This window comes from Panthera leo, chromosome A2 (genome assembly GCF_018350215.1).
Source record: "Panthera leo isolate Ple1 chromosome A2, P.leo_Ple1_pat1.1, whole genome shotgun sequence".
NCBI classification, from domain to species: domain Eukaryota; kingdom Metazoa; phylum Chordata; class Mammalia; order Carnivora; family Felidae; genus Panthera; species Panthera leo.
Genome location: NC_056680.1, coordinates 19,020,091 through 19,289,895, shown reverse-complemented (window position 1 = coordinate 19,289,895; position 269,805 = coordinate 19,020,091). Strand labels below are relative to the sequence as shown.

Below are 269,805 nucleotides of genomic sequence, written 5' to 3'. Positions count from 1 at the left end.
TCCTGCTGTGAGTCCCTGCAGGTGGGTCAGACCCAGAATCTGTGTGTGGGAACCTCCTGGGACACTTGCAGGCAGAATCAGAACCAATATAATCCCCCAGCAGCCCCAAAGTGTGCGGTCATATTACAGATGGGGAAACTGAGACACAGAACAGTAGGGTTGCTCAGCATGAGGCAGGGCCTGGATCTGACCCCAGAGGGCAAACCCCAGAGCTCACACCCAACACTCCAAAAGAAGGAAAGAATGTTTTCTGAAGACAGAGCTGCCCCCTCCTCTTGCCCCTCACTCGTTCCCTTCAAACGGTCCCAGCTCCCACACCAGGCCCTCTGCTGGATTCCAGAGCTGAGGGGGCATCCAGAAGGGGCTGGCTGTGGGAGAGTCCCACCTGGTGTGCAAGCCAGAACAGTGATACTGACAGCAACAACATGCCCCTCCCCAGGAAGTGACAAAGATGCAGGTCAGGTGACAGGAGAATTCGAAAGAGGTCAATCACTTCTGGCTGGGGGCAAGGCAAGGCTTTCACTGTGTTGGACCTTGCACAGAGTGGACACAAGGTGGTGGGAGATGTTTCAGGCTGAGCAAGGTATAAGGAATGATGGGATTTCTCACAGCCAGGGCACTGGGGATGGGGATCTCACCTGGCAACCCCGCACACGTGGAAGGCCTACATTGTGCCAGACCAGCCCTACATGACTTGACCACACTGCCTCTCTACAAAGTAACCGCTTGTCTTCTACACTGGTGCAGGTAGGAGCAGGGATGCATCAGACGCTTCTCTGCAAGAATCGCCAGGAGAGTGGTGCTGCTGCAAGGCTCCCCTAGACAGACCACACCCATCTCCGCTACCCCCAGAGGCCCCCAGGAGGCCCAAGTGCTGACCTTCCCGGGCTTGAGTGGGTAGAGCCAGCACCGTTTCCCTCCTGGAGACAAGAGCACTCAGTTCTAAGCCCTTTCCCAATGTGACCACCAGGTGGCGGTGCACGCCCAGATTAGGGGGTTGGTCGGTGGGGCAGGGTGGCGGGGGAGGCAGGTGGAGGCCGGCTGAGCGACGGGGGCAAGGGCGGTACTCCGGGTGAAATTTAGCTTTGAGGCGTTTTTCAGGACTCTTGGATGGCTGGTGCAATGAAGCTGTTCGCTTCCTCCCCGCCAGGAGCAAGTCTGGACTGGAGCTGGGTCAGGGCAACTGTTCTTGGCTGTGGCCTGAGCCGCCAGAACGGAGCCCTGTGCATACTAGGTACTCAGGGCTATTTACTAAATAGAGGATTGATAAATGGGTCTTGCATCACGGAAATTAAATGAGTTAATGTATAAAAAGCACATGGAGAGTCTTCAATAAATGTATGTAGTTATTTGTACTTCTACTATGAAAGATGGCTCTTCCCAGAGCACAGGCCCTAGAAACCCCACCCATCTTGGGCCTAGGGGGTCTAAGCAGGCCCCACCCCAGGATCTAATTAGCCTTGCCCAGCAGGGGATAAAAACTGAACCCCAAGGTGCCTCACCTTTCAGCAGCAGCCCTGTGGATATTTGGGGCCAGCAGGGGATTGTGCCAAGCACTGAGGGTGGCAGAGGGCCTGGGCCCCCCTCACCTTCACCAGGGGTCTTCCATAGGGAGGAGAGACAGCCAGCCTTCTCCTGCCCCTGACAGGGCTGGCCCGCTGGAAGGTTCAGCTGGCTGGAGGTTGGGCAGGGGTGAAGCTGGGGGACATGCCCTTTGGTGGTCATGGCCCAAGCTCACAAATCAGCAGATCACTCCTTCCTGGAACTTTCTCACTGCCACCTGTGTCTATCCTGACCTCCACTGTAAATGCCTGTCCCATCTTTACCTCAAATCCTTGCAGTGCCCACACAGGCATCACACAGAAAGGCAATAAATGTTTCTCCCCTCCCCCAGCCATGAAGCCTTCCCCCCCACCCCCCGCCACTGAACTCTTCTGAAATTAATCAGCTATCCCACCTGCACCCGAGTTTCAGTAAGATTGTGACTTAGATCACACAACGTTTGAACCCAATTCTGTGGCCAGCCTCTGAATGGATCTGGTTCATTCCTGCATCCCTCATGGCAGGCCCCATTCTGGTCCTGGGCTGAGGCTGGTTCCTGGGTATATCACCGAGATGCTCCCTCCTTTTAGCTCCGGTATCCCCATGAGTGAACACATGAGATGGAGCGTTCGCTGCCTGCAGCAGCCAAACTATGTGGCTGGGGAGGGCGGGCGCTGCCCATCTCCTCCCCATATATCATCTCCAACAAGGCAGATAGCAGGAAACACGCAGCTCCTGCAATGTGATTACTGGTGGTCAAGTGCAGCAGGCAGACTGACTCCGAGGAGGAAGTGGTGGTACAACTGGCCTGGAACCCTCTTCCAGCTGTCAGGAGGAGGTATGACTCCTGGTAAGTTGGCTCTGCCTTCTACCATGGGCATCGGTGACAGGGGTCCCAGAGACCCCCGCCCAGGGACCCTGGGACAGCTGGACTCACCTGTATGCCCCTTGCTGCATGAACAGCTGGTCTGAATCCCAGCTTAACCACTCTGCAACCCCAGACAAGCCTCTGCACCTCTTGCCTCAATTTCTTCACCTGTAAACTGGGACAGGTCCTCTCTACTTGATACAATTAAGAGTTCATATTTGTAGAGGGCCTCAAACAGTGCCTGACACATGGTACACACCAAGTAAATAAATAACACACTAAAGATCTAAGGGGTGGCCCAAAGGAGTATAGGGCCTTTGCAGGAGTGGAAGGAGTCACCTATAGGCCCAGCCCTCCAGCAGCCCTGGGGTCCACGGGGGCTGCAGGTCCACCTGGCCCAGGCCACACCTCCTAAGTAAGGTCTTGCCCTCTAACCCCCTGTTAGCAGCTCAAGTCCTAACATTGCCTCTGCCTGCAGTACAAATGGCCCCACCAGGTCCCCCACTGATAAATGGGGACAGGAGTATGGGGCAGTTTCCTCCTCCAAACCTGACCTGACTCGGGGTCTCCTAGGAACACAGTTCAGCCTCTAGGATCTGGCCTGGGTGGGACAAGTGGTAGCAGGTACGGCAAGCAAGAAGGATAAGGTGGAACCTGAGCTCTGGGGCCAGAGAGCCCTCTGCCTGGTTCCAAGTGGCCACCTTGAGTATTTTTCCACTGGGACAGATGGGGTCCCTCTGGTTCCTGACAGTTCCTGAAAACCAGAGGATGGCAGAGGCTGCTTTGCCACTCCCTGGTCACTCCTAATACAAGAGCCACAGAGGGGCTCAGAGCCCAGGAGGCCTGGGGGTCCACAGGCTGCAGGGGAGGGGCTGGCCCCTTGCCCACCATGTTCTCTGTCCAGCTCAGAGGACCAAGTACCTCTGCCCAAGTCTTACAGTATGCTCACACAGGCCACCCGGTCATCTTCCCTGAGCCTCCCAGTCACCTTAACCAGGCTCCCAGCCATGCCTACTTGCCACACTGCCCCATGTCCCCTCCATCCTCCACTCACAGGCCAGCAAGGCTTTCACTGAACTCTGGAGCCCTCTAGTCTGGCCCCCAAGGCCTTCAACCTGCTGCCTCCCCTGCAGCCAGCCCTCAACCCTCCAGCCCCATGCGTGGGCTAGGGTCACGACCCACCCTGCCCCTGGCTGGACCTTGCCCCTGGTGGGCAGCAGCCTCCCTCCCTGCCCTCCTCCCAGCTCTCTGGCAATTACCCGAGTGATTAATTTGGTAATTAATTTGGTAATTAATCATGCTCTGGCTGCTCAAGATGCTTCTCTTCCGCTGGCCTGGCCTGGAATATAGATCTGCTTGGCTTTATTTTCCTGGGAAGGGGGGCTGATCCCTGAAGGCAGGAGGGATGGAATCCACTCTGAGTCCATTGACTGCCCTTCCCTGGGCATTGCCAGACACACAGGGGCTACTTGTAAAGGTAACCAAGATGATATTTAGCTGAGAGAGGGAAAGAGAAAGAGAGACCCAGATTCTGCCCCTCAGAGGCCCTTAGGGTGCCCTAGGATGCTCTTTAGCACTGCTTCTCAGCCTGTCTCCAGCCACAGAGAGGTCCCTACCCCGGTGGCAGCTCCTCCCCCAGCTCAGCCTTCTCTCAGCCTCCTCCTGTGGGCTCCTGGGGGAGCTGATTAAGGGACACAGAGGTTCTGTGAGCTGGGCACTGGTGGACAGCCACTAATCCTCACTGAGCTCCCAGCCTCTCGAAGCCTCCAAACAGACCAAATCTCCCCCTACCCCCATCTGGCTGAAGGAACAAGGTGGCCTCCTGACAAAGGCACCAGTTCAGGTGGGCTTTAATCAGTAGCAGGATTTGGTGGTTGGGAAGAAACTGAGTCTTGATGCTTGGTGGGGTTTAGGACAGGTCCAATCCCGGTGGCCCTGACATTGCTGTGGGCTCCAGTGGGGTTAGCCACCAGATGCGTGGCCCTGCAGGTAGGGCTACCAGATGCACCACCAGGACGGGGTCCCTATGAAACCAGCCCTGTGGCATTGATTGAAATGGCCCCCTGCCAATTACGATTTTTTAAAGAAATGTATAATGATTCCTAATTGGCACCCTCATTAGGTGCCAATTAAACACTTAAGCATTTCTTACAAGTTTAACACATTAATAAGGCAGCTCATTACATGTTAACGAGATTTATTTCTCATATTTATTACATTGTTTCACCGCTGCTGACAGCAAAGTTATTTTAAAAAACATAGCTTCTGGGGCGCCTGGGTGGCTCAGTCGGTTAAGCGTCCGACTTCGGCTCAGGTCACGATCCCGCGGTCCGTGAGTTCGAGCCCCGCTTCAGGCTCTGGGCTGATGGCTCAGAGCCTGGAGCCTGTTTCAGATTCTGTGTCTCCCTCTCTCTCTGCCCCTCCCCCGTTCATGCTCTGTCTCTCTCTGTCTCAAATATAAATTAAAAAAAACGTTAAAAAAATAAAAAAAAAAAAAAAACACATAGCTTCTGGCTGCACACAGCCCCTTTCCTACCCGGTCTTGACAGGCAGCCTGTTCTACCAGGGTTCTTGCCTGAGTCTTGGTCTCCAGTCTCCTGGGTCCAGTCTTTTGGTCCAGTCGCCTCTTTTGGTCCAGTCTCCCATAGGTGAGTCAAGCAGGGCACCTTCTCTCCAACGTCTGGAAGGAACAGAGCTGGGCCCTGCAGCAGAACTCAGACTCAGAAGGGATTCAGAGGCCAAGAGCCTCGTGGAACCTCTGTTCACTTGGCTAGACTCTGCATTCCAGGAGCACTGGTGGGGCTCAGGGAAGAGCGCCCCTGCTTTCAGCCTCCTGGCAGAGCCCAGCCCAGCAGCAGGCACTACAATGGGGGCTGACACTGTGAGGGCAGGAGCCCAGCATCCAGGAGAGGACAAGGAGTTCCTTTGAGGCTGTCCCCTCAGGTAAGAGGAGTGTTGCTGGTAGCAGGAAGAGGCCACAGAGCAGGTAGCTGGGAGAGATTTGGAGACACAGAGAACAGGCAGCCAGGAAGCTGGCAGGAGCAGACCCTCAAAAGCCATGGTGGGGCCCCATGGTCAGAGGTGGGGATTGGCTTCTATCCAGAGAGAAATGGGGAGCCACAGAGTGTGAACAGGGAGGGATGTGACCAGATATCTGTTTAGAAAAACCAAAAGGAGGATGGACTTGGAGGGACCAAGGGAATAAACATGGCCTCCTCCTCTCACCTGCTAAATTTCTGGTGGGGTCCCAGTGGTCATAACCAACACCAGTGGGCAGAGCCAGGGAGATGCCCCCCATACAACTCAACTTTGCTGGACAGAGCAGGGAAGATAGGGGCTGAGAGATCTGGAGGGTACCACAGTGTTCCAGAGCACTTACCCTTCTTTTAAAAAAACACGAGGTTAACATCCTGAACATATACTACACCTCATTCTTACACCCCTATATGTGGCACTGCCCCGCCCTCCTCTGTTCTAAGAGCTGCATAGTCTGTACATAGTGAATATGGAGGCTGTTCCGTATTCACTCAGCCAGGCTCCTCTTCGGAGTGGGCTGTTTCCAACCGATTACTCTTAGAATCACACAGTGAATGTCCTGGGGTATAATTTCACATGCGTGTGAGTGTATCTATAGGATAAATTCCCAGAAGTGAGCAGTGCTAGATCAAAGAATCTGTGCATTTAAAAAAAAATGTTTATTGATTTTTGAGAGAGAGAAAGGGAAGGGCAGAGAGAGAGGGAGAGGGAGGGTCTGAAGCAGGCTCTGAGCTCTCAGGGCAGAGCCCAACTCGGGTCTCAAACTCACAAACCGTCAGATCATGACCTGAGCCGAAGTTGGATGCTTAACTAACTGAGCCACACAGGCGCCCAAGGATCTGTGCATTTTAATTTTTGATAGACATTGCCAAGTTGCTCTCATGGAGGTTATACAATTTCCACTCTACTAAGCAGCTACAAGTTTCTGCTACTCCCTTGCTCTCTGAGAAATGTGCATTGACCTTTCACAAGTTTGCCTATTGAATTTGCATTTCTCTCAGAGGAATAAGGTTGAGCATGGTTTCTGTGGTTGAGTCTTCTGGATTCCCTTTTGTGTGAACTGTGTGTTCATCTCTTTTGCCCATTTTTCAGTGGGATTGCTGGTCTTTTCCTTCTAGAATATAGGAGCCCTTCATAGAGTATCAAAGTTCGTGACTCTTTTCCTCAATTTGTTGTTTATATTTAAATCTTATTTTTTTCACACGGAAATGTTTGCTTTATATGCAGTCAAATGTGTCTGTTTTTTTTTTCTCTTGTGGCTTTTCTTGTTTGTTTTGTGTTGTTGTTGTTGTTGTTGTTGTTGTTGTTGTTATAGTTAGAAAAGGTCATATGAGATTCAAACCACACAAAACCCCTTGTTTTTCCCTGGAAATGTGTTCTTCATTCTTTGGTCCCTCTAGCTTTGATCCAAGTAAAATTGGTGTTTGTTTTAAGGTGTGAGGTAGGGATCCAAGTTAATTTTCCCCTCATATTATCATCTAGTCATTTCAGCATCATCTTTTCCTGGAGGTTATTCTCAATGAGTTATTGAGACTTGGGAAATGTGCCACTGGGGAAATAGCATGTCCTGTGGCCTGGTGAGTGGACAGGGACAAACAATGTCAGGAGACCAGCCCTGTTAGGATAGGGTGGCAAGGTGGGATATGTCCCTTGGAGGTTAAGAAAAAGGAGAGGGAAGCCCACATTAGGTGCTGCATTTGATTTTTGCTTGGACTCCAGAAACAGTCATTCCTGGTACCCAGTTTTAATTTTGCCTACCACACCATAATTCCTTCAGTCAATGTTGTGACCTTGACACAACCTTGATACAGGCAGAGTGGTGAGGAATTAAGGGATAGTGGGAAGGGAAATCTGTTCCTTCCTGAGGACACTTTGAGGGGCCAGTTGGCCAAGGCCTAACAGTCCTGAGCAAGCCTCCCCAATTCTGGAGCAGGGAGGGGGACTATCACAACACACGTGAGAAGCTGCAGGGTGCTGAGGAGAACTTCATGGGACTCACCTAACTCAGGTCCTGCAAAGAGAGAACCAGCTTCATTGAAGAGTAAGGCAAGGAAGAGCAGGGATTGGCTGGGCTACACCCACCTCTCTGCTCCCCCTTCTCCCTCCTCCCTCTAGGCTCCTATTCCTCCCCCTCTTCTCTGCCACCAAGACCCATTAGCTATGATCTTGGTCATCATTCTAGCCCCCAATCCTCCCTTAATACAGTAGAGGCCAGATGGGTCATCTCTGAAGACAGATCTGCTTTGAAGGCATTCTGGAAAGTTCTAGTGGTACATGTCTGATGGTACCTGGGGTTGCTCTGAGCCAAGGCAAGTGAAGGCCCAGGTTCCAGGCCAGAATACTAGTGGAGGTGAGAGGAGTGCATATCCTACCTCCTTGTGCCTCTGCCCCCAACCCTGAGGAGTGTCTTCCCTCCACCTCCTTCTGGAAACTGGAATAGCAGGTGTTTTGCCTCTGTCAGCCACCAGGTGGCAGCAGTGGAAGCCACAGTGTGCCTTGTTCTGTCCTTTCTCTTTGGAGCTGTAAACTTGACCTCCAAAGGGACCCTGAGGTTATCTGGTGGCCCTGGACCTCCAAAGCTGAGGCAAGATGGGGCCATAGTTCCTCCAAGGTACAGGGCCTCCTTCCATCTCAGAGGAATGAGGGAACTTTGGCCTTGACTCCTCTCTGCACTTGTAGGGGCTGCTGGGGCAGTAGCTGGGTGGGAAGAACAGAGACTGGGGGTTCCTGGGGTGGGTCTTAGGAGCTTGGAAACCTGAGACACCCACAGCCCTGACCATGCCCACTGATTCCCAGCCGGTAACCAGAGAGGACCCTTCCTGAAGACTGAGGACCCTGGGAAGGTAGAGGAAGAAGGAAGAGGGTGGGGGTAGATGGGGAGAGGAGCCAGGACTGTTGTGCAAGGTCCCATTGCCCTCTACTTGGTTCCCCATCCAGAACTCAGCACCAGGGTGGCATTAAAGACTCTGGCACTGTCCATCCATGGGTTGAGGTTGAATTGGGCCCAGGAGCCACTGCCTCCACCCCACTCCCCAGCACATTTCTCTTCTTCACCATGGAGGGATGGTGTCCTGGATTCTTCCAGCATCTCACCTCCCAATGTCTTGTTCCCCTCCCCAAGCCCTGCATCACTCAGGCTGCATCAGCCTCCTTGTCATCCACTCCAGCTCCAGATGCTTCTCGTTTATCTCTATCATACTGGATAAGGAGGTGCCCAGACTTCGTGGCAATCTCGGCATGCACCCTTTCTGCACCCCAGCCTTGGGGCTTAACCACGGCAGGGCTTGGGGAACCTACTTTCTGGGTGTGTCATGACCATTTGAGCCCCCTCTGACAGGCTGGATCAAAGCCTTAAGCCTTTATGTGAGACCCTCAGAGATGGGCAGCCAATTGCCCTGGAAACTACCCTCTTTTTACTCTTTTTACTGGTCCATGAACAAGGCCTATCTTACTCTGACCTGACTGCATCCTCCCCCCCGGGGTCCTGGGCACTCGTGGACCAGTAGGGAAAGCAGCTGAAACCTTGTCTCCTAGGAAGGTCTTGGTGAGGTGATGGCTCCTTTGGGCTCCCCAACGCCTGGGAAAGACAGATGATAAACAAAGAACCAATAAACAAGGTATTTTTAGGCTCTGAAGGAGACAAAACAAGACTGGAAATAAAAAGTGGAGGGGGAGCTTCAGATGGGCACTCAGGGAGGGGGAGCTCCTGAAGCACCGGGCTGACACCCGAATGTCAAGAGTTGTTAGCCATGCGTGCATCAGGGGTAGGAGGGTTCCAGATGGGAACAAACAACAGCAGCAAAAGCAAAGGTCTAGAGGTTTCTTAGAGAAACAGCCAAGAAGCCAGTGAGGCAGAAGGAGAGTGGCACAGGCAAGGAGAGGCCAGAGTGGGAAGGGCCTGGCCTCACTGGGTGGAGAAGGGTTTATAGCAGGCCAGAAAGGACACCAGGGGCAGACGTGGGAATAAATGAATAGATGAATGAACAAACAAACAAATAAGGCCTGGGAGTAGGCCCTCCAGCAGCTCGGCCCTCACACTGAGGTCTTTGTGAGGACAGTCTTGGTCTACTTGACAAATATACCCAGGAAAACCCACCATTTCCTGCCTGGACAGAAGTTTGGCCCACTGGGCAGTTGTGGGCCCAGCAGGGCCTCAGCATCCACACCCGTGACAGGGTAGGGCAAGCCTCTCCCCTCCCCCAGACCCTCAGCCCTCCCATGGAGGTGGCCTGGGCAGGCTGCAGGCAGCTGGGTCCCTGCTACATGGACAGATCCCCTGCAGGAGGCTTCCCCGACTTCCTGGCCCACCCCTGACTCATCCATCAGGCCCAAGGCCACCTTAGCCAGCCCTGACCCCCACCCAGATAGGGAACATTTATCTCCATCAGCTGCTCTCAGCATCCAGGCTCTTGGCCAACAGGTCCTATCTCTATTCCATGGGGCTGATACTGGGTAGCCCTTCCCTAACTCCCAGTCTCATCAGCTGGACTCCCCCAGGGAGGAAGCTACCACAGGTAGGTCCCTGCACAGTTCTGCAGGGGACTGGAGAAGTGACCCCCTCCCACCAAGCCCCTGGGAAACTCAGCTTCTAAGAGCTCAAGATTCATCTGCTCCAGACATCTATGAGTGCCCACAACATGCCCACATGTGTTGGGTACTGGGCACAGCACAGTTAGCAAGGTGGGGGTCCCACCCTCACCCACACTGAGCCGTGTTCCTCTGACCAGGAAAGACTTGGTTCCCAGGCTCAGCCTTATGATCAGTGCAAATTCAGGAAGCCTCAGGCCTGGGCTCCTCCAGCTTGGAGCCCAGGGGCCCCATAGGCCTCCCCAAGGAGCCTGCCTTATCCTGTTTCAGGAGGTGAAGAGGAATGTCCTCAGAATCTAGCCCTGAGAATGACAGCATGCTATGCAGGGCCCTTACCCCACCTGGTACTGGGGCCCAGCCCAATTGGCATGAGCATGTCTCCCCCTGCCCCAGGTGAGAGGCCACAGGCACCAAGCAGAGTATGGGAATCCAAGAGACTGTGCGTGGCCCTCAGTAAGAACACAGCTGCATAGGACACATGTGTGAAGGGTGGCCAATCTCCGCCAGGGCAGGGACAGTCCCTGTTGCCTCCATAGCTGGCATACATGCCTGCCAGAGTGTGAGCATGCTAAGTTGGCATGTGGTGGACTGCCATAGCCATGAGTTATCTCCTTTGATTGGAGGTGATAGGGCTCAGGGCAAGCCACCCCAAAACATGCCATTTTGGCATACTGATTTTTGGGAATTAAAGTTACTTAAGAAGCAGCTGGTGCAGGAAGGACACTTTGGCCCTTCTCTGTCCCCCTGAAAACAGGAAATACATCTCCCAGGTGAAAAGTAGCCTCCCTGTACCAGGAGGTGGAAAGATACCCTTATCACCAGAGATGGGAATTCAGGGCCGAGAACTTCACCCGTTTACTACCCCTGCCCCAAACTTTGCCTTGTCAGTTCTTCACAAATTTATAATTTCTTTGTCCAAAAGGTATAAAAGCTGCCACTTTTGTCCAAAAGGTATAAAAGCTGGTCACTTATTTGAGTCTCAGATTTTTTGAGCTTCTGTACATATGAAATTAAATATTTTTCTCCTGTTAATCTGTCTTATGTCAATTTAACTATTAGGCTAGCCAAAAAACCCAGACTGGAAGAGGAGGAAGTTTTCCTCCCCTACAGGGGAGGGCCCTGAGCTCAGGGTGTCTTCCACACTGCCCTGTCCCTCTGACTGGCCCAGGTCCAGAGGCCCTAGCCTGCTTGGATAGCTCACTAGGCAGCAGAGATGAATGGGGGCAGGGCTTTTCTCATTGCTCCCCAAGGGCACAGGGGTCCCCTGGAGTGGGATCTCTCTTCTCTCTCATCCCTTCTGATAGGGCAGCCTCCCTTCTTCCTGAGTTTCCACCCACAGGCCCAGGACTGGCCCTTGGAGCCCCTAATCCCTCCACTCCCATCAGCCACGTCTTTCTCCCCAACCTTATCTGTCTCCTGCAGCCACCGCTGCCTCCCCTGCGGCCAGCCTTCCCCTCCCTCCAGCCTCACTGCAGGTCAGGTTGTGCTTCCTCCTCCCCTCCCCTCCCCTTCTTTTTCCTCTCCTCTTCTCCCTCTTCCTCTCCTCCCTTCACCTTCCTCCTCCCTCCCTCCCTTTCCCCTCCCCCTCCCTCATAGTCAGTCTCCTCACCCTTCTCCTCCCTTTCTCCCCTCCCTTCTCCCCTTCTCTTCCTCCGCCACTTCCCCTCCTCCTCCTCTGCTCCCTCCCCCCACACCATGCCCTCTCCCTCGGGGAGAGAAAGGAGTTGAAGGGGGCTACTGACAGTGGTCACTGTACTCACTCATCCAAGGTCAGCCTTCCAGGGCTGGCGCTGGACAAAGACCCCTTTGACCACTTCCCTTCAAAGGGGAGGAACAGCTAATGGCACCCTACAAAGAGAGGCCCCTGGGGCTGTAGAGATAAGAGGGTCTAGTAATGGGCATAGGATGCAAATGTGTGCTGTGGCCTGGGACGGTTTGCATCCCATCCCCAAGCAGCCTAGATATGCTCCCTGTAATCTGGAATCCAATCCGCAGGAAATCCTCAGGAGGAAACTTTGTCCTCTGGAAAGAATACCATGCATTGAATATCAGCATGCTGCAGTGCATGGGACCACCATGCACATTTCTTTCTTGGCCTCAGAGCTTCAGTCTTCCCATCTGTCTGGAAGGTGTGCAAAGGAGTTGGGTATCAGCCAGCCCAATGATGACCCAGGGTCAGTTCCTTTCCTGCCTCTGCCACTTTCTACCGTGAGCTCCCCAGCAAGTCTCTTAAACTCTCAATGTCTCACTTTCCCCACCTATACAATGGGATCAAGAGGCACACCTCTGCCACAGGGCCGGTGAGGACCTCAGGGGTTGCCTGGCACATGGACATTGTGAGGAGGCAAGGAGGCGAGTATCATGGTGGAATGTGGCAAGATGGACCTAGGTTAGCAGTGAGCAGAAGGGGCAATCAAGCCCACCCCAGGGTTCCTGCTTGGCCCAGAGAGGAGATGCAACTGGGATTTATCCTTGGCCTTGCAAAAATAACCAAGGAATGCTGGAGAGGGTCAAGCAGGAGGGTGTGTGACTTGGGAAGGGCACTCCCTGAGGAGCTCATTGCTTGTTGGAAGGGGAGGGGGACATGGAGGGTGTGCAGGCAGGGGACAGGAAGGCCAGGATTGTGATAAGAACCAAACGCAACAACTACAGTGGTGTGAAAAGCTCCTCACATGGTAGGTGCTCAGTGAAGGCTCATCCTCTGACTTCTGCCTCCTCCAGGAGGTATCTTCCTTGCCACCCCTCCTCCTTTCCTAGTGCCTGGGGTCAACTCAGGGCTGGGCAGAATTCAGGAGCTTCCCAGTGCAAATTTGAGAGAGGAAGGCAGATGGCATGTGAGTGGGAGGCCTGGCCTACCCCTGCCCACCCTGGCAGGCTCAGAGAGAAGTGCCTATAGAGGGGAGTCCCAGAGTGACTGACACCTCCACAGACACACTGACAGACTGATGGACAAAGATAGAATGCCTCCTCCTCTGGTCAGCCCCCAGTGTGTCCAGGAATACCTTGAGGAGATGTGGCTGGCGTGGTCTATTACAGCTTGATCATGGAGGCCTTGAATGCCAGGCCCAGGAAAGGCAGTGATAACAGCTGTTGGCTGCAGCTAGAAGTAGAGTCTGCCAGTGTGTGTGTGTGTGTGTCTGTGTGTGTGTGTGTGTGTGTGTTTGTGTTGTGTTGTGTGTTGGTGAATGCATGTGTGAGTGGGTGTATGCAGTCCTCTCCTGCTGCCCTGGCCACTCTGGGAAGCACATCTGCACTGCTATGCTCCCAGGTGGGCAGGCAGGTGCCCACTTAGGCATTGAGACATCCCAGCTCTCTGCCTGCCCACCACCTCAGCCACCTCTGCCAATGGACCACATGGACAATGAACACATCAGGCAATTAAACAGCAGATCAGTTCAACTTAACTTCGTAGAGGAAAGCAGCTGCACTCAGCTGAGGGAGGGCAAGGCTTCAGGAAACAGAGGCTGCACAAGGAGGGGATGGGAGCTGGCAAGGCAAGGTGTGTGGGGGGGTGAGGCGGGAGGCTGCCAGAGACAGCTCCTGAGCACACCCCAGGGAGGAAAGCAGAAGGCAAGGGGAAGGGAAAGGAACTATGACCAAGGTCACCGACCAAAGGGACCAGGACGGGACTCAGCGGTGGCAGAGAGAATAAGAAGGATGTAAAGGAGACCCAAGGTGGGCAGAGGATGAGCTTGTGCCCTCTCAGCTTCCCAAGGGTCCTCTCCTGGTGGGGCAGGGGCCAGTGATGATAATACAGACATATTACCCACATTTCAGGATGCTTTAGGACCTGTTCAATTGGCAATGCTGGTCTTGGACTCTGCCAAACATGCCCTGGGAGGCCTTTTTGACTGACCTACATCCTGCATTGGAAGAACCGGTCCAATGTGTGAAAGTCCCTAGCACTGGAAAGTCATTCATTCATTCATTCATTCATTCAGTAATGTGCACCAGGCTCAGGGTTTGACACAGGCAGACACCGAGAGGAATCAGTGCACACATGGGTAAACATCCTACAGCAGGGGAGAAGACAGGGACAAGAGTCTGGCTCAGGATGGAGGGCACAGAAGTCTCCCTAGAGTGGGTGATCTCTGACCTAAGATGGAAGAATAGGAGCAGTTAACCAAGGAAAGGAATGGGTGTAGGGAGAAGACAGGGAACGCACTTAGGCATTGGGGACAGCAGGGGCATGGGAAGAAAGCCAATGAAAACACCCTCCAGAGATGGCACTTTGTCTATCTGTGGAGGGTCAGGACATGGGCGTGGGTTGGAGCAGTCAGTGTGGTAGGTGTGGGAGGGAGGAGCTTAGGCTGATCCTGAGGACAATAGGGGAGTCAGGGATGGTTTTGAGCAGAGGTGGGATGGGAAGGCCCATCTGGAGTTTGGATTGTCCAAACCAGAGTGTTGTAACCTGTGCTCTATAGGGCGTGCAGGGCTGGGAGAAGGGATGGATTGGTGGTGGGTGGGAGCAGCATGTCTGGGAATAGATCCTAAGTGCAGTGTGGGAGGTGTCTCATAAGGTGACTCGAGTCAGAGGTCAGGATCCAGGAGAACAGGGGCACCTGGGAGGCTCAGTCAGTTAAGCATCTGACTTCAGCTCAGGTCATGATCTCACGGTTTGTGGGTTCGAGCCCTACATCATGCTCTGCACTGACAACTCGGAGCCTGAAGCCTGCTTCAGATTCTGTGTCTCCCTCTCTCTCTGACCCTCCCCTGCTCGCACTCTGTCTCTCTCTCTCTCAAAAATAAATAAACATTAAAAAAAATTAAAAAAAAAAAAAGGATCCAGGAGAACAACATGCGTACTATGGCCCAAGGATGAGAATGAGGCCACAAGCAAGGATGGACTTGGAGAGAAGGTATGAGACCATCAGTGGGGACAGAGCCCTGGGACAGGCATGATCCAGGGACAGCTGGAAGAAGACATGTCCAAAGGGACTGAGACAGTGCAGCTAAGGGGCAGGAGGGGAGGCAGGTGTGTGGTGTGGAAAGCAGTTGCTAACAAGCCAACAAGCCACATGCTGGTGAGGGGCTGTTGTGTGCATGTCAGAATCAGTGGGGGGCCACCAAGGCCTTGGAACTGCATATGGCAGCTTTGGGACTGAGGAAGTAGAGATCAGAGTGTGGATACCATGGGAGGAGTGTAGGAGAGATGAGCAGACAGGCAGACGGATGGAGGCATGTGTGGGAATGGGGGTGATTTGGGAGGGGGGAGATGGCTGTGGGAGCACTTGGAAGAGTGTTGGGAGGGGCTGGTGGGAGAGTAATGGAGATGTCATGAGGAGCAGAGCATAGGGCACCTTAGCATGAACATAGATGTGTGATCTTAGCCAAGACCATGTCTCAGTTTCCCCATCTGTAACACGAGGGGGCTCCCCTTAACTCATTGGCACTGGGGATCCTGTGGTGAACAAGACAGCCTGGTCCCTGCCTCTGGGGCACAGCCTAGAGGGGACCAGACAAGAAAAGAATCACCCCCACCCACCACCCACCCCGCCCCAGGAATGAATCAAGGAAAGGGAATTAAAGCAGCATGAAAGCTCAGCAGTGGCCGGGCCTGCTCCCGTGCTCACTCCCAGTTGTCTCTGGGGAATCCATGACTCCATCATTCTCTCTCTATGGGTTGGAGACAAGCACACGTCCTCCCCCTATCTCCCTGACTTGGTGCAAGCCTGGCCAATCAGCTTCCTCCAGCTTGAGGACCATAATGACTTTTTGGGATGGGCATGTGACCAATTCGATGCTGAGGCTTCTGCTGGGGGTACAGGAATGAGGTATTCTGAGGGGGAAGGACATGGAAGGTCTTGGAGAGGCATGGAGTTCACACTCAGAGAAGTATAAGATAGAGAGGCTGTGTTCTGGTAATAATGTTTGAGCACCTGTATCCAGCTATGCCTGAAGCTCATAGATCTGGACTTTTCAGTTACTTGTGCCAGTAAATTCCATTTTGTTACTGGAAATAACATGAATCATGGTTTCTGCCTCCCAATTCACGACGTGAAGGATGAAAGTACCCCCTATGCCTGGGCAAGGCTAAGTGAAGAAGGGGGGAGTTTCTCAGCAAATAGAATAACATGAGCAAAGGCCCCAAAGGGGTTGAAAAAAGCTTGACACTATTGAAGAATTGAAAAAAGCTGTCAGGGCAGGGAGCCCAAGAGTGGAGGCAGGAGACCAAGGAGTTGCTGGAACTGCCATGTTGGTGAGAGCTGAGGGGGTCTGTGGAATAAATCGATCAGGGGTTGAACTGCACAAGAAGGGTTGGTGGGTCCAGTGAAGAGTGAAGAAGACTAGCCAGCAAGGCTTTCCATGTGAGGCTCAGGAGAGAATCTGGAAGATCCTAGGAAGACTGGAGCCTTGGAGATACCAATCCCAGAGACAGAAAAGGGAGTACTGGAGTAGGCCTAAGATGGAACCCCAAGTAACAGCCAGACATGGGGCAGAGGAGGGCACTGGGGTCTGGAGAGGCAGGCCACCTCGTCCACTGTGTGTGATCTGCCTGGTGGGGTCTTTGGTGGCCTTGGACTGAACCATTTCCAGGAGGTGGAAGGGTTCCAGCCAGAGGTGGGACGGGGAAGTGAATGGGGATAAGAATGGTGGATGCGGCTGTAGACACCCAGGCTTGGCAGAGGGCATCAGAGAGGCTCAACAAGCACTTTCTGGGCATCAGGTCCAAAGACTAAGGAATCCCTCCCCCCCCACCCCACTCCATCATGGATGAGTCCCTCAACAAGAGCGGGGGACAGAAGACACAGGACCAGTCAGGAGGAGCCAGGAAATTAAAAGCGGGGCATCCAGAGACTCAGCCTAAAGAGGAGCCCTGGGGGAGGCCCCCAGCTCATCCCAGACTGTGTGGGCAAGAGCTGTGACAGAACGGGGGTGGGGAGGGGGCGTTCCAACACAGGAGAAGGACAAGAGAGGTGGTGAAGCAACCAACCTGATGCAGGACCCAAGACACACCATGAGGCAAGGCACGATCCAGAAGGAGCCCTGGACGCCTTCCCATCTTGGGGAGATGGATGGACTGCCCCTGGGGCTCCTCGGAGGAGGGGCAGGAGAGCCCCGCCCCGAATCAAAGCTCTCCCAGGCCCCGCCCTACCCTACCGGGTGGCTAAAAATAAAAGCAACGATAATTTCCCTAAATGAAACCTCCACTTAAACACTTAAAAAGCAATAAAAACTCAATTTTCTTTCTCTCAATTATTTTACTTATTCCATTTTCCAAAAGGTTCACCCTGTTATGAAGATGTATTTTTCCCCATCAGCGGCGGCGTTCTCCGCCATTACTCAAACTGACTCAGACTCCCTCTGCCGGGAGGGTCCCCCGGTCTCCGCGGCAACCGGGTGCGTGCTGGGGAGGACTGTGACTTCACCACCGCTGCCTTGTCGGCGTCGACACTGAGGGGGTGATATCTGGCCCCCTCGACTCGTGCCTTGGTTTCCCAGACTTAGGGTCCTGTCCTCCTCCACCACCATCCCCCCCCCCCCGCCCCCCAGCACTGTCCCTAGGCCTCTCCGCCTCCAAGTTTCCCCACCAGCAGGTGCCCTCTGCCCCCAGGCCTCGTGTTCAGGCCCCCTCTGCGGTGTGCGGTGTGCGGAGGGAGACCAAGTGCCACTGACCTCAGACAGCATGAGACTGGTGCAGGGGAGCAGGCCCAGTGCTTCATCACGCAGTCCTGACACCGTAAAAATTAGGTTTCCCGATGTCATTAGTGCTTTGTGATCAGCTCCATTTGTATCATGCCTGCCCTGTTGCCTCATCTCTGCTAATTGTTTTACTCACTCCTTCCATTTTTAAACTGCTGTCTTGTTGGCTTTTAATTTTTAATTATTGCTGCCTCCCCTTCCTTCCTAATTGGTCCAAGCCCCTACTGAGGTTCCCTGTGCTGTGGCTGCAGCTGGCTCCCTCAGGGTGTCTGTCGCTTGCCCACCACCTGCCCTAGCTGGCCCTGGGTGGTCACAGCCTTACTCTGGAGGTCAGCCTCACACCTGGCTCCTGGCACAGTGAAGTCATCTCCATCTGAGCCCTTTCTCCAAATAGACATTGGGCACCAACTGTACGGGGTTATGGGTACAGTGATCCTTAGAGGATGTGAATGACCCAACCCACCCTAGAATCACCTTTGTCCTGTCGTGGGCTTTTCTGGAGTTGGCAGGAGTCTGGAGGGGGACATAACTACCTCCTCTCCCACCTCCCAACCACTTGCCACCCCAGTCCTGCTTTCCTCATAGCCCTCGGCCTCTGAGGTTTACTGTAATGGATACCAGCCTCCTTCCCAACTGCCCAAAGCCCTGAGGTCATTCTCAGCCTCACCTCGGAGCCTTTGCTCACACAGGTACTCTTGCCTGGGATATGGGGATACCCTTCTTCCTCTTGGCTCTGCTGGATCCCGCTCAGTGCTCTCAGTGATTCTGTTCATTGGTCTGTCCATTTGTCCATCCATCTATCCATTGTTAACCCATCTATCTGTGCATTCCTCTATCTCTCCATCTCTCTGCCTGTATCCCTGTCTGATTTTTTGCCCTTCAGTCTCCCCAAACCCCTCTTTGCATCTGCCCTAGCCTTGTTCCCTTGGTATTTGTCCACTGAGACTTCTGGTTTTTGTCTCCATGAGGCACAACTCCATGAAGTCTCCTCCTACATTTCACTTAGTCACAAACAAGCCAGAGCCAAATTCCTGGGAAGTTTAAAAATTGACCTTGACCTTCATTTCCTCCAGCCTGCATCATACATATTCTTGCCTCTAGATCTTTGCTCCCAGCAGGATCCCTGCCAGATGTGCCCTCTCTTCTCTTGACACATCCAATGACTACAGACTACCCCAACCTAGAGTCAGTAGGTCTGGGCCCTCTTCTGGGTCTGCCTTTCTCTTGCTGTGTGACTTCAGCAAGATCCTTCCCTTCTCTGAGTTCCCGTTGTTTTCATCTGTAAAATGGGAACAAACCACAGTTTCTAACAGGTCCCTCACAGAGCTGTTGGGAAGCTCATAGGGGTTCTGGATGGACATGTAACCACATAACTTGTTGGCAGAGAGGCCAGGGGCCCTGTTTTAACTTCTACTTTGGGGCATCTCACCCAGGCCCACAATTCCTTTCTCTGAGCCCCTCTACCCTCTCCACAAATGGAGTCTTTACTGCATTTCAGGAGCTGGACACTCTCATGCCATTTGATCCCCAGCACAACTCTATGAACTAGGGGCCATCAGCCGGCACAAAGACAGAAGGGATATGCCTAAGCTCCCACCGCAAATAACAGCAAAGTAAAATTTGGACCCAGAGCTGTGGCAGCTATTCTTGGGGTGGGTTAGTGGGTGCTGGTAAGCCTGGGTGCTCCTGAGGGTCAGGATGGGCAGCACCAGCCTCGGTCAGCAGTTCTAGCCCACCTGAGCACCAGACTCATGTTCCAGATAGCGACACCAGAGTCCAGAGAGGGAAAACGCTTGCCAAAGTCACATGTGAATCCTGGTCTAGCAGTGACTCCATCTGCCAAGCTCCTCCTGACAACCAGGGAGCTGAATCCCCACTCTGCAAGGGGAAGGCTTGCACAGCTGGCTGGTCTGGGGAACACCATGGCCACAGGTGGCTGAGGTCTTCTCATGCTCAGTTATCCTTCCTCCCTGCCCTGGTTTGTTTGCTTCTTCAGTGGGCTGAGGGGGACGGCAGGGCCAGGATGGAAAGGAACTTTTCTTGAGCAGCTACACCATGCCAGGCACAATGCTGGCAACACTTCATTCCTGAAGCCACTCTGTTCAGGGAACTATTATAGTCCGGGTTTTCAGATGCACAATCTGATGCTTAGAGGGAGCAGTGGCCTGCTCAGGGCCTACCCCTAGGAATCTGATGCTCCTCGCTCCCCTGCCAGAGCTGCCTCAGTCTAAGAATTCTCTCTACTCCAGCGCCTCCTGAGGAGAAAGCAGTGTGGGACCCGTAGTTAGAGCCCCTAGAGCAGGGGCCTCATCCTCCTCCATGCCAAGCCAGCAACAGACCTGGCTCACAGCAAGTGTTCTGACATGTCTGGTGACTGAATGCAAGAAGAAAAGAATGTCCCAGCCTCACTTGGCCACTACTGAATGCAGCCCAGGCACTAAATGGACCCCTCATCCAGAAGTACTTTGACTTCAAAGAAGGATCTGGAGGTGAGGCACTGCTAATAAAATTGCCTGTAGGAAAGTTAGGAAACGATTAAGAAAAGGTTGTCTTCCCGGTACCATTGCCACCACTCCCCGCGGCAGCCCAGAGGACTGGGTGTGCCGGCACCGTACTGGTGTCCCAGATGTGGGCCTGGGCAGCCCAGCCGGGGCTCGAGTGGCTCAGCGGAGGGCACTGCCACCTGAACCGATGCACATGCGCGCAGCCGCCGCCTGGCCCCGCCGCCTCCGCAGCGCCCCCCGCCGCCGCCCGCGTCCCAAACGCGCGAGAAAAGCAAACAAAGACGTATTGGTTTCTGCTCTATTAGAGGCGCAGGAGGGGGGAAATCAATGTTTAGTAAATGGGAAAAGAGAAAATCGTTCAGGAAAGACAGTCTATTTCCAAGCCAGAGAGGGGTTCGTAAACAGCACAGGCCATTGCGGAGGAAGCCCCGCGGGCCATCAAACTCCCCAAGCGGAGGAATGTGCACTTAGCGAGCTCTGGCGCCAGCGCTAACCGGGAGCCGAGCACTCCGACAGCCAACAGCCCGCGCTGGGGCTCCTCAGCCAGGCTTACCGTCAGGAAAGGACCACACCCAGGAGCTTCAGTTGGCCACGCTGTTTCCCCTTAATCCCTTGCATGGATTCCCATTGCCTGGGTTGCATCTTAGCCCCCTCCTTGGCCTGCAGGGGCCTACGTGGTGGGGCCCCAGACAGATGCTCTGTCCTCCCTCACCGTGTCCAGCTGCATGGCCGTAATCACCTTGACTGGCTGGGACTCGTTTGTTTCCAGGAGGGTCAGGGCTGGCTTCCTGGGAGAAGGGCATTTGAACTGGGCCTTGAATGGTGCAGAGGAGCTCCTCAGGTTAAGAAGGGAAGGAATGGTGATCTAGGGTGTGGAACATCTTAGCAGAGGCCAGGGGTACTCAAGAAGTGGCCTCAGGCTCTAAGGGAGTGGAGTGCAGGCAGGGACAGGGGAACTTGTTTCAGAAGGGGTAGCTGAGAGGGGCACCTGGGTGGCTCAGTTGGTTAAGCATCTGACTTCGGCTCAGGTCATGATCTCACGGTCCATGGGTTCGAGCCCCACATCAGGCCCTGTGCTGACAGCTCAGGGCCTGGAGCCTGCCTCAGGTTCTGTGTCTCCCTCTCTCTCTGCCCCTCTCCTACTTGCACTCTGTCTCTTCTCTCTCTCTCAAAAATAAATAAACATTTAAAAAGAAGAAGAAGAAGAAGGGGTAGTTGAGAGAGTGAAGAGGCTGGGGACAGAGAAATGGAATTGAGTGGGGACTGGCATCTAGGCAGTTGGAGAGGCTCAGCCCATCCCCTAGTCAGGATGCACAGGCCCAAAAGGCCCAGAAAAAATACAGCATCAGAGAGGAACCACCTGAACCTCTGGGAGGCTACAGATGGGAGACAGATGCAGAGGAGTTCCTGCTCTGGCCTTACCTGGGCTGCTAGACTGTTAGAAGACCCCTTTCAGGATGGCTGGACTGCTGCCCTGCCCCTCCAGCCCCACTTGGCCCCTCGTGGCTGGCGTTTAGAAGTGCCAGAGAGCAGGGAGTGTGAGTCGGAGCCTTTGTCCTCTCCATTCATCAAGACCCGACGGGCTGCGCCGGGAAATATTGGATTTTAGCTTAAGATGGATGGCACGACTGAAGTCTCCTTTACAAATGAATTATATTCTGTTTACCATTTGTGTGTGTGTGTGAGCATGTGAGAGTACTAGATATGAATGTGAATTTGGGGGGCGCACCCCCATGGGTGGACACACACGTGTAGGAGTATGTGCGTAGAGAAGAAGTAGTGGCTGGGGTGCAGGCAACTCTTGCAAGAAGTTTGATACAGAAATTATCCTTAAGGGTGGGGCCAGGGATGGGGATGCAGGAAGGGCAGCAGCTTTATTATTACCATTGCTGTTACTATTATGCTGGTATAATGTAATATACCTGTTCCCTGTTCTAAGTCCTTTCCAGGTAAGTCTTTCAGCTTCATAAGATCTTGTGAGGTTGTGAGGTCAGCTCTGTTATCATCCCCATTTGTGAAGAAATGGAAACTCAGAGAGGTGAGATGACCTGCCTGAGGTCACATAGCAGGATCCTGGAGCTGGGACTCCAGACCATGGCTGGGGTCTGAGATGATTTTCCTGATGGGGAGGTGGCCAGGGATAGAAAGGAAGGGATAGAGAGGAAAGGGTGGATGGTAGGGGTGGAGGGACATGGGGGACTGAAACACCCTAGGGCAGAGCAATGCGATCTTGATTGCTCTGGGGAGGAATAAAGGCTGGAGAGAGAATGTGCCCAGGTGAATAGCCCAGCAGAGAGGCCTGTCTTGAAGGCAGTAGGGAAACCAGGTGGGCTCCTAACCCTAACCTCTCCTTGGGACTTTGCAGCCCTACCTCCCACCCAGGATGCCCGCTTCCATTTCACCCTTGTGGGCCTCTGCATTCCCATTTGTACAATAGGGTGTCTTGACTGGGTCAAGAAAATGGAACCTTCTTGGGCTTCTCTGGGCTCTGATCTGGAGGTGTCTCTATTAGGTGTATGCACACACGTGGGTACATGTTTGGGCGGGGGGAGTATGTGCATGCCTAGGGGGAGCACAAGTGCAAAATGGGAGTCCAAAGAAATGTGAGCATGTGCTTGTGTGCATCCTAACCCATGGGGTGGGGGAAACATGTTCACACAGGGGAGAGGGCAATCCAAGTGTCTGCTAAGTCAGCTCAGCCCAGGATGAAAGGAGTGAGTGTGGGCATGAACAGCAAATTAGGGTGAGCCACACCTGTGCTTGGCCCAGGGGTTGGGGAATAGGGACAGGATCACATGCCGGAAGAGGGGGCAGAGGAGACCCTTGGATCGTAGGACTTGAATTTCCACCCACCATAGCCCAATCCCACCCCCACACTCACTCTGGCCCCACTGCTCAGGGTAAGCACAAAGAAAACAATTTTGCTCTAGCTAAGGCTGAGCAGGAGATGGAGACTGTGATAAGGGAGCTTCAAGGTGAAATCAGCCAGCATGGCCCCTAGGCTGGGCAGGGGAGGGGTTCAGAGTGGGGAGGAGGTAAACAGGAGGGGACTCAAAGAGGCACTGGAGTGAGGGAAGCTGAGGAAGGAGGGATGAGGGGAAAGGCTACCCTGGGGGCCAAACTATGGGGAGTGGAGGATAGGTTCAAAGACACCGGAGGTGGCTGGATGTGTCAAGGAGATTTAGGTACTGAGGAGAGGGCTTTTAGGTCAGATCCCTGTAGGGTCCTCAGAGAGTCACCCACCCCAGGTACTTCCTGAGTCCTGCAGTTGTCATCCATGTGGGCATCCAGGGCAGCTATGCATGGGCTGCAGGGTCAGGGAGCCCAAGTGGCAAGAGGAAGCCATGGCCAGACTTTGGCCTTGAATGCCAGTGGAGAATTAAACATGACCAGCCTCAGGGCTACTGAGCAGGAAGGTGAGTAGAGGTTCCTGGCACCAGAGGTTGCTCTGGCTCTGGCCCCACCCACCTCCCCACTTCAGGAAGGCAGGCATCTTTCATCCAGATGCCTGGCATCATGTGGGCACCTTCATCAGAGAGGGTGTTCCCAAGCAAGGACCCACTTGCTGATAAGGGCAGGCACTACACTGCAGGCCATGCCAGGACCTATCCAGCGACCTGTTCCAGTGCCCCTTCCTGCCACACTTTGAGGGCAGTAGGCTTGAAAAGTGGGAACAGCTAGGTGAGTGGGGCCAGAGCCTGTAGGTGAAGGAAAGGGGAGAGGTTCAGGCAGGTGCCCCTGGTGACAAGGTGTCTCACGCCCAAGAATTCCCTCCCCATCTCTGGCAAGAGACAGCTACACAGCCCTTACTGTGCTCAGATCATTGTTCCTTCATGGCAAGCACCTTACAGATGTCCCTGCTGTGACCTCCTTCATTACAGGAAAGGGAGCCTGGCAGGGCTAACTTAGAGTTTCCCTCCGCCCATGGCTATGGGGAGTGAGTGAAGGACCCAGAGGCTATTGCTGGGAGTGGAGTGTCCTTTTAATGCATTTTGCTTATTGAAGAAATAAATGAGTCCCCCAATCTGAAGCCCAGGAGCCTCTAGAAAAATAGCTGCAGCCTCAGAATTCTCCTGGTCCCTTCAAAGGGGCCCGGTAGAGCTCTAGGCGACCTGCAGGCGGTGAGAGACACTTTCTATCACTTCAGCCCTTGTCAGTCAACACTTCTAAGGGCTCCTGTCTGTCTCTTTGGGCCTGACATTCTCCGTGCTCTGAGCATACTCTCTGCCTCAGCCCAACCCCACAGGCCGAGGAATGCAAGGATGCTGAATACCTGGCCTTGGCCTCAAGATGCTGTAGTTCTGGTATCTATACCAGACCCCAATGGGAAATGCCACCTGTATGGAAACATCATTGTGGATATGGTCCATCTGTCCCAAGCAGTGAGGGCCATTGTCAGTCCTCCAGAATGTCTTTCCATTGTTTCTGCCCCCAATGAGTCAGACTTGGGAAATCTCCCCATCTTTCTCAGTGGGAGAGGAAAGGAAGAGGGACAAGAAGATGAGTGTTTGTGGAGCGGGAAATAGATGGGTGGGAAAACTGGGCTCTAATGTGGGCCCCCCTCCAGGTCCCAGACTCAGGCAGAGAAGGGGTGAGTGTGGAATTCTCCCTGGGCTGGGAGGGCAGGATCAGGGAGTCCTCTCACCTAGCATATGGCCATCAGCACCACGGAGAGCTCCCACAACCCACCCAGGCCCCAGCCAGAGCCAAACTGCAGCCTGTGAGTCCCTGTCTGGGGTCCCTCCTGGTGAGTCTCATGGGTCTGTTGTCTCCTCAGTGAGTGGTGTCACATCCTTCCTGTGTCTCCTCCACATTGGCCTGAACAGGCCAGGATTTCAAGACCAGTGTGTTTGTTGACCAACTGAATCATGGTCTGCCTGGCTACCTCCACCATGCCCCAGGCTGCTCTCCAGTCCTGGGGACCATCTTCCCACACTCGCTTTCCTCTCAAAGTTTTAATTTAACCAAGCCATCTTTTCTTCTCCCTGAAGAATCAATATTTTCTCTGTCTTTTGACACTTATTTTATTTTATTTTTACATGCGGCCTCCCAAAGGCTGTAATTTACGGCTAATACCATGCAATCAGAGACAATGGCTGGGCGCCTGTGAGCAGGAGCAGGCAGGCTCCCTGCCAGGTGCCCCCAGCCCCCCTCCTGTCCTCACCCACTCACAGAGGTGCCCATGGCTGTGGATGCAAGGTCCGTGGAGAATCTGGGAGAGACATGAGCCATGGTCTCAGCCATTATCTGGAGGGAACAAAGAATGGATCTTCCACCTGGGGAGGGGCCCAGGAGCAGCCCAGAGGTGTGGAGGCTTCTGTGGGGGGCTAGTTTGAGTGGAAGGGCAGGCAGCCTCAGCTGCAGAGAGCCCCCCCACCACCACTGAAGTGCCAGAGCTATGCCTCTCTTGGCCTGTACCTCCTTACTCCCCTCTCACCCCTCCTCTGCCTCTGCCATGCTGCGCCCGCGTGGCTCACGTGCTGTAATCTACAGCGCTGTTACTCTGTGTCAGTGATTTAAATCCTCTGATGGAGCTAGTGACAGCTTAAATGGCTTCCATCCCCTCCCCATACTCGCCGGGCCCTGACAAGGCCCCATAGGTGGAAGGGGGGTTGCTGAGGTGGGATTCAGACAGTATTTTCCAAGCTTGAGGGTGGCCAGGCTGCTGTTCCTTGCCCCTCTGGAAAGGAGGGAGCCAAACGTGCCCTCTCCTTCCCCTCACCGGTGATCAAAGAGGGAAGATAAAATCCTCCATAAATTCCCAGGAAATGGAGTGTCTGGAACACGCTCAATTCCACCTGCCCGCAGGTGAGAGGTGTAGGGAGGGGGGCAGGGTGCCTGGCACCAGAGATCCTTCTCTGTGGCCTTGTGAGCTCTGACAGTAGGGAGCCAGGCAGGCCTGGAATCCAGCCCTGTGCCTCAGGTCCAGCCTCAATCTCACCGGTCACCCCCAATTATGCGAATGCTCAAACCCCAGTCCTTGCTCCCAGGTCCTTGCTATCCTGGAGTCTTCCCTCTATTCAGATATTTAATTCCCAGTTCCATTCCTGTTCAGCTAACATGGTAGGGGGAAACTGAGGCACATAGAGACGGAACAAATCAAGGTAACCCAGAAGTCGGTGGCAGTCTAAGTTCTGGTCCCAGCCCCTGCCTCACCCTGGGTTTCTTGGTGGGTATGGGGCATCCTGCGAGTGGGGTTGTGTCTTCCTTCCCTGGCAACACATCCAGAGTAGAGCACTGGGGTGGGGTAGGGCTGAAAGGTCTTGCTGCTGCATAGGGTCTCTCAGCACTGGATCAAGAGAGCATATGAGGGCCGAGCACTGTCTGATCCTCTGGCTCTGGGATCCTAGACCCTCCCAATACAGCCCCAGAAAGAATAGCCAGCTCAGTCCAGCAAGGTCTCAGGCCAGATTAGGGTCAGTCTCAGGTGGAGGAAGGGCATAAGGTCTTTGCTGGTGGAGGTCAGGAACAAGATTTGACTCTTTGGGGGTCCATGCTTAATGGGGCAGATAAGACTCTGGTCAGCACTGTGCGATAAAAGGGAATAGCCCAGAGGCCATGGGAACATCTAAAGGTCCCGTTCAGATTTAGAGAATATCTTTAAAGCAGAGGCTTGAAAGGGGAGTGGGTGGAATTCTCTAGAAGGAAGACCCATGGGAGAGGGCAGGGATTCTAGTCAGAGGGAACAACATGGGTAAAGTGGCCCCTGAGGGAGTAGCCAGGACTTTGCCTTGATGGCAGAGGGGCAGGGTGGTGACATGGCAGAATTCTAGGCCAGGAGGGACATACAGATCCTATGACCAGCCTTTCCCTGTGCAAGGAGACAGGCAGAAACACCTCCTTTCTCCATGAGTGGAAACTCAGGTGCAGCAAGATTAACTGACTTGTCCAAGGTTAACAGTTTGCAAGTGGCTGAGCCATGACTTGATCATAGGTCCTACTGAGGCCCCTCAGCTCCCATCCCAGCCAGGACACAGGCTAAGCTGGGCTTGTAGCTTGCCAGCCTCTTAAACCCCTGCAAATCCCTCGTGGGAGTAGGAAGTGTCAGAGGAGTAATTAAATGATTGAGTGAGCAGGGCCAGTGACTGGAACAAGGCACCCGGCCACACCAGGTGTCCTTCCAAATAGCCACATGTCCTCAGCTGGGGGCTCTGAGAGCCTGAGCTGGGAGGAGGGGCTGGTCTTCCTGCCAGAGGTGGGGGAGTCAGGTGGACTCTCAGCTGTTTGTGCAGGACCACTGCAAAGTGGGCTCAGGCTCAGTATGTCAAATTGTCCCCTGAGGGACCTTTTACTCCCACTGCTCTGTCCTATAGAGCTCAGTCTGGATGGGGCAGACTCTGGACAGCTGGATAGGCATAGGGTGGGGTTGCTGGGGAGGGGGCAAGAACTGACTTTTAAGGTCTCGTTTCACCTTGAACAGGCCCCTTGGATACAGTTGGACTTAAGAGTGAGACAGACCTGGGGTCTCCTCCTGCTTGCAGAGGTCCCCTTGCCTACCGTCACTGCCAGATCCACAACCCTGACTCAGCGGCTTAGCCCAGCTCCCTGCACCTCCCACCTCAACTGCCTTAATGACTTTTTAATAAATTGAAAAATTGTTTCAATACCAAATGCGATCCTGGGACATTGTTCGTGACTGTATTGAGCTTAAGTCAAACGCTTTGCATCCTCAAATCCGACTGATTAATAATTACAAGGAGCAAGTCTGTCTTTACTGTAATGTGTTTAGGAAAACTGATGGATTTAATTTTTTTATCGGCCAAAGTAAGAAAATGTAATCTTTCTGAAAGTATCTAATACAACAATGCACCATAATTAGTTTCTCTGGAAACAGGCATAATGGAATAGAATAATAAATCACTTCTCCTTTCGTCCCTTCCCTCTGATGGAGAGAGATTTCCCCTCTGTGGGGCTGGAATAGGACAGGGAACAGAACTGAGGGGTTGAGGTGGCTGTGGCTCTGCAGCCCTGGCTGACTCAGCGGGCCTTGGGCTGGTCCCACCCTCCAAGGGGCTCAGAGAGCAGGTCCTCCGTTTCCAGGCCAGGAGCTGAGCAGCTCTCACTCTCCAGAACTGGGACCCAGGCTCCAGAGTGGCAGTTGCTCCCTACCCCCACCCACCTCCCCACAGCCAGACCTGTACCCACTGCCTTAGACACTCCCCTGCCTGGGAAACCAAGATGACATGCCCTCAGGGGCAACGGTGACAAGATTATTTTGCCTGAGTGTTTGGGGATCCCAAGATGTGGGAGGTGGGATAGGCAGGCAGAGGATGGGATTAATTTGTGGCTGGGATTGCTCATAATTACTACCTTCCCTGATGTATCCCTTTCCCCAAGCTTAGGCTGCTGGGGAGGGGAGAGACACCAGCAGGAGGGGAGTGGGTAAGAGGGTGGGGCCAGCTTGCCCATTCAGAGCTGCCTCCTCCCCCAGCTGGGTGGGGACTGGCCTGCCTCCCACCTCCTTCAGACAGAGCTTCGTCCTTCCTGCTTTGTTGGGCCCTGCTCCCTATTCCCGGGCAGCCTTGCCTGGCAGTCTCCATTATTCTCATCTGCGGCAGCCCCCAACCTTGGCCAACACCCCAGGTGTGGGCTGTCCTCATCAGGAGCTCCCCCACACCCCAAGTGCTCCCCCCTCAGCTGCTGCTTCTGTCCCAGGCTCACAATCAGTAATGACAGGATAATTGTTGGTTTTATTGATCATAACCAGCCTTCTGTGGCCCAGCGATGGATGATGTGGGAAGAGCCACATTTGCCCTGGCACAGGCACCCTAGCACCAGGAGAACCAGATATGGCCTCACCTGGATGCAGACTTTCCCCATCCTGCCACCTCATCACTCACCTTGGACCCTGGTCCGTGGTGGTGGAGCAAAATGAACACTAAATTGGGAATGTGGGGCCCTGGGGCTGAATCCCAGAATTTCAGAGCCAGTACCCAGAGCCCCCAAGCAGCCCCTTTCCCCTCCAATCTTTAATCTCAGATTTTCTCCTGCGGCCTGGCCCCTTGGGAGGCCAGGAGGGACAGACAGATCCTATGACCAGCCTTTCCCTGTGCGAGGAGACAGGCAGAAACACCTCCTTTCTCCATGAGTGGAAACTCAGGTGCAGCAAGATTAACTGACTTGTCCAAGGTTAACAGTTTGCAAGTGGCTGAGGTTAGAGGTTTGGAGGAGCAGTGTGTATAACTGGGACGCCCCAGATGGTGCCTTATAAATGCCTGCATAGACCATGAGACTCACAGCCCAAAACTAGCCAGCTGGCTGGTCACCCAGAGTTGCTGGACACCTCTCTGCCACCTCATTCATCATTCTCCTCTGTTGTGGCCTCTATACGGAGAATCCCACCCATATCTGGCCCATCCTCTACCTTTCAGAATCCCCAAGAGACTTCTATTGGCTGATCTCTGCCTCAGCCTCTTGCATCCCAACCGTCACCACACCTATGGCCAGTCACGGCCGGAAGCCCAGCACAGACCCTCCCCACCTTTCCACAAGCCTCCACCAAGACAGGACAGGCTCCCAGGACCTCTGGGCTCACCCAGCCTCATCCCCTAGGGGGGGCTTCTTTTCCTGAAACAGGAAGCCCAATGTGTGATCCCAGAGGAACTGAGGAAACTGCATCTCAACCCTCGAAGTCCTGCTGGGCCAGCAGCTGGAGAATTTGGGCGCATGGGTCTGGGAGGTGAAGAGAGGGAGAAAAGGAAGGGGGAATCACATAGCCACTGTTGGCAGTTGGCAAATTCAAGTTTTCCCTGCTTCCAGGCTCAAGGTAGAGTTGCCCCTCCCTGCCCCCTGGTGGTCAAGTGGGGCTGCGTGTCTGGTTCTGGCTAATGAGTGATGATGAACAGAGGCCACACTTCCAGGCCAGAGCAGTTAATTGCTGGTGTGAGACCTTTCAGGGCCCTGTTCCCCTTTTCTAGACTTTGGCTGTTTGGTCAGCCTGGTCTCAGTGTGAGGATGACATAGGGCAGAGCCTTGGTTACCTGTGAAGGACACATAGCCGCACAAAGAAAGAAACCTTCATCATTTGAAGCCACTAAGATTTTAGAGTTGTTACTGTAGCCTGAGACTATCCTGACTAGTATGGGAAGAAGGGATGTGCTCTGAGAGCAGGTGGAACTGGGAGAGGGGAGGGGAGGGATGTCAGGGATGGTAAGCTGTATGCCAGGAGGCCAGGTTCACACCCTGGCCCTTCACTTCTCTATGCCTCAGTCTCCCCACTAACGAGCCACCTGTGTATCTTTTGGGACTGATGAGAAGCAAATGAAGGGGCAGTGTGAAAGCATCTTGAGTCCAGAGGCATAAGCACTGGTGAGTATGGATGGGGATGGGAACAGCAAGTCCCTGGCTGGCTGTTGATGCTATCATGAGGGTGAGAGCAACACTGAGCTGCTGGAGGCAGTGTTGGTGATGGTGTTTGTGCTGGCAATGGGGGTGCTGACAGCAACGGAGTCCAGCCCTGTCACCCTAGTCCAAGCCCTGACTTCCACCAGGGCACCGGCTTGGCAGAGATCACAGCAGACCCAGACGGAAGGCTTCGGACATTGATTAATTACCTCCTCTGGGGCTGGCTAATTGTCTGCTGATCTCTGCTCATCAAGTGCCCTGCCTGCCTGACCTGTGTGAGCCTTCCAGAGCAGTACTGCATGGTGTCAGGGCAGAGGTTTCCCAGATATGCCAGCCCCAAAGACCTCTTCATTTGCCTTAGCTGAGCACTCCCCCACTGGGCACAGCAGAGGCTCCTCCTGGGGAGCTGGGTGCTGGGCTGGGCAGCTGTACAAAGCATCAGATGGTGTTTTCCTGACTCTTGATGAGCACAATATGGAGTTGCCATGTGTCAATGAAATGCGCGGGGTACACAGCTGGGAGGGACTCTCGGGGACTTGGTTAAAGGAGTCTTCTCTTGGACACTTATTGCAGATGTCAGGGAAGTAGCCTTGGCTCTGGCAGCAAACATGTGTCCCTTCCATGCAGAGCCTTGTATTGGCCACTGGGGGCACCACTGACTCAGTGATAACTCCACCCTGGCCTGCCCTCTGGGAGTCCGTCTAATGGAATAGGCAGTTCTGGACCCAGACACACCCAGTGTGATGAATTTGACTTGGTTCCCTGGTCGAGGGCCAGGGGAGAGCAGCTCTCTGGCTGTAAGCGCCTCGGCTCCAGCCCACCTCTTTCCTGGTACCAGTGGGCAAACTGAGGTCAGGAATGGGTGAGGTAGGTCACACAGGGAACTTGGGGGGTGAGCTGGGCCAGAGCTATATTCCTGTCTCCAGGTCAGGGCTCCTCACACCCACCCCAGCTCCTCATTCTGAGCTTATTTTTGCTGGAAGGCACAGATGAAGATTAAAAAAAAAATTCCTCCATTTTGTTTTTGCTGAATCGGCACTTCTGTCATCCCAATCTAAGGGGCTTGGCTTGTCTGCTACGAGGGGGGAAAATGCCTCCATTTAAAAGCAGAACTAAAAGAAAAACATCCACAGGCCCCATTTCACTGCGGCAGACATGATGAGCAAACCATGGTCGTTAACATGATAAAAGTCACTTTGTCTGGGTGTAAAATTCATTTTTCCCCATTTAGCACATGGTGCATTTGCATCGTGCTGCAGTTCCTGGGCTGCGGTCTCCTCCCAAGGATGCCCTGAAATTGTTCCCATTCCCCAGGCAGTGTCCCTGAGACTTGCACCCGGTGAGGCCAAAGCCTCAGTGCTGGGAGGGGTCCATTGTTTGGGTAGTCCCTTGGCCATGGAGCTGCTCTCCCCAGTAGCCTTGAGGGGGACCTTGAGGTCCCACACTCTCTGGCCAGGCCTGGAGGGGACCTGATTCCTCAGAGCCGCCTCTGGCCCAGCCCTTGCCCTGGCTCTGCCAGAGTACCCACAGAAGGCCACCCTCCTTGGAAGCTTGCCCCAGTGTCTCATCACCCACCTCAGCCCCAGGAGTCCCGCCCTCAGAGGGCTCCTGACTCAGAGAGGGGAGGGAGTTACATCGGGTCACCTGAGCAACTGAGGCAGAACTCATTGTATCCCACCACACCAGGGCTGAGAGTTCAAATCCCACCACCTGTGCTCGCACCCACAAAGGTTAAATGCCAGAACTGGCACAGACAGCCTGGGTCCTGCCTCCCATCCTGTCTTAGAAATATAGCCTTGGAGCTTCCTCTCAGTTGGACTCAGTTATCCAACCATACAACCAGACTCTGTGGCCCATTCCAAGTCTATCCTTCCCTGAAGCGTGTTCAAATATTGTCTGCTGTTCAGCCTGAGTCTTGGGGGGACCCAGCACTATAGGGTGTCAGCACTGTGGGCTGAGGGGCAAGTGGACAGAGGGAGTGGGAAGGTAGATCTCTCTGCCCCTCTGCCAAGCATGCCAAACAGGACCTACAACCTTCCCAAAGTCCCTGACCCCCAGCTTCTCCTCACAGAGGCTGAGGTGGCTCCAGGGAGGAGGCATGGGACTACTGCCCAAAGTGGCCCAGGTGAAGCTGGCTGCCAATGGAGGGGCTATAGATGAAATACAGCCCGAGTTTTGGGAGGTGGGAGCTGAGAACCCTTCTGCAGAGCTTTACCTGCTGGTATGGGAAGAGGGAGAAAGGACAGGGCCCCCAGGACCTTGACTTTGGATACAGTTGCAATAAAGCTGCTAACTGTGGTGGGCGCAACATGGAGAAGATTGCTTCTGGACAGAAGGAATGCAGGGGCCTATGGGTGGGAATAGAGGAGGCTCCAAAGAGGGGTTGGCCATTGGCCCCAAGAAAGAGGAGGTGGGGGAGCTGAGGTAAAATGCTCACCAGGCTCTGGGGCAGGTGTAGGCAGAGTGGACTCAGAACATGCACAGTAACCATAACGAAGTTCCTGGGTAACCCTGCTCTGCACCCTTGACTGGATAGATAGAAAGGCCAGGGAGGCCTGTGACAGGATAGGAGTCCTTTCACAGTGGAAGATATGTCCAGGTCACAGGGCAATAGGGTGGGCTGGAGGCCCTTTAGAGATGATGTTGGCGTGCCTACATAGGCTTTCCTTGAGAAGGCAGGACTCTTAAAAGGCCATGGTTCACCTCACGGGGGAGGTCCAAACTACCCCTCTCTTCCAGCCCAGGACAAGGGGGCGTCATGCCCCACACCCCACAGCTTACACCCTGCTGCTGGGTGTAAGGGGTAGAGGGGTCCCTGACTGTCAACCAGAGTAGAGTTCTTGGGGACTCTGGGCTGCATGGAGAGGGGAGAGAGGCCCCCCGCCCGGTGAGAGGGTGTGGGAAGAGCATTGTGCATGGCGGGCGGGGCCCAGCAACAGCTGTTCACTTACTGAAGCTATTTTATAATATTGCTGGAGCTTTTAAAATAATCCCATTTCTGCAGAATATTCCCAGCTAATTGGAGCTGTCTCTTTCTTATTAAACAGAAAGGTTATAAAAATGTGTGTTGAGGGTTTAAGAGCAATACCTCTCGGCTGTTCTGATTGTTATGACAAGGATAACGTACCGGAAGCCCGTGCTTGGTGGGCTAGGCGGAGCAGGCTCCGGTGGCTGGGCAGGGGTGGAGCAGGGGCTGGGGCGTGGGCAGGGCCAGGCTGGCTCTCCCCGAAGAGCCTTGCACAGCACAGGCTTGAGGAATGGCAGCCTTCCCCAGAACAATTGCTCTCTAAACACTTAGGCTGCTGTGACAGGGCTGTCCATCACCCAGGCCTCTGACTGGGGGAATTCACATAATTTACTGAGAGGTAGGGGCGAGGGGGGAAGCAATTCCAATTAGCTGAGCCAGGAGGCAGATGAGTTCCCCAAGACCTCAGTGCTTCAGGAAGATGAGTAAATAACCCCTCTCTGTGATGGGGGGGGTGGGGGAGGGGGGAGTCTCTGCCCCTATTCTAGCAACTGAGGACAAAGGTACTAAGAAGGTACCCATTCTGCAGATGGGAACATGAGGCCCATGGCTGTAAAAGGCTTTTCCCAAGGTCATCCAAGGAGGGTTGAAACAAGTCCAGACCTGTTTGGAGCCAAGGCCTCTGCCCAGCACCCATCCCTCCTTGTGCCCACCTTTGGTGTGGGGTGTACCCCCTAACTCTGTTCTGAAAGCCTCTGGAACCCCCCTCCCCTCTGCCATCCTCCATCAGAGCAGCCCCACTTTGAAAAAAAATTTTTTTAACATTTATTTATTTTTGAGACAGAGAGAGACAGAATATGAATGGGGGAGGGACAGAGAGAGAGGGAGACACAGAATGGGAAGCAGGCTCCAGGCTCTGAGCCATCAGCCCAGAGCCCGACGCGGGGCTCGAACTCATGGACCGCGAGATCGTGACCTGAGCTGAAGTCGGAGGCTTAACCGACTGAGCCACCCAGGCGCCCCGAGCAGCCCCACTTTAATCTGTCATATGGGGGATCTGCATCAAATTTAGTTTAAAATGAATTCCGTTTTTCTTAAAAAGACAGTTGTAAATCCAGTGTCCTGGGAGAGGTTGACAAGATTTCCAGACCCCATCCTGCTTAACAGCTGCCCCCATCTGACCCATTTAATGGACAAATCTGTTTATTCCCTGGGATCCTTCCCCGGCCGTCTCTAACAAAAGCAAGCTTCCAGGCTGACCTGGGCCACCCATCTTCTGTTCCTGTTTATCACATTTCTCTACAGGCCATTCTACTCTCCCTGTGTACCTCAGTGGCTGCAGGAAAAGTCTCTGCATGTTGCCTCAACCTCACTGACCCATCACTCTGAAATGTGCTCCCAGTCCTGCCCCTGGCTTGTGCCTCAGTTCCAAGCTGTCTGGAGCAGTCTCAGGGTGTGCTGGGCCTGGAGGGCACCCTGGGTACATCCCTTCCATGCATGTTTATGATTCAGCAATGGATCAAGCCCCCAAGTGCTTCCCAGAAGCTCTAAGATAAAGATGAGGGGGGTTATTAAACCCATTCTACCTTCAAGGAGACTGAGGCATGGTGACATTAGGTAATGAGCTCAGGGTCACCTGGGCCCAGTGAATGTCTGCTGCCTCCCCAGCCATGAATCAGGCCAAGCAGGGGGATGATTGTCCTTTCCACCCTGTGCTCATGGGACATTTCTCCTATGATTTGCAGCCACAGCTGATATCCAGCTCTGCCACCCGCCTCCTGGCCTCCTGGCTTGCCTGCTCCAGCGCAATGGGCTCTTTCATCATGGAGAGCTCACTTCTCGAAACAGAGCAGACCTTAAACGCTTCACTGGCTTTCCCTGGAGCAGATTCTACCTTTACACCTTTTACTAGTTCTCCAATGTTCCCTTCACCTGGAATGCCCTCTCCTCTATTTCCAGAAAGCCTTCCCATATTCCCCACCAGAAAGCAGTCACTGTCTTCACACAACCCAAAGTTCAGGTATTCAATTCCGCTGGGCCAGGGGCTCCATGGATGGTAAGGGGAGGAGGTGGGGCAGAGGCACTAGCCTTACCAGTGGAATCCGAGGTCTGCTCACTGGCCTTGTGGGAACAGATCCCCAACTGCTTCCTGAAAAGCCCTGCCTGGAGGTGACTTGGATGGGGCAAACAGAGAAGTTCAGCCCAAGCAAGTGAGAGGAGGCCTGGTAGACGTTGGTCAAACCTGAAGGCTACACTGCCACCCTGGGAGTGGGCAGGAAGTGCTAATTTGCATTCCATGTGCATAGCTTTGCATATTGAGATAAGATGGGCTTATTAAAAAAATTTTGTTTTAAAGATCACAATGAACTCCTCATGACTCAACCCAGGATGAACTGGATTGGGAGTCAATCCCATCTCTACCATTTCCGGACCAGATCGAACAACTCACTCCGGACCACTGGAGCCTCAGTTTCCTCCTCCACTCAGTGGGGCTAATGCTATCAACTTGGAAAGTTATTACAGGAATGAGGCATCCTTCTAGCCTGGTATGTAGTGGGGAAGGAGGGACAGAAAGGGAGGAGAATGATCATGGGGGTTATGGTCCTCATTCACTTTCAAGTGGAAATGTCAAGAATTCTCCCTTAGAAATCACAGGAAAGCCAGAGTGATCCAGGGCAAGCCCTCTTCCTCTGTACGGGGAGCATAAGGTTCTCAGTCCCCAGGGAAATTTGGGAGTAGGGGTACTGCAATTGTAGGTTGAGTTCCCTCAGTGCCTCTTTACCAGGAAGATGCAGCAAGTCTTAGTGAGGTCCAAGTACGTTCCCCAGGCTCTGCCAAGAGCAGGTCTGGAGGGTGAGGGAGTCAGCAGAGCCTGGGGTGAGGAGATTCCAGACTTGCCCAGTTTTCTTTTTTTTTTTTTTCAACGTTTTTGTTTTTTTTTTTTTTTTTTATTTTTGGGACAGAGAGAGACAGAGCATGAACGGGGGAGGGGCAGAGAGAGAGGGAGACACAGAATCGGAAACAGGCTCCAGGCTCCGAGCCATCAGCCCAGAGCCTGACGCGGGGCTCGAACTCACGGACCGCGAGATCGTGACCTGGCTGAAGTCGGACGCTTAACCGACTGCGCCACCCAGGCGCCCCACTTTTAATTTTTTTTTTTTTTCAACGTTTTTTTTTTTTTTTTTTTTTTTTTTTTACTTGCCCAGTTTTCTATAAGAACAGCTAGGCCAGTGTTCTGAGACCAGCCTGAATGGGCAACACCTGCCCTGGAGTGTCCAGCAGAATTGCTGCAGTGTGAGTATGGGGGTGGGGGGGCACTGAGCGGCTGGAGCCTATGGGGAGCCCTCAGTCCAATCAGAGACATGTAGCTGGTAGAGAACAACACAGGAACCTGGGAGGAGGTTATATGGGGTTCTGAAGTCAGGGTCCACCTCACTCCCAAAGGACTGGCAGGAGTCACATGGCAAGCCTGACTCCAGACCCCAGCACAATGGAGGTGATGTATTATTACATAGGTATTTAGTCATTCGTCAACACTTGATAATTCCCTTCCCTTTAAGGGGCCCAAGCATGCCCAGCATACCTACTACCCCTAGGTTTGAGCACCCTCCCCCACTCCTGCCCCATGCCTGACTCATCTTCAGTCTTTCCTGTCCATGGCCTGCTCCCAGCCACCCGAAGGCAGCTGGCTTAGCTCTTCAGGCAAGTCCTGAGTGGCTTGTTGCAAAATGCTGAGTCCACATCCTGATCCTCCCCGAGGTCTCTCTGTCTCTCTCAGCATGTCTCTCCATCCGCCTCTGCCTCTCCAAAACTCCTCCTCGCTCATTTAGAAATTAAGACCTCAGCAAGATGGTGTTCTGGAGCTGCCAGACTGGGCTCAGGGAGGCCGTGGTGGTAGGTATGGGGGTGGGGAGCAGGCGAGAGTCCTTCCAGCTGGGGGGATACAAACAGGCAGAAGCCTCCTTGCCCTCCCACCGACTCTCACTGGCCTACCTGGGTGCAGCCTCCCAAGCATCCCCTCCTGCCTGCCTGGAGTCCAGCGAAGATCTCTGACATCCTTATTCTGCAGAGACAGGGCTCCGCTCTGCCTTGGGGGTTCCCAGACCTCCAGGATCTGTCTCTAGGCCACTGAGGAACCCTCTGCTTGTCTGCATTTGCCCTGGCACCTGTCTTGCTCTGATGTCTGGCACCCTAATCAGCAAGTGGAAAACAGACACCCAAGATGGGAACATGGGCCAGCTCTGACTACAAGAGAGTACCATGGATGGCCCCAAATAAGGACCCAGAGGGCTGGGTTCTGATCTCAGAGGTGCCATTGTTCAGTAGGTGACTTTGGTCCCAGTCCATGGCATCTCTGAGATTTGATTCTCCCATTTATGAAATAGAGTAAAGGGTCCACAGAGGTCCTACTATCCTTTGAAATAGATTCTGGGGCTCAGTCATCTCCAGAACAGCCAGGTTGTTTCCTACCTGCCTAGACCCCGGGCCCAGCTGGGAAGGGATCCAGAATCCTTGCAAGCCATGTACCGCTGTGGCATTTGTGCCCTGGGCAACCTCCCCTTCCCCACCCCACACCTTCTGGACTGTGATGCCCCTCCCTCAGCTAGTCTACCTGGGGTACAATGATCCCAAGGCAGCCTCTGCCCTGCCTGTCCAGTCAACTCCCATCCCTGCCCCTGTTTTCCTGCCACATGGCACGAGCTGTGCCTTCCATCAAGACCAGGTGCCCCCTTCATTTGCCTAACCCAGTACTACTTCATGCAGAGGAAAGAGAGGAGAGTGTTTCCATCCAGTCTAGGGAGAGGGACACCCCTGCCTGTTTGCCCCTTTGTGTGGCCTGAGAAGCTGGAGCTTCTGGCCCTGCTGCCTTCCCAGCCTGGGCCCATCTGTCTTCAGTGCCACCAGCTTCCACTGCACCCCCCAGACAGCAGAGTAGCCTCCAGTCCACACAACATTCCTCAGAAGATCCTAATGGCTCACACATTCCCCCTGGGGTCAGTGCCACTGAAGATTTCATAGGGGACTGGGTTGGAAAATACCCTCCTCCAAGGGCCTAGGTAGTTACTGAATCCTAAGTGCATCTGACTTACGCTTGAGGCTAATTCCAGATCCAGGCTGAGAATGGCTCCTCTGCGATCTATGTCCCCAGGCTGTTCCCACCTGCGAGGGAGAGAAGTCCATGCCTTCCTCCTCTCTGCTCTCTGCTCCACCTCACCTCAGACCCTGGAACAGGCAGTGGTCCTGAAGGATCTAGCCCAGAGAGACTGGCGAGGGCTGCAGATGGCACCATGCTTCTGAGAGTGGAGAGATCCATACCCAGTGCTAATGGAAAAGCTAGACTAGTTCTTGGCAGAAAGCCTCCCTTCTCCCCCCTGCCTGGTGTCCAAGGAACTCACGGGGAGGGTCCTGAGTGCCAGCACCAGCTCCGGAAAGCAGGGGCCTCATGAAATTGGACAAGGCAGCCTCTCTGGGCCTTCCAGCCTCTCACAACACACTGCTCCTATGGGCCATGTTGCCACCTGCCCCAGCGTCAACCTCTTTCAGTAAACCTAGCCTCATCCATCTTCCAGGCTCAACAAATGAAGTGCTAAGTGCCCCTTGCAGGAACAGCAGCCATCAGTTAAATTAAGTGATGGTGGAGCTGTGTCCTGCCCTCCCGTCAACCACCTAGCAGAAGCTAATCCACTAAAGGGTTGAAGGGCAAAAGCCAAGGGATGCTTTTAACAGAAGAAGCAAAAGGACTTTCCTCGGGGAGTTTCCATAGCCCATTGCTCCAAGAGTTACTTCCTGGGGTCTAGCCTTGATCTCTCCTGCCACTTCATGTACCATCAGTACTTATTGCCCTCATTCAAGTGCCTTCTGCTGTTGGGAAGGGGCAGGTGGGTGGCATGAGGCGTGGACCTGCCCTCAGAGAGACCCCAGTTAGGAAATGGGCTTCCCACTGTGCTCACATTGAGCAGAGCTAACTCGTTCAGGAGACACATCCCGGGCCTGCTGGTTTCATTCATCAAGTTGCCAAAGCCCTTTGTGCCTCAGTTCCCTCATTTGCAAAATGAGCAAGTTAGAGACAGGTTGTTTCTCTTTCCCAGTCTTGGTGGGGGAGGCCAGCACCCGCTTGTCTCCACTCTCCGAGGGCCTGGAGGGGCGGCTATCAGAGGAAGCAATTTGCCGTGGCCATTCTGCTGATGGGGCGTTAGGCGGTGATGGAAGGCAGCCTCCGTCAGAGCCTGACTTAGCCCACCGCTGACACTCTTCACTTCCACCTGGAGGCAGAAAAACATGTCTCGTGGAGAGTTAGAGCCACTGTCAGTGCTGGCCAGGGGCTCTGAGGAGACTTTTATTTATTTGGAAGCCATTCAGACACCTAACGCTCTTCCGAGGAGAGAATTTCTCTCTTTTATTTGTCCTCGTTTTCTCTTGCCACCGTGGGATGAAGGCCCCAGCGCCAGGGGGCGAACCCAGCATCTGGGCCTACGTGCCACACACACCACTGCATGTGGGGCACAGGGGCGGCGCCAGGGGCCTTCCACTCCCCCGGGGTAGATGTTCTGGTCAGGGTCCTCCCAAGAGGGGTTCTGAGAAGGCCCCAGGGCCTGGGAGGGGCGCGGAGGACAGAACCTAGGCCTTAGCCTGCAGCCCGAGTCTTTTTGCCCACCACAACCCTAAGACAAGTCCTGCCCCTTCCTGGGACTCAACTTCCTCATCTGTAAAAGGAGCAGGTTGGACCATATCTCTCTGAGGAAAACTGCAGACTGCCCAGAACAGCTGCTGGTGGGAATGGGAACCACCAAGACAGGGACTCCTGGTGGTAGCAGGCCCTCTGGCTGGGCAGTCATGTCCATCACCATCCTGTCTAAGTGGGGAGGACTCGAGCTTTGTAAGGGGAGTTGGGCAGTGAAGGTGACACTGCTTCTCTGTACTCACACAACCAAAGATCCTTCTCTAAGGATGAGGCCACCTTGGCTGCTGGAATCTCAGTGCAGTGGCGAACAGGCTGTTCTGACATCCTGGCTCATCATCACCTCTGAGCCGAGGCTTGTTCCACGCCGCCTGTGAGGGCGTGCCATCCTGCCATCCGCCTCACTGCCTCTGCCAGGAGCTCCCTCTGGGGGCTGTGGTCCCACCTCCCCCTGGTGAAGAGGGCCAGGGAGAAAGAAGCTGGAGCTTGGGCAGATAGTCTCCTCATGGCAACATGTAAAAGTCTGGCTCCATCCTGCCTCAGCCCTTTGCTCAGATGCTCTGCCAGGGACACTCTTCCCTCCACCTCCAGCTACTCATCCATCCAACCCTCCCAGTTCTTCTATGCCAGTTTCACGACCCCTTCCTCCAGCAAGCCTTCCCTGACTACCCAAGCCTTACATTGCTGAGTGACCACATGCTCTGTTTCACCCACAGGACATAATTCATGGTTTGAGGTATTCTTTGTGTTTTTCCTGTGTCATATTTCCCCACTAAGTGGGGAGCTCCCATGGGCCAAGGATCAAGCCTCTACACCTGCCAGAACCTATCCAATTAACTAGTGTCCTCTTTCAGTCAAATAATCTGAGTTCAGTGTCCCTCGTGATTATGGAGGTCTTTCCACTGCAGTACCATGAGGCCTGGGTTCCCCAGGAGAACTGTGCTGGGTTCTTGATACCAGAGGCCATGATGGGGACACCAAGGCCCAGGTGACTAGCGTCACTCTTGGTCTTGGGGAGACAAATATGGGATGACAACCTAGGTTTCCAGACTTGAAGCTCCATGCCTGATCTGCACTGATCATTGACTGGCCTCTGGCAAATCTCCTCCCAACTCTGGGTCTCTGTTTCCCCTTCTGTCTAACAAGGGGGTCCTACAGGTTCCAATAGCCTGTAACCTAGGACTTGGCCCTGACTTTGATGTGCAGGAAGTGATAGCTTACTCTGCCTGAAAGGATTAAACCCCAGCCCCTTCCATTTATTACAATAAATGACACTAAGCAGACTGAGGGTCATAACTGTGCAGAGGATCCTTGAAGGATTCTTAATGCCTTTGGAAATGGGATCCTTTCCCGATTGCATCTGGAGGCCATGCTGCATCTGCACCATGTTCAGGGAGAGGCATGTGTAGGACCATCACATCCTTAGATGTCCCCAAGGAGCTAGTGAGTGAGCCAAAGTAGCCACTGGCAGGTGTGAGCACTGGCAGTCAGCCCATACATGGAGGGTGTCCTGGCTGGGGGCCCTTAGGGACCTTTGACTCCAGCCTAAAGGGGGCAAAGAATAGGCACATCAGAGTGGGCTAAAAGGGGGCTAACAGCCTCCTGTTATGGAAGGCCACTTGCCAGGACAAGCAGAGGAAGAGCTGGGTCAATGGGGCTCGGAAGGGTGGGTCCTGGTTCAGGTCATGCTCAGCTCTGGGAAATCTCCCTTCCTTCCCTCTCTAATATGCCCAATCCATTCTTGCTCATCTTGAGAGGCCAAGCTGGAATCCCTCCTCCTTTTTTAGGAAATCTTCCCTGCCTGCCAGCAAGGAAGACCTGTTCTTCCTGGGAATGCCTGAGTCTCTTTGTGTTTTCCCTTCATTAAGCCTTTGCTGAGTACCAAGTCCTGCCATCGGGGTGCTACATGCTTTGGGTCTTCAGACTGCTCCTGCCAGGTGGGTATCATGTCTCCCATTATATGGACAAAGAAACAGAAGAGGCAAAGTGACTTACCTATATCTCCTGTTATATCTGATGCCAAAGCTTTCACTTCTCATGCCCAGACTAGACCGCTCTACCTCATGCTCCTGGACATGCCACCCAGAGGTCCTTATGTCAACAATGCTTGTGTTCTCCCAATGGCCAGGCTCTGTGTGGGGCCCTGGAAGTGTGGAGGAAGTGACAGGGACAAGGGAGACTCAGGTTCCAGTGTGACAAGAGTCTGGGATGCAAGTATTTTCCTGAATCCAAGGTGGAGGCTGAGGGCTGTGTGTGTGTGTGTGTGTGTGTGTGTGTGTATGTTTGTGTGTGTATTGGGAAGTAGTGAAAGGAGAGCCCTGGGGACTGGAATGGGGAGGACTGTCCAGTTGAGGTGAGGCCCAGGAGAGCTTCCTAGCATAAATGGCATTTATGGGCCCATAAATATCCTGGGTTCAAGGGGTAGGGATGAGGGAATGTGCTCCTAGTAGAAGGAACCATAGGAGGAAAGCCCTAAGAAAACAGAGAGTCGTCTAGCCCATTGGCTAATGGAGTGAAAAAGGGTGATGAGACGGAGGCTGGAGGTGAGCATGCTGGAGTGAGGATCTTACGGCCCCAGGTGTCCTGGACAGACATTCCTGATGGGCTTCCTCCTACCTTATGTGGCATAACCAAGCCTAGACTTGCTTGGCACATAGGAGAGTTTCCATAAAGACCTCTCAGTTTCTTCTGGTCTGCTGAGGTGACCTCCCCTCAGCCCACATGCAGAACTGGCACCTGCCAGGTCCCTTGCCATGGCTGGCCCCTCTCTACAGGCTACAGGCAGGTGCCCCTGCCACCCTATGTCTTTCAATACAGGCACCTCTGGCCAGGTGGGTAGCCCCACGCCTTTACTGCCAAACATACCAGTGTGCCTGCCATGGAAGCCCCCCTATTCCTGGGAAGGCTTGATTTTTCCTCCCATGATTTTAACCTGAGGCTGGAGCCAGCCGCCAGGAGACCGAGGATGTTGTGAGCCTCAGAAGTTGGAATGTGTAAACTCTTACTACCCGTGTACTCTTAATTACCTCCCCTCCTTATTTGTCTTCCTTTAACGGCCTGTCAACCAAAATCTCCCGCCTTTCCCTCTGCGCCAGCAGCCTCAATTAGGTGCACATCTGTGGCGGCTAGAACTGAAATGCCAACTACCAATGCCCACTCACAGCACCCAGCCTGGGTACAGGTGCCTGATGGCTTGGACACTCTTCAGGTACAGTCCTGCCATGCTGGTGTTGAAGGACAGAGAGGCTGCCCCTGAAATTTCCTATCCTGCCACTGCAGAATCTGCCCTGGGAATGTTCCCACCTAACCCCAGAGGGCACCCAGGAGGCTAATGCCCTTTGTACTGGTTCCCTGGAGCCCCGCACAGACATTTATCCATCAGATAGATGGGGAAAGACACCATGGGCCCATCCTGCCCTGGACATGGGGGAAACAGAGATGCTGGAGACAGGTATCAGCAGGAGGGGCTGGGAGGGGGTTGGTTAGCTCAGGGCTTATTGACTTTTCTGTGTGGAACTCCCCCCCCCCCCCATTCTGTCTAGCCTAGCGGGACTGCCCTATCCAGAGGTGGGGGTGGTGACATCTGGCAAAATCAGGCATCTTGTTTGGTGAGAGCCCCGCTTGTCCCTGTAGAGCTGGTCTAGCTTGGCTTCCCAGAGTCCACCATGCCCCTCCTGTTCACCAGGCCCCAGGCCTGTCAGGGCCTTGGGGCCTACCATACTGCCTTCCCCTGATAATATTTTTGGGGCCTCAGAGTTTGGAGCCTGTTGGCAAACCTCACTCAGGTCAGGGGAGGGGGAAACTTCAAAGTTGTCCTCTTGTCAAGCCCTGGCTTGTGAGGGTGGGGCAGGTGTGGGACAACCCAGGCAGGACTGGGGAGCTAGTAAGTGTTATCCTGAGCCTTATTTCCAGCCCCTGACTTCTGCTCTCCTTAGTCCAGGGGCCACTATTCTTCCCTCCTCAACATTAAGTCCTCCTCAGGCTGACTTGTGAGTGGGTGATGGGAGGCTCACCCAGATATCATGAAATGGGGGCTCTTGCCCAGGTGGCTACTGTTCCCCATTCCTCATCTTAGGCACAGAATCTGTGGGCAGTGACTGCTATAGAGGCCTGCCCCAAAGCCTGGCTGGCAGGAAGCATTCTCCCATCCTATCTTTGCAGGGGGAGGGGCAGGGTTCCAGGGGCAACTTCAGGGGAATCTCTCAGATGTTCTTTCCCAACCAAGAGTGTTTCAATCTACCAAGCAATTCACTCCCATTCTCACTTCATTCTAGAAATGGGGTTAAGCATCTACATAAGCATTCACAAGGGAGGAAACTGAGGCTCTGAGACGCCCACAAGCTGCAGAGTCAGAAGCCACACCAGCCCCAACCTTCTCCCTGCAGCAGGGAGGAGCCAGGCACCTAAGGACAAGAAATGATTGGATTGAGCAGGAGTGAGCTTTCCAGCACTGGAGGAATCTAAATACAGGCTCTGGAAGCCTTGGGGCCTGGGGTTTGGGGCTGGTCTGCACACTGGGCCTGCTTAGGCCAGGGAAGTAAATGAGTGGCTTTAGAGGGCTGCACCCTGACATTCTCGGTCCCTCACAACTGTGCAACTGGACCTGGGTTCGAGCTCAGGGAGCCAGGAGACGCAGGCCCTTTCTTCCTCTCAGGGCGTGGGGATCCAAGTCCCCTGAGACAGGACTCTTGCAGGTAGCAGGAGCCACTGGGAGTGTGCTTTTAGCACCGCTGCCCTCTTCTCTAGACTGGCTGAAGTCTGCCATTCCACCATTAAACCTGTGACTCCAGGCCTTCAGCCTGTTGAAGGTCGCGAGCCCCCAGAAGGGTCACAAACGCGCCTGCCAGGGGCCGCGGGGCCAGGAACTCTTCCGCGGGTGCCGCAGAGAGGGGCACGGAGTCCAAGGCTGGGGGCACAGAGGTGCGCACTGGGAGGTCTGCCAGAGGCTGGGGCGCAGGACGCGCGCGCACGGGCTCCGCTCGGCCGCGCGGGCCAGCACAGCCGGCTCGGGGCCGCGCGGGGACTAGGGGCGCGCGGGCACGGGCGGGAGCGTGGCCGCGGCGGGGGCGCGCGGGGGCGGGCCGGCCGGGGAGGGAGGAGGGGGAGGGCGGCGCCGGCAGGTTGGCGGCGGCCGCTATTTGAGCGCCGGTCCCGGACCGGGCGCTCAGAGCGCTTCGAGTCAGCGCCGCGGAGAGATCGCGGCGCGCAGCCCGCAGAGGCGCTGCGGCCGGTGCAGCCCCGGAAGCCCCGCGCGACGAAGGCGGAGGAGGCGGAGAGGCCGGATTGCCGCCCGCCGCCCGCGCCCCCCCACCCCGCCGCCGCCGCCGCCCCCCCTCCCCGCGGCGCCGCATCTTGAATGGAAACATGGCGGTGCCGGCTCGGACCTGCGGCGCCTCTCGGCCCGGCCCGGCGCGGACTGCGCTCCCCTGGCCCGGCCGCGGCCCCCGGCCCGGCCCCGGCGCCCGGCGCCCGCCGTCCGGGCCCCCGCGCCCGCTGTTGCTGCTATTGCCGCCGCTGCTGCTGCTACCGCTGCTCGCCGCCCCCGGCGCCTCTGCCTACAGCTTCCCCCAGCAGCACACGTAAGTGGCCTCCTTGGCCCGCCGCGGGACCCCGGCCGAGCCCTGCGCGCCCCTCCGCCCCCCGGCACGCGCCAGTCCCTCCCCGCGCCCCGCGCGGGGGCGGGGGCGCTGGGGTCCAGCTGGCGGCTGCACTGGGGGGCGGCGGCCCCAAAACCACAGGGCGGGCAGCCGTGGTCCCGGTGCTTCTGTCTGCGTCGCGAAACTTCCCCCGCGGTGCCCTTTCTCCCCCCAACCCCCAAAAGGGGCAAAGCAAGATCTGCAAGCCTTGGGATATGGTGAGGGGTTCCGAGTTTGCCAGCGGATTCCCCTGCGCTGTCCCGGTGAGAGGGAAACCTGAGGTTCGGTGAGGGGTCGGCCAGCGACCCCTGCCCGGCAGAGTTGGAGCCGCGCGTCTGCCCCACGTTTCCTCCCCAGTGGGAACCTGGCGCTTTTGAACCAGAGGTGGGGGGCACCTCCACACCTGTCTTCACTGCCCTTTTCCTTTGATGGGAAGGGCTGGATGCAGAGGATGCAGGCACCTTGTTGTGACCGGTGCCACAGAGGGGGTCGGTGTCCCTTGTTCTCCACCTGAGGAGAGGGTCCCCGGGAGAGCCCAACTGGGAGGTGAAGGTGCTAGGGTGGGGGCCGAAAGTGAATGGCAGGGAGAACCCTGCCCACCCCTGCTGCTGCTACCAACAAGGGAACAGCATCTCCTGGCCCTGCCAGCTTCTGCTGGTTCTCATGGTCCTTCTGAGCCTTTTCTCCGTCCCCAAGAGCCTGCAAACTTGGGCATCCTCCTCTGGTGAGCTTGGCCAGATGTATTTGGGGCTGGGGGGTGGGAGGCGGGTATTCAGTGCATGTGGACTTTAGGACAACAGCTATCTCTGTGGGCACCATGCCCCAGACTTATGTCAGTGCCCAGACTCCTCTTGCCCCTGTGGCTTTGGGCCATGGTGACCACCTTGTTGTCTGTTATCTGTTTCCAGGAGTGTGGAGCCACCTGTCCCTGAACTCCTTCACCAGTAGCCAGGCCTGGGGTTTGGGAAATAAGTAGCTGGGCTGCTAGTGGCCAAGGGGAAGGTGCTGGCTTCAGGGAAGGGGAGAGGCTGACTCTGCGTCATTAGACCATTTCTGCCCAAGGGTAGGAGCCCCTGGTTTTGCCGACTCCAGCTTGTAGGTTCTCCCAGTTGAGGGAAAAACAAACTCGGGAAAGGCACTGCTCTGAGTGTCTCTTCATCTCGTCATTTCTTTCCTCACACAGCCTGGCTGTGCTCAGGCGGGTGATCAGTTGGCAAATTACAGGTGCCGCACGGACGTGTCCTCTGTCAACCGTCTGGATTGTGTGTGTGTGTGTGTGTGTGTGTGTGTGTGTGTGTGTGTGTGTTGGGGGTGTGCAGGGAGAGGAGAATCATATGGAAGTTCAGGGCTTTTGGGTGCATTATTGTCTTTGATTTGCCGTGATGAAAACGGACTTAAACCACAATGTTTAAAAAGAGCAGAAGCATTATTTTTTTGTTGTTCTTTTTTCCTTAAAGCCAAGCCACAATATTTTTCCCCTAGCCATTTCGTAGCTCCTTGAATGAAGGTTTAAATAGACGTCTCTTTTCACCTCTTTCCACCTTGCCCCGTCTCCTTGCAACCTGCAGTGGGTCAGATGGCTGCTGGGCTTGCATGGGTCTCCGTTGGAAGGACAGTGTGAGACCCTGACCAGAGTGGACACCTGTCACTTTGTCCCCAGCAAGAAGACGATGAGGCGGGTGTGATGGCAGCAGCACATTTCCAGCTGGACACTCTTCTGTTGTCGATAGAGTTGGAGCTAATTTGAGGGTTTGGGACATGTCTTGCAAACCGTAATTAGAGAATGAGAGCGGGGGTGGGGTGGGGGCTGCGCGGCTCTGAGGGTCTAGAGGGAAGTGACTAATGTGACAACGACAGACAGGATTTACCGTGACAGCCAGCGCCCTTCAGCTGCCCTGGTCCCGCAGATGCGGATGCCCATTGATCCTTGGAGGGAGGAAGGGGAGGGAATGGAATGAGGGGCCCCGCATGACCATGGCTAGCTGGTGGGGGCTTTTGTTGAACTAACATGAAAGGCTAAGGCGGCTGCTGTGGGGCTGCTTGGGAGTGGATGGCCTCCCTGAACTCTTCTGGGTCAGTGTGGCCAGGCTAGAATGAGAGTTTGATACAGGTGGCTTTCTGAGATGGGAAGTGGGGGCCTCAGCGTCATGGCACCGAGGTGATGACCCCTCAGTGGAGGGGGCCCTAGGCAGGAAATCATTTCCTCATGAGCGTCTGGCAGAGTGATGGGGCTCGGGTCCTCAAGCCTCTGGGTTTTAAGCCAGTGTGGGTTTGGGGTTCGGTAGCCATTGTTTCTATAATTACTGTGGCAGCGTGGCCCTCTCCCCATTAGGCGAAGTGGACCGAGGCTGCCGCTGGATCAAGGAGGACAGAGGAGTTGCCGCTGGAGTGGGGACAGGGCTTTGGTTTTGGTGGCTGAGGTGGGGGCGGGGGCCTCCCTCACCCTACCTGGAGGAGGCCACACGCGAGTACATGTGTGTGCACACGTGCACTCATGTGTTTGGAGGTGAAGTTGGTGGAGGAGGAGTCAGAGCACACTCTCTCTTTCACCTGCTTCCCTGTTTCCAATTCCGCTCACCCACGGCCAGGAATGGTGAGCTGTGAATGGCCACTGCTGCCGAGGGCAACTGCTTTGCCTCTCCCTGCGTCTCTCTCCCACTGTCTCCTGGCCCCTCCCTGACCCCCTTCTTGGGTTCCCCCACCCCCATTCCTTCTCCACTTCCTTGTCCATCCCTCTCATTGCTCCGTGCCCACCCTGTCCTGCCCGCCTCTTTTGTGAGACCTCTGTCCCCTGTTCTCCAGCATCCCTGGGTTTCTCTGTCCCCTACTCTGTGGGGCCCTGGCTGAGTGCTGGGTGGAGCGCCAGGCTGAGCTGCTTGGCTGGCAGCATCCTCTTAGCCCCACTCTGCCCCCGTGATGATGCTGACCAGCACCTCCTTTCCTCTGGCAGCAGGTGGGTGGGGAACTGAGAGCCTGAGGGGTCTGGACCCACCCAGCAGATTAATGACAGCTGGAGTACGTGCTCCTTTTCCTGAGTGCCCACGACGGGGCATGCGTCAGTCTAGCTACGGTTAATGGTGGGTGACGTGTGTCTGTCTGGGCTTCTGAGCCCGCGCCTTCACCTCCCTGTGACTCTCTCTATTAGAGGGAGGCAACATCACACATCTGGGTCCCCCATTTCCCCAACGACCTGCCGCAGCTTTTGCAGGAGGGAGGGGGCGAGGCTTCACAGTCTGCTGCCACTACCACTGGCATGCAGGGCTGCCAAGTGCTCACATTCCTCCTGGTGCGGAGGCTTTGGGAAGAGAGAGACCCTTGGCTGCTGTCTCCCCTGTGCCCCACCCTTATTGGGCACCTCCTCCTAGCCAGCTGTGTCAGACTGACCCCTGATAAGATGGGGGGAGCCCTTTTAAGATGAGTCCCCTCATAATCTGTGGGTGAGTGTCACTCTGGATTCTCAGTCACACTGGTGTCCCCAAGGAGAGATTGACTCACAAGTGGAGTGAGCACTTCTACACTCAGTGCCTCCTTTTCCCTTCTGCCTGTGTGCAAGTGGGCACTGCCCGCTTTTGGCACCTCAGATGTGTATGGGTGGACCCTGCCAGCTCCTGGGGAGAAGGCAGTTTGGGGACTTGCTGGATGTTAGGTGTAGGCACAGCAGACTCAAGCATTGGCCTCCAGAGCTGACCCTCTGATTGGGATGACCTTGCCTCAGTTTCCCTGAGATGAGAGAATCTGCTTAAGAGGCTGGTGGTGAGAATTCATGCAAGAGGCTGTAGCCTCTGGTGGGCAGGAAGGGTTCTGCGGGTGGGCACCGTGGCAGCTATTGTAAACATTAACATCAAGCCCTAATGCTACAGCCTGACGGACCCCTACCCACCCACCTCCATCTTTTCATATTGCTCCCATAGGCTGAGTGTCTTCCTATCTGCTTTGCTCATGTGTCCTCTCATCAGTGCATGCTTTCCTCAGGGGTTTCCACAGCTTCTGGAGGCCTCTGGGTTGTGCCACTAGCTTAGGCTGTACCCACCCACATGGGGTATCAGCTCCTTGAGGACAGACACTGGACTACCTCCCTCCCTCACTCCCTGAAGCCCAGCTTAACTGTGGTGGGGGACACCACCAGTCTAATGGTGGGCCTCCCCTCAATGAACCCAGGCCAGACCCTTATCCACATTACTACCTTGACCTCAGAAACTGTGCTCATGCCCATCCCACAGATGAGGAGACTGAGACTCAGAAAGATGAAGGTGCTGCCCAAAGCCCCACCACTTCTGGAGGCAGGACTGAGAGAGGACTAATCTGTTGGATGCTTAGCTGCCTTGCCAGGGGCCTGGGCACATCTGAACACTGGGCCCAGGAAATTGGGGGTAGGGAACCAAAACCTAGGTCTTTGGACGAAGCATGCCTAGGCTTTCCAGCTATAACCTTTCCCACACCATCCCTCTGCTCTTCTGGGTCTCAGGCATCCTTGAGGGGGCCTTCCTTGGCTCAAGCCTTCACTGCCATCCTACTTCCATCCCTTGCCACACATACACAAGTGATCATGGGGCCCCCTGACTCAGAGTTTCCTCTTCTCCAAAGCTTTGAGTCATAGGCCAGGACAGCCTGGAATGGAGGGGTGGGTAGGAGGGACTCCTATCTTGAGATGCCAAGATGCCATCACCCCCTCCAGATTCCAGTATGATTCCGGAGAGAAGGGGCATGAGGGTGTTAATGGAAACCTGAGGCTGGATCCTCTAGTCCCTTGGCAGTTTTGTGAGCACTGAGGGGACTTCAGAGGGCTCAGATCTTATAGATCTTACAAGTTTTCATGCTGTGCAGACAGGTGGGATCTGGGGGGCTAGGGAGCTATTCAAAGGGCAGCTGGAGGTTTGGGAGAGTCAAAGTAGGCAGGCCTGTGGCATGGGTCCCATCTGGCAGGTTGTTGTCTGTGGGTAGGGGGCGGTCTCTTTCTCCTTCCTCTTCCCGCACACCGCCGCTGTCCTTGGAGGCTTCTAGATTTGAGATCTGCCTCGGGAACTGGTGACCTGTGTCTTTAAGTGAGTGGGCTCAGGGCCTCAGGCAGGAGGAGGGAACACCAGGGTCTAGGCTACCATAAAGGCAAGGGTAGGGGGCTTTCCCACTGCTGGCTACATTCCTTCAGCCAACTGGGGAGCTTCTGTTCATGTCAGGTTGGGTTTTTGTTTTTTTGTTTTTTTTTTCCTCCGGTGCCTACTGTCTAAACAAGAAGCTACAGGATCAATATTCGTATTCCCAGAGGGAGGTGCATATGTGGTTTTTGCTTTTTTTTCTTTTCCCTTCCTCTCTTGTCCTATGTAACCTGAAGAGCCTTCCGAGCTGCCTGTGGCTAAGGTTGGTGGGGGGAGAGTTAGCCCTGCAGGTGACCACCAATGGATTGGGTTGCCCCTGGGGGGCTTGCAAACTCCCCAAGGGGATATCTTGGAGCTACTGAAAAGGAGTCAAAGATGCTGTCATTCAGGCCCACACAATCTGAGCCTGACCTTTTGCGGGCAGGACCTGGGGGCAGGGCTGCTCTGCCCTGCCCTGCCACTGTGGGACTTAGGCTGCAGGTTTGGTTTCCCTGGGCCTGATCCTGCTCATGGACCATCTAGTTCCTCTCTCACCTGAGCTAGGTCTTCTCCTTCTGAGGCTGGTATGGCCCACTTGGCTCCAGGCGGCTGCTAGTGCTGGTGCCTGAGCCTGTTGGGTGGGGGGGAGGGACCTCACAGAGTAGGAGACCCTGTCTAGCTGGGGTTAGGTGAAGGGAATCTTCACATGGGGGACTTGAGGGTCTGGTCCTGGGGGGACCTCTGTCAAAGGCAATTCCAGCCCAATCCTCTCAGCTGGGTAGCTTGCATGATGGTGACCTTGGACAAGGCCCTTCCTCCCCCTGGGCCTCAGTTTCCTCTCTTCCAGGGCTCTTCTGACTGTGACATTCGTGTCCTCAGAAGATAGGTTCAGGGTCTTCCCACTCCTCTTCACACTGTGCTCTAGCCACGGAGTGAGGCCTGACCCCCAGCCCAGCTAGACCTCATCTCCTCCAGTGTGAGGAGCCTGCACCTCCACTGGCCTCTGGCCACACCTTGGGTGTCTTGAAGCTGCTTCTCCGACTGACCCACTTTGAGCTCTAATCAACCTAATTGTTTAGCAGAGAGGGAGGGGCACGGGAAGTCTTTCCTGCTGATCATTATCCAGCTCTCCCCACCTTGGTAAGGACTGCTTAATTGAAGGGGAAAGGAGTGGCAACGAGAGGGAGGAGCTGCCCCTCTGCCTCTCTTCCCTGCCCTCCTGAGATCATGGGTCCCTGGCTCCCACCTCCACGCCTTCCTTCCCTGCTGGCCACATCTTTCTGAATGAGTCCCCTGCTTGGTGCTACTGAGGCTCTGCCACACCTCTCACCAGCTGTGTGACCTTGGGAACTTCCTCAGGCTCTCTGGGTCTTGGGGCCTTGTCTGTAAAATAGAGTTCCCTTGGTTGTGGTGCCTCAAGGACTGGGATAGGAAAGGTCCTGAGGGATGGGCCTGACCCCAGAGAGTGCATGATGAGGGCATGTGGATCCTGACCTGTGAGGATTCTCAGTCCAGCTAGGTCTGCACTCCAACTACCAGGAACCTCTCCCATCATCCGTGACCCCCCCTGCACAGCCGGGCCCTGCGAGCACCAGAGACTCACTTGTGGCTTTTGGGTCTTTCCTCCTGTGCTTGGCCTTTGCCTTGGCCTGTGTGCACATGTAATCTTGTGAACGGAAGTGTCTAAGAGTGTCCTCTTGTATGTGTTTGCACATGTGTGTTAGCTGTGTTCACTTGTGTAAACGTCCATTTGTATATGAAGACATGTGTTTGGGTGTGTGTGAACATGTGTGCCCCGGTGTGCACATGCTTGCATGTTGTTTGTGTGCATATGCTCAGGTGTGTGTGCATGCCCACGTTCACATTTGTATATAGGTGTTGGTGTGTGTGCATATGAATGCGAAGTTGAGGGTATGCTTGTGCATGTGTGCACATATGTACGTGCAGGCATATGCATGGTTTATCTCTCTGTACCCAGAATGTGCTCCCAATGGCCCCCTCCTGCACCTGCCTTTGAAGTTAATGCAAGAGCTGGGCAAATGCTGGCAGTGGGAAATAAAGCAGCCTGGTTGTTAGGACCAGTGTTTTGCAAACTTTTATGTCAGGAACAGCCTGAGTTAAGGCTGATCTGGAAAGTTTGATCATCTACCAACTGGCGCGATGACAGTCTGTGAAGGAAACACACAGGCTGTGTCCTTGTAATTCAAATTTTTGCAAATTGAATGGTATTTAGATGCACTGGAGGACTTGGGACTCAGAGAAGCTTGGTGAGTCCATTGTGAAGTGAAGCATATTTGCAAACAGCCCTCCACTTGTGGAGAATCTGGAGGTTGAGCATGGAGGTTGGGGTACAGGGAGAGTGGAAACCCTTGCTGTGTGACCTTGGGCTGGCATTTTTCCCCTCTTGGAGCGGGTGCCTCTCATCTGCACATGGAAGGGAGGGAGACTGGCATCCTTTGGAGCATCTGTTGTTGATTTGGGGTTCTTACCCCCAGGAAAATATTTGTGCAGTCAGTTGCGGGCATGATTTGGGGTACAATACCTTCAGCTTGATAATCTCCACATGTTCCTCTATTTGGGGCATCTGCAGCCAGATCTCTTCCTTTCAAAGATGAATTTTTGTCTACCGAGTCTTCATAAGCAAGCTGTCTGGGTGCCGTGTGCTGAGCTATGACCTTTGGGGTTGCTGTGTGCCCAGCTCAGCTCCGCCCCTGATCTGATGGGTTCTGATGTCCGAGAGAACTATTTAGTTTTGCTTTCCTGGCATTCTCAGGGCCTGTGTTGTCAGTGCTGGGACAGCCCAGTGTCCTCGGCATTTCAGGAGGAGGCTTCCGCAAAGGGCAGAAGCGACTGAGAAGGGGTCTGGAGCCTGCAGGGCTAGTGAGGGTTCCTGTGGGGTCAGGGTGCCTGGGTGGGACTATCTCCTTGGGCAGTATGGGCCTTGCATGGTTCCCTTTCTTGGGAAGGACATATCCCAGCCACAGAAGTCCCTGGGGACCCAGACACCTCCATTGTAAGACCAGGAAGCTGCTGTCTGAGGCTGCAGAGAGGAGCCTCGCCCCGACCCCACCCCCCGGCCCCTGCTCTGTCTTCTGGCTGCACACACCCTGTGGGCAGGACCCAGTCCCCAGTGCTCAATACAGGCTGCTCAAAGAATGATCCCCACTTAGCTGTCCTTGCACTATGACATACAACTGGTTCTCATAATAAGAACATCCCTGACATGGGATGCAGGAGCAATTTGAGGCCTCTTTTGGCAAGTCCTACAGAGCAAGGCGCCTGTGTGGTGTGAGGCCCCAGCTCCTGATCTTCCTCTGGGACACACCTTGGTGCCCCCATGCCACTTTAGAGTCAGCAGGGCTTTCTGGGTACCCTCAGGAAGGACAGCTTTGTTGCCAGATGGGCAAAAATGGGCCACCCATCCTGAGATGGGCAGAGGTCCCTGCTGCTACGAGTTTCCAGCCTGACGTGGCATTTTAGCCTCGATAACTTTCCTCTGCAGCCCGTGTTCTTTGCCTGCCGGCGCTGCCTGAAATGCTGCATTTGAAGCCTTAAAGGTCAGGCCTGGTGCTGCCACTGGTTCCTACAAACAAACAACAAAACAACCTACCTCAGCCCTGCCCCCAACTTCATTTATTAGAAAAGAGAAATGAGCTGGCAAAATAGGCTTCTGTGCTGAGGACTCTCACAAATGGACATTTCTCCTTCTCCCTGTGAGCTGTGGCCCGGGTGGGCATGGTGAGAACCTGGGAGTCTTCCCTTCCTTTCCTGGACCCCCTAGGCATGCTGCAGTACCTCCTATTGAGGGTTAACTATGACCTTGCACCCAGAAGCCTGCCATGGGCAGAGCCCTCCTTCCCAACTTTGCATTTGAGGAACTGCCTGGGCTGGCTCCTGTCTCTGGCCACTAGCCCTGTGAATATCCAGGCTCCAGCCAGGCAGAGCCACTTGCAGGTCCTAGTAGGAGCTCTGGTCTTTGCTCACTATATCCCTCAATCGGACTGGTCTGCTCATCCCAAGTACTGAGACCAAGAGCCCTTCTGACTGATGCCCTCTTCTGGCTCCCTACACCTGTGGGCCTCTCTGACAACCCTGTGTTGGTATGGAGTAGGTGTGGAGCTGACCACTATGCCTTCAAAAGGCAAGTCTGAAGAGTGTATTTGGCTGCAAGGAAAAGAGGCAGCTTTTGTATCCACCGTGGCAACCACAGCATGATGACTTTTTCCATCATGATTAGTCCCTTTATCTTCTGCCAGGGAGCCCAGAGGTGGGTCTTTAGCCTGTCATTGAGGACCAAGTCTTCACCTGCAGTCTGCCTGGCTGGCCTCATTTTTAGTGGGGCTGTTCTTGGCTGAAGCCCCTCATGACAACAAGATGGCTGCCATAGCTCCAGGCATTAGAGGTATCAGACAATTGGAGTAAAGGGGTTATTGGGTTCCTCCCAAGAGGCTAGAAAACCTGGCCCAGAAGCCCCTAGCCAACTTCCCCTCGCACCTCATTGGTTAGTGCTGGGTCACATGTCTACTGTAAACCAATCACTGGCAATAAGGAAGGTGCATTGTGATTGGCTCCAGCTAATCAGGATTTACCCTTGAGCAAAGGATGGGGTCACCTTGGGGCTGGAGGTGGGGAGAGATTCTTACAGACTTGGGTTTTGTTAGCAAGAAGCGGGGAGTAATGGAAAATAGGAAGGCAATTTCTGCTGCAGGACCAGACCAGAGGCCTCAACGTGGAGTAGGGGTGAGGAAGAAGGTGGGAGGGAAAGGGGGGGGGGGGGCTGTCCATGCTCAAGGAAACATTTATTAAGGAAGTAGTTATTTTAACTACATCATCAGTCACTATGAGCTGTGCCTTGGGTGATATATTTCATGGATCCTATCCAATGAGATTAATCCATTTTGATTCCCATTTCATAGACAAAAAAAATTGAGGCTCAGCAGGGCTGAGTAATGCTGAAATCACACAGGTAGTGAGTGATGGAAGCAGGATTCACACCCCAGTACTCAGAACACCCAGCTACAGCCTCACACAGCCCTTCTGTAGCTCACCTCGTCCAGGCAGTCCCCTGACCACAGGACCCTTGGGGTGCCCCCACGCTCCTGCACTCTTCACAACTGTTCCTCTCCAAGGGCTGCCTCTTTTTATCAGACTGAGTTCCTTGGGGCATGGTTTCACAGGTGCCTGCTGTCTCACTGGGTCTGTAGTACCCCCGAGTCCTTGGAGGCTGTGGGTGTACTGAGAAGATGCAGACAGAGGGCATGTCCTACTGCTGCAGAGTTGAGGAAGTGACCCATGGATGTGGCCAAGGGGAGGGCCTGAACTTGGCTGGGTGCTGCCTGTGAGACTTGATTCCCGTTTGGGGAGGGGGAAGCTGTGGAGTAGGTATACTTGTGCCTGCTAACTACAGAGGGGACTGGGTGTCCATTGGTTGGCTCCCTTGATGGATATGATAAGATCCATGCTCCAACGAGACTGCATTCTCATGACCTTGCCCCTGGCCCTTCCTGCTACTCTCTGGGCTCTGTTGTCTGCATCAGTCTTGGGTCCAGGCTGGGCACAGTGTCCAGGAGTCAGTCAGCCAAGGGCACAAGTCTTGGGAGAAGCCCTGGGTTCTGTCTTGCTCCTAGATTGGGTGCCCTTCTGGTCACTGTTCCCCACCTGTCAGTGAGAGAAAAGGATTCTCTGGGGCTGGCCTTTACTGGCACAGCTGTGAGTCCTCCAGACCAAGAAAGGCTTCCTCTGATCTGAATCTCCTTTTGAGGCCTTCTCCCACTCACCAGCTGGGAGCTGATGATGGTACTGTGATCCCCTGTGCATACATGGAATGGGGGAGCAGGGCAGTCTAGGTTCACTCTCCATTCCCCCATCACTCCACTCCCTACCCTCCATCCTCCTACCTGCTCCATCCCCCACTCCCACCCTGGTGGTGCCTAGATTTACCTATGGAAGACTCAGAGGGAGGGAGACAGACAGGCAGCAAGGTCAAGTATTTAAGCCAGACCTTGGCTGCTGCAGGCCCACAAATTCAGGGGCTTGTGCTGTAGGGTATGGGCCTCCTTTCCTCCTTCTGCCAGTGCCCTCCTACCCTGCCCTAGCCTTGGCCTGTGTCCAGTTCACTGTGGGAGGCTAGGCAAGCCACCTGCCCTCCCTCCTTCTCTGAGCCTCAGTATCATCGTCATTCCTGGGACCCTCCAGATTGATGGATCCTTCCATAGCTGAGGATGATGCTCTCCTGTCACCCCATCTGTGTTGCTCTCATCTCTGTCCTACTCTGTAAGTAGCTACTATGGAGACCACAGCCAAGGGGGCTGCTTCTGATGGGCACAGGAATGGACACAGGAGAGGATCTCTGCCCTCAGGACTGAGTACCACTAGGACAGCGCCATCATCTTCCATGGGGGCTTAATAAGCACCTACTATGCACTGATCATGGAGTAAGCCAGGGAGCAGTCAGATGGGCTGCAAAGGGCCTTGCCAGCTCCAAGCAGGACCTGCCTGTTGTCTAGCTGACCTCTGCCCATCCCTTAGTGCTTGACTGGAAGTCACTGTTCCCTGAAGCCTCCCCTGACTTCCCTTGTGGGTCAGGGGCTTCCTAGGCTGCCTGAAGGCTCCCCCATTCTTGTCTTGCAATAGTCTTTGCTGCCTACCTTTCAAGGCTCTGTGCCTGGGAGAGTCAGGGGCGGTGGCCACCTGTCCTTGGCTGGAGCTCCAGGCTAGCACATACCAAGTGCCCAATAAATGTTTGCTGAACAGAGTCTACACAGATGTCTGCAGGCAAATCTGGTTGTGTCTTTGGAAGCTGGAAAAGCTTTTACATTGTTTGGGACAGGACCTCCATATGGACCTAGCTTTGCTGGTGCCATGAGGCAAAGGCCACTCCACGCACCCTCCTGTGGCTCTTTCACAAGGAGATGCCCCAGCCCAGGGGCTGCCTCCAAGGTCTGTCCTGGGGGGAGAGGGGGAGGTAGGTCCAGGAGCCCATGGGGCTATGTTATTTAATTGGGTAGGGGCAGGGCCTAGGCATCAATATTTTTCCAGAGCCACCCAGGTAAGCCCAGGTAGAGAATTATAGCTGTAGGGACAGGAAAGTAAACGCAGGATCACCCCTCCCCCTCGCCCCACCCAGCACAGGGTACTTCCCCAGGGAAGGTGGGGGTGGGGGCTGGCATACTGGTTCTGGGGAGTCTTCTGGTTGTGGTACCTGTGGAAGCCAGCTGTTCCTAGATGCCTATGCATGTGGCCAGTGGCCAGAGTCTATGGTCTGTCTCAGGGAGATCACTGGGCCTCCTCAGCTGGCTGCCACAGTCCTTCCTGACTGCTCCTCTGTGTTGACACTTGGTCCTGCCTCAACTACTCTGCTGACCACTCCACAGCCTGCCCGAATTTCAGGGCCCACCTCCTGACTGCCCCTTCCCGCCCGAGTCCGCTTAGCTGTATGCTGGGCCTGTTCTCCGGGAGCTCACAGTCTATGGGAGACTGTCAGTGAAGAAGAAATGGAAACAAGGCTGAGTAAATGATAACTATGCATGGCTGGCGCTCCAAGCAGCATCCAAGGGGTGAGGAGACACCACCTCTGGTAGTAGTGGGGGAGGTGGGGCAGGACTTATTCTCCAGATGGAGTTCTGACAGGCCTTCTCAGGGTTGCAGCCATTCCCATGGTCCTAGGCCTCCCCCACTCAGAGCTGTGGAGGCCCTGGGGAAAGCACTTGGACCCACTTTGCTCTGAGAGAAAGCCACTGGTGGGGGTGGGGAGGCAAGGACAAGGGACAGGGGCACGGTAAGGGAGGGGCTCATCCATATGATCCAACCCCAGTTCCCGAAGCTCCAGGTGGTGTCCATCCCTGTGCTGCTGATGTGTTCCCCAGGCTGCTGCTCCCCTGGACAGTGCCTCCTAGCACCCAGGATGCCTTGGGCTGTGCATAGCTCCTGACTGGGGCCCCACAGCCCTAACTTCCCTGGCACAGAGCAGCTGGAGAGGGGTGGCAGGAAACAAGCCCAGAGGCCATTAAGTGGTGTGATTGCCATGGTTCCTGATCCAGTGCCGGGGGAAATAAATTTCATAGGGGATTTTCAGATTGGTGGCGTATGGAAGCCATTACTCTAACATGGAGAAGGGTGGGGACTTCATGGGGCCGTCCAGAGGGACGGAGCCAGAGCCATGGACTCTGCTGGCCTTGCTGCACTTACCTGCTGCCTGCTAGAAAGCCTGGTCCAGGGGACCGGAATCAAGGATGGGAGAAGCTGTGAGTCACAAAGAGAGCCCCCTTTACGACCTTGTTTGAGTCATTTTGTGCCTTAGTTTCCTAATCTCTAAAATGGGATCACGTTTCCTGTATTTTATAGTTGTGAGGATGGAGTGTCCAGTCTTTTAGCTGACACTGTTTGAGCACCTGCCCCCGTACTCAAGAGATGGTGTTTTAGTGACAGCATCTGTGTTAAAAAAACCAGGAAACTTGTGAGTGCTTTGCACTTGTGGGCGCCTCTGACTGGAGTGGCAGCAGGAGGGTCTCACTGGTAGAACCCCCATCTAGGCCATGGAAATAATAATACTATCCCCCACCTCTAATGTGTGATGGTGGAGGCTCACGGCTTCCTGCTGCCCCCAGCCAGGGGGCTCAGAGGGTGGGGGTGGAGGTCACAGGTTGCAAAGTACCTGGCAATGTTGGGATGCCCAGGGCAGGAGGCTCTGCACCAGGGCCAGGTTTTAATGGGCACTGGGTAGTCTGTGGAACAAATGAGTGCATGAAATTAGTTCCCAGGAGACCAAGCACTTCTCTGCCAGTTCCCCTTTCTCCCTTGCCCAGAGGGCCCACCTTCCCTGGGTCCTTCCACACCCAGGCAGCCCAGGGCCTACTCTTCCCAGATGGAGAACTTTCACAGGGCAGGGGCTGTGTGTTAAGCACCTCTCCCAGCAGGGCAAGTAGTAGGAAACCTCATGTTAAATAAAATTCACAAAGTTGATGGGTAGCCACTCTGAACCCTGCTTTCTCACAGATGGACCTTGGGGACATGTGGACTGGGCTGGTAAACATAGGTCAGATGCCGTGGCAGGGGTGGCCCACAAGTCAGCACAAGGGGGACACGAGGGCCTGCTCCCCTCATCTCCCTGCTGTCGGTAGCCCAGCACCCTCCACCCTCTGGCACGTGGAGGTGCTCCCTGCGTACCTGGGGTTGGAATTCTGCCAGACTCCGTGTGGGAGAGCAGCCTGCCTTGGTGCCTGTGGCTGGTCTGGGTGTGTTCACGGGACTTCGTTGTGGGCAGAGCTCACCTCGCTCCTGGGCTTTGTGCCTGCCGCACCCTCTGTCTGGACTGCCCACCAGCTCTGCAGTGCCACCTTCACCTGGCCAGCCCCCCAGGTTGGGTCAGGCCCTTGGCATGCATCACTAGAGTCCTCTTCCCTCCACTCATCGGGTCTGGATCAGATCTGATGTCTGTTCTCCTTGAATTCCAAGCTCCTGAGGGCAAGGCTCACACCTGCCCTGATCACCACTGTTTCCCTTCCCAGTGCCCAGCCTGCAGCCTGGCCCAGTAACCATCTGAATGAATGAATAGAGAGTACATGAGCTAGTGGGGAATTTGTGGAAGGCTGGAAACAACGTGCAGAATATTTTGTTAGGAATAAGCCCTGCTCTCCTTAAGCCAGCCCCAAGGACAACTCAGGCTCACCAGGCAGAGTGGCTTCTCTCCGCCTGGCCCCCTCCCTGGGGCTCCTCAGAAGGAGGGGCACTTGCCGAGGTGGCTGCTGAATCCCCCTCCTTGCTGCAGCTCTGGATGCCACGCAGCCCACAGAGGGGATTTGCATTGCTAAAGGATTCACCACAGAGCACCTGAGAGTAACCAGCCCAAAGCGTGTCAAGGCGGGTTGAGCACTCACATTCGATTTACATGCAGCTTTGAGGCTCTGAGAAGCTAGGTGCTAGCAAGAAGCAAATCCCAGAGGAAGTGGGCATCCCTCCTTCCAACCTAGTCCAGGCTCTCTAGGGGGGAATTGGAGGGGGCGTGGGCTTCACAGTGCTGAGACAACATGCCTATGGTAGGACAGCCCTGGAGGGGTATAAGGAATAATTTCACAATTATTGGGGAGGCAGTAGGGGCTCGAATGTAAGGGCAGGCCCCTTCTCAAGCTGGAAAAGGTCGTAAATGAGGGGGTGGCCCTTATCTGCACCCTATTTCCTACTTTAAATCTTGGCCATTGGCATCCACTTTAAGATTAGGGAGACCCTAGAAGACACGCCCTGGTCTCTGGAGCCGTACTTTACTGGGTTCAAATTACAGTTCAGCATAGACTGGCTGGGTAGCCTTGAGTGTGTTGCTTCACCGCCTGGGCCTCAGAGTCTTCATCCATGAAGTGGGCCTGGACTGGTCTGCGCCTAGCCGTGGGTGCTGTGTGACATCAGTGGGAACCACACACAAAGCATCCAGCATACAGTGAGTGCTCCACATCACTGGTCCTTTCCTTGGTGTTATGCCACCTGCTGAAGTTGGGAGGCCCTTTCCCAGCCCTGCCCTGCAGCTTCTCTCCCACTGCTGAAGGAGGTGAACAGGGTAGGCATCAGTCTGGTGAGGGCAGGAAGTTTGGGTAAATATATCCTGAGGCATTTCCAGAAGACTCTTCTTTGCCATACTGCAAGCTAAGCTATGAAGGGAGCTTGGTGATGGGACCAGGCTACAGCCCCAACTTAAGGCAAGGGTCAGTAAAATGAGGTGAGGACTATAGGTTAGGGACGGGGTGGAGGAAATCCAGGAAGACTTCCTAGTGGAGGTGACTTGGTGAAGGGACACAAGGCCAGAGAACAAAGCTGGGCCTGATAGGTTTAGTTATGGTCTTTGCTCCACCTCGTCTCTGTACCTGGATGTCCTCCGGGGCCCTGCCATTTTCCACAGGGAGATCTCTGTCCTGAGGAAGAACAGAGGATCCTGAGTGGGGGGGCGGGGGAGGGGGGTCTCTGTTCTCCTCAAGGCAGGAGGCCATGTCAAGGATGCACACAGAGGACAGCTATTTGTGGCTCATCGAGGATTTGACTCACTTTGGGGGGTGGGGAGGATGTGCAGGAGGGGAGATGGGGACGAATGAATCACAGAATCTGACTGGAGTAGTTGGTAACACATGGATAGAGCCTGTGTTACCACTTCCAATCAGGCTTCAGCTATTGGTATGGGGCAGGGATTGGCAGCTGAAGCTGCTGGGTTCCTCCCTGACCCACCTGGTGACCTCTCCAGATGCTTCAACCCTACTGTGCACCTCTTGAGACCAGGCTTGGACGTGGCTCCCCCGTGACAGCACAGGGATGGGCATACAGAGGCTGCAGCGATATATCCCCCTCCTAAGACTCAGCTTTGTTAACGTTGGTTTATCCATTTGCTAAATGGGCCTGAGTAGGGGTTACCTTCCCATTGTGCCCGACTCCCTGGGGAATATGCTGGAGAGAGAAGCAGGTACTGCAGACCTAAAAATGTCCACGATCTGTGCCAGTGACTAGGGCAGGTGGCTCCCAGCCTGGGGAGCAGACGGTGGATTCTGGGCAGAGTGGCTGGCAGATACCCTGTGTCCTTGGCTGGGACCCTTTGCTTTACTCTGGAGAGGCCTCAGCTGGTTCTTGAACTCTTCTTGTTCACTGCTGTGTCCCAGCTCTAAACTGCTGGGAAATTCACAAACAATGACACCTGGGTGTCGGTGCCCCGGAGATCCATGATCCTCACCCACCAGGGGAGCTGAGGTGGATGATCCAACTGCCACTGCAGTTTGAAAACCACAACTCCATCTGTCCACAGATGGGAAACTGAGGCACAGAGATGGATGGGCATGCACAAAGCCCATGGACTCAGGCGCTAGGAATCAGAATCCAAGCGTGCAGGAGAAGGCACCATGGGGCAGGGGTGGGTAGAGTCACTGGGGTGCCCCAGATGGGACAAGAAAACAAGAGATATGGAGAAGACAGCCCAGGTCTGGGCTACTCCTTCCCTGCACTTTCTTTTTGCTTCCTGGAAAAATTGGCTGCTCCAGCGCCCAGCCCTTCTGGGAGAGCCATGAATTATGCACAGAAGCCACAGGCCTGGGCAGGCCCATCATAAATGAACTTTAATAATTCATACGGAGAGGAGCCAGGGAAAGGGAGGGCCTCCTGGGCCAGCCCTGGAGCAGCCACTAGGCTTCCAGCCCCTCTGCAGCCTTCTGTCAGCCCACCTGCCTGCTCCTGTGGCACGCAAGGTAGGGCAGGGTAGTGGGGAGGTCACCCGACTCTGGGGAGGTGCAGCCACTTAGCAAATGGCCTATTCTTCCCTGCTGAAGAACGAGAGCCTCCTCCCTCAGGGCTCATAGCCCCAGGCAGAGGCGGACTGTAGACAAAAGAGAGGATGTCTGGTGCAATGCTAGCTAACATAGTAGCCCCAGGAGGCATGTGGAGATCAGTTGCTGTTTGGGGGGCCCACTTAAAGTGGGGTGTGAAAGTGGACTTCACCAAGCAGTTGATGTGTGTTCAGAGACCTGAAGGCAGTGAGAGAGGGGCCCCCTGGACTTCTGAGGAAGGACCGATCGAGGCAGGGGGAACAGCATGTGCAAAGGCCTGTGCACAGAGTACAGGAGTCTATTCAAGCCCCAGCGAGGAGGCCAGTGTGCCCTGAGGAGCAAGGGCAAGGATACCACTGGGTGGATGGCCGCTGGACAGACTTTGCCCTTCCTGTGATGGCATAGAACTGCAGCATAGTGTTGAGAGAGGAAGGACATAATTCCAACAGGCTGTGCATGGAGGTGAACGGACCAGGAAAGGTGAGAGTGAGGGCAGAAGCTGAAGACCGGTGAGCTGACGACTGTATGTGTCCTAGAGAGAGATGGTGGCAACCCGGGGCAGGCTGTGGGCCAGGGAGGTGGTAGGCAGCGGGAAGATTTGGACTCTTTGTACAGGTGTGGTGAACAGGACTTGCTGATAGAGAGAAAGCAGATTCCAGATCACCCTGAGGCTTTGGGCCTGAACAGAGGGAGCTGCCATCAGCTGAGTCAAGGGAAGTAGGTGGTGAGGGAGAGAAGGGAGAGTGAGGATCCAGAGGGAGGTCGGGGAATCGGTTTTGGATCCATTCAGTTTGAAAGGCCTGTTAGACATCCAGGTAGCCATGGGACACCAGCAGCTGGACATTTGAGAACTGGGGTCCTGAGGAGAGGTGTGTGTCATCCTGACTGGCATTCATTAGCTATGTGACCTTGGGCACATCACTCAGTTGCTCTGTGCCTCAGTTTCCCCCTCTGGGGAGTGGGGTTGAACGACTGACTTGAAGATGAATCGAGGCAGTGCAGTGAGAGCCCTGGCCTATCACCGCTGTGATGCCTGACTCATAGGCACAGGCCCCAGGAAGGAAGACCCCAGTTAGAGCCCTTGGGAAATGAGTCTCCAGATGGCCTGTGGAGGCCTCAGACCGCTCCTCCTTGGGCAAAGAGACACAAACGGAGATCTGGAGAGACGAAGCACAGGGCTAGATGTGGGCCCCAGAGCAGGGCTTTTGTTATACGACAGGGGCTGGGGGGAAGATGGCCTCAGAGCTCCTCCTTCCCACCCAGGCCATCACCAAGGCCCTCCAACATGAACTCTGGCCTGGGTCCCCATGCCTTCCCTGCCCCTTGGTGCCTTCCCCAGCCACTCTCCAGGTACTGCAAGGGCTGCTCTCATGGAGGCTGGAGCTGTCCCCCTTAGGCTCTTCTCCCTACTGCTGGAAAACTCCAGACCAGGTATGGTGAGCAGGGTCCTGCTCAGGAACCCCGTGACTGTGGGTGTGACAACCACCTCACTCCCAGAGAGATGAAAGGATGTTACCAAGGTCACAGAGCTAACCATGGCAGAAACTGATGTCAGGCTCAGGTGACCCTCCATGCTTTCCTAACCACTGCTGGGGAACCTCTTTCCCCTTCTCAGCCAGAACAACTCTGGCTGAGGCCTACATCGTCTATGGGTCCTTCCTGACTGCTGCTGCCCCTGTATGCCTTAATCCTGCACTGATGGTGGGGAGTGAGGCTGAGGTCTGCGACCATTTGCTGTGTGAGTCTGGACACTCTCCATCCCTCTCTGGGCCAAGTGGGCTGCCTGGTGCTCCCAGCCCAGGGCCATGCTGCTCTCTGGCTCCAGGTCTTCTCCTGCCCTCCCCCCACTCAGGCTGTTAGGAGTAAATACTGGGCTGGACCTAGCGCCCTAATTAAAGCTGGCTGATTGTTCACTGTTAGTCTGAGGGAGGGAGGCACAGTCTCGCTGCCTTCTAGCTGAGAGCCAACTAGAAGGAAAAGCTTTTTCCCCAGGAAAGATAGGGAAGGGACAGCCCGTAATTAATAACCTCATTAAGGAGCAGTATTTGGGCAGGGTCCCAAGATACACATAGTCGAGGCCGATGGATTTGGACTAATTCGAGCTTTGGCAGCACCAGCCCCTCCCCAGCTCCCCCGGGTCTCTGAGAATCGCTTGTGATAAGTGGACTGCTTTTGTCCCTGTGTGCTTGGGGATGGTGGGATGGGGATGGCATAGGGGGTCAGGTGCTATGTTGCCCATACTATAGGGGTTTCTTTAGCTGAATCACAAATCAGTTGAAGATGGGCCAGTTTCTTTGAGTCCTTTGCCTCAGTTTACCTATTGAAGGGGTGGTGGCTAGCTGGGGAGCCTCATTCCACCATGAATCAGCTGGTCCAGCATGCTCCCCACTCACCCCGTGCTGACTGGCCTCCACATCTGTAGGCGCTCTCATGTCCTTGGCCAGGAGTAGCTGGGCGCAGTTGTTCTCTCAGGAGCGAATGACCTTGGCTAGACTTTTCCCCTCTGCCATCCTTGGGAGGCTGCGATCGAATCAGGGTCAGGGGTTATACACTGGCTTTGAGCCCTGAAAAAGGCCTTTGAGGCTCAAGCATCTTCTCTCTTGAGTAGGCAAAGGGAAGTTTTCTCTGATCACGGGAGGCCCTGCCCTTCCCAGGGATTACGCCTCTGTCAAGGTCTCTAGGGCAGTGCAGGGAGGGGCTGCAGCCCACCTGGAGGCCTCAGTCTAAGGAAGAGGCACAGCAATCCCATGCTTAGTGAGCTGCAGGTCTGCGGAAGAAGATTGGACTGTGGGTCTGTGCACATGAGTGTGTGGGGCAGTCATCATTGCTGACATTCCTTCCACGGGGCCCTGGTGTCCACCTGCCTCTTCTTTGGGTCCTGAGAGTAGACACGTGGTAAGTTTTATCTCCGTTTTCCAGATAGGAAAACTGAGGCCTAAAAGGACACATCTGGCTCAAGGCTTCAGAAGAGCCAGGGCTGGATCCTGGCACTCAGTCTAGGTGGAGAGGGACATTCACCCGAGTGGTCAGGGAGGACTCCCTGGTAGAGGTGGCTCTGGAGGTGCCACAATCCTGGGGTGCAGCCTTGAGTTTTCTGCTATTTACAGCAAGGCTGTAATCTAGGGGAGGGCTGGCCATGGCTGGTGCTCTGCTTCAGCAGAGGCTACAGCTGTTCTCTGAGCTTTGGGTGACTGTTGGGGGACCGACACAGGCCACCTAGGCCAGGGTGGGGAGTGGCCCCCTTGTCCACTCACCAGTTATCTTCCCCTGGGCTGGGGTCAGCCTGACACAGGCCCTCTAGCTCACCTCTCTTGGGCTTTGTTCATGTCTGTATCTCTCCGTCTGTTTCTTACTACCCTTCTCCTGCCCTGTCTTTTCTTCCTTCTCCTTCAGAAGACTGCGAAGGCACCGAGGTGGGAGGTGGCAGGCCAGCTGAAATATAATCAGAATAATTAAATAGCAATTTATTTTAAATCATCGCCTCCCCCAGAGCTGGGAGAATAATTGGCCAGCCTGTCATGAGAGAAGCAGGAGACCTGTGGGCTGCCACCACTGCCAAGTTTGGTTCACATGCCCTTAGCAGCAAGTGGCCTCCACTGTGCCTGCTCCCCCACACCCCTCACCTGCCCCAGCCTAGTCCTCTGTTTTGCCATCTGCCCCTTCCGCTTCACCTACAATTCCACACTTGGCACACCTCCAACCCCAACATGATGGCTGCTCTGCTGAGCTAGTGGGGGGACAGTAGATTGCTCATAGGTATCCAGTGGAACCAGATTTATCCAGGCAGTCTGCCTGGTGGAGGCAGCCTACAGCTGGGCTTTGATGGCAAAATGCCTCCATAGCAGTGGTAAGAACAACACCACAGAGGCAGATATTGGGAGGCCCCTATTAGGCCTTGGCCTCCCTGGACCTGCTCCTGTCTGCTCTGGAACAAATCCTGCCTCCTTCCCTCCTTGCCCTTCTGCAGGGTCCAGCCGCCCACACCCACCCATGCCCTCCGAGGGTAAACCTGCAGTGTCACCTGTCTCTGGTTTTTTGATTTGTTTAATTATAGATGAGTTTTCTGCATAATTTATTCCAAAAGCCTGGATTATACTGTACAATTAAATCACATTCTGATCAACAACTTTGCGTATAAAATTAACAACTGGCAACAGTTTAATCTGTGCTGCTGCATCTGCACATAGGCTCTTTCCTTTTTTCCCCTCATCCCTCTCCCCCTCTCCCCTTCTCTGGGCTTCTCCTACCCCCTCCCCCTGCCCTGCCCCTCCCCTCTGGGGGAGCCTGTGCAGCTCAGAGCTGGAGGCCCCCAGAGTGGGCTCTGTAGTTTGACCAGGGCCTCCCCCGGGTTCTAACTGGGGTCTCAGTGGTTCTGCCTGCCAAAGGGGGTCCTCATCCCCAGCTCCTCACCATACATGTGGATGACCTTGCTCCCTTGCCTGATAGTGACAAGGCCTCTTCTTTCACTTACTCTTCTCAGTTCTGAAGCGTGCCCTGGAGAGCAAGGCCTGGCGTCCTGCAGCACCTCGGTCTTCTTCCCGCTGGGCTGCCCTCAGCCTGCCCTCAGCCTGCCAGGCCTGGGACGAGTGTACCTCTGCCCTTTGCCCACTCCTGGCCTCTCTTAGCCATTAGGGGAATCCTTTCTACACTGCCTCCCTCCACATCCTTCTCCCCAAGTGCAGGCATTCCTAGGGGATTTTATAAACACCGAGGGCTGTATTGGATGGGCTTCTAGCCCCCCGGAGTGCCTGGTAAGTATGCCAGACATCAAGGCTGCCACGTAGATTTGGCCATTGACACTATTCAGCCAGTCATTTCCCCTATTTACAGACCAGAATGCTGAGATTTGAAGGGAGCTCAATCCAGGGGCACCTGGGTGGCTCAGTTGGTTGGGCAGCCGACTTCGGCTCAGGTCATGATCTCACAGTTTGTGAGTTCGAGCCCCGCATTGGGGGGCACAGAGCCCGACAGCTCAGAGCCTAGAACCTACTTCAGATTCTATGTCTCCCCCTCTCTCTGCCCCTCCCCTGCTCACGCTCTGTGTCTCTCTGTCTCTCAATAAATAAACGTTAAAAAAAAAAAATTGAACGGAGCTCAATCCTCCCCCTCCCCCCAGGTCACACAGCCAGCCACTGGTGCAGGAGACTGCCCAGAAGCTGCCTTGTCCTGGAAGGGTGGGGTCAGGGAGCTGATGGAGCCAGGAGGACAGGTCTGGCTTCTTCCTAAGTATGTGGCCCCACACCCATCCTTGCCAAGGGCCTCAGTTTTTTAGCTTATGGAATGGGGGCCCAGTGCCTGCACCTCCCTGGGTTCAGGCACATGGAGGTTACAGGGATACAAGGCTCTGTCCTCAGCCTCTCCCTCTCCTGCCCATGCCAGTCATCCTGAGGGCTGCAGCCCCTGGCTGCACGTGCCTCCTCCCAGACACTCTCTCTCCTCCCTGTCTTGCTAATTTGGCACTTAGAGACACTTGGAGATAAGCAGTGTCATCTCGATGAAGAGCATGGAAAATCACAGGGATGTAGGGAGCCAGCAGGTGGGCCTACCCTGTTGGGAGGGTGACCCACGGGCAACACTGTCTGACCAGGGAAGCGTTGCAGAGCTAGGCACCTGGACCCAGGCTAAAGGGAGCCCAGACAAGATTTGGTCAGCTTGCCTTTGACCCAGCAGGTCCGTGGATCCTGATATATCCCCCATACTTCCAAATCCCCCATGCCATTCTGCTAGAAAGAGTATGACTGTATCTGGCTAAGGTTAGCCTTGGCTTGGTGGGTGGATTCTCCAGCCTTCAGACAGGAACTCTATAGGTGCATAGTTGACTCCTGGCCTCATTAGTCCCTTTTGTCACCCTTTGGAGCCAGCACTGGTACCCTAGCCAAACCCTGGAACCCACAGACTCTCTTCTGACAGTGAAATGATTTATCTATCATGTTCTTTTTATTTCACTTATTTATTTTTTTTAACATTTATTTATTTTTGAGAGACAGAGCGTGAGTGGGGGAGGAACAGAGCAAGAGGAATACACAGAATCTGAAGCAAGCTCCAGGCTCTGAGCTGTCAGCACAGAGCCCAATGTGGGACTCGAACTCATGGACCATGAGATCATGACCTGAGCCAAAGTCAGACGCTTAACCGACTGAGCCACCCAGGTGCCCCTATCATGTTCTTTTTAATACTGAGACATACATATTGCCTTCCTAATTGGGTTTGGTTTAGGTGAATAATTAGAGTAACTTATTTTCCCTGGCATTATGTATCTGGGGCCTGGGGCCTGGGGTCTGTCCGTCGGGCCCAGGGTGCCAGACCAAGGGCTAGAGCCACCCCTAGATCCCAGGAGGATGTGTTGTGTCCTGATGTGTCATGGGTGGACCAGTCCCTGTGGCCTACAGCAGAGTCTAGAGCTGTTTAGTCTGGGAGTGGAAGTGGGAAGATCATATGTGCTTGTGAGCATGAGTGTGTGTGTGTGCGCGTATATGAGTGTGAATGAGAGAGTGGGAGGGAGGAAGGGAAGGAAAGAGTGTGTGTGTCTTGGGAGGAATTCGACTTTATCCTGAGATTTGGCTCTTCTAAATTCTTTTAGTGTTGAAATAGTCTGTTTAGATGAAATGATGGTGATTGTAATAATAATGTGTTGTCTGAACAAAATAAAAACTTGGCATCCGTGTCTGTTCTTCCAATTAATTTTCTTTTACTTATCTGTGAGATCCTAGAATGAGAGACCTATAGATACAGTAGGAAAGAGTCAACAGCCTGGGGCTGAATCAGTGGTGTGCTAGTAAATGTTTACAAGTCACTTTCCAGGGGGAAAAAACTGTGATTTGTAGCATTTACTGATTTCTGCAGTATAAATATTCCCACTATGGCCAATTTCAAGTTCTCAAAGTGACAGTCCTGAATGCAGAGCAGGGAGGAAGTGCACACTCTTGGCCCTTGGTGACTCTAGCATATGCGTGCATCAACTTCTGTGTTCACTTCTTGGGTAGGTGATCTTGGGCTAGTCACAAAAAGCCCCTGTGTCTCAGTTTCCTCATCTGTAAATTGGGGATGATAACGTTTGCTTCTTTGTGAGGACTAAAGCGAGAGAGCAGGTGGCATGCCGGCACCATTCCATGTGCATAATGGGTGCCCTTGTACATATTAGTCCCAGGAAGGATTATGATTGGCATTCTTCCCCTAGACCAGTGAATGGCTGAGGTCAGGGCCAGGGCAGAGCTAATGGTTCCCTTTGGAGAGCAGCTCCTTGACCTCACCCATTTTTGTACCTAGCTGGACACAGGACTGTGCAGCAACCCATCTCAACATTAGCCCCCCCGGGGCTCTGTCTCAGGAGCACAAAACAGCCACCTGCCCCACTGTCCATCCACAGCCAGGGCCAAGCAATCAGCACCTGGTACACAGGCGCAGGGGCCAAGCGAGCCCTCCATTCTCTGCTGGGCTTTGCCCTCCTCCTGGCTAGCAGCTGATGCCTGATTGCCCTTTGTGGCCTGGTCTGCAGCCTGGCCTCCTCCTGGGCGTGGGGTTAGTTTTTTCCCCATGGTGGGGAGTGGAGGTGGGCATCAGGCTGTGGCTCAGCCAGCAACAAGCTGAAGCTAATACCTATTTCTTTTGATGTTGATTTTTTTTTCCATCATGGTCCTGACATTCAGCTTGGCAAATTGCAATTAGTGATCCGCCTGCCTCCTGCTCCAAGTTCCCATGCCAACCGACCCGGGCACACACAATGGCACAGGCCCAGCCCCCCAGCCACAGGCCTGAAGATGGATGTGGGGCAGGGGGCTGGGGTGGTGGCTTAAGCTCTTCTGACCCAGGGAGCTAGCAGAGTCCTGGCCCTGAGTGGCACTGGGGAGTGTAAGGGAGGTAGCAGGCCCAGGGCCAGACACAACCTCCTGGATCCTATGGCTTCTGGGTCCCTCCTCCAGAGGCTGGGGGGCTGGTATCACCCAACTTGTATCTTGCCCTGTGGACTGTGTTTAACCCGTGGTGTATTTAAATCTCTGTGGTAACCCTCCTATGAGCCCTCCCTGGAACGGCCTTGTTCTGCATCTGGTGGGTTGAGGAAGTTGAGATGCCTTTTCAGATGCATTGGCGCAGAGGCCTGTGTCACAGCAGAGAACACCTTTGGAAGTGTGGAGAACATCTCTCTGGCTGGCTTTTGTCAAGGACCGCTATGATTTTGCTCACCTGATCTCGTACTGCCTGAAGGAAGGGTCACAGGTTAGAACCTGGGCCAAGCCTCTCCCCAGATGCCATTCCTGTTCATGCATGTGGGCTGAGAATACTGAGCTGTGTGGCCATCTGTCCATCCTGTCCACTCACAAATATTCCTGTGCAACACCCTTCACCACCTGCTTTCATGTCCTTCTCATACCCTGTGAGGTGGCCCTAAATTATACCCAATTTCTAGAGGAGGAAACTGAGACACAGATAGGGTAGTATGAGTTCACAGTAACACCAGTGTGAAGGAGACCTGCTCAGGCAGGTGGCTTAGGTGAAAGACTCATGAGGCTTGCCAGGCCTCCAGAAAGGGGTGGGACAGTCTGAACTGGACCTGTGGGTGGCCAGTTCATGCAGGGTGTGTACGTATGAGCTTCAGATAGCATCTGTTTGCCCGGGTGCTGGAAAGGTGAGGGCTGTCTCTGCCTCAGGTTCTCCAAATCCTTCTCAGTTGAGGCGTCCGGGGGGCTGGGAGGGGGGCAGGCAGGGATCTGCCCCCAGCTACACAATGACTTGGTGGTGACAGCAGTGACTCCTGTTCCCTCCCCTTCCTCAGGCCCCACCCAGCCTTGGGGACAGGAGACTCTGAGATCCTAGCCCCCGCGTGGCTCACTCATGTCCCCCTCTTCCCTGGTGTCCAAAGTCCCCATGTTCAGAGCATCCACATCAAGGGCTAGCTCTTCACAGTGAAAAATAGTCTCCCTGCAGGCTTCTTGGAGCTGCTGGACTCCCTCAGTGCATTTAAACTACAATCTGCTCTCCTCCCCGGCTGTCCAACAGTACGTGAGGAGAGCCTGGGCCACCAGGTCTAGTCTTCAAAAGGAATCATAGGCTCACTCTGCTTCCTAGCCTCTGTTTCTCCTCTAGTGAAAATTGAGTTCTGAAGGAGTGGCTGCTACTGGTCATGCCCCAGGTCACTCGGTGCTGGGCTGTCCCAGCACTGTGAGGGGGGGCCCTCCTGACACCTTTCTCCTCTATGCACACAGGATGCAGCACTGGGCCCGGCGCCTGGAGCAAGAGATCGATGGCGTGATGCGGATTTTTGGGGGCGTCCAGCAGCTCCGTGAGGTAAGCCCTGGTACCCTTTGCTTTCTGCTCAGAGACCCTTTTCTGAGTGGGAGTGGGAGAAGGACTTCAGAAATAAGGAGTGAGGAAGGTTTGGCATGGTGGGACACTGCTGGGCCCATGGGGGCAGGTAGGGAAGTAACTAGAAAATCAGTGGCTCCTCCAGGTCTTGGTCTGCTCTTCCCAGTACTGAGCAGTATCCAGTGAGCTCTGATGTCGGGGTGTTGGGCTTTCGGGTTTTCAGGTGGGTGAGGTCTGTGTTTGAGGCAGCACCTGAGGCAGGAGGGCAGGCCCTGGAGGGTGCAGGATGCAGTTGTGCATGGAGGCTGAGGACTGTCCATGCAATGAGTGGGGTGGCCAGGCCAAACAACAATGGAGAGCAGTGCTGGCTGCTCAAGGTGCTGTAGCAGAAGATGGGTTGAAAGCCTGTGCTTGGCAAGTTGAGGGATCAGGGCAGGAGGGGTGATTGATTAGGCGCCAGCGACCACATTCATCCTCGGAGATTATGTTAATGTTTGAAATAGTGATGTGAAGAGCAGGCCATCCGTCACCCCCAGAAGGCTGCAAAATGTGTCGCTGTCAGGTTCCTGAGCGTCGCTCTTTGTGTGGAGATGCAGAAGCTCTGAGAGCTGAGCTCTTAGAGTGCTTGGGGGGACTCCCAGGGACCTGTGGGACTTTGGGAGCTCGTTGCTAGAGGCTTGGGCCAGGACGCCTGACAAGAACCGAGCAGGGGATTAACAGGGTTCTTCTGCCGATGGTTGTCCCGGGAACAGCAGAGTAAACAGAGTTACTGTAGGTGGTTTAGCCAAGAGTCCAGGTCTTGACCCAGTGATTAGATATGCCTCTGTTTGTGTCATCCCTCTTGGTCAGGACTGGGATCAGCAGGTGTCACCTCTATGGGGAAGCTACCATGGGGTTTTGTCCTTGGTCCTTTCCCCCTGCTTGGCTTATAGCAGGCACTCAGGAAATAGGGGTGGCAGTGAGTATGTTGACACTGGCTGTGGATGTAGGACCTCTGGCACAAATGGGCCGATCAGGGGTGGCTAACAAGGTGGTAGCATGACAAGGAGAGAGAGTCTAGGTCTGAAGATCTCAGCCCCCAATTTGCTGGGTGTGCTCCCCGTAGTGGCCCAACCTCTCTGAACCTCCCAGCCCTGATTGCTGGGCTTGAATTGTAGTAACCCCCATCCCACTCTTCCTGTGAACTCTCAGTGACTCGGCCGTACTTGGAGGCCAGCAGAGCTTCCCAGAGAAGGCACTGTAGGAAAAGCTGTTCCAGAACAGAAGTGAATTTATGCTCAGGCATAGCACCCGGCACTAACTAGGTTCTAAGTGGGCACTGCCAAGTGTAGCCTTGTAGGTTAATGAAGAAATGATAGTTCCCTAGAATGTGTGCAAAGTACCTTTCCAAGTTTTGTATTGTAACATAAGATGTACCCCACATAAGGAGTTAACTATGCACCTCCGGTCCAGAACCTTCCACGCTTCAAATTCTCAGTGTGAGGACATTATTTATTTTATAGTCATGGACAACTCAGACCCTGATAGTTTGCCAGCGAGAAAATAATGCACACGTTTCATGCATGCGATTTGGTTCTGTCTAAACAATTGAGCTCCCTGGCTGGTGAGAACCAGAGATAGAAGCCTAGCTCAGCACCCCTACTGTGTGCTCCTGGGAGAGTCCTGGACCCTCTCTGATTCTCATTCTTGGTCCATGGCATAGCTGGGAGGTCTGGCTAGAGGACAAGGTGGTGAGAATAGCAGTGGATAGGTTGACACAGATACACCCCCTTTTCTAGAAATATGAATTCCCCTTACTGATCATTTTCATTCCTAGGATGTGTTGATCATTTCCTTTCTGATGGGAATTGAGTGATTCCAGACACTTTCGTCAAGGAGCACATTTTGCCCCACCCCCACCTGGCCAGCCATAACCAAAGTCAGGCAGCCAGCTGTGGCAGACCTGAGACTTGGGATGGGACTCCTGACTCCTGTTCCAGGGTGCTGCTCCCCCCTCTGGTTGCACCTCTTGGAAGAGTGGGCAGGATGAACCTGGGGAAGTGAGGAGCTGGGCTAGAGCAGGGGCCATGCTTGGTGTAGCTGTGGCCAGCCTGGCCGCAGGCAGAGGAGTGCTGACCTGGTATTCCTGGCTGGCTCCTCCTGGCATCCCTCTCCCTACCGACGGGTGCCAGCTCTCCAGCGGCTCTCTGTCCTGCTCCAGTTTTTTCTCACTGCTACCTCAGCCTCTTACTTCCCGCTGACAGCTCTGGGCCTGTTTCTTGGCACTGGACACTCTGGCGAGGTGGGCGGCAGGGAAGCAGGTGAAGAATTCTAGAGGAAAAGGACAATCCCACGGGAGCGGGAGGCAGCCAGCCTCCACACCCCCTACAGCCCATCCCAAATCTGACTGAGTCACCATGGCTCTCCTTCAAATGCACGTGAGAGGGCCCATGTACCCAGCCTATGCCCAGCTCCGATGGGTCAGGAGGATGCTTGCAGCAGAGCCCTGACCCAACTGCAGACGCTCCCGGGGATCCTGGCACCAGCTCTGCCAAGCTGACAGCCTCATTTCCCAGTGGCCTCCCCAGGTCTCCCTGAGCTGATTCCGTGCCACCCCCAAACACCCTACAGCCAGGGTGTCCTGACATCTGGGCCCCCTTGGCCTTCTTCTGCTGCATGGCTGCCCTCTCCCCCTACCCTAGTCCTAGAGGCTGCCCCACTCCCAGAAGCTGGGCGCTGCAAGAGCTGGCAGCTGCAAGAGTCCAGAAACTGCAGACAGTGGCATTTGGGAGCATTTTCCTTGACTTGGCACTTTCTTCCTCCTGACCTCATCACAACCTCGTGGGGGCATGGCTAGGTGCAGACTGGGGCCCACTTACAGGTTAGAAGCCATGGCACACCTAGGTGGGATGTGGGGGCTCTGTGAAGACCGCATCATGTTTCCTCATCTAAGCCCAGGTCCAGCACACAGTGGGAGCTCCTGCTGTGGCCTGGTTCTCACATGTCATTCCCACCCCCATGCTTAGCCGGACACTCCTAAGCCATGCCAGCCCTGGGTACCCCAGCCCCACCTCACCCCAAGCCCTGGTCTACTCCTGATGTGAACAGGCCACGAAAGTGTGGACTGTATACTCTGTGCCCTCCAGAACCCCTGGAGGCTGATGATGGTCTCCCAAGCTCCTACTCTGCCCTCCCCCATCACCACCATATTGTCCCCATCCTCTGGGGCGAGGTGGGGGGGGGGGGCGCAGGGAAGAGCAGAGAGCATATGCTTGGGCTCTGAACTCATTTACATAATGAGGCTGATCAGGATGAATAATTCATCAGGTGCCTGGGGGTGCATGGGGGAGGATGTGGAGATGGCTGGTCTCCCCACTTTGAAGACCAGGTCACTCTGACGGGTATAGCCAGAGACCTACTGACTTTTGACTGGGTGTCCAGGTAGAAGGGGAACAACTCTGGGGACCTTATGGGAAAGCAAAGCTGGAGAGATTGTAGTCAGACATGAGGAAGCATCAGTGGCTCATCAGGTGTGTGTCATCCTGAGATGGGTTTCTGACCTGGGTGAGACACCTTCTTTGCAGAGTTTCTAAAGAAAGAAGTAAGAAGATCCTCTCTCTGGGGTGAGGGAGGGCTTCCTGACCAGAGCTGGGCTGGGAACTGAGACCTGGGATGATCATGCCTGGGGTCCACAGGCCATCCTCTGAGAAGTGTCAAGTCAAGTCTAGACCCATCGGGGCCTTTCTCATTCCACATCAACCCCTCCTGCCTCGCCTCCTGATTGGGGCAGAAATGGCTTAGAGCCCTGTCAACATCCCTGGCTGCTGCAGTTCCATGATGGCCTCAGCCTAGCTGCATGCTGCTAATTACTCCTGTAGTCCTTTCATATAAATGGGGAAACCAAGGTCCTGAGTGACAGTCTTCTCTAGCCAGTCCCATCCTGGAGCCCTGACAGGCCAATCTTAAGTAGTAGTGGGGATGGGGAGAAGCACCAAGCTAGAAGTGCAGGCCTGGGGCCTGCCTGGAGGAGCTACCCTGAGGCAACCCCTCCCCTAAGCCATGGAGCTACATCCACAAAAAATAGGACCCTGGGACTCAGATCCCTAACCAAATCTCCTGCTCCCCTCCCCACTGCTGTGCTTCTCTGGACTGTCATGGTGATTCAGACCAATGGTATCCATGTGTCCTCACTTCTCTGGGTAGCCAGGAATGGCATTTTTGAACCAGTGATGGTGCCACAGTCCCAGCCCATCTTGTCTGCCCCTGGCCATCCCTGTACCCCGTCTGCTCACTGCTCCCTGGGAATGTGTAATTAATATTTGCGGAGTGCCACATCTGGAGCTGGCTCCTGGCAAGGACCAAAGTCTGGCCACATCAAGAGTGCCTTTCCTGAGGGGCTCAGCAAAGTGGAAACAGGGCCCCTTCTTAGGTGCCTTTGAGACACGCCTCCTGCTGTTTCTCCAACTCTCCCCACTGACTGGTACCACCAATTCCTGAAACTCATGCATACTCACATACTGGTTTGGGGGCGCTGGCCAACGCTGTTGTTGGCCTCCACTGGGGAGGGTCCTCTCTGGGCTTCTGGGCATTCAGGTGGGGTTAGCACTGTCCAAAAGCGCCAGGGAAGCTCAGAGCCCTAGAGGGAGCTGAGGCAGAAGAGAAAGAAGGAAGCTGGGGTAGGGGGAGGTGCCAGGGAACAGAACAACCCCTGGAGGGTCAGGAAAGGGGAACTCAAGTGATTGTGAACCCCAGACCCCGTAGTTGGTCTTTCTGTCAGAGCACCGTGGTTCACATGTGCCCCCAGAGTCAGGCCTGCAGCTCCTTGGCCAGGCAGACCCCTACCCCCAACCCCTTCCCTCATCTTGGGGACCAGCACAGGTCAGAGTCAAGTGAGGGGTGGTGAGGGAGCCCCACCCAGGCTCATCATAACCTCTCCTCAAGGCTTCCAGAAGCCTCAGTCCTAGGGGCTCTGCTCTTGCTCCTCACAAAGCTGCCACCCATCCTCCAGCCACCTCCTAGTGAGTCCCAATGGAGCCCTTCTCTCTCCTGGTGAAGATGATCAGGATGTGGGGTGCGTCCGGGTGGAGGTGGGGGGGGGCCGCGAGTGTGAAATATGCCGCTGGGTAGGGATTGCTGCCGCTCGCCTCCCTAAAAACCCACATATATTATTCTTTAATGGAAAGTTAATTGTCTTATTATTCCCTCCATATGGTCCTCTTGCTCGGCACCCAGCGGGGATGCATGGGGCTGAGGAGGGGCTCCTGGGAGGGCGTCTGAAACATGGTGAGGCTGCCACTTGAGCATAATTGGATACACAGAGGCAGATGCATGGAAGCCTGGCCGAAGCCTGCCTGGACCCCCTCTCTGTCTCCCCAGCGCAGGCTCCCCACTTCTTTTCCTTCCAGGCCTGTCCTGGGGGGGTGGTGCCTCTTCTGCCCCTCCCCCCACTTAAGGTCTGGGATGCTCTCTTCTGAGTACTGTGTGGTGAGAGAGGGAGCCTGTGTATCCTCCTGCCTGCCCCCTCCCCCCACACACTCCTTTGTCGCCTACAGGAGAAAATTCCATTTTTGAAGCTTTTCAAAAGCCATTTAATCTGTGGCAGGAACTCCTGCCTGAGGGCCAGCTGACTGGCTTGGGTCTCCGGCACCCCTTCCACACACCCTCCCATCAGAGAAGGGGTGCAGGGAGGTCAGTGTGGGGGAAGGGCTGCCCTGAGACACTTTGCCCAGGGGCCCTGGCTTATAGTTGGCCATCCCTTCCATGGGGACCAGCTGCTAGAGCCTCCCCGACCCCAAGGGCTCCTCCAGGACTGCTAAGGCTGAGCCAGTACCCTTCTCAGCCCCTGTCTTCTCCCAGGCCTCTCCTCTTCCTACTCCCCACAGAGTGTGAGGATGTTAGGTCAGAAAGACCTCACAGCAGGTGGAGGATGCCGTGACAGAAAGGCCCCCAGAAGGGCCTGAGTGGGTGTTTGCCTCCGTGGCCAATTCAGAGCCTCTTGCTCCTGGAGTCTTAGAGGGGGAGGCTGGAGCAGGGAGCCCTGCTAGGAGGCTTCTGGAGTTCTGGCACAGTCTTAGTGAGGAGCTGCTGCCCAGGTGCCTGTGGAGGTCGTGGGTGTGGTGGGGACAGGTCTGTGGGAGAGGCCTCTCTGGGTGGGATCAGCACACCCATGGCTGGTGGTACAGGCATGGGAGAGTGACCATCAGCTTCCAGCTTGTGTCAGGAGGTCACTGTGGGGCCACATCCAAGGTCAGTTCCAGAGGATAGGGACCAGCTCAGATCTGGAGAAGAGAGTTGTGCATTCCTAAGGTGAGATCTGCCTGAGGTCCTGCAGCTGGTAAGTGGCAGAACTGGAGTTTGAACCTGGAACCTGTGCCATGGGCAGCAACCCCGTGGTGGGTGGTGGTGGAAAGACTGGAGAGGGCAGGAATGGCGGGGCTGGGTCTTCCCACACTGAGGGACCCGAGGCCTGTTGTCCTGCCCCTCTAAATCTTGCTTCCCCCATTTGTGAAATAGGAACCTGAGTGCCTCTATTCTCATGGGAGATGAGAGGATCTTAAGGGACCAGGGACAAGGAAAGGCTGCAAACAGAGTCCTGCAAATGTGGGGGTACCTTTATGCGCCCCTCCCCCCATCTATCAGATGCTTCCCCTTCTAGGAATTGGTCACAGTTTGGGGAAGTTCAGATGCCCAAGGTGTCCCCTTTGCTTGTCTCAGCCCAGGAATTTGGAAATCCGTTTTCTCCTCCCTGCTGCGAGTCTGTTCTAGCTGCTATAGCAGAATACCATAGACGGGTGGCTTATAAACAACAGAATGTATTTTTAATGGTTCTGGAGGCTGAAATTCCAATATCAAGGTGTCAACAGATTTGGTGTCTGGTGAAGGCCCACTTCATTGTTCGTAGACTTCATGGTTTGTAGACAGCTCTCTTCTTGCCATGTCCTCACATGGTGGGAGGGTGAAGGATCTTTCTGGGGTCTGGAATAAGGACACTAATCCCATTTACAAGGGCTCTGTCCTTATGACCTAATCACTTCCCATAGAGCCCACCTCCAGATACCATCATGTTGGGATTAGGTTGCAACATATGGATTTGGGGGCAACACAAATATTCAGTCTTTAGCACTGGCTGACCATGACATCTTTTGGGAACCTTACAGGGAGAGGCACAAAAGCCACCAGGGCTTGAAGAAACAGGGCCTATGGGCCAGGGAAAGGTGAGTGGTTTCTTGGGCCAGGAACCTAGGGAGGCAGCTGCAGAGGCATCCCTAGGGAGGAGGCCGGCAGAAGTGAAGGGAAGGTCCCCTATACCCCAGAAGAGGCCTGTGTGTCGGTTTCTCAAATCAGTCAGCCAGTTGGCAGCTTGTCTCCAGGCCTGGTGGATTGGGCATGGGGCTTGGCTGGCAGTAGAGTAGAGGTGGTAGGAAACCACTGATCTCTGGGCCAGCCCCAGGTACTGGCACTGGGGATAGGGTGGTGGGTCAGGAAATGGTGTGGCCAAGGCCAGGGCTGAGGATCATGGGTTCTTGATCCTCAGCTCCAGGGATGTGTGAAAGATTCTCTGATCAGGGCCCGTCAGTTTATTTTTTTATTTTTATTTTTTAAACTTAATTATTTAAGTCATCTCTACAGCCAGCACTGGGCTCGAACCCACAACTCCAGTTGCATGCTCCTCCAGCTGAGCCAGCCAGGCATGAGGTCCCTCAGTTTAAAGAAGAGACGATCTCAGAGGCACGGTCAGAACCTCACCAGGCAGACAGAGTGCCTCTGTCTGGAAGTTTTGGTTGAGAACCTATGGCTTTACACAATACTCCTTTCCTGAAGTGGATGCCCCACAATCCTTCCATCTTGGGAGTCTAAGATGTTTGTCTGCTAGACTTTCCTAATGCAAGACACCCTCACTCCCCGCCCCACACACACAGTAAGACTGTTCTGGTGAATACCCTAGCTCTCTCCTGGGGTCCCCAGACATGCTGGCCTTGTAGCCAGGACAGCTGGGGGTCAGCTCCGATGGGGGCTGATATTTGCAGATTGTTGAGAAGAGGCCAGGATCTGCTTCCCTCCCCGCTGGCCTCTGCAGTCACCTCGGGAGAGCAATGGGGCTGCATGTCCAGAGCCAGGAGCTGGTGTGGATGATCAGGGGTGGGAGATGGGGGATGGGGGTAGAGGACCAAATGGGTTTCCATGCTGGGCCCCTGGGGATGGCTGACCCGATCTGCATTCCTCCCTGCTCCTCTACGCCCATGCATTGCTGGATCGGTGGCAGCCACAGGGACACTTGCCTGAGATTTGTGGAGCCCCAAGCATTTGGCAGAGGCAGAGAAGTAATTGGTTCTGACAAACCACAGCCGGCCCCAGGGGCAGCATGAGCAGCATTTACCACGACCAGGCAGGAGATGCAAGCTCAGCCTGGCCTCCCTCCACCTTCTCTGAGCATGGCTCTCCAGTCCTTGTGAGCAAAGATCTAGAGTTTGGAGAAGGTTATAGAGCCTTAAACCTCCTGTCTTTCACATACCTCTCTCCTGGCCCTGGGACCTGGTTCACATACCTCTCTCCGGGCTCTGCAGGGCAGCTAGCTGGCTACTTGTATGTGTGGGTGGAGGCAGGGGGTAGATCCTGGACAGACTCCTCAGACCCCTCCTTGTCCATCCTTGGGTTCTTATGAATCAGGGAGCCCTAAGGCTCGAGCATCCTGGGGTCAGAGTGTGGGATCGGGGGCTGGGCCCCACCTAAGAGGATGTACAGTCTGGGTGGAGAAGCAGGCTGCACACGCATGGGATGCACATATACACACATGCCTGCAGTGTACAGATATGCATCTGTGTCCCCACAGGCTGGCATGGAGTAGGTGTTAGCTAGTAACTGCTCGATGGATAAACAAAGTGGCAGGCATCTGAGGACTGAGAGGGGGAAGTCCAGGGCTCTGACTGTCCCACAGGACCATGGGAACCTTTCAGCCCCACATGGGGAAACAGACCCTGCATCAAGATAGACCTGCAGTGCCAGATGCCCCCAGACAGGTAGGCTGACATGGGGTCTGCCAGGCTTGGTCCCCCTATGTGAGGGAATGGAGGGTGTGGGGGCCGTGAAAAAGGGCTCAAGAGAAGAGCCAGCTGCAAGATGTGTTGGCACCCAGATATCAGGCTGGGGTGGGAGATGATGGGCTGTTCCCAGAGTGACTTAAAGGCCTGGTCAAGGTGTGTGGCCTGGGCAGGGGGAGCAGGGAGCCTTTGGGCCACCCAGCCATTGCTGTGCCTGCCCCATTCCCACTAGACATCCTAGCTTCTCTCTCTCGTCCACTTGCCACTCTCCTCACTTACCCCCATCCCCTCTGGGTCTGACCCCAGTTTTAAACCCAACCCACAGCTCCCTCCCTCAGGAAGCCCTCCAGGTTGGGGCTGAGGCCAGTGATGTCTGGTGTCCCCACTCCCTTCTACTTTTCCATCCTTTGGGTACACAGAGAAGACAGGAGCTGCCAGGAGCCTCTGATGGGCATTATATGGGGTAGGGAGATCATGACCAGAAAGCAGGGTCATGCCCAGGCCTCCCCAGAGTCCACCGGCACAGGGCAGTCAGACCTAGAAGGCAGGCAGCCCCCTGTGATTGATTCTTGGTCCCTTGACTCACTGGGAGACACCTCTCTGACGTATAGAGGTTTGTGTAAGGTGGAGTGTGACTGACCACGTGTGGGAGAGGACAGGAGCGTGATGCTGCATGTGGGATGTGAGTATGTGCACGCACAGAAGAGAACCCACAAACCTGCATGTGTGCTGTGTGTGGGGGCATGAGCAGGTATGCACGTGCATGTGCTCAGGAAAGCATGTGTGCTTCATGGGGGGTGTGACCAGGCAAGTGTGCATATGCACGCATGTGTATGTGGCTGAGCTCTGTATGGAGGTGGGAGCAGGCATGCTTACAGAGCAGGGTGGGCCTGCGAGGAGGCAGGTGCCAGGAGCTCTGTGTCAGGCGAGAACTACTTAACTGGTTAATTAGTGAAGCTGAGAAATCTCATCTGTGGGTGAGGAGCTCACATTCATGCACACACCATGTTCCCATGTATGGGACACATCCCCCCAAGTTACTCTGCCTGCCGCTGTGCTCAGCAGCCCTACAGGGGGGACAAGGTGCTGGTCGGCTATGGATCTGTGTCCTCACACCCATGTGTGTCTGCATCCTGGGATGGGTGTTGAACCAAGTGGTCCCACTTTGGAGAGCACAGGCCTGTGCAGGCAGTCCTCATCGTCCCCAGTCCACTGCTCAGAGAGGCTGGGTGGTGAGGCCACCAGGACATTGTTCCCATTTCACAGATGACAGAGCTGTGGCCATGTGTAGGAGCTTCCTTCCTAGGTCTTGGGCATCCTGGTGAGGGAGAGTAGCCCTTCCTTCCCTGGACGGAAGCGTTACTTTCTGGAGATGGCCAAACAGTTTGGGTGTCTACAGGCTTCGAGCAGAGCTTGAGCTTCCTGGACAGGAAGCCCAGGACAGACCTCTCCCACTTACACCCACCAGGTATCTTGTCACCAGCCAGCTTCCTGCATATGCCCTGTAGGTAGACCCTGGCCTGATCCCCACCCCCCAGAAGCCTGCTGAACACCTCCCCTCTCCTGTCCCCCCCCCCCATGCATCCCAGCTCCTACAGCCACATATATCTCCCCTTGTGCATGACGGTGGCTACCCCTATTCTGAATGCTCCACTCAAGTGCAGCTCCTGAGGCGCTAATGCCGTTTGTTGGGCTTGGCCTTAAGGCCCAGAGTTTCCTGGATGACAATTCCCCACTTTCCTGCTGCCCCCAGACTCCCAGGCTCCGCTGCTGCCTGCCTCATCTTCGTGGAGGAAGACCCGGAAGCTGGGTCAAGTGGCAGCCACTTGCCTCTTGATCAGGTGTTGACGGAGGAGCCTTCATTATGCTCCATCTACAGGCACAGAATAAATTGGTGTGCAGTGAATTTATTCTTTTTAAAGAGGGACTTTCACACTGGGGAAAACTTTTTAAAAGAACATTTATATAAAAAGCAATTACCATGCCAGTAATTTTTATGTATTCTCCCCCTTCCATCTCTGCCTTTGTGTTTGAACGTGACCGCCTCCTGGGCAGCTGCAGCCTAGCTCCCTGGCCTCCGGCTACAGCTTCCCGCCTGCTGGAGTACCTCCTCCTCCGGGAAGGCTCCGGATGCAGGGCCCAGGCCCAGCAGGAGTGCAGACTCCAGAGTACGGCTGGGTGGATTTATGTTCAAAACTCGGGTGCTTTGGAAATTTCCTCTTGCATGCATCTGTGTCCCAAGGTTGCTCTATGTCCAGGGCTGGGGAGGCCCTTCCCTCTTGGTGGCACTGAGCACTTAAAGGTACCTGCTTCCCAGCAGCCTCACGGCCAGTCCGTGATGGGGGAGGTGGTGGTGTGGGAACAGGTATTTTCCCTCCCGAGGAGCCACTAACGGGCATCCTGCTTCCCCAGCCATTATGCTCTCACACTTGATGCATTATGTAAATTGTCTCCGTTGCTAAGTGGTGGAGGAACTACTCAGGGGGAACGGAGGTCTGGAGCCTTCTGGGGGGGGGGGGGGCGGAGAAGGCAGGAGACTGGCCCTGAGAACTCACTGCTCCACATCAACGGGGGTCTGGTAGCCTCCCAGCTCAGACTAGGACCCCCAGGGCTTGAACACTGTCACCCCCTCAGATACAGCTTTTTGAGGGCTGTGGCTGTACCCATAGCAGATTGGAGCTTCCAGGAGGCCAGGGGGCTCTCTCATTGGACAGGACCGTCAGACTGGGTCTTTGCCTCTCACCTCAAACTGTCTCCCAGAGTAGGTACTTCTGCCACCTGCACGAGTCTCACCAACAGCATATATACCCATAGAACCTCCTTACAAACCCTGGGCAGAGGGACGCCTGGGTGGGTCTGTCAGTTAAGCGTCCAACTTTGGCTCAGGACATGGTCTCATGGTTCATGAGTTCCAGCCCTACATTGAGCTTCATGTTGACAGTGCAGAACCTGCTTGGGATTCTCTCTCCTTCTCTTTCTGCCGCTCCCCGCTCTCAAAATAAATAAATAAACTTAAAAAAAAATAAAAAGATGGGGCACCTGGGTGGCTCAGTCAGTTAAACATCCGACTCTTGGTTTTAGCTCAGGTCATGATCTCATGGATTCGTGAGTTCAAGCCCCACATTGGGTTCTACACTGACAGTGCAGGGATTCTGTCTCTCTCCCTCTCTCTCTGCTCCTCCCCTGCTTGTTCTCTCTCTCTCTCAAAATAAATAAATAAATAAACTTGAAAGGAAGGAAGGAAGGAAGGAAGGAAGGAAGGAAGGAAGGAACCCTTGGCAGAGCTGGGAAAGGTGTTGTCTATCCATGGGGCTGGGAGAGCCACCACCTGTCCCCTGGGGACCCTGGAGCTCCTTTTCCATGCAGTGACGCACAATGAGGCACATAAGGGTCTTGAAGGCTCCTGGGAAGGACAAGGCCTGAGTGACAAAGGGGCTCTCCCATGGTGCTTACCTGCCTTGCAATCTTCCTTTTTGAGACCCAGACCAGGGGCCTGGGTCCAATGTCTGGTTCTCTGTTCCCTGAGGGCTCCGGATTTCCTCCAGCTGAGCCCAACTCTCATCTGAGCTTATGCTTTGTGTGAAGCTCCTCTTTGCAGGTCTCACACTCATCCCCCCTCCCTCCCTGGGACCGAGGGGCCCCTGGGGTGGACATTCGTCTAGTGCAAGGAGGCCACTGTGTTGAAGGGCTGCAGGTTTTTGCATTTTCCAGGAAATTACATGAGGAGTTGGGATCCCGGGGAGTGGGTGAGAGTTTGCACAGACATTTGTGGCTTACCCAGCCCCACTTTTCAGGCAGTCCCTTCCCTCCTCAGCCCTCCCCAAGCAAGGCTGCCTGTGAGTCTGGCACAGGTTTAAGTAGAGGTCGGTGCAGAGGTAATGAGAACACCCATGGCTGCACCTTGTGGAAGATGTAGAGCTTCCTCTCCCCACCTGGTACCATCCCCCACTGTGGGCTGCTGTCCCTCAGCTTGCTTTCTGATTACCCCAACTTTGGGGAAAGGTAGAAGTGGGGGTGAGGGGTCACCCAGACCAGGGTCACTACTACTGAGTTGATGTTTTGGCCTAAGGAGCCAGGTCTGTGTACTCAGCTGATCAAGGAACTGAAACCTCGAACCCCCTTCATTTGCAGTAAGAGTAAACAGAGGTGGTGGTGATGTCAACAGAGCGCAACATCAGCTCTGCCCTTTGGAGGCTCCTGGCTGCGGGCCAGAGGTGGGAGTCAAAGCAGTCCATCTCCTGCCCCTGACTCCTCTGCCTACATTGTTCTTTTTCCTTTCTTCTTTCTCCCACATCCCCCTCCTTTCTCCCTTTATTAATATTTTTTTCTTATTCTTACATTTCTATATGGATTTTTAAAGTCAGGGTTTTAAAATCAATGTCATATATGCACATAGTATAAAGCCATGGTTTTAACAGGCATGTTGTGTTAGGAGCACAGCAGCCCCCTCCTCTCCATTTCCAACTCCCCAGAGGCTGTCACTTTCTAATCTCAGAACTTCGTATCTCTAAATGACATACTTATGTCACTACTTCACGATTGCTCAGTTTTAGGCTTTATCCACGGACACACACTAGGGAAGAGGAGGACGTAGCTCTCCGAGCTACGTCCTCCTCTCCCTTTCTTCCCCTCTTCCCCACGCACAGTCCTATCCTTCACCCTCCCACACCATCACACCGTGATGTGGGTGGGGTTGGACTCAGTGTTGACATTGTCCTGACTTGGGCAGATGCTATTCAGAACTGTAACTCATAGTACACACTTTTGGGTACAATTTTTACATTTTTTTTCTGCAGATAACAACTGTCTGGTGTCTGCTTAGTTTTCTGTGAACCTTTGCTCATGCTGCCCCAAACCCCCTGCTCTTCTCTCTGACCTCCTGTCATACATGCAGATCCACCTGGGATTCTGTCCAGTAAACTGCCCCAGGAAGTCTTACCTGGAGCCCCCTACTTGCTCCTGCGAACACAGCCTGTGGCTCAGACTGTGCCTGGGATCTCCCTCCCCTCTCATCTGGGTTGGGATCCCTGTTTCCTGGATACCATGGGCTCCACTTCCTTGGTTTCTGATTTTCTCCCTTGTTTGGGTAGAGGACATTTTCAGTTGACTTCTTGAGGGAAGGTACGCGGGAGCTAGACTTTTGAGACTTCCATGTCTCAGAAAGCCTGCCCTCTCCCCCACACTTGGCAGAGATTTTAGTTGGGTGTGTAAGTCCAGTGTGGAAACTGTTTGCCTCAGAATTCCTAAGGCAGTGCTCCATTCCTTCCAGCTTTTTGAGTTGCTCTGGAGAGGTCCAAAGTTCATTCAGATTCCCAGTCCTTTGTACATGGGCTGATCTTTATCCTCTAGAAACTTTCTCCCCTATGCCCAGCGTTCAGAAATTCCACACTGATATACCTTAGTGGGGTTTATTTTCACTCCTTACCATTCAGTGAACACTTCAAGCTGGACACTCATGTCCTTCAGTTCTGGGAAGTTTTCTTGAATGATTTCTTTGACTATGTCCCTCCTAATATTTTCTGTTCTCTTTCTAGAACCTTTAACTCAGACTTTTTCTTTTTTTTTCTCTTTTCTCTCCAATTTTCCATTGTGTTTTTTTTTGTCAGGAGATTCTTAATTTTATCTTCCATCCTTTCTATCAAGTTTTACATTTTGTTACCCTGTTTTTAATTTCCAGGATCTCTCTTTGATCCTTTGAAAAAATAACATCTATCTCTTGTTTCATTGTTGCGACAATGCCTGTTTGCTCTCTGAGGATGATAGTATTATAGCTTAAAAAACAAAACCAAACAAACAAACAAACAAAAAATTCCTTTGGGGACCCTGGCTGGCTTAGTTGGTAGACTATGCAACGCTTGATCTCAGGGTCATGAGTTCAAGCCCCATATTGGGCATGGAACCTACTTAAAAAACAAAACAAAAACCCAACTCCTTTGTTTTGAGGTAATTTTAGACTTACAGAGAGGTTGACAAAATAGCATAGAAATTTTCTGACCCTTCACCCAATTTCCCCATCTTGTATAACCATAATGCAAGTATCAAAGCTAAGGAGAAATTGACACTGGTACCTTATTACTAACCAAAGTGAAGACTGTATTTGAATTTCACCAGTTTTTTCTGAAATTTTTTTAACATTTTTATTCATTTTTTTGAGGGACAGAGAGAAACAGAGCATGAGCAGAGGAGGGGCAGAGAGAGGAGACACAGAATCTGAAGCAGGATCCAGGCTCCGAGCTGTCAGTACAGAGCCTGACGCGGGGCTTGAATCCATGGACCATGAGATCATGACCTGAGCCAAAATGGGCCACTTAACTGACTGAGGCACCCAGGTGCCCCTTTAATGTTTTTATTTTATTTATTTTTGGGAGAGAGAGAGCGCGCACACGAGGATGAGTCGGGGAGGGGCAGAGAGAGAGGGAGACACAGAATCTGAAGCAGGCTCCAGGCTCTGGGCTGTCAGCACAGAGCCCAACGCGGGGCTTGAACTCATAAACCGTGAGATCATGACCTGAGCTGAAGTTGGAGGCTGAGCCGGCTGAGCCGACTGAGCCACCCAGGTGCCCCGAATTTCACCAGTTTTTGTACTAATGTCATTTTTCTCTACCAGGGTTCCACATTGCATTTAGTTGCTCCTCCGGTCTGTGACAGTTTCTGTGTCTTGGTCTTTCATGATCTTGACACTTTTTAAAAAGTACTGGTCAGGGGCACCTGGGTGGCTCAGTCGGTTAAGTGTCTGACTTCGGCTCAGGCCGTGATCTCATGGTTTATGAGCTCGAGCACCATGTCGGGTTCCATGCGGACAGCTCAGAGCCTGGAGCCTGCTTCGGATTCTGTGTCTCCCTCTCTGTATCTCTGCCCCATCCCCCCTCATGCTCTGTCTCTCAAGAATGAATAAACATTTAAAAAAAATGTTTTTTAAATACTGGTCAGTTATTTTTGTTTAATATCCTTCAATTTGTGTTTGATGTTTTCCTGTGAGTAGATTGAGGTTATGCATTTTTAGGAACAACACCATAGAAATGATGTGTCCTTCTTAGCATATCACATTAGGGAGTACATGATGTCAGTATGCCTTATTATTGGTGATGTTAATTTTGATTACTTGGTTAAGATGGTGTCTGCTTGCTTCCTCCACTGCTTGTCTTACTTGTTTATTCAATTATTTATTTATATCAGTGTCAACTCATGACTCCTTATTCTGTAAGTTATAATTCATGATTGTCATTGTTTCTTTTCTTGGTCAAATCATTCCAGCTTTGGCCATTTGAGCTCTTCTAGGTTGGCTCCTTTGCCCCTCTGACATACTCTTATCCTTATTTGAATACTTCCTTACTTTCTGTTACCACAAAGATCCTCCAGGCTCATCTTGTATTTTCCCTGGAATCAGCCACTTCTCCAAGGAGTTCTGGTTCTGTTCATTGGCAAGCGGTATATAGAAATTAAGATCTGTGTGCCAAGTGTGCTCCTTGCTACTGGGGTGTCACTGCTTCCAGGCCCTCTCATGATCAGAACTGGGGAAATATATGTGCGTCTGCTACCCATGTGTACACACATACCTATGATTACATCTTTATCTATCTGTGTGTATATTCAGAACTGTGAATCTATACCAAAACCTCTGACTCCAATCCAGTGCAACGAGGTTCATTCGAGTCTTCCTCCTTTCCTCTTTGTGACTTCCATCTCCAACAGTGAGAAGCCAAGTTCTTGTTATCAATAATATATTTACTTATTTCTTCAACCCTAGCATACACAACTTATGGTTTCTTCTGTAGCCCAGGTTCCTTCAGGAGCTTTTTGTTTGTTTTGGTCCCTGCCTCCTATGTGCCTGTGTCCCCTCCGTGTTTTAGGGTTTTACCTGGTCTACTCATATTTAAGCTAACAGATGAGTTTATGTGATAGGAGCTGAGAAGTGGGGCTCACAATCCTCTGAGTTTCAAGTCAAACCACCACCAGAGAGTGGGGACACTGAATGTGGGGGTGACATCCAGGCACGGGGGGGTTGGATGGGGGGTTCATGGGATTTGATTTCATTGTGGGTGATCTGGCCAAATGGCCCTTCTGGGCCGTAGGTTCCCAGGGAAGTTTCATTCAGCCTCCCATTTGGGGTTTCAGGTCTTGTTCTTTGGGGTTCCCCAACATTAACCTACTGCCAGCACAGGAGAGCCTCCCAGGGCCTGCCGAGTCCATCACCACGGTCCATGGTCCATCTGCTTCCAGCTTCCAAATGTTGTTTCTAGCACCTCCTGCATGTTTTCTTTGACCCGTGGGTTTTTGCCATTTTGAATAACCCTTTCCTGTGTTTTCAGGAAGTTTTGAGAAAGAATAAGTTCAGTCCCCTAGGCACCACTTGCTGTCATGCTCTTATAGCAGCTGAGACCGTAATTACCATTTAGTGAACTCCATGCAGGGCCCTGGCCAGTGAATGGATAAGCAGGAGGTTTTCTGTGGCTGAGGGAGGCGGCAGGCTGGCTGGCCTCTTGACCTCCCTCTCACTGCCCCTTATCCTCCACATGAGCCCTGTTTCCTGTCCTGGACTCCAGAGAACACAGTTTGAGAACTGCTGCCCTGTGCCTGGGAGTGCATCAGGCCCAGGGCTTGGCTCGGGGTTAGCATCAGGGAGCAGAGGAAGGGATTTAGGGAGAAGGCAGGGAGGCAGGGGGCTCAATAGGGAACCTAAGCAGCCTGGTTCTCTCCTTATGACCAGGTGCCCCTCATTCCAAGCCTCAGTTCCCCCATCTATGCAGTAGGAAGCCCCAGCTAGCCTGGCTTACATAGTCAGCAGTGGGGAAGGGCTTTGTGGATAAAGTTCTGCCTTGATTGACAGCGTGCCAGCTATTCCCTGGATAGCCCCCCACCCCCACCCCAGCACCTTCTTTGTGCCCAGGTAGGGTTACCTAGGGCTTCCATGACCAGGGCAGGGCATTACCCTGACCTTGGCTGAGGGCTGAGGGCTCATCCCGTGGTGCAGCTCCCAAAGATTCAGGCTGTTCTAAGTGAGAGTCCTCTCTTGAGCTCAGCCCCACATCTCCAAGCTCCCCAGGGCCATGCCCTTGCCCTGCCTGTTCCATCTGCTTGTGGTGCCTTCCTCAGTCCCCACTGGCACCTGTTTAAATCGAGCTTCTCCTGAAGCTGGGTGAGTGATCCAGCTTGGGGGTGGTCAGATCCAAAGAAGCCCCTCGCAATCAGGTGACCTGAGCTCCAGCTTCCTATCTGTGAGAGTGTTGTCTCTGCCCTCGGGGTCATGTTGAGATGAGAAGATGTGGAGTTGCTGCAGGTGACAGAACCAAGCCCTATGTGCGCTGAGGTAGCAACAGAGGAACGTGGAGTTGTGGGGGCAAGAGCTGGACTAGGGACCAAAGGCTGGGCAGGGAGAGGCAAAGACTGGGCTGGAGGCAAGGGACTAGACCCAGGCCAATGGCTGGAACAGGAAGCAAGGACTGGATGTGAGGACAGCTGGCCAGTGTACCAGGGGGCCAAGGGGTGGACTGGGCAGCCAGGGCAGTGGGGAGATGGAGCTACCTTCCTCCGCCCTATGGATAGGGCTGGGCAGTGCAGCGTCTTCTAGAAGCAGGCCCGCAGGCTATTTTTGAAAAGCTCGGAGTGAGGTTATGGAGTAATTTTTTGCAGCTGCTGGTTACCAGGAAAGATATTTTATGAAAGGAGGTCTCAGTTCCAACTTCCCTGATGGCATTTCGGGAGGTTGGGCAAGCTGGACCACCCGCCAGAGCCCCATGTATTGCTTTATGTCCTGGCTTCAGTCTCTGAAGGGTGGGGGAAGGGGACAGAAGGCATTTCTGAACTCTGAAGAGACTGCAGCATTCTCGGGGAGCCCGTGAAGAGCATCACGAAGGGCATGGAACTGGATTGGAGATCAGGTCCTGGCAAGGGCAAGTGGACAAAGTGGAGACGTAGGGCTGAGTAAGGAGGGTCAAGAGAGTGTGCCAGGCAGGACTGGGGGGCACGGAGTTGCTGCCGGGCTCTCAGTCCCTCAGATCGACTTGGCCCATCTCTGAAGAAACCGAGGCCCAGAGAGGACAGGGATAGGCTCTCCACCACACAGCAGGGTGGTCGCAGAGCTGGGGCCATAACACAGGTGTGCAGACCCCATCCTCGGCCAGTGGGTAAAAATGGTGAAATTACAATGTCACTCCAGCCACAATAGGCAAGACGCATCTGTGTGACAGACCCATACCAATAGACCTGTGCCCCCTGAATGTGTGAGACTCTCCCATTCCCCATCCTACCAGCCTTTGCCACTTCTTGCCCTGGAAAGCTTTTGTGTCTCAGGAACCATCAATGGAGACTCAGGCTTGATGCTAATTAAAAGCCACCAGCCTCCTTTCTGCAGAGGCTGAACCCCTCCTCCCTTAGCACACAGCCCAGGCTGTCTAGTGGCAAGACCTGAATTCTCCTCTATTATTTCCAGCCTTGGGCAAGTGACTCCACCTCTCTGTGCCTGTTTCCTCATCTGTAAAGCAGGGATCACTCCTTGTCCTGCCTCCTGGGGTGTCACAAGGCTTAAAGGACACATATCATATATGTAACTTGGTCCCAGCTGCAGACACTAGGAGCCTTGAATGATGGGCAAGAGCTGCCTCCCTCAGATTGGGGGAGGGGGATCAGAGGCTGCTGCCCAGGGGTTGGGCAGAAATTTATGATGGTTGGCAGTGGGGACAGGCCTGGACAGAGGGGGGCAGAGCATGGTGAGGATCGGCGGGGGGAGCACGCAGGCCCGAGTGTGTGTTTTGCTGATTGCTCCTTTTGCTTTCAAGGAGATTAAACTATTTTTAGTCTGCGCCACTGCTGGTGAGACGCCGGAGGAAGCCTTTCCATCGCCGAGATTTTCTAGAAGCTGCCAAGTGTGGTCTTCAATTCGATTCTGGGAGCCTCCTCAAGCAGGCGGGAGGGGATGTCACCATCTAGGGGTTGTGGGGACAGGCTGGTGTGTGGTTGCTTCCCGTGGTCCTTGCCGGGCTGGCCTCTGGAGCGGCGCAGCCCTGGACTGCGGAGAGGAGTAATCTGATGCGCCCGTTGTTTGTAACGCTGTGTTTAAAAAAAGTAATTTATTTTCTAATTATTCCTTGTCTTGCATAACCGTGCATCGCCAAAGTGTCGCTATTTAAAATATTTATCTCTCCACGCCGCAGGAGCAGCTCTGGAGCGTGGAGGGGGAAGAAATAAAAGTCCGCGTGCTGGTCGCAGGCATATTACTTTGACTCGTCCTGGCGGCTTTGACGTCTCCCTGTAAATACATTTATTTTTCATTAGGATGTTTCTGAGCTTGTGGCCCCCAGAGAGCCAGAGTGATTACACTCTTCATCTGTGAGAGATGCAATAGCGAGGTGCTCGTGGAATGAGCTCTGCCAAACGCGTCCTGCGCTTGCTTGTCTGTGCCAGGGCAAGGGTCCGAGCGTGTGTGGCCTGGGGTGTACGTGTGCAGTGGGCATGCAGCTCTGGGCTTCACTGAGCTGGGTGGGCCACATGGCCAGGGACTTTGGCTGTTTGGTTAGATGGGAAACTGAGGCCCAGAGAGAGTCTGCTTCAGAATGGAATCAGCCTTACTGGCAAAGTGGGTGGCACGCCTGTGGCCTGAAGCCTTCTCTACAGCTTTGAGGTTGGGATCGGGGAAATCCTGGGTAGCTTCAAGGGGTACACAGATCCCAGAGGGTCGAGCGGAGGGCCTACGCATTCCCAGCACACAGGATGGAGCCTAGCTGTTCCCCCTTCTCTGCTCCTCCCTAGGCTGCAGGTTCCAGCCATGTTGCAGAGGCTGTAGGCATCTGGGGGCTGGAAACAGAGCACCCCTTCTCTGGCCACCCGGTGGAGCAGGGACCAGACCTGGCTCCTCCTTCACTAACAGGCTCTTTTCCAATCAAAAAAAAATTTTTTTTAAGCTCACTGAATCTAAGAGAGGGTTTTATGCTGAATTTTAAAATACCTTATTTTTTCCAGTCTCTAAACTACTAATCTCCCGGGCTGAGGGATTCTGGGACAAAGGCAAGGCCTCGAAGTGGAAATCTATAAAATTAGCTTCGGCAGTATTAGTGTTTGCAGTTGGAGATTGAAAAATTGCTTTCCCAGGGTCTGATTGGAGGCTCCACTCTCCTCAGGGAAGAGGCAAGAACTCAGCACAGAGACACCCAGGAGGGCAGGCTGGGGGCGGCCAAGGGACAAATGCTGGGAGGCTGTTGTGGGGTTCAGAACAGCTTCTCGTAAGGAGGCCCCCTCCTGAGGCCTGTGAGCTGAGCCTGTTCTGCAGAGCATGTGCTGGGGTGAGTGTGTCCTCTACCTGAGTCTTTCTTATCAGGGCACAGCTTCTCCAGAGATCTGGGTACACAGCAGGTACCAAGTAAATGCTATGGAGCCCAGCTGGGTCCCTTCCCCTTTTCTTCCTGAGACCCCCCTCCTTGTTCCCCTGACCACTACTCCAGTTCTCTCACACAAGATAAGGGAGGGAGGGAGGCTTCCGGAACCTGACTGAGGGGCCAGCTCTGGTGCCTGTGGGTGCACCCGCCTGTGTGGCCCATCAGGCCTCTTGTGTGCTTGATTGCCTCTGATTGGCTGCAGCTGAATTCAGCAAAAGCTATTATTTGCCCTTGATGAGCCAATCAGATGGCCTCATTGGCCATTCAGAGCAGGCACCGGAACCTTGTGGAGGGGGGGGGGGGGGGCGTGGGGGAGATGGGACACAGGGAGGTGGGGGCAGGGCAAAACAGATGCAGGACCTGAGCCTGATCTGTGTCCACCATCTGTGACCTTCACACAGATCACACCTCCCTTCCCTGACTCACCACCCCAAACCAGAGCTTCTCACCCTGCATTAGGGTTATCTCCTAGCCTTTGCCCTCACTGTTCCCTCTTCCTGCAACACCTTTCCTGGCACATCTACCTGCCTGAACCACACATCTGCTCCTTGGGGCTCCTTTCCACCTCTCCAGGCCAAGGTGAGCTGTCTCCTCCAAGCTCCCAGAGCCTGCTGCCTGCCCCTCTCTCTTGCAATGGCAGGAGTTATGAAAGTCATGGGGATGGTGGTCAAGGAGATTCAGATAGACAGGTGTTCAAACTCCAATTAGCCCCTTTCTAGCTCTGGGACCTTGGACAAGCTAGTTCCCCTCTAGAGCTTTGGTTTCACCCGTAAAAGGGCCTCATAATCATACCTCCCTGAAGGGGGTGGGGCCTCAACATGGGGTTGGGGCTGTGAAGACAGCTCTGGGGGTTGGAGGTCCAGTAGCTGCTGTGGCAGGGATTTCTTGAGCCTCTGCAGGCTGGCCCAGGATTTGACACTGATGGGGGCAGACAGCCTGGGCGCTCTGTTTTGGGTCATGTTCCTGGGAAACAGGCTCTGAGACACTAAGATTTACAAACAGAGGATTAATTTGGGGGGTGGGGGTGCTCTGAGGAATCATACTTGTAAGGGGATATATGGAGCCGAACTGGGCAGGTAGAGAAGCTGACCACATGCAGTTGAATGGAGGTCTCAACCTGCCCCATGGGGAGCTCTGGGGCTGGGATGGCTCTTTCGAGATGTCTTAAATTGAAGCCAGGGGTCCTAACCTTTGTACTCTGCATAACCCTACCCCTGGATGTAGGCTGCTACTGGGGAGGGTGCATGACCATGGATGAAGTGGCTCCCTTCAGCCAGAGGAGAGTCTCACATAGACTCAGCTGTGGGCCTTCATCATCTGGCAATTGGGGAATGAGAGCTCATCCTGATAGGGGACCTTCAGCAGTATCTACAACGGCCCACCTCTTGAGTCACTTGGACCCCTTGCTTCATATAATAAGTATTCCCCCTGTGGAAACTCAGTTGCTCCAGAATGCTGGTTGGTCCCTTTACCTGGGAAACTTAGAAGAGGAAGAATAGCAAGATGAGCTCTGCCTTCCAACATAAAAGCCACAGTTGGTATGCAGCCTCTTTCTCCCTCCCCACTCACCCTAGATTCCCCTCACCCTGGCCCAGACCCTCATTCCTGCTGCGTCTGAGCTCCACTATGCCCTTCTCAGGCCATGGCTTATGCACTTGTTCATCCTTCATTGCAGTGAGGCAGGAGTACAAAGAGGCCATAGCACTGGGTGTCAGACGTATTTTTCCCTGTCCCAGCATCTCCTGATAATAAGAATCAGTTACCTTTCCATGACTGCTGCTCTCCTGGCCTTAGGGGTCTGAAGTGACCGGCTAGCAGCTGAAACTCAAAACAAGATTCCCACCGTGTCACCTGTGAAAACATTCCCTGTCTGGGAACCAGGACTTGTAGAATCACAGAGCCTAAAATCCAAGTGAATGGAAGTCAGAATTCCCCCAAGAGGAGACTGGGTGCGAGGGAGGTGAAACCACTCTTACTTCTCTACCTCTTGGTCCCTAGACCTATGTATTCTTGCCTATTAGGGACTTGGCACTTACAATGCTCATAGATTTAGGGTGGGTACTGTGTCCTGGAGATGGTTCCTCATTCTTTTTTTTTTTTTTTTTTTTTTTTAATGTTTATTTGTATTTGAGGGAGTGAGAGAGAGACAGAGCATGAGCCGGGGAAGGGCAAAGAGAGATGGAGACAGATTCTGAAGCAGGCTCCAGGCTCTGAGCTGTCAGCACAGAGCCTGATGCAGGGCTCGAATTTACAAACAGTGAGATCATGAGCCGAGCTGAAGTTGGATGCTTAACTGATTGAACCACCCAGGCGCCCCTCCTTGTTCTTGCTAGATATCATCTCCAACTTGGTGGCTTTGCCATGCTTCAAAAGGACATTCCACCCAAGAGAACTGTAAACATGTACACACAGAGGTTTTTTTTAAGTGGAAACAACCCAGATGTCCATCAATTGATGCATGAGTAAACAAAGTGTGGTATATAGCCATGTAATGGAATATTAGTCAGCAGTAAAAAGGGTGGAGTTCTGATATACTCTACACTGTGGACGAACCTTGAGAACAGTATAAGTGGAAGAAGCCAGTCACAAAAGGGCGTATATTGTATCACTCAGTTTATATGAAATGTCCAGAATAGACAAATCTGTAGAAACAGCAAATAGATTAGTGATTGCCAAAGACTTAAGGGAGGCAAGAAAGGGGTACGGGGTTTCTTTTGGAAATGATGAAAGAGTTCTAAAATTAAGAGTCTTGATGCTTGCACAATTTTGTGAATAGATGAAAAATCATTGAATTGTATACTTTGAAAAGGTGAATTTTATGGTACGTGAATTATATCTCAGTAAAGCTGTTATTAAGGGGAAAAATGTCAATTCCAACACCCTGTCAGGCTGGTGGCTTCTGGGTAGTCAGGTGTGTGATCGGACCAGTGGATCCTGTGTTCATGTGCCCACTGCAGCACTTCTTTTGCTGTAAAGTGGGTTCCTTGATCCCATAAGCCTGTGGGACCCCATGTCAGTGGATCAAGCACTTGGTGAGCTTTTGGATAGCCAGTGCCCTGTAGGAAAGGGAAACTGACCTGGTATGTAACAGCATTGTGCCAGTCTCAGTCAAGATGAATCACTGTGCCTTCTAAGGTTAGAGAAGTCCAGTGTAATCAATTTCCTACCAAATGGGGTGGTTGATCGCCTTGAGAAATAGTGCCGGGACACCTGGGTGACTCAGTTGGCTGAACGTCTGACTCTTGATTGTGGCTCAGGTCATGATCTCAGGGTTGTGCGATTGAGGCACACTTTGGGCTCCACACTGAGCATGGAGCCTGCTTGGGATTCTCTCTTTCTCTCTCTTTCCCTCTGCCCATGTCCCCCACTTGCGCTCTCTCTCTCTCTCTCTCTCTCTCTCTAAAATAAAATAAAAATTCATTTAAAAGAAATAGTTCCATCATAAAGGTTCAGGATTTGGTCTCTGTTTCTGTCAGGTTGGGCATTCAGCAGCAGCAGCAATAGCTAGATCAAGCTTGGTCTTGGGCCCATACATAGTCTTAACCCCTAACATCATGGCTACACTCTGGCTACTCTGTTCACGTACCCATCATACCAGCCCTGCAGTGGCTGATGACAGAGGCTGACCGATGGCAACCGGTGGAGTCATTTTGTCCAGTTATTTGGTGCCCCTTTCCTGGTAGTGCTATCTGGTAGTCATTGACACACACAGATCTTCACATCTTGTGCCCATGCCCATAGGTCTATCCCCATGCATCTTTACCAGGCTTCCTTATCCCTGATCTTCCAGACTTTCTTTATCTTGACAATCAGCCAAGCCATTTGTCACTTTCCATGAATCTGTATATATTCTTCCCATCTTTCCTTTTTATACAAAGTGGATGACCAGGTGTGCTGCCATTGCACTATCAGAGCCATCCCTGAGTGGGGCTGTAATATAGCTGCTGTTTTCAGCTCACATAAGCATACCAAGCTGACCCATATGAGAATAACCTCAGTCTTCTTCTTTCTCCATCTATTGGTCATGAGGGACCTCCCCCCACAACCCACTCCAACCTCCATGCAGTTTTAGTTGAGAGAGGGGCACTCGTGCAATGGTAGTGAATGAATGGGGTCTAGACCACATGCTTATGCAGCTTTCCTGTGCCCTCTGACCAGGCTCATACTTGACCAAAAGTGCATCCCTTATTCTTAGGTGGGTTGCTCTTGGGCTCACAAGACCTCATGACTTCATGGGTCTGATAGAAGCCAGATGATTTTTTTTTTTAATTTTTTTTTCAACGTTTTTTATTTATTTTTGGGACAGAGAGAGACAGAGCATGAACGGGGGAGGGACAGAGAGAGAGGGAGACACAGAATCGGAAACAGGCTCCAGGCTCCGAGCCATCAGCCCAGAGCCTGACGCGGGGCTCGAACTCACGGACCGCGAGATCGTGACCTGGTTGAAGTTGGACGCTTAACCGACTGCGCCACCCAGGCGCCCCAAAGCCAGATGATTTAATATGCTTTTGGCATTTAATCATGTGCCATGTGCAGTCTCTGCCAGGGCCCAGTAATAATCCAGGAGCTGCTTTTAGAATGGTACTTGTTTTCTGTTGAAAATGGTCTGAACCCTATGACTATAATGTGATTATCCTATTAGAATCTGACATAAACTCCACACAGCATCCTTTCCCCACACAGATACCTCTGGTTATCACGAGACCAGCTAGGTCACGTGGCCCAAGCTGCAGGGCCAAGTTCACCTCATCCTGAACCTGCCACAGAACTTTCTCACTCTGGGCCTCACTCAGAGCTGAGATCCTTCCATATCACCTGGTATATAAGATGGAGCAGTATTCCCAGTCAGGCTGGTCTAAGAGGACAACCACATTGAGTTCCTCTCTATGATTGTGTCCTTCTCACATTGGTGAACAGCCTTCCCATGGAACATAGTCATGGTAGGTTTCCCAGCCTTTTATGGTAGAACCACTGTGGTACGTCCACTTGTCTGAGCCTTTGATCCCTCTGTCAATTGTTTTTTATGGGGGTTCTAGCATTTCTACTTCCCTTGGTGTAGGGCACTGCTTTTGCCAGGCTTCCCACATCTCCTGGGGTCCTTGCTGGGGTGTTAGATCCTGTATCATGGGAAAGTGCTCCCACATTAGTAACCTCTCCCGTATCCAACCTATCTTGTGCCATCCTTGATCTGGCAACCTCAGGATCCAGTCCCGACTACCAAGACAGATTGTAGAGTGCCTTCAGATATAGTCCTCTCTTCTCCCATACCAGGCCCAGCACTTCCTGGATTGGTCATGTTGTGACTTGACCCCAGTTTTTGGTCTGGTGGTTAGGAAGGAAGGGTGCAGATTCTGAGGGGAATGTGTTGTTTTGTAACATGGAGGCCTCTTAATCATCTTTAAGGAAGGGGGAGTGGGTCCTAGCATTTAACAAGGAGGAGTGGCCACTGCTATAGGCTCAGAGAGTTTAGGGGAGTCTGAGGTTTCAAGGTTCTCAAGTGCAGTGGCCCAGATGTCCCCATCCTGCAACTCAGGGACCCACTTCTTCCCAATCAGGGTCCTGACCTTGGGCAGCCAACCTGCTAGGATTGAGACTGTAACTCCCACTGGATCATTGCCACTCTTCTAATTAAGTCCTGTGCCTGACCCTCAGCTTTTTCTGCCTCTGGCTTCAGGAGATGAGAGTCTTTTTATATCCTGCCAAGGGGGCTTCTGACTTTCACACTTCACCTTAAATTCATGATTAATCACACTCAACCTTTCATTGTCTCTGTCCAAAGCATTGATAGCCCTCAGCAACCGCTATCCCATTCCATAGTCCTTATAATTACACTTCCCTGAAACTCTCAAGACGCCTGAAATATTGTACCCATCCCCAGTTATCCCACGTCAGTTCACAATGGGTGAACATTTGATCAATTGCACCTTATCACAGGCTCCACCTACCACTACAGTGAGGCCCTCCGTGACAGCAGGACAGCGACAGCACGCACTTTAGAGTTGGCTTTTGGGGACCACTCCCAGCACTAGCTGTGGTAGGGTCAGTTCCCTGGAATCAGACTCTGAAATGGAGGCTGGTGTGCAGGTGTTTACTGGGGGAGTACTCTCAGGGGCCACACCTGTGAGGGGCAAAGGAAGCCGGATTGGGCAGCGGAAGTTTGGCTGCGACACACTTGTAACAGAAGCCTCAGCCAATTCTGCAGAGAGTGCTGGAGCTGGCCTCACCCTCGGAGTTGCCCCCCAGCTGGAGTCAGCCCTTTCTACTTCTCTGCCTCACCTGTGTGTCAACCAGAGCACAGATGAGGCTCTCCCTTCTACTCAGGCCATAGCCCAGGCAGGGACTCAGTGGAAAGCAGGCAGCATCTTACATCTGGGAGAATGAGGGCCTGTCCTGAAGGGAGAGTCTGGGCAGCAAACAGCATCCACATTGTGGTGCCACGTAACTCAGATCCAGGTTCTGGTTGTGCCTCTTCCAGCTGATACTTTGGGTAAGTCCCAAGAGCTCCCTGACCCCAGTGTCCCAACTGTAAAATGGGGCATTGCCAAGCCCCCACTTTCCCAGGCATGGGACCTGGGGGTGGCTCAGACTGGGGAGAGCTCAAGGCTGCACGTGTGTGGGGCAGGGCCAGGTTCTGGTCACCATCCAGGTGGGGGCCCAGGGAAACCAAGGTCTGGGGCAACCCTGGTTGGAAGAAATGTGAAACGTAAGCTAATTCTGCGTTGTCGACAAAACCCCATCATGTTTGGGTCCTAGTGATGAGCTAGATGACCCAGCACTTGGACAAGGGGTCAGGGGTGAAAACAGTTTTTCCTCTGGAGGAGCAAGCAGAGGGTGTTTTTACTTAGCCTGTCCCATGGGTTAATAACTTAGTGGCCATGGAGGCAGGCTGGGTTTCGAGGGCTGGACTCCAGGATGACTGGTGTCATGGTGTCATTTATTCAACAAAGTGACCAGAGTGGGGGCCATCGGGCATCTAGCTCCTAGTGGAGGGGGCTAGTGATGATGGCTGTCCACGGTGGGGAGCATTGAGGGCCATCAGGAGGTGGATAAGAACCCCTTGTGGAGGCCATGGGCTGGTCACTTTTGTTGAGGCCTCTGTAGGCCACGTGGTTCTGGACATGCCACAAAGGACCCCTCATGGCAAGGGCTCCATGCAAGTGGGGAGGTAGCTCAGAGGCAGGTGCCATGTCCAGGACTGGCACAGGGTCAGACTCTGGGTCATACATCAAGAACACCTATGATGTCAATGCTGGTGACTGGTGTGGTGGGGCCTGACCGTGGGGGTAGGTGCCCTGTGGGTGTGGCTGTGGGCAGGAAGGAGAGGGAGACAGCAAGCTGGGAGGAAGGGGAGGCTCTAAGATGGGCATGCGCGTGGCGGGCATGCCTTTTAAAACTATCATCAGCCTTAGTGTTCCAACAGCCTCTTTCACTTTGTAAAAGCCTTTTCTTTTGAAAAATAAAAGAAGATTGGAGGCAAGTACAATATTTGGCTGTGGCGGCTGCTAATTTGGCACTGAATGTCACCTCCGCCTTTCTCTTCCCTGATGCCAAGTGCTCCTTCCCTGGCTCTGGGTGGGCGGGTGGGGTGATGGGGGTGCAGGGCGGGCTTTCCGAGCCTCTTAAGATGCGAGATTCATTTCCTTAAACACACATTGTCTCACTGCAATTTCACGTCCGAGCAGTTCTGGCGAGGAATTAGCAGCCCCTGGGAGAGAGCGGGCGGGTTCTGTTTACACGGGGCGGGGGCGGGGTGGGGGCTGGGGGTGGCAGTACAGGCAGGGGGCTTGAGGCTGTTTGGACAGGGAACCCACAGAAGACCTGGGTCAGGGACTGCCTTTGCCTGGCCAGACAGCTTTCTAAGCGAGTCAGGCCAACCTTTGTCAAAAGAATGTGTAAATCCTGCCCCATTTTAGATGTTCTGAGTACATGGAGGAGGGGGACCATGTAATAATTTGGGGAGCAAATCAAGGATATTGGGCTCTCAGGTCAGAAAGGACAATTAAGACCATTTTGGGGGCACCCGGGTGGCTCAGTTGGTTAAGCATCTGACTTCAGCTCAGGTCATGATCTCGTGGTCTGTGAGTTGGAGCTCTGTGACAGCTCAGACCTGGAGCCTGCTTCTGATTCTGTGTCTCCCTCTCTCTCTGCCCCTCCCCCACTCATGCTCTGTCTCTCACTCTCAAAAATCAATAAATGTTAAAAAAAATAAGTAAAATTTTAAAAATTAAAAAAAAAAAAGACCATTTTGATCCAACCCCCGGCTAGAGAGGACTGGCTGAGGCTGACCCCCTTTCTGATGGGGGCTCACCAACTCTGGAGGCCACCCTTTGCTTTTGACTCAGGCTCCCTGGACCTCTCCCCACACGGCTTCTCACCTCTGCCTGCATGTCTCCTCCACAGCCCTTGTCAGCCTAGGAGGCGGCCCTCCTATAGCTATGTGGGAGACGCAGCTCCACTCCGCAGGTGGCTCAGGTCTCTCCCCATCCCCATCAGTCGTCAGGGCACAGGCTCCCACACTGCAGGCCTGCCCGTGGACCAGCCGCCTCTCTCTTCAAGGCACTCAGGCAGTGTGTGTGGTGACGGTGATCTTGAAGAGGAGGCTGAAAAAGGGCAGCACTTTAACCCCTTCCTCGGTAGTGCCCTTCACACAGCGTGACAGCAGCCCAGAAAATTCGGGCCTCCCTGGCTTGGGCACATTTGGAGACATCCTCCAAGGCTGCGGTTACCCTGTTGTACCCTCTCTACCTTCCCCCTGCCCAGCCCTTTCCCCCCGGCCCCCAACCCTCACCACTGAAGGGTCTTGGTTCTGCCCTGGGCACCCCATAGATGCCAAGTCAGGGCTGAGCCAGAGGAGTACCGTGGGGGAGGTGGCCCATCCTCCAGCTCTCCTGGGCAGCTGCTCATTCATCACCTCTTAGAGGGGAGACCTGCTAATTTGTCAGCCCATTAGCTGGGCACGAGCAGCATATGGACCCAGTTCCTGCTACCCTCTTCCTGCCTGCCTGGGATAGCAACATCTGGGCTCACTGCATGGCCGAGGTCCGGGCTTGGATCCCGGGGGGCACCATCTTGCCCCAAGGCTGAGCCCCTCAGTGAGGCAGCCAAGGGTTAGCACCCGGCTTCTGCAACAAATCCACGCTTGGAATTAGCAACAAAACCTCACTAAGCCCTGGGCTGAGGAGAGCCCTGTTTTTAGGAAACTGGATTTTATTTTTAGTGTTTAGAGAAAGGTAATTTTTTTCTCACCCACTATCAGCAAGGAGATCAATTGTTTTCATGGTGTTTCTAGATCCTCTTGTCTGGGAGTGGGGGTGGGCAGGAAGGCTCGCCCAGTCCCAGTCCCATGGCCCCATTGTGGCTCCCACACACACAGGAGGGAATTTGTGCCCTGGGGGCTCTCTCAGTGCAGCCTGGCATGTCAGACAGGGGGGGCTTCTGTATCTGTGGGGTCAGTGGCTGGAAGGAGGCACCAGCCCAGTGTGAATATGTAACCAGGGCTGGGCTCTACTCCCTTTGAGATGACAGGCAGAGAGACAAAAGACTGGGGGGCTCAAGGACTCCCTGGGTCTGTCGTAAGCACAGTATGCACACAGATGCTTCCTGAGGCCTACTGTGTGCGGTACTTGGGCAGAGGGATGGGGGATTTGGGGCTGCACTCAGGAAAGGGTGCACCCCTTTCATTCGCAGTGAGACTTCCCCCCACATGCACATGTGAGCCTGGAAGAATGCACGCCAGGATATGTGCTCCTAGACACACACTGTAACACATGCTTGGGCATGCATTGCACACTCACAGGAACACCATCCTCCTTTTGTGTACACACACTCTGCTGTGCACTACACATGATGCCTTCTAACATACACGTACAGGCACACACTCAGGCACATACGCTGGCTCCCAGCTCTTGCGTTGCCTGCATTTATGGCAGGAGATAAATTTGCAGTTTAGCAACCTTAACCTGCTAGCACTGTAAACTCAGAGAGCCTGATACCCGGGCTTCATGGTATGTTGGCAGCCCAGCAAAGCATGGTGCTGTATAGGAGGGGTTTCCCAGACAGCTTGGCCTGCCAGCCCTCCGGGCCAGAGCACGTCTGGTTCCCAGCTGCAAGAGGGGCCCGTGCAGACTACCTGTGCCCAGGTAGAGTTGAGAAGCAGGGCACTACCTCAGGGCCTTGGTCTGGGGCATCTCCAGTGCTTCCCAGGGTACTCTCCCAGGATGGAGAAAGAGACCGCAACTTAGAGGGGTCCAAGCCCCGGGGTTGGAGTGAAGGCTAGACTGTGTTCATGGCAGGGGCAGTCTGGAGGCCATGCTGAGGTCGCGGCTGTCTGGCACCTTAGCCCGGTTCTGGAGGCTGGAGGAAGGGGCTTCCTGCTTGGACCCCTGTGGAGCACTAAGAAGAACAGACCTGAACATGTCCCGGTAGGGGTATGGCAGGGCAGGAACTGTAGTCAGATTCTGGAAAGGCTCAGAGTTCCCCAGGGCTCCATGGTGGCCAGAGAAGGGGAGAGGCCTGGGGCATGGACTGCCCATCCCAGTGTACAGACAAGGCAGTGTACAAGGCAAACCAGAGGGGCTAGGCTACACTCAGAGATACTCAAGGAACAGTGACTGAACAGGGCAGACCCATGCCTCTTGCCCTGATCCCATCCTGCAAGCCCCAGGAAAGGGCCCATGGAGTCCTTCCCCAGGATCCTTCCCCAGCACCCCCAGTGACCTGGGCTTATAGACTTTGCTAAGGGGACCTGTCAGTGCCCCCCCCCCCGAAGGGTCTCCCAGCAGGCCCAGTGGCATGGGTGGGAGTGGGGTAGAGGGGAACATGGCTTCCCTGGTCTCCTCTCCCTGCTAAGGAGGAAATAGGGCCGCCTTACATAATTGGGGCAGTTTGTTCCACTCTTGTCCTGCTGGCATCATTGCCCTCGTCGCCTCCTTGCTCAGGGAGCCCTTGACAGAGCTGGAAGCTCAGGCGTCCCTCCCTCCTCCTGGAGGTCGCCGAGCAGAGGACGCAGGAGCCCAGAGAATCGTCGCTGCTAAGACCTGGCAGGCACCTAGGCGTGGCGTGGAGGGGCCAGAGACCCAAGCCTCCCATCCCCAGTCCTCCAGGTGACCCCACAGTTCTCAAAGAGTTTATGCTGGCAGACCGGCCCCCATGGCTGCAGTGAGGGGATGAAGCTGCCTCTGCCCTGGCACTAGACACTTCTGCCCAGCAGCTTCCTTCACAGCCTCATGGCTAGCTGCTCATTCTTCTCTACCTTTGTTTGCCATTCACCTGCCTGGTGGACACTCTCTCTTGCCTATCTATTCCCACTCCTCTCCTGGAAAGTCTTCCCCGACTTCCCTAGCACGGAAGGAGGTGCCAGCAGCTTGAACCTGGGTCCTCCTGGCCCTGCCCTGCTGCTCACCCCTCCCTCTTGGACCTCAGTTTGCCTATCTATATCCTGAGGTCCTAGACTTCCATACCCGCAAGGCCAGAATGGTTTCCTGCAGGTAGAAGCACCTCTTTGGGAGCGTGCCCACCACTGGGCCCAGTGCAGTTCTTTGCTTGTCCTCCCCACAATCCCACTGGGCAGACAGGCTGGGCGAATGACAGGCCTCAGGGCCTGATGGTTTCTTTGGGTGCTGGTGGGGCCACTGAGGATTCAGTTGGCACCATGCATCGATCTGAGTGAATGATCCTGGGCAGATGAATTAGGGGCTTGTTTTGCTGAAGGGGCTGCATTTCCTGCGAGGGTTCACCTAGGTGCCCTTGAGATGAGCTCTCCAGGAACATTTAAAACAGAGTAAAGTTTGCAAACACCTTGGACTTAGCTGACCCCCACTGACTTTCATAGCCCCGAGGCAAGAGGCCCCATGGGCCTAGCTGAGGGGGAATTAAAAGTGGCTTCCCAGATGGGGCGCCTGGGTGGCGCAGTCGGTTAAGCGTCCGACTTCAGCCAGGTCACGATCTCGCGGTCTGTGAGTTCGAGCCCCGCGTCAGGCTCTGGGCTGATGGCTCGGAGCCTGGAGCCTGTTTCCAATTCTGTGTGTCTCCCTCTCTCTCTGCCCCTCCCCCGTTCATGCTCTGTCTCTCTCTGTCCCAAAAATAAATAAAAAACGTTGAAAAAAAAAAAAATTTAAAAGTGGCTTCCCAGAGAGAGGGGGGGGGGGGGCAGGGTTAGGGCTGTGGAGGATCACAGGTTCCCATGGAATGGAGACCACCTGCTGGGAGGTGGAGGGGGCAGTCTGGAACACAGTCTGTGCTCCAGTGTGTGGTTAGTCTGTGTAGTCACTGAATCCCAGCTCTAATTACTCTGTGCCTCAGTGGCCTTGCCTGTGAAATGGGGACAATGACTAGGGCTTGTGAGAGTTTGATACAGTGGACGGCCAGCATGGACACTCTCATGGGCCCCACTGGTGTTGGCACATTTCCCATGGCAATCTCTACCCCACTGAGGAGGTGGCCCACCTAGACTGCGAGCCTAGACACAGCATCTGCCTCCCCTGAGCAGAGTACGCTTAACTTCGAAGTTCATGGCTGTTCAGACCAAGGGACCTCACGGTGCAAACAGTGTGTGCGGGCACAGTAAAGACAAATTTTGGCCCCAGTGGCCACTGGGGTTCTTATGGAGGGAGAACCCGGAACTCGGTGCATCAAAGATGGTCCCTCCCTCCCCACAGTGTGGTGAGGGGAAACTGAGGTACAGAGAGAGACCAGAGCCTGCTCAGGAGCACCCAGCTGGGAGTGGGTGTGGAGATCACTGACCCCCTAGCTCTGGGAAATCCTTGTGTGGTGGCCACTCTGAATTTTTCCTGTCCACATGTGGGAACTTTCCTATGAGGGCCCAGGAAAGCCTGTGAATGATGGGAGAGAATGGGTCCCCTGTGGCGTGTGTCCCCAGCATGTGCTTGTCCTTGTTGCACACACGTCCCTGAAGTGTTCCTGTCCTGAGTGTGGCTTCAGCATGTACAAGGCTTCCGTGTCTAAGTACTGTGTGTTTGTTTATGTATGTTTCCAATGAATTCTACAGAAGATTTAAGGGCACTTACAGGGATACATAAAATTCGAGAAGAGCCTATAAATTGGAAGTAGGAGAAAAATAAAAGAAAAATGAGGGAAAGGACAAAGATGGGGTTGGGAAGTGCTGGCGCAGGATGTGGACCAGATAGCCGGCATGGCTGTGCTCCCTGGTACACTCACTTGCACACTCACCATGGGCAGGAACCAGCTTGGCTCTGTACCCACTGATTTATCAGTGCCTGACACTTGAGCACTGTGACCCTCCTGGAGACCTGATCCAGAAGCCACTGTCAGTCAGGTGTGCCCTTGCCCTCACCAGGCCCAGCACCCTTGCTGTTAGGAGACTGTCCATTGCTGTGTCCAGCAGGAGGATTTAGGGCCATGACCTTCAGGTAGCCCCAACCATCCTGGGACCAGAGAAGTTTCACTGCTTAAAACATTTCAAATGGCTACAGACCACCTTTTGACATATGGATGGAAACCCACGGAGCGTCACCCAGGTGACATTCGTGACAGTTGTTGGGTCTGTCCAGGCTGTGGTGCTTTCTCTGTGAGCCTAACTATGAGGTCTGGCAAGGTCCGAAGCAGCTTTCTAGCACTGGGCATGAATGTAGTGAGGTCAGCGTGTGCGAGCTGGTCTGCAAGATCTGGTGGATGTGCCTGGACCTACAGTGTGTGCCCAGGGATGGGGCAGGACCCTTCAGTGACCTTGCCCCTTTGATACTATGGGAGGCCACAGCCACCTCCCGGTCTCACCTCTGTCTCTGTCTTTCTCCCCCATACCTGATGCGTGAAGATCTCGTGTTTTCATAAGAGCAGTCAGCCTGAGGTCCTCTCTCTGTGATTGGTGCTGTCATTATTTGGCAACATCTTCAGCAGCGAGTTTCAGCAGCAAAGGGCAGACTTCCAGCCTGCAAGGCCTGGATAGGCTAGCCCTGCAGGACAGCATGGGGCAGGGAAAACTCTCAGGGCCTCGGGAGCAGCCCTGGAAGGAAGCCCCACAAGAAGCCAGCAGCACCTTGCATTTGACCTTTCATTGTTGAGGAACACCCCACAAAGCAGCTCAAAGGCTGTGTGGATGCTGAGGGTGAAGGCTTATGCGAAGGCACGCCACTCGTGAAGAGCAGAGCCAGGATTCGGGCCATGGCTTTTTAGCCATTCTTGGCTGTAAGTGGAGGGGACTCGGGGCCAGGAAGGGCTCCCCTTTGGACAGATTCTACCCTTCTGCCACTTCAGTTGCCTCGTCTTTGAGATAAGAAGCCATCCAGCTGCTGAGCACCTCCTCATGCCCTTGTCACAGGTCAGGGAGGGGGGCGGATAAAGGAAAATCAGGTGAACCCACATTCTCCCAGAAAGCTTGGGAGGGCAAGGTCGGTTTCTGGCCATTCTGGGGTTCCCTGAGAGACCTTTCCCAGCCCCTGAAGAGGGTTGCCCTCCCTGCTAAGAGGGGTGGAATGGAGGTGATGTGGGCAAAGGAAGCAGTCTTTGTCCTTCGCTCCCTGGCCCTCAGAACTGTGCCTCAGGCCCACCTTCAAACCCATCTCATGAGGGTGTTTATGGGGGTAAGTTCCCGCCACTCTGGGCCAAAGGACAGTCATTTAGATAAGACCTCCATGGCAGCTAGAGCTGTAAAAACGATTAGGAGCCCTCCCGGGACCACCAAGGATTCACTGGAGCCTCTACCCACACTGACTCCTGTAACCCTTCACCCTGCCCTGCCAGGACTCTTGCCCAGAGAGGCAGGAGGGGGGCCCCATAGGAACCAAGAAGGGCTCAGAGGGGGAAGGGATTTAAGAGGCCAGATGGCAGGCCAGTGACTAGGCCCTGGGGTCTTTCTCCTCAGGCTGTTGTGTGGGAGAGAGGGGCCGTGTGCCCTGCTCTTGAGGGCAGGGTCCACTTCCAAGGCCATGTTGGACCAGGGCTCCTCAAGGTGGTGAGCCAGGTAAAGGGCAGACCAGACTTGCCAGGGGATGGGGGACTCTGGCCCTGAGACCTGGAACTGATGGCTGGAACTTGAGAAGCCAGTGTCATGGGCCCCTCCACTTACTGCCTAGTTGCCAACCCATTTGTCCAGCTGCCAGAGCCTTGGTTTCTTTAGCTGTAAAATGGGGACAACAACCATACCTGCCTGTGGGGATTGTTCTGACTCAGTGGGTTAAGTGCAGAGCCCTGTCTCACCTCCTGGAGGGGAGGGCCTGTCCTCACTGTTGTCCCTCCAAAGCTCAGAGGCTAAGGAGTCCTAGGGGAAGGCAGGCAGGGCCCACTGGGTAGGGAGGCAGCAGGAGAGAGCTGAGCCAGGGTGGGTGGCAAAGGGGCCCAGACGCTGGCACAGATAACCTGTTTCCCATAAACACAGGCGCCTACACCAGCCACACGAGTTGGGAAGCGCGGGTGTGTTTACTCACACTCCCCCGTGCCGGCTGGTGTGCTGGGCACAGCTTCCCTCCCAGCTGCCTCGACAGCCGGTGGCTCCCTGCTCAGGGCGGGGAGCCAGCAGGGGCCCCGGATCTGCCTACAGTTCCATTCCCCTCGGGCTCAAGTCCCCCACTCCTGATGCTATCCTGGACCAAATCAGGAGGACAGGGGCCCTGAGAGTCTCCTCTGGTGTCCATGTGGTTGGGCTGTGATACGCTCCCTGGCTGTTTAAGAACACCTGAGTAGACAAAGGCCTGGAGGAAGAGTAGACAAAGGCTGGAACTGTCTGGGACCCATGCCTTGAGTTTAGACCCACGCCCCCTCCATCCCCACAATCCAGCTGACTTCTCAGTGAGTGCTTCCCAGTGGGGTGTGGATGGCACCCAGAACTAGTGGGTGCACATTGCAAGTGGGTGCCGTTGCAGGGGCCCTGGTGTCCCATGGACCCTAGGATGCTGGGACTCCATGTTTCTGGTTCTCTGCTCTGTGAGCACCTTATCTGAGCTCAGCTGGTCTGTGCATCATCTCCATGAAGTGAGGGCAGATTCTTGGCTGAGCAGGAGTCTCCATGGCACTGTATCGCCCTTTTGAGACACACAGGTGCCCAGTGCTGACATGGCAGTCAGGGACATTGGAGTGTGTCCTGCTAGCCCCCATGGACTTGGCCATTTGACATTGTCACCTCTGTGGTAGTGACACACCACCTTCCAGTCAGATTCCTTTCTCACTTCCCACCTGTCCACAGACTATCTGTTTGACCACCGAGGAAGCCAGAACCTAGGGAGAAAGGTCAGACTGCAAACTTCACGTAGGCACACAGCCATAGGGATGCTGCTGTCTGACGATAACAGCCTAGAGTCCAGCCCACTGTGCAGGGTGACCATGAGTGAATTCCTGCTCAGCACCCCTGATGGCTGGACTTGCATGCTTCCTGTGACAGGGAGCTCCCTATCTATCCAGGCAATGTTCCCAGGGTTTGGGAGCCTTGAGTGTGAGAAAGTTCCTCCAGTTTTCCCTGAGCTGGAATATGACCCTCTCCTCACAGGTGCCATTAGGGACCTCAGAGTTGTGCCCTCAGGAACTTTGGAGAAAGGACTTCTGCTTGGAGCCGGGTGGAGCCATGCCCGCCCCCCTACCCGGGACTGCTCTCACCTGAAATACATAGGCCTTAACACTAGAGGCCTTGTTCCAAGTCAAGTCTGGAATAATGGTTGGATAATCAGGATTACCACGGTTTTAAAGTCAGTTTAGAAATTCACATCTGTTTCAGAGGAGCAAAGATGGGCCACACCCAGGAATGGTCACGCAAACAGCTTGTGTTTGTGGCTGGCCATGTCTTGCCCTGGGGTGTGTGCGGGGCAGGCCTCGCAGAGGTGGGGGTCTACATGGAAGCAAGTGCAGGGAGGGCTGCACAGACTGGCCCTAGCTCAGTTGGGAGGATTTGGTTTATTGTTTTGTGTTGGGTTTGTGTCTTTTGAAAAACAAGAGATTGAGCCTTTTTATGACATGGATTTTACAGCGTAACGAGGCAGCGTAATTTCCCATTCTCAGCAGCAAGTGCACTTTTTACACTAATTGCATAATTAGACATAATGTACTAATTGCGGTAATGGATGACAGTCAACGAAACTTTAACTTTAAAAACAGGGAGGCGTTGCTGGGGGTGGTGGCGGGGGCTTTGTGCCCCTATGAGTTTTTCCAAGGGAAATCTGCTGGTGAGAGCTCCTACTGGCTGCCTCTTGGGGGCCCAGGGTCCGCTGAGCCACCAAGGCCTTCTCACCTTGTGATCTAGGCCCCAGCTCCCTCTCCTGAGCTGCCTGGCTTATGTAACCTCCCTGTCTGCTCACAGTCTGTCCCCCAGCCTCCCTTCTGCCCTCCACAAGCCCCTGTGCTCCTGCTACTGAACAGTCCACTGATGTTCCCTCCTCCCAGCCTCTGCACCTGCCATTACTCCTGCCCGGTTCACTGTTCCCTGGCCACCCCTGAGTCTGGCAGACTCCACCCAGCCTTTCAGACTCTCCCCTGTAAAGCCATCCCAATCCTTTCCTTGACAGTAACCGCCCCCCCCAGCTGGCTGTACTCAAGCAGGTGAGCCCCATTCCCAGTGTCTCTTGCATACCTCTTCCTGCTGCCACCCCTCTGTCCTTGGCAGTCCAAAGGGACACCTGTCCCCTCTGGATGGTGAGTCCTAGGAAGGCAAGGACAAGATCTGGTCCATCTCTGCTGCCCCGAGCTCAAGAAGGCTCTAGAACCGGTGGCGTGAATATGGCATGCCCCAGTGGAAATGTAAGGACATGGGGGTGGGGTGGGGAGTAAATGGAGCAAATAATGGGCCACCCAGGAGGGCCACATCCTGACCTCTTCCTCAAAGCCAGGCCAGGAGCCCTCCTCTCTGCTCCCACACTGCCTTCGTGTTCTCCATTGCAGCCCCCATAGGACCACATTGTAATGGCCTGGGTGGTGTCCATGACTTCTTCTAAACAGACGGTTCATTCCAGGAAATCCCTATTCAGTATGAAGGTTGGTAATGTGGCAACCAGCATGATCATGTACAAACCCTGCTTGTGACATGACACCATATATGGCTAACTATGGAACCAACCCACCACAGGATGGTGGCAGTGTGGCATGGCCACATGAGAACTACTGTGGCAGCCGGTGAATGTCAGCAGCTGATGAACATGTGACCAAGTGGCACATAGTCCCCTGCCTGTGCACCAGCTGTGTGCTCTGAGGGTCCCTTGCCCTTGCTTTTACTGTAAGTCCCGCACTAGGTAGGCCAGGGAGGGGCTACACCCTGGCTGCAGAGAGCTGTCAGCCACACACATAGTCCAGGGCCTGGACTGTCTCCAGAGCAGCTGGATTAGGGTTTTTATGCACCCACTATGGGGCAGCCCCCCTTGTCCCATCAGGACCTGAGCTGTGGCGCTCAGGGTTTGGGTAAAGGGAGAGCCCAGGAGCTGCCACCTGTCCTGCATCTGTCCTAGATCTCTCCTAAGTCCTGAGTGCTCTCAGTGGGAGGGGACCACAGGTACCTGGCTACTCCATTGATCCTATGGCCTTCAAGGGTGATTAGCAGCCGTGTCAATACCCTCAATTTTCCCTGCAAAGGCAGGAGATGGGCAACAGTCTGGCGGGAGTGAGGTTGGAGGCCTGAGATCCAGCTTTGCCCTGACTGGCTGGGGTCCCTGAGCTAATCACTACCAGTTTCCCCCACATCTTGGCCCAGCTCAGGGTCCCTAAGCCACCAGGAGCTCCCTATCCTCCGACCCAAGGCTCTCCTGATCCTGGCACAAGTGTGACCCATTCCAATCCCTATGACCCTGTGGCCTTTCCAGTGCTTGCCCCTGTGGACTGACCTCAGGGGGCCCAGCCCACCATCTGTGGTCCCCTTGCTGTTCTCCGTGCAGGGGCCTGTTGGCATGAGGGCTAGGTGGTTAGGACCCTCACCAGCTGCTCCTTTCAAGACCGGGGACTGGATACTGAGACATGACTGGAGGGGGTTAGAGAATAGCAAATCACCTGGGAGGTCGTATTGTGGGGCTCCACTCCCTGTGCCCTGCCCATGCCCTGCCCAGTAACCTGAGTGGTGGGAGGGAGCCAGGATGCTGGAGCACCCGGGTAGCTGAACACCCAACTGAGCCTGGGCCTGTGAGGAGACAGCCAGCAGCAGGGCCCAGCCTGTGTCAAATCTTTCTCGTTCCATTTTCTTTCTGATTTAATTTTCCAGAGATTAGGGCCCGTTCACCTTCGCTGCGGAGAGGAGCCTCACATGCACCTGGTTTTACTCCCAGTGTTGGGTGGTTATATAGTCCATCAGGCTGGTTCTGCCAGTCCGCCCCTCCTTCTCTCCAGAATGGAGGCCTTCAGTGTGACCCTGGTTGCCTCACCTTCAAGTACAGGAATAAGTGCAGGGAACCGAAGTGCACAGATTGTGACCTGAAGCAAGGGTTTTGGGTCAGACAGATCTGGTTTGAATCTGATCTCTACTGTATAACTTAAGCTCTCTGACCCTCAGTGCCCTGTCTGCTACATGGACATGATCAGAAGCGTACCTCCTCGGGTTGTCCAAGATCAGTGAGGCCAGGTGTGAAAACATCTGCCCCAGGGTGGCCAGAGCCAGCACTCCGTGAACAGCATCGTTCCCAGGGCCTCCATTGTCCCTCTTCCCCCTTTGCCCTCCTCTCCTTCCCCTCCTCGCCTTCCTTTTACTCTCCTTTCTCCCCACCTTCCTACTGTCTCTGGGCAGGTTAGGTGCTGGCTCAGGGCCAGGCCCCACTGCCGCCGGTTCTGGGACTTTGCAAAGAGCCTCTCCAGTATGACTGGGGGCGTCCAGGTCTCCAGTCCTGGGGTCTCTTGTCTCCTGTGATGGCTGTCTCTGTTTCCAGGTACCTCAGAACTTGACCCCACTCCGAGTCAGGACTGTTGGGAGCTGTGGGGACGAGGGTGGCTCTGTCTGCCCCTGTGTGCATCCAGGCTTCCTGCCCAAAGTCGTCATATCTACAGGTGTCCTCTAGGCTCCTCTTTATGTGGAGGCCCCCCAGGGAAGCAGGGGGGCTGGGCAGAGGTTCTGGGGCCCCTGACCTTGGCCTCCACAAGCCCTTAAAATCTTAGGCCGAAAGGCTGGCCAGATATGCCACTTAACTAAAGAATCACTCGAGCTGAGAGAGGGTTGGGATTGAGGCCAGTACTGGGACGCACAGGGAGAGAGGTGAAGAGATGAGGGGAGAGATAGAGGGACAGGTCTCCATCACTGAGTGGGGGAGGTGCCCTCAGGGGAGGAAGCCATAGGTATCTGAGGGGAGCCAGGGACTCTTGTGAACAAAGGGCTGCAAGCTGCCTCTGAATTGTCATCCCTTGGCGTCTCAGCCACCCCTGCTCCCAGCCCTGTTCCCTCCACCCCACCTCCATATGCTCACCTGGCTCCAGCCAGCCTGTCTGCCAGTCTGCTGCCCTGACCCACTACCGTTCACCATCTCTGTGGGATAGAGCCCCTGCCTCTTCCTCCCCCATCATGGCCAGTGCCGAGCTGCAACAACCTGTAGACCTGTGAGCCCCCAAATCTTTCCTCAGTCCAGCCGCCTGTGCAGAAGTCGGGGCCTTGGAGGCTGTGCTGCTGTGGGAGCTGTTTGGTTTTTCCAATTAGCTTGCTGGGCCAAGGACACCAGCGGGCATGCAGTCCTGCTGTGGTTGTTGAGGCCCTGCACCCGGTGCACCCTGGCCTGTCTGTTGCTTCTAAGCTGACCCCAGGGACCAGGGCTAGAGGCTGGGGCTCAAGGGGAGCCAGCCCTGGCATACTTTCTGCCCTGGGGTCTCCCAGGCTTCCTGCTAGGCCTGTAGGTAGAAAGCACCTCCTCAGACAGCATCAATGGAGAGATGCCCTATCTCCCAGGGTGGGACCATCTGCTGAATGGTGTCACTCAGATCTCCCTGGGACACAGGGCTCAGCTCAGGTCCCACCCCCAGGAGCCAGGGGCACCTGGAACAGGTTCAGGGGAATGTTTAGAGGGATGAAGCACTCGGGATAGAAGGAACAAGGGCTACTATGTCTCAGGGGCTCTTTTGGGACTGGGGCACAGGCTTGGCTGGTAGTTTGACCAGGCCCTGAAGCTCTAGGATTCAGCCCTCATCTCTCCAGAAACTCCTTCTAGCCCATTTTACCACCCTTGCTCTAGAGAGGATTTAGAAAGGCAGGGAAGGCAGACGGGAAACAGGGACAGCATGAGCAAAGGTGTGGTAGTGGGCATCAGCATAGGCTGGGGACCCAGAAGCCTGCAGGGACACACCAAGTCAATGGGCTGGAGAGGCCACCAATGCTGACACCGGGGGCCAGCAGAAAGATGTCATAGAGGGTCCTTGGGACAGGAAGAAAGTGTGGCAGATGAAGCACCAGGTTCCAAGGGGTAGCACAACTGCAAGCAGGAATATGAGTCAGACTGAGGTCTAGCTGGTCGCAGAGCTCTGCTCTTGAGCAGGGAATTGGGCATATGCATTTGCCAAGGGTCCATTACACACAGGCCCAGTGCCTGGGGAGAGCTGGAAGGGAGCTGGCTTTGGCTGTATCAGTGGCGTCTCTGTGTCTAGGCTCCCCTGTTGTCACCTCTCGAGCCCAGGCTGAGGTGTTGGAGACAAGAACAGTATGGCTGGAGAGGGGCTTCCCAGGAAGGCCTGGGAAGAGGGTGGGGCTGGGGGCGAGCCAACCCCAGGAGACCACGGCTGTCTGCCCAGGAATGGGAGCCAATGGCTTCAGATCCTTAGTGTACAGATATAGCAGAGAGAGTGGAGGCAGGGAGGGACTGTGATTCCTTCTGCAGAATTCTGGTGATCCTCAACAATAGCAGCAGCGACAATAGTGTAGGTTCTTTGCAGTCCTCCATCAGCCTGCAGAGAGGGGACTGCTGTTCTCTCACTTAGTAAATCGGACACCAAGGTTCAGACGTGAGGTGACTCTTAGCAGGGTTCCTGCTTTCAAGCCCTTATGCCACCTTTCAGGGCCCTGGGGTGTGACCCTGCCACCTGGAGACCCACTCCCTCTATGGCTCCTGAGCCCTGTCTTAGTCACCATGCGATGCTGCAAGGGCTACCCTAGATCCTGTGGGGAGGAACTCCGGGGCTCCCAGAGGAGAGTTGTCAAGAGGCTGCTTGGTCCAGCCTCTGATCCAGGACTGCCGCGGCTATGGACAGCCCTGTTTGGGACACCTGGGAATGACCTTGACAGGAGAGTCAGGTGTCCGAACTTCATCCCCTACCCAGAGAAGCCAGGCAGCTGCGCCCCCTGCTGGCACAAGTGGGCCAGGGTGCACTCGGCCGAGGCTTTAGCCAGTATAGCTGGCCTCAACAAGCCCAGGGTGTCCCAGCTCCAGGCCAGCAGCTCATGCTTGGGAAAGGGTGTATTTTTAAAGCCCTGAAACCCGGGAAGGAGAGGTCCAGGAGGACCTGGCTTTGCCACTCAGAGTCGTGTGGACTTGACCTGTCCTTTCTTGTTTCTGAGCCTCAATTCCCCCCAACAGTGGGCACTGCACTCCAGGCTCTCCACATTTCCCAGTGACCCCAGACTCAGACTCCTCCTTGATCTCTGTCTCCATCACCATCTTCTGTCTGGGGGCCTCTGCCCTGAGGCCCAGCCCAGGGAACCCAGGGAACAGCCTGGCCTGATGCCCACTTGGGGCCTCCGTCCTCCCTGGCCCTGCGTCCAGGCCTCATGCCTCGCCCTCTAATCGGCACTGCTCTGTGGGAAGGAGCGAATTCTCCACAAATTATTTTGTTCTAAGAGAAGGACAAAAAGAAAAGAGAAGCCGGGAGGGATGGGGGGCGGCAGGAGGAGGAGACTGCCTGAGCCGGCTTTGTGTGGCACTTTAACCCTTGGACTGCTGGGTGCTGAGTGGGCAGCAGGGCAGGGGCTCTGGTGCCTGATCCCCCACCTCCTCCCCCATCAACTGCTGGAGGCCTTATCTCCCCCTCGTCTGGCTGTCACTCTCCGACCTTATCTTGCCTGCCTGTCTGTCTCTCATCAGCTGCCTCTCCCACCTCCTTATCTCCTCCTCATCACCTCTTCTCTCTCTGAATTCCTCTGGTTCTGCACTGCCCAATGGCGTGGCCCCATGGCATCAGTTCAGTAGTGGCATATGACCTCTGTGAAGGAGTCAGCTTTGGGAGCAGACCTCCTGGGGTCATTTGGATGGACACACGTGAGTGTACAATGCACACACACGTACGCACATGCACACATCCATGCATGTGCAGACACCCAAGACCCCAGCCTGGAACAAAGAGGCCTGCTGAATTCACTTCTGACTCACATATAAGCCCCAGGCTTCATCTAGAGGCCCTAACCCCATCCTACCCCCAACATGCAGACACATGCACACAGATGGATGTGTGTTGAGCCATAACACACACACTCACGCATGCAGATGCAGACTGTCAGCTTTATACCCCCACGTGAGTGTGTGCACAGACCCAGTTCTCAAGGAGAGAGGGGCAGATTTATCCTCCCCACATGCCTCCTTTTCCCTGGTCCCTGCCCCCATATTCTGTGCGCTGAATGAGAGAGAAACCCCTAGGGGTGCCTAGAGTCCCCACTGCAGTTTCTGTAAATGCCCTGGGGCAACACCGCAAAAAAGGGTATAGGGGGTGGCTATATGTGATGCATATGTGGTGTAGTGAGTGTGACAGTGTCCTCATGTCAGCAGACATGTGGTATGCCGTGTATGCTTATTGGTCCCATCTCCCCCCCTCCCCCCCAACACACACACCCTGCCTCCTATTGAACCCACCCTTCCGCCTCTGCTGCTCTCAGCCACTCTGAACTAGTCATGCGGTTGTTGCTCATGGCTCCTGGAGGAGGAACCCTGAGTCCCAGAGAAGGCAGTGACAACCCCATCCCACCAGCCACAACCAGGGCAAGCTGTGAAACCCATGACTGTAGTAGCCTTTCTTCAAGTTCAGGAGGGCAGTGGGCCCAACCCTCAGACATCCATGCTCTCCGAATGGCCAGAGCTAGAGTTGGGGCAGGGCCAAGGGCTGGATCATACTGTGCAGGGGGGATATGAAGGGGCTGTGACATGGAAATGTGGGACCACCCTGGCCTCACCCCTGGCTCCTGCTTCCTTCTAGATCTACAAGGACAACCGGAATCTGTTTGAGGTGCAGGAGAACGAGCCTCAGAAGTTGGTGGAGAAGGTGGCAGGAGACATCGAGAGCCTGCTGGACAGGAAGGTGCAGGCCCTGAAGGTAGGTGCAGTTATGTGGGTTGAGGGAGGGCCAGGCGAGTGGCTCTGCACTGTGTGGGCAGTGTGCCTACCCAGCGTGAACACGTGGCCCTCCTGGCCCTCTGTATTCAGGCTGAATTCACTGTCAGGGCTGTGCCCACCTGGACTGTGGGCAGCAATGGCAGGAACAGTTTTATCTGGAGGGTGACCTGGGGTCTTGGGGCTCTTGTGCGGGCATGAAGGTGGGGCCCAGGCAGGCTTGGAGTTCTCAGATTCCTCTCTTCTATGAGCGTGCCCTGGGTGAGCATCTGCTGATGGCTGGGAGGTTAGGCTGCAGCTCTGATGGGGGGGGGGGATGTGGAACGGCCCCAAATGCCCCACAGAGAATGTGGAAGCCATGCAATGCTAGGGATTGGAGCCCCTGCTCTGCCCATGACCTTGAATGTTTCTCTGCCTCCCTCTGAGCCTCACTCTCCCCCTCTAATCTTAGAGAGGTTGTGCCTGTCAGCTCCAAGGTGCTGCCATTCTGGGAGTTGACAGACCCTACTCAGCTGCACTGACCACTTGTACAAAGCCAGCAGGCCTGTCGAACTCCACCCACTCCAAGGGAGTGCAGGTGGGGAGGGGCTTCTAGAGCTACAAGGTTGTGCAGTAAATGAGGGAGAGTGTCTAAGCTGCCTGCAGATCAGAGGCACAGCTGCCACTGCCCCAGCCTCAGCCTGTGTCAAAAAGAGGAGTCCAATAAAAAGGAATGGAGTACTGATGATGCACATGACAACATGGATGAACTTGAAAACATTCTGCTAAGTGAAAGAAGCTTGCCACAAAAGACCACCTATTGTGTGATCCCATTTCTGTGAAATATCCAGAATAGGCAAATCCACAGAAATGGAAAGTACATTAGTGGTTGCCTAGGGCTGGAAGGGAGGGGGAATAAGGAGGGACTGCTAATGGGTACAGGGTTTCTTTTTGGGGTGATGAAAATACTCTAAAATTAGATTGTGGTGATGGTTGTACAACTCTGAATGTGCTAAAAAAAAAAAAAACCAACACTGAATTATATACTTTATGTGAGTAAATTCTGTAGTATGTGAATTGTATCTCAGTAAAACTATTTTTTTTTAAAAGGATGAGCAAATCCATACAAGCCATACCCAAGCTCAGACCAGGGGCCTGGCAGGGTTAAATCAGGTCAGTGACCTAGCTCAAGCCCCCACCACATCCAGGCCCCAAGGAGAGAACCCTCTTCCCCAGGAGCTGGACCCTGCCATCCCCCTGGGGTCCCCTGCCCATCCTGTGTGACCTGGAATCATAGAATAGGGGGAGGCTGGCATGCTGGGACCAGGGTCCCAGAGGAAGTGGAGCCTGAAGGCCTCCCAACCCAGGGTGGATCCAGACGACCCAGAGTGAGCCCAGCCCCAGTCCAGCCTGACCTTCAGGATCTCCTGGTCACAGGTGGGGAGACAAGTGGAGAAATGAACTGCCCCGGGGAGGAGGCAAAGCCCAGTCTTCAACTGGGACAGCAGTCCCAGGGTAGGGCAAGAGTGTCTCCCCTGACTGTGAGAAACATTCTGCTGCCCTATCCATCCAGCATATCATGTCCCCTCCTTGCTTTTCCTAGAACTGGGACTGACCTGGATCCTGTCCCCTCCTTTCTTGCCTCTCTTTCTCTCTCTCTTCCATTCATTCCAGACTCCTCATTTGCCCACTACTTCCTTACTTTCCTCCATTTTACAAAGTGCGGGCAACCAGCCCTGAACTTGTGTTGAAACTTTCTGATAAATTTGAGAAGAGGCATCCTTTAGGCCTGCTGCCCACCTTGGCTTTAGGACCAGTTCCCTCAATGAGAGGTGGTGAGTGGTGGCAATGACAGATACCTGACTTGCCCTCCACAGATGGAGCCCAGGGCCCAGCCCCCTGCCCATCCTCCCCGGACACTGCAAATCTGAGGTCCCTCCCCAAGTTCTTCTCCCCAGTTCTAGACAAACTATCAACCTTGATAGCTTGGCAGGGAGGGTAGAGCCCAAGGCCTGGGTCCTGATCCCAACTCTCTCTATACCCCACCCACATGCTGGACCCTGCCCCTCAAGGCAGGGCAGAGGTCTCTCTCCTTCCCACTGCATCTGCAGCCTAGCCCATGGCCTGGTACATAGTTGGTGCCAAATACAAATTATTTTCTTCTTATTTTTTTAAAATTTATTTAAGTAATCTCTACACCCAGTGTGGGGCTCAAACTCACAACTCCAACATCAAGAGTTGCATGCCCTTCCAACTGAGCCAGCCTGACATGCCACAAATTATTTTCAATAGAAGAATGATGGGGGAGAGCCTGAAGGGCTCAGTTGGTTGAGCATCCAACTCGTGATTTTGGCTCAGGTCATGATCCCAGGGTCCTGAAATCGAGCCCCACATCAGGCTCCACTCTGAGCATGGATCCTGCTGCTTGGGATTCTCTCTCTCTCTCTCTCTCTCTCTCTCTCTCTCTCTCTCTCTCTCTCTCTCTCCCTTTCTCTCCCTCTCTCTCTCCCTCTGCCCCTCTCCCCTGCTCTCACATGTGCTGTTTCTCTCTCCCCTTCTCCCTCTCTCTCTCTCTCTCTCTCTCTCTCAAATAAAAGAAAAAAGAATGATGGAAAAGGGCATTCACTGTTTGGGCACTCACCATGTCTTGTCTGTCACAGGTTACTCTCACTGCAACCCCATGATGGAGGCCCACTTCACAGAGGGGACAGAGACTCAGACATGCCATGCATCAGGCCAGGATGTGAACCCAGGTCACTCTGATGCTAAGCCATGCCCTTGACTCCCACATGATTCCAAGGTGTGCACAGAGCCCACCACGCTTACCTTCCCAGCACTCTGCTGGGCCATGAACCCCCCTGCTGCAGTGCCTCTGGCTCTAGGCCCACAAGATGCTTCTGTCCATATCCCCAGAGGATGCAGAGGACAACCATCCTTCCCCTGCCTTGGTCCTAATTGTTCAGGATGAGCTTTGGTCTTAATTGTGTTTTAAATTTGCTTTTAATCAAGTTCTGGCCCTTCTTTCCTTTCTCACATTTGTTTGCAGCCTGGGTGCATATGGAGGCAGGGATGTGGGGGCCTGGACCCCTTGCCCCCCCCATCCATTGTTCCTCTCTCCCTGGACCCCATCCAGTAATCCAATTTAAATCCTCTTGCTCTGGTCTGGAATTTTAATTTGGGACTTGCAAAGAGAAATCTGAGCAACACAGGACGGAAGTTCATTGGCTCATCTAATCAGGGACAATCAGACATTTGTTACGAGTTTCTCCAAGCTGCACAAGGTGATTTATGCAGGCAAGAGTCAGGGAAGGAGCAGGGCCAGGTCAGGAGCCTTGCAGCACAGGCAACCAGCATTCCCAAGTCCAGGAAACCTGCTAGGGCCTTAGCTTTGGAAACATGGAGGGGAGCTGTTTTATGAATTCTACTACCAGGGAGATGGGTCCTCTGAGCCAAGGCCCACTCTCTAAGGGTCTTGAGTCCCAGGAGAGGGAGGGAGGTACCTGAGTTCTTACAGCACATTGGAGGCAGAGTTGCCTTAGCAACTTACAGCACATTGGAGGCAGCCCAAATCTGGACTCTGTTGTCCTCCCTGCTGGGGCCTTGACACACAGCCCTTGTCAGAAAGGTCATTTCTTCCTGGTTGTATTTTTTTCCTCCAATGAGTCATCAACATTCTCTAGTGGACTACTGTGTGCCAGGCTGGTGCTGGTGGGCAGGGGGAGGGCAGGCCCTGCTCCTGCCCTCACAGAGCACTCAGTCTAGTCCCATCCCAAGCCTTAGCATCCCTCTCTGTAAAATAGGGACATGAGACCATCCCTGCCCAGTACTTCTGGTCTCAGTCTCATACCTCCAGGAACCATCATTTATAAAGGCCACAAAGAAAACAGTGTCCCCAAAGGTTGTGCCACCTTCAGCACCATCCCTGATACCTCTGTTCTGTGGCTTAGAGGAGAGGCTGTGAGAGGAGATACAGCCTTGATAAGGTCAGGAGTGACCTGAATGCAAGGGGTTCCAGCCTCCTCTCAGTGGTGGGGCCATGGGCATTGTGGTTCAGTTGTCTCAGTTCCCAGAGAATGGGAAGCCCAAGGCCAGAGCACTGAGGGACATCAGTGTGGCTAGAGCCTGCTCTTGGGGAGACCCTCTTACCTCAAACTTCAAACAAGCCAGAGGCAGTGGAAAGGCTTGACTGGGGATCCAGGACCTAGAGACCTCAGTCCTTAAGCTCTCCCCTTCTACCATGCCCACGTTCCCCATGCTCCACCTCAGGTACCTCCTGCTATTCCCAGGGCCAAGACCTTTCCAGACGTTGTGCCTTTGTACCTTTGTCTTCCTATGGTGTTTTTCAAACTTTTTTTCTTTAAGTGGGCTCCACGCCCAACTCAGGGCTTGAACTCATGACCCTGAGATCAAGACCTGAGCTGAGATCAAGAGTCAGACATTCAACCAGCTGAGCCACCCAGGTGCCCCTTGTCTTCCTGCAGTGTTTTGAAACCTGCTTGAACATTGAGGTCACTTGGAGAGATTTTAAATGGTGATGCCCAGGCCTCGCCCCAAACCAAGTACATCAGATTCTCCAGGGATGGGGCTGAGCTTCAATATTTCTCAGTGCCCACAGATGATTTATGTAGATTCAGAAGTCAGAATGTTTCCCCTAAAATGGGCAGAAATAATTCCCTCCCATGATCATTGGCCTCTTTCTTAGTGCCTATCAGGTGCCCAGCCTACGATGAGCCAGAACACTCCAGATCTCTCCAAATCCTCTTTACAAGCCGAGAGTATCGTATCCTCATTTTACATTTGAGGAAATTGAGCCCCAGAGAGTTTAAACCACTGGCCCTAAGCCCCACACCAAATTCAGGCTTTAGATCTGGGCAGCTGGGCTTCAGACCCCACAAACTGCCCCCCAACGCTGGCCTCCTCTGGACTACCACCGGTAGCCACATGGCATTTGCTGACTGCAGGGTGTGGACAGGGCTGAGGGAAGAAGAGATGGGGCTCTGGCCTCCTCTGATAGTGGCTTGCCCTGGAATGACCTAGTGACCTTGGGCAAGTGCCTGCGCCCACAGGTTCTTCCTTGGGCAGTGGAGACAGACACGGTGCACCCGTGAGGCCCAGCCCAGCCTCGTGAGGCCCAGCCCAGCCTTGTGAGGCCCAGATGGATGGGACAGGGGGTGGCGCAGCTGCAGCCCTGGATCTGGGGGCTCCAGTGGGCAGTGTTCCCACCCTCAGTCACCTCTCTGGGGAGCGAGCATCATTTAAAGAGTAAAATTAAAAACCCTTCTGCACACAGCCGCCCTGCTTTTGCCGCTAATGGCCACTTAACCCAATTAAACTGATGCATTGTTGGCAGTGTGGCCAGGTCTGTTCAGGAACTGGGCCCTGGGTTGGGTGCTCAGAGGAATAGAAGGAATGAGCCAGGGAGGGGGCCGAGGAGCCCCCCCTCCCAAGCTGTAGAGCAGACCACTCCTGTCAGGAGGGAGCACACTCCACCTCGCTCCTGCTTACTTGCTGCTTTTCTTTCCAAGGCTTCATCCAAGGCAGGGTTTCTCAGTGTCAGCACTACTGACATTTCAAGCAGGATAATTCTTGGTTGTGGGGGCTGCTCTGTGCACCGTAGGATTGCTCAGCAGCGTCCTTGCCCTGCACCCACTAGATGCCAGTAGTACACCACTCCCCCAGCTGTAACAACCAGAGATGTCCCCAAATCTTGTCAAATGTCACCTGGGGGGAAAACTCCCTTACCCCCAAATCCTGGTTGAGAACCACTGGTGTAATGGGACAGAGAGATGCAGCCATGATGAATAAAAGCCGCGTAAGCAGGGGACATTGGGACCTCAGAGAGGTGCAGATGGAATGGGGCAGCTGTAGCAGGAGGAAGATCACTTCAGTTTAAGAGGGTAAAACTGAGCTTGGGGCTGCCTGGAAGAGGCAGCAAGGATTTGGGGGGAAGAGTTTGGCACTGAGACAGCCAGAGGCTGGTTCAGAGCTGGGTCCTCAGCTGCACTGATTGATGGGGGTTGGACGGGCAGATCAGCCCTGAAAGGACAAGGCCTGGAGGAGGCCTGGCCCAGAGTAGGAGTCTCAGGAACATTTGTACAACAGGTGCAAGGGCTGTGACTCTGTGTTCTGGCTGGAGGTCACCCTCTGGGATCTGACTGCAGACTGGGAAGCTCTAAAAGCCACAGTAATGGGGGACAGACAGGCAAGGGATTCTGTAGCATGGGCTGCCCCCGCCCACCCTTCTCCGTGCAATTAAAAGGTGTTTACGTGGGGCCGGCAGTGGCTTCTGCCTCCCCTTCATTACAAACATTAAGAGATCTTGACCCTTCCACTTTCCCGCTCTTGAAAGGAGCCACAGACACGTAGAGCCAATTAGGCGCACGCGTGGGCACCAGGGGCCTGAGCAGCCTGTTCTCCCTGATTGCGACGTTTAAGGCTGATTATTCTCCCCTCACCCAAACAGCGCTGCTGCTTCCTGGCAAGGTGCCAGTGCCACCCAGAGGAGCCACCTGGGGCCCCCAGGGATGGGGGGAGCACAGAATAAGTGAATGGACATCTGTTGAATACTTCTCATGTGGGAACTCTTGGGGACCCCCACCTAACAGAGGGAGGCAGCAAGAGAGCCGGCCAGCAAGGAAACAAGGACGGGGACCTGGGCCGTGGTGAGCACTCAGGAGAGACAAGGCAGCATGTGGTGGCAGAGTGACCACTCAGGAACAGGGCTCAGAGGGAGCTCCTCCTCCGAGGTGGCCTGAACGTGTAGGGGAGGAAAGGTAAGCTGCTGTGCACTCCCCATATACCCACAGGCCCTGGGAGTCAGCGTGAGCCTTGGGCAAAGACACGCCGCTCCCAGCAACTGGTGGAGGTGTACATGGGGATGGCCTCCTCGGAGGATACATGGTGTGGCCAGAGACCCCTAGGAGGCCGCAGCCTCAGCCAGCCTCCCTGGAAACGAAGAGGGAGGTCATGCAGGTGGGGTGTGTCCCCAGGATCCTTAGGGGAAACCTCATTCATCCAACCTCATCCATCCTACTCGCCCTAGCCAGTGGTGGTCAGATGAAGGCCTGGCTCGGCCTGTCAGGCTAAAGAAAGGCCGAGCTGTGTGTTTGGGCCAGCCTTCCCTAGTTCCTAGGATTTCCCCTGTAGAGCAGGCTCCTCTCGTGGCTCCTCCTCCATAGTACAGGGACCTCAAGAAGGGTCAGAAGAGCTGTGGTCATTCCCCAGCATCTTCTAGCCAAAGGATCTAGGGGCCTGGGTGCAACACCCCTGAGTCCACAGAGCCTGGTGGATCAGCCTTATACCCCCCCGCCCTGCTGCTGAACTCTCCCTAGTGGCTGAAGGTCAGAGGAAACTAAAGGGCCATGTGTCAGGCCAGGAAGCTCAACATCCTGTCTGCCCTGACCAGCATTGACCACTTCTTGTGGAGATACCTTAGCCAAGGCACCCCAGACCCAGAACTTGCTCCAAGAGGGGGTGTCAGCCTCACCTGCCCAGTGGCCTTGCTCCATGATGCCAGGTGCTTTCCCCATAGCACCGTTCAGTCTCCCTGTCATTTGCGTGTTCACTCAGTCATTCAGCAAACCTTCCCATTGCCCCCAGCCTGACCCCAGGTGTGGAGCCAGTCTCTGCTTTACTGTAGAGCAGAATTACCATTTTACAGATGAGGAAACAGAGGTGCAGAGACAGTGCCAGCCTTGGCTGTTGCCTGGCTAAAACAGGGTCACAATTCCCCCAGCTCACCCTGGCTCCTGAGCCTGTGTGCCTGCTCCTCACGGAGCTCCTGAGGATTGGGAGGAAGTAGAGCCATGCTGACTAGAGCAAAGAGGAAGCCCCAGGGTGGGGAAGGAAAAGTTGAGGGTCTGCAAGGCAGGAGGCAGAGCACAAACAAGGGCCTAGGGGCAAGACCTCAGTTGGGGGACACAGGATAGCTAGAGAGTGGATAGATAGCTAGAGAGTGGGTTCCTATTCAACCTGTATGTCCTGACTACCACAGGAAAGGGAATCTAGGGCATGAGGGTGGGGGGTCAGCCAAATGGATGAAACGGCCGTGGACCCCCAGGGAAGACACATTGGATTACACTCCCAGAGAAGCCGGCGCTGAGGTAGGATCCTCTCCTGCTTCTGCCCACCTCCTTGGGGGTCCTAGCTGGACACGTGGGGCAGATGCTGGGATGTGGAAGAACAGGGCCCGCAGGTGCCACAGGGACAAACCAGTCTAATTCAGGATCAGAGAAGTGAGAAATTTAATTGAGTTTTAATAGCTTCTGGCCCTTTGTTCTGAAACCTCATGTACAAGGGCTGGGGGAGGGAGGGTGCATCTAAGGCAGGGTGAGCCGGTGGCCCAGCTAGTCCCCATCCTCCAGGACCCCATACTTTGAGGAGACGGACAAACTCTGAGATCCTCGTGTATAGAACAGCTGATAATGGGAGGGGAAGTCTAAGGAGACAGCCTGGAGGTGGTGGCACTTGAGCTGGTAGAATTTCCAAAAGTGGAGGAAGGGAAGAAGGAAGGCACCAAGCCCTGGCCTGGCAGTGAGCATGAGCAGAAGTGAGTCAGGCTGCGTCTGTCCATACGGGTTTTGTGAGCTGGGAAGGGAGCCGAGCAGGTGTAGCCTGTGCATCATTTTGCACTGGAGGGGAGGGGGGTGAAGAGATGACAGAGGTAGGGGGCAGGGCTCACCACCTGAGGCCTGGGGTGGTAGCTGCACATTGGTAAGCATGGCCCCTTCAGGGTGCGGCAGCCTTGGGAGCAGCCAGTCACTTCTGTCATCCCCATTTTTCATGGCTTAACATACCTAGGGACCAATGCCTCTGCTTTGATAGTGGGTACCTATGGGAGAAGTGAGTCGGCTCACAGGGCTGCTGGCAGAGAGGGCCTGGTTCCTTGCACCCAGCACAGGCATGGTGAGAAGCCCCTCTGAGGTCCCTCATTAGTCTTTCCAAACCCACACCTGAAGGCCAGCCCAGCCCATGGTGTCATAGTGACCCTGGGTGGGGTCCCCCAAGGTTTTCCCGGAGATCAGTTGATCCTGGCTCACTGTGTCAAGGGATACCCGGTACTTTGGGTGCTGTTTGCTTCCTTCAACCTTTGTTTTACTGAGTGCTGAGCAACCGGTGTGTATGAGCACCATACTAGGTTACCAGGTCCAGAGATGGGGGAATAGACCTATGGGGCTCCTCCCTCAAAGAGTGCAGTCTGCTCAAGGTGACAGTGATATGACCCATTCCACAAAGTGTGGGCCAGGGTGGTAAGCCTGTGGATTCTGATCAGGCCTAGGGGACCTGGGGTGGGGGCAGGGGGGTTGCTGAAGATGTAGCCAGGCAGAGGAAGAGGGTCCAAGGCGGAGGGCACAGCAAAGTACAGACCAGAGGTACAGAGAGCACGTACATGTCTTCATGGTGGGGCATCCACACGCATAAGGTGATGGAAGGTCTCGCCCAATGGCGTGGCCATGCAGAGCACGTGCACAAACACACTGTGAGGTGGGCCTTCGGCAGAGGCATGCAGGGCTATGCCCAGTGGAGACATCATTCCTTGCAGTCTAGTGGAAACCTCACCTAGTGACCACAACCTGCATAGTCCTAACCTTGCACTGTTCCAAAAAGAACCTTTGGCCATGAGTCCCCCATAAAGATGTCGCATGGCTCATGATACACATGACCAGGCCCAGAGCGGAAGGTGGCCAAGCATCAGGGGCCTAAACCACTGCTGTGCTATAGCCCCCACTCTGCACTTGAGTAGCGCACTGAACCCTTGGCAGATCTCACTTTCTCTGGGCTTCAGTTTCCCTACCCGGACAGTAGGAGCAACAAGCATAGCCTCACAGATCTGTCATCAGAGTTTATGCCCAGACCTTGGTGACACCGATTCAAGAAGGAATGCACATGGGACAAGTCCCATGGATGAGACTGGTCTGTGCCTAGCACGGGACTGACCCCAGGCCATCGGTCTTCAGGCCGGCTCCCCCTACTCTGGATGCTTCATCAAGGGTCTGTCCCTAGCTTCCACTTCTGTGGGCCACACTGTCCAGGCTGCTTAATGCTTCCTGCCTCCTGGCACAGGGCTTGGGTCCCTTGTTTGAGAGGCTGGTCACGGTTGTCAAGCCCTTTGTTCCAGCCTTCCTGTGTTTGCCCACTTGGTGCCTCAGCGAATGGGAGTCGCGGCATGTTTGCTGTGTCAACACCAGCTGGAGCCGAGGGTGTGAGGCCCTATCTCCAGCTGCCCAGGTGCCTTGGGTCCAGCCCCTCCCTGGATAGTTGGGGTTGATGGGCAAGCAGGCAGCTCCCCACCTATGACCCACCGATTCACCCACTTGACTGCTGGGCCTGGACTGGGTAGGTACGGGGAACCAGCAAGGGCATCCCCAGGCCAGGAGCAGGATTAGGAGGGACCAGTGCAGTCTCCCCTTGGCACAACTCAGGAACTTCCTGGCAGAGACGGCCTTCAGGCCTCTCAAGGCCAAGTTTGGGGCTTCCCCACCCCCTATGCAGAGTCCCTCCCGAGGCCCAGCTCCACCCCTCGCCTCCCCTGTGTTCCTTGTCATCAGATCCAGCAGCATCCAATTTCAGGAGGCATGAGCATCCGGCAGATGGACAGATGGATGGACAGGCACTGAGACAGGGTCAGGGCAGGGGATCAGAGAAGAGTCCACCTGGCAGGATTGCCGAGGGTTTTGTCTGAGCTGAGACTTGACTGGCTCTTAGACCTGTGTGTGCTGTGTGGTTATCACTGTTACAAGGCAGGGGCTTGGGCCATGGGGAAGATTGCCATCACTTGACCTCACTTTGGGCTTTCATGAAAGAGTCCCAGTTACCTGGAAGCACAGAGAAGTAACACTGAGGCTGAGGCTGAGGCTGAGGCTGGGGCTGAAGCTGGAGGGAAGGAGGGGGTTTGCCTCCCAGAGGGTGGGAAAGAGCATTCTGTGAAAGAGAACAGCATGGAGGGGCCCTGCGGGTAGGAGTGTGGGGTCAGGCAGAGTTGAGTGTAGCTTAGGGGTTAGAATGGGAAGGGAAACAGGCTGAACCCTCCAGGTTCTGGGTGGGGGTGGGGGGGTGGTGGAGAAGGTGGCACTTACGGGGACAGGGGGTCTTGGACGGTCAGGAGCAGGCTGTGGGGTGAGAAGGCCGAACCCCCAGGAACCGATGGGGATTGTCAGCAAGTAGGCAGCACTTCCTGCCCGCCCCCACCTTCCGTCCTCAGGTGTTTGCTGACCCCTCCCCAGAGGGAAGCGTGGTGAGACTGGTGTGCAGCAGTGGTGTGTGGTGCTCACGTCTCAGGGAGTGAGAGCTGTGGCCTTCCACCCAGAGCCACTCACATCTTCGTGTCCTTGTGCAAGTTTAGCACCACTACACATTCTTGCCCAGAGCTCTGAGGGGCTCGAAGCTCTTCTGAGCTTACATCTTGGACCTTTGGCTCTGGTCATTGGGGGCCTCAGGGCCCTGCTGGGTGCTGGGGCTTAGGGAGTTCAAGAGCATCTTCCCATACACCCATAGTATGAAGGGCTGAAGAGTTGGGGAGTAGGTACCGTGAGATGAGAGGAACAGCCTGGGCTGGTGTACCCCCACATCCCTCAGGTGGGAGGGCCCTGACCCCAGGGGCCAGCAGATGAGTAGGCATTTAAACGAGAAAATGCATCTATCCGTTCTCAGCCAGCAGTGGTGACAGCCCCATTAATGACAGCTACAGCTACACTGTCTTCTGTCTTGGATGTTCGTGCATAGGACCCCCACCACAAGCACAGCTCTAACTAACCCCAAGACACAAGATTGCAGGGGAGCGAGTGTAGGGGAGGCATGGGAGAGTGTGGCTGTTCTTCCCTCTCCTGGGCTTATGTGTGTATGTATCCCATGGGGGGTGTCTAGACATGAGCGTGTGTGTTCTCATGTACATGCACACACTGACTTGCTTCCCTAAGGTTGCGGCTTTCACATGGCCCAGGATTAAGCTGTGTGACTGTGGCCTGAGTGACAGGGCTGCAGCCCCCACTCCGTATGGCCCTGGCAGAAGCACCAAGCCCCACAGTCTCCCAGGGATAACAGTGACCTTTCTCTACCTCCCACATGCATACCTGTGTCTCCTTTTATCAAATATGCTGCTAATCTCATCTCCTTGTATGACTGCTGTGTAATTAGCTCATTTTGCAAAATACTGCATCTGTCTTATTTTCCCTTCGCCTTTTCCTTTTCCCAGGAAGGGGTAGGCGGGGATGGGATTGAGGAAGATTACTGGGGATGAGTCCATCTTGCAGGTCAGCTCTGGCCACCCGCTGTGCACAGGACCCCCCACCCCATGCACTGGCCCCCTTAACATACATGCTGGACCCGGGGCCTGGTGACCAGATGGAGGTCAGTGGGCTGAGGGTGTCTGTACCCTCCCTGTGGCAGGAGGAAGGGATGGAGTAGAGCTGACCAAGCCCTGCTCTGGGGGCACCTATGGGTACCTGCTCACACTCAGGGACTGATCAGGCCAAGCTAGGCTCAGACTGAGTCACTAAGTGGAGTTGCCCTGGTAGGCACGTGTATGGCAGGCAGGCTGGGAGTGAGGGGGCAGAATTCCGAATGCCAAATGCCTCTGCTCAGTATGCATGGCCATGCATGGATGAGCTGAGCCAGGTGTGCAGCCAATACTTGGTTTATAGGAATCCCAATGATCCTCATTAACATCTGTCTGCCACCCCCGCCTGTTGGACAAGATCCCACAGCAATCGGGCTGCCCTGAACCCCCCATACTCTCCACCCCACCCGTCCCGACCAGGATCTGGTCTAGCCATGAGGTGGGGGCTTCTTGAGACAATGAACTATAGACAGGGCACATATGGAGCCCCGCAGCAGGTGGCCCAGGCCTTGGCCCTGACCAAGCATGGCAGCTCCAGCCAGGGGGCACCAGGAACATCTGCCTCCAGTGGTAGGGCTAGGCAGAAGGAGCAGTGCAGGAATTTAAGCTGTTTTAGCCTCAGCAATTGGTGCTGCTCTGGTCCAGCCATCACTGCTGAGCCCCCTGCCCCACCTCCCCCACCCATTCCCTAGATGGGAAACCAGAGGTAGCCGAGGCCTCATCTGCACAGAGAGCCCTCAGTGGCTCAGAACCTGCTGCAGTGGTGGGCCCTGGGCATTTGGAAGGATTGGGCTCCAGCCCTCAGCTGGTGTGGCCTACTTTCCCGCGACCCCCCCACTGCCCCCACTGTCTCCCCGCCTTCTCTTGCTCCGACTCCCTCAGGACGTGAATTCTCTTAAACTTTTAATTAAAAACATTCTCCTTTCTCCCCCCAAGGTTTGCTTCCCTGTGATTTTCCTCTTAGAAGGAGAGATGGGGGGAGGGGACAGCGGACAAGGAGTGGAGGTCGGGCCTTCCTAAGTCTCCATAGAGGACCCAAGGGAGCCAGAGCCTGGCCTGGAGGAGGCTGCCGGCTGCCCCCTGCACCGTGTCACCCTCCCTGGCTTCCTGCCTGTCAAGAGCAGCATTTCTAAGGGCTCCAGCCCTGGGTGCACTGCCAAATTTGAGGAATGGTGCCAGCCCCGAGGGCCTGTGTGCACTCCCACCGCACCCCACATAATCGCTCAAGAGCCATAGCACGCGCCCATTTCCACCGAGCTTTCCCATGAGAGTGCTGTCTGCTCTAGCAGCTTCAGGGTCACTCCTGAGTCCGTTGATCACAAGTTGGAAAAATGTTCCCAGGGTTACTTGTCAGGCGAAATGCAGCCCAGGGTTGGTGTCATGGGCCTCGAGGTCACCAACTAGGTCACAGATGTTTCACATGTAAAATTACCAACGCAGCTCAGGGGGACAAGGTCAGGTCCTGGCTCACAAGATTGTGGTCCCAGGAATTCTGGGGACACAGGTCCTTGATGCCAGGAAACCAGAACAGCTTCTCTAATTAGGGGGCTGGAGGAGGGCTGGCCCACTCCCTGTCCCCAGGCAGCGGCATGTTAGCCTATCCCTGACTCGGGAGGGAAATGCCACCATGTCCTCAGGGTCCCATTCCAGAATTGGAGCCCACCAAATGTCTGGAATTTCTTCCTTATGTCAGATCATGATCCCTCTTGCTGAAGCCTAAGCCTTGATTCCACCTCTGGAGAATTTTGGCTTAGACTTCCTTGCCCATTAGCCCTCCTTGGCCCAGGAGACACGGACTGAGTTACCACATCCCCCACCCCCATGTTCCTGTCCCTTCTTCCATTCCTCTATAGGCAAGTGCCTCCATCTGAAGCTTCTAGGCAAAGCCCAGGAAGCCCCCCACAAATTCAGAAACATCCTCACATCACATTCTAAGATGTCCCCACCACAGGTTGTACCTCTCCCATCTCAAGGGCAACCCCCCTGCCCCACCAAGTCTCCAAAGGCTTAGGACTCAAGACTCCAGCCAGGCCTGAGCCCAGGGGAAGAGCAGAGACATTGCCGGCAGAGCCCACGCCCCCATGGGCCTAGCCCCTCACCCCTTGCTTTGTTCCTCCTGTCCAGCCTGCAGCAATCGACAGGGGACATTGGCCCTCATGGGAGCATCAGGATGCCCCAGAGAAGGGGCTGCAATGGGGACATTGGCCCTGAGGGGCTAGAACAAGAGTTCGTCTACCACTCACCTCTTGGGCTGCCCTTAGTACCCCTCCTGACACCTGCATGTGTGTCCGGGACTGGCCCTGGGAGCACTCAGGGAGACATCCCCACAGAGGCCGGTGAGCTGTGACAGGATCTGGCCGGGGAATTGGCCAGGAGAAGGGGCAGGCCAGATGGGACCACAGCATAAAAAAAGGGATGAAGGGGCCATGGGCAGGGGCGAGCTTGAGGAAGAAGCAGTGCACAACCAATAAGGTAGAAATGGCAGTGGGAGGCCTTGAATACCAGGCCTTGAAAGCCCTGGCAGCCTTTTGAGTAAGGCAGGGATATCATTCATTTTACAACATATATTGAGCACCTACTGCATGCCTGTGCCTGTGTTGTGACCTGGCCCAGCCCCCAGGCAGTGCCCACTTCTACTGCAGATGCTTTGCGGCTCTGGGGATACTTTGCGGCTCTGGGGAGTGGTGGTGATCTTAGGGGAGGAGCCTGTGTATTCCCCACAGGGCAGGTGGGGTGCAGCCTCTTCTGGCTAATAGGAACAGAAGTATGGTCCTGCCTCTCACGGCACTGCCCTGTCTTCCTGGCTCACTCTTCCATAGGGCCCATTGATTTCCAAAGCTGATATGGGCAGGGGTGGCAGGCTCTTCCTCCCACTGCAGCACTTCTCAGTGCCCCCTGAACCCCATCATGTCAGCTTCCACCTGTCTATTCATTTCCCAAGTCCACACCAAATGTCTTCTGTTTGTCAGGCCCTGTGCTGGTTGCTGGTTGCTGAGGACTCCACAGTGACAGAAGCAGACCTGGTCATGCCTTCTGGGACCTTGTGGTCCAGATGGGAGGCAGAGAGTTGACAAATAATGTGAGGATGTGTAATGGAGTATCAGAGGGGTGTCAGAAGACAATCACATCAGGGAGGCAAGGAGCGGGTGTCAGTAGCACACACACACATCCATAAGCGCAAACCCAGAGCCTGAGCAGGGCTGAAGGCAGTGAGAAGGAGGCAGCTCAGGGTCAAGCCCCATCTCCTGACCGGGACACAGCTTCCTGAGACTCTGTGGGGTCTCCCTCCCACAACCCACCCTTGCTCTTTCCAGGAACCTGACTAAACAGGAGCTTCCCCTAGACTGCAGACACCCACCTGTGCCCAGAGTGCTGCCTCTAAGCAGGCGGTGAGAGATGCAAGGTGGCCATAGCAGGCAGTGCTGGATCTTCCTGGGTTGCCCAGCGCCAGGCCACCCTGAGCAGCTGCCTGTGTCAGCAAAAGAAAACTCCCAAGTTCCCTTTAGAGTTCACAGCATTGGTGATGGGGCCCACCTAAGGCCAAAAACAAGCAGAGCATGTGTCTGCTCATGGGAAGCTGTCGGTATGGCTGGGATGTGCCCCCAAATGCATGTCAGGGATGGTGCTAAATGTATATGCATGCCCGTATGTATGTCTAAAGGCCAGTCAGGGCTTTCTGTGATAGGGCCCGCATGCATGGGTATATGTCTAAGATATGCGGAGCATGTGTGCTGGAAGAGTCTGAAGAGCTGGGTTGGGAAGGCAGGAGAGAGCTCTACTATCTCAAGGTTCCTACTGCCCAACATGGCCCATCTCACTTACAGGCACTCATGTGGGCTTCAGGCACCTACAGACATGTATGTGTATAAAACCTGCGTGCTCCCATCCCATCTCCCACTCTGCAACCCCAGCAGCATACCTAAGCCGCATGCACCCATGTGAATGGCTACAGACAGACGTGCACACACACCTGCAGCTAATTCCTGTGCATGTGTGCATCCTGGCCTATGCATGCCCATATGTGTGCGTCTGTGTGTCCCAGGTCAACACCCCCTGCACATGCTCATTGCTGCCTGGAAACCCTTTGTCACAGATGTCTCATCGTCCCTCTCTCCACTCACTGCACCACTGCACCTGTAGGCAGGCAGGTCCAGGATGGATATCTTTGTTTTATAGATTGGCAAATTGAGGTGCAGCAAGGAAAAGGGTCAAGACCACTGGATAGCACCAGCTGGGGCCCAAGTTTCCCAGGGTCCCATCTAAGTCGATGCAGCCCCACAGCTGATGTCATGGTCTCCCCAATGCTCCTCTGCAGAGCCAATGGGGTCCAGGACAGAGGTATGGTGTTTTCAGAGCACCCCATTCCTGTCTTCTCTCCCCTTGGCAGGGGCTCCCTGAAGCCTATGATGAGGAACACTGAATCATCAGGCACATCAAGGGTCTCCTCACAGTGGAACATCTGAGCTAACAGTCAGAGTTGGAGGAGAAGAAACATTTCTCTGAGCCTCATGCAGGAAAATGGCCTGCAGGAGCAACCCCAGCTCTATTGCCACCTCAACACTCCTGGCTCTAGGAATCTGTCTTCCTGAGAATCTGTCCTCTCCTGCCCATCTCTTTGGCCCTATCTTCTGTCTTATTGCCCCTCCACAACCCCCTCCACTCTCCAAGGGTATTTAAACTCTCCTCAGTTTATTGTAGCAGCTCCTGATGTTTCCAACTAGAAAGCTCTTAGGGGTAGGTAGGGCATGCCATCAGCCCCCACCTCAGATCAGCCCTGGCCCCAGAGGGGACACAGGAGGAATCAGGCCCCACTGTGACCTCAACAGAACCTGGCCCAGTGTGGCCAGCCTTGTAAACCAGCCTGGTGCCACAGCTGTTAGAGGCTAAGCAGGAGGAAGCCCAGCACAGAGTACAACTGAGCTGGACATTAAGAAGCAGGAAATAATTGTTCTGAAAAAACAGAGAGGAGAATGGCATTCCAGGCAGAGGAAATATTCTATGCAAAAGCAGGGAGGTATGAGATTGTGTCATGATAATCAGACACTGAATCGAGCCCCTGTCTCATGCATTTAAGTGTCTGCGCAGCCAGACATTCATTCGTTCGTTTATTCGGCAAATAGTTACCAAGAGCTGGGCACTAGCACCACTGGGATGGGAAAAAAAACAGCACTGTCCCTGCCTCAGAGAGTGCACTGTCTGCTGGGAATTAAGTGACAGAGCAGTGAAGTCTTTGATGAGGGCACATAGGTCCTGGGGGAACTCTGAGGAGGGGTATGATGGAAGACATATGGGCATTTTGGGAACCCTAAAGAGGCGACCTTACGGAGGCACAGAGGGCACTGTCAGAACCCGAAGGAGAGGCCTGGCCAGGACTGGGGCTCATTTGTTAACTTTTTTTTTCATTTATCAGTATTTTGTACCTGGTCTTCAGAGGCCTTCATAGCTGGGAAGACCCTTGGCAATCTAAGTCTACATTTTTCCTTGTATAGACAGTAAATCTGAGACCCTGGGCCCAGATTTCTAGGGCTCCTGTTTCAAGAATGTCATTGTAAAAAAAAAAAGAAGAAAGAAAGAACATAGTTATATTGGATAAAGCCAAGTTTGCCCATAGCCAGACCCAACCCTGGACTCACACAGGACTCAGTCCTCTCTGCACAGCACCTCCAGCAGCCCAGAGGTGGAATTGCAGGCCCAGGAAGTCATCTTTTGGGCAGAGCAAGCCCTGCCTGAGCTCCCTGAAAGGGGGGCCTGTGTCCTTCTCAGGCCAACAGGAACAACTGGGGTCTTAGGCATTCCACCGAGCCTCAGTTTCCCACTACAGAACAGCAACATGATTCCTGGCCTGTCACCACACTGGGTGGTTGTGAAGATGGGGGAGTGCTGGCTCCCATGACTGGAGCTCTCAGGGAGGCCTTTCTGCCAGGGGCCAGAAGGGCACTGGGGACCATAGGGCTGCCCGCTGGTTTAGCAGTGGGGCCAACGGCTGGCTTTCCTCTCCTCCTCAGTGGCTCTCAAGCCATCCGTCACTTACAAATTCTCTTCATTTCTAAATAAAATGATTTGTTAATTTGAGTGAGTGATCACCACTCGTCCGAGCCTCTTTGCAGGCTCGGGAACAGCTTGTGGGCTCCCGGAGCCCCGTGCCGCCGGCCTGGCGCAGACTTGGAGGGGTTGTTTTCGATTTAAATGTGAATTGAATGAGGAGAAAAATGTTTCTCTTGGCAATTCCATAGGAGCTCGCTCTTCTGACAGATGTTGGAGTTTATTATCCCATCGGGCCAGCGTTTTGTCGAGCAGAATTGCTAATTATTTCAGAGGCCCGGCCACAGCCGAGGAGAGGAGGGAGGTGGCAGGCACGGTTTTGGGCGGCATCTGTCGATGCTAGGCCCAGCCCGCTACCTCTCCACTTGTCTTCTAGAATCTGCGGATATTTGGGGCAGGAGGTGCCCTGGAGGAGGTGGCAGGGCCTGTTCTTGCCAGTGCTGTTTTGGCCTCCTAGTGAGCACTCTGGAAGGGTCTGGGATTGCTTGTGTGTGTAGTGGGCCCATGGGTGGCAGATGGAAAAAGGCTCCAGAGAGGCCAGTGTTTTTCTACTGTGTGAAGCCAAAGTCATTGACTGTAACAACCGCACCTAGGCAGAAGCCATGCTTGCAAGGGCATGTGGCTAGAGGTCTCCATAACCGTGGATTCTGTGCAGGCGCATGGGAGCATGTGGGGATTTGGTGTGCTGTGTGCTGTGTTTGCGGGTCACAAGCCGCCTGGGGTGACTGCACGTGTCTGCAAATGAGTTGCCCGCCACTGAGCAGCTCAGTCCTTCAAGGTATGGCTCTAATTCATTTCTGTCCCCACTCCTTGCACTGCAAGGTGAAGGAGGCCTTGGAGGACAGTTAGCCAGAGGGAACTCGACTTCAGGAAGGGTGGGCCAAGGCTGGCCAGGGTGCCACTCAGCTGCTCCAGGTGTGCCCCAGGCTTTCAGGGGCTCTGTGGTGAATGGGTGGGTTTCTTGGTGAAGATGGGGCTCTGGCAGCCAGACCCCTGGCCTCCCAGTCCATCCAGCCCAAGGATCTTAACCTCACCTGGGGCAACTTAGAGCAGCAGAGCAGGGTGTGTCCTCCTGAAAACCAGCCAGGGTCCCAAGATTCCTGCAGGACTGGGTCTGAAGGCCTGTTGCTCCTGCAGTGGTCTCGGGTCAGTGTCCCCAAGAAACTCCCAACCAGTGCCCCCTTCGTCACCCCATCTCTCCCTCCTGAGCCCCGAGATAAGGGGCGGGATGCCTGATCCAAGTCCTGGCCAGCTGAGGATTCAGCACTTCACTCTCTTATCCTGGGGTGTCCTGTCCCTTCCCCTGTCAGCCTCCACCACCATTCTTCACCCTCACCGGCTCCAGGCCAACCGGAGCTCAGCTCCCTAGCTTTAACACAAAGGCAGCAGCAGCAGCTGGGCAGGATTTTATAACCCTAATTAACACTGGATTCCCTGGGGTCCCAGCTCTAGAATCCTGATGCAGGCAGAGACCAGCAGAGCACAAGGTGGGGAGGGTCCACCCTGGTGCAGGGTCGGGGGAGATGGAATCTCAGTCTATAGTAGCTGGGCCCCAGAAGGTGACGTGGAGCCCTGCAGGTTCAGTCTCTCACCTCCCCAAGTCCTGGGCCCTGGTAGACATACTAATGGGGGGCACTGGAAATCTGGGGAGGGGACGTCCAGCCATCCCCAGGGTGAGATCCTGCCAGGCATCTCTGATTGACCATGTGTCCCTAGGAACCAGGCCCTCTCTCTCCTCTGGATAAAACCATCGTGACATCCTTCCATTAAATAGGGCATGTTCAGAAGAGAAAATTGCTACTATTTTCCCCTTTTACTTCACTGTCATCAAAAATTGATCCCATATTGCATCCTTATTTCAAAGAATGAGCTAAAAAAATAAAATAAAAATTCTCACTCCTCAGAGCGGCAGCTGCATCAAGCTTCCCATTCCCCCTACTCCGACCCCACCCCCTGGAAAGAAAGAAAAGAAAATCATGGTCACAGTGTGGGGGAGGGTGTGACTGCTGGTCCCTCTGAGGCTGTTGAAAGGAACAAGGCCAGGCCATGGCTTTGAGAATGAGGAGGGGAGAGGCATAGGACTTTGCGGGCAGAAGGGGATTTCGATCTGGTGAAATGTGGTAGAAAATGGGGTAATTGGGGGGAGGTTAATTTGGATCTAAACGGAGCAATTCGTTATCTCAATAAGAAGTATCTCGTTTTCCAGGGAGACGGCTGTGCCAGCCAGATGCTGGCCTACACATTGGTGGGGCGTTGGCTCTGAGCAGGGCCCCCTGCCCACCCACAGTCAGCCTAGCCTCCCAGAGCAACCTGCCCTGCCCGACTTGGTGGTGGGGGATGTGAAGACAGGGGTACAGGAAGAGGGAAACTAAAACTGGGGAGAGCAACTGGCCTGACACCCCACAGAGCACTGGGGCCTCCTGACTGACTCCTGTCTACTTTTCCTTCCCATGGGTCTAGCTGCCTCTTAGAGAAGGGGAGCATGGGCAGGATGGGGAGCACAGTTTAATTTGGTTTATTCACTAGTTCATTCAGCAAAGTTTTGAGCATCTCTTCACAAAAGCATATGTAGTAAACATAGGCTGTGAGTAACAAGGATGAGACAGAAGAGCCATGGTAAGCAGCCCTGTGGACCAGGCATTTGGTCTAGTCGAGTCTCTAGGTCGACTCTGAGAGTCTTGGGAACCAAAGGAAAAAGGGAGACCCAGTGGTTTGTGTTCCAATCAGAGAAGATGAGACATTTAGATCAAATCCCCACGGAAGTTAAGTCCTGCTTCCTATGGAATGGTGTCTGGGGGGACTTTCACGGTGGTGCCCCTCAGCCTCTCCTGCCTTTACTAGAAGCAGAGTTTGGGACCTGGCGCCTGAACTGTGGTATGACCCTGAGGATGTCCCACCTCCCCAGCCTATAGGCGAGGGTTGCTGGCAGTGCTGGGATTGCTGGTCACACAGGTGTGGCCGATGCACGCTATAGCACTGCAGGCCTGGGCTCAGCAGCTAAACAGACTTAGGTTTGGGTCCCAGATCCTCCTCTTGCCTGCTTTTCTTCTGAAAAATGGACCAGTAACATCAGCCTTGCCCCCCATGGTTGTGTTGGTCACATGTTAACAGTGGGCCCCATGAATGATAACTGTAATCACAAAGGCACCTGGCGGGCAGTTGGTGTGAGACTGCACAAGCTCTCCATGGTCTGCATGTGTGTCTGGCCTGGTATTGGCTATATGTGACTGTGGGGTTGGGGGGTGAGCGTGGAGACAAGTGGAAGCCCCCTCCCTCCACTGGGCACTCCGTGATGGTGGGGCCGGGTCTGATTCATCCTGTGTCTCTAGCACCCAGCGCAGGTCACAAACATGCTTGTTGAAAGAAGTGAGGTCCTGGGGTCACCTTTTCATTTATTCTATACTATGGTGTTAGTTGGAATAAGATAACACAAAACAAAGTGATCATAGGCTGGAGTGAGTTCTAGGAGGAAGGTAAACCAATGAATAAAGTGAGGGTAGACTTAAGGAGGGACCACTAGGCAGGAACAAGGCAGGTGATAGCAAGAAGGGTCCATTTAGCCAGGCATGAGTGGGGCAGGAGCCACAGGTTCAGTGATTCACCCCACACCCAGCCACAGCAGGAAGCAGCCCAGCCTCACCTGTGCCTTGGGAAGGGAATCCAGAACAAGAACTCATTTGCCTTGTGTGAATGTGCCTGAGCACATGTTGGCATGCATGCATGTGTACACATGTTCCTATACTCACATGTGCATATGTTCACATACAGATGATTTCTTATGTCTGCACCTGTGTTCCCATACTCACATGCATGTACACGTGTGTGTGTGTATGTGTGTGTATATATATATATATATATATATATTTGAATGAACTTGGACATACGTCCTCCTCCAACTCCAAACCTTCCACCCCCAGTTACAAAGCTGCTGACCATAAAATCAGCTGGAAGAGTCCTCATTGCCCACCCCTACTAAAGACAGAAAGCCCCTACCATGCTCCTCCTTGGCAGACTTCCTTCAGTGAAGGCTTAAGAAGCCCTCGTCACAGGAGTCCCACTTACTCTCCTGTGAGGGAGTTCCATGGAGGGGGCCTCTGGAGGCAGGGGAGCAACATAAGACTCCAGAGTGTTTGGGGAGGGAAAGCCCTCATGGCCACGGCCCAACCCTTTGGATGAGCAGTGAGCTGGAAATCCTGCAGACGGAGTCCTTGAATACCTTGGTGGGCTGAGACTATACTGGCACTAGGGCACAAAAACCCTCCCTGCTCCAAAGACACCCACCACTGTGAGTTTAGGAAAGGGAAGCAGATCCGAAGGCAGTGAGCAAGTTCTATGCTTATCACCCCTGGGGGAGGCCCACCTCTTAGTGAGCTTTGGTTTTTCCACCTATGAAATGGGGTGAGGATAGCTTATGGAGGGTTCTTCCTTGATGAGTGTGGAAGAATGACCCTGGGGCCTAGCTAGCCAGCCTAAGATTTGAAGTCTATCTCTCTAGGGGCTGGGCCTGGCCCTGACCTTCTGCCCCTTATCTCAGGCAACAGTCTCCAATCTAGGCAGAGCCGAGCACAGCTGCCCACAGAGGGTCACTAGGCTCAACGCTGATGAATACAAACCCATAGCAGCACCCCAGCCCCAGCTCTGATGCCATGAAGGTCCCAGGCTGAGGGTGGCAGCAGTGCTGGAGGCTGACCACAGGAGGAGGGCTCCTGGGGGTCAGAGCTCACGGGGTGACCTTGGGAAGGGCACACAACTCCCCACCTTTTTTTAAAAAAAAGTTTATTTTGAGAAACAGAGCAGAGGAGAGGGAGAGAGAGAGAGAGAGAGAGAGGGAGAAAGAGAATCCCAGGCAGGCTCCATGCTGTCAGCGCGGAGCCCAACACGGGGCTTGAACCCACGAACCATGAGATCATGACCCAAGCTGAAACCAAGAGTCGGACGCTCAACCAACTGAGCCACCCAAGCACCCCCACAACTCCTCACCTTCTTAAGGGACTCCTCTTGCCTCCTCCAGCTTTAACCAGGGTTGGGGTGGAGGGGTGGGGTAAGAACCTGGGGCTATCCAGGATGACAAGTGCAAGGGCATCCATTAAAGCTAGGCTGAGCTCAGGCCCATCCACATCTTCTCCTGAAGCCTGTATCCCTCTCCTAACACCCTGGTGTTCCTCCATCCCATGCTCTAGGATTCATAGCCAGCCAAAGACCCACTTCCTCATCAGAGGGGGCTCAGGGTCTCAGAGGGGGCTCAGGGTGTCTCATGGATGGATCAGTGAGTGGAGGAAAGGGATTTAATTACCTGGCCTCAGGAACAAACCCCACCCTGCTCTCAGAGGGCTATGACTGCAGACAAACTGAGCAATCACATCTGAGCCTCAGTTTCCTCATCTGCAGAATGGGGTAGGAATGGGACCCGCTTTGTAGAGGCTGCTCTAGGGAATAAGGGACAGTGCTGGGACACAAGGAGTGATCAGTCTGTGTGAAGCACAGACAGTGCTTGAGCCAGGTCCTGCACATGCACTTCCAGGCACAGGAATTCCTTGCTGGACCTGTGTATTTCAGGAACATTTTTACTCAGAGCCCCACCTGATCGCCTGGCCATGGGTTTCTCCTCCCTGGAAAACCCCTGGCCATTCTCTGCAGTTGGCTCTGGCCCTTCCTCCAGGGGCTGTCCTCTTCTTCAGGCAGCCCTGGGGGCCACACTCCCCCACTCCCAGGTGACATCTGACTGGGAGATCAGCCCTTCCTAATACATCCAAGTGCCATTGGGTTCCATGTAACCAGCACTTCATCATTCCCCTGTTTTCTCACTAATGCAGGCTCCCTGGGTGGATGGTGCCATTTTCCCATTTCACAAGAAAGAGAACTGGGGCCAGGAGAGCTGAAATCACCCAGTCAGGATGGATCTGAGTCCACCGTGGGTCCATCACTAGAGGCATCCCTCCCACATAAAGTCCAACCTGAAGTGCTGAGGAGATCAGGGGCTGAGTGGCCTTAGCCAGCTGGGGTTGAGCATCCCTTTGCTGGGAGAAGGCATGATAGAGAACAGACTCCCAGACCCTCATCCCAGGGGAGAGGGGCTAGAGCCTGAATGGAGGTGAGAAAGATAACCTCCCAAACATGCCAGCATGTGCTGCATGGCCGCAAATCCCACCCTCCCCAGCTGGTGCCGTGGCTCTCTGGCCGTTGCTAGGCATCTGGAAGGCCCAGGTGGGCCCTACCTGTCGTGGAGCAGCCGCGTAGCATGAGGTGGGCATGGGGCCCGAGCAGGAGCAAGGCCGCCTCCGCCTGCCCGCCCTCATCTCGCTTGGCAGCAGCAAGCAGAAGCCATTAGCGCCTGGCAGCCCGTGTCCCATGGCTCTGACAAACGCCTTAAATGTTGTCGCCAAGGCTCCAGCTGTCCCGCCGGCCGCCTTTACTCCTCATAATAACCAAGTGTCGAGGCTGATTGCAGCAGCGGGATGCAGTCAGTATTCAGAGCAGCTTTTACCCTGGGCGTTTCCACCTGGCAGCCAGGCTGTGCCCACCACCCCACCCTCCACCTCCAGGCCTTTGTCTGCCTGTCAGCTCTTCCCAAGCCCCCAGTATTGCCCCCAGGGCCTGCCAGGGCCCAGCTTTGTGTCCCAGGTAGTGCCCATGCTGCTGCCACCGAAGCTAGTAGGCAGTGATGAGGTCGGGTCTCAGGCATCCACGTCCAGCAGAATGATGGCCGGAATAGAAAGATCTGGCTCTGATTCCTACTCTTCTGGGTAGCCTCTGCAGGAACCCCCTATTTTGTCTTAGTTTAGGCTCATCTCTCCACCTTGGCACCCTTGTCAGTAGAATGGGAATAGTGATCGAGCTCCGTGGGGCTTAGAGGGATTATGTGTATGAAGCAAGGTGCAAATCATGGTGTCCTTGAGGAAAGAAGCTCAGCCACACTGTGACCACAAACACCCTTGGATGGAGGGAGGCTCAGGAGGAGCAAAGGCTTCATCAGCTGCCCTGGTCTTGACTGTCCTCTCCCCACAGAGAAGCCCACTCATTCCCACCTCCACAACTTGGCCCTGCTCAGGCTCCTCCCTTCTTCCATCCATCTGACCTTGTCTCAAGTTTGGTCAGCTGTTCCCTCTTCCCAGAAGCCCTCCCAACCTGATCTAACTACACTCCTTGCCCACAGGTTTTATGTGACCTTCCAGAATTCTCAGTATTCTTCTCTCATGGTCTACACTCATCTCACACAGCCTTATGAGGTCGAGACTATTAGAAGACCCATTTTAGAGATGAGGCAACCAAGGTTCAGAGAAGGAGTCAGTCACCATGTCACACACATAGCTCCTGGCTCTGCCCTTTGGGATGTGGTGGCCACTGACCAGGGGAGTAAATGAGGCCCCAGTCTTCCAGGGGCTCTGTCAGAGAAGCAAGCATCTTTACCCTGCCCCCTGGCCTTGCAGTCTTCCTTTCTATGACACCCAGTTATAAGCACCAGAGTTCAAGTGGTTGATTTATGAGGTCTCTGATCACTGGATCATTTGTTTACAGGTTCTCTAACTTTCCCATGATGCTAGAGGGTGATGGGCAGAGAAAGGTAAAGAGTCAGTAGTCTCTGCCTGTTCACCAGACTTCCTGAGGGATGTAGAGGTGGTGGGGCAGGTGGTGATCATGAGGCAATGTGAGGTGCTAGCAGAGGTGCTCCAGTGGGATGATGGTTACAGTAGTGAAGGTGGTGGTGGAGGTGGTGGTGATGGTGGTGGTGGTGGTGGTGGCGGCGATGGAGGTAATGGTGGGGGTGACAGTGATGGTGTTGGTGCCTATGATGATGGAGGTGAAGGTAGTGATGGTGGTGGTGATTGGTGATGGGAAGAACTTTGGCAGTCATGATGGGAGTGACATTGGTGGTGGTGCCAGCTGATGAGAACATTGGCAGTAGAGATGGGGTAACAGTGGTAGGAGTGATGAAACCATGTTGGCAGTGGTTAAGTGGGGATCAGTGGTGATGATGGAGGTAGCAGTGATGGTGGTGATGGGAGTAACACTCTGGTGGCAGCAGGGGTAATTGTGGTGGTGATGGGAGTGGTAGGGCTGGCAGGCTCCCTGTGGAGCGGACCTCATGGGGCAATCTTCCAGGCAGCCCTGTCCCACATGTAGACTGTGCCCTAGCTGGAGGCAGGATGCAGAGAGGCTTGATTCTCTTTTTCTTTTAACCTCTAGCGAACACAGCCTTCTGGGTAATGAGATGCAAATTGACAGAAAAGACAATGAGCCAGCCTGCGGCCGGTGGGGCAGCTTGTAGAGTCAGGCTGATTGCCTCCGTACCAATTTGCATGGCATTAGCTGTGCATGGCTCCTTCAGCAGGGCTCATGCATTTCATCAGAGGTCACCTGGATGGTTGTGTCCAACAAGAGGTGTTCCAGACCAGGGGCAAAGGCAGGACCACTCTGACTGTGACCTGACTGGGGCTCCAGGATGTGGCTCAGAAGAGTCTGGGCCTATGGGGAAGGCCAGTGGATGGTAGCAGGGTGGGAAGTGGGGAGACTTCATGGTCAGCCAAGACCAGGGACAGGCCAGAGGTCCGGTTCTATTCAGGTCTAGGACATCTGGTTTGGCCAGCACCATGGTTCCATCCAGTGACAAACAGATCTCAGGCAGAAGAAAGGGTTGGCTGACCAGGGATGCCTCAGTACACACCCAGGCTTGGTCCCTAACTGGTACCATCACCTAGGTGGTCCCTCCAGGCCTTGGCTTCCCCACTGTACAGTAAGACCCTCAGCCTCATTGTCTTTACATTGAAAGTGATGATCATCAAGCTTTACCTATGGTGTGCTCAGCACCAGTGGCCAGGGCCAGTTCTCCATGTGAAGGTCACACATTGCAGCCCTCTGAGCATGCCCATCCTGTCACTGTCACCATCACTCAAGGCAACTCCTGGGATCATTACTGGGATGTAACCCCAGGGGACCCTAGGCAGGATAGGACCCATATAGATCCCCAAATCTGGCCCTTTGGGCCACCCTGCCAAGCCCACCTGCCTCTGTCCATGGTTCTGAAAGTCCAGGCCCAACTTTCCCTGGGGTCCCTGCTGCAGGGTGGGCCAGGGGCCCCTTTCCTACTGCCCTGCTCTCTGATCCCTGCAACCTTTCTGACCCAGTGCAACCCAAGATTCCACCGTATACCCTTTTCCAGGACAAAGGACAGTAGGGCAAGAGGCTCTTTCCCTCTGCCCTCCACCGCTAGCCCAGCCAGTGCCCCCTCAGGCATATCCTGGTGCCCCACTGGCCCCACCTCCCTTCTCACTGTCCCACTCTCTCTCCCCCCAAGGTTGGGCCTAATCAGAGCTAATCAGAAAATTATGAGCTGCCTGATTACTGATTAGATTCCTAATGTTAATAGAGTCGAGAAGGGCCCGTTCAGACTGTGTTTTAGGAAAAAGTATAAAAATAACATCATGGGAAGGGAGCATGGTGGCTGGATGGGGGCTTGGGCTCTGCTGTCCTCACAGGCAGGGGCTCAGGCTCCTCTGTTCTTGTTGGTGGCGGACGCTCAGGCTCAGTTTTTACATGGAAATACATTTCATAACAGAGAGGTCTCCTCGCACCCCTTAATTCTGCCAGTGAAGATGCTAGCCCATGAAACTACCTCTACCATAGAGGCCTCTACCAAGTTCTGTGTTCAGGACAGTGGGACTGAATTACAGTGGAAAGATAGGTGGTATATAAAGAAGAACTTATGGACGGCACACTGCATGAGAGCAGGGCCACATCTGTACTGCCCGCTGACCTAGCCTAGCACAGGTAGGTGCTTAATAAACAATTATTGACATGAAAGAGAGAAGGTGCACAGTAGGTGCTTAATAAACATTTATTGACATGAAAGAGGGAAGGTCATACCAACCTCTTCCCACTGGAACCACTACCCTCCCATGTCCTGTCCCTGAGCCATGGTGGGGCGTAAAGACATCTAAGAAGGCTTCCTGGAGGAGGGTGTTGGAACATGTCAGGAGAATGCACTGTTCTGGGGCCAGAGCAGGGGGACCAACTCCTGACTGATGTGGCCAGATGAGCGGCCCGTCACCACCACCACCCAGCCTCTCACTCTGGCCAGGCCTCAGTGGCTTTTGTTTCCAAACCATGCCATCACAGACTTGGGATGGGACTGGTGGATGACATTCTCACGAGTTCCAGAGTGAGGCCAGGGTCCCGGAAAGCAGACATCTTCAGTTCATACCCCTGAGGCAACCCCTTGACCCCTCTACACGGAGTGCCCAGTGGGGCTTGTACTCAGCCTCATTCTGCCCATGCCTTTACCTCTACCCCATCTGGAATCCCTGTGCTCTGTCATCAATGCTGCTTCTAGACCAGGCTAGACCTGGTCTCTGCTCCCCACCCCAGGGAAATCCATGGCCTCTAAGCCAGCAGGTCTCTTAAGGGCACCTCCTGATCTACCCCTAACCCCACTGACCTAGGTGGAAGCCTGCCCCCAGCACTGGGACCACACACATCCATGACTCATGTCCCTGCCCTTAAGAGACCACATATGGGGGGAGGGGTGGGCATCAGACAAAAGAGTGATGGCAGTACCACAGGGAATTCTGGAAACCAGCCTGTCAGGAGCACCAGGCTGCCTGGAGGAGGTGAATGAGCAGTGACCCCTAAAGGATGAGGAGCAGCAGGTGAAGGAGACAGGGAGGGAAGGGCAGTCCAGGCCTAGGGTACAACACAAACGAGGGTAGGGAACCTAAGTGTGGCAAGAGAGCAGAGCTCAAGGTCATTGTGGTGGGAGAGTGACAAGGTTGGCAAGGCCAGGCCACACAAGTCCCTGTAAAGGGTGACAACAGGAAGGGCAGGGGACAATGGGACTTTGTGGGAGGCCTGAAGTTGTGGGAGCCTGGGGAGGATTAGCTTATGCTAAGCAGCTTGGGTAAGAGTCTGAAATTGGATTGGAGGTGGTTCTGGAAAGGTCTGGTCAGAAGAAAAGGGAGGTGATGGGAGTAGGGGGCTTTGGAGAGGAGCAGCTTCCAACGGATGGCCTGGGGGAAGTGATGGCCCAGCTTGGGTAGAGTTGGTTGAGTAGGACATGCAAATGGGCCCTCGACTCCTCCCTGAGACGGAGTTGGGCTAGAGGCCAGGCAGGATGCAGGGGGGCCAGTGGACAAAGGCGATGCTGAGGGAAGGGAAAGTCCACTGGCATGAGCTTCAAATGAAGTCAGGTCAAGCCAAGGTCAGAAGGCCCAAGAGAGAATCCAAGTTGTGGTGGAGCAGTCGGGAGGTCCCTGTGATGAGCTGAGGGAAGAGGCAATGTCGGAATTGGGGCTGTATCTCTGATACCCAGAGTGAGTCTGCATCCTGCTCAGAGTCCTGCTCTCTGTCCATACCTTGTTCTCCATCCCCATCCCCAAGGCCCTGGGAGGGTCCAGGCAGGATTCTGGTCCCCATTATACAGGTGAGAAACAGGTCCTAAGAGATGAAGGTTATGATTCCCAAATAATGCACTGGGCCAGCCACCAAGCCTTAGGAGCTCCAGCCTCCCAGCTTCTGTAGCAGGGCCATTGTTACACCCAGGCATGCACACAACACCCATGCCCATACATGCTTGTCTCCAGAACATGGCCTGATGAGGGAAATGAGTCAGCGACATGTCCTGTGGTGCACATTGATAAATGACATGTCTCCCATCTCCTCTAACAGAGAGTAGCCAACAGCCCTGGGCCTGACATCCTCACCTGGTGCTCTCTGCAAGTGTTTTTAGAGGCATTAAAAAAAAAAAAAAAAAACAAATGTTGGCGAATTGCACTGGACCATCATTCAGAGGGAGGAAACCTGACAAAACTGGAAAATTTATGAGAAATTCTACCTGGCTCACCAGGGACTGATCCACCTGTGGAGATGTGCAGGTTTCATGCTGGAGGCTAAGGGGGTGCCAGCTAGGTTGGTGGATTCTCACCCATGTGAGCCCCATGAGGTATTGTGCTGAGTGGGTCAGTACCTTGGAAGGAGCCCCTTCAGCTTTGGAGTCCACATGGCCCAGCCCTCAGCATGAGCTCCTCGGGGGCAAGGTGCTTGCCCATGACTAGGCTCTGGGGCCACAGCCCAAATTCTGACCTGTGCGTTGGGTCTCTCGGCTTATTCCTCATCAGGGAAACTCTCACAGGTGCCTGTCAGGGAACCCAAGAGCAGCAGCAGTGACTGGGCAGGGCAGGGCAGGGCCCCAAGAGCCAGGCCCATCCGATTACCCTCAGCACAAGGCTGTCCAGGGTCACATTCGTCCCCTCCTGAAGCAGCCCACCACCAGAGCCGAAATTTCCTGAGGGTGGGCTTCATCCCCAGTTCCTGACAGCTGCTCTGTAAATTCAAGCTGGCCCCTGTTAGTGTTCTGTCCAGCCACAGAGGCCCCTTTCCCTGTTCACAGTGGACACATTTGGATCCTGCCGTGTGATCCATTGGACCCAACTCCTTCTATACTGACTATAGTTCCCTTAAAAGGCTAAAGCAGTGAAGCCAGCAGAATTTATGTCCTCACCAAAGTGCCACATCACCTCCTTTCCTTCCTACTCTTCCTACATGGCCTCTTACTCCTGATGTTAAAATGTCCAGTTTAGGGAGCACCTGGGTGGCTCAGTCAGTTAAGCATCCAACTCTTGATTTCAGCTCAGGTTGTGATCTCATGGTCGTGAGATTGAGCCCCGTGTCAGGCTCCACGCTGAGCATGGGGCCTGCTTGGGATTTTCTCTCTCCCTCTCTCTCTGCCCGTCTCCTGCCTCAAAATAAATAAGTAAACATTTTTTTAATGTCCGGTTTTTAAAAATCCTCCCAGGCAAAATGCAACACAGCAACCTTCCCTGGGTACCCAGGATGTCCCAGAAAATCTTATCTGGTCTGAAATTCAGGCCTCTGGGACACCAAGTTCCCCAACCCCATCTCCGTTTTTAGCACAAGCCACCCCTCACTTCTTCCTGTTTTTCCTGGGAAATTAAAACACAAGCTGCCCTTGCAGGCAGGACCAAGGAGGCATGGGAATCGATAACCAAGCCCAAGATGCCCAGAGAGAGCAAGCAAGCCCAGGCCTGGGGGTGGAGAGGTGGGTGCCCCTCCACAGGGGAACCACACAACTTGAATGAGTTTTTTCCTGGTACATGTATTCTGACCTTTTTTTTTTTTTTTTTTTTTTTTTAAGAAAAAAAATCCATTTTACTAATTTTTTTATCAACTCATGGGGGACGTGTGCAGCTGGTGAGGGAAAAGGTCAGGGGGCCCGTTGGCTGCCAACAACAGCGCAAGCCTCACCTGACGGCTTTCCCCTGAGGCGCCCTTCGCTTGGAGGAGTGTTTGTCATTTTCCCTGCAGCTTTGGTTGCTGGAGTTTTGGTCTGAGGTTTGAGTGTTTGTTTGTTTTTCATTATTTTGGTGGTTGTTTTTTATCTTTCAGCTGTAAGTCTGGTTAATACAGAAAGGGTAGGTCAGATGTGTCATGGGAGAGGGGCCAGGTGTGTCCAGTGTGGACAGATGCAGGAGAGACAGAAGGAGGGACTTGGGAGGGAAGGGGTAGAGAGGATGGGAAGTCAAGGCCAAGTGTGGTCCTGCCCAGGGATCACTAGTGTCAGCGGTACACTTGACAGGAAGGCAACTGCTTCCAATCAACTGCTGTCTGTTAAGTCATGGACCCTGGGCAGCCTGCTCTGCCCAGGCTGGTGTGCTTCTCTCCACCCCTCAGAACCCAGAAAAATGGGGGATCAGAACAGAACCTGCCCTTGGAATGTCGTGGTGAGTGAGGCTGTGTCTATAAAGCCCTGAGCACATCACGTGCTGCATATGGTGGCAGTCAAAGAGTCATTGAGGCAGCCATCACTCAGGCAGCAGGCACTGTCCGTCCACATGTGCGCCTCCCCTAAGCCACAAGTTGTGCAAGGATGGGGCCAGGTTGGGGTATCCTGGTTCCTGACTGTGGATGTGCCCACTTGGAGCAGATGGTAGACAGAAGGACAAAGGCCCACTCAGGCCAAGGTAGCAGGAAGGAAGAGACCCACAGGGCCACAGGCCCAACCCCACCTGCACATCTACCCCTATTGTCAGCCCTGGGGCTCAGGCTCCTCCTTGCTAGGCTGCATCTTGCTTCATTATTATGCAGATATTTTAATTACGCAGATATGTTTTTAGACAGTTTTAAATATGTATATTATTTACTCATTAGACCATAACAGCTCTGGAAATTGGAAATCTGTATTTAGTATCTATCAGTGCACAATACAGAGCTAATACAGGGCCCACAGGCAGGGAGGGAAGCAGGGTGGCAGAGGTGGCAGTGCTGGGCTGAGCAGGGGCTGTTGGACACCCTGGTCCTTACGCCCTCCCGGGGTCTGGGTCCAGCGACTCCAAGGTTGGAGGGTGGGCTCAAAGCAGCATCTGGGAGGCCAGTTACTGATCCACTCTCCTGAAGAAAGGACAAAGGAATCACTCTTGGAGGCGAGGGGGCGGGGGGAACAGCCCAAGCAGCAGCCTTCATGTGGCCAGGCCTGGTCCTTCCCTGAGGTTCTCACTGTCCAATGCTGCTTATAGACGTGGGTTGATGCCCCCTCTACCACTTCCCCACCAGGGGTCTGGGGTAGTGGCACTAATGCTCTGAGCCTCAGTGCCCTCACCTGTAAAAGGCAGGGGAACAGAAGAATCCACCTCTCCGGTGTCTTGCCAGGGATGGAATGGGGAGGGTGAAGAAGAGGCCCAGTTTTCCACCTGTCATTGGATTAACTGCACAGTCAGTGAAGCCCTGGCCCAAGGTAGGTGCCAGGGGTCATGTCTAGTGTCATCTATCACCATTACCTTCTTTGCAACCCTCTGGCAGTGTTTCCAAGGCATCTACTTGGTGCTAGGACTTTGCTGCCCCCAGCCTCCATCTCAAAGCCCCCCCCACCCCCAACCATCACAGCTTCTGCCGGGCTCAGCCCTCAGTGGTCCAGATCTCAATATCCCACTCCCCATGGGTTCAGGGCCTTTTATCCTAAGCCTCTCGTATCCTCTTGGAAGAGGGAGTAGCTCTAACTAATTAAGACCAAACACCTCATACAACCTTTCCCTCTGGGCTGCATGAAACAAATCCTGTTTGATAGGCAGTGGCTCCCCAGACCCTTTCAGGCTAGGCCAACACTGGGGTGAGAGGAATGCCCTGGAGAAGCAGGGCGGGGGGGGGGGGGGGGGGGCACACCCAAATTGGGGGAGGAGTGGGCCCTCAAAGAGGAGAGAGAAGCCTGAGGCCCCAGCCCTGTCTCACCCAAGCCCCGCCCCTCCCAGCATGCAGTGAGGCTGGACCCTCCAGCTGTTGGCCTCAGAGGAGCACCCACCATGACTCCAGGCCCTTCATCTGTGGCCATTGGCTCTGCGGCAATGGAAAGATGTTTAACTTAGTGAAATTTGAAGGTGTCTCCTCAGGCGAGCTTTGTCCCCAGCCAGGCACGCCACCAGTCCTCCTCTTTTTTGCCTTTTCCTGTAAGAATAGTTTCCAGAGCTGAGAGAAATTGATTGTTAAGTGAAACTCTCTGCTAATTGCCTCTGAAATGCCTGCTGTTATTGTGATGGACTTGGCCGTGAGCAGCCCTGCTCAGCAGTCCCACCATGGTTCCATCCAACGCCTTGGCCATGATGGGGACATCTCGGGCCAGGCAAGCCACCATCAGCAACTTTGCAGCAGCATTACCCTGATAGGCAGCCCTAACCCTCCACAATGTGATGAGGAAAAGTGGCTCAGAGAGGTTGAATCACACATGTGGGGTCACACAGCTGTCTGGCAGAGCCAGGCTCAAGCCCAGGTCTCTAGCCAAGTTCAGAGATACTCTGGTCTTGAGTTAGCAGACGTTCATTGTGCACCTACTGTGTGCAAGGGGACAGGTTATTGTAAACTTAACAGCTGCCAGATGCAGCCCTCACCAAGCTCGGAACTCAAGGAAGAAAGCAGATGAGATGTGATGGGGACAGATGGGGGCTTGGCAGGGGTCAAGGAGTGGTTAGGAGAATGAGGCCTAAACTAACACCTCAATGGTGAGGGTGTGAACCCCCTGAGGAGTCTGCGTGATGATGCACAAGGTGGAATTAGAATGTGCAAGGGCCTAATAGCAGAAGACCAAAGGCTGTGGGTGGCTGAGGGATGAGAATGGAGCATATCTCCCCCAGACAGGCAGTAGCCTGGACGTGGGACCAATCTGTGGGCCCACTTCTGCCCCTGCCCTGCAGGGATCTTGGTAGTTCTGTCTTTACCTCTGGGCCTCAGTTTCCTTCCCCACCCTGCCTACTCAGAGCCTTTTGTCATAAGGACCCAGGAGAGGTGGGAAGGATGCACTAGGAGAATGAACCTTAGGACAGGGTGGGGCTGGGCTGCAGGTACATCTCCCAGACAGCCTTGAGCTGGGCTGACTCCTGTGGGCTCTGTGGAGATAGGAGCACGAGGCTCTGAGTGACTGACAGGGGAGGGGAGTCCAGGGACTGGGTGAAGGCAAAAGGAGACTTCCAGGAGAGGTGACACAGTCTGATAGGGCTGATGGAGATGATGTAGAGCATGTCTCACACAATAAGAGTGGATAACAGAGGAAGATCCAGAGGTGGGCAAGAGCCTTGCGTGCTTGGAGCCAGCAAGAGAAACCTCCCAGGGGACTTGACCCTCTGGGCAGCTTCTAGGGGTTGGAGCAAGGGGGCTGCCAAGAACCTACCCACCCTCTGAGTGGGTACAGTTCCCGCCTCCAATTTACAGACAAGAAATCGAGGGCCAGCGGGGAAGCCACTTATGCAAGGAAGCCGGGATTTGAACCTCTGCCAGGGCTCCAAGGCTCTGGGAGTCAGGTTCTGATGGCTGCTTGGAGCCCCGCAGGCATGCCAGTGGGTGGGCCCAGCCCTCTTCCCTCTCCCCTCTCCCCTCTCCCCTCTCCCCCCAGACCTGATGGGACCTCCAGCAGCCAGAGCTAGTCCAACACCCCCCCCCGCCCCCATCCTCCCCCCATCCATCCTTCCCCCCCACTCCCCACCCCCCCACCCCCCCGCCCTCTGCTGCCTCAGCCCTTCCTACTGAGCCACCAGGCCTGTGTGTTTAGCAGTTTCCACACGTCCAGCGCCCGGGGATGGACTGATTGATCTGTAACACCGAAAAAATAATAATGGCTTGATCGTTACCGAGGATTAAAAGTAATCCTTTCGCCGTGGCTATTGCAACTCCGTTATTCACGAGTCAGCGGGCTGACCTGGGCCTTCGAGCCTATGGGACTCCATGGTTTCAAGGAAGCTAGGGGCTAGGCAACCCCCCCACCCTGGGTCTCCCTCACCAGGCCCCCCTCACCTTGGCTGCTCAGCTAGGGAGCCAGAGGGCCTGCAGCCCCCATGTTCCTCTGGCCTGTGAAGCCCAGGGACAGAGCTGAGCCCTGAGAGGGTAAAGGAGCTGGCACCCCTGGCCAGCAGGGAAGGTGGCTGCAGGAGAGGACAGCCCCTCAAGGCTGTGGCCCAGTTGGAGACTTCAACTGGTGCAGTTTGGTGTTTGTAGCCCCGTCAACCCTGTGGCTTTTCTGAGGCAAGAGTCCTGATCCTGGTTATTCCCATACCCTGCGCTCGCCTCATCCCCCATGAAGGGCAGTGGCCTCAGTGGAGCCCTTCACTCTAAGAAAGGTCTGGGGTCCCTGGGAAGGTCACAGGCCACAGGGTAAGGAAAAGGGCCGTGAAGTGATTGCCCAAGGCTCACCCCTCAAGGTGTGGCCCCAGGGGCCGTCCCTAGGCCTCATACCCTCTCGTCCAGGCCAGGTGCTAAGCTTGCACCCTAGTAGATGCTCAGTTAACAGTAATAACAAGTGTTGTGTCATGTGTGTCACACAGTAATGTCCTCTACAAAAGAACATGGCAGGATTGTGAATCAGGGGCCTCACCCATCCTGGGAGTTGGGGTCAGGGTAGAGGCGTTTGTTGTTTAGGCTGAGAAGAGGCCCCAGGATGGAAGTGAGCGCAAGTGCACCCCTCAGGAAAGCAAGAAAGACTTGCCTTTTATATGCAGAGCCATGGGAAGCTGCTAAAGTGCTTCAGGGCAGGAGGTAGCCTCAGGATGAGATCCACATTTGGAGAATAGATGACAAAGGGCGAGAGAGGACACAAGAGCCTGAGGGAGGGACAGAGCCTGGGCTGGAGATGAACAGTAGGTGGTTTGAGTGATAGCACAGATGAGATATAGGCGGCAGGGATTCCAAGACGGATGGGCTCATTCCAAGAGGAGATGGTATGAGCTTAGTGGGCCTGAGGGTCACCCTAGGAAGGTGTCCAGGACCTTAGAGGGGGTCAGGATTGGAAGCAAGATATGGAAGGTATCTAGGAGTAGAGACCTGTGGTCCCTGAAGCTGGGTGAGGAGGGTAGGGGCCCCCCAAGCAGGCACTGCAAAGCAGGTGGGCAGAGGATGGAGCCTACAAAGAAGACAGGTTGGGTAGCAAGAGAGGGGATCAGAGTCCAGGAAGGGCTCAGCATTATAAAGTGAGGGGGTTTGACTTCAAGAGGGACTTCCCTACCCTGTCCCCAAGACCCCCAGCCTAATAGTCTTCCCAGCATCCAGTGCTCTTGGCTGGAGGAAGAGGGGGAGCTAGGCCCAGTGGGAGTAAGGATGGCGTTGGTCAGCCCAGCCTGCCAGAAGAGGCATCCTGCCCCAGACAACAGAGGCCACAGCTCTGCAGGCCATACCCCACCACCACAACTGTTACCTGCTGGGAGGGAGGAAAACTGGGCTCCCGGGTCCTGATCCCCATTTCCTCATCATGAGCAGCTGACAGGCTTTGTTAGAATCTCCCCCACTGAGGTCCACGTGCCACACCAGGCCTGGACCAGTGGACAGGGGGTATGTGTCCTAAATACCAAGAGACCAGGGCCTTCTGAGTAAGCGCTGGAGGCCAGGAGGCAGGACCCCACTGCTCCACCCATAGGATGGAATGGGGCAGGGATGGAAAAGCACAGCCCCTACTCTACAAGAGTTGCCCTGCTCCTCACTGGGCATCGTGGAATGTACCTTCAGACCTTGGTCATGGGCTGGGTAACACAAACGTGGCTGAGGGGCGCCTGGGTGGTTCGGTTGGTTAACAGTCGACTTCAGCTCAGGTCACAAACTCATAGTTCGTGAGTTCAAGCCCCAGCATCAGGCTCTGTGCTGACAGCTCAGAGCCTGGAGCCTCTTCGGTTTCTGTGTCTTCCTCTCTCTCTGCCCCTCCCCCGCTCACACTCTCTCTGTCTCTCTCTCAAAAATAAACATTTTCAGGGGCACCTGAGTGGCTCAGTCAGTTAAGCATCGACTTTGGCTCAGGTCACGATCTCACTGTTTGTGAGTTTGAGCCCTGCATCAGGCTCTGTGCTGACAGCTCAGAGCCTGGAACCTGCTTTGGATTCTGTGTCTCCCTCTCTCTCTGCCCCTCCCCCACTCATGCTCTATCTCTCTGTGTCTCAAAAATAAATTAACATTAAAAAATTTTTTTAATAAATAACAACCTTTTTTTTTTTTTTTTCAACGTTTTTTATTTATTTTTGGGACAGAGAGAGACAGAGCATGAACGGGGGAGGGGCAGAGAGAGAGGGAGACACAGAATCGGAAACAGGCTCCAGGCTCCGAGCCATCAGCCCAGAGCCTGACGCGGGGCTCGAACTCACGGACCGCGAGATCGTGACCTGGCTGAAGTCGGACGCTTAACCGACTGCGCCACCCAGGCGCCCCAACAACCATTTTTTTAACTAAAAAGAAAAAACAAGACAAACGTGGTTGTGAAGGCCAAACTCAGAGCCCCAGCCTGACCCAGACTATGTGACCTTGGAAAGGTTTCTCATTGTCTCCCTGCCCAGGTATCCTCATCTGAGGAAGACATGAGCAGTGACAGGTACACATGCTGTGTCACCAGCCTGGTGGCAGGCTTGGTATGCAGTAAGTGACCAGTTCACTGTAAGTCGTCAGTATGATTAACAGGACTTCACTGCACTCAGCTCCGCAGGAGGCCCCAGAGGGCCATCTTCAGGAGCTCCAAGAGTTCCTAGAGGGACAGAATCCATGGAGGTGCAAAATAAGAATCTCTGGGCAGCCAGGGTTCAAGCCCTGAGGGTGGCAGAGTACCAATGCCTCTTTCAGGAAGCCCTCCATGACATCCCGAATTCCCACAGCACTAAGCTTCCTAGAAGCACTTCAGCTACTCCTGCTCTGGTTCTACCCAGTTTTGTGCCTGTTTCCTCCTCTAAATTGTGAGACGACAGGGCTGGCTGGCCTGCCACATCTCCACACATCAGCATGGTCTGGTGCCAGGCGTGGTTGGTAACAGGGTGTGGGATAGAAGGACACAGAGCTGTGCTCACAGGCACAGGGGCCATGATGGAGGAGAGTGCAGGAATCAGCCCCAAAGGGTGGGCCAGGCTTGTGTGGAGAGAAGGCTTGGAGAGCCTTGCTGGGAAGGGGCTCAAGAAACCAGGACAGGGACAGTGGTAGGGGGCCTGGGTGGGCAGAGGTGTGCTAGGGGTACCTCCTGTTGGGCCCTGAGCAAGCTGGGGACAATGACACATCGGCAAGGCACTCTGTCACTTGTGGCAGTTCACCCTTGACTAGGGAGGGCCTCCTCTTGGCACTGGAGTGACACTGGTTTGTTGGAGGTAGAGTGGCAGTGGGGCTTGACTCCAGGGCCTGAGGCCTACTACATCCCAGGGGTCCCCCTGCCATCGTGTGGGCAGGAGATGTGGCTGGGCTAAAGTACAGGGAGTCTCATGGAGATGTCACAGGGAGATACCACTCAGGTCACTGTGCAGGCTTCACCTGTCCTATGTGAACCCAGCTGTGGGTGGGGGAAGGGCCCCCTTCTCAGCAAGCTGAAGAAGGTCTGGGGCCAAGGAATCTCTGAGGGTCTGGCAGGATGGGACAAGGGAGTCCGTGAGCCAGCCTGGACCCAGGGAGTACTAGGGATGGAGAAGGCTTGGGCTGGGCATGAGTCTTCCTCAGCCTCTGACCTCCCTGTGCTCTGTTCCTCAGAGATTGGCCGACGCTGCAGAGAACTTCCAGAAAGCCCACCGCTGGCAGGACAACATCAAGGTAAGAACTGCAGTGCCCTCCCCAGCCCCTATAACCTGCCCACCTCCAGCAAGGACAGATATGAATATGGGGGAGGGGGCGCTGCCCAGAAACACTGGAGGGGCACTGAGAGCTCTGTGGAGTAGAGCCTGGAACCTTTGTCCAGCATTCAGCAAACATTTGAGGCTCCCCTTGGTGCTGGGAGAGAGGGTGCAGCTATGAACCTGTCACTCCACCCCAGAGGAGCTATGGAGTCCCCCGGCGGGCAGACATGCTGCTCTAAAGTGATGCTCCCCAAAGTTGGTGTTAACCTTGGTGGTTAAGGATGTGCCCAGACTCTGGAGAGACCCTAGGGCAAAGAAGTCCCTTGACTCCAGGACTTTTTAGACTTTAATACGCTGACTTGGAAGAGTCACTGTGGGAAGGGGACAGAGTTCCCTGTCTTCCAGGAGGCCATGAGCCTAGGTTAGGGGACTAGGCTGTCACAGCCACAAAAGCCCCTTCTTCCACCAGGAGAGCTCAGAAGGAGCCCAGGTGCCGAGGGAGTAGAGGGGTGAGAAGCTGGTGATAGGTCTCTTCTTGAGGGTGGAAGGGCCCAGAATGTGGAGGAGAGAAGGGAAGCCTCACTGCCCCCCAGTTTCAAACCCAGGTAACCCTCACAAATTCAGGCAGCTGTGTGTGATTTGGACTGAGGCTGGATATACCGGCACCATTACTGTGAAGCCAGCATCTCAGAGGGTCACAGTAAGCCAGAAGGTAGACTGAGGCAGGGTTCCTCCCAAACTCAGGGAACCTCCCATGCCAGGGATGATGGAACGCTCAGGGACCAAGCCAGTTGGTGGTGCTCATGTGTCCTCCACATCTGCTCAGGCCTCTGAGCCATGCCTCCTGATGGTCTCTGCTAAACACCGGAAGAGGCACCAAGAGCTGCCTGCTGGGACCCAGGGACCAATAAGGGGCGGGTAGGCCCTTGCCACTGCAGCTCTGGGCCTGGCACTTCTGGGGGACAGGTGGATTATTATCCCTACTTAAACTGATGAGACCACTGAGGCACAGGGTGGTTAGACCAGCCTGACATACCTGTTGATGGCAGAGATTCACAGCTGGGCTGCCAGATACCAGGGGGTTCATGCCTATGATCCAGGCCCCCTCAACCTGTCTGTCCTCCTCCCTGGTCCCCATCTCTCCAGGCCACCCTGAGCCCTGCCCTGCCTTGCCCACACCATGGCATTCTTCCTTTGCTGCCTGGTGGGTATTGGCTGCTACCCTTAGGGAGCTCATGTGGGGCTGGAAGTAACAGATGATTTTTTACAGTGAACACATAAATGAGCTGATGACTCCTTGGACTGATCCCACCACCCCAGGAGCTTAGGACTGGCCCTTCTCTCCCTCCCTTTCCAACACCACCACCCATCACCGGGTCCCCGTGCCACCTCAGCCCCTTGATCAGAAATATACATGGTGGTAGCCACTGGCACCTACCACTCAGACCATGCCCCTGCCTGCAAACAGCCCCCACTCTGGTAACTCCTCTGCAGGACCCAGCCCTAAGACTGTGCTCAGGGTCCCAGGATCTGACTGTTCCTGTCCCCTTGTCATCCTCATTCATCACCCAACTCCTCCTATGCCCCAGCCACACTGAACACCTCACTCCAGACCCATTCCCAATCTCTCCCCAATGCCTTCTGTTCCTCCTAGAGGCCCGGCTTGTCTGTTCCTTCTTAGTGAGGCCTCCCCCATGCCCCGGCCATCAGCTCCTCCACTTTCTGGGTATCCAGGACCCTCGGCTCTTGCTCCGGCTCTTTGCTTCTGACATACCTGCATCCTCCCTCCCCACCCAGGACTATATGCAGAGCAGACAGGACTGGGAGTGAAGGAAGAGGGAATGATAGAATGAAAAGACCCACCCTCAGCCTGGTTTTCTCTCCCTCCCAGTCCAGGCCCCAAACAAGAAGACAAAGAGGCTGCCTCAGCCCCAAACCTATTTTTTTCCTGACTCTGCAAAAGACCCCAAATTTCCAAGGATCATCCTGCCAGACTCCTGACCTCTGATTTGCAGCTACTCCCAGAGGCAGGAACAGCTTATCCCAAGCCAGAGTGGGCACCACAGGGGCCTGCCAAGAAGGAAGGCCAAGGTCTCAGGGGCATCCAGAGGGTGCTGAGACCAGTGCTGCTTAAGACACTGAGTACCTGTGGGACCCAGCAAGGGTTTGCCCCTCTCTGGGCTCCAGTATCCCCATCTGGCAAAGGACTAGCTGGTCTTTGGTGCTGCCTGCTGGCCCAGGCACGGTGTGTGAAAGGGGAGGTCCACACGTCAGGCCATAGAGATGCCAAGTTGGTGACAGTGTGGGTGCATCTCTGGCCCTGGGTGCTCTTGTCCTAGTATGAGGCAGAAGTGAGCTCTGGCCAGCCCCCTCCCCTCAGCTTGACCTGGAATGCCCCCAGCTGTGGGTGACCACAGGGCCAGCTGGTGTTTACCACCACCTCCCCCTCAGTCCGTCAGTCTGCCTGTCTGTCTATATCTTGAGCAGGGTGAAGCTGTAATCACCCCCTGCTTCCCAGCTGCTGGGTCAGGGCCCTGTTCTTCACCAGAAGCATTGCACTTGCCCCAGCTGCCAGGACGAAAGGCATAAGTGCTAATGGTGGGCCCATTAGCTGGCACACCAGCCATGCCTGCCTGGGCTGCCAGTGAGAGCTGGCAGCAGCTGCAGGTGGGGACTGTCCATGCCAGGGGGGCACAGGGACTTGAGGCTGGGAAAGGGATGGTGTTTTTGTCCCTTGCAGGCACACCACCCGCCCTTGAAACCATGTCCTTCCCAGTGACCTTCAGAAGGTACAGACAAAGAGCCATATTCCTCCCAGCACTCTAGGAGAGCCACAACCCCAGTGTCAAACCCAGGCCCTTTACATACGCCTGGCCGTCTCCCTGTAACACCCTCTCCTCCTCCTTCAAAAGAGCAATGCCTCTCCCTCTCCAGTTAACTCCCTTGGGCTCCTCTTTCTGGTCTCTAAGCCTAGGATTGGCACCCGCTGCCCCAGGCCAGTATCCCAGTGGGCTCATCTGTCTGCCCCACTCAAGGCTCCTCTAGGCCAGAAGCAGCTGGACCTGATTCAGTGTTGCCCACCAGCTGTCCATGTACCCAGTCGAGTGCCCTGTGGACAAGTTGGCCAAGAGCAGCTAGGCCTCAGTCTTCTTACCTCTGAGATGGGGAGAATGGCACCCGGCAGTTCTGGGCACAGAGAAGATGCTTGGCACATGGAATCCACTTCACGATCAGTAGGACGTGGCCCTCCCTGTGTCAACAGCACACAGTAGGTCTATATGCAGACCTCTGAGAAATGGACAGTGGTATAGCCACATCTGTATACACACACCATCTACACCAGCCCAGGGACTTGGGGGATCCTGGGGTCTGCAAGGTCAGAGCTGGGGTAAGAGAGTGAGGGAGCCGTGTCTGGATGTGAAGGCCCCCAGTTCCCCTCTTAGTCTCAGGCCATGACCCCACATACTGGCTGCAGCAGAGGCAGGGAACCTGTAGCCACAGCCCTTGGACCCCAGGAAAACCATGGTCCTTGTTAGCAGGCAGCACCTCCCATGACCCTGCAGACAGACAGCAGGTGCTCTGGTGCCTATAACACTTAGGGTAGATGAAGATGGTCTGCCTGCTGGACACCGTGCCTGGCACCACCACCACACTGTGCCAGCATTATCTGCCATCTAAACCGCCACCAGGGAGGAGCTGGGCCAGGGCATGGGTGGAAGAGGCAGGAGATGCCATTGGCCCCAATGCCAACATTGGGACCTGTGGGAGGACAGAGTCCTGCCCTGGGAGTCTAATGGAGGAAGCAGTCCTACCCTGGGGAGTCTGGGAGTGGCAGACACAGCTCTACCCTGGGGGGTCTGATGGGAGAGGTAGCTCTGTCTGGGAACCTAAAAGGAAGACTGTGAAGGCTGGGCCAGGCCAGAGGAGCCGGCTGGACAGGACAGGTGGCCTCCCCAGCCTGAAGTCTGCCCCAGCCATCAGGTCTGCTGCCTGCCTCTCTGCCAAGCCGGCGACAGACGGCTCTCTCAGAAAACAGTCCTTTTGGCTGAGCTGAGCTGGCAATGAGCCAGGGCAGGAAGGCCAAGCATCCTCACTGTATCCCATGGTACCAAACGACACCAACTGCTATTCCCCATGCTCGCTTCCTCACCCTGTTTCCCACCTGCCAGCACCCCTCGTGTTCTCTCTTGGGCTCAGCTCCAGCTAAGGAAAGTGTATGTGTCATCTATACAAGGGCCAGGTGGGCCCCTAGCCCCACCCTTCATGTGTCATCTGTGTACAGAAATCCACACGGAGGAGAAATGTGAGTTCAGAAGGGGTGATTCCCTCCACCCCCTGCCCAGTTTGAGCAAAATGGCCCCTAAAATACCAGGTAATAGAAAGGGGTGTTGGGTATAAACCCCAGACATTAGGGATGCCCATTTCTCCACAAACAGAGGGTTTCTTCCACATTCAGGCCCCTCCCAGGGCTGTGGAGTTGCAAACCTAAGGGCCGCCCATGCACAGGGTTGGCCCTAATGCCTGGGGAGGCCCTGCTCCCTGTCCTAGTTCCCTCAGAGGGGGCATCATCATCATCCCGACTTTATATAGTGGGAAATCAAGACCCTGAAGCAAAGCCTCACTGAGGCTGCAGGATTTAACAGGCACCCGTGCCTCGCTGATGAGATGGCGGTGACTCCCGGGGGTAGTTATGGAGCTGCTGGGGATTTTGAGGCTTCAGGCTTAGTCTTTTTTTTTTTTTTTAATTTTTTTGTGTTTATTTATTTCTGAGACAGAGAGAGACAGAGCATGAGCAGGGGAGGGGCAGAGAGGGAGACACAGAATCAGAAGCAGGCTCCAGGCTCCGAGCTGTCAGCACAGAGCCTGACGCAGGGCTTGAACTCACGAACCGTGAGATCATGACCTGAGCCGAAGTCGGTCGCTCAACAGACTGAGCCACCCAGGTGCCCCAGGCTTAGTCTTCACTCACTGTTCTGGATCCCAGAGCTCACATGTTCAGGTCAGGATTTGAGGCCAGGACCCTTTGCCAAGGCCCCTGCGTGTAATCACTAGGTACCACCTCCTCGTGGTCTTACCAAGGCAGGGCAGTAATGGTGGACACCAGGGCACTATGCAGGCCAAAGCAGACACAGAGGCCTTTCCAGGGACCCTCCCACCCCAACCCTGATGGCCACACCCCCAGCTCCACATCACATCAAGCATAGAGACCACAGCTGTGTGTACAATGTATTTTCACACATGTGACCTTGCCCGCCACCACCCCATGCCAATGCTACTCTCTCCCAAGGAAGGGGCATGGCCTGGCCTCTCAAGGTGGGAGACGTAGGGAGGGGTCCTGCCTCCTGGGGGACAAGGGCCACATACAGATTCCTGAGCCTTGCGCATGGTCCGCAGGGGACCGGAACCCTCCTGAATGACACGTTCCCCCTGTGTCACTGATGCCACCAACATCTGATTCTCTGCTGAGACCATGAAACAGCAGGACAAAAAGACAAAGGGAGCCATTGGAGCAACTGGAAGGGTGGCCCAGGGGTGGCCCAGGTGCAGGCAGGAGCCAGCCCGGCCTGTGAGAGGAGCACAGGTCTCCTGGGGGCCCCAGAGTTGCCGGCCCCTGCCCATGCCCTCTCCCGTCCTTGCTGGAGGTTTGCTTAAAAAGTTGGTGAGTGAAGCCCCATGTTCTAATCTGCAGTCCTCCCACCGCGCCCGCCTGTTTTCATTACGGAGGGAAAGAGCATCAGAGCCGTGTTTATAACCCCCTTTTAGATAACAAATCACATTTTCTTTTTGCCAGCGAGTGTGTTGAATTGATATTTTTTCCCCTCGGTTTAATGGGTTTGTGTGTTCAGGAATGATCTTCATCAACCGAAACTCCTTATTGTGTTTGATGTAATGTCAGCTTTCATTATGTGCTTCGGTCGGAGCCAGGCGCAAGGAAAGGCCGAGCACCCTGGAGCCTGGGCCCTGGCCCTCACCCCCACCCTGGGCCCACCTGGGCTCCAGTCTTCCTGGACTGGTGGGTGGGTGGGTGTGGGAAGGGTTGGAGATGCAACAGGAAGGCAGGTTGGAGCCTGGGTGCGAAGCCTTTCTTACCCCTGCCGTGTCCTCATCTGTATGTTGGGGGGTCACAAGCCCCACATTACCGTATGTGCAAAATGCTGGACACAGATGCCTCTGGTGACGGAAGCGATCAAGTCTCCTCTGGTCTTACGTTCATCGGCTGTTGTGGTCTTGCCCAAGCGTGGTGCCAGGCATGTAGTCAGTGTTGCAGAATGCTTGGATTATGCTTACGGGTATAGCCAGTGGCCTGTAGCCCCCAGACCTCTGGTGGGAGACAACTCACCACTGTCCCCACAACAGGCCCCCATACTGACCACCTCGAACCATGGCCTCAGACCCTGCACCTGGGCAGTCACCAAGGCCAAGCCCCACCCTGAAGCATGGGGAGCCTGAGCTAGGAGGGAACAGTGCAGCCCTGAGGTCACATGGCAAAGAAGCGGCCAAGGTGACTTCTGCCCACCAAAGAGTAATCGCTGGCTCTGTGCTTGCTGTATTACAGCCAGACCATTGGGAGCACCACTGGGACCAAACTTCTTGATCAACACCCCCATTTTCAGACCACAAAAAAGCAGATTGCCAGGGCCATGCACCAGGTTTTTGCTGAACAAAACAGCACTGAGGAGCACTGGAAGAGGGTGACTCGGACAGTGGACTTATCCTGTGTCCTGACCCTAGAGCCCACAAGGACAGGAGTGGAATGGCCCTTCCTAAGCCGGTGGCACTCGATGGCACCAGATTCACCTTCTGGCGGCCTCTGTCAGCCACGCTCAGTTCTGATTAAAGATCATTAAACATGAAATTAGCCCGTTTGTGTTACGGGTCCCCGGGGTGGCCGGTGATTATGACGCGCAGATGGCCAAGAACCCAGGCGTCGGGCAGGCGGGTGAGGCCGGGATGCGTGGGGCTAACACTGCAGGCGCAGGCGGCCGGGAGGCAGGCGCGGGGGCTGGGCTTTGTTTTCTCCCGCTCCTGTTGTGTAAACCCCCTTGCATTTCACAACAAATCACAGATAATTAATAAGTACATGCCCGTAATGAGCAGGCTTTTTAATAGAAGAAATTGGAAGATGCGGTGTCGAGTCATTATTTCACTCTGGCCCAGACTCGGCTCTATTTTCCCATCTTCCCCACTACACCCCCCACACACACACACCCTCCAACCCCGGTAGTGCTTCAGTCAGAGTCTCTGCAGACAGGCTGGCTCTGACCCCAACCTCCAGCTGGGCTGCAGTGCTAAGACCCTGGTCCTGGAGTCCAGGAGCCCTGGGGAATCCCCACCCAACCTGGAGCACCACATCCCCCTGGAGCCTGTGAGGGCCCCTGAAGGGCTTTGTCTGGGGTGGGGGTGGGCATGCCAGGCCTGACTCCCGACAGCCCTCCCCCTGGCTCCTCTGGATGAGAGATGAGTGAGGGGACCGTTGCTGGCCTCAGGGCAGGCATCCTGGCTGCACCTCAGGTGACCTTGTAAGAAGCCATGGGGGTCAAGGTGTCTGTCTCCCACCAGGAGGAAGACATCCTGTACTATGACGCCAAGGCCGATGCTGAGCTGGTGAGTGCCCCACCTACACTGGGGGAGGGAGAGCTGCCAGAGCCCCACACCCTCCCTGGACTAGTGGCCTCAGCTGTGAAATGTTAAGTCTCAGCTTCTTCCACATTCTGAGGTCACCCTGCAAAGTACTGGTGGCACAGGCCCCATGCCCAGCCCCAGAAAGGTAGTGAGACACTTGGACCTCATCTGGTGGGTCATTCAGGTGCCAGCATGGAGGGGACTGACTGCTATGGGAGCAGGGAAGAGGGAGCAGTTGGGAGGGCTTCCTGGAGATGTGCAGGCAGGGCCCGGCTGTGGCTGTGGCTGTGACTGTAGGCCATCGGGTGTGTTTCAGGTGGTGCAGGTACCTTCCTGAGGGTGAGGGGAGCAGCAGCTTCAGTTGTGCTGAGCACCCCACGGTCGTCCCCACTGTGCTCACCTGGAGCTCAGTCAGTCTTGCCCCAGCTGAAGAGGCAGCCCAGCCCTGTGCCTGTTCTCCAGACGAAGGACAGGACTCGGGCTCTGCTGGGGTCACTGCTTCAGAAGCGGCGGCACTCGGGATGACCAGAGGACCCAGACCTACACTGCTTTTCTGCCTCTGTGTCACTGATTAGCCCATGTCTGCTTGGGCTGCCCTGTCACCAGAGGCCTCACATGAAAGACATAGTACCATTTTGGTAGCAAGGGACCTACTGAGGAGGCAAGAGTGCAGGGCACTCAGAGTAGACAGTGTTTGGTGAACCTGGCAAGGCCCAAGTCCATCTGCCTGCCTTTGAGGCAAAAGCAGTTGAACCTGACTATCTCCTCTGTGAACAGAGGTGTCATAACAGCTCACTCTCTGGCGTCCCACCTGCACTGGCTGGGGCAGGAGCCCTCAAATCCGGTGTTCCTCTGCCAGGCTTATTGGCCAGGGGCATTTCCTGGGGTGAGCAGGAGGTAGACAATGACACCAGGAGGTGGGCAAGCAGGAAGCGATCCCTGCAGAGGGTCCGTGGTGCCAGGCTGGCCTGGGTAAGCCTTCAGGAGGGCAGGCGGGCAGGGGGCCCAAGAAGGAGGAGTGGGTGGGCTAAAGCAGGTGTGCTTCCCCCTTGGCTGAGCCTCCGTGGCTCCCAGAGAAGTTGCTAAAATTAAAGCTGGAATCTGAAATTCAAATGAAGAGCGAACCTTTAATTAGACCCTGAATCTAATTCCTTACCCCCCTCAGCAGCGGGCTGTAATTTTAGCAATCAGTGCATTAAATATAAACCAGGAGACGGCAGTTGCCCACCATACAAAACCCCTGGCATGGGGGTAGCACTGAGGGGGCTTCTTGGCCTTTCTGGTACCCAGGCCCCTACCAGGATCCCCTGAACTCCCTGTGTCCAGGACTCCCAACCCCTGGCCCTAAATCACCGATTCCCTGCCCCTGAAGGGAGAGTCATCCTCGGTGGGGCTGGGCTAAGGTCAGGCCAAAAGCTGGGCTCGCCTGGCCCTCCTATAAATATGCACATATTTGCCAACTCCCCTGCGTTGTGTTGTTTTGTTTTTTTAATCTTTGCCAGAGGTACAGTTAGAGATCTTTCTAGACCATTTACTTTTAAATTACCAACCAGAAGGTGGGGGTGGGGGAAAGAGAAGGAAGGAAAAAGTTCGCCAGCTGATAGCTTATCAGAACGGAATCCAAATGTCACATTAGTTGGGAAAGTTGGGAGATTAAATTTTCCAGCGCCCTTCATCTGCCGCTGACATTTCGGGGGCTTTCTTCTCCCGCACCTCCCCCTCCTCCAAGCAGAACGTGAGTGGCTCACGCCTCAGAGGCGGCAGGCTCCGCAGCTGCCTGCCCTGGCTTTACCCAGCATCCAGGAGCTTCTGAGGGTCCTCCAAGGGTGTGCCGAGGTGGGCAGAGGGTGGCACACGTGGTGAGGGATGAGGGGAGGGCAGCAGATGGCTTGGATTTTGCCGTACAAAATCCACCCTTGAAGAGATGCTGCAGACCCTTCCGAGCCATGCCAACCCCCACACGGCACCCCCCATCTAGGCAGTAATTCATTCCCCAGGCTGGAGGATGGACCCAGAGCCCTCCCGGGCTGGGGACATCGTAGGGAGACACGATCACCCTTTCCCCAGACAAGATACAGCGGGAGGAGGGAACACCACACTTGTGCCTAGGACCCAGTGAGTGGTCGGCAGAACCACGAGGGGGTGGAAGTGAGCTGAGCCAGAGGTTGAGGGGCACTGAGGGGGCATGTGGATAGTCCAGCTGCTTACACCCCTTCCTCCCAGGGCACAAGGCCCCCCCCAGCTCTGCCCCTGCCCTGCCTTGATCTCCGTCCCTCCTTGCCCCTCTGGCTCTTTCTTGCCTTCCTCTTCACTCTCTGCCACCATCTTCCCTTCCCTTCCCCCTTGCACACCTGCACCCGTGCCTGCCCCCACCCCCACTCGGCTGCAGCATCAACACTGTAGCTGCAGACCCATTCCTGCCAGCCTGTGGTGGTGGGCGGGGGTGCACGGCGCATGCCCAGCCTGCTCGGCCGAGAGATGCTGTAATTGGCACCTGTCAGGCGGCTGCAGCTCATTTTAGAAAGTCAACGGGGACCTTTGCAATCCTGCTGCTAGCGGGCGCTGAGGACCCTCCCTCCGGAAGTTACTGGGTCTCAATGCTAGCCTCCACCCCAGCCCAGCTCTCCCCCCAAACTCAGCCCCTACAGCCATCAGCTGTAGGGATGGTGCCCCTCCCCCAGATGGGGCAAGGGCCCTCTCCCTGGTGCCAAAGGAACTCCATGCAGGGGATGGGCGGGGCCCAGGGAGCGTGGGGGTGTGGGTTCCAAGGCTCCTGGGATGGGCTGCCTAGGCCTCCCTGTGATTGCATAAGCCTGTCCTTATAAGTAGAGGGCTGCAGCCCTCTCTTTCTCAGTGGCTCTAAGATTTGTCTCCTTCACTGATAATTGGTTTTCAAGAATGTGGGAAAGGGTCAATTTGGCATTTGGAATTTGGGTTTAGCAAATGTAGGGATGATGGGTAGGGTGGGCAGGGGCAGGTGGGAGTCACAGGCCTCCTGGGTGAGGGGTCCGTACCCCGTATCCATCTATTCCTGTGTCTCTCCATCTCTCTCCGTTTCTAACTGCAATAGTCTCTGATTCTGAGATGCTCCTAATCACCTAGGCTCTGGCCCTCTCCTGCCTGCAGAGCTGTCCGACCCCACTCCCCATTTCCCAGCCCTGACACTACTGTGGTGGGGGGTATCCCTTTCTGCAGGACGACCCTGAGAGTGAGGATGTGGAGAGGGGGTCCAAGGCCAGCACCCTAAGGCTGGACTTCGTTGAGGACTCAAACTTCAAGAACAAGGTCAACTACTCGTACACGGCCGTGCAGATCCCCACGGACATCTACAAAGGCTGTGAGTGTGCAGAGCAATCAGAAATAACCCTCCCCCACCACCATGGGGGCAAGGCCCACTGCCTGGGCACTGCCAGGTCCCAGGTGCTCAACCAGTGCCATCTGCCTTCAGCCCCTTATACCCAAGGTCACACATGCTCACCCACACACAGGCATCAAATCATTCTCAGGCACAGCCTGACACTAACTCTCAGCAAACTACAAAGCACTCAGACTCCCCACCCCGTGCATGTGCAGTCTCCTGCCCATGTGTAGACATGTGCCCACATGAATGCTTGCACACAGCTTGTTCCCCTACGTGCTGGACCAAGTCCCCACGGGCCCCCAAAGCAGCTCCTCCCCACCATCCCCCATTCCCTGGCCCCGTGCAAGCATGGGTTGAGGAGCTACCACATCAAGTGGCCTCAAGGGCTGGAGGAACAGGGACGTCCTCACTCACAGACAACAACCTGGAACATCTCCTTCCTTGTCCAGGGACAGGGCAGCTTTCATAATGAGGAAACGAAGTCACTGCAGCTGGAAGGATTTGAGTCAGACATGAGGAGGAACTTCCTGAAGATCTTGGGAGGTGTAGGGGAAGGAGACCAAGAGTCAAGCACTAGAGAGAGAGCTCTAGCAGCAGGCCTTAGGGCCCTGGGGTCTGTTGAGCATAATTCTGTGAGCACCTACAAGGCAGCCTCAGAATCCAAGGGTCACACCAGGTGGAGGGTCTTGGAACACAAGTCCCACAGCTTCTGGATAGTGTCCAGAATGCAAGGAATCCTCCAGGGTCCTGAGGGAGGCCCCCCTCCACCCTTAGGGTCAGCCAGGCCTTCTAGGCAGCCTCAGGCGTGGGTGAGGACAGATGCTTCCCCCACACACACCATCCCATCCCTGCCACAGGCCGCCTGCAGGCCACCTGCCCGAGCCAGCCGAGGAGCACTATCACAGGCAGGCACACTAATTAAAACAGGAGCCATACCGCCCTCCCCAGTCACCCCTCGCTACCCACACAAATTACATTTTATATGTTTTTTATTTACTGTGTCACTTTTAATTAAATCTGTAATCGCCTGCCTGAGGGGGCATGGTCCCCATTTCCCAACTCAGCGTGATCTGAGAGTGTGTGCACATGGGTGTGGGTGTGTGCACATAGGGCTGAGTAGCAGGCCCTTTCCAGGCAGGGAGGCTGGAGTGCTTGCACAAGTGTGTCTTACAGTGAATGCATGTGTGTGCATGTGGTCATGGATACCTGCAGGGACAGCCCAACTGAGGTGGGGGTCTCCTCTTGGCTCTTGACCTGAGTCAGTAACACCCCTATGGCAGCAGCTAGACAGGCTTCCAGGACAGTCTGCTCTAAGCCTCTCATTGGGAAGATGGGGAAACTGAGGCCCAGTGAAGGTTGGGACTTGCCAGGCAGACTCTCCCAGGACAGGCAGTACTATATGAAACATTTGAGAACCTGGCTTTATTTTTTGGTTAAAGAGAAAAATAGAAATTGTTCGACTCACTAAGTTTCTAAATTAGCAACAGGACCATAACATACTGTTCAATAGGCACAGCCAATGCTAGAAATGTGTTTTGTTTTCACATTATAGTCAGTTAAGGGAAGCTACAAGGACAGAGAGAATGGAGAGGGAGCAGAGGGAGAAGAATTAGGCAGCACACAAGATGCAGCAGAGGCCACACACTGGAGGGAGAGAACAGAGGGACCATGCCCTGGAATGTGTCAGTGCCCCCTAGGCTGTGAGTGGAGCCTTGAGCATTTATATCTTTTTTTTTTAAGTTTATATATTTATTTTGAGAGAGCACGCAAGTTGGGGAGGGGCAGAGAGAGGGAGAGAGAATCGCAAGCAGGCTCCGCACAGTCAGTGCAGAGCCCCATGCGGGGCTTGAACCCATGAACCATGAGATCACTACCCGGCTGCTTAACCCACTGAGCCACCCAGGCAGCCCCAGCACTTGTATCTTTAAATCACAGCTCTTCATCTGCTTTAAAGATTTCAGTGTTCAGAGGCTCTGCTCTGAAGAGAAGAGCAGAGGCTTTGGAAGGCATTCTTGGGTTTTCACTTGGGGTGGATCTTTGATAAGGATCTCAGGGACAAGTGGGACAATGGTGTAAGAAAGGAAGTGGAAGAAACTGGAGAAAAAAAACAGCCCCTAGGGGAAGGGGTCAGGTATAGAGGCCTGGCAGTAGCAGGTATCCAGCTCCTGGTGGGGTTTTTTTTTTTGAGTGTCCTACATGCAGGGACAGACATACTACACATAAGAGAACACGTGCCACACACATACATCGGCCGGATTTAGGCCTGTCCTGAGTTGGGGGTGGGGATGCTGCTCAAGCCATCCTGAGTCACTGCCCTGGCTGAGGGATCTATAGGACCGAGCCCATTCATCTGACAGGAGCCTTGATCTGTAAGGGCGCATAGGGGTGGGTCTGGCCAAAGAATCACCTGTGTGTAGCCACAGAGGTCAGGGGAAAGGGAGGGTGAGGGTAACTGGTCATGGGGAACTGTGAGAGCAAAACCCATTGGTGTCCTCCAATGGGTGCAGAGTGCTGTGCCCTTGTGCCCATGGAAGCAGTCGGGCTGCTGGGCAGGTAGGTTGAAGGGTGAGGGACTCACACACCTGACTGGAAACACAGAGGTTCAACACAGATATACCTGTTAGGGAGTGTAGGCTGTATGCGTGTGTGTGTGTGTGTGTGTGTGTGTGTGTGTGTGTGTGTGTGTGTGTAAGTGTGCGTGCAAGTGTTGGAGCAAGATCATGGCATAGCCCCTGCCCCTCCAAGAGCCCCTGCCCCCGCCCCTGCCTGCTCCTGGCCCCAGTTGATTAATCATGGAGCTGAGTGGCTTCCAGCTTATCAGGTACCTTAATAGCTGAATAATTCCAGCCCCATCATCGGGCCCTTAATTGCTTTCTTGTGGCTGCAGCCTGGAGTGCATGCTGAGTGGGTGAGCTCCCAAGGGACCAGCTGCAAGCTTCAGGCAGCATGCTGGATGGGCATCCCAAGGTACAACTCCCTGCCACCTGGGCAGCCCCTCTCCAGAGGCCACAGGCCATAGCTGCCCTGCCTGATCATGTGGGGCCTGGCTGAAGGGTAGGCTAAGCTGACTCAGGATGGGGTGAGGACCTGGAAGTCTTCCTGAAGGAGCTGGTGCAGCCCCAGCCGAGCCCTGGGGAATGAGATCCTGGCTAGGCAGAGAGCAGGTGAGGCTTTCCAAGCAGGGCATGTCATTGTGGTGAGGTCCCACAGGGGGACTGCCCAGGTGCTTTTCACCTCAGCCCCCCCCCCCATTTCCCCCGCAGCCACTGTCATCCTTAATGAACTCAACTGGACAGAAGCCCTGGAGAATGTGTTTATCGAGAACCGCAGGCAGGACCCCACACTGCTGTGGCAGGTCTTTGGCAGTGCCACAGGAGTCACTCGCTACTATCCAGGTAAGTGTCAGCCCGTCTCTCCTGTCCACTCAGCACCCAACCCTCCTCCATCACCCAGCCCACTTATCCTGAGGTGTGTGGGGTGGGTGGTCAACCCTGTGGGCTGTGGAGTAGCCACTCCTGCAAAGCCTGCCTACCCTTGCAGGGCCCTTCCCTGCTAGACCCCTCACCTCCTCTCCTCCCACAGCCACCCCATGGCGAGCCCCTAAGAAAATCGACCTGTACGATGTCCGAAGGAGACCCTGGTGAGTGAGCAAGGAGGAGCTGGGAAGGGACACCCCCTCAGTTCCCCCACCTCTGCTGCCTGCTCCCCTCCCTCCCGATATCCAGGCCTCGGAGCAGGGCGCAGCCAGCTCTATCCAATTTTCATTTCACACATCGTTGCCACTGGAAAATGGATCCCATCACCCAGGCAGGCCTCCCAGCTGCCTCTGCCCCCCATCCACTGCCCGGCACTCCACCCCCTTGGGACTGAAGGATTGGGCCAGTCGGGGTTCCCAAGAGTGGATGTCGGTTGGCCAGCCCCACACCACCCATCTGAACCCTGGACACCTCACCCTTTGCTCTGCCTCTCCTGCAGTACCCCATGACATACTCTTTCCCTGCCACCTGTTCATTCCTGCACACAGCTGGGACTCAGACCTTGGGGCCTCATCCTGGGCCAGGGGACATAACCTTCTACCCCCTCTCTGGATCACCTGCTCACCCTTCCTTTGGCTCAGGGTCACTCATGTCATGGGCAAGGACTGTTTTTTTAAGCGTGATATCCTTGGTGCCTAGGACCCTGTCCGGCCCATGCAGTGGATGCTCAGTAGAAACAATGTTGAATCAATATATGGGTGGAGGAAGAAAGGACCCACAAAGTCCCAGGGAGGCTGGCCCTAATTGAGGCTTCTCCCGGGCAGGTATATCCAGGGGGCCTCGTCGCCCAAGGACATGGTCATCATCGTGGATGTGTGAGTGAGCAGTGCTGGCTGAAGGGGTGGGGGGAAGCAAGGGGTAACCATCTGCTGCCTGGGAACACTCATCAGGGAACGGCAGGAAAATGCCTAAGGCCTACCTAGTGCCTCCATGACCTTACCAGGAGCGGCAGCGTGAGTGGCCTGACCCTGAAGCTGATGAAGACGTCCGTCTGTGAGATGCTGGACACGCTCTCTGATGATGACTATGTGAACGTGGCCTCGGTGAGTGCCAAGGTGGTAGGCGGGTGAGGAATGGGTCATACACACACCACCCCCTCACCGTGCAACAGCTGACTGCCCTGGCCAGCCTGAGGCCACTCACCACCCTCACTGTCCCTGCAGTTCAATGAAAAGGCACAGCCTGTGTCATGCTTCACACACCTGGTGCAGGCCAATGTGCGTAACAAGAAGGTGTTCAAGGAAGCTGTGCAGGGCATGGTGGCCAAGGGCACCACAGGCTACAAGGCCGGCTTTGAGTATGCCTTCGACCAGCTGCAGAACGTGAGCCCCGTGGGTGGGTGAGCGGGTGGCTGGGGACAGGCAAAGGCCCGGGCTTGGTGACACCGGGGAAATCAAGACGAATGGCCTTGTTAGCGCCCAACAGGCAACTCGGGCAGAAGCACCATCTGCTGTGGGGAGGAGGGTCTGAGGGCCAGGCCTTCCAGGGGGAGGGAGACCCACCCCTGGACCGGGGAGGGGCCGAGAGCTGCCTGACCCCAAACCTACTCCTGACCAGTCCAACATCACTCGTGCCAACTGCAATAAGATGATCATGATGTTCACGGATGGTGGTGAGGACCGCGTGCAGGATGTCTTTGAGAAATACAATTGGCCCAACCGGACGGTGAGGCTCAGCCCAGGCGGGGGCCACCCTGACCTGGGCCTGGTTCAGGGGAGGGCTGTCATCTGGTGGCCACAGCAGTAACCCCAAGCCCCAAACAGGTGCGTGTGTTCACTTTCTCCGTGGGGCAACACAACTACGACGTCACACCCCTGCAGTGGATGGCCTGCGCCAACAAAGGTACCACGTCCAGCGTCACTGCCTCAGGGCCTGCCTGCCATGCCCTGCTGTCCATTGGGTTGATTGTCCACATGTCCATCCGTACGTCCAGCTTTCCAGCTGCCTGTTTACCCACTGCCCATCCTCCTGTGCATGTGACTGTCCATCTTTCTGTCTGGCCATGTAACTTGTCCATGTGACTGAGCATCTTTCTGCCCATCTGTCTGTCCATTGTCCATCCATCTCCTGTCTGATCTGCTCTTGTGTCTGTTTGCTGGTCAGTCTGCCTCTCTATATATTTGGGCCTGGCCTCTGGGTGGACTCTGAACGTCACTACCATCCTAGCAAGAGGGACCTCACCCTGCCTCTGCTTCCTTACACCCCTACACTCATGACCCCTTCCCCAGCATCAGTCCAATTGACAGGGCAGTGGAAGGGAGCACTAAAGGGATAGGAGTTTGGAGGGGAGTGACACCAGAAAGAGAGGAGTCCTGAGGGACAAGTCCAGGGCTGCTGACATCCCAGGGTATAGAAGCCCCTGTGCCATGGATCCCACGTACCACCCAGACCCACCTCTGCCTCCTCTTCCCTCACAGGTTACTATTTTGAGATCCCTTCCATTGGAGCCATCCGCATTAACACACAGGTGAGACTGTAGGGCACCTCCCGGCCTCCACCTCCCAGCACCTTGCCTCCTGGGCACTGCGTGAACAGTGGGCTGCTGTGATGTGAGAGCGCCCTCTGGTGACGTGCTGATATGCCGGGAGGCAGAACAGGGAAGGTGCAGTGGGCATGTGAACTCGTGACCCCTGTCACCTTCTCCCCAGGAATATCTGGATGTATTGGGCAGGCCCATGGTACTGGCAGGCAAGGAGGCCAAGCAGGTGCAGTGGACCAACGTGTATGAGGATGCACTGGTAAGGCCTCTGGACCCCCACAGATGTGTCCACAAGGTCATGTTCCTTAAGGGCCCCCATATGGGAATAAACCAAACAGAAGAAAAAATGGGACCTGTGCCTGAGCCCATCCTCTGAACACTCAGGGTAGGGCATGGCTGGCCACATCCTCTAACCCATCCTCTTCCTCTCCCTTCAGGGGCTGGGGTTAGTGGTGACAGGGACCCTCCCTGTTTTCAACCTGACACAGGATGGCCCTGGGGAAAAGAAGGTAAGGTTCCCCACTCGGGAACAACTAGGCATGCCCTAGCAGGTCTGGGATGGAGGAGGGACAGACAGGCCTTCAGCCTGGACAGGGGCAACTATTTGTGAACAGCTTGAGGCCTTGGGCGTGAGGTTTGGACAGTGGGGCTTCCCCGTGGAATTGAACCCATTTCAGACCCCATGCCTCTGCTCCCAGAACCAGCTGATCCTGGGTGTGATGGGCATCGATGTGGCTCTGAATGACATCAAGAGGCTCACTCCAAACTACACGGTAAGGATTCATCTGCCCATCCACCATGCTCTGCCTCCCCACAGGGACACAAGCCAGGCTCAGCAGAGGAGTCTAATGGGGATTACAGCACCTCCAGGGACACCTCTGAATTCAGGCAGTCAGGAGAGGCTTCCAGAGAAGGTGACCTTGGGCCTAGAGCTGGGGTTGGTAAACTTTCTGTGAAAGGCTAGACTATGAATATTATAGGCTCTGCCAGCGTAAATACTCATCCTCAGTTCTGCTGTTGAACTGCGAAAACAGCCACAGACAAAACAAATAAATAGGCATGACTGTGTTTGAATACAATTTTGTTTGTGGATCATGAAATTTAAATTTCACATAATTTTCACATGTCATGAAATAAAATTCCATTTTTGGTCTTTTCAACCACTTAAAAATGTAAAAAGAAACATTCCTAGCCATACGGTAACAGGTGGCGGGCCAGGTATAGCCCATGGGCCATAGTTTGCTGACCCCTGGACTGTCAAATAGATAGGAGGTGTACCTTGGAGTTACAGGAAACTCTGTGGGCAAAGGACTAAAGGTGAAAAACAAAATCATAAACCAGGGAGGGGGCAAGGTCAGTGTGGCTGGCCCACCGCCTGTGTTGAAGGCAGTTTCAGGTTTGGTTGTGAAAGGGGTAGGGGTGGGATGTGTGTGACAGCATGTCTACACCTGAGCCACATGAAGGCCCCATGTCATTGGCCCCCATGTGCAGTGAGAAAACAGTCTAGAGAGCTAAGGGTGAGTCCAGAGTCCCATTCACTCATCCTTCACTTCCACCTGGAAGGGGTACCCAGGAGTTCCAAGGGCACTCTCTTCCCTATGCACTCTACTGAGATGGCGACCAGGAGGAGACACTAGTGGGGAGGGGAGGAGAGGGTAACAGCAGCCTTGAGGGGCCAGTGGAGGCAGCAGTCTGGCTGACTGACAGCTCCATGACAAGCAGGGGTAGTTGGGGCAGAAGGCCAAATCAAATTGTGGTCCCATGATGCCGGTCAGCCTCAGCAAGAGCTGGTGCACACGGGATACCAGCCTGCTGGACTTGAGCTTGAGAAACAGCCTGAGAAACAGGCTCGAGGTCACATTGCATGTGGGGGCCCCTGGCCCAGGCAGGCAAACCTCAGTGGTATCGAAAGCAGGCTAAGGAAGAGCTCGAGAGTCTAGAGAATCCCTGCCTAGCCCTCCAGGCCCTGAGCTCCCAATCTACGCCCCCAGCTTGGAGCTAACGGCTATGTGTTTGCCATTGACCTGAACGGCTACGTGTTGCTGCACCCCAACCTCAAGCCCCAGGTGAGCCAGGGGGGTGGCCAGGAGGAGGGTAAACTCTACAGGATGGGGACCCCTGACTTCCTGCCCTGCCTCCCACAGACCACCAACTTCCGGGAGCCTGTGACTCTGGACTTCCTGGATGCTGAGCTGGAGGATGAGAACAAAGAGGAGGTAAGGAAAAGGAGAGGAGTAGAGATGGGGGTACCCAGAGCAGCAGAGAGTAGGGACCCCACCCCTCACATCTCTGGTCCTTCCAGATCCGTCGGAGCATGATCGATGGCAACAAGGGCCACAAGCAAATCAGAACGCTGGTCAAGTCCCTGGACGAGGTGAGAAGGTGGTATAGGGGCACAGAGTCAGGGTGGGCATCCTCCCGTACTCCACCCCACCCCGGCCTACTGGCCCAAGTACTTGACTCAGCCTCTTCTCCCAGAGGTACGTAGACGAGGTGATGCGGAACTACACCTGGGTACCTATAAGGAGCACCAACTACAGGTGAGTGGGTCAGGGCTGGGTAGGCAGGGAGGGGTGGGGGCAGCCCCAGAGCCCAGAGTCTGAGCCCTGTGCTTGCCCAGTCTGTGCGTTCTCAACGACTGCAGCCATGATCCCAGTGGGGCACCAGCAGCCAGAACTGCTCACTACTCACCCCAGGACTCTCGGTCCCCCAAGGGCCTTTTGCTCGCCCTTCAAGAACTGGACAGAGACAAGACAGTGCATCTGATGTCTCCCCATGCCACACCACCCTCTCATGTCACCCCTGCTTGGATTGTATCCCTGGGTATCTGCACCCAGGATGTCACCCTCAGCACATCCCCAGGCCTGCTCTCAACAGGCACCACAGCCTCGGAGCAGGTACCCTTGTGGGTCAGGCCCAGGCAGTACAGGCTGTCTCCTTGTGCCCCCAAGAGCTGGTCTCATTCACACCCAATCCCAGCTTGTGACTGCTCCTCATGGTGTTAGCACCAGCCCTGCTTTTTGACGGCTCTCACGTGGCCTAAGTCTCTAGGACTGAGGGACCCCACTCCCATGGCTGTGCACCCAACAGCCTAGCTCACAGACAGTGTTCTGTCCCTTTTGAGTTTGCTGCTGGCCAGATAGAGGAGGCTGGCTGGGCACATGGTGTGTTGGGGGAGGCCGCTGGGGATATGGGGGGTGTGGCGAGTTGCTTTGGAGCTGGGAGTTCTGAGGCCTCCAGAAGAGTTTAGGGAGTGAATCTCCCACAGCTAACAGGGAAAGGTGGCCCTGGTGGTCAGGAGAGGGGACTTCACAGCCTGGGTCTCTCTGCCCAGCTCCAAGGTGGGGGGGGCTGAATGCCAATGTGGCCCACCTCTCCCCAGCAGTGACATATGCTCCTCTCCTCCCCTCATCCCCAGCCTAGGGCTTGTGCTCCCGCCCTACAGCACCTTCTACCTCCAAGCCAACCTCAGTGACCAGATCCTGCAGGTCAAGTGTAAGTGGCCCGGCCCCTGCCTGTGCCCTGCACCCCTGCCTCTGCCCCGCACCTTGGCCGCCGGCCCCAGGCAGCATAGCCAGCCGCTGGCGGCAAGGCAGCCCCTCCTGCCCAGTCTGCCCACCCCCAGGCACCCGCAGGCTGGGGCACCAGCCATCGGAAAGTCTGTGGAAATCTGCATGCCTGCCTTTTCTCAGATTTGGTTCCAGACCATTCTCTCATGATTTCCGTTGAGGTTTTTGGTTTTAGTTTCTCCTACTGCGTGTCTTCCCTCCTTAGCTTGCCTCCCCCGCACACCTCTGGGGGCTGCATTCTTGGAAGACACCCCCTCTTCTCATCTCTCCTTCCCCCTGTGCCCTGCAGCTCTCTCCCCTGTGGTGCCACCCCCCCAGGGTCTCTCTCTCCCCCTCCTCTGACCTCCTCATTCATCCTCCCCCATTTTCCGCCCCCCTCATCAGCCCCTCTCACCTTCCTCCAACCCCCACTGCCTCACTCTCTCTGCCCTTCCATTTCTCTTGCTGCCTTCTCTCCCTCCTCCTCCTCTCCCCCTCTCCCTTCCCTCTCCCTCCCTCCCTCCTTCTCTTTCCCTTCCCTGCACCCCCACCTTCTCTGTCTCCCCACTTCCCTCTACCTTCTGCTCCTTCCATTTTTCTCCTGCCCCAGCACCTTTACTTTCTCTCTCTTCCTCCCTCCTTCCCTCCCTCTGCTCTCTCCACCCCCCTTCATCCCTGCATCTCCCACCCTCCCTGCCTCTTCCTCCCCTTCACTCTCCCCCTCTCTTCTTCTCTGGACCTCTCTCCTTCCTTCCCTCCCTGGTCCACTCCTCTGCCTGTGGCTCATTCCTGCATGTTCTGCTCACCCTGGGCCTCCCCCAAGAGGCCTCTGGAGCCTGTGGCCCCGCCTGCCCACCGCCCGAGGTCACTGGGAGGGAGGCTGGGGCTCCGGCCCCACCGGGCGCCCCCCACCTGCCTGGCCGACTGGGGCTCATCTCCTTTGAGTTTTCTCGCTCTCTCTTTCTCTCTCATGTCGTTTTTTTGCAAGAAGTTTCCTTTCGGTATGATGATGAGACACAATATTTTCATTCAAACAGCCATTGAATAAAATATTGTTTGTGCCCCTCCCCTTCCCCTCCCCCTTTTCGTTTGTTTTTGTGTTTGTGTTGTTTTTGTTTTCCTCGCTTTCTCTCTTGGTGGACTGTCCCAGTGCCAATCAGCAAACTGAAGGGCAAGTATATTCAGAACCAGTGCACCCTCCTCTCCCCACCCCACCCACCCTCACACCCCTGCTTGCCCCCCTCCCTGCCCAGGACCAGCCAAACCCCTGCTCTCCAGGGCTCCCTCCCAGCATCCCCTTGGCTCCTCTAGTTCTTGCCTTTTCCCTCATCCCTAAACCCCTATTACAGCCAGGGGCCCTTCTCCTGGCCCTGCCTGCAGGGTGGTCTCCAGCGTGTTCTGAGAGCTCAGGCCCCCTCCTCATCCTCCTCTCTCCCTCTGGGCAGGCCCCTGCCCGCCCCCACCTTCTCTGTCCCTCTAAGACAACTCAACAGTGGGGACAGGGCTGGATGCCTCTCCACCACCTCCCACCCAGGAGGACAGGGGGCCTGATAGGCAGGGCTAGACCAGTCTTCAGTGGGGCTTATGTGTGAGGCTTAGGGTAAAGGAAAGTGCCAGCCACATGAGGCTTCGTCTGGGATAGTTCTCCCTCCTGTGATCTCTGGCAGTTGGTCCAGAAGTTGGCAGCCCTCCAAGGGGTGACGGAAGGCTTTGGAAGCCCTACACCCTGATTCTGGGACGGGCAGGATAGGGCAGCAGCCATGCCACTGGGAGAGCCAGGCAGGCCCAGCCATCCTGGGCACCAGCCTAGGTGCTGCAGCCCCTGTGTCCTGGTGCCCCCCACTGCCTCCAGAGACTTTGCTAAGGTCCACTGGCCCAGCCCAACCCTGGTACTTGCTGCCCCTGGGGCAGAGGGTCAGGTGTGGAGAAGGTATTCCCCTGGGAAATAAAAGCAGACTCAGGGACAGTGAGCCTAGCCAGGAATGGAAGGAACCATGTCTGGACCCCAAGGGCCAGCAAAAGAGCTTAGAGGGAATCAGTCTGTGTATGAACAAAAAGATTCTGGCACTTAGGGGTACCCAAGCGAGACATTCCTGAAAAAGAAAGGCACTGAACTCACAGACTCTGGTGGAGAACAAGGAGGGTGAGAGAGGGCAGCATGTGAGGGTCTCTGCCACAGGGGCAGATACCCCTGCCTGGACAGATAGGCATGGAGAGCCACAAGGGGGGTTCCTGTCCCCAGTCCCCATGACCTGGAAGCCAGGGCTCTCCAAGAAGCCCTAGGAGCCCTGTCCAGCATAGTCCAGCAAAGGGGATACAGCTGGCACCACTGGCCTGGGTGGGGGTGGGGGACAGGCCCTACTCCCACTGGCTTGAGTTGTCTTTTTCTCCCCTCCCACATCCCTCCCACTGACCCCAGAAATGCAGGGCCATAGTAACAATGACAATTATAGCCTAATCTCCCTTCCTGCTCCCCTACCTACTTTTTCTTTCTCCTCCTTCCCCTCCCCTGCACCCGTTCCCTGTCGGCTTGTGTCCAAACCCTGCCTCACAGTCCCATCAGAAAGCAACAGTCCAACCAGTGACTGCCCAGCCCCTGCAGGCACCCCAAGCCCACCTCCCCGAATCTTGCAGTGCATTGTGGGAGTATCTGGGAACAGAGAAGACCCCTCTTCTGCAAAAATAAGCCTTGGGGTGACAGAGAGATCATACCTTGGTGAAGACAGGATTGGAAGGTGGGCTGCCCAGAGTGCAACACGCCAAGGGGCAGGGGCATGGCTCCAAGATGCAGACCTGCCAGGTGACTGATCCATCTGGGCTGGGAGAGGCCACAGAGAAGCCCAGATTCACTCACAAACCCACACAGAGACACTTGTACACCTGCACAGGTATGCAAACACACATGTTTTCCCATGTACATACGCACTCACTCTCACACCATGCACAGGTCTAATTGATAGGTCCTTAAGAGCACTCCTTCTCTGGAGCCACAGCATTCCTCTTTGGCTGCTCTGAACCCGGACAGGTCCTAGGAAGGGTAAAGACCCACCCTTCTTCCCCGCCTGGCCTCATGCTCCCAGCCCAAGAGGGCAGGTGTACAGGTTTGTGCAGCATTCCTGAGTCCTCCTGTCTCCCACACCTTCCTCCACAGCATGGGAACATTCTCAGGCATGAGTCTCCCCTCACCCAGCCTCCCAGCCCAAGAAAGAGCACTGGACCCCCACAATGCACTGCAGCCCAGCCCCAGCTGCCCACACCGTCTCTGGTTGGACTGTCTGTGCCCGTGAGAAACTCCCTCGGTTTGGCCATGTTGATGCCTGACACAGAACAAAAGCAAGACCTACCAAAATGCAAACAGCTGCAGCAAAGAAAGAGAGATAAAAATCCGCGGCCAAAAGCCAATTCCCTTCCTCAAAGTCTCTTTGGAGGCAAAGGAAGCTCAGCATGCGGTTTTTTCCATTACGGATGTGATAAGAGCGAGACCGGCGCCTCCCCCAGACCATGCATATATATAGCAGTGTGTGTATATATATGTGTGTGTGTGTGTCCGTGTATATGTGCTATACAGCTGTATGGAAGCATATACAGCCACGCCACGGGACTCACTGCCGACAGAGGACCAGGCCTGGGCAACATATTGGCTATAACTGCCCTCCTCCTGCGATGCTGTAGTCTCCACAGGCCCTCCATCCCTCCCTGCCCGCCCCTTCTCTCTGCCCGCCCCTTCTCTCTGGCTCGAACGTGGAAGTGGCGGGTTCCCTCTTTGCTGGTGTCTCCCCCTCCCTCAAGCCACCCTCTGCCCTGTCCCTCCAGCCCCGTCAGCTCTGAGCCCCCTGGCCTTCTGCCTCCCCAGCCCCCGCCGGATAACCCCCCATTTCTGTTGCAGATTTTGAGTTCCTGCTCCCCAGCAGCTTTGAGTCTGAAGGACATGTTTTCATTGCTCCCAGGTAGCTTGCGTGTGGCCTTGCTGAGGTGTCCTCCCCAACCCCAACCGCCCCGGCCCCGCCTCCTGCACTGCTGCCTGGAGCTCTGTGTGTGTGTGTGTCCTGTGCAGTGTCGCCCCCCACCCCATGCATAGCCCCGTATGTGCGGCCATGTGCATACCCTGGGCCATGCAGCCGCACCAGGCAGCAGTGGCCAGCCGCCCACAGCTCCAGCCCCCACCAGGCCTGGGGCAGGAGGGCTCTGGACTCTGCTGATATTCCCTGCCCTCCCGGGCCACCAGGAAGGAGCCCTTTCTGCCCTGGGCGGGCTGTCCACAGCACACTCCTGACTGGGCAGCTGCTGCTCTGGTTTGTGGTACCCTCCCCAACTCCCACCCTGCACCTCGTCCTTGTCCTGTGTCACTCAGTGTTTGTGTGGGTCTGGGGATGAGCCAGCCAGAGCCCCTGTCAGCAGTGCTGAGTTTAGGTGTGATGGCTCACAGAGGACTGGGGGAGGTAGAGGGTACAAGGGCTTTAAAGAGGTGCTCTGGCAAGTGAAGGGTCAGGGCCCAGTGCAGGCCCGGGCCTGGACCATCCCTCAAGTGCACACTCAGCGTGCACACACACATCCTTGGGTATACACGCTCTGCCTGTTGGCCCAAAGTGAGGAGGCCAGCAGCTCCCCCAGTGGTGAAGCCCTTCCCTGTGACCTGGCTTTGGATGAGGGCAGGTGGGTGCAACTGACAGAGACCCATGGGCACTCTCAGGCACCACACGGGGGCTCTGGACATTCCTAACCTCCATGTGTATGCACGTGTGTGCATGCACCCACAAATTTCTCTCTCTGTAGATGTGTGTTTGTGTTTGTGAGTAATTGTGTATGTTTGTAAGAGTCTGAGTGTAAATACGGAGTGGGCTGTGTGCATTAGTGACTGTGGGAATGAGTGAAAAGGCCTGTGTGGCCTACATGACCCTGAGAGAGGGGACTGTGTTTGTTTTTGCCACTTCTGTATCTTTGGCTTGGGATAGCTCAATAAATACATGTTGGGTGAGTGAATGAAGTAACCCACAAATGTAAATGTACATACTCTTGGGGGGCACTGTGGGGGAACTGTATCTGAAGCACAACTGGGGCATCACTCTGGATGTATCAGCTGTGCCCCCCACCACAGAAGTACAGGTTGTGCGCTGTACAAAGGCCATAGGGGCCAGAGAGCAAGTGGGGGCTGAAACCCAGCTTGCCCCCAGCTTTGCCCTTACCAAACTGTGCGCCCTAGCACGGTGTAGGGAAGCAGTGCATTTTAATAATCCCCACAAAGTTGCTGCATTCAGGGCAGCAGGGAGGTCTCTAGTGGCAGCCGTGTGAAGGAAGGATTAGGCAGGAGAGATAGCTCCACCTACCAGGGTGGAAGGACTGCTCACCAAGACTTCCTGGGGGAACAGAGCCTGAAGCTGGCCTCCCATGCCCCAAAACTCCCACGTTATGTTCTCTGGAGCCGGAGCCAGAGCCTGAGCCCAGTGAGGGCCTTGAGGAGGTGAGGGATTTGGACTGTCCGCCTCTAGGAGAAGAGCATTCCGGGCAGAAGGAGCAGCCAGTCTGAGGACCCACGTGTTCCCACTGACTTCCTGACACCCTCTGTGGTATGGAAAAAACTGAGGCTTGGGGAGCTTAAGTGAGTCATCCAAAGGTGCAAAACTAGGAAGCGGCAGGTTGAAGTCATATTTAGGCTAAGTCAGCGCCGGTACCTCACCCACCGTGTGCCCACGGGAACCCCACAGCATACAGGTGGACGGGCCAGCCATGAGGCATCTCCTGGGGCCTCCCAGGTGTGCCGTCAGGGTCCAGGGCTATGCCCTGGAGGGAGAACCTGCCAGATTGGAGGAAGCAGACCATCACTCTTGTGTCAGCTCCGCCCCTATTCAGAGGTGGCAGCCTGTAAGAATACACACCCCCTGCCAAAGGCGCAGGCTTCTCAGCCAATGGCCAGGCAGGCCTGTTGAGAAACCTCAACCCTACTGCTCTGTCCAGCCCCCCAAGCCCACTCTTCTTGCCCCTCCCCACCCCCAGAGAGTATTGCAAGGACCTGAATGCCTCAGACAACAACACCGAGTTCCTGAAAAACTTCATTGAGCTCATGGAGAAAGTGACTCCAGACTCCAAGCAGTGTGAGTGCCTAGTGGGGCAGCCGGGTCTGGGCAGTGCCCAGGCCACAAGGGGGCAGCCCAAAAGAACCCAGAGACCGGGCAGGTGTGATGCAGACCCAAGCCCAGGGCAGGACCTGGGCCAGATAGTGGGAAAGGCTCCTATTGGAGCCTTGGGTATATGGGGGAGAGTGGGCAGGGAGCCACAAGAAGATGGCCCCTCCACCCCTAACCTCCTGTTCTAGGCAACAACTTCCTTCTGCACAACCTGATCTTGGACACAGGCATCACACAGCAGCTGGTGGAGCGTGTGTGGCGGGACCAGGATCTCAACACGTAGGCATCACCCAGCCTGTGGGAGCAGGAGGTTGGGATGGGCCCAGAGGCCCTGGCCCTGCCCTGCAGAAGGCAAGCCTGTGACTCACCTCCCTGCTGCCCCCCAGGTACAGCCTTCTGGCCGTGTTTGCTGCCACTGATGGTGGCATCACTCGCGTATTCCCCAACAAGTAAGTAACCAACCCTGCCGCCCAACACCCTGCCCCTGTCTGGGACCCTGCCTCTGTCCTGCTTCCCATAGGCCTCCTTGCACCTGGCTGAGACACTGTCCCCCATACACCACCCCTTCTACTGACCTCTGTCTTTGTTGGATAACCAGAGCAGCGGATGACTGGACGGAGAATCCAGAGCCCTTCAATGCCAGCTTCTACCGTCGTAGCCTGGACAACCATGGCTATGTCTTCAAGCCCCCGCACCAAGACGGTGAGTGTCCTCCAAGGTGCCCAGCAGCAGATGGGAAGTTGAGGCTTCCCTGTCTGCTCAGCCAGGACTAGACTCTGCTCTCTGAGGTCCCTCTCAAACATGAGGCTGGCTGAGACTGGGGCAGATGAGGAGAGAGAGCTAGGCTGTGCCAAACACTACATTGGGTACTGGGTACTTGGCTTGGGCCCCTGGGTCCACAGGCCCAGCACAGAGTGGTCAGTGTAACCACCAGCCCCTACTCCTGACCATCCCACCCCACCGCCAGCCCTGTTAAGGCCACTGGAGCTGGAGAATGACACAGTGGGCATCCTCGTCAGCACAGCTGTGGAGCTCAGCCTGGGTGGACGCACACTGAGGCCAGCAGGTGAATGCCTGGGGTGGAGGTGGAGAAAGAGACGATGGGCAGGGTGCTGCCCAGGAAGGCAGGCATTGATGACCCCCTGCTCTCCCCTATAGTGGTAGGTGTTAAGCTGGACCTAGAGGCCTGGGCCGAGAAGTTCAAGGTGCTAGCCAGCAACCGTACCCACCAGGACCAGCCTCAGAAGGTACTTGGGCAGGTGTGGGGGCAGTAAGCCCAGCAAAACCCATTCTAGAGTCTCCCGGAAATCCTTACCACTCAGAGTGGTTCCTGTGTCTATGGGGAGGCAGTGGTTGTTGTAGATGGCCTGGGGATCTAGATGTACAAAGGGTGATGGGAGGGGGAAAACTGGCGGGCACCTTATGGTCCTTGCTCTCTGCCCAGCAGTGTGGTCCCAGCAGCCACTGTGAGATGGACTGCGAGGTTAACAATGAGGTGTGTGTGCCCCGAACCCTAGCTTACCCTGATCCCTGATTTCTTAATCCCAACTGCAACTCCTAGCCTATCGTTTGGCCTGGGGGTCTCAACATCCCACCCTCTACAGCTTTACCACAACTGGGGGAGTGGTGCCCCTTCTACCCAACCACCCAACTGCCAGGGTCTGGGGGGGAAGGTCTGGGCCTGAGCCCCTCTCCATCTTCCCCCTCCTTCTCCACCTTTCAGGACCTGCTCTGTGTCCTCATTGATGATGGGGGATTCCTGGTGCTGTCAAACCAGAATCATCAGTGGGACCAGGTGAGGGTCAGGGAGAGGGTAGAATAAGGAGGCCAAGGTTTGAGCTTTCAGGGGGTGTGGCACTGCCAACCCTGTGACTACCACTCCCTCCTGGCATTCCCAGGTGGGCAGGTTCTTCAGTGAGGTGGATGCCAACCTGATGCTGGCACTCTACAATAACTCCTTCTACACCCGCAAAGAGTCCTACGACTATCAGGCAGCCTGCGCCCCCCAACCCCCAGGCAACCTGGGTGCTGCACCCCGGGGGGTCTTTGTGGTGAGCCCCAGCAATGCCTGGTCTGGAGATGGTGGGCAACGGGGGGGGGGGGGGGGGGGGGGGGGGGGGGGGGGGAGGCTGGGAGACCTGCCCACAGATGACGCTCCACCTCTGACAAGAGAGCTGGGGGTGACCCGGGTTCCGGGACAGCAGTAGCAGCCCATGCCCCTCTCTCCACTGCAGCCCACTATTGCAGACTTCCTTAACTTGGCCTGGTGGACCTCGGCTGCAGCCTGGTGAGTCCGAAGGGGAAGGGAGTGGAGGAAGGGTGCTTCCTGACCAGAAGGGCTCAAGAGAAGTGGTGGGGCAGGGCACTGGCCTCTGCTGACCACTCCCACTCAGTGACCCCTGCCCTACAGGTCCTTGTTCCAGCAGCTTCTCTATGGCCTCATTTATCACAGCTGGTTCCAGGCAGGTAGGTGGGGCGTTAGAGGCCCCTCCTCGAACCCCCTCCCCAGACTAAGCCCGGACCCATCCCAAAGGGAGGTCGGGGCTTAAAGTTGAGCGAGGCTGAAACCCGAGACCTTGCCAGGGTGAATGGGTGGGGCTGAGGCGCTCTGGGCCCTCGCAGACCCCGCGGAGGCTGAGGGGAACGCCGAAGCGCGAGAGAGCAGCTGCGTCATGAAACAGACCCAGTACTACTTCGGGTCGGTGAACGCCTCCTACAACGCCATCATCGACTGCGGAAACTGCTCCAGGTACCCGCGGGGATCGGGACCGGAGGGCTGGCTGTAGCCTGGTGGGCCCATGGGCGGGGCCTGCCGGGTGGGCGCGGCCCGGGGCGGGACCGGGGCTACAGCGGGGAGGGGCGGGGCGAGTCTCAAAGCCCCGCCTTTCCGGACTGCCTCCAGGCTGTTCCACGCGCAAAGACTGACCAACACCAACCTTCTGTTCGTGGTGGCCGAGAAGCCTCTGTGCAGCCAGTGTGAGGGTGGCCGGCTTCTGCAGAAAGAGACACACTGTATCCTGCCCCCGCCGCTCCCCGCCGCCCGCGCCCCCTCCTGTCCCGCGTGCCCCCTCAGTGCCCTGCAGCCTCCTTGACTCCCCACCCATGCCCAGCGGACGGCCCGGAGCAGTGTGAACTGGTGCAGAGACCGCGATACCGGAGAGGCCCGCATATCTGCTTTGACTACAACGCGACGGTGAGGAGGGGGCGGCGCACTTTACATCCCGGCCCCCTCCCTTCCCTGGGCCGCCCGGCCGACCTGCACCTTGCCTCTTCCCGCAGGAAGATACCTCAGACTGTGGCCGCGGAGCTTCCTTCCCGCCGTCGCTGGGCGTCCTGGTCTCCCTGCAGCTGCTGCTCCTCCTGGGCTTGCCTCCTCGGCCGCAGCCCCAAGTCCACGCCCACGCCTCGCGCCGCGTCTGAGCGCCCCCTCCTGCCCCTCCCCAGGCCTCCCCGCCTCTCCCCTGCCTCCCACACCCCGCCTTAGAGCCTCGCTTCCTCCCTCACCGAAGGACCTGAGTAGCCAGGCCCAAGTCTGAGCCTTGGAAGGGGGGGGGGGGGGGGTCCCAAAGGAGGGTGCCGCAGGTCTTTGGCCCCCAAGCCACATCTCGCCGCCGAACTGTCAAAGTGACCCCAGACCCCTTATTCCCACTGGACTCACCCGCCCCTGAGGGCTGGGACAGGGAAGCCACAGTACTGGTGCCAAACCAGGCCTCCACTGCCCACCCTGCCCCAAGGCTCCCTTTGTGTGGGAGACCTAGGCCCTGCCCCAGCTGGACTTCTCTAACCTGGCCCTTATGTCCCACCCAGGACCAAATCTGGATTCCCTGGGAATAATGAAGTTGAGATGGGCAGTTTGAGGCTTGTGCATCCCATCTTAAGTCCTGGCAGGAGGGAGGTCCTGAGGCAGCCCCTCGATGGCTCCTGCCCCTATCAGGCCTACAGCCACCTCCCACCTTCTTCCAGCCCTGCAGGTGACAGGCCAGTGACAGTGACACTGGCTCAGACACAACCCCACAAACACCTGGAGCCCTGAGGGCAGAAACTGGATTCACATTAGACTTACCTAGGAGGACGAACACACATACACACACACACACACACACACAAACACACCATGGGGTGGGTGGGGGTAGGGGCTCACAAAGCCTTACACAGGGCAGGGGGTTGGTGGGAGGGTTGGCACATGCACACTTCATCTGCTCACTGCCCACCTCTAATCTGACCTGCAGCCCAGCTGGTCCTCTGTCTCTAAAGCTGAATGTCAAACAGTGCCAAATGCTGGGACAGGGGGTTCACCTCTGTCCCACCCTAGCCACCAGTGTCCTGGAAATGTCCCTCACCCCACCAGGTGCTCATTGTAACCATTTCGCACTAGTGTCAGGCCCCCAGCGAGACCACATGCCACTGCCTGCACCTCTTGGCAGAGGAATCTTCACCAGACATTGCCCTTTGCCTTAGCCAGAGTGACATGATCACTCCTGGCTGGGCTATCCCACCCCCAATCTGGCCCTTACACACTCAGGCCTGTGCTCCACTCCCTGTTTCTTCACACTCACACAATGGGGGAGGGGGAGCAAACTGCTCTCCCCTGCTGAACACACACATGCACGCATACGCACACACATGCACACACTCTGTGCACACACAGAGGCTGGGCCCAGGCACATGTCTTCACACCATTCATTCTGATCATTTCCCCCATAGGCATCGCAGCCTGGGGGCAAGTGGGGGACGGGAGAGCAGAGGGAGGTGGCCAAGAGGCTCAGATGGACTGGGAGGAGGGGGGAGGGTGATGCATTAATTAATGGCTCCATTAATTAATGTCACGTTGCTTGTTGCTTTCTCAGTGTGTGTGTATGGTCCATGCCCGCTGCTGGTGCCAGGGTGGGCACCCATGCTGTACACCCAGCCTAGATGCCAGCCATGTCTTGCGGGGGGCGTGTGTGTAACTGTAGTGTAGTCAGGTGCTCAATGGAGAATATAAAAATAAAAAAGAAACATATACAAAAAAATATATATATATTTTAAGTTTAAAAAACAGGAAAACAGACAAACAATCCCCATCAGGTAGTTGTCCAACCCCCAGCTGGGTCTAATCCTTCTCATCACCCACCCGACCTGGCTGCCCCCTCACCTCGGGCTCGGGGGATCTGTGGGGGACTGGGGGGCCATTTCCTCTTCTCTGCCCTTTTTTTTTTTGGTTGTTGTTCTATTTTGTACAGACAAGTCAGAAAAACAACAGTGACAAAAAAGTCAAGAAACTTTGTAAAATATCGTGTGTGTGATTCCTTGTAAAATATTTTCAAATGGTTTATTACAGAAGATCAGTTATTAAATAATGTTCATATTTTCACTTCAAATGGTTCCCATCCACTGTGTCTGCCTCAGGGTGGGGATTGGGTAGCTTGAAGACAGGTGGCCATGACCTCAAAGTCCCACCTAACACTCAACTGGGAATGAAGGCTATTGCAACCCAGGTACCCAGTAGGTGTAGGGCATGACGCTTCCTGGGCTTCCTAAATACCAGATCCTTGGTATCCTGCATCTCAGATAATCTCTGAGAAAAGCTGTCCTTAAAGGCCAGGATGACAGAAGAAAGAAGACAGATGAAATTTGAGTTTAGGTAGGCATCTAGCCATCAGGTCAGACCACCAGGGCCTAGTGGGCAGGTCATCCACTTGGAGCGATGAGTTAGTACCTGGCCCAAGTCCATGACCTGGTGTTTGAGGGCCCATCCTGCTATCCAGAGAAGGCCAGGGTCTGGTCCACCCATAAGCATGACCATGGCTCCTTTTCAGTTGAGGGGAGGCCCAAGGCCCAGTGTTCTCCCTGACTGCCACTGCTCATTCTGGAACCCAAAACTGAGTCAGTTTCTGTGAATCCTCTCAGACCTCCCTCTGGCCTGCCCTGTGCCCTTGTTCATTTTAATCCCAACTCTCTTAATAATCAACCCTACTTCCATGTGACCCTTCACATTGTTTTCAAGGAGAGAAACTAGTAACCACCAGCACAGAGGTTTCCTAATACTGCTGATGCTTACTCACTTACAACACACTTTACACTCACCTGGTAGGCAGTCAGCTTACACCTTAGACTTGGTACTAGTTTATCCCCATAGCACAGATAAACAAACAGAGACTAAGTCTCCTCTCTTGCTTGGTGAGAAAGGCAAGAAATCAGCAAAGGTTTCAGCTAGAAACCTGAGGTGACCTGGTTGGGGGGCATTGGATACTAAATAAATGCAGGAGGACATTCTGGGCCTTAGCAAAGACACTCTTCCTCACTCCTCCTGCAGTGGTTGGCCACAGAGCAATGCCTAACTAGTAACTCCTGAGAGAGCTCCCATGCCCTCCCATGCCTGCTCGGTCCCAGGATAGGGTTGCTAGATAAAATGTAGAACATCCAGTCAAATTTAAATTCAGATATAAGATGATTTTTTTTAGTATGTTTCCAATATTGTATGATACAACAATACTAAAAAAACTGGGGACATGCTTACACTAAAAATTATTCACCTATCTGAAATTCAAATTTGACTCAACACCCTGTATTTTGATTTGCTAAAGCTGGCAACCCTCCCTGGCATCAAATTAAAGCCCAGACCCTAGACAAAGAAAAGACTGTCAACACCTTTTGTAACCTAGAAGGCTATGCGCAGGTCGGAAGTTGTACTGAGATCAGTGGCTGAAAGGAAGGGATTCTGCACTTTATACATGTGCTCTGTCATATATAATTGTTTTAACTATATGCACATTTTTAAGAAGTAAATACACCAAAAAATCAGTTTGCACAGGACACAAACTGCTGGAAGCTACCAATGCAGTGAAGTGAGGGCCCTGGGCCACCCTGGCCCAAGTCTGTGGGGGAGATCTCTCCTCATCAAGGCCAGAGATAAGAAATCTGTGATGGGGAAGAGAGTCACTAAAAGCAGTCCAGCCTTGCCATTTTTGGGACAGGAGACCTGAGTTCAAGTCGCAGTGCCACCACACTTGTAACAAGGGCAGCCTGGGCAACACACTCACTGAGCCCCCAGAGTGGACTGGCATTTTACACCACAGTCCCCTTGAACCCTCACCGTAAAATTATCTCCATTTTACGTCCATGAAATTGAGGAATCTTAGCCAGTGTCGCACAGCCGCCAAATGGAAGAGCAAGAATTCCAATCTGGGTCAGGTCTCATACACCCATACAACCTGGATCAGACACACACCACCAGACTGCGGAAGTTTCGGGAGTCCCTGCACACTGGTACGCACACCAAGACCATCAACATTCTTACCCACACACCTGTCCACAAAGACACACTCAGAAGTATTCAGATGTACATGCCCGGGGCTACTGTTCCCAGGAAATTCAGCAAGCGCGTGTCTGCAGTTTCGCTGCCGCGCAGGTACCCGCAGCTTTCCTCCAGGTTAGCGAAGCTATTGACTCCTCCCCACTTCCCGACAACAGGCGGAAACTGTCCTGAGAACTACAACTCCCAAGCACACCTTCCTCTTACCAACCGGAATGGCCCGGGAGCGCAGCTTCCTGGAACTTGTAGTTCTACCCAGAAAGTTGCTATCCGCTCGTCCCCGGCTTCGGCCGAGGACTCCATGTCCCAGCATGCCGCAGAGCCGGAAGGGCATCCCACCGCCGTCGGGAGCGCGCAAGCGCAGCACCCTGTTTGTCGGTGCCTGGGAAGGGAGGAGGTACGGTCGTAGCCAAGACCGAGGCCGAGCCGGAGCTGACGAGACTTGACTGGGGCCCAGAACTAGGCTCCAGTCCCACGCAGATCGTAGGGCCCCCGAGTGGATGGAATAGGCCGAGCCCTGAGATCAACGCCAGCCCGGTCAGCTCGGCGCGGGGCCCACAGGGCAGGCAGGCGAGCAGACGTGCAGAAGCCTCCCAGGGCCTTCCCTCAGGTCCCCGGCGAGGGGCCTAGGCCCCGGCCCCGCGACCAGGCCCAACTTGACCCTTTGGGACCGGAGCCAACCCGACCAGAAGTGGAGTCTTCACCGGGGCCATAGGCCAGTGACTAGGCCGGGCCCGGGCCTCCCGTCGGGGCCGGACTGGGGCGAGGCCCCGGGGAGGCCCCTAACACACTAGACCCTTCCCCCAGGCCGACGCCCTTCGGGAAGATGCAGCGCGCCCTACCGGGCGCCCGCCAGCACTTGGGGGCCATCCTGGCCAGCGCCAGCGTGGTGGTGAAGGCCCTGTGTGCGACAGTACTCTTCCTCTACCTGCTGTCCTTCGCCGTGGACACGGGCTGCCTGGCGGTTACCCCAGGCTACCTCTTTCCGCCCAACTTCTGGATCTGGACCCTGGCCACCCATGGGCTGATGGAACAGCACGTGTGGGATGTGGCCATCAGTCTTGCCACGGTGGTGGTGGCTGGACGTTTGCTGGAGCCCCTCTGGGGGGCCTTGGAGCTGCTCATCTTTTTCTCAGTGGTGAACGTGTCAGTGGGGTTGTTGGGGGCCTTCGCCTACCTCCTCACCTACATGGCTTCCTTCAACTTGGTCTACCTTTTCACTATCCGCATCCACGGAGCCCTGGGCTTCCTAGGTGGTGTCCTGGTGGCACTCAAGCAAACCATGGGGGACTGTGTGGTCTTGCGTGTGCCCCAGGTGCGTGTCAGCGTGGTGCCTATGCTGCTGTTGGGGCTGCTGCTGCTGTTGCGGCTGGCCACGCTGCTCCAGAGCCCAGCACTGGCCTCCTATGGCTTTGGGCTGCTCTCCAGTTGGGTTTATCTTCGCTTCTACCAGCGCCATAGCCGAGGGCGAGGGGACATGGCTGACCACTTCGCTTTTGCCACCTTCTTCCCTGAGATTCTGCAGCCCGTGGTGGGGCTGTTGGCGAACTTGGTGCACGGCCTCCTGGTGAAGGTAAAGATATGCCAGAAGACAGTGAAGCGCTATGATGTAGGTGCCCCGTCTTCCATCACCATCAGCCTCCCAGGGACAGACCCTCAAGATGCAGAACGGAGAAGGTACTGTGGAGTATTCCAAAACCTTGTTGAACTAGGAGAGTATTGATCAAGCCCCATATCGTCTGTTATACTTGCTGTATGTTGGCTGGCAGCCAAGGGTCAGGTGTTGGGGCAGACTCAGAGATAAAATCCAGTTTGTGGTTTTGAGAAACTCAGCATGTAGGAGTCTGGGCTCCAGTAGGTGTTTTCCAGTATTAAGGAATGAACGTTGCCTTTCTCACCACTCAGGCTACTTAACAAGTCCCAAGAAATGCCCAGTGTCCTTTTATACTATGTGAGGGGTTAATGGCCAGATATACATAATCCTAATCATGTCAGAAACTCGGAATCCTAGACACTGGTCCTATGGGAGCCAGAAACAACCTGCTGGTCCTTTTTCCCCTGTGAGGGAGGAACAGAGAAAGAGACCTGGGATTCTTATTAGGCAGTCTGGGCCACCCCAATTTCAAAATGCTGAGCCAGGTCCTCTTCCTGGATCTTAAAAATTCATATGCTGTGCTTCTCTGCCACTTATTGAGAGGGAAACTTGGGGTACTACACCCTGTCCTTCTAGCATGTATGTGTCACCAAACCCAGGGGACAGGCCATGTGACCCACTGTGGAGTCTGCTGACCACACAGGGAGTGGAGACAACCTTTTTAATTATCTGTAAACCAAGCCATCTGCACCATCTGGAGTCCCAGATGAATTATTCACTGAATGCACCTTGGCCAGGGCAGGGCAGATCTTTTTTTAATCCAGCTTTCTGGCTCGTTCTCTCTCTCTCCCAGGTCTGTTGACTCACCAGAGTGGTAACAGCTCTATTTCCAACATTATTGTTGAGAGTTTTTGTTTTTTTGAGGCAGTTCTTTTAGTAGTGAAGCCTGGAGCAGGCTTTGTTTCTCCTGTCAGCTTCTGCTTTTGCTCACCTATGAAATGGATTCTTGGCAGACAGTTTTATGAATTCAGCTGAAAAGTTATCCCTGTGCTTACTCTCCACTGGGGCTGTGGATTTCAGTGTGGGACACACCCCTTTCATGAAGGGGTTTCCAGCAGGGGAAGGGCTGCAGATTACTATGGCCTAAGGTGGTGGATGTTGAAAAGTACACAAGGCATGCTGCAGGGCATAACTGTTGGCCCTACAGTTTGTGTCTATGGCTGATGAATTCTAAAGACAGGTCTGTCTTCATTTTATACAGTGGAGAAGATGGGACCAAGAGGGTTGGGCCTGGTAGAAACTGAGCTGTCCTCAGCTCTACAGGTGGGGCCGAGACACGGTGGTGACTCCTCCTTTAGTGAGAAGTCTTGGACTGTTAGGGTTGGCTGACATTTCAAAACACCTCTGCTCAGGCCCAAGAAAATGGCAGGTTGGGGTAGGTGAGGTTGTCAGGATGTGGGTTCTTGATGTAGCCTTATGGTTGTTACTACTCCAAGCAGTTGGACATCTGGCAGCATGCCACTCCCAAACCCAAATGGCTACTAGTAGTGGGGAGACAGGGTTTCCTATCTTTGGCCCTTGTGAGGAAGTGACTAGCATGCCATTACCTCTCTACATTGGCAGACTTTAGACAGAACTGACGAGGCAGTCTACAGGATGGAAGCCTGGGTAGCACAGGGAAGGACTGTCCTGTTTATGCCAGTTCGCCATGTGTCAGGCCGGAGGAAAGGGTGGAATTGTGCTCGGGATTTCTGCGCCTGTGTTCTTGTTGCCTTTTCTGTCACGTTCCCTGGTATGGTGGAGGTTTTGGTTCTCTGCTGGAACTTGGAAGACTATTACAGGCTGTTCCCCCATGCTTGTAGCACAAACAGGTTGAGGCATCAGGGTTTCATAGTGACCACTAGTGAAAGTTTTGCCTGGCAGCACGGGCATTCTACCTCCTGGTAGACTAGGGTCCCAAGTGCACGTGTATATCTTCTAGTCAACTTTCCCACCTCCCCCCAAGTGAGATCCAAAAGGATTTGTCCAGTGGAACCAGTAAGCTTTGGCCTGTGTCCCGTCCAAATGGGCTGTTCCTCCTCTTTCTGCAAGGACTTGGTGTTCACTGCTCTAACACTGGTAGTGGTGGCTTTGGGGATTCTTCTGGGAAGGAGAACATTAGAGTCAGGAAGGGTGGGCTGACCCAAGTTGGACCTGCTTCCCAAGTTGAGATCCAGGGTAGGTGCCTGCATTCCAGCATTCCCCACAGACCCTTGCCAGGAGACTCAAAACACCCCTAATGAGGAGAGAGGAAGAAGTAATAACTCTCTCCTTGGATGTGATACCAGTGCCCAGGCAGAAACTCCCATGTTCAGGGACTCCTTCCACCCATCTTTCTTGGGGTACCAACTCTGCCCATGCTTAGGCACCACCCTCAGAATCATTCGTGGGACTGGCCTGGTGGACAGTATGGCAAACACCCTGATGGCCTTCTCAGCCTGAAGGTGCCCTGGCTATGAAGGGGAGGCTCTACAGCCTTTGGGTCCTTCTTCTGATGGCAGAGGTGGCCCTATCCAGTCCCTGGGAAGCCCTGGGCCCTTCATGGTGAAGGGGAATACATAGAATTCTGAGAGAAGTCTGGGTGGTAGGGGGAGTCAGCTTCTTGGGGGAAGAGTACAGGGCATGAGCCAAGTGACTTGTCATCTTTCCTCTGGCTCCAGGCAACTGGCCCTGAAGGCCCTCAATGAGCGGCTGAAGAGAGTGGAGGACCAGTCCGTCTGGCCAAGCATGGATGACGATGAAGAGGAGGCAGGGGCCAAGGTGGATAGCCCCCTACCCTCAGACAAGGCCCCCATGCTCCCAGGGAAGGGGGCTGCCCCAGAATCCAGCCTGATCACCTTCGAGGCAGCTCCGCCGAAGCTGTAACTCCAGACCACCTTGAGTGTAGGCGCCTCCTCTCCCAAGCCCCCCTTTGACACCTCTCAGCTACTCCAGGGCACTGACTGCTCTGAGAAGGAAGAAGGGCTGCTGGGGGTTTCCACAGCCTTCTGCTATCTCTCGCCAACACTACCCAGGACTCTTGCTACCTGGTTCCAACTCCAGACAACCACTATGCCAGGCATGGGGCCTCTGAAGTGTCAGCCAGCCCGGGCCATCTGAGGTAAGACTGTACCTCAGCAGACAGCCCCAAGCAAGTGGCTGCAGGGACAGTGGTGCCACACCTCCTGGGCCAACCCTGATGCCTGATACTGGTTGCCAAGAGCCCTGAGCCAAGGCAAGGATTTGCCAAAACCGTTCTGGGGGTCCAGCCAGTGCAGGGCTGCACATTCCTGCCCACCCTCAGAAAGACTATGTTCATGTGAAAATTTCTGATTCCCTCTGCTGTGGCTATGGCTGCTTCTTGGCCAGAAGAGCCATGGCTCCCAAGTATTTTCTACAGGACCACTTGAGTGGGCAGTGAAGCCCAGCCTCGCAGTATCAATAAAGCAGTTCTTTGAGGTATGGCTCCTGGGCTCTATCAGACCACCTTGGGCAGCCCCCTCATCATGTTCAACTGCAAAGTTAGGGACTTTACTCTAGGTTCAAGGGCTTGGTCTCCCTGCCAGCTCCAGCTGAATAAGAAGCCTATTGCCCCCACTCCCCCTACCCCCACTGTTAAACACCCTTCCCAGAGCTGTCACTTCCAATACTTACGCATTTTCTCTCTCTCTCTGATTCCCAGTCAGGGAGGCTCTGCCCAGAAGATCGGATGGTTGAGGGCCTCTCTATCATAAAGAGTGTTCTTATCGATTGCTCACCCTCAAGACAGTGGTCAGTGCTTGAAACCTATGGAAACAGCCCATCCCCAGCTCCCACCGTGTCACTGTCCACATCTAACCACCAGTTTGGCGATGCCAGCACAGTATGCAGGTGGGCGAGTGAAAGGACACATAGCTGTACCATCTAGGGTCACCCATCTAGGGCCCTGGGTGGCACAGGAGGGCACAGGAGGCTCAGCAGCCAGATCTCAGAGCTCATGTGCTGGGAGAGCTTCAGCCCCTCAGTGAGCAGCCAGGGACGGGTCCCCATCTTGCCTAGCTGCCTGTTTCTTCATTCTGACAGCACTAATGAGAACTATCCCCAGTTCTAAGCTATTCCTCCCATCCGGTCTTTTCAGTCATTCTTCTTTATTTTGCTTTTTTCTCTCCTGTAATTTCCAGACATACCAGTACAAGTATGAGTTGAGTTGCTGGGGAAGTAGGTTTGCAACCCCAGCTTCAGCCAGACATCATCCATAAGCTCCTCTGGGACAGTACAGAAGAAAAGGGGAAGCACTCCACCATGAGGAGCAAGCAAAAAATGTCACACACAAGACTCCTACTTTAGACTTCCCCAGTGCCTGAGATGTCCTCATGACTTAGCTGAGAAAATCCAGGAGGCCCCAGCCCCTGCTACTACACTGAGGGGCAAATCCAGGCTTCTAGGCTGGGAAGAGCTCATGGCTGGATCCTTTTGCGGTACAGGTAGGCGTTGCTCACCTGACTCATGATGACCAAACTGGTAATGACAGGGCATAGCACAGCAAGGTACCAGACCCCACCAGTGACTGTGGCGGTGAACCAGAGGGAGCACATGCCCAACAAGAGGCTGGCACTACCCAGAAGGTAGCCTACTAGCCCAGAAGTGGCATGGTATAGCTTGAGCTTAGCCAGGGGCCAGCGGGGCAGCAGTTTAGGGTAGAGCAGCCCCACCCCACCTGAGCACTGCAACCCGGCCCACAGCACAGCTATCAGCCCTGCCCGCCCATGCCACGTGGCCAGGTGGGCTTTGCCAAGCTGTTCCTTATGGAGGATGACAAGACCTAGGCCCAGCAGTGCACACAGCAGGGCCAGCAGCTGCAGTACCCAGTGGCAGCGTGCTCGGCCCTTCCGTGAGAGGGAGCGCAGCAGCGAACTCTCAGGAGAGAACACCAGCAGTGCCTCGGTCATCAGGAAAGAGAACTGGGGAAACAGGGATGGGAAACTAAGTCAGGAAAAAAAGCTTCAGATAACTTTCTAAGCTGCCAGTCACTGTGGGCAGATTCCCCCTCTCCATTCTCTACCCAATGACAAGAGTATCCATTTGGCGGGGCAAGAGTGGGGAGCTCTATCAGGGACAGGACATCTGCCCTTAGTAACTGGCAAGAGGTATATACCTCTCCACATTTCTTCCTAGGTGCTATTTTGAAATGTCATGTCTGCTATATTACCCTGCAAACACAAGGTTTGAGATGTGGCAGTTATAAATGATTCACAAGCTTTGTTTCCCTAACACAGGGCTGGATACAGCTTCTTGGCAAGAGCTGGCCACATGGGTGCACTATTTCAGGGAAAATTAGATGCATCACCATAAATTAAGGTAAAAAGAGACACAGGTACACTCAAAAATCATTTTCCAAGCGTCTTGCCTGGAGGTGGATAAAGCCTCATTTTGTGCTTAGGCAAATTTGCCCTGGGTTTTGAACACTCTGGTTCAAGTCTGGTTTATATACTACGGGCAGGTGTTGGAGCATGCGACTCCTCCAGTTCCACATTCCACCCCTCCAAAGAGATATTAAGCATCCATAAGGATTCAGAGGCTACCCGGGCTACCACCCGGAACTATGCTCCCTCCCACCCCTAAGAGCTGGCCAGGCCCACTACTTACAGCCAGAGACATAAGCATGGGGTGCCAGGAGAACAGACCTGGAATGAAGAGGAGGCTTTGTGAGGCTGAGGCAAGAAGAGCCCAGCCACACCGATCCCTACAGTCTGAGGAAAATGGGCAGCGCATCGCCCAAGGAAGTGCTGCCAAAATACTAAGGCCCCTGTTACTGCAACAAGCTCATCCCATACCTATCCTTGCTTCCTGGTCCCTCCCTGGAGCAGAGGCCATGCTTTGCCACTCCTCTGGCAGGCCTCCCTCCTTCTCCTAGCACTTCACACAAGGCAGCCAAGTGGAGCACCAAGACAAGGAAAGAAGAGCCAGGTACTCTGGCCAAACTGACAGAGCCCACACACTCACTTCCTCCCCACTTATTCCTCCAGCATACGATGTCCCCCAGCCAACCAAGCCTTTCCCAGGAGTCAGGCCCAAGGCTTCCTATTGCTCCTGCTCCCCAGGAGAAGGGGCACTTTCCTTCCCAGAAGTCAACTATGAATTCTACTTACTGGAGCCAGGCCTGGCAAGCACAGCCACAAAGATCGTAAAGCCCAGGGCCACAAGGTGGGCAGCAGCCCCAGAGGCAGTGCGCAGAGCTCGGTAGATGTGCGACTCGGTCTCCACAGAAAGGGCCATGGTCAACCGGGCCAGTGGCTGGAGCCTGAAAGCATAGTAGAATGAGCAAGGGTCTCAAGTGCCTGCTGTCCACTCCTCACACTGGAGCAAGGGTTGCAGGGCAGGAATGCCACTCTCTTCCAAGAAGTTAAGGTAGGAAGGGACAGTAACAAAACAGGCACCAGTAACAGGCGAGGGCTGGCAGCCTGTCAGCGTGTACCCAGTATCTGAACTGGCACTGATCACTGGCCCACCTTCCAGGTAGGATGCGCAAGGCCGAGTAATAGACTACAAATCCCAGCGTGCATCACGCCATCGCCGGACGGGAGCGCCAGCAGGAAGCGCGTGAAGCGCTACGGGTATTGTAGTTCCCATCTGCTCCCGACTTTACAGCCTGAATCCCTTCGCGCACAGTCTCCCCACGTGCCGCTGGCATGCTGACCCTACATGCTAGGGACTCGCCTGCCTCACCTGCAGCACTGACCCGACTTGGTGGTTTCTTCCCAAGAAAGCGGGATACTCAGGCCCCTGTCGCGCGCACTGCAGCTCCGTCGCGGAGCCGCTTCACTTCCGGGTGCGACGTCTACCTACCCGGGACTTCCTGGGACAAGCTTCCCCACCCCCGCGCCACACCTCTCCGTCATGCTGCGCAGGCGCCGTTGAGCAGACAGCTTGACGGGTGTGAGTGCGCAAGCGTGTTTGATCCATCATCCAGGCCTTCGGGCTGTTTCCGACGGGTGTTCGCAGGGGGTCCAGCCGTCAGAGACTACAGACCTGGGCTCTGCTGGCGCCATGGGCAGCGGCTGCCGTATCGAATGCATATTCTTCAGCGAGTTCCACCCCACGCTGGGACCCAAGATCACCTATCAGGTGCCATCCGGGCTCGCGGGGCTGGGGGCAGAGGTGGACGGGGAGAGGGACGCTCTCGCGAGCTCAAGCAGGGTGCCTGGAAGCAGTGGATTCCCGTGCCCCGTGCTGTACGCAGTCACACCACTCCTTCATTCACGGAGGATCATTAACCGAGAGAATACTCAGACCCAGGTCCCAGGCTCCCAGTGTTGGGGAGCAAACAAACATCCCATAGACAGTGACTGTGAGAAATCGGGCTGTGGGGACCCAGAGGAGGTATCAGTTCCCAAGAGACGCAGGGATGCGCGGTCCTACAGTATCCCTGGATGCTTAGGAATTTAGATGGAGGCGAGTGTGTGCCAGGTAGGGGAAACAGCATATGCAAAAGACGGGAGGCAGGTGAGAACCTGGAGTGTGTTTGGAAACACAAAGGAGTAGTAGGCCTGGGTGGATGGGAGAGAGGTGAAACGCTGGACAAGAAGGCTTAGTCCTTGGGGGTCCCCCAAGGTATTATGCCTAGTCCCAAGGTCCACTAAGGGGCCTCTTGCCACTCCGCTTCCCAGGTCCCTGAAGACTTCATCTCGCGGGAGCTGTTTGACACAGTCCAAGTGTACATCATCACCAAGCCAGAGCTGCAGAACAAGCTTATCACTGTGTGAGGCCCTAGTGGGGAAGGCGGGGGATGTCCCAGGAGGAGAGGACAAGTTTGGGAGCAGAAAGAACCTGACTCTGTTCCCACCTGTTCCCCCCATCCAGCACAGCCATGGAGAAGAAACTGATCGGCTGTCCTGTCTGCATCGAGCACAAGAAGTACAGCCGCAATGCCCTGCTCTTCAACCTAGGCTTCGTGTGTGATGCTCAGGCTAAGACCTGTGCCCTTGAGCCCATCGTCAAAAAGCTGGCTGGCTACCTGACCACACTGGAGGTCTGCAACACAATGGGCTTGAGTGGATGGGCAGGCAGACAAATGTTTCCAAAGCCCTCCAGACCTAGGAATCTGCCAGGGCAGGATGCTGGCCAGGGGTCCCAGGGTGTGCCCACCATGTTGTCCATGCTCCATTCAGCTAGAGAGCAGCTTCGTGTCAACAGAGGAGAGCAAGCAGAAGTTGGTGCCCATCATGACCATCTTGCTGGAGGAGCTAAATGCCTCAGGCCGGTGTACTCTGCCCATCGGTATGGCCCAGCCTTTGCAAGGACAGCAAAGGGGTAGAGGAAGAATAGGAACATAGCAGGGGAAGGCAAGCCCAGCCATGGATAAGACTAATGAACAAATTGGTGGCCAATAAATAGCCATGAGCTGGCTTGATGATGTCCAAGGTCCAGTGCATGTTAGGATTTAGGATTTGGAGGCCATGCTCCATGTTCCTTGCGCATATTCCTTTCCCTCTCTGGACCTATCTCTTCTTCCTTGAAAGGGGAAGATTTGGGGCACCTGCCTGCCTCAGTCAGTAGAGCATGTGAGTCTTGATCTGAGGGTCGTAAGTTCAGGCCCCACATTAGGCATAGAGTTTAAAGTAGAGGGGAAGGGGGAGACTGGCCCTACCCAGAGCTACCCATCTCCATCAAGGGCTTCTGGGAGGACCGGAGGGTAATTGAGGGCCTCTTAAAGGACATAACACTGAAGATATGGGTGGGTCCCCTGCAGATGAGTCCAACACCATCCACTTGAAGGTGATTGAGCAGCGGCCTGACCCTCCTGTGGCCCAGGAGTATGACGTGCCTGTCTTTACCAAAGACAAGGAGGATTTCTTCAACTCACAGTGGGACCTCACCACACAACAGGTGTGCTAGCCCTCCCTGGGTATCATCACATAGAGCTGGCCACAGTCCTGGCCTCATCCCATCCCCGCTGACCCTGCCCTGCCCTGCCCAGATCCTGCCCTACATTGACGGCTTCCGCCATGTCCAGAAGATCTCAGCAGAGGCAGATGTGGAGTTAAACCTGGTGCGCATTGCCATCCAGAACTTGCTGTAAGTGGGGCAACAGTCACAGTCAGGACAGGGTTGCTAGCCAGGAAAGAGCCCCGGGACCCTGAGTGTGGGGGCTGGGAAGGCATGGCCCTCAGAAGCTGAACACAACTATCTCCCCCAGGTATTATGGTGTTGTGACACTGGTGTCCATCCTCCAGGTAGGTGAGTCTGGGGTCTGGTTAAGCAGAGAGTGGATCATGTGGCTTGGCCAGACTGGGGCTGTGTCAGACTTCCAAGCCCCTCACTGAGCCCCCTGTGCCTCCTGCTACCTTCCAGTATTCCAATGTGTACTGCCCGACACCCAAGGTCCAGGACCTGGTAGATGACAAGTCCCTGCAGGAAGCGTGTTTATCCTATGTGACCAAGCAAGGTAGTGGCGGGCTCTCGGGGTGGCCATCTTGGGGAGGGCAGAGCTACAAGCAGATCTGACCCCTGGTGCCCACAGGGCACAAGAGGGCCAGTCTCCGGGATGTGTTCCAGCTGTACTGCAGCCTGAGCCCTGGCACTACTGTGAGAGACCTCATTGGCCGCCACCCCCAGCAGCTGCAACGCGTTGATGAACGGTCAGAAGGGGATTCCCAGGGACATGAGGGGTTTGCCTGAAGGCAGATACTCTATATCTCTCTGGAGCCCCGGGTTAGAGAGGAATCAGGAGATTCCCAGTGAGCAGAATAACGTGGCACTGCTAGTCCAGGCAGGCTTTCTGGAGATGATGTGTTTGGAGGCCAGTCTGGTCACTGAGACAAAATGGGAAGGGAGACTGCAGGAAAGAGTTGGCCTGGCTGGAGGAACTCCTGGCCAGGGCATCATCCCCCTCTCCCTCAACCCCACCCCAGGAAGCTTATCCAGTTTGGGCTTATGAAGAACCTCATCCGACGACTACAGAAGTATCCTGTGCGGGTGTCTCGGGAGGAGCGGAGCCATCCTGCCCGACTTTACACAGGCTGCCACAGCTACGATGAAATCTGTTGCAAAACAGGTGGGGGCAGGCAGCTCAGCTAAGGTTGGGGCAGGGCAGGGTGGTCAAGTCATGGTTACTCACCTCACCTGCACTGTCCCAAATAGGCATGAGCTACCACGAGCTTGATGAACGGCTGGAAAATGACCCCAACATCATCATCTGCTGGAAGTGAGACTGGGGTGGCCTGGTCTAGGCACATGGCTGTGGCTACTCTGTCCTGCTAAGCCTTGCCTGGTACATGAGGGCTAGACCAGTAGACTAGTCCATATTGTCTCAAGGTTGACCCTCACTTCTGTGAATAAAATCACCCATTTCAACCTGTCTTTATTGAGTACCGCCTCTAAACCAGCCATTGGAGGACTGCAGTGAAATAGCCGAGGTCCTGGCACCCTGGTGCGCCATCTGGTGGGCAAGACTGGCTATGGACAGTAAATGTGCAGGGTAATTATAAACTGAAATAACAGCCAGAAAGAATCAGGAAGCTGTGATGAAGAATGACTTGGGGTGGGAGCTGGGGCTGTCCTGGATTAAATGGGCAAGGAAGGCCTCGCTGAGGTGACTTGAACTGAGGCCTGAAGGAGGAAGAGTATTCCAGGCAGAGGGAACAGGTGCAAAGTAAAAGCAACTTTAGGATGTATTAGGAAGCTGGGGCATCTGGGTGGCTCAGGTGGTGGCGGCTCAGCCGGTTAAGCTTTCGACTTCAGGTCATGATCTCACGGTTGGTGGGTTGGAGCCCTGCATCACGCTTTCTGCTGTCAGCAGGAGCCTGCTTCAGATCCTCTGTATCCCTCTCTCTCTGCTTCTCCCCCGCCTCCAAAATAAATAAACATTAAAAAAAAAAAAAATGTGTAAGGAACCCAAGAGAGGCCCACGGGGCTGAAACATGGGAAACAATGGGGAGAGGGACAACAGATGAAGTACTGAGGTAAGGAAGGGGCAAGACCTTAATACTACAGAATTGCTGATAAGCTGCTTTGGACATTATTTCGAGGACTAGAAGCGTCCACAGAGTCACCTAGAAAAAGACTACAGCAGTTACTTCATGACATGTGCTGGCAGCCTGCTAGGCTAGAATGGAGAGACGTGGGCACTGGGCAGTACTTGAGGGGATAGAGCCAACAGGTGGAGTCGGGCAGGAGACATACTGGAGCCAGGAAACCACGCAGAAGCGGTACAGCTGAGGTAGAGTTGCTGCAGGAAGAGCTGGTGGGGGCGAGGTGACCCCATCCCCGTGCGGGTCGATTTGATGTCCTAGGAGGAAGCCTAGGCCACCCGAGTCCGGTACTCAGGGCAGACCCGTGAGCCGCAGGCGGTGAAGGAGAAAGTTCTGGGAGTCCAAAGAGGGCTAACTGCAGCCGGAAAAGCGAGGTGGACGGGGGCGGGGCCGGAGCCTGCGCAGCGCGCGCAGGCGCTGGACTAACCGTTTCCATGGCGGCGCGGACCCACGCGCCCCAACCACTCCGCAACGGCTGTATCCAAGACGTCGACCCTGCGAGTCGCGGTCGTCCTCGAGAGTTTCAGCACCCTCACTTCAGCGTCGGCTGCTGCCCAGGGTCAGCTGAATCCTGCCTTCCCGCTCTCGGTCCCCGGCCACAACATGGGCGACCTGGAGCTGCTACTGCCGGGGGAGGCTGCCGTGCTGGTGCGGGGGTTGCGCAGCTTCCCGCTGCGCGAGATGGGATCCGGAGGGTGAGGCAGCTGGATCAGGGTCAGGAGGAGTTTTGGGGTCAGAATCCTTGAATGGGGGACTACAGGCCTGACACTGGGGGGGAAGGGTACCCGGTGTGGAAGAGCCTCCAGGTGAGAAGACAAAGCTCAAGTTAGGGGATGTATGGTCCTGAGCCCTCTCTGGCCCCTTGGGATCAGGTTAGGCTTCAATAGGACCCGGCCCTCACTCCACTCCTAATGCACATATGTGCACCCAAATGCACATACACCCCTGCTCTCTGGGACAGATGGAACCAGCAGCATGAGAACTTGGAGAAGCTGAACATGCAGGCCATCCTTGATGCTACAGCCAGCCAGGGCGAGCCCATCCAGGAGCTGCTGGTCACCCATGGGAAGGTATGCTGGGGCCACAAACAGGGTTCCTGCCTTCCTACCACCTTCCACACCACCACTCTACTGCTCAAGAGTACCCTGGGTGCCTGTGCTTCCCTCTGGCTGGTACACTTGTCTTCCCCAAGGGAAAAGAGAGGAGTGCGTTGCACATTTGACTTTGCACCCCTTTGGACAAGACCCTGGCACACCAGGCCAAGTGTGAGGTGTGGGTTGATTTGGAAGATAGTCATGGATCATACAACAACCTAGGCTGTGGGGGGAGGGCCTAAGTTCTAAAGACATCCTTGAATAGTCTGTCAGGCCAGAGGGGGCCCTCACTGAAAAGGGGGTGGGGCTTTGGCATGGAAGGAGGCACCCTTCCTAACTTGAGAGAGGAGTTGGAAATCAGGGATCAACCTGGCTGGAACATGAGCCAGGAGGTGGCTGGAATAAGTGACCTGAGATATCACTTGACAAAAAGCTTCCTCTGTGAAGAAAAGGTGGACCCCCCCCCCAATGGGGGTGAGGGTAGAAGACTAGGAAACTGCAGGGCCCAGAGTAAGAGTGAGGTCAAGACACACCAGAACTTTGGAAGGCCAGAGGACAGAGACAAGAAGAGAGAGGGCATGAGCAGGAGAGCCAGCCTGAGGGAAGGTCTGGATAGAGGTAGAGGGGACAAGGGTGTAGGTGCAGGGTGGAGCAAGGCAGCCTAGGGATAAAACAAGAGCCAATAAGAAGCATGGAGGATGTCCCCAGAGAGATTTTGAGGGCAGCTAGAAATGAAGGTCTAAGGTGCCGGAGAGAGGTTGGGAAGGTGCCTACGAGGAGAATCTAGGAGCCCAGAAGAGTTTGAGGAGAGTTGGGCTGGGTTGAGCCAGGGATGGGAGCATTAACAGGCCAAGGTAGGCCTACTTCATCCGTCCTTCCCCTCCCCCTCAAAGATCCCGACGCTAGTTGAGGAGCTGATTGCAGTGGAGATGTGGAAGCAGAAGGTGTTTCCTGTGCTGTGCAGACTGGAGGACTTCAAGCCCCAGAACACTTTTCCCATATACATGGTGGTGAGCTGGGTTCCTGGGTCATATCCTGCCCATGCGTGTAGAGGGCCCTGGACTAGAGAAGAGAGATGGTAATAGCATCCTTCCTTCAGTATCCCCAGGCTCTGTCCTCTTTCTCTGACAGGTACACCATGAGGCCTCCATCATCAACCTTCTGGAGACAGTATTCTTCCACAAGGTGAGGCATCAGCCCTGCCCACTGGCTACTGCTCCCAGCAAGGGAGGAAGGTTGTGTCTATGTGGAAAGAGCATCAGAGACAGAATGTTTCCCATCTGCCTGCCTCTCAGGAGGTGTGTGAGTCAGCAGAGGACGCTGTCTTGGACTTGATAGACTACTGCCACCGAAAACTGACTCTACTCGTGGCCCGGAGTAGCCGTGGTGGCCCTCCTGAAGAGGAGGAGTGCCAGTCCAGCACCCCCATGCAGGTAGGCTGAGGTTCCCTAGGGGTGTCAATGGCTAGATCAGGCTCTTTTGAGGCCTGGGCAGCAGGGGGTGGCCCAGCTTGAGCACCATGTCGCCCCCCAGGAGCTGCAGAAGCAGGCAGAGCTGATGGAGTTTGAGATCGCATCGAAGGCCCTCTCAGTGCTGCGCTACATTACAGACTGTGTGGACAGGTGGGCAGCTCTGCCAGGCCTGGGACCTTCAGTGGAAGGCTGAGAGCCTGGGCCTTTAGCTTCTGTTCGCTTCTCTCCACCACCACTCCTAGCCTTTCCTTGAGCACCTTGAACCGCATGCTCAGTACCCACAACTTGCCCTGCCTCCTGGTTGAACTGCTGGAGCACAATCCGTGGAGCCGGCGGGAAGGAGGTAAACTCTCCCTGAACTGCCTAAGCCCCAGCTCACTGCTTCCAGAACATCCTCCAGGATTTATGGGTATGGGCAGATTGCACACACAGGCAGACAAACTCTGCCCATTAGCCCATAGAGGATACCAGGATGCCTCACCCAAGATGGGCTTCGACCTGGGCTCCGCAGCAGGCAAGGCCTGTGTGTCTACTACCAAGGACTCCCCTGCTCTGGAGCAAGCAGCACCCCCTCCTGGGCAAGTCGTGCACTTGGGCAGCACCCCAGCCCATGCAGCTGTCTGACTCAGAGTGTGCAACACCTGCTCCCAGTGCACTGGTTCTTCTCCCCAGGCAAGCTGCAGCAATTTGAGGGTGGCCGTTGGCAGACAGTGGCCCCCTCAGAGCAGCAAAAGCTGAGCAAGTTGGATGGGCAGGTGTGGATTGCCCTGTACAACCTGCTACTGAGCCACGAAGCCCGGGCCCGCTACTGCCTCACCAGCTTTGCCAAGGGACAGCTACTCAAGGTGGGGAACTCCTCCTGCATTGGTACCACCCCATTCCACCCCATCCCACCCCTGCTGTTTATCACTGTCCACCTACATCAGCCCCAGTCCTCTTTCCAGACCTCGGACCTCAGGTGATGAAGCAGCTAGTGGCACAAGGTCCCCACACGCACCTCAACCCAGCACAGCCTAGGCCCTCTCTGGTCAGCACCACTTCACACTGGCCTCCCCCGGATTCCCTTGCAGCTTCAGGCCTTCCTCACAGACACACTGGTCGACCAGCTTCCCAACCTGGCAGGCCTGCAGGGCTTCCTGGCCCAGCTGGCCCTGACTGAAACCCAGCCCCCTAAGAAGGACCTGGTGTTGGAACAGGTAGGAACTAGAAAGTTAGTTGCTCAGGACCACTGTCCACTTTGCCAGCTCCTCCCTGACACTTTCCACTTCTCTCCCTCAGATCCCAGAAATCTGGGAGCAGCTAGAGAGAGAGAACAGAGGCAAGTGGCAGGCTATTGCCAAGTACCAGCTGCGGCATGTATTCAGCCCCTCAGAGCAAGACCTGCGGCTGCAGGCACGAAGGTGTGGCCTGCTGAGTGGGCAGAAGGGGTGGGAGACACAAAGAAGGCATGGACACAGGCAGTGGTGCTCTTGTGCCCCCAATGGCCAGGCCCAGCCAGGCTTTCCTGACCTCTTTCCTAGATGGGCTGAGACCTACAGGCTGGACGTGCTAGAGGCAATAGCTCCAGAGCGGCCCCGCTGTGCCTACTGCAGTGCAGAGGCCTCCAAACGCTGCTCGCGATGCCAGAATGAATGGTATTGCTGCAGGTGAGGGTATTATAGGACCTTGGACTCCTAAGCCACACTTCCATACCCCCCCACAAGCACTGCATGCTCACCGGCCCACCTGCCTGCAGGGAGTGCCAAGTCAAGCACTGGGAGAAGCATGGAAAGGCTTGTGTCTTGGCAGCCCAAGGTGACAGAGCCAAGTGAAGGCCACAGCCGCTAAGGGCCACCCACCCATGCGGTACAACCCACTCAGAATGTGCCCTGGACCTCAGGATCTCAGCCTAGCATCTGCCAGAGCCCCAGCTTCCCAGGTGGTGAGCACAGCGGGGAAGGGTACAGCTGCCGCCCCATCTCCCCCAGTAAAGCGCTCCCCACTTCCTGCCCTACCCAGCGGGTAGGCTGAGGGCGCTGCCTCAGCAAGCAGGAGGCCTGGGCGGGGGCAAAGGCAAGGGCCGGATGTGGGGACCCTGTTGGTCTAGCACAGTAAAGCTGGCCTCTAGAAACAGTCTGTCTCCGAGTGGCCTTTTGCGGTGGTCGTCGTCGTCGTCGTCGTCGTCAGCAGGAGGGAGGTTGCTCCCAGGATGCGTGGAGAAAAGGAAAAGGAGGGCGGGGACTCTGCGAGAGCATGCCCAACCCCGCGCCCTCGCCGCCCCATTCCGCCTGTGGGCCGACACGGCCGGAGCGCCCAGGTTTCCTTTGAACCGCTCGTCCCCGTTCTCTCCCGCCGCCCTGCCGGGATCCCGGGGGCGGCGCCGAATCCGGGTCCGCCCCGCGGCCCCGCCCGCCCCGCGCTCGCTCGCGCCGACAGCCGGCGGGAGTCCGGGCGCGACCCGGCCATGTCCACGAAACCTGAGCTCATTGAACTGAGGGAACTGGAACCCGCGCGGCGCGCGGGCCCCGGCCGCACCCGGCTGGAGCGTGCCAACGCGCTGCGCATCGCGCCGGGCACCGCGCGTAATCCGGCACGGCAGCTGGTCGCGGGCCGCGGCCACCACTTCCAGCCCGCGGGGCCTGCCACACACACGTGGTGCGACCTCTGCGGCGACTTCATCTTGGGCGTCGTGCGCAAGGGCCTGCAGTGCGCGCGTGAGTAGCAGCCCCGCGCGCTGGCAAGAGCGAAAAGGGCGGCCAATGGGCAGCGCCGTCGCTGCGTATCAAGTCGCAAAGGAGGGGGTCGGAAGGGTTGGTTCCGGCGAGCAAGGTCCGTTACCTTTGCCCGGTCGTGTAAGAGTGCAGGCAGGTAGATGGTTTATATCCTTATCTTATTCCATCTGCATTAGGGGCACAGTTGGGCAGAGGCGGCTGCCTATGAATAACGGTGCCGATCTCAAGCTTTTTATCTAATTTTTAAAAATGTTTTAATATATTTTTGAGAGAGAGCGCGAGCGGGGGAGGTGCAGAGAGAGGGAGGGAGAGAGTTCCGAAGCAGGCTCTGCGCTAACAGCAGAGACCCAGTCGCTGGGCTGGAACTCACAAACTGTGAGATCATGACCAGAGCCAAAGTCGGAAGCTCAACCGACTGAGCAACCCGGACACCTTCAAACTCTTTTTCTGTAAAGTGACTTGGTTCTTCTTGAGAAAGGGTTTGTGCTGACCATTCTCTAAGTCCATGTTCCTAGGCCTGCCCTTTCCCAAAGATTCACTCACTAGGTCCCCCTCGAAAATCTCTGGAATGAGGGGAATTTACCTACCTATGGGATGGGGACAGGGAAAAAGTACCGTGGCTGGGCCCTCTGCAAGCAGGAATTTTGAGCAATACCTATTGCAGCCCCAGTCAACCAGGTGCTAAAACATGAAACACAACCACACACCAGCGGTCCTTCTGCCCTCCCAGGAATCACCAGCAAGCAGAGGTTGCTGCCCCGCTGGCTATACACCAGCTAGAATCGGTTGGGATTTTACAGCCCTCCAAGCCCCTGTGCCTGGACCTCAGACCTGTGGAATCTATCACAGGGAGTGTATCAGCAATTTAAAAACAAAACAAAACAGATCATTCCAGTTGGCAGCCTGGGTTGCGAATCACTGCTCTGGACCATTTAGGGACTTAGAGAAGGTGTCCCAAGCCTTTGTAGGCACGGAGACTCTCTCAGTTCAAGAGTCTGTCCTGAACACCAGAGTTGTGACAGAATACCAAGTGTGAGCAAGGGCTGAGATATTGCAATGTTCCCAAGGAGAAATGAAGTGGTCACAAAGATAAAATCCAGGACAATTTTGGGTGTGTGTCAGAAGCAAAAACAAGGGAGGAATCAAGGGTAAGTGGGATTTTTTTTTTTTTAACCTCAAACTGGGAGAGTAGCAATTTTTGCTGAGTTGAGGAGCTCTGGTGAGGGGAGAGAGGGAAGTGGAAGAAGAGTTGTTTTGGCCATGTTGGGTTGACACGGGGTTTGATCTGAGGAGGGAGGTCAGCAGTGGGAGCCTTGGATCTGGGGTAGGTGAGTGTATACAGAGCAGGACAGTGATCAGTACTGAACTGAATCTCAGACACGCTGCCCATTAGATCTGGGAGTTGAGACAGAACCAAAGGAGCTGAGCAGAAGCTGCAGAAAAATGGGAGGAAAACCTGAGTAGTGGGAAGCCCAAGGGGATCAAGCATCAAATGATGCTGAGGAGGTGAGGATGGAGAAGGGACCTGGCATTCGACTGTGCACAGGTTGCTGAGGACCCTAACCAGGGCCGTTTCCTGGAGGGAGGGGCAAGCCTCACTGGAATGGATACAGGAGAGACTGAAGGTGAGGAATTAGAGTGTATGCAGACTAATGTTAGTTTTGGTGTGAGGGGTGTAGAGACAGGTGACAGGGGAACAAGAGTTAAGAGATTTTGGTTTTTTTCCCATCAGGTAAATGGGCGGAGGTAGGGTGTTGACAATGCGGAAGGGGGAAGTTCTACCCTAGGTGCTAGAGATAAAACTGTTTAACAGGCCTGGATCCGTAACCGCCTGAGGCCTTCTCACCAGTTTCCAGACACCCGGGGACCAATACTGGAATCTATATAGCAGCGGAGGGCAAAGGGACCTAAGATAAGGCCGGTCATGTAGGGCCTGGCGGGCAACGGCTTTCATCCCGGGGTTTCTCTTCCGTCCCCCGGAAAGTTTCTCTGAACTGGAGCTGGGGCTCCGCCGCCTCACAGCCAGACCTCTCTGCAGATTGCAAGTTCACCTGCCACTACCGTTGCCGCGCGCTCATCAGCCTGGACTGCTGCGGGCCCCGGGACCTGGGCTGGGAACCTGCGCTGGAGCGGGACACCAACGTGGTGAGCGCGGGGCTGGGGGGAAAGGCGGGGCTTCACGGGAAAGGCGTGAAGACCAGCGGGCCAAATTACAGGAGTTGCCTAGGACCGCTCAATGAATGGTCTAACAGCGGGTGTCCCCGCGGTAGAGAGTGCTAATTCTGCGCGCGGGCTCGAAGGGGTTCCGGGGAAGCTGACTCCGAGCGAACTGCCGGGAATCGCCTTGTCTCCGCGCCCACTCAATTTCCGCACCTTCGCGCATCCGCATCCGGTCTTAGGGCCACGCTGGTGCACATGCGCACAGGCGCCGACTTGTTTCCCAAGAGAGGTGGGGTCTGCGAGGCGGAGTTGAGCTGAGCTGCCTGGGCTATGAGGTCATTCCTGGGGGCGTGGCGTGTATGACCCCGCCCTTCGATGTTCCTCCCCCAATGAGGCAAGAGCCAGATCCTAGCCGTCTACGTTTCAGTGTTAACGGTCGCGGCGCGAACCCATATCCCGGCGCACGCGCACACGCACCTGGGGCGGTGGTTGGAGGCTACCAGCGCACTGGGTTCAGGGAGCTGGCTGGCGGGCGCGGCGATGGGCGAGGCGGATGCGGGGACGCCTTCTTTCGAGATGACCTGGAGCAGCACGGCAAGCAGTGGCTACTGCAGCCAGGAGGATTCGGACTCGGAGCTTGAGCAGTACTTCACGGCGCGTACCTCGCTGGCACGCAGGCCGCGTCGGGACCAGGTGGGGGCCGGGGTTGCGGGCGGCGGGCTGGTGACGATCGCTGGGACCCTGCCCCTCCCCGCTAAATTGCCGGCTCGAGTTTTTGGGCGGGGATTCCAGACCGCCCGGGGCCAGCCCTCGGAACTTTGTGCGGGGCTCTCAGCGCCTTGATGCCGGGTGCCGAGGCCTTGTCTCTGTCACAGACCGGTTGAACCAGGGGAAGCAGCTACATGGCTTGGGGCAGACTCGGGGCGGGCATTATCCACCTATGACTAAAGCCGACTGCGCAGTCTGGACTAGAACCTCGATTTCAGCGTTGGGACGCCCCTACCTCCTCTCTGGGAGATGGGGGCGGGGATGGGAGGAAGTGGAAGGGGAGGTGTCCTCGCCTGGAACTGGGAAGTGTGTTTAGGAAAGAGAGGCAAAGGAAGTTTCGGGCCTCTCCATTTGCAATCCTGGACGGAGCCAACTGAGTCCCCACCTCTTACCAGTCTGTCCTGTCACCAGCTGCTGGAACGCGGAGAATTCTGGAGTGGACCTGGCTGGAGTGCTCATTTCAGCAGCACATAGACTAAAATTGGTGTGGATCTGGAAGAAAGGCATTTGGGAATGGATGGGAAAGAAGCCTAGTTCTGGACTGGACTATAAGCAAACGGGAGCATTTTATCCACACGAAGTGGGGCAGGCTAGATTGTAAAAGGCCCAGAGGAGGAGTTAAGAGAGATAGGGGTTATTAATCCAGGACTGTAAGATGTGCTGGAGCTGCTGTTCCTCTCCAGGCCTCCAAGGTGTTCCCATTGTCAGAAACCTCTGTGCTGTGTGCCATAAGTGTGACTGCCAAACTCAGATAACTATTCTGGAGCGAGTACACCTCAGGGGAGCACCCTGGACAGAGTGTCAGGAAAGAGAGATGGGGACCGTAAAGCCCAGAATACCTAGCAACAATGGGGCACAATTCCTTACATGAGCCACAAAAAGAGACTTGTGGGTGATTTTTTAGATGAAAATTGTATACTCTTTAGATTAAATTTTACTCAAAAGTTCAGCCCAGAGCTTGGGTGCAAGGTTTGAGTGTGGATCCTGTCTGTCACTCAGGCTTGAGGCATTTTTCATTGTGAAATAGTGAGAAAACCACAAGACACCAATTGAAAAGGAGGCTGGGGAGTCCCAAATTATATGTAAAATAAAAACCATCAGTCACTATGGAGGCAGAGTGGAGGATGGGTCACTGTAGTGCAGGAGAAGGGAAATTCCATGGTCCTGTTGTGCACACCTCTGGGATGGCTGTTAGAATCGTCCAACGGGGGCCCCTGGGTGGCTCGGTTGAGCGTTGGGCTCTTGATTTCAGCTTAGGTTGTGATCATGATCCCAGGGTTGTGGGATCAAGCTCCACGTGGGGCTCCATGTTGAGCATGAAGCCTGTTTAAGATTCTCTCTCCTCTCCCTCTGCCCCTGTCCCCTACTCTCTCTCTCTCTCTCTCAAAAAAAAAAAAAAAAAAAAAAAAAAAAAAAAAAGAATCCTCCAGTGGGAAGCTTTGGAAGTAGAAAAAGAAACTTTTCTTCCTCTAGAATCCTAGTAGGACAGTGCAGTGCATCCAGTCCAGGTCTCTTGTTTTATGAGTAGAGATATTAAGGGAGGTTCACTTGGAGAGGAGAAGGGGCTAGAACATAGGTCACTGCACCGCATTCCAGGGCTCCTGGCTAAACCAGGAAGGGAAGAGGAAGGAGCAAGTGTTCTTACCCTCAGGCTGGAGCTCAGAACTGTCACAAGCGAGGGAAATAAGTTGGTGCCATCTCTGCCCCCCCAGAATTCTCTTCCTTCTTGCCCTGGTACTGGAGTCTGCTCAGCTTTCCTCCTGCCCTTAGCACCCTCCCATCCAGATACTCCTTCCTATTGGGTCACTCCTTCCTGTCCCAAGCCCTCTCTTCGGGCCTGAACAAACACACCCACCCTTTATTCCCGGGCTCTAGCCTTCATTTTGCCCCCCAGATCTCCTTTTCCCAAGGCCCACACCATTTGTTCTTTACCAGTCTTAGAGGGTTTCTCCTTGTCTCCAGTAAGATTTCTGCTACAGTTTTCCCTTCTTAGTGCTTTCCTCCATCCAGGAGATTTTTTGAAACTTGGGGGAGCAAATAGGCTTCAGTTCCCACCCCTCCCCCTATACCTTTTTCCTGTGAGACCCCAGCCTCAGTCCTCAGTGCCACATACATACTGGTAGGTTTTAGGTAGAGAGCATAGTGCTATAAAACTGTTCTAGGTGAAGAGCACCCTACCCTCTCATCTGTCCACCCTATTTGTCCCCATCAGATGGTTTAAGCTTAGGGGCTCCAAGGCAGCAGTCAGGGAGAAGCCTGCCTCTCCTGAGCTTAGAGCTGGGTACAAGGTTATTCTACAGGAGACCAGCTGTAAAAACTCCCCTGGGAGAAAGCATTGGTCAGCAGTGATCTCAGCTGTGTCTGTGACACTTCCATTCCAACCAAGACCTGACGTCAACAGGAAGTAAGGCTGATGCAATGGAACCAGGGAGTTTGGTAGAAAAAAGTTAATTCAGAGCTCTGGCTGCCCTGGTCCATACTCCACCCTTCTGACAAGAATGCAGCCCCTGGGGGCGCCTGGGTGGCGCAGTCGGTTAAGCGTCCGACTTCAGCCAGGTCACGATCTCGCAGTCCGTGAGTTCGAGCCCCGCGTCAGGCTCTGGGCTGATGGCTTGGAGCCTGTTTCCGATTCTGTGTCTCCCTCTCTCTCTGCCCCTCCCCCGTTCATGCTCTGTCTCTCTCTGTCCCAAAAATAAAAAATAAAAAAAAAAAAAAAAACGTTGAGAAAAAAAAAAAAAGAATGCAGCCCCTGGAGGAGTGGGGGAAGGGCTGAGTGGTAGAGCTAAAAATCTTTGGGCTAAACCTCCAGATAGGAGGAAGGAGGTGCAGAAACCTACCTGCTTGGTACTTGTGGCTTTACCAGGAGGCAGATTGGAGCCTGGCCTGAAGCTGCCTTTTGTGCAGTTTGGGTCAAGATCAAATCACACTGAGGTTTCCTCACTGTGTGTGAGACCTGCAGGGCTGGCCCCAAGTCCTCCATCAGGGGGTGTTAACATTGTAGAAGTTGCCCTTATCCTTGTACTCACAGCTGGCTGGGCTCCTGGTATGTGCCAGTCCCCATACCTCTTGCCCTGCGGTCATGGCCCTTTGCCAGGGCAAAGTGGTCTCCTTTCTCCAGGACCCCACCTAACTAGGGTGCTGGAATCAGGCTGTGCAGTTGAAAGGTGGTTTTGCTGTCAACAAGAATCCCACATCTTTTCCTGGCCCCTGGCCTTTTATCTTCAGTTGTCTTGGTTTTAAGGTATCCTCAGGGCCTCACTCAGTGCTGAAGAGGCCCCATGTAGGCGGCATAAAGAAGCCACATGACTGCCTTTGCTGTGTCCATCCATAGCATGCAAAACCAGGAGCAGTGATGGGTTCTTCTCGTCAGGACTCAAGCTTTGTAGTCAATTTTCAAAGGCTGTCCCAGAGGCTGTTTTTCAAAGCAGCCAACCTGGATTCTCCTCCCTGTCTGTGACATGCATTGCAGTGGGATGGGTTCTTTTAGGGCCCTATGTCCACCCTGGCCCATCTTTCAGGACGAGCCTGTGGAGTGGGAGACACCTGACCTTTCTCAGGCTGAGACTGAGCAGAAGATCAAGGAGTACAATAGCCAGATCAACAGCAACCTCTTCATGAGCCTGGTGAGTTGATAGCCAGGGGAAGGTATGTGGGGAGAGGCAGGAACCCGACTATGTGCCTGATTCCCAAAAGGTCACAGCTAAGGTATCCTTGGCTGGGCTTAAGCAGTGATTTATTCTCACCCAGCCTAGCCCCAAGTGGACTGGTGGTGTCCATATCTGTTCCATCTCACCTGGAACCTAGCCATGGTTTGATTTCTCCTCTTCAGAACAAGGATGGCTCCTACACAGGCTTCATCAAGGTTCAACTGAAGCTGGTGCGCCCTGTCTCGGTGCCCTCCAGCAAGAAGCCACCCTCCTTGCAGGCTGCCCAGCGGGGCCCAGGACGGGGCACAGCTGTGAGGCGCCGCACCTCCTTCTACTTGCCCAAAGATGCCGTCAAGCACCTGCATGTGTTGTCACGCACACGGGCACGCGAGGTCATTGAGGCCCTACTGCGCAAGTTCTTAGTGGTGGATGACCCCCGCAAGTTTGCACTCTTTGAGCGGGCTGAACGCCATGGCCAAGGTGGGCTTCCCACTCCACCCTGCTGTATGAGAGTATATATTCATGCATCATGTGTGAGGGTGTGAGTGGGCTGGGCCTGACTAATCAAATACTCTTTTCTCCCTGCCTGGCCCTCAGTGTACCTCCGGAAGCTATCAGATGATGAGCAACCCCTGCGGCTGCGGCTCCTTGCAGGGCCCAGCGAGAAGGCCCTAAGCTTTGTCCTCAAAGAGAATGACTCTGGGGAGGTAAATGTGAGTACACAGCCCTCTTTAGTTTCTTGGTTGTCACTGGGTAGGGCTAGTAGGTTGCAGCAGCAACCTGGAAGGAGGAATAGGGCTGCAGAAAAAGCCCTACAAAGCCTCTCCAGGAGTATGTGAGCCTTGTAGCTAAACTGAAGACTTCCAGGCCACTCACAGGCCTCTCCCAAGAGGCCAGGAAGAATTGTCTTGGTGGTCTGCTCTTCTCTGTTGTGGAAAGTCCTCAGGAGATGGAGGAATCCATGGCAGTGTAGTGATCCCAAGTGAGATCAAAGCCACACAGATGGGCCCAGGATGTCATGGAGGCTCCCTATTCAGGCATTAGGACTTTTTACCTGGAAGCTTTCTGGCTCCAAAATATTGAGTCTGTGGAGTAGTATTAGAGTCAGAGTGTGGGAATGGGGGAACATCTAATTTGGTTGCCTGTCTTCGAGGTGTCTTCGACTGCCCTGCTTTGTGGGGCCCATCTTCTATACAGACTATTGTCAAGAACCCTAACACAGACCATTCAGGCAAGAACCTAACATTAGAAAGCCCCATCCTAGCTCTGTGATGTGATTGGTGCTCTTCTCTGGGGAGGGCCTGCTGATTTGGCCATGCCTGCTGCATCCTGTGTCCCCCTCTCCACCTGCAGTGGGATGCCTTTAGCATGCCTGAGCTACACAACTTCTTGCGCATCCTGCAGCGGGAGGAAGAGGAACACCTCCGCCAAATCCTGCAAAAGTACTCCTATTGCCGTCAGAAGATCCAGGAGGCCCTGCACGCCTGCCCCCTGGGGTGACCTCTTGTACCCCTGGGTGAAAGGAGGAGAGTAGGCAGCGCCGAGGGCGTGCCGTGTGAGTGTGACAGGGCCCGTGTGGCCTGAAGAATGAGTGTGCATGGAGGCCCTCTCTTACTGGGGGAATGAGCCCAGAGAACAGCAAAGGAGCTGGCCCCCTGTGTCCACCCACAGGTATAGCAGAACATGGCTCTGCATTCTTCTGCCCTTTGTGTAGTGGGCCATGGTGGGCCAGGGTTGCCCTGGGAAGCTGCTCCAGGCTTGCAGCAGGGATAGAGCAGACAGAAGTCTCCTTAATTCGTGTCTCAGATACTAGAATCTTGGAGACCCTACAAACAGAATAGGTCGTGTTTTCAGGGATGAGGGCCTTCATCTATGGGGAAAAGTCGTATGTTTTGGGTCTTGGATGGGGTGTCAGGACAGCCCTATTGGAGCCAAGGGCAGGTGTTCGAGGTAAGACAGGCATCGGGAAAGAGCCTAGGTTTTCCTCTACAGTGGCCTCTGTCTCCTCACACACACTGGGGTCAGGAAATGCTGGCTCATGGTGCAGAAACAGTGCCTCAGTGCCTCCTCCAAGGAGGATGTCCCTAGGCCAGGGTCTGTGTGAGTGTGGGCACTGGTCCAGGTCCGTGCCTTGTTTGCCAGTCAGAGCGAGGGTCTTTCCCTCAGTTATTTTTGATGATGTGTGCGAATGTATGTAATATTTTGTGGCCTCAGCTGCATGCCTCCTGTGGGGAAGGGGGTGGGGGTAACAGTCATCATCAGGGCCTGGGGCCTGAGAGAAGTGGCTGAATAAAGATTGAAGAATTCTGCTTTTAAACTCTTTATTATGGGCCCTCAACTGCAGTTGCTCCTCACGCCAGTGGCTTCCAAGGGTGATGGACAGGCTCACAGAGCACCTTCTCAAAGTCACCATGTAACCAATTTGTGAAGGGTATGGGGTATGAATATTTACTGTCATCACTCACCACCCTGGGGCTCAGGTTGTGGTAGGGGCAACAATATAAGCTAGAATTTAGGGAATCCACATGCCTCCCAACACACACACACACACACACACACACACACACACAGACCTGCTGGGGGCGTTTTCACTAAGTATTTACTGAGCTACTGCTGTAGACCAAACGCTGCTCATGGTACCCAAGGTCCAGCTGTTAATTCTTGCCTTCGTGGAGCATGCCTTCTAGTGGCTTTGGAAAGAACACTAAATTAGAAGTTCTTCAGACCTGAACGTAGCCATACATGTGGCCAATTATTTAATTTTCTTTAGGTATGGTTTCTTCTCCAAATGCGACAGTGGTGATAACAGAAATGGTGTGGGAATAAAATGAGACCAGATGGGCAATGCGCGGCCTGGCCTGGGACACTCCTAAAGCGCTGGTTGCGGGGAAGCCGGTGGTTGGGCAGGCCCGCTGGACCTGACCTCTGGGGTCGGGAACGTCGGAGCCGCCATACAAGCAAAAACCAGGAGAACCCAGCCTCCACATTACTGGGTGGGAGCTGTCCCTGCTGGAGAGAGCGTGGCCTGCTGGGACCTGACGTCTCGCGGTGCCTACTGGGATGCCTAGCTTCCGAGAGCGGCTATTGGTCCCGCCCCGCGGACCGACGAGAGAAGCAGCCAATCAGAGAAGGCAGCGTGCGGAAGCGGAAGTGAGGTTTCCGTGGAGACAGCGAGCCTGCGGAAGGCGGCGGCGGAAGCACCTGCGGGAGAAGGCTGAGGCAGGGTATGGTGCCTCCGACGGCCCTGTGAGAGCGAAGCGGCCGCGGGGCTCGCCATGCGCCGGCGGCCCTGACATGGGCGCCAGTGGCTCCAAAGCTCGGGGCCTGTGGCCCTTCGCCTCGGGGGCGGGGGGCGGCGGCCCGGAGTCAGCAGTCGCTGAGCAAGCTTTGGTGCGGCCGCGAGGCCGAGTCGTGCCCCCCTTCGTATTCACGCGCCGCGGGTAAGGGCGCGGGTTCCGCCTCGGGGAGACAGGCGGGCGGCGGGGCGCCCCGAGTCACAGGGAGCTCCAGCCGGAACCAGGAGAAGTCCCATGTTTTGGACCCCCGTGGGAGCAAGGGATGGGAAAAGCAGGGCAATCGGCTCCTGGCGACCTGGCTGCTCTGAAGGTCTCCCTAGGGGAAGAGGCTTGTCCGTGGGTAGGCCCTCTGTACTGTTAACTTGAGATAGGGTCTCCCTGAGACTTGAGGGTTTCTTTTCATCCCTTCCAGCCTAGCCTGCAAGTTGAAGGCTCCTAGGCTCCCTCTCCCCCAGTTCTGAGGGAAGACTAACCCTCTGATTTGGCTGTTTCCGTTACCTACCGTGGTGGCATTGGACCTCTGAGGGTAGGTAGTAGCTAGAAAAGTAGGACTGGGTCCTAGTGTTGAGAATGGAGCCTGGGAAAAAGACCCTCACTCAGGTATGTTCTTCAGATCTAGAGCACTGACCTTCCCTCTTTTTCCATGGGTCCAAACAGGAGCGCTAGATTGGCCTGGTCCTGGTGGGTCCGGGGAAATGGTACTTAGGTGATGCTGGAGATTTGGCTGTAGATACTAGGGAGACTGAACAGTGGTAGTTTGGCTAGACCAGCCATTTGGGGGTGGGTGGGGAGGATTCAGACTTTTTCCCTTTAGGTTCCCACCTAGCTCAGGTATCTGCCATCTCAGGTTGACCCAGGGCCAGTAGTATCTTCTGGAGTGAGACACATGCCCAGGCCATCATGCTTCGCCCACCTTGGGTGAAAGCAAGGGCCTGATGTTGGAATGGCCACTTTTGCTGAACAAACCAGTGATGAGAACTGGCCTTGGCTGCCTTGACAACGTGCTCTGATATGATGTCTCTTCCTGAGGCCTGACAGAGTAGCACTGGCTACCACCCCATTCGCTTCTAGTAGACCCCATACCCTTCAGGCATATTATTCTCTCTTCCTCCCATCAAGGTTGTTCCTCCCCATTTGGAGGCGGGCATGCTTCCTTGTAGTCTGGTCATTTGCCATGACTGGGTGTGGGGCTCCAGCCCAGCCTGTTCCCTCTCTCTCTACACAGCTCCATGTTCTATGATGAGGATGGGGATCTGGCTCACGAGTTCTACGAGGAGACAATCGTCACTAAGAATGGGCAGAAGCGGGCCAAGCTGAGGCGGGTCCATAAGAACCTGATTCCTCAGGTGAGAGGCTGGGGCAGTGGTCATTGAGCCTATGCTGAGTGTGTGGAGGTAGACCCAGATGGGGTCTGCTGTCATGGTGGGAGCTCTTGAGGGAGGAGCTGGCCCTCACTAGCCTCTGTTTCCGTGGCAGGGCATCGTGAAGCTGGATCCTCCCCGCATCCACGTGGATTTTCCTGTGATCCTCTATGAGGTGTGAGCCTGGGGAGTGGCAGGCGTAAACACTCCCTACCCCAGCAAGAAACCCCCAGGCTCAAGGTGTGGCTTCCATTAAGGAACCTAAGCTGGGGTCACAACCCTGAATAAACTGCATTGGCCTGGAACCTTCAGCTGTGAGCGGGGCAGTCCTGCAGTGTTGGTCGGGTGTTGGTTTGTATGTGGACAAGAGGTGGCTGGCGGCTGGTGAGGGCTAATGGCAGAGTTACCAGCCCACCTTCCCCAGCAATCCCTACAAGGAGCATGGCAGGGCATATGCTGGTCAGGAATGCCTGGTTCTTGCACCCTTGCCTGGCCTGCTTTCTTCCAAGCTTGCCTAGGGCCCAGCCCTGCTAAGGGTTACAGCACTTTACAAGCAAGGTCTGCCTTCTTCCAGCCCCTGGGCTGCAGGAGCTGTACGCAAGCGGGAACTTCCCTTCCCTCATTTCCCTTACCCCCTTGTTGGAGCATTTCAGCCGTTTGCTACCTCGATTCCTCCTGTGTTGGACAGAGGCTGGGGGCAGTGCAAGCCTGATTCTTCCTGTCTACCTGCTCATCTGTTCCCACTCCCAGACGGATGGACAGTTTGCCAGCTGTTAATAGGAGATGGGACTGGTATAGGAGGATACTCCCTCCACCCAGGGCTGGGCTGATCCCTCCCCACTGCAACTACTTGTTGCCCCCACACACATCCCAGTTGAGAGGGCCTAAGATGGGATCAGGAAGGGCTATGGATGCCTGTGCCTATGGGGAGTTGTACCAACCCATCTACTTTGTCTAATCCTCCATGCCTTTGTACCAGCCCCACACAAACCCCTGCCATTGGGTGACCATCCGCCACCCATTGGTGAGGAACAGCACCCTAGGGCTGGTGCCAATAGCTATAAGGAGCCCATCACCCCTTTCCCTAAGTATACCCATCCCTCAGGATCAGTCAAGGGAAGGTATTGGAGCCCCTGGGTAAGGACAGAAAGGAGAGATCAACCATAAAGGAATACTTAAAATGTGAAAGTTTGTAAATAGTTTAGTCCATGATGTTGGGGCAGAGTCTGATTTCTACATCGAAATGATTTTTTTTTTTTTAATTCCTTACTGTGCAAGCTCTGTGCTTTTAAGAGTGTGGGAAATGGCTTGGGAAGGGTGGCCCCTAATCTAAGAAGAAGACTGTTGTGTTATTTGTTTAGTTTCAATAAAATTATTTGTAGACCCTGCATACGAGTGGTATCCGCTGTGATATCCAGTGTCTAGACCACCACCTGGGTTCTGTGGGTAGGCCTGGGCCACTCTGGTGACCCATCTTTATCATCAAGGCTCAAGGTAAGCCTGAGCCCAGCCCGTGGTCATCCCAGCTGTAACCAGCAGGTGGCAGTGTATTCACATAGACCTCACTGCAGACCACCTCAGAATGGAGGGACATTTTCACCTATTGTGTTTAATAGGTAGGGACCCCTGGAATTGGAAGGCTTTGGGGTGCTTCACTAGGGATTGGCCCTACCTGCTTGACCTGAGGTGAGAGCGTGACCCCAAGTAGTTCTGGAACAGCTGTCCTGCCCCCAGGAGTGTGAGCTGACCCCACATGAGGTCATAGCATGAGCCATCTTAGGTCCACCCATCCTAGGTGGACAGCAATCAGATGGGTGCCACCATGCCCTTGGCCTACCACCAGGCTCTGTAGCCCAAACCTACCTGCTTCCTCCCAGGACTAGTTGTGGATACCACCAGGAGAGTGGGCTTGGGGTTTCTGTTCCAGCAGGCAGAACTCTGCCACCTAGTACTTTCTCTGTTCCCTGCTGACCCTGTGTTCTCACCTGCAGCTGCCCCCTGTGGACATTCGGCCCGCACTTCTCAGGCCCTGAGAAGTGGTTCTCCGCTAGGTTTAGCCCTTGGCCGTCAGCCCAACTTCCAGCTAGGGAGGAGGGAGATCAGGGACACAGGCTTCTGGGTCTGGGGAGTTGGCCTGCCAGTCTTTTGGAGGCTTAAACTTGTCTGGAGCAGGATCATCCTGTGCAGCCTGGACTTTGTAGTCCTTCTTTGGGCACCTTCCCACTTTCCTGATAAGACGTCAGACTTTGTCCCCCTTACTGCCCCCAGGGCCGGGGTTCTGCCATGCCAGATGGCATCCCATCACCCATCACCACTGTCCTAGTGTGGGGGAACTCCCTGTGTTGGGCCTTCCCCAGCTGACCCCAATGCTAGAAACAATGGGGGTCAGGGCAGTGCTTCCCCACTCCCTTCCACTGGGCTGTGCTCACTTCCTTCCTGCTGGCTGCCTGAGGAAGTGTCCCTGCCCTGGGACAGTCTGGTTTGGCCTTTGTTTCCCCAGGGGCCCCCACCATTGCAGCTTCCAAGGCTTGTGTCCCTTGTGGAGCCAGCACAATGGTACAGGGACACACCCTCCCCTGCCCTGTCATGGACTCCTTGGTCCTCCGGCAGACTCCAGGGTGTGTACCCAATTCCCCCAGTTGCCCAGGCTTACACAGCCTTCTGTTAGAAGAGAGGCCCGGGCACTGGAGAGGTGGGCCAGTAGGGTGAGTGGGGGTAGGCTCAGGGTGATTTGAGGGTATGCAGACTTGTCCACCTCTCTGAACCAGGTCTGCTGGGACCTTGCTGCAGCCCTCCCTGGGGCTACAGCCCTGTAATGAGTACCCCCTTTCCCATGGAAACACAGCTCTTTTCTCACTCCAGGTATAAGAGTTCCCTACTCTGCAGTGTCTCAGTGAAGTCCATCCAGGAATGCCCTCCATCAGGAGACCACTCTGTAGACCCTTCCCAGTCCCTGTCCCTTCCCCCACCCTGCACAATCACACACATCAGCACATTGTCCACTCTGTCACACTTGGGATGCTTCTGCTCTTCAGCGGAAAAAATTGACTCAGCTCCTGGAAGCTCCCCCAAGCCCCCTTATGACTGGTTCCCTTCTTCACCACCTGCTTTGGGGGACCATCAGCCAAGCATCTCCCAAATAGTTTGACTCCCCAAAGGACCTCCACTGGGGCCCCTCCATCCACAGGCTACTGGATTTGAGGATGGGCCTCAACCCCAAGAGAAGGTTGGGGAGAAGAGCTTTCAGGGTTAGGAAGCTGCCGGCAGGGTGGAGGCTGTCACCTGAGCCAGGTCCCACTGCCTTCCTGTCACCTAGTGCAGTTCACAGGGCCAGGGTATACTCGGGGGAGGAGGAAGGGGGGAAGGGGAGGAGGGCAGCCAGCCAGTGGGTCTTTGTCGTGGGAGGGAAACAGGGTCAAGCGGTCCCTTTCCCCCGCCCCCCCCCCCCCTCCTGTTCCTGGCCCTTTCCTCTCAGAGGGGCAGCAGGAAGTGAGGAAAAAGGGCTGGGGTGGGAGGCGGGAGCGGGTGGGAGGGGATGGAGTTTATCAAGTCGCCGGCGGGTTGCCTGGCGGGCAGCAGCTGGTGCGAGTAGCTTAGCTGGAGAGGCTCACCGGGGGAAGGAGGGAGGCCGCCGACCTACTGGGCCCACGGGCTCCCACACAGGTGAGCCCAGTGCAGGCGACTGGTCTGCACCCCCATAGACCAGCTCACAGGAGCGCTCCCTCCCTCTCCTCCCCAGCGTTCGGAATGGGCTGGCGGTGCAGACCCGGGCCCTTTGAGGAGCTGAGTCCAGCACGGAAGAGAGGATCTAGGAAAAAGCAGGGAGGTCTCGCCCAGGTCCAGCTCCAAGCCTGCTCCCCACAGGGACGGGCTTGCGGGACGAAAGGGCTCAGGATACCGGTGGAGGCCCGGGGGAGCCCCCTAGCCAGGCCGGCTTTTCTCCGCAGTCGGGTCGGCTGTTTCTGCAAGAGTAGCAGACTCCTAGGAGTTTAAATAAAGGGGGGGGGGGGGGGGGGCGGGTGTCCTACAAGCCTCCACAAAGACTGGGCAGGAGAGAACCGGAGGCCTTGACCTGTCCCTAATGCAAGTCGGGGGCAGGGGGCCCAACTCCCAGGGCCCGCTGGGCTTACCGGCCCCCAGTGGGGCCGACCAAGCTGCGACCCACAGCTCGTGTTGCCAAGACAACTACTACCTCGGCCCTGCCTACGAAGGGCCCAGAGGAGGGTGCTTGACCCCCTCCTTCAGTCTGGTAGGGGGCGGGGCTTCCCTTCAGACCTGGGACGGGGGTCGGGAAGCCCCCCGATCCACAGGGGACTGGGCGTTACTGTCCTGGGAAACCAGAGATCGGCTCTGGTCACCATACCTCTTTCCAAACTAAGGGCCCCACGGCTGGGAACTACACTCGCGGGTACAGATCCAGATCCTCTGCTGCCCCCAGCCAAGGCCCCGGGTCCCGCAGCACCACCTTATGGACAGGCGGAGGAACACCTTCTTCTTTATTCCCTGCGCGACTCCCGACTCTTACGCTGTCCCTTTAAGCGGCTGGTCGCGCGGCGGAGCGGGGAGGACTGTACCACCGACAGTGAGCTGGTGGGGGAGGAAACTTTGGGCTCACTGGCACTAGCACCTAAGATTACAGAAGAAAGCCCTGTTCGGAGGGGCCTCACGGCCCCAGATGGATGGCCACGTTACTCGGGGAAGAATCTGGGGGCCTTGGAGCCTGAAACGTGGCACTGGCTGCGCGAAAGTCGGGAACACATTCCCGCCCCGGCCACAAGTCCTGCCCCAGGCCCACCTCCGCGCTGGATTCTTAAAGGGCCCGCGGGCCGGGGTGGGGAGGGGGCGGGGCGGAGCAGCAGAGGCGCGGAGCCTGGGCTGCGCCTGGGCTAGCGGCCGGAGCGGGCCGGGCTGGGCCGGGGATGGCAGTGGCCATGGCGTGGGTCCCGGCAGCGCCCCGCGCGAGGTGAGGGCGGGCAGTGCAAGCCTAGCGGCTTTCTTCCTTCAGGTTGGGTTCAGAAGTCCAGGGGATGCGCTCAGCCGGGCGGCCAAGGAACCCAACCCCCACCCGGCCGGGCACTGGCCCCACGTGCGGGGCGGGGGCGGGGTCCAGCACAAAGGCCAGGGGGAGTGAGCTCCTCCCGGGACCCGTCTGGCGGTGTGGGGCGCTTTCACGGTGGCTGCGGAGCGAAGGGCCTGTCCGCCGGCGCCGCCGAGGGAGGTCCGCCACCCCTTTGTCCCGGTGGGGCCTCCACCAAACTTGGGAGAGTGCGTTCGAGACAAAGTCCTGACGTTCTCGCTCTTCTTCCTGGCGGGTGTTACACACATGATAGCTTCGCGGCTGTGTTCCAGCTTCCTTGTGGCTGTATGAGCTGTGCCCTTCCTTATACAAATGCTATCGTTTCCCTGGACCAGGAGTTCTTCATGGAGTACAGAGTGGGCCGCGGGTTCGAGGCTCTCTGAAACCATGTTTTGGGTGGTATGCAGGCATCTGTATCTCTGGGCAGCTAGTCCGTAGTGCAGCCGGCCAATTCTTAGAGTCACACACCTACCAGAGGTCTCTGTCCAGCCGTAAGCCACCTGCTCCAGGAAGGAGTCCTATGCTCCTGGCAGGGAGTTCCCAGGGTGTCTTCCCTTCCCTCCTGTGGTCTTTCAGACCTGTTACAGTCGCCTAACAGGGTCTCAACAGCCTGGGGCACGGTGCCCCCCACAGCGTGGGCTTGGGGAGTGTGAATGGGTTTGGGGTGGGCACCTCGCTGATTCTCTAGACTGACTTGCTTTTTCCCATCTCTCCCCTAGTTCCTGAGCTGGTGCCAGGCAGGTGACACCGTTTTCCTGTAGCCCCCAGCATGTGGGCAGGCTTGGGCCCTGCCATCACACTGGCTGTGGTGTGGGCGGCGGCATGGGCCACCCAGCTCAAGCCCACAGCGCCACCCATCTTTACGGGCCGACCCTTTGTGGTAGCATGGGACGTGCCCACACAAGATTGTGGCCCTCGCCTCAAGGTGCCACTGGACCTAAAGGCCTTTGATGTACAGGCCTCACCTAATGAGGGTTTTGTGAACCAGAACATCACCATTTTCTACCATGACCGGCTGGGCCTGTATCCCCGCTTCAGTTCAGTGGGGAGGTCAGTGCACGGTGGCGTGCCACAGAATGGCAGCCTCTGGGCACATCTGAAGATGCTGCAGGAACACGTGGAGCACTACATTCGTACACAGGAGCCTGCAGGGCTGGCAGTTATCGACTGGGAGGACTGGCGGCCTGTGTGGGTGCGCAACTGGCAGGACAAGGACATATACCGTCAATCATCACGCCAGTTGGTGGCTGTTCGCCACCCTGACTGGCCATCAGATCGTGTAGTCAAACAGGCGCAATACGAGTTTGAATTCGCTGCACGGCAGTTCATGCTGGAGACACTGCGCTTTGTCAAGGCAGTTCGGCCTCGGCACCTCTGGGGCTTCTACCTCTTCCCAGACTGTTACAACCATGATTATGTGCAGAACTGGGAGACCTATACAGGCCGCTGCCCTGACGTTGAGGTCTCCCGAAATGACCAGCTGGCCTGGCTGTGGGCAGAGAGCACAGCCCTCTTCCCCTCTGTCTACCTGGACGAGACACTTGCGTCCTCCACCCACGGCCGCAACTTTGTCAGCTTCCGTGTTCAGGAGGCCCTTCGTGTGGCTCACACCCACCACCCCAACCACGCACTCCCAGTCTACGTCTTCACGCGACCCACCTATAGTCGCAAGCTCACGGGGCTTAGCGAGGTATGTGCCTCCCAGGACCCTGCCTTCTTCCCCAGGGAACCACTGCAGGTTTGGGTTACCAGGGGGCCTCCTGCCCCGCGGTTTTCTATCTACATTCCCTTGTGTCATTCTCTCTGTAACCTTGTGAAAGGGTAGCATCATTACCTCCATTTTGCAAATAAGAAGATTGAGGTCCAGAAATGCTGAGAAACTCACCCAAAGCTTCCCAGCACATCCAGGGCAAAGCAGGGTCTTGGAACTAGGCATTCTGACTTTGGGGTTTATCCTGATAGATACATCTTCAGCTCAAGTGGGTCGTTAGCTTGGGAAACGGAGGCCAAAGTAGGCGTGCAAATGACTTGAACATCTAATGAGAAAGTGAAACAGCCTCTGCCTGGGGGTGGGAAGGGGTACTGGGCTGAGGGGATCAGCCAGTCAGAACAGGGTGAGGGCCTGTCCAGCCTGCCTGGTCCTCACCCTGTGGTCTCAGTCTTCCCCAGTGACCATCCCCCTCTCACACAGATGGATCTCATCTCCACCATTGGTGAGAGTGCAGCCCTGGGTGCGGCCGGTGTCATCCTCTGGGGCGATGCAGGCTACACCACCAGCACGGTAAGTAAGCGCCCCCACCCAGCCTACCAGAGTGGAGTGTGCAGGGGCCAGGCAGAAAGTTGGGGCTTTCAGCTGCTGACCCTCAAGGTGGACGAACCTAGTCTCCCACCCAAGGCATTCCTGGTCCCAGTAGAGAAGACAGAGTTCCTTCCCTACGTGCCCTTCTGGGTTCATCTCTGTCCCCACTTCCCTTCTCAGCAGGAATAGGAACAGTAAGGGTTCAAGCACTCATGTACAGATACACATGTGTGTGCTGTTGAAGGAAGGTTAATAGAGTTTCCATCTGGGCCTGTGGGCTGAGGCAGCTGACCCTGATCCCTGGCCTCTGCCCCTAGGAGACCTGCCAGTACCTCAAGGATTACCTGACGCGGCTGCTGGTCCCCTACGTAGTCAACGTGTCCTGGGCTGCCCAGTATTGCAGCCGGGCCCAGTGCCATGGCCACGGGCGCTGTGTGCGTCGCGACCCCAGCGCCAATACCTTCCTGCACCTCAGTGCCAGCAGCTTCCGCTTGGTGCCTAGCCATGTACCTGGTGAGCCGCAGCTGCGACCAGAGGGGGAGCTCAGCTGGGCTGATCTCAACCACCTGCAGACGCACTTTCGCTGCCAGTGCTACTTAGGTTGGGGCGGTGAGCAATGCCAGTGGGACCACACACGGGCAGCTGGGGGTGCCAGTGGGGCCTGGGCTGGGTCCCACCTCACTGGCCCACTAGCTGTGGCAGCCCTGGCCCTCACCTGGACTTTATAGGGGTCTCACCCGGCTGCCAAACAAGCTGGCCTCTGCCACAATGGCTCTGCCAGGCACATAGGAGCCTACAAGGGATGGACAAACTGGAGTCTGGAGGGGGCAGAGCCCCTGGGATGCCCAGTAGAGCATCCATACCAGCTCTCACCCCCCTGTTCTAAGGGGGAGGGGCAGTTCCCCGAAAGGTCCCTTCTCTCCCTGCCAGAGAGGAAGAGGGGCACAGCCGGGCCAGAGAGGACCTGACCCTACTCTCCTGCCCCTGGATGGTTTATTATTATTATTTTGGGGTCTCTTTTGTAAATTAAATATAAAACAATTTCTTCTGTGCTTGGACTGTCTGCAACTAGGCCAGGACATGTGAAAGACAATCCAGGGTCTCTCAGACTCTCTGCTGGGGACTTCTTATCTGTCAAATGCCATCTGTGGGACCTGGAGGCCCAGAGCTGCCCATTCCGCTGATGGGGCAGGGGCCAGTGGGACTGGAGGGACTCACATTCCACCCCAACACCAAGGACCTTGCTTTCTCCATATTGATTGGAAAGTTGTTGGGCCCAACCTTCTGTGAGGGACTGGGCTCATTGTGTTTCTCCTACTTGTCCCTGGATCCCCAGCTGGGCCAGTGCCAGTCACCTCGCCTTGCCCACCCAGGGAGAAAGGGGAAGTGGATGTTTGATCTTCCCAGGCTGGGCAAGTAGCCAGACCACCCCTCCCTGCTGTTCCCACAGGCAAGGGCGTCTCCTCCACTCCCTGCTCCCAAGGGCAGTAGACTCCAGCCACACAGCCCTCTCTCCAGCTGGGTCGCAGTCCTCCACTGGGGTTTGGGATCTGAACGCCAAGGTCTCATCCCTGTCCCACTGCAAAGATGCATGATGGGGCAAGAGGGAGGTATCTTGAGCCTGGGAGCAGAGACAACCTCAAAGATCACTTCTGTCCCGGCCGTGGGAAGTATAGCCTGTCCTCAGCTGTCCCAAGGGAGACAAGTAGCAGCTGGAGCAGTCGGACTGGCTCTGGACTGCTTTACTACCCTGCTTCTGAAGGAAGTTACCTGGTGTGTCTCTGCCCCTCTCCTCAGCCATCAAACCCACACCTGAAGGTCCCCTTGTCCATATCGGTGATGACACAGCCCCTGTCCTCAGCAAACACTGGCTGTGGAGAGAAACAGCCAAGTGGTGAAGAGGGGGCGCGGGCAGCCCAGCCACAAGGGAGGTATCCGTGAGGTAGTCCTTCCTACACTGAGTTAAAAAGGGAAGAGGAAGCTTGATGCGAGAGACAAAGCATGGGCAAAATCTGGAGGAAGTCAGAACACAACTGGGACTCACAGTTTGAGGCTAGGGGCTACAGCAGGCAGGGCAGGAGGGGCAGCCCAAGAGCAGCACTAAGCCTGACTTTGCCTGACGGCGGTGACTCCCTTACCCATTCAGTAAATAATGCATACATGTGCAGGTGCTGGGCTGGGATGCATGTGTGAGGCACACCACAAAGAGCCCTGTCTCCATGGGGATGCACACTAGATGCAAAGGCTGAGTCAGAAGTGGTCATGGGAGCAGAGCCTGGAGAAGCGAGCCCCACCAAATTGATGTCAACTCAGGTTGTAAAGTGATCCCTTATCCCTCTGGCTGGTGATGGCAGAGAATGAGGGAAAGGGGTTGGGTGGTAGTTCAGGGAAGGCAATGTCAGTTCACATGGCGGAGGAGGACGCTGGGGCGGAAGGGTGCCCAGATGTTCATGGCTATGGTGGGGAGAGGCCTGCTAGACAGAAGATGAAGGTATTGTCAATAAGGTCGTGAGATAATGGAGCCAATAAAAAGAGGGCAAAGAAGGAGAAGCTGTAACCTCTGACTTCCCGTACCCAGCTGGGACCCTCAAACACACCTGTGAGCTATCCCACCCGCATCTGTAACACCCACATCTGTGATCTCTCCCACCTTGCTTGGACCCCTACACGTACATGTGCAAAGCTGTGATTTCCTTCACATGTTGACCTTATACAACTGTTACCTTCCCCAAATAGCTGTGGCCTGTACCTACCCAGCTGTGACACCTCCGTGCAAACCTGTGATCACTTCACATCACTTTCCAGGAGGACCTGGAAAGACAGCCTTGTGGAAAGTGCAACTCAGGGACAGCTGGATCTGTGGGTGGGCAGGTGAGGGTAATGGGGAGTGAGGTGGCCTAGGCAGGGTATGAGAGCAGAGAGGGCAGGCAGGGCTGGACCACAAAGCTGGAGTGACCCCAGACACACACAACTTGGGCCCATCTGGCCAGACCAACTCAGCAAGGGCAGGTCTATGGGCAGGGCCCTGGGGTCAGGGAGGGCTTTGGGTATTCCTTCCTGCCGTTCCACCATTAGAACTTCTCCCCTAGACTGAGGCCAGCTGGAGGATGCTGGCCTGATGGTTGGCTGGATTGTGCTAATTGCAGCCTAGGTTTCTAGGGGCACCAGAAGGTAGTACAAAGCCTTAGGGAGAGGGAGTCAGGGCTGCCTTGATGTTCTCCTGTCCCCTCAGCCCTGGGGAGTTGTGCCAGTCTCCCTGAGCCTGGTGGCCATCACTCTGGGACCCTGCTTCCACCAGGATCAGCAGCCACCATCTCTGTGATTAGATGCTGTACTTGGGTCCTGGCTGATGTACCCACAGCCCCCTGGCACCATGGGCCCACTGTCAGCTTCTCCATCCTTGCCTGCAGGACCAGGTCCAGATGATAGCCAGCTGTGTCACTGCTTCATTGACCACCATCCAGGCAGGGGATCACCGGCTCAGGCTCAGACTGGGCTGCAGACTCACTCAGGTAGCACTTTCACCTGGGCCAGGGACATGATGTTCCCTTCACCCCACCCTGGCAGGCAAGCCTGGGCCTGGGGACCTAGCAGGTCTCAATAATCAGCTTCTGAATCAGCAAACAAGTGAAATCATAAAGGAATGAACAAACATGTGGTCACTGACACACCCGTGGTCAAACATGGGATCTCATAGTCACAGGACAGCAGAGTCTTCAACACCCAATCCAGTCACCGGGTCCCACACTTGCACATACACACTCTACTGGAGCTTGCACAGAGGCCTAGATAGTAGCTGACCTGGGCTTCACAAAGACACACTCACTGACCAGCCCTGACTTCACAGACACAGCGCCTTTCAGACTCAAGTCCCGAAAGCAGAAGTGACTTACCCCCCTAGGCATAGTCAGTATAGGGTCTGAGGCCACAATACTTCTAGGGACCCCCGAAATCTTAATTTTTTTAATCAGAAGAAGATACATATTAATAATGAATATATAATGACTTAGGTTGGGATTATATTTGTCTTTATACCAACATAGTTGTAAAATGTATTTTTTGACGTTTTGAGAAAGGGTCCCAAAAAAGCAAAAGTGCTTAGGGCCCACAAATGTCATAGTGCAGCTGTGCAGGAAAGTACACTCCCTTGGTATAGGTACTGAGGCACCCAGACTCCAGTACCACAAACAGGCCTGCCAGCTGGGTCTGCCAACCAAAGAGCAACCCCCTCCCCCGCACTGCCTCCACCCCCACCCCAACACAAATAAAGCCGCAAAGCCCTGCCCTAGTGCTGACCCAGTGGGCGGGGCCGCTTCCGGCCCAGCCCCACCTCCTACCAAGGGCACTTTGTTAGGGGTGCTGAGGTGGCTCAGCTGCCTGGCCCAGCCCTCCAACCCCGGGCCTGCCCCTCAGCCCGCCCCCAGACTGGGTGGGGTGACCCCCTACAAAAGCTCAGAGTTTCCAGCAGCAGCAGCTTCCTCCAAGAATCTGGTGCAGCTGAGGGCAGAGTTGAGGAACAGAATCTTGCTGAGCCCTGCCTAGGCCCTCAGCCTGGGGTCAGGAAGTTTGGAGGATGAGGCCCTTCAGCCCTGAGGTCAGCAGGGACAAGTGGGCAGACTGGCGGGGATACAAGGAGGGTTGGGCTGACCTGTCTTTGGTCACTGAGCATCTCCTCCTCCAATGGCTGGCCAGGATTCCTGCAGGGAGAGACAGGAAAGGACCCCCCCCCCCCCCCCCCATCACAGTCAGGTCAGCCTCGGGGCTGAGGGCCTGGCTCTTTTGAAAACACATATCATGGCTTCTGTGGCTCTTGGGGAAGGGGATTGGTTAGCTTAGGCCAGGGCAAAGTCTGTGGGAGACAGGGCAGAGGCCCCTCCAGTGGCAGTGCTACCCCTCCAAGCCTCTCCTTTGCCCTCTGACCTCCCTGAGCCCTTTAGGTCAGTGTTTACCTAAACCCAGAGCAGGGGTGGATTAATGAGCAAGGGGTTTGGCCAGCCTTCCCTGAGCAGGGGTCAGAGAGTTTAGGGCCTACTCTCAGCTTTGCCTCCCCTGGCTAGGTTTCACTAGAACCACCCTGTGCCATGGCAGTCCACCTGCTTCCCATCTACGCCCTCTTCCTGACCTTGCTGGACAAAACCCAAGGCTCCAGGAGCCCCATGGTACCCAACCAGCCCTTCACCACCATCTGGAACGCAAACACCCAGTGGTGCCTGGAGAAATACGGTGTGGACGTGGACGTCAGTGTCTTTGATGTGGTGGCCAACCCGGGGCAGACCTTCCGCGGCCCTGACATGACCATTTTCTACAGCTACCAGCTGGGCACCTACCCCTACTACACGTCTGCCGGGGAGCCTGTGTTTGGTGGGCTGCCCCAGAATGCCAGCCTGGATACCCACCTGGCCCACTCATTCCAGGACATCCTGGCTGCCATCCCTGCATCTGACTTCTCAGGGCTGGCAGTCATCGATTGGGAGGCATGGCGCCCACGCTGGGCCTTCAACTGGGACGCCAAAGACATTTATCGGCAGCGCTCACGATCACTGGTGCAGGCGCAGCATCCTGACTGGCCAGCTCCTTGGGTGGAGGCCGCAGCTCGGGACCAGTTCCAGGAGGCTGCACAGGCCTGGATGGCAGGCACCCTCAAGCTGGGGCAAGCACTGAGGCCTCGTGGCCTCTGGGGCTTCTATGGCTTCCCTGACTGCTATAACTATGACTTTCTAAGCCCCAACTATACAGGCCAGTGCCCCCCGGGTATCTGTGCCCAGAATGACCAGCTGGGGTGGCTGTGGGGTCAGAGCCGTGCCCTCTACCCCAGCATCTACATGCCTACAGAGCTAGAGGGCACAGGGAAGGGACAGGTGTATGTGCGGCACCGTGTAGGTGAGGCATTCCGTGTGGCTGTGGGTGCTGGGGACCCTGATCTGCCAGTGCTGCCCTATGCCCAGATCTTCTACGACGGGACGAACCGCTCTCTGCCCTTGGTGAGTCTCCCTCTATAACCCCACCCATCATATAGCCTACTTTGTCAGGCATCAGGTCCAGTAAGTGAGGCTGCATGGCCTTGGGGCACTTTCATCCATTCTCCATTCCTTGAGCTCTGTGTGCCATGCTCTGTGCTCAGCACAGATGATTCTGCATTCATCAGAAAGACGTAGTGCCTGGTGCATGGCACGCACAGGCCAGAGTGAGGATGGGCTTGCCTCTCACCACCAGGGCCAGAAAAGCCCAGGTGGGGGTTATGAATCATTTGTCCCATCCAGTGTTGTTACAGCAATCTGCTGTGGGGAGGGAGGAAGGCCCTTCAGAGCTATGTCCCTTTCCTCAGGATGAGCTGGAGCACAGCCTGGGGGAAAGTGCAGCCCAGGGGGCAGCAGGAGTGGTACTCTGGGTGAGCTGGGAGAACACAAGAACTAAGGTGAGCTCAGGCCCAGGGGGGGGGGGGGGGGGGGGTTGGGGGGGGGCAGGGCAGGGGTGGAGCTGCCAGGCTGACTGGCAAGACCCTGGCCCACCCTTTCTATCCCTTTAGTCCTGACTGGCCAGCAGGTGAGTGCCTCAATGCCCTAGGTAGGCCCATGCATGGCCATGGTGTCCCTGTTGCTCCCCTTCCTACTCAGGAATCATGCCAGGCCATCAAGGAGTATGTGGACACCACACTGGGGCCCTTTGTCCTCAACGTGACCAGCGGGGCTCTTCTGTGCAGTCAAGCCCTGTGCTCAGGCCATGGTCGCTGTGCCAGGCGCCCCAGCCACCCTGAGGCCCTCCTCATCCTCAACCCCACCAGTTTCTCCATCCAGCCCACACCTGGTGGCGGGCCCCTGACCGTACAAGGTGCCCTCTCACTTGAGGATCGGATGCAGATGGCTGTGGAGTTCAAATGTCGCTGCTACCGTGGCTGGAAGGGAGCATGGTGTGAGAAGCAAGGCACGTGGTAATTGGCCACAAACTAGGATACACGCATTGAACATCTTGTTGACATTAAAAATAAAAGTTATTTTACCAGAAAAAATGGGTTTAATCAGGAACAGTAGAAAATTGCAACTTGAGACATGTAAGCTGTTGCAAAACCAAAGAAGAGGAGCGATCTTTTACATAGGAAAGGGGGGAGTTTGAAGGGCCCATGATAAACAGAAAGTCCATTGGAGTAAACCTGGGGTTCAAAGTGTGGTGACTTTTCATTGACTGAGTTATGACAGTCTCTCATTGGCTGGGCTGTTGTCACACAATGAGAAAATCTTTCCTCCTGCTGGAATAGTAAAGTAGGCTTCTCCCTGTTGGGTCTGCAAAGAGCTGCAAGGAGTGGCATGGGTGAGTTCCCCCTTCCAGCCTCCCAACTCCATTTTATTTTATTTTATTTTTTTTTTCCAACTCCATGTTAAATGAGGTTTCCTTTATTCAGTTTCACAACCTAATGCACTCTGAGCCTGGCCACAGCTTTCTCTTTTTTTTTTTTTAATTTAAAAAAAAAATTTTTTTTTAACGTTTTATTTATTTTTGAGACAGAGAGAAACAGAGCATGAACAGGGGAGGGTCAGCGAGAGGGAGACACAAAATCTGAAACAGGCTCCAGGCTCTGAGCTGTCAGCACAGAGCCGCACGCGAGGCTCGAACTCACAGACCGCGAGATCATGACCTGAGCCAAAGTCAGCCCCTTAACCGACTGAGCCACCCAGGCACCCCTGGCCAGAGCTTTCTCCAGTATAAGTAGTCACACACAAGTCATGGTGACAGCCAGGAGTACATTCAGCCACGGTCACGAGCATATACCTGCACATGCTTATAGACCAGGATAGCTGCCTAAGGGGTTAGAGCCTCCAGCACCCATCCAGCTGGGTCATAAACATCTCCAGAGATACTAAGCCAGTCTTTAAACTGTAGCAATCACAAGAACTGACATTCACTGAACACCTACGCTTCCTCAAGTCCTGTGTTAAGCATTTTAAGTAGACTTACTTGATCCTAACACGACGTTATGAGGAAACTGAGGCACACACTGGAAGGGCAAACATTTTGCCCAAGGCTGCACAGCCAGAAAATAGAGAAACTGGAATTCGAAACCCAGGCTGTCTAGCTATAGAGGTAAAGCACTTTGACTCCTACTGTGTTGACAGTAACCAGCCCTGCACGCAACCTGCTCAAAGGCACCAAGCTCGCAAATAAAGCAGACACGGTTCTTGCTTCAGGAGCTATTAATGGAGTGCCTAAAACGTGCAGAAGCCGGGATCCAGAGGGTACAGGAAAGGCTCATCTCTCTCACTTAGACCTGACGTCTGTCCGAGGGCGGCTGCTTCCGAGGATGGGGCCCAAATTTCAGGAGGAAGCTCTACCTGATCGTTTCCACAATGGACCCCTTTCCAAACGGGGACCGACAGGAGCCGAGGCCTGCCTGAGCTTGGGGTGGGGCGAGGTGAGGCGAGGCGAGGCGGAAGTAGAGCCGTGTGGAGGAGGGACCTGTACCCGGCCAAGGCTTTGGCGCGACGGGCCCGGCTAGGGCCTCGGTAGAGTGGAATCCGGGAGGATCTAATAGGTGCTCAGAAGCCAGATACTGGGCCTGCAGGCGACGGGGAGGAGGTGGAGCCTGCGCTCGGTCCCAGCTGGGATACGTAGGGAGCGAGGTGCTGTGGCTCGGGCGGGGCCGGAGGGGCAGAGGCGGAGCCATGGCAGAGACCAGGTCTGCGTCGGGGGTGTTGTGACGCCCTGAACCGGGGGCGGAGCCTAAGCCGTGGCGCGCGGAGGCGGGGTGGGGCCTAGCTACCTAGAGAAAGTCGACCAGGTCCGGTGCTGCAGGAGACGACGGCTGCAGTGCGTCCGCCGCACCGCTAGGGGCCAGCGCGGGCGGTCAGAAGAGTCCAAACCACAGACAGCGAGAAACCGACCCACGCGGAGCGAGCACGCGAAGCGTCCCGGAGCTTGGCTTCAGCATGTCAGTACCTCCCCCTTCCCATGCGCCTTATGTTCGTCCTCACTGTCCCCCGTCTGTCCCATGCGTGCGGTCCTCAAGTAGCTATGCCGTCCCGCACGCCCTCCCTGCTTCTGTCGTTCTCTCCCCTAGCATGCCGAGCCACACCCACCCAGAGTCAAGCTGCTGAAGCACACCCTCCCCCCCAAAATTCCACGGTTTGTCATCCACTAGGAGGGAGGGGGAAACCGAGGCACAGAAGACACTGCCGCCTCTCCCTGAGGACACAGGAGCCCCGCCCATAGTGGGTGGGGTCGGCCACGAAGGGGTTAAAACCGCGGGGAAGTCTGGGGCTCCAGACCTAGGGGTGGATTCTGGGGCTTCCTCCCTCTTGGTCCAGAGCTGTAGCTGCTGCGGAGGTGGCCGATGCAGGTGAGGTGCTTATAATCCTCTGAGTGGGGTGTGGGGTTGTGGGGGCTACCTGTGCCTGACCAGTGTGGAATTGGCCTCAGGCTCATGGGGCCTTTTGGGGGAGGTGGGGAAGGAGAGCCAGGACGTCCTCTCTGGAGCAAGTGAGTAGAAGAGTGAGGTCCAGTGGATCCCCCACTGCCAGGAATCCCCTCAGCATAGACCCTCCTGGCAGAAGGGCCTGGGGTAGGACTGGCAAACAATGGGGTTTAGGCACAGGAGGTCTGAGCCCCCAACCTGATGGCCGTTGGACACCCTTGTGGATTTAGGAAGGAAGCTGTGGTCCTTATCTAGGGCCACTACGAAACTCAGGCCAGTGGGGAACCAAGCCTGCAAGAGCCACATTGCTTTGTGACAGTGAGCCAGGCCCCTTGCTAGTGCTGTTGAAACCCCATGTGAGGGGACAGTTGGGTCCATGCCCAAGCAGAGTGTCCTGAGCTGCATGGGGATGGGGGGGGTGGGGGGGCATGGGCTCTGTGCTCCAGGCAGGAAAGGCAGTTCAGTGAGGGGAAAACTGATCCTAACGGGTGGGTGATGGGTACCCCAGGATTGGTCAGGTGACAGGCATGGCCCAAGTGGTCAGAAAGGCTGGGACCTAAAGTGTAAAGAGAAGGAAAGGGCAGGGGAGTTCCTGGGGACAGCCAGAGGGAGTTTTGGGTGGGTTTAAGTAGGGGGTCATGGTGTCTAGTCTGCATGTTCTGTCTGATGGCCAGCCAACCATGATGGTGTAGGCTAGGTCCCCTGTTCTGGGGAGGCCAGAGTTGTAGCCAGAGAAAGTGGGGCCATGACTCTTGGATTCTGCCCCAGCCTTTAGCCTTCAGCTTTCCTCCAATGTGGGGCAGGACACCCTGGAACCATTACCTCTGCTGTCACCTGAGTGAGTCACCTGAGTCAGGTATAAGGGATGGTCTCCAGGTGACCTGTGCCATCAGGTGAGTATGGGACAGAGACAAGGTGTAGCTTACCAGTTCCAGGATGCATGGCTCCCCTAGCACTCTGTCAGCCCCTCCCTGCCCCAACACTGTCCTCCTTCCTGGCACAGCCTAGCATGGCTGTTGTCTACAGGAGGAGCATCCTTGTGGTCTGAGGAGATAACCATTGTCTGGAGACCATGCTCTTAATCCCCAGCCTGGCACTGAGCCACCTGCAACCCAGCAGGAAATGACCATGGCTCCCAGCCTGACTTAGCTGAGCCTGGATCCTACATGTAGGGAAGAGCTGACTCTGAGCCCTGGCTCATCAAAGCTGACCCCTACCCTAGACCCTACACACCAGATAGAGTTGATCCTGAGTACCAGCCCAGCCAAGCTGACTCTGGATCCTGCATGCCAGTCAGAGTTGACCCTGAGATCCAACCTGGCCACGCTGACCCTGGATCCTGCACACCAGCCAGAGCTGACCCTGAGCCCCAGGCTAGCTGAGCTGACCCTGGGTTCTGCATGCCATCCAGAGATGACCCTCAGTCCTGGCTTGACTGAGCTGACCCTGGATCCTGCACACCAGCCAGAGGAGACCTCAGCCCCCAACCTGGCTGAACTGACCCTGGAGCCTGTGCACTGCCGACCTGAGCTCCTGGATGCCTGTGCCGACCTCATCAATGAGCAGTGGCCCCGCAGCCGTGCCTCCCGCCTGCATTCCTTGGGCCAGTCCTCAGACGCCTTCCCCCTCTGCCTGATGCTGCTGAGCCCCAGCCCCACACCTGAGGCAGCCCCCATCGTGGTGGGCCATGCCCGCTTGTCACGGGTGCTGGACCGGCCCCAGAGCCTCCTAGTGGAGACAGTGGTGGTGGCCCGGGCTCTGAGGGGCCGTGGCTTTGGCCGCCGCCTCATGGAGGGCCTGGAGGTTTTTGCTCAGGCCCGGGGCTTCCGCCGACTACACCTCACTACCCATGACCAGCTGCAGTTCTATGCCCACCTGGGCTACCAGCTGGGTGAGCCTGTGCAGGGCCTAGTCTTCACCAGCCAACGGCTGCCTGCCACCCTGCTCAGGGCCTTCCCCAGAGCCCCCTTTCCCCGGCAACTCTGCAAGGCTTCTAGTCTGACTGCCCAAACTGCCCCAAGAGCCCCCAAGGGGCCATCATTGCCGCCACCTCCTCCCCTGCCTGAGCCCTTGACCACCTCACCCCCACCTCCTGCAGGGCCCCCTCCACAAAGCCTGCTGGAGACACAATACCAAGACCTGAGAGGATGTCCCATATTCTGGATGGAAAAAGACATCTGAGGGCTACCCAGGACAAGGCACTGTCCTTCAGGGTTGATGGACTGCCTAGGACAGTCTGGGCCTCAGCCCATTGGCCATACCATAGTCCCTAGACCCTGGGAGCAGCTTTAGCCTGGCCATGTTTCCTGAGTACCAGTGGGGCCAGTAGATGGCTTCATGGCTGTGGCTCAGAGCTGTCAGTGTGGCTGAATAAAGGCTTCTGTTGGATGTGGCTGTGACAGTTTATTTGTTGACCTCACTCTCACCTCCCAGCTTCATCTTAGATCCCCTATCTCTGCAAGAGTCCCCAGATCAACCTTGGCCCTAGGGCCATGGATGAAGGGACACCTGCCCTTTGCCCCTCCCACTCTGCCAAGCCCAGGTGACAAGGTATCTATTCCCTTCTACATTCACTCATCACTATTCACTCAGGGGCTACTGTTTGTCAGGCTCTGGACTGGTCACAGGCAATGGGGAACGAGACAGACAGGGACAGGGGAGACAGGCAGGCATACAGTGTCAGGATCCGTGCTGGGACAGTGGGAGCCCAAGTGCCCTCAGTGCATTTAGAGACCCAGGAGGCCTCCCAGGGGAGGTGATGTCACAGCAGAGACCTGAGAGCTGAGTAGGAATTAAGCCAGGCAAAGGGGAGGATGTTGTGTTCTTGGGGCAAGGCCCAAGAAAGAGGTCAGAGGGGACTGGTGAGATGTGAGTGGGCTAGGTGTCAGAAGGCACAGTGGTGCTGTGACAGAGATGGACAACACGGGAGCTACGTGGGCCAACTTAGGGTGTTACTGGTTTGAGAGGCCTAGAGGACCACATGGGGACCATCCTTCCCCAGCCTCCATCCTTGGGAGTAGCTGGGGGAGTGTTCCCAGCTTTCCCTGCTGTATAGAAGGTGTGGCCATGGCCATGAATTCTAAGCTCACACCCCCTCTCTCCTGCAGGTTTCTGTCCCTGGGTCATGATCATGCAGCTGGGCCTCGCCCTGGTACTAGGAATGGCCCTGTGCCTGGGGTGTGGCCAGCCCCTGCTGTGGGCTCCTGAACGTCCCTTCTCTGTGCTATGGAACATACCCTCAGCACACTGTAAGACTCGCTTTGGCGTGCACCTGCCACTAGAGGCTCTGGGCATCACAGCCAACCGTGGCCAGCGTTTCCATGGCCAGAACATCACCATCTTCTACAAGAACCAGCTTGGCTTCTATCCCTACCTTGGGCCCAGGGGCACAGCTCATAACGGGGGCATCCCCCAGGCTGTCCCTCTTGACCGCCACCTGGCACGGGCTGCCTACCAGATCCATCTCAGCCTAGAACGTGGCTTTGCTGGCCTGGCAGTGCTAGACTGGGAAGAGTGGTGTCCACTTTGGGCCGGGAACTGGGGCCGCCGCCGAGCCTACCAGGAAGTTTCATGGGCTTGGGCACAGCGGGTATTCCCCCACCTGAACCCCCAGGAGCAGCTCCACAAGGCCCGTGCTGGCTTTGAACAGGCAGCCCGTGCCCTGATGGAGGACACACTACGGCTAGGCCAGGCACTGAAGCCCCATGGGTTCTGGGGCTTCTATCGCTTCCCAGCCTGTGGCAATGGCTGGCGTGGTACAGCTTTCAATTACACAGGCCACTGCCACCCAGCCACTCTAGCCCGAAACACACAACTGCATTGGCTCTGGGCTGCCTCCAGCGCCCTCTTCCCCAGCATTTACCTCCCACCCAAGCTGCCACCTATTCACCACCAGGCATTTGTCCGATACCGCCTGGAAGAAGCCTTCCGTGTGGCCCTTGTTGGGCACCCACATCCCCTGCCTGTCCTGGCCTATGCCCGCCTCACATACCGGTATTCTGGGAGGTTCCTGTCCCAGGTGAGCGAAAATTGAGATCTAGGGGTCTGAGTGGGGAGTCATGGTCCTGTCCTAGGAAGGTCTGAAGAGAAGACCTTGCCCAGGGGAATTTGATGGGGAGACCCTGATCTAGTTCTGAGTGGGGAGGTACTATCCTGGAGCATCTGAAAAGGAAGTATGGCTCTGCCTTGTAAAATCTTGAGGGGGAAGGCAAGGCCAACGTTTGGAGCCCTGGTCTGAGGGAAGACATTTTCTGAGTGGAGGACCCAAGAAGCCACTCAGAGGCTCAGTGCCAAGTAACCTTACTCTAGAAGTGGAATCAGATCATGGTAATGAGCCAGAAAAGTTTCTTGAAGGTAGAGGTAGGCCCAGATGGATCTGACCAGCCCAGCCCTGGCTTAGTAGTTCTTTGCTTCCAGGATGACCTCGTGCAGACCATTGGTGTGACCGCAGCACTAGGGGCAGCTGGCGTGGTGCTCTGGGGGGACCTGAGCTTCTCCAGCTCTGAGGTGATCATTGCCCCTCCAGCCTGCCGTACAGCCCATCCTGGGATCCCAGGGTTCGGGGAAGAGACCATGTCAGAGCATGAAGCAGGAGCATTGATACATCCTTCCCCTCTCCACAGGAGAAGTGCTGGCATCTCCATGACTACCTAGTGGGCACCCTGGGTCCCTATGTAATCAATGTGACCAGGGCAGCCATAACCTGCAGTCACCAGCGGTGCCATGGCCATGGGCGTTGTGCCCGCCAAGATGGAGGACAGCTGGAAGCCTTTCTGCATCTGCAGCCAGATGGCAGCCCTGGAGCTTGGGAGTCCTTTAGCTGCCGTTGTTACCCGGGCTGGGCTGGCCCTACCTGCCAGGAGCCTAGACCTGAGCCTAGGCCTGAAGAAGCAACATAAAACCAGAGGTTACCTGCCCCTGACTCTCTTGTCCCTGCTGCCATTTTTCCAGTCTTGGAGGGACAGCTCTGTCCCACTCTTGTTCTATTCAGTTTAGAGTCAGTCCTCCCATACACACCCTCCCTTCCCATGGGATACCTGGGGAGTGGAAGGGGCCAGGAAAAAAATGTTGACAGACAAACAGACAAAAATGTTTATTTTGTTTACACTATTTTAAAACCAAAGGTCCTCTGAGGTCACTTGATCCCTCCTGATAAGCAGCCCCAGGGAAAGTCAGAGTTCCAGATGGTTAGAGTTGCCAGCTCAGGGCTCTGTTCCTACTACTCCTCACTGGGTCCATGGAAAGGTCACAGGAGACCCATCCAGAGACAGGTGGGCTCCAAGATCTTGGCTAAGGTCTGTAAGTGCTAAGCTGTTATTTGTCCTCTGCTTCAGCATAAAGTCACTTTTTCTTTCACCGCCTAAGGTTTGTTCACCAAGTTCCACTAAACCCCAAGCTCTTCCTGTCGCGGAGTGTCCGTCCGCAAGTGCCCAGAAACGCTGGCCTTGCCTGACGTAGTAGGCTGCTCCAAAGAGGCAGCTTCAGTGTTAACAACTGTGCATGCATGCACGTGGGCGCGCGGGGGGCGGTGTACACAGGGCATTGTGGGTGCATAGTTCAGCTAGCGCGTCGTGGGTTTACGGGTCTCAGGAATAGACTACAATTCCCGAGGTGCTCTGCGCCTAGCCTGCTGGCGGTCATCTGGGCGCGCAGTCCCCTGGGACTAGTAGTTTCGGCCGCGCGCATGTGGTCCCGGAACCCAATGGCCAAGAACTCGCCTTCCCGGCCACCCGTTTAGCAGGGCGGGGCGCAGCGACTCGTTTGGCAGGGCGGGGCGCCTCGCGAAGATGGTGTCGCGTGCGGCGTGTGGCTCCCGTCGTCTGCCCAATTCTCAGCTTAGCCCACCGGCCGGTGTCTCGCCGGTCTGGAGCCCCCGCCCGCCGGGCCCCTGACCCTGAGCCTTCTGCGCGCCCGCGCTCCTGATTCCCGGCATGCCCCGCGCCCGTAAGGGCAGCGCACCCCGCAAGAGTGGCCAGCGCCGCGGAGCCGGTAAGTGGGGAGCTACTGATGAACGGCGAGCGGGGGTCCTGCGTGGCTTACCCGTCGGTGTTCCCGATGGCTCCCGAACGGAGACTCCTGCGTCGACCAACCTGGCGCTGCCTCCCGCAACTCTGCCGCGGCCAGCACGTGCCCCAGGAGGCAGCGGCCACGTGTGCGCCCAACTCAATTTGGACGCTGCTTGCTGCTCAGGAACCCACGCTACCGGGCCTAAACTGGTCGGTGCCTCTCGGCCTCAGTTTCTCCATTGCGGATCCAGCCCAGTTACCTGCTATGATAGACAAGCTCTCCAGACAGCAGGAAGCCTGCCGCCTCGCTAATCCCTGCTCTTTTACTGGACTGGACTAGGAAGTTGGTGGGAGGGCTACTCTGACGGAGAGTACTGAGGTAGGGGGCGGACTGGCGGAGGGGTGGGGGGCGGTGGGGACGTTGCAGGATTCTGGCCTTGGTGGACCTGGCCCGAGAGGGTTAGGGAGTGCCCTTGAGCCTGCGGCAGTCCTGAGACTTATCAGCTTTGAACAGGAGTGTGTCTTGCTTCAGTAAACACATATGTTTACTCTGCAGGAATGGGGTGCCTGCTAGGCACAGCTTAGACCTGGCCACCACCCTAATGGGACTTGGGTGTGGGGACATCTAAGAGGGTAGCAACATTACAGAAGGACTCGTGTTGGGGGACAAGTTCATTTAAATGGTGTCAGCCCCAGACTTAAGAACCAAGGAATCCTTGAGGGGCTTCTGGGTGAATCCTGAGGAGGTGAAGAAGAGAGCACTGTGCAGAGGAAATAATTTGTGCAAAGGCCTGGCATCTAGAGAGGGAACAAATGAGGGAGGCTAGGCTGCTTTGGCTGGTTAGGGTAGTAAGAGAGGTGGTGAGCAGAGGACTGCATGCGTGCTGCACTTTGTCCAGCAGGTACATGGCGTATGTCGTTCTGAGAAGTAGGACCAGTCTGGTGACCAGAACCCATCTGGGACTCTGCTGCAGGAGCTGCCCTTGCCAAAGTCAGCCCCTGGCCCTGGGCAGAAACCACACACAGGAGCATTCCAGCTCTGCTGACCCTGACATTCTCCTGTGTTTACCTATTTTTAGGGACTCGTGTGGTCAGGGGTCACTCCACTCTCTGCATTTCCCGAGGTCAGGAGGAGCCTGTGTGTCCATCCACCGAGGGCTGAAGGCCTGGGATAGTCCAGGGGGAGCTCAGAAGACAGTATGCTTGAAGCCTGGGGCACCCAGCCATATCCACTAGCAGCTGGGCTTCTGCCCCAAGGCAGATGGGTGGTTGTGGGCCCAAAGAAGAGCCTTAACTAGTTGTTTGTTCAGTCATTGTCTTCATTTGCTGTACTAAATGAGGTGTTTTAGCATGTCTGTTTTGCAGATGAAAAAATTAAGGCATTGGGGGTGCCCGGGTGGCTCACCCATTTAGGGTTAAGCCTCTGACTTTTTGCTTGGGTCATGATCTCATGGTTCAGGAGTTCAAGCCCCACCTCGGGCTCTGTGGTGACAGCTTGGAGCCTGGACCCTGCTTCAGATTCTGTGCTTCCCTCTCTCTCTCTGCCCCTACCCTGCACTCTCTCTCTCTCTCTCTCTCTCTCTCTCTCTCTCTCTCAACAATAAGTAAACATTGAAAAAAAAAAAAAAATTAAGGCGTTGAAGTCTAGGCACTTGACCTGGTTACACTCTTTTCACGATATGGAGCTGGAATTTGAACCCTGTGTCTGTCTGTATATGTTCTGTATATACAGATTCAATTATCGAAGCCCATGACTTTTGCCCTGGCCATTTTTAGGCATAATCTGGGCTGGTGGCTGAGCTCCCCCAGGATTTGCCTAGATATGTCCCCACTCCAGGTGGGGCCTGTGCAGTCCCTTCTGCCTCTACCAGGACCTCAGTCTCCTTCTTAAAGCAGGCTCTAGTCTCAGGGAGGCTGTACTCACGAAGCCTGCCAGGTTTTCCTAGGCTGGGCCTGGGAATGTTCTCCAGTTGATAGACCTCACTCCCTTTCTCCTCTTTCCTGGCTCAGCGTCCCCTGCATCAGTCCGTGTGTGTACCACTTCAGCCTCCCATTTTCTCATCTCTGAGAGGGGGCAGGACTCTATTCTTGGGGGGTCATGAGGCCGGGTGAGGTACCCCCGGCCATCAGACATCAGTAAGGGCGGGCCAAGTGCTATGTTCCACCCTCCCCAGGTGCCCGGAGCAGAACCCAAGCTGACTCAGGTTCCAGTGAGGATGAGGCAGTCAGTGAGGCCCGCAGCACCACCAGTGAATGCCCCAGCCTTCTTAGCACTGCAGCAGAAGACAGCCTTGGTGAGAGTGGATGGGAGTTTGGCAGGGACTCTGGGGATTCCCTGGGGTAAAGCAAGACGCAGGGCTGACCAGCTGGCCTTGCAGGGGGGGATGCCGTGGATGAGCAGGGCCAGCAGGAAGACCTTGAGGAGAAGCTGAAGGAGTATGTGGACTGCCTCACAGACAAGAGGTACCCCTGACTGCCAGCCAACCCCTATACCCCTGTCCCTGCTCAGCCCATGCCAAGTATGACCCAGTAGGGCTGGTGCACAAGGTCCCCTTTCTTCATTCCTCAGTGCCAAGACCCGGCAGGGTGCTCTCGAGAGCCTTCGCCTGGCCCTGGCATCCCGCTTACTCCCTGACTTCTTGCTGGAGCGCCGCCTCACACTGGCTGATGCCTTGGAAAAGTGCCTCAAGAAAGGTTGGGCCCCGGGGGCTCACGGGGGACCTGAATTGGCTGGGTACTGACCCTTGCTGCATGGGCTGACTGGAAAGCCTTCCTACAGGGAAGGGGGAGGAACAGGCCCTGGCCGCTGCCGTGCTAGGCCTGCTCTGTGTGCAGCTGGGCCCTGGACCCAAGGGCGAGGAGCTATTTCACAGCCTACAGCCCCTCCTGGTCTCTGTGCTCAGTGATGGCACAGCTTGTCCTGCTGCTCGGCTTCACGTGAGTGTTCTCTGCTCTGTGACACCCTTCCCTCCCCTAATCCCTAAGGGGAGAGGTAGGTTCCACCTGCTTTCAGGCTCCTTTACTCTGAGGGTGAGCCCTGTGGCTGGGAACCCAGGCTCACTCTCTAACCACAGCGTGGCTTTGCCCTCCTTCCAACAGTGTGCTTCTGCTCTTGGCTTGGGGTGCTATGTGGCTGCTGCCGATGTCCAGGTAAGTGACCTTTGGGCATGGCTAATAGAGTACCTAGGCCCTGGCTCTGCCCCTGAGCCACTCCCACTGCCTCCCTGTGTCCCTAGGACCTGGTCTCTTGCCTCAACTGCTTGGAAGGTGTTTTCAGCCGGTCCTATGGAATGGGTGGCTCCACAGCCCCTGTGGTCCCTGCCAGCCTGCATGGCGTGCTCTGTGCTGCCCTGCAGGCCTGGGCATTGCTACTCACCGTCTGCCCTAGCACCCATATCAGCCACATCCTGGACAGGTAAGAGCAACTGCCTGCTGTGAGTGGAAGGGGAAAGGTGAGGCCCCCCCCAACCCACACGTAGCTCAGCCTGCCCCTTCCTCAGGCAGCTGCCCCGGCTGCCCCAGCTCTTGTCCAGCGAAAGTGTGAACCTGCGAATCGCTGCCGGCGAGACCATCGCACTGCTCTTTGAGCTGGCCCGGGACCTTGAGGTGTGAGAGAGGGGTGAGGGGAAGGGAGGGGGCCTGCTGACTCCACCTGCCCATCCTCGGCTGAATGCAGGGGACACCACAGAAAAAGCAGGACAGCCTTAGGTCCTTATGGAGGGGAGGTAGCCCTAACACAGACTGAGATGCCGAGTGCCATGGTGGTGGCAGGGGTGTCTGGCCCAGGCAGGGACCAGGAGGGAATTCAAAGGGGAGAGGCAGAGAAGAAAACCACTTCTTCCGAGATAGGAAGGGTTTGCGCAACCCCAAGTTGAGAGCCAGCAGAGCGCAGGCTTCTGCTCACACGCCCTCTATTGCTCCCACCGCAGGAGGATTTTATCTATGAGGACATGGAGGCCCTCTGCAATGCCCTGCGAACCCTGGCCACCGACAGCAGCAAGTACCGTGCCAAGGCTGACCGCCGGCGTCAGCGCTCTACTTTCCGCGCTGTGCTGCACTTTGTTGAGGTGCGTGTGAGAACGTGTGTCCTAGTGAGAGTGCATCCCCAGGCACAGCCACCAAGCCCTGTTCTGCGGGTCCCTCTACTCTGCAGGGCGGTGAGTGTGAGGAAGAGTCGGTCCGCTTCGGGCTTGAGGTGCTCTATGTGGACAGCTGGGCTCGGCGCCGCATCTATGCTGCCTTCAAGGACGTGCTGGGATCAGGCATGCACCACCATCTCCAGGTGGGGAAGTAGACAGGGAGGGGACACCCAGCTTGGCTGTTTTGGACCAGCTTGAGCTCACTGCTCTCTTTGCCCCCAGAACAACGAGCTACTCCGTGATATCTTTGGCCTGGGTCCTGTCCTGGTGCTGGATGCCACTGCCCTGAAGGCCTGCAAGATTTCACGTTTTGAGAAGGTTTGCACCCTTGGGCACGTTTATCTTCCCTCCATTCGCACGGCCTGGAGGCCTGGAGCTCTGCAGGGGCTAGAGGAAAAGCCCTGGGCCTCCCCTTCCCTAGCTCACCATATCATCACTCTCTGCCCCCACTCCAGCACCTATACAACGCTGCTGCCTTCAAAGCCCGGACCAAGGCACGCAGCCGTGTGCGAGACAAGCGGGCAGACATCCTGTGAGGTGGAGCCAGCTGAAGAGGAGACTGTCCACACTCGTGCCTGTGTTTTTAACAGAAGACACTGCAACAACTGGTTGTTCCTGCCAGGAATTGTGGCTTTATTTTTTTAATGACAAAACCAAAAACAGACAGGGGTGGTGGCTGGAGGCCAGGGCACTTGGTATCCTGGCCCCTTGCCTCATCACAGCCCTGTGCTTCTCTCTGCCCTGTCTCAGGCCAGGCCAGATGTGTGCTTGTCCCAGGGCTGTGGGGCAGGCAGGAGGAGGGATGTGCCTTTCTCTCCTTTCTTGGGCCCTGCTCCCCTAGGATGACCTACTTCCTTGAGGGGAATGGCATCTGGACAAATGCCACCAAAACCGATGGGGAGGCCAGGCTACCTGGAATGGATCTATATGCTGATTTTTAAAGATTATTAGAGGTAATTAAACTGAATGCTCAGCCATCTGTGGCCCTTAGCTCCTGGGTGTTTCTGCCTGCCCTGCCATTCACCACCACACTGGGTCTCCCCCATCTCCATCTCACCTTTGACCTCCAAGACCAGCTCCTCAGGTGGCCCTCCTCCCCATACTCACTCAGCTCTGCCTGCTTGAGCACTGAGGCTGGACCCCCACTGGGAGGCCTGGCAAGGTTTGGGCAGCTGGGGGTGGGGGGCAGCTATTTCTAGACTCTGAACCTATCTGGAAGCCAGAGGCTGCTGACAGGCCACAGAAGGAGCCAGGAGGCTGGTATCCCTTCCTCTGACCTTGGGCCACCCAAAGCAGGACCTTGGCACCAGAAAACTTGGCTAGGCCTGGCTTGAAGACAGGAGAAGCAGGTAGCTGTGGGGTCAGGTTAGACTCTTGTACAAAAACCTCACCAGGGAAGTAGGGTGGGACAATGGGTCAGGAGAAACCTGCCAATGGCGACTTTATTCCCCACCCACACACACACCCAAGCCCCAGGTCCAAGTGGTATCTCAGCTGGGTGCTTGGGCCTCACTGGAGTTGAGCCTCCGCAGCTGGCTGAGGCTGGCAAGCCGGAGTCTGAGCAGCGTCTCCTCCTGTGTGCGCAGTGTGTGCGCCAGCATGCGGAGGGATTCACTCTGCAGCACTGTGGAAGGGCAGGCGGGAATGGGGGGGTATCAGACCACGTGCCACCCCACAACTCCCCACCTCACTGGCTCGGCCTCTGCAGCTGTTTCCAGCCACGCAGAAAAGCCTTGCAGTCCCAGTTACTCGCTCTCAGTTCCCACTGGCTTTCCGCACCGTCCAACCATACCGCTCAGGTAGACAGCCAGGATGGCAAGTGCCAGGCAGGTGAACACCAGCAATGCGAGCAGCAGGAAGCCTCCCCTGCTGTGCACAGGGCTGCAGCCAGCCTGGTCACACAGCGACGGTGGCAAGATGCCCAGCAGCTCGTCCCATGGCTGCACCTCCTCAGTCAGGTAGGGGCACAGCGAACCTGCAGGGCAAATGGGGCATCGGGAGGGTAGGGGTTGTGCCTGCTCTCCTCCCCTCTCCCAGCATATCAGTCCCCTGCCCTATGCCCCTCACCTCCACTGTGTAGGTCGCTGATGGACTCCACCTGGTGCAGGCGCACCTCCTGTATGTGGTTGGGGGCCAGTGGCGCCCTGCTCCTCGTGCTCGGTGTTAGTGCCAAGGTGTCTGCTGGGACAGTGCAGGGCTGGTTCAGCCAGCAGGTCACGCCTCCCTTTTAAGGTGGCCTCATGCGGCAGCCGCGGCTCAGAAAAGATGGGACAGGACAAAGGGACATTGGCTCCTAGTGCCCTAAAACCAGCTCAGGAACGACACTTCATTCGGAACCAGGATGACCCCAGAACTCTGTGGGCCTGTTAACACCTACAGTAGCAGGAGGTGCATTTGCCCTGCTCACTTTTGTTTCCTTACAAGCACCTCAACGACTTTCAGGCATTCCTCTGCCTGTTCATTTCTAGAGAAGAGTTTGTCAGCTTTGAAGGACTAACCCCACAGTGCGTGAAATTCATTCCTGCCTCTTCTGCTATCAGTTTTCCCTGCAGACCCTGTGGGTTGGCCATCAGGCCAGACCCAGTGCCTAGCACCTCCACATCTCCATCCTAGCTGGGTGGTGCTTGTGCTTTGTGGCCTTGGCTCTGCTTTAACATATTCAGCCTGATCCTGCTGTACTTCTATGAACCCTGTTTTCACTCAACATGTGACATGCCTTTGTTATGAAGCTGTTCTACATGCTTCTGAGGTCCCCTTTGAGGCTGCCTGGGCATTTAGGTTGTTTCCAGTTCCCTTTGGAAGTGAGTAACTCCCAGGAAGGATATGCATCATTGAGTATGAAGGTTTTTCCCAATTTCCTAATTGTTAATAAGGACGGATTCCCAGAAGCAAAATCATTGGCTTAAAGAGCAGGGACTTTTTCTTTAAGCCATTATTAAACTGTCCTCCAGAATGACTATCCACAACCCCCAAAAGGGTACAACATCGCCACCATTAGGCATTTTCAGTGAAAAATTTATATACACACGTGTACGCATGTTTGCCAGTTGGGAGATGAGGAAAGGCTTTTCTTGACCTATTTGGGTCTCTTTGCCTGGAGGGCCTGATGAATGTGTGTGGCTTCCTAGTTATCTATTCACAGCCTCTGCCCATTTAGTCACTGGGACCTCTGTACTTTTCTTGTGATCTTACTATTTTTGTACTCCTCAAAAGTATTTATTTTGTGATTTCTAAAAAGGTACTTTTTTTTTTTTTTTTTTTTTTTTTTTTACTTCTTTGACTTTTTATTTTATTTATTTATTTTTTAATCTTGGCTCCTTAAACCTCCATATACCCAGCTGGCTGGTAGGTAACAGTATGGGGCATTGATAGGGGCAAAGGTGATTGGACTATCACTTTCACAACAATAATTCCACCTTCATGATTTGCTTGAAACTGGCCCTTGAAATGCTCCAAAGTGAAACAAGATGCTGCCAGTCATTATGTTTGGGTGATAGGTCAGGGGTCATGTGAAACTCCTCTGCACTTGGCTCTGCTTTCCCAACACTTTTTTTTTTTTTAATGTTTATTTATTTTGAGAGAGAGCAAGCTTGCCCGCTTGGGAGTTGGGGAGGGGCAGAGAGAGAGAGAGAGAGAGAGAGAGAGAGAATCCCAAGCAGCCTCCACTAGTGCTGTCAGTGCAGAGTCCAGTGTGGGGCTTGAACTCACAAATGGTGAGATTACGACCTGAGCCAAAATCAAGAGTTGGCCACTTAATCGACTGAACCACCCAGGTGCCCCTCCCTACACTTTATAAATTGAACTCAGATTCTGTTCATCACCAGGAATATCGTGGTAAACATCATTGTTAGGGCCTCAAAAGGAGGCAAACATCCTCCACCACTAGTGGGGGCTGGGGCCCTCCCATCCAGTTGAAATGTTGAAAATGTGATAAGAGGGTTGACCAGCTAGACCTGCTGGAGCAGTGAAGCAGCTGGTCATCCCTGCTGTGGCCCCTGTGAACCTCTGTACTTCTTGCATACAGTGGGGTAGTTAGGTGATTGGCCACCAAAGTCTTAACTAGCTGTCAGTCTGGCCAGGCCAAAGGATCCCAACTGGCTAACAGTTGGGTCCAGTTAGGCCCAAGTTGGAGGTGACCAGAGATCTATCCACTCCCAGTCCCTGGGCTGCATGCCCAAATGCTTCCTGGAACCACTGCCCGCCCCCAATCCCAGCTTCCTCCCTGAATGAAGAGCCGAACTGGCCTGGCGGGCCACCTACTCAGCCCATACCCACTTGGGCACAGCCTATAGCTGACTACCCCCAAGCAAGTAGCTCCCCCCAATCCCTCCCTGCTGTCCCTAGCAGGGGAAACAGGCAGGGCCTAAGGGGAGGTGGGGTTCCAGACATAGCCCTTTCTCCATGCACAGGGGGCAGGTTCCCTTAATCTACGGCATGGTGATTGATGACTAGTTAAGGAAGTGAGGTCAGTGGGACAGAGTGGGTTTGCTCTGTGGTTCACAGGGTCACAGGACTGGGGCCTTGCCCTCCCCCACAGTCATCTCCTACCTTCTTGGGTGTCCTCAGGCATGGTGGGCGGTGGGCAGCTGGGGGGCTGATAATAGCACTCAGTATCAGGACAGGATGGAAGCAGCAGCGGCTCCTCAGAGCCTGGGGAAGGCAGGCCACCTCCCAGCCTGGGCCTAAAATAGGCCTGAGCTCAGCCCACTGGGCTATATTTAGAGGGGGCAGCTCTCAGCCATGGGAAGTTGTGGAGTGACCCACATGGGCCAGCTAGCTGGTGATGGAGCCCAGACAAGAGCACACCTCCACTAATACATGTGCCCAGGGTCTTCCCTGGGGAACTCTACCACTCCCATACATGCACAGGCCTTGGTGTCTGTATCCAGACAAGCTGCCTCATGCTCACCTCCAGCAATGCCCCACATGGCAGCCAAGGTATGTAAGGGAGCCCTGTGCCTCTATCCACAAAGACCCCGACCCAAAGTTGGGTCATCTCTTCTCCCAGCACACGGACAAGAACCTACCCCTGTGTGACCTGCTGGCACCAGGGATTGGGGTGATGCATTGCAATGAGGGCTCTGAGAATCCCCAAAGAGGGCAGAGACACACCTATAAAGGTAAACACTCACGTTGGTCAGTGGCCAAACTTAGGCTGAAGATTGGTATTTCTGTTAATAAGCCTACAACCTTGGTTAACGGATTGCCTGCTCTCTGACCTCCATTTTCTCATTTGTAAAACAGAGAGGACAATTATGGTTCCTCCCTGGTGCAGGACACGTGAAAATGGAATGCAGCTGCATGTCTGCAGTTTACCTCCTCCCTCCTCTCTCCATACAAGTCACACCATGTTGTGTGAGGAGGCATGGTACCACTCACCCCTGAAGGGAGGAAGTGGCCAGGCTGAGGGCCCACCCTTTGCTGTTGGACCCCTGTGGCCCTTCTCCCCAACTGGGAGGAAGTAAGACAGTAAGAATCCTCCCCCTAAAACATCCCAAATCCATCACTCCACTGTATCACACTGGCCTCCTTGATGTTCCTCACACACAGCAACCTTGTTTCCACCTCAGGACCTTTGCACTAGCTGTTGCCTCCTGGAACACTCCACCCCTTAGATACTCCCATGACTGGCTCCTTGTTGTTTAGCTCAAATGTCACCCCCTCAGTGATGCTTTCTCACATTATTTTCCATATGTCCAAATTTCATTTTCTTCATAGCACTCATCCAAGAAATCATATTCAGAACATACTGTGCAGGTCAGTAGGGCCCCAAAGGCCCCACAGAATCTACTCAGTCACATGGAAACTGCCTTTAATCCTCATCACAGCATCCTTTTCAGAAACTGAGGTCCTAAGACTGCTAGGAAGTTGCCCAAGGCCGCACAGCAAGACCTAGTACCAGCGGTTGTCAGCTGGGGGCATTCCAGCTTCGGCTCATAATGTGTTTATTGCATTAGTACAGTCGGCCTGTCCCACTCCCGCCCCACCAGTTCAGCCTGTTCACAGCTTTCTGCTCATTCTCCAAGGAGGAGGTCTTTATCCCGGGGTGGGCACTCCGGGCACCTCCTCTGCCCAGGTCGTTGCTCTGGAGCCTTGCTTATCTCCCTCCTCCCGACTAGCCGGCCCCTGTGCCCCGCCTGGGCCGTCCCTCCCAGGGCTACATTCAAGGGTTATCCTCTGTTAATAAATAAGCCGGGGAGGCTGCCCCTCAGCCAGGGCCTGTAGGTCGGTGTCTCCATCAACCAGGGACCAATGTGCCAGGCCCCCTAGCTGTGCGTCCTCCACGGTCTGTCCTCCCCCTGTCCTGCCTGTAGCCTCCTTCCCTGTACCCGGCGTGGACTGCCGAATCACCAGTGCGCTGCGCTGCGCGGCCCCCGCTCAGCACGCGGCTCTGGGGCGTGCCTTCGCCGGTTTCGGCCCTTCCTCCGTGACTCGGGAGGCGGTGGGCGCGACTCGGGCTGCAGACGACACATTCGCAGGGAACTCGCGCCACCGCCGCCCGGCTCCACCAGCTGCAGGAAGTCCCGGTACCAGAGCCTGGGGCCTGGAGGGGCTACGGGCACAGCCTCCTCGGTCCGGGCCAGCCTTTCGGCCTGCGCAGCACTCAGCACGTGTAGCACCAGGCGACGCAGCGACTGCGAAAAGCCCTGCTCCACAGCTGCGCACAGGTACACGCCAGAATCCCCGCGCCTCAGTCCGCGCAGCAGCAGTCCCCCCGTAAGGCGCTCCGCGCGCTCCTCCATAGCTACCTGCAGGCGGGGCCAGTGGGAGGCAAAGGCATCGGTGTCAGGAACAAGGAAACCCGGCTCCCAGGTCGGGCCAGGAGAGGTAGAGGGTCAACGGTGGCCAAGCATGAGCAGGTAAGGGACTCTCGCAGGTGTACCTTTGAAGGTTGGGTGCACTGGGACCAGTGGTCTAAAAGCTGAAACCCTTACGGGACCGGACGAGACCGGACGGGACTGGACCGGAAGGGGGGGGGTGGTGGTTACCTGAACATGGGGGCGGGGCGGGGGCCTCAATGGGCGGGGCGAGGGCGGGGCTCCTCTCGGATGGGGGAGGGGGGTGTCAGGAGTCTAGTTAGATGGAATGGGGCCTCACCAGAATGTGGAGTTCAGGTAAGGGACCAAACTGGACGTAAGGGGTCTAGCTGGACGGCGTCTCACTGGTTGGGGTCGGACCTAGTCTAGAAGTGGGAACCACACTGGCTAGGGCGGGGCTCTCCTGGATGTAGGGGGCGGGACAAGGGCTTGTTTGGGAAGGGAGGGCGTGAGGCTCACCTGGGTGTGGGTCGCCTCCCCTGCGCGCTGGAAGGTCCATTCCACGCGCGCCTGCAGCGAGCGGGGCTCACACTCCAGGAAGGCGCTTCCGCCCTCCACACCGAACACCTTCCGCTCCAGCAGTGCGGGATGAGAGGAGTCTGGGGAGGGCAAAGGAATGTCAGATTCAGGCAGGGCAGGGTGGGGCGTCTTCAAAGGCCCAGAAGTGGGGCAGCTGGGGCACTCACCGCCGGAGCACAGCGTGCTGGGGTCGCCATTCCTCACGTCTTGCCGCCGGAACCGCCTGCAGGGTGGGGGTTGCATTGGTACATTAGAGCCTCCGTGAGTCCTTCTTCATTTAGCCAGGTGCTGCAAATGATTCCAGGTGGCCCGCCCCCAACCCTGCCCACCTTTTAGCGCTGGGCTGAAAGCGCGTGCACGCGGCCCCGTCCCAGGCGCAGTAAGGGTCTCGCGCAAGGCAGCATTCCGCACAGGCGCGGCCGTGGGCAGCACAGAGGTGCAACGGGATCTGGGCGACCGCGCTCCGCGAAGCTATGTACAGCTGGTGCTAGGGGGCACGAGGGGCTCCGGGCTGACCGAAGGCAGCCCTGTGCCCGCCTCCCATTGGTCAGGGATCCCTCACCCCACTTGACACTGATCAGGGTCTCAGGTCCCGCAGTCTAGCAAAGGCAGAACCTATACTCAAACCCAGTGCTTCAAACTACCAAGGGAGGCGTGGAGGTAGGGGTGCCCGGGGAACACACTGGGTCCCTTCTGCTCCCAAGCCTTTTGGTCACTTACCCTCTTGGAAGAGATTTGCATGCTGGTGATAGCAGATGAATCCTGAGAGGAGGAGGAGCGCTGGGATCAGAGATCAATGGGGTAGGGTTCCTCTAGGAGGAGGGGGCTAGGCCTCACCTCAAAAACGTGCAGCTCCTCCAAGAGCAGCCCCTCCCCGTTAGGCTGGCTGCCCTTGGGGACAGAGATCACCTTCAGCACTGTGCCAGCGTCTGCAGGGATGAGGAATGAGTGATTCCCTGTGTTTCCTGGCAGCTAGGGCTGGGGATCTCCTCACTTCTGAGGCCTTTACCCTTAGCATGGTTGGATAGGTGAAGAATGTGGGTTGGAACAATCAGACCAGCATCCAGAAGGAGATGATAGCACAACCCAGGCAAAGATGTGAAGATGGGACTGGGCAGGGGCAGCTTCCGCTGACAGGTGGAAGAGAGTCTGGACAGAGTTTTATGGGCAGTCACGGCAGGACACTGACCTGTGCCAATGAAGAGGACGTCGTAGTGTCCGTCAGCAGCTGCTACACGGTCTGCAGTGATCTGGGTGAAGGTGTACCCGGCATCCACTTGTATGAAGAGAGGGCGACCACCCATGGGCAGGACCGAATTGTACATGAGGGGGTGGTTCCGGGCAAATTGAATGACGTCATCAGGAAAGTCCTTGGTAGAACTGAAGGTGCCAAAGGTCTTGCTGGGACACTGGGCAGGTGGGGAGGAGGCACGACAGGGATGTGGGTACGAGGGCCTGGTGGGTCCACAAGAGACCTCCAGGTACCCGAGTATAGGGGAGTGCTAATGGACAGAGGTCTGCCCTGCGAATCTGAAGAGAGAAGACCCAGCCTTGCCCTTGGGAGTCTTAGGGGGAAATATGCCCTTCCTCTGAGGAGCCCTGTCTGACGAAGGTGATGTTTTCCCACCCATAACGGAAGGAAAAAACCACATTCACCAAGAAGATCCCAGGCCAAGTTTTCCACCCCTGAGACTTTAAGTGGGTTGTGGTGGGACTCCTGGGGCTACGCACCATGCCAGGCCGAGGGTAGGGGACACGGCCCTGGTAGGACACCCACTGGTGCATGGGCCCTTCCTTGTGTGCAAAGGGCCCCAGGAAGGCCCGGCGCACGTCGTTCATGCTGTACACACACACTGCAGAGCCCTGGAAGATGGTGCTGCAGGCGAAGACATGAGCAGACTGAGGGGCCCAGCAGAGCCCGTTGGGCCCTGCCCTCTACCTCCTGCCCCTCACCTCGATGTGGAGAAGACAGCGTAGAGCAGTGGGCTCCAGCGGTCCCTCAAGGACAGCAGGAACATGTCCTCTGTGGGGAAGAAGCCTAGTTGGGGGAGGGCACACAGCCCTCTGGGCAGCCCGGCTCCTGGGTCTGGCCCCCTGCACTCCCTCTCTCCAACCCCATCCTCTGCTCCTGGCACTCACGGAGGTGGTCAAAGTGCGTGTCACCCTCGACACCTGGCACTGAGCACACCAGACGCGCCTTCAGGAACGTGGTCCACTTGTTGACAAGGCTTCGCTGGCCTCCCACGTCATTCTGCAGGGTCAATCAGCAGGGATGAGGGGGAGGCCCAGACAGGCAAAAGGGCAGGGATGTAGTCATCGGATGTGGCCCAAGGACTCCTCACCCGACAGATCTGGCCAACCCGGGACACAGTCTGGCGTCCCAGTGATGGCGAAGCCTCCACTGCCGACTCACGGAAGAAGAAGTAGATCTTGTCATCATCAGGATTCTCGCTCTCTGGGATCCAAAAGACCTTGACGAACTTGGGCTCTAGCAGCAGGAGGAGTGGGGTCAGAAAGGTTTTGGCCCTGCCACTCATGAGACCCACATGCTCCCTCTCCTTTCTCTGGTGCCCCCAGAAGCCCACGGGGCAGCATCTGACCACCCGGTCTCCAGGTAGGATGGCACTCTAAGGGGACAACATCCAGAGGATCAGGGCCTGTGAGTCAAGAAGTAACCACAAGAGGGCAGCAGAGACCAAGACTACCTAGACACACAGGCCTCTCCCCTCGGCCCTTGACAGTTCTCCAGGCCCTTGGTCCAGAAAGGAGGGAGATGGGATATTGGGGTTTTACCTTCACTCATGAATCTTCCTCTTGAGCAGGAAGCAGATTCCCCCTGTTACTGCTGTGAATACTCTGCTGGGTCCCCTCACTCTTAAAACAAATGACCCTGACCTCTGACAATGCGGACAGACCCCTTATCCTTTCTCTTTTCATGAGTCTGTTCCTTGGCTTGTTCCTGCCCCGGAGCCTTTGCACTAGCTGTTCTCTTTACCTGGAATGCTCTTCCCTCAATCCTGCTGTGCTTTGGGAATTAGCTCTCCCCTGTCCTCAGCAGAGTAGCTTCCTGTCTCCAGTTCTCTTACCACCTGGTCTCCTTTTCCCTTTCTGTCTGTTCACTCACTGGTCTCATTGCCATTGGAACCATCTTATTATGTACCTGTTCTGAGGTCTGTGACCTCAACGAGGGCATGGGCCACACAGGTCTTGTCTGCCCTGCAGCCCCAGGCCCTAGCACAGGGCTTGATGCATGGTGGGTACTTGGCGAGACCTGGCTGCACCCACTGCTCACTTCCTTTATGGGTCTTACTAGGCACCCACCCTGTTGGGGATGAGAGCCCCCTCCCAATAGCTCCACCAGCCTTTCACCGTTGAGCCAGCGAGAATCGTGTGGTTCTGTTCGCAGACTTGGACGCTGGCCCAGGCTGCGGAAGATGGTGAAGTCCCGGCCCATGAGGTCTGCGGCCACCCCTGAGTACAGTTCTTTCCCTGCAGATAGGGCAAGGGCTGCTTAGCCAATCTGAAGACTCTCTGTGGGGAGTGCTTGTAGAGCTCCAAGAGCTCTTAAGGAGTCAGTGATGCCCTGGGGGCTCTCAGGGGCTCTCAGGAGGGTCTAGAGTCTCTGCAGGGCCCTAGCCATTGGACTCACCCACCAGCACGGAGGCAGCCCGATGCCTGGGGTCATAAGGACTCTTGCCCTTGCCGTCCTCCAGCCTTCGAAGGTCTAGCCGGAGCGTGGGCTCCTGGGAGGCAGGGGGCAGTTGTTACTTCCAGGCCCTTCTTTACCTCCCAACCTCCCTCTCTGCCTAGATCTGGCCTTACCTCCAGCCGGTGGCCCACCTCCACAAATGCACAGGTTGGGTGGAAGGCCCCTGTGCCACAGGCCAGCAAGTGGGTGCGGTTGTAGGCATGCAGCAGCTTCACGAAGTTCATGCACTCAGTCTAGTGGGCGGGCAGGGGCAGGGACGATGAGGCCTCCCCCAGGGAGGCAGCGTTAAGGGGTCCCAGCTCGCCAGTGGTACCTCACCCCTTCCTCTCTTCTGCATCAGTCCAGGCAAGTAGCAACATGGGCTTCAGGGGCCCGGACACCCTCGGTGACCAGCTCAGCCCACCTCTCACAGAAGGGGTGCATGGAGAAGCATAGGCCTGTACAGCCCCCTATGACTCAGAGGCCCCCAAGAAGAATCACATGAGCCTCCACCCTGACTCACTACCTCCAAACTTCAGCCACCTCGACCCCCTGCCCCCATCCCAGACAGAAGAGGCAGGCTTCTGCTGTCTGCGGAGCAAGGGGCCGGGCCTCCCCGCTCCCGCCCTGGGCGGCCGGCACTCACACCAATGTCCTTCCCTGCCCAGTTGCACTCCTCTCGCCATTCCACAGGGGCCGGCCAGGCCAGCTGCGAGGGGGCCAGGGAAGGGGGACACAGGTCAAGGGCCTTTGCCTGGTCTCTGTGAAGAGGGTGTCTGCTCAGGGGCCCACCCCCCTGGGCAGCACAGAGGCTGGGGATCCCTGGCACCTTCTTGGCCCGCTTGCTGATGTCGTCCAGGCTGAGGGAGGCCACGCGGTTCTCGGCACCCACAAACAGACGTCCTCTCTCCTCGTCCACCAGCAGAGCTTCATAGCAGCAGGTCCTCTCCAGCCTGAAGGTCCGGAGACCGTGCTGGGCCTGGAGCTCTGCAGGGTAGTGTTTGCCAGCCATGCTGGGAGCTTTCCCCAGACCCTACCTATCGTCTCTCTCACAGGTGATGGTTGTATATGTGACCTGGCCCACACATGTGAGTTTACCCATGTGTGAGTTTACATTCGCGAAGACAGATCCACCCATGTGAAAAGCTTCCAGAGTGGGCAATGCAGCACCGTCCCCCCCCCACCCCCCCACCCAAAGGAAAAGCAGGTTGAACTCCTCAGGCGTGCCTGGACAAGCAGTGTCTGCAGGCGGGCGCACTGGGAGGCCGGGTGTTGGGGGAGGCTGCGTATGTAGGGAAAGCCAGGACCCCCACCCCAAAGTCAGGCTGAGGATTCTCTGCCACCCTGCTACTAGCCTAAGCTCAGTGCAATGCCTGGTGACCACCCTTCTGTGTCAGGGGTGTGGGGGTGGTGGATGGGACACAGGCAGGATCTGTTGCCACGGGAACAGAAGGGGTCTTCCTGGGAAAGTCAGAGGAGAATGTGTGCAGAAAGGCTGGGGGCTGAGGCCAGGACGGGGTTAACTGGAGGTGGCCTGAAAGTGCCCCCACTCAAACCTGGGCCAGTGGCACAGGGCAGCAGCAAACTTAGTGCCCCCTACTCACACTGGGTCTCTCTCCTGCCGACCCTGAGCCAAGCCCTCTTGCCTGCCAGGTGCACCTACCTTGGAAGGAGAGCCGAAGGCGGGGAGGGCTGGGGGCAGCACCCCCCAGCACTGCTGCCCAGAGCAGGGCCAGGCCTGGGATCATGGCGGCGGCCGCAGCCTGCCCCATCCGGGCAGCTCAGGGTGCTCAGGGTTCAGCAGGCGTGTGTGGAGGAGCCTTGAGCCGCCCTGGACTCTGCCCCAGGATCTGGAAGAGAAGGAGCTGCAGCAAGGACGAGGGCGGGCTGGAGGCTAGGGGGGAGTCCCCAGGGATCAGATTACAGCCCCTAGGGAAAAGAGGCTGGGGGGTCGCATTCCACTTCCGAGCTCTCCCCTCCCTCCAAGTGTGCCCTGCCTGGCCACAATCACAGACACACCCACGCTGGGCACACCCTTGGGGTCACCCCCACGTGGGCAGGCGCCCGCCCCACCACGTCACCCTCCCTCGTAACCCCCCTCCCATAGACACACAGGCATTAATTCACAAACTCTGTGTGCCTACTTCATGCCAGCCTGGGACATTGGGGGACACAGACAAAGTCCCCATGCAGGAGGGGGCAGAGTGCCAACAAGGACTCAGATCAGTGCAGTCATTTCAGAGGGCGCCAAGTGTAATGAGCAAAACAAACCAGTCATGGGAGTGAGAGCAGCGACAGGAGGGGTGAGGCCTCTGGAGGTGGCTGTGCACCCACAGGCCTACAGAGGAACTGAGGCACCCTTGGGGCTGGAGCCAATGGTGTGGGCGCCTGTGAGTGTGACTGTTTCTGAGGGTCCCTTTGTGTTATCTGTATCGCGCGCGCGTGTGTCATGTGTATGCAGGCAGATGTGTACATGTCTGTGACAGTGTGTGGCATGAGAGTTGTATTATACATGTAGATATATGGCACATGTGTGCACTTTACACATGTGTATATGTGTGTCACAGATGCGTGCATGTGCGAATGTGTGTGCAGACACACAGACAAGTGTATGTGTGTTTCTCTGGACATGCAGGTGAGCAAATACAACTGCAGAGACAATCACAGCCTTCAACTCGGAAACATGCCTGAAACCCATTCCTCTGAGGAAGAAGTGCTGCCCAGGAGCCCCAGCGCCTGCACCGCTGGGGCTGGACAGAAGCCTCGGCTGCTGACTTGGAGATGGCTGCAGCCCCAGCTTCGTGCTTGACCTCTCTCTCCCCACACGAGGGTGGAAGGAGCTGGTTACACAGAAATTCTGTGAGCTCAGACTTCAGACCCAAGAGGAATCAAGTCCTCAGGCAGCCTCTCACCCCTGCTTCGGGTGAGCTGCCCTTCTCTCTCTGAGCTTCCGCTGCCTCTGTACCTCTCCCTCCCCCGCCTTCGCCCTCAGGTTTCACCGTCTTTGAGCCCCTCCACCTTTGAGCCAGAGCCCTTCCCTGGACCCCTTACAAGGGGCCAGCCTCTAGCCGCAATGCCCAATCATCCTCCCCAGAGCTGGCCCGGCAGGTGCCGGGCGCAGGAGCCCTGGTGTGGGGCAGGGTCCTGGGGTGCACAACTGCCGAGGGGCATTCCACATCGCTCCCCCCAAACCCCTGCCCAGTCCCGCAGCCCCCGAACCCCTCCCGTGCCAGGACCCCCACCTCCCGCCTTCCCTCCACTGACACTTGCCATCGCCTCTTCCGAGCCCAAGCCCGTGAGGTCTGCGATGCCACAGAACACCGGGCTGCCCTCCCTGGAGAAGGGAAGAAGCCGCGGGGCCGCAGGGCACCCTCTGACGGCTCCTTTAAGGAGCAACCCCCGCCTCCACCAAGCCAGCCGCCGCCCTACACGCGCCGTCAAGTTTATGGGGCGGATCGGGTGACCGGGCAGGCAGCCGGGCCAGCCAGAGTTGGTGGCCAGGCCAGAGTGGAGTGGGCACAAGGGAGGAGTGGGGAGGAGCGACCCCTCCCCTGTAGGGCCTCAGGGCAATAGGGTGCACCCAAGAGCCATCCGGAAGTGGGGCAGCCAGTCCAGGCAAAAGAGGAAGAAGCAATAGGGCCCCCTCCCCAGCCCCAGAAGGCTCTGTGAAGCAGGCAGAGGGAACAGCAGGTCCAGGAGACTAGAGTTCCTCACCTGTCCCTACACAGCTGGGGAGGTGCAGGTGGGTAATGAGGGGCTCAGTTCCCAGGAGCCAGCTGGCATGGGAGGGTCGCAGGTCCGGGGATGGAGTTCTCAACTAGGGGTCCGATGGGCCCCCAGCCCAGCCCCAGCCCTTGCCCCTCCTCACCACTAGAGCCACTTAGTGCTTCTGCCACCTGGCTGGCAGAGGCTGTGAGGACAGCAGTTGGGGCAGGAAAGGAGGGGCCCGAGAGGGCCAGGCGGGGCAGACAGAGGTGGCAGAGGCCCTCAAGTTTCACTTCTGCACTGTGGGATGTAGGCCCGTCCAGAGACCCCTCCTGATGGGTGGTTCTGCCTCTCTGCAGGGGGGTGATGAGCATTCTGAGTGACCTCTGTGATTCAGGACACACGGCTCTGAAACCTCGGTGGCTCAGTTGGGAAGGGTCTGGGATCTTAGCCTGAAACTGACCCTGGTGGACAACCCTGTTTGTACTGCCGGGGTCTGTCTGCTTTGGAAGAGCTGAATGTTGACAATGGCTGAATGGAGCCCTTGGGTCCACCTGGGTGAACGTGACAGGGCTTGAGGATGGGCTTTCACCCCTCAATCCCCATAAAAGGCATCTTCCCACAACCTCCCCAAGGCTGCTCAGCAGCTCTGCAGTTGATCAGTGAGGGAGGCTGTGTGAACTTCAAGTTCTGTGGCCCGTCCCCTGCCAGCTTCCCTGGAGTAGTGGTGTCTGTGTCTGTGTCTGTGTCTGTGCCCAGCCAGGGTGGGGCCGTGCCCTTCTTTCCTGAGCCTCGAGACCTAGTTTTCCTGAATTGGCCTGGCTGGCTGGCAGAGGAAGAGTGCGGGTCAGGGGCCTTCGGGAGGGGAGTGGAAGGATGCACCCCAGCTTGAGCTCTTGGGCTTCTGGGAAGCAGCCTCTTTCTCCTCCCTGCTTCTGCCTTGGACCTGGGCAGCCTCCCCTGGCCCCATGCAAGCAAACAAAATTCTTTGGCTGTTTACAATTTTCCACCCTACCAGCCAAGATCAGCAAGTGCCTTTGAGGTCCCCACCCACCCCTACTGTGCCCCCTACCTGCCCCCAGTGCTTTTAGTTCTTCAGGCTCAGGGTCATGGTCTCAGTTTCATTCCCTCCCAGCCCCGTGTCCATACTGAAAAGTAGAACCAGGACCCCCACCATCTTTCCAACATTTTGGGGCTGTCCCCGCCCACCTGAGCCCTCTGCATTGATTTCCTTGCTTCTTGGAGCAGGAAGGGAGATCTGCAGGGGTGGGAGCTCAACTTGTCCCTGTCCCCACAAAGTCTCCTTTCTGCTCCTCAGCCGCAGGTCCAAATGTATGCCAGACCCTGGACAGACACCTCGCGAAGGCAGCACTCTCGGAGCAGGGTCATTGTCTGTGAGCTACTCTGGACTCTGGGAGTCTCTAAGGATTCTGGAATCAGTCAGCCTGGGCCCAAGTCTTGACAGAATGGAACAAACTAGGAAGGTAGCTGTATGGCTACCTGCACCACTGCCCAAGGGCCACCTCAGCCTCCTGACCTCTACCCTTTGCCAGGGTACCCATGGGCAAAGGCCTGCCTGGATTCTTGCCCTGATGCTGCCTATTAGTGAGTGGCACAGCCCACCAAGGCCTTGGTTTTTCTTTCTGGAAATAACTGGATGGTCCTGCCAATCCTACCACCTGCCTCCTCACCCCACCCCCACCCCCATCACCAGCTGGAAACTGTGCCCTGCCTGGACTCTGGGTGGTGCGGCTAGGGTAGGATATTCATCTGAGGAAGGCTGGAGACAACGCTCCCAGTGCCCAGCCTGGGCTGGGTCAGGCCTTGGCTTCCCACTCACACCTGTTTTAGCCATTAAGGCTGGTGGCTCCAGCGTCACAACCTTCCCCAGTTCTGGCCACGTGGGTATTAGGACACGCTACCCTGAGGACTTAGGCATTGGGTCGGGGTGAGATAGGGGGTAGGAATGGGCCCGGGGAAGCCTGACTGAGAGGCCTGACTTCCCTGACAATCTACTACCCACCCGGGAGGAGATTTCCTGGGAGAAGGTGTTGGGGCCCTTCCCCCACCCGCCCCCAGCCTAGTATCCATGCTCCCAGGTACCCTGGCCCACCTTTTTGGAAAGATCAGCTCTTCCCCTCCTTGCCTGTTCCCCTTCCCTTCTGAGGGCCATGTCAGTGCTGAGGTGGAGGGGCCGAGGGAGGGGCTGCCAGGAACCCTGGGCCTCTGGTTGTGGCCCTGCCCCCACCCGCTCCGCCCCTGCCCTCCGCCTCCTGCACATTCCTCCTGGGCTGAGGTCAGCCCCTCAGGGATGGGGTAGCCCCCCCCACCAGCCACATCACAGCTCTCCTCTCCCTCCTGTTTTCTACATTGCCCAGCAGGAGGGGGGAGGGGCGAGGCAGGGGCGGGTGGAGCCTCCTTCTCCCCTCCTCCATAGTTTACGGGAGTGTGGGATGGGGTGCCGGGAATGCAGCCAAAGTAGACTAGGGTGGCACACCATGCTTATTAACATGTATTAACATAAATACTACCTTCCCTTAATCGGTTTGGGTATAGCTGCCCAGTAGTGCAGGCTGCGGGGCTCTGGATGCCGGGGTGGGGGTGAACCTGCCTCAGGAATCAACCCCCTTAAGTAGGCTGGAAGGGGCGTGGTTGAATCCTGACTGCCACTCGCCAGCTGTGTGTCCCTAGGGAGAGACTGCACCTCTCAGATCTCGCTCCTCACTCGCCCTGCGGTTGCAGCTGGCGGGCCAGGCAGGTCTGGCCACTGTGGCAGAACACAGGTGTGCGCTCTTGCTGCCACCTCAGCACTGGGCATCCAGGCCTGAGAGCCTCGAAGCAGACCCTTCACTGCTGCCTCTTTCAGCCCTGCTTCACTAGGGCCCCTTGTCGGGCTTGGCTCCTCTCCTGTCCCCAGCCCCCGCCAACCCTCCGGCCACAGCCAATGACTGCCTCCACCCTCCACCTAAACCTCCATCCCTCCCCTACCCCTGAGGACTCCTCAGTCTTCCTCCAGGTCTCCATCCCAGCCCTAGCAGGGCCAAGCCCACATCCCTTCTCCTAGAGCCCCTGTCTCAGGGAGACCTTTCTGCCTGGTTGACCTGAGAAGGTCCCGCCTCCTCCCCCAGCAGCATGCAGCCTGACCCCTTCAGCCTACCGCCCAGGCTGTGCCCCTGTGGTCTGCCACTCCTCCACCCCTCTGCAGTCCCCTGTCCCCCACCTCAGAGAGCTCCCTGGAGCTTGGGGGCTCCTAGGCTTAGCCTTAGGCAACCCTGCCAGTGCTCTGGCCACCCAACTTCTGGGAGGCAGCAGTACTTTCTTTGCCAGGACTCTGCTTGGCCGGTGCCCTCCGGGCTTTTAGGCCATCCTCTTTGCCACCTGCTGGACTCTTCTTCACCACTCAGTATCCAACTCTCTGGTGTCATTCCCTTTGTGAAGCCCCAGATGCCTGTAACACCCAGGTTCAAGCCTCTCTGTGGGGCTCCGGGTTCCCCAGGGGCTATCATCAGTGGGGGCCCCAGGACCCAGCAGAGGACAGACCCAGGGAGATAGGAGATAGAATGTTTGCAGAAAGCCCTTCCACCTTCCTGGGCCTGCTGAGCCTGTGGAGGAAGGGGATGGGAGACTGACGGACAAGGGACACCTTGGGTCCCTCCTTGACCCTGCACCAGCTCCACCAAGAGGCCTTGATGCCCTCTACCCACAATGAAGTCAGAAAGCAGAATCAATAAGAAGGGATATCAAACTGATTTTTCTCCTAAATAAGATCACCTGTGTGGCTTATCTCATGCAAGGGAAAAACCAAGACAAGAAGGAGAAAGAGATCCATGGTGTTGAGCCCTGCCCGCTTGGACACTGGTGCCCACCGCTGTTATTAACCAAGGAGCTGAGTGGCCTGGTGAGTATGGACAAACTCACCGTCATACAGCTATAGCTGCACATATAACACAGCTGGCTTGACGCCCTCCTTGGATGTGTGATGGGGGCTGGCTTTCCCTCTGGGTGTCCAGGAGAGGTTAGGGGAATGCATAGCCCCATGGAAGAGATGCAGGCCTCCAGGACCTCTTATAGGGCAACAGACACAAAGATTGGGCTCAGTTGTTTGGGAGTGAGCCTGAACCCAGAACTCAGTCAAGAGAACCTACAGTCCTGTCCCTGCCCTCTCCCTGACACCCAGGGCAGCTAGGATCTGGCTGGCTAGGCCACAGGTCAGGTGGATGGAGTCAGGGCTTGTGTTCTCCAGCATGGTGGCTGGCTTGGCCCTCTGGGTCTGGGATGGGGGCTGTGGAGGGATGATTTGAGGGATTCTGGGTGGGTAGGGAGTAGGAAGTTTTCCTGACATCAGGAGCCATGGGGCTGCCCAGGAACGTGGTGAAGTGTTCTTCCAGGACTTGGTAGGCCCTGCAGCCTCAGAGGTCCCAGATCTAACGGGGCCCCCTCCCCGTTCTGCACCTGGCATCTTGGCCTCCACCCACCTGTTGTGGGGGGCCTGGGCCTGAGCTGGGGAGTGGCTTCCAGCCTGGCTCCTCTCCACAGAGTCTCCCTCAATCCTCCCTTCTAAGTCTTCTGGCTCGCAGAGCTTGTCTCTCTCTTCCCCAGCTGTTTCCCCACCCTGCAAATGGGTTAAAAATACCAAGGCTGCCACACCAGTAGTCTGAGCAACTATTTGGAGTGGGGTGGGCCCTCTGGGAGATGCATCAGCTTCATGGATGTCTCCACTGGCTGGAGACAGCCTACTTCATACTGGGACCCATGTCTGGAAGCAGGAGCCTGGGGCCCTTCCCTAGCTCTGCCTAAGGGTCCCAGGCCTCTTAGCTGCAGCTGTCCACGAGTGGAGCCAGAAAGATGCACCTTCTTAAGCTGGGGTGCTCTGGGGTGGGTATACAGGGCCAGGGAGCACTGAATCTCTGGCTATGCTGACCCAGCTGGTCCCAGGCATGAGGGAGGCTAAGGTTCAGCCCTGGAAACCTCCAGGCAGTAGGGGATCCGCAGGAGTCAACCTCAGGGAGGCCCTCCCTTAGGATGCAAGACACCTGGGATGAGCCATCCCCCTCCCCCCCCCCCCCCCCCCCCCCCCCCCCCCCCCGGCTTCCCCCAGCTGCCCCCCATGGCTGGGAATTTCCCAACTGCCAAAGACAAGGAGGAATTGAAAGGCCGCCCCCGCCAGTGCTGGGACAATGGAGCCTTATGCCCTCCAAATCAGAGCAGGGGTAGGAAGGCCAGCGGCAGGTGGGGGCCTAGTTGTCTGCACCCAGGGAACCTTTGCTTGCCAGGACCCCACCCAGACCCACGGCAAGCTGGGTACAAGGGGATCCTGGCCAGAATCCTGCAGGGCCCACCCAGGGTGAGAGGCACTGGGTGCATCTGGCAGACAATGCCGGCCCCTCAATGGTCCCTCTGTGCAGGGTTCCCATCAGGAGGGAAGGAAGGAACCATCTCCGGCGCGACTTCCTGCTGGGCGGGCATCACCGCACCGGAGCTCCCGCCCCGCCCGCGTATCTGGGGCACAGCGAGGTCCAGGCCTGGAAGGAAGGCAGGGATCCTGGGTTGGGTGCGGGATCCTGTTCTTGCCAGCCGGCCCTCAGCCCTAAGCCTCGGAGGCAGCGGTAGCAGGAAAAGGCCCGAGGAACTGGGGCGGGAACGGAGGCTGGGGGGCGTTGATCTCCTTCCGATCCGCCGGCCGCAGTCTCTCATCTCTTGCCAGCACTCTGGGCCCTGAGGCCGTGCGGGGACTGGCAGGTGTGCGGAGGCGGGGTCCTGGGTCCCCGGCCCCACCCTCCCACCCCCTGCCTTTCCCGCCTCCGCGGCGCCGACCCCGGCCCAGGCCGCTTTGTCCCGCCGCAGGCGCGGAGCCGCCGCGGCCCGACAAAGCTGCCTTTGTGCCCCGCGGCCTCCGCAGCACCCGCTGACGTCAGCCTCCGTGACAAGCCCGGCGGGCCCCGGCACGGACTACGGCGCCCCCTGGCGGCTGCGGAGGAGCTCGCCTCCGAGCCCCGCCCCGTCGAGCCCTTCCCTTAGGCTCAGCTGCCTGCTGTCCAGCGCCCCCGCGCGCGGAACAAAGTCCAGGCGCCTTGCCTGGCGCTCAGAGCTCACCCAACGGGCACCCTCCTACCCCCGCCGCCTTGTCATCTGCCTTGTCTTCTCCAGCGACGTGCGTGCACTTCCCATAGCCTCACAGAAGCTTCCGCATTTTTAGGGCCCTAGCCCATGGCTACCTGCCTGTCCCTTCCCGCCCCACCCCCAGGTTTGGAGGGGGAGCTGCGGGACAGAGACCTTTCTGAACATGCCTCAGGCCCCTACTGTACCCGGCCTTTCTGTTTAGTCAACCCTAAGAAGCCCAGCCCTGAGCAAGGGTCTAGGCAAACACCTCAGGTGGGGAGAAGGAAGGGTGTGCAAGGGACTCTGCAACTCATGGTCTCGGAGCCTTGGGCCTGGGAGGTCAGAAGTCACATCTTCCTTCTGCACTACTCACTGGACCCCTCTATTGCTCCCAATATAGAAGAATCCCTTAGAGGTGCAGCTCCGGAAGAAATCCGCCCTGCTGCACAGGGAAAGCTTGAAGACTGCCTCAAACCCAAGGCCACGGTGGGCCTGGGAGGAGAGGGGAGCGAGTACTGGTGCCAGTAGGTGAAATGACTACAGAGTGGGAACACTGAGGTGCTGTGTACTGGGCCTGAGGATGACCTGGAGGGCAGAGCACCTGGGGCCCTGCCACAAATGAGGTTTCAGGTTCAGGTCACTATCACCTCGGCACAGCTTAGTCTGGGTCTCCGTCCCTGGGATAGAAGAGTACTGAGCAGTACTTGGTATTTTTTCTTTCTACATTTTATTATTTCAAACCAGGTGAACAATTCCATAAAACATGTGAAAAAAGCAAGGAAGTGTTCAACGCTGAAGGACCCGGGCCTGGGGCAAGGGCACGAGGGGCATGGCCCTCAGCAGGCAGCAGCGGTTCCTAGGTTAGCGCTAAGGAGCTACATTTAGGTTAATGGAGCCAGGGCCCAGGGCCACTGGGACGGGGCCCTCAGTGATGTTGGCAGTTGTCTGGAACAGCCCTTGGAACCCAGTTCTGTGGAGGGCAGGGCAGATGTGCCGCCCGCACGGGGTAGGGGAGGGGCAGCCAGCAGAGGGATGGGTGTAAACACGCAGACACACTCAAGGCACGGAATCACTGGAAGGGGGCTGGGTGGGCGCTGGTTAGGATCTGACAGTTTTAAATAGTTTTTCTCTAAAAAGTTTTCTAGGTTTGCAGTTTTGTCTTTTTTTTTTTTTTTTTCCTTTACTTTCATTTTTTTTTTTTAAAAAGCTACGAGAATGAGCAGGTGGACTGTAGTCTCCAGGAATGGTGGCGTCTCACGCTTCTTGTGCTTTTTCCTTTGGGGCCTCCGAGCGGCTAGAGGGGTGGGATGGGCAGGAGGCTCCCTGTAAACATTTGGACTTGGGCTGGGTCAGGGGCTGGTGTTGAGCGAAGCCAGGGGTCTCAGGCTGGAGAAGTGAGTGCCCCTCCAGACACAGGCCTTGGGAGATTCAGCATGTGCTCCCCTCCCCCATCACAGAACAAGACAATGGTTAACACCAGAAGAGATGCCCAGGAAGGGGGTACCGCGGCCATTCCCGGCAGCTAGGACAAGGGCCGGCTTCAAATAGGAG

General features: G+C 55.5%; 15 protein-coding genes and 2 long non-coding RNA genes across 43 annotated transcripts in view; 12 read left to right on the top strand and 5 right to left on the bottom strand.

Moving 5' to 3' along the window:
• Nucleotides 1-17,622: 17,622 nt before the first annotated feature.
• Nucleotides 17,623-27,739, top strand: LOC122213384. Its single transcript, XR_006199488.1, has 3 exons — nt 17,623-18,366; nt 19,176-20,166; nt 27,602-27,739. It is a non-coding gene; the product is annotated as an uncharacterized LOC122213384 (long non-coding RNA).
• Nucleotides 27,740-45,533: 17,794 nt separating this feature from the next.
• CACNA2D2 (calcium voltage-gated channel auxiliary subunit alpha2delta 2) lies at nt 45,534-189,344 on the top strand. Of its 5 annotated transcripts, none has more exons than XM_042929484.1 (38): nt 45,534-45,748; nt 72,365-72,446; nt 117,877-117,993; nt 157,327-157,386; nt 164,970-165,014; nt 168,228-168,369; nt 171,657-171,788; nt 171,976-172,033; nt 172,694-172,744; nt 172,873-172,972; nt 173,093-173,251; nt 173,487-173,594; nt 173,693-173,771; nt 174,347-174,396; nt 174,578-174,667; nt 174,846-174,917; nt 175,107-175,181; nt 176,400-176,474; nt 176,553-176,624; nt 176,711-176,782; nt 176,887-176,948; nt 177,827-177,903; nt 181,843-181,903; nt 183,948-184,045; nt 184,267-184,357; nt 184,465-184,527; nt 184,677-184,780; nt 185,046-185,144; nt 185,237-185,325; nt 185,526-185,573; nt 185,802-185,873; nt 185,977-186,129; nt 186,313-186,365; nt 186,489-186,544; nt 186,701-186,827; nt 186,981-187,090; nt 187,189-187,271; nt 187,358-187,575. In XM_042929484.1, the coding sequence occupies exons 1-38, from the start codon at nt 45,534-45,536 to the stop codon at nt 187,496-187,498; spliced, it is 3,441 nt and encodes a 1,146-aa protein (XP_042785418.1). In that variant the 3' UTR covers nt 187,499-187,575. The 5 variants fall into 5 exon arrangements, with proteins under 5 accessions (XP_042785418.1, XP_042785417.1, XP_042785415.1 ...); XM_042929483.1 differs by having other exon boundaries at nt 185,523-185,573; XM_042929481.1 differs by having other exon boundaries at nt 187,189-189,344.
• A 2,361-nt stretch (nt 189,345-191,705) lies between these two features.
• On the top strand, nt 191,706-196,446 carry TMEM115 (transmembrane protein 115). Its single transcript, XM_042929476.1, has 2 exons — nt 191,706-193,049; nt 195,666-196,446. The coding sequence occupies exons 1-2, from the start codon at nt 192,199-192,201 to the stop codon at nt 195,868-195,870; spliced, it is 1,056 nt and encodes a 351-aa protein (XP_042785410.1). The 5' UTR covers nt 191,706-192,198; the 3' UTR covers nt 195,871-196,446.
• A 415-nt stretch (nt 196,447-196,861) lies between these two features.
• On the bottom strand, nt 196,862-199,808 carry LOC122214388 (transmembrane reductase CYB561D2). Of its 2 annotated transcripts, none has more exons than XM_042929477.1 (4): nt 199,690-199,808; nt 199,113-199,264; nt 198,610-198,647; nt 196,862-197,924 (listed from the first exon to the last, which is right to left on the bottom strand). In XM_042929477.1, the coding sequence occupies exons 2-4, from the start codon at nt 199,237-199,239 to the stop codon at nt 197,421-197,423; spliced, it is 669 nt and encodes a 222-aa protein (XP_042785411.1). In that variant the 5' UTR covers nt 199,240-199,264; nt 199,690-199,808; the 3' UTR covers nt 196,862-197,420. The 2 variants fall into 2 exon arrangements, with proteins under 2 accessions (XP_042785411.1, XP_042785412.1); XM_042929478.1 differs by having other exon boundaries at nt 199,703-199,808.
• Nucleotides 199,809-199,834: 26 nt separating this feature from the next.
• NPRL2 (NPR2 like, GATOR1 complex subunit) lies at nt 199,835-203,316 on the top strand. The gene is made up of 11 exons (XM_042929475.1): nt 199,835-200,088; nt 200,631-200,722; nt 200,824-200,992; nt 201,132-201,240; nt 201,713-201,849; nt 201,941-202,038; nt 202,160-202,196; nt 202,315-202,408; nt 202,484-202,601; nt 202,875-203,017; nt 203,104-203,316. The coding sequence occupies exons 1-11, from the start codon at nt 200,011-200,013 to the stop codon at nt 203,169-203,171; spliced, it is 1,143 nt and encodes a 380-aa protein (XP_042785409.1). The 5' UTR covers nt 199,835-200,010; the 3' UTR covers nt 203,172-203,316.
• A 1,078-nt stretch (nt 203,317-204,394) lies between these two features.
• ZMYND10 (zinc finger MYND-type containing 10) lies at nt 204,395-208,669 on the top strand. Of its 5 annotated transcripts, none has more exons than XM_042929463.1 (12): nt 204,395-204,552; nt 204,955-205,063; nt 205,981-206,097; nt 206,219-206,272; nt 206,383-206,520; nt 206,621-206,709; nt 206,802-206,902; nt 207,232-207,404; nt 207,630-207,755; nt 207,838-207,959; nt 208,080-208,205; nt 208,295-208,669. In XM_042929463.1, the coding sequence occupies exons 1-12, from the start codon at nt 204,428-204,430 to the stop codon at nt 208,368-208,370; spliced, it is 1,356 nt and encodes a 451-aa protein (XP_042785397.1). In that variant the 5' UTR covers nt 204,395-204,427; the 3' UTR covers nt 208,371-208,669. The 5 variants fall into 5 exon arrangements, with proteins under 5 accessions (XP_042785397.1, XP_042785396.1, XP_042785400.1 ...); XM_042929462.1 differs by having other exon boundaries at nt 206,597-206,709; XM_042929466.1 differs by having other exon boundaries at nt 204,462-204,641; nt 206,597-206,709.
• A 298-nt stretch (nt 208,670-208,967) lies between these two features.
• Nucleotides 208,968-218,162, top strand: RASSF1 (Ras association domain family member 1). Of its 6 annotated transcripts, XM_042929469.1 has the most exons (7): nt 209,656-210,418; nt 211,309-211,415; nt 211,858-212,123; nt 215,717-215,821; nt 216,028-216,325; nt 216,443-216,558; nt 217,199-218,162. In XM_042929469.1, exons 1-7 carry the CDS (start codon nt 210,327-210,329, stop codon nt 217,343-217,345), a joined length of 1,131 nt encoding a protein of 376 aa, XP_042785403.1. In that variant the 5' UTR covers nt 209,656-210,326; the 3' UTR covers nt 217,346-218,162. The 6 variants fall into 6 exon arrangements, with proteins under 6 accessions (XP_042785402.1, XP_042785401.1, XP_042785404.1 ...); XM_042929468.1 differs by lacking the exons at nt 209,656-210,418; nt 211,858-212,123 and adding an exon at nt 208,968-209,252 and having other exon boundaries at nt 216,443-216,552; XM_042929467.1 differs by lacking the exons at nt 209,656-210,418; nt 211,858-212,123 and adding an exon at nt 208,971-209,252.
• Nucleotides 218,163-218,941: 779 nt separating this feature from the next.
• On the top strand, nt 218,942-221,892 carry TUSC2 (tumor suppressor 2, mitochondrial calcium regulator). Its single transcript, XM_042929474.1, has 3 exons — nt 218,942-219,285; nt 220,367-220,487; nt 220,618-221,892. Exons 1-3 carry the CDS (start codon nt 219,140-219,142, stop codon nt 220,681-220,683), a joined length of 333 nt encoding a protein of 110 aa, XP_042785408.1. The 5' UTR covers nt 218,942-219,139; the 3' UTR covers nt 220,684-221,892.
• A 2,151-nt stretch (nt 221,893-224,043) lies between these two features.
• Nucleotides 224,044-228,922, top strand: HYAL2 (hyaluronidase 2). 3 transcript variants are annotated; one of them, XM_042929459.1, is made up of 4 exons: nt 224,044-224,165; nt 226,299-227,269; nt 227,771-227,860; nt 228,196-228,922. In XM_042929459.1, exons 2-4 carry the CDS (start codon nt 226,349-226,351, stop codon nt 228,604-228,606), a joined length of 1,422 nt encoding a protein of 473 aa, XP_042785393.1. In that variant the 5' UTR covers nt 224,044-224,165; nt 226,299-226,348; the 3' UTR covers nt 228,607-228,922. The 3 variants fall into 3 exon arrangements, with proteins under 3 accessions (XP_042785393.1, XP_042785394.1, XP_042785395.1); XM_042929460.1 differs by lacking the exon at nt 224,044-224,165 and adding an exon at nt 225,363-225,465; XM_042929461.1 differs by lacking the exon at nt 224,044-224,165 and adding an exon at nt 225,702-225,720.
• LOC122214385 lies at nt 225,003-230,734 on the bottom strand. 3 transcript variants are annotated; one of them, XR_006199849.1, is made up of 5 exons: nt 230,632-230,734; nt 229,649-229,749; nt 228,223-228,402; nt 227,465-227,642; nt 225,003-225,089 (listed from the first exon to the last, which is right to left on the bottom strand). It is a non-coding gene; the product is annotated as an uncharacterized LOC122214385 (long non-coding RNA). The 3 variants fall into 3 exon arrangements; XR_006199848.1 differs by having other exon boundaries at nt 225,048-225,129; XR_006199847.1 differs by lacking the exon at nt 225,003-225,089 and adding an exon at nt 225,438-225,807.
• Nucleotides 230,735-231,914: 1,180 nt separating this feature from the next.
• HYAL1 (hyaluronidase 1) lies at nt 231,915-234,898 on the top strand. 2 transcript variants are annotated; one of them, XM_042929451.1, is made up of 4 exons: nt 231,918-232,472; nt 232,936-233,859; nt 234,204-234,293; nt 234,493-234,898. In XM_042929451.1, exons 1-4 carry the CDS (start codon nt 232,452-232,454, stop codon nt 234,808-234,810), a joined length of 1,353 nt encoding a protein of 450 aa, XP_042785385.1. In that variant the 5' UTR covers nt 231,918-232,451; the 3' UTR covers nt 234,811-234,898. The 2 variants fall into 2 exon arrangements, with proteins under 2 accessions (XP_042785386.1, XP_042785385.1); XM_042929452.1 differs by lacking the exon at nt 234,204-234,293 and having other exon boundaries at nt 231,915-232,472.
• A 1,662-nt stretch (nt 234,899-236,560) lies between these two features.
• NAA80 (N-alpha-acetyltransferase 80, NatH catalytic subunit) lies at nt 236,561-239,669 on the top strand. The gene is given in 5 exon segments (XM_042929456.1): nt 236,561-236,798; nt 236,928-237,206; nt 238,050-238,174; nt 238,504-238,597; nt 238,599-239,669. Coding segments are annotated over 4 exon segments (1,089 nt in total). The 5' UTR covers nt 236,561-236,798; nt 236,928-237,200; the 3' UTR covers nt 239,463-239,669.
• Nucleotides 239,670-239,897: 228 nt separating this feature from the next.
• Nucleotides 239,898-242,202, top strand: HYAL3 (hyaluronidase 3). Its single transcript, XM_042929455.1, has 4 exons — nt 239,898-240,128; nt 240,389-241,299; nt 241,698-241,787; nt 241,904-242,202. Exons 1-4 carry the CDS (start codon nt 240,095-240,097, stop codon nt 242,177-242,179), a joined length of 1,311 nt encoding a protein of 436 aa, XP_042785389.1. The 5' UTR covers nt 239,898-240,094; the 3' UTR covers nt 242,180-242,202.
• A 682-nt stretch (nt 242,203-242,884) lies between these two features.
• On the top strand, nt 242,885-248,410 carry IFRD2 (interferon related developmental regulator 2). Of its 2 annotated transcripts, XM_042929453.1 has the most exons (12): nt 242,890-243,269; nt 245,461-245,580; nt 245,665-245,749; nt 245,856-245,980; nt 246,066-246,223; nt 246,386-246,436; nt 246,523-246,701; nt 246,787-246,892; nt 247,216-247,353; nt 247,440-247,568; nt 247,648-247,743; nt 247,881-248,410. In XM_042929453.1, exons 1-12 carry the CDS (start codon nt 243,212-243,214, stop codon nt 247,959-247,961), a joined length of 1,326 nt encoding a protein of 441 aa, XP_042785387.1. In that variant the 5' UTR covers nt 242,890-243,211; the 3' UTR covers nt 247,962-248,410. The 2 variants fall into 2 exon arrangements, with proteins under 2 accessions (XP_042785388.1, XP_042785387.1); XM_042929454.1 differs by lacking the exon at nt 246,787-246,892 and having other exon boundaries at nt 242,885-243,269; nt 247,881-247,972.
• Nucleotides 248,367-252,439, bottom strand: LSMEM2 (leucine rich single-pass membrane protein 2). The gene is made up of 4 exons (XM_042929457.1): nt 251,974-252,439; nt 249,493-249,603; nt 249,218-249,400; nt 248,367-249,049 (listed from the first exon to the last, which is right to left on the bottom strand). The coding sequence occupies exons 1-4, from the start codon at nt 251,993-251,995 to the stop codon at nt 248,916-248,918; spliced, it is 450 nt and encodes a 149-aa protein (XP_042785391.1). The 5' UTR covers nt 251,996-252,439; the 3' UTR covers nt 248,367-248,915.
• An 891-nt stretch (nt 252,440-253,330) lies between these two features.
• Nucleotides 253,331-264,474, bottom strand: SEMA3B (semaphorin 3B). 7 transcript variants are annotated; one of them, XM_042929449.1, is made up of 18 exons: nt 264,269-264,474; nt 260,114-260,300; nt 259,280-259,437; nt 259,097-259,159; nt 258,585-258,704; nt 258,412-258,505; nt 258,132-258,251; nt 257,105-257,250; nt 256,902-257,013; nt 256,716-256,785; nt 256,494-256,638; nt 255,952-256,171; nt 255,600-255,691; nt 255,483-255,524; nt 255,092-255,249; nt 254,930-254,985; nt 254,703-254,842; nt 253,331-253,883 (listed from the first exon to the last, which is right to left on the bottom strand). In XM_042929449.1, the coding sequence occupies exons 2-18, from the start codon at nt 260,220-260,222 to the stop codon at nt 253,773-253,775; spliced, it is 1,956 nt and encodes a 651-aa protein (XP_042785383.1). In that variant the 5' UTR covers nt 260,223-260,300; nt 264,269-264,474; the 3' UTR covers nt 253,331-253,772. The 7 variants fall into 7 exon arrangements, with proteins under 7 accessions (XP_042785383.1, XP_042785378.1, XP_042785377.1 ...); XM_042929444.1 differs by having other exon boundaries at nt 253,331-254,174; nt 260,114-260,315; nt 264,269-264,472; XM_042929443.1 differs by having other exon boundaries at nt 253,331-254,174; nt 264,269-264,472.
• A 4,488-nt stretch (nt 264,475-268,962) lies between these two features.
• GNAI2 (G protein subunit alpha i2) overlaps nt 268,963-269,805 on the bottom strand; it is a 21,636-nt gene continuing 20,793 nt past the window's right edge. The window contains exon 9 of the mRNA XM_042929442.1: nt 268,963-269,805. This exon is cut by the window's right edge and continues 182 nt beyond it. The gene's annotated coding sequence lies outside the window, so the exon portion shown is untranslated.

Excerpts from the sequence above, each read along its gene's own strand:
- LOC122214388 (XM_042929477.1), bottom strand. The coding sequence starts at position 199,239 with ATGGCCCTTTCTGTGGAGACCGAGTCGCACATCTACCGAGCTCTGCGC. Across the intron at positions 198,648-199,112 it reads GCTTGCCAGGCCTGGCTCCA|GTCTGTTCTCCTGGCACCCC; the intron begins GTAAGTAGAATT and ends TCTTCATTCCAG. Across the intron at positions 197,925-198,609 it reads CCATGCTTATGTCTCTGGCT|TTCTCTTTCCTGATGACCGA; the intron begins GTAAGTAGTGGG and ends CTGTTTCCCCAG.
- LSMEM2 (XM_042929457.1), bottom strand. The coding sequence starts at position 251,995 with ATGCCTGAGGACACCCAAGAAG. Across the intron at positions 249,604-251,973 it reads GCCTGAGGACACCCAAGAAG|ACACCTTGGCACTAACACCG; the intron begins GTAGGAGATGAC and ends CTGTCCCAGCAG. Across the intron at positions 249,050-249,217 it reads CCTGGCTGTCTACCTGAGCG|TGCTGCAGAGTGAATCCCTC; the intron begins GTATGGTTGGAC and ends GCCCTTCCACAG.
- SEMA3B (XM_042929444.1), bottom strand. The coding sequence starts at position 260,222 with ATGGGGCAGGCTGCGGCCGCCGCCATGATCCCAGGCCTGGCCCTGCTC. Across the intron at positions 255,692-255,951 it reads CGTCCTCTTCATTGGCACAG|ACGCTGGCACAGTGCTGAAG; the intron begins GTCAGTGTCCTG and ends TCATCCCTGCAG. Across the intron at positions 255,250-255,482 it reads TGCAAATCTCTTCCAAGAGG|CACCAGCTGTACATAGCTTC; the intron begins GTAAGTGACCAA and ends CGTGCCCCCTAG.
- HYAL3 (XM_042929455.1), top strand. The coding sequence starts at position 240,095 with ATGTTGTGTTCTTGGGGCAAGGCCCAAGAAAGAG. Across the intron at positions 240,129-240,388 it reads GGGCAAGGCCCAAGAAAGAG|GTTTCTGTCCCTGGGTCATG; the intron begins GTCAGAGGGGAC and ends TCTCTCCTGCAG. Across the intron at positions 241,788-241,903 it reads TGAGCTTCTCCAGCTCTGAG|GAGAAGTGCTGGCATCTCCA; the intron begins GTGATCATTGCC and ends CCCTCTCCACAG.
- NPRL2 (XM_042929475.1), top strand. The coding sequence starts at position 200,011 with ATGGGCAGCGGCTGCCGTATCGAATGCATATTCTTCAGCGAGTTCCAC. Across the intron at positions 200,089-200,630 it reads GACCCAAGATCACCTATCAG|GTCCCTGAAGACTTCATCTC; the intron begins GTGCCATCCGGG and ends TCCGCTTCCCAG. Across the intron at positions 203,018-203,103 it reads TGAAATCTGTTGCAAAACAG|GCATGAGCTACCACGAGCTT; the intron begins GTGGGGGCAGGC and ends TGTCCCAAATAG.
- ZMYND10 (XM_042929462.1), top strand. The coding sequence starts at position 204,428 with ATGGCGGCGCGGACCCACGCGCCCCAACCACTCCGCAACGGCTGTATC. Across the intron at positions 206,903-207,231 it reads GTGGAGCCGGCGGGAAGGAG|GCAAGCTGCAGCAATTTGAG; the intron begins GTAAACTCTCCC and ends TCTTCTCCCCAG. Across the intron at positions 207,960-208,079 it reads CTGCGGCTGCAGGCACGAAG|ATGGGCTGAGACCTACAGGC; the intron begins GTGTGGCCTGCT and ends CCTCTTTCCTAG.
- HYAL1 (XM_042929451.1), top strand. The coding sequence starts at position 232,452 with ATGAGGCCCTTCAGCCCTGAG. Across the intron at positions 233,860-234,203 it reads CGAACCGCTCTCTGCCCTTG|GATGAGCTGGAGCACAGCCT; the intron begins GTGAGTCTCCCT and ends CCCTTTCCTCAG. Across the intron at positions 234,294-234,492 it reads GGGAGAACACAAGAACTAAG|GAATCATGCCAGGCCATCAA; the intron begins GTGAGCTCAGGC and ends CTTCCTACTCAG.
- RASSF1 (XM_042929469.1), top strand. The coding sequence starts at position 210,327 with ATGTTCCCAAGGAGAAATGAAGTGGTCACAAAGATAAAATCCAGGACA. Across the intron at positions 211,416-211,857 it reads TGGAGCGGGACACCAACGTG|TGTTAACGGTCGCGGCGCGA; the intron begins GTGAGCGCGGGG and ends TCTACGTTTCAG. Across the intron at positions 212,124-215,716 it reads GCAGGCCGCGTCGGGACCAG|GACGAGCCTGTGGAGTGGGA; the intron begins GTGGGGGCCGGG and ends CCCATCTTTCAG.
- TUSC2 (XM_042929474.1), top strand. The coding sequence starts at position 219,140 with ATGGGCGCCAGTGGCTCCAAAGCTCGGGGCCTGTGGCCCTTCGCCTCG. Across the intron at positions 219,286-220,366 it reads TTCGTATTCACGCGCCGCGG|CTCCATGTTCTATGATGAGG; the intron begins GTAAGGGCGCGG and ends CTCTCTACACAG. Across the intron at positions 220,488-220,617 it reads ATAAGAACCTGATTCCTCAG|GGCATCGTGAAGCTGGATCC; the intron begins GTGAGAGGCTGG and ends TTTCCGTGGCAG.
- CACNA2D2 (XM_042929480.1), top strand. The coding sequence starts at position 45,534 with ATGGCGGTGCCGGCTCGGACCTGCGGCGCCTCTCGGCCCGGCCCGGCG. Across the intron at positions 174,397-174,577 it reads CCATCCGCATTAACACACAG|GAATATCTGGATGTATTGGG; the intron begins GTGAGACTGTAG and ends CCTTCTCCCCAG. Across the intron at positions 186,828-186,980 it reads GACTGCGGAAACTGCTCCAG|GCTGTTCCACGCGCAAAGAC; the intron begins GTACCCGCGGGG and ends GACTGCCTCCAG.
- TMEM115 (XM_042929476.1), top strand. The coding sequence starts at position 192,199 with ATGCAGCGCGCCCTACCGGGCGCCCGCCAGCACTTGGGGGCCATCCTG. Across the intron at positions 193,050-195,665 it reads CAAGATGCAGAACGGAGAAG|GCAACTGGCCCTGAAGGCCC; the intron begins GTACTGTGGAGT and ends CTCTGGCTCCAG.
- HYAL2 (XM_042929459.1), top strand. The coding sequence starts at position 226,349 with ATGTGGGCAGGCTTGGGCCCTGCCATCACACTGGCTGTGGTGTGGGCG. Across the intron at positions 227,270-227,770 it reads AGCTCACGGGGCTTAGCGAG|ATGGATCTCATCTCCACCAT; the intron begins GTATGTGCCTCC and ends CCTCTCACACAG. Across the intron at positions 227,861-228,195 it reads CAGGCTACACCACCAGCACG|GAGACCTGCCAGTACCTCAA; the intron begins GTAAGTAAGCGC and ends CTCTGCCCCTAG.
- IFRD2 (XM_042929453.1), top strand. The coding sequence starts at position 243,212 with ATGCCCCGCGCCCGTAAGGGCAGCGCACCCCGCAAGAGTGGCCAGCGC. Across the intron at positions 246,437-246,522 it reads TGGCTGCTGCCGATGTCCAG|GACCTGGTCTCTTGCCTCAA; the intron begins GTAAGTGACCTT and ends CTGTGTCCCTAG. Across the intron at positions 246,893-247,215 it reads AGCTGGCCCGGGACCTTGAG|GAGGATTTTATCTATGAGGA; the intron begins GTGTGAGAGAGG and ends CTCCCACCGCAG.